The sequence below is a fragment of the Carcharhinus amblyrhynchos genome, chromosome 1 (assembly GCF_965287045.1).
Source record: "Carcharhinus amblyrhynchos chromosome 1, sCarAmb.v2.hapA, whole genome shotgun sequence".
NCBI lineage: Eukaryota > Metazoa > Chordata > Chondrichthyes > Carcharhiniformes > Carcharhinidae > Carcharhinus > Carcharhinus amblyrhynchos.
The window spans coordinates 170,085,475-170,373,832 of NC_137324.1; the positions used below are offsets into that span (position 1 = coordinate 170,085,475).

Consider the following 288,358-nt stretch of genomic DNA (forward strand, 5'->3'; position numbering starts at 1 on the left):
CAGAAGAAGGCCATTCGGCTCATTGTGTCCATGTTAACTTTCCTGCTAGTCCCACGGCCCCGCCTTTTCCCAAATTGCAGCCCCTGCAATTCTTTTCCTGTTTTGAGATAATTATCTAATCCCCTCCTGACAGCCAGGATTGAATCTGGCCTCCAGGCTGTGCGTTCCCTGATCCTAACCACACACTGCGTTAAAAGGAAGGTTTCTCTTTGTGCCACATTGGGGTATTTTACCATCCATGGCGGAGGCAGTACTCAAACGTTTGTTCCTTTTCTACTCTTTCTAAACTCGGTCCCGCCCTCACTCGCTCTTTGCCGAAACCTCACCGGGGACTGAGACGAAAAGGAAAAATAATTGTCCCTGATCAGGCTGGAAAGAGACCAAATACAGCCAGAGCGATGATGATGCCATCATATTCTGGTCTTAGTTGAGCTAAAGCATCATTACTGAACCACTTGAGTCACAAAGAAATCCCTGGACAAGACAGCCCTATAATTCATGAAAGAAAAAGAGTTACACATAACATCCTTCATAAAGTAGATATTAATTTATTCAGTGTTGTTATAATTAACCTTTACTGCTTGATATAAATTTTATTCAGGTTCTACTGATCATTTCCTGCTATGTTGAAGTTGTGAGGAATTCAATCTCACACTTCCCTCCCTATTCTGTGTGGGTCTCATGAGGAAGGCCTGGGGTGGTGGACAAAGGAGCACTTTAAAGTTTATTACTTAGTGTCACAAGTAGGCTGACATTAACACCGCAATGAAGTTACTGTGAAAATTCCCTCATCGCCACACTCCGGCGCCTGTTTGGGCACACTGAGCAAGAACTTTGTGAAAGGGTATATTGGCCTTGGAGGGAGCACAGAGAAAGTTCACCAGGCTGATACCAGAGATGAGGGGGTTAGCTTATGAAGAGAGATTGAATAGACTGGGTCTGTACTCGTTACAGTTTAGAAGGCTGAGGGGGGATCTTATAGAGACTTACAAGTTAATGAAAGGGCTAGGTAGGGTAGAGGTAGAAAGATTCTTTCCGCTTAGAAAGGAAACCAGAACTAGAGGGAACGGCCTCAAGATAAGCGGGGGACAGTTTGGAAAGGAGTTGAGGAGGAACTTTTTCACTCAAAGGGTGGTGAATCTCTGAAATTCTCTGCCCATTGAAGTGGTGGAGGCTACCTCATTGAATATGTTTAAGTCACGGGTAGATAGGTTTCTGATAGACAAGGGAATTAAGGGTTATGGGGAGAAAGTGGGAAAGTGGAACTGATCCACTTCAAATCAGCCATGATCTTATTGAATGGCGGGGCAGGCTCGAAGGGCTAGATAGCCTATTCCTGCTCCTATTTCTTATGTAACTTAGTACAGCTAACGCACCAGTTTTCAGACTGTGGGAGGAAATCTGAGCATGCAGAGCAAACCCATGTAGCCAAGGGTAGAACATGTAAACTCCACACGGGCAGTGACCCAAGCCGGGAATCGAACCTGGGTCCCTAGCACTGGGAGGCAGCAGTGCTAACCACTGTGCCACCGTGCTACCTGAAATTATTCAAGGTGTGCACAGCTTCATAGTCAGTCCTACACTGTAGACCCTGGGATCACCTGACCTGCGCTCTTGAAGGGTCAGCACGCACCCCAATCTGTATATATCATATAGCCCAGTGGTTAGCACCACTGTCTCACGTCGCCAGGGACCTGGGTACAATTCCAGCCTCTGGTGACTGTGTGGAGTTTGCACATTACCCCCCACCGACCCCCTCACCCCATGACAACATGGTTTTCCTCCAGTTTCCTCCCACAGTCCTAAAATATGCAGGTAAAGTGGATTGGCCATACTAAATTGCCTCTTAATGTCAGGGGGATTAGCAGAGTAAATATGTGGGGTTAAAGGGATAGGGCCTGGGTGGGATTATTATCAGTGCTGGCTCGATGGCCTCCTTCTGCACTGTAGGAGTTCTATGATTCTATAATTCTATTCTGGACTCATGATCCCTTGTTTAACTTTTCAGGCATCTGATACCTAATTGTTTCATGAAAAAATTCCAGGGGTTTTTTTTATCTTCATTTCCATATTTTTGGAAGTCTATTCAGGCAGCACAAGGTAGAATTTCTTATTATTAACCCTGAATTTATCTTGCTCTAACCTTAACCTGTGTGCTTTATTTGGGAGTGATATTCTGAGTTTACTTTTTCCATTGGTTGGAGCTTGTACGCTGAGCGTAATGACTGTGGGAAGTTTTGAGGAATTTTCCGGCCATTCAGAGCCACTTCACAGAATACTAATTCAGAAGAGGCCCTTTGGCCCATCGAGTTTGCACTGTGCATGAAAGGCCCTGACCTGCCCACCTAATCCTGCTTGCCCGCACTAGGCCCATAGCCTTGAATGCTATGGTGTGCCAAGTACTCATCCAGGTACTTGTTAAAGGATGTGGGGCATCCCACCTCCACCACCCTCCCTGGCAGTGCATTCCAGACCATCACCATCTTCTGGGTAAAAAAGTTTTCCCTCAAATCCCCCCAAAACCTCCCACCCCTCACTTAACTTCCACAAGACCACCTCCTTTCAAAGCCGAAGAGCCAAAGTTTCTTCAACATTTCCAGAAAATTATATTGGAATCTGTGCTTGTAAAGGGAGTGGGGAATAACTACAGGGCCATGGGGTAGGCACTGGATGGTGTAGGATGAGTTGGATAGCTCTTCCTCAGGCACAAAGGGTCAAATGGCCTCCTCCTGTACCATAAAATGCAAACTTTTCACAATGGAGATTGACTAAGTGGCACCTCCCCGCTCTGCCTCCAGAGCTTGACTGTGCACCTTGCATCTCAGTGACCAGAACAGGATGCAGGGAATCGAGGTGCTGTCTGACCAGAGCCCTCTGCAGATTGACCATAGGATCCTTACAGTGCAGAAGGAAGCCATTCAACCCATCGAGCCTACACCAACAACAACCCTACCCAGGCCCCATTCCTGTTACCCCACACATTTACCCTGCCAACATCCTTAACAAGAATGTGCAATTTAGCATGGCCAATCAACCTAACCCGCACAACTCTGGACTGTGGGAGGAAACCAGAGCACCCGGAGGAAACCCATGCAGACACGGGGAGAGAGTACCAACTCTGCGCAGACAATGACCCAAGCCAGGAATCGAACCCTGGTCCCTGGCGGTGTGAGGCAGCAGTGCGAACAACTGTGCCGCTCTCGCCACCTGGTTAATATTTTGGTTATGACAGTTAAGATTGCTGGTGTCATGTATTCACGTTATTTCTAGTGTTGCCTCACCAGCAGCTTTGGGGTGGAACAAGGTCACTTGAAGAGACCAAACACGTGACAACCTCTGATGTCATCCTTGTCCGTTTGCTCAGGCAAATAGGTGTCTGTCGTGTGAACATCCTTTCAACAGGGCGCTTTTGGTTTGTCCGAACTTTCGAGGCCTATCTTTGAAAACCACCACAGCCAATGGCCTAGTTGACCATTGCTCTGCGTTGATTGGGATGTTCTGTATTGAGTCTGTTCAGGTTCCTTCAGCTTCTTCCCTAACTATTAGACAATAATTAAGAAGTCTTTAATGAGTTCATTCATTAGCTAACAGCCTATGTGACGTCATTCCTACTGCAAACACTAATATCAGGTATCACCATTGCACTGAGTGGAGTGGAAGTGATCTGTGGAGAGTGAATTGTAATTTTGATGTGTAATGAATGAGTCTGTTGAGGTTTTCTTTAAAAAGATACCAACGTGGAATAAAATGGAAATGTTTTATTTGATTTTGGGCAACGTATTAATTAATGCTACATTCCAATGATTAGCTTTATCCATTGACTCGTTTTTAAAGCTTTTTTTAAGTTCTATTTTTAGGTTTTCCCACCCAGTAAGCCACACGGCCATTCTGTGGTTTGGTTTGGTCATGTGACCTGATCGCTCTCATTCAACAATCTTTACAGCCCGAGAGGGGACGACAGTAGCCCAGGCTGCCTCGTGAGTGGGTTTGGTTCCTGCCTAACAGTTGGGGCATGCTTGGCACTTCCCACGGCCAATACTCTGGATGAGTAGTGGGTGGCATCATACCACATGGCGACAACAATTTATATAGCCGCTAAAAATGTAGAAATGTATTTTCAGGAGCTTCAAATCAGATAAAATTGACATCAACTTGGCAAACCCCCCCCCCCCCACCAGCTCCCTTCCTCCTCAGACCCTCCACTCAGCTACATCCTCATTGGATCCCCCACTTGGCCCCCTTTCCCTGTCAGATCCGCCCCCCCCCCCATTCAGCCTCCCTTTCCTCAGACCCCCCACTCAGCTTCCCTCCCCCCTCAGACCACACTCCCACCCCGGACATACACTTTTCCACCTTCTTCCATGGGGAAAACGATACAAAGCCTGAGGTCACATCCCAACTGACTCCAAGAACAGCTTTTTCCCTGCTGCCATCAGACCTTGAATGGACTGACCTCACAGTAAGTTGATCTTTCTCTACACCCCAGCTATGACTGCAACACTACATTCTGCACTCTCTCCTTTCCTTCTCAATGAACAGTATGCTTTGACTGTGTAGCACACAAGAAGCAATACTTTCACTGTAGGTTAACGCACGTGACAATAATTAATCAAATGTTCGATGGTCAGCATCCAAGTTTTTAACAAATTCAAGCTTCAACATTTGCCATATTGAGATTCAGGCCCAGATCTCCAGGCTGCCAGCCTGGGCCTTGGGATTACTAGTCCAGCGACAATACCACTATACCACATAATGGCAAGTAGCTCTGAAACAGGGCTCAGAAACTCTACCTTCTGACTCAGATGCTTGACTCTTGGTCTCTCAACCCTCTCCTGGAATCCCTACAGTACAAAATAAGGCCATTCAGCCCATCGAGTCTGTACCGACCACAATCCACCCAGGTCCTATTCATGATCTCCCACATCTTGTGCCATTAATTCTTCAAAGGCAATGATATTGTCACTCAATTTAAAACTAGAATCTAAATTACCAAAATAATGTTCTTGCAGTCTATGGTGCAAATAAAGAGAATAAAGGAGCTCCAATGAGCAGTGTGTTTATCCTTTAGTTTCGAGCTCTAACGCCATGCCTTTGCCTGAAATTTGGAAGTGACTTCCTCTCCTTTCACAAGCTGGCAAACCCATTGTGCATTTCCAGTTTTCTGGCTTTATCCACTATCCCCCACTCCGTCCCTGTAATCCTGTACATTTAGCACAGCCAGGGCCGGAATTGAACCTAGGCCCCTGGCACTAGGAAGTAGCAGAGTTAGCCACTGTGCCACCGTGTCTCTCCCTCAGAAGAGCGAAGCTGTTTCCCCAAGGACGGCACGGCAGCACAGTAGTTAGCACTGCTACTCCACAGCACCAGGGACTGGGGTTCAATTCTGGCCTCAGGTCAGTGTCTGTGCAGAGTATGCACATTCTCCCCGTGTCTGCATAGGTTTCCTCTGAGTGCTCCAGTTTCCTCCAATGGTCCAAGGATGTGCAGGTTTGGTTGATTGGCCATGCTTAATTGACCCTAGTGTCAGGGGATTAACAGGGCAAATATGTGGGGTTATGAGAATAGTGCCTGGGTGGGATGGTGATCGATGCAGACTTGATGGGCTGAATGGCCTCCTTCTGTCCCATAGGGATTCTATGAAGTGGAGATTTTGTGTGCCAGACTCATACAGAAAATAATTTATTTATTACAAACCTGTGCTTGTACATTTTGCCTCACTAAGGATCTACTGGTGGAACAGGATTGCATTTGTACTTTTTATTATTGCAGCAGTTCAGTTCCATGAGATGAATTCTGATTTCTATTCATTAAAACCAGCTTTGCTTTGCAAACCCAGCTATCAGTCTGCCTCGGAAAGTAAATCTGAAATTGCCGCAGGAGAAGAAAGCAGATCCCAAGAAGGATTTGAAAAGAGTTGTGAATAAAGTGATAGCGAGAGACATTAAAAAGCAGAAAGGATCTGGCACGGTGGCCCAGTGGTTAGCACTGCTGCCTCACAGCACCAGGGACCTAGGTTTCACTCCAACCTTAGGTCACTGTCTGTGCGGAGTTTGCACGTTCTTTCTGTGTTTGTGTGGGTTTCCTCCAGGTGCTCCAGTTTCCTCCCACAGTCCGAAAATGTGCAGGTTAAGTGGATTTGTTATGATAAATTGCCCCTTAGTGTCCCTAGATGCGTTGGTTAGATGGATTAGCTGGGGTAAATGTGTGGAGTTACGGGGATAGGGTGGGGGAAAGGGACAGGGGAAGCGATGGCCTAATGTATTCTCACTAGACTATTAATCCAGAAACTCAGCTAATGCTCTGGGGACCCGCGTTCCAATCTGGCAGATGATAGAATTTGAATTCAACCATAAAGAAATCTGGAATTAAGAATCTACTGATGACCATGAAATGGTTTTCGATTGTTGGAAAAACCCATCTGGTTCACTAATGTCCTTTAGGGAAGGAAGTCTGCCGTCTTTACCTGGTCTGGCCTACATGTGACTCCAGAGCCATGGCAATGTGATTGGCTCTCAACTGCCCCCTGAAATGGCCTAGCAAGCCGTTCAGTTCAAGGGCAATTCGGGTGGGCAATAAATGCTGGCCAGCCAGAGACGCCCATATCCTATGAATGAATAAAAAAAACTACACTGTCAAAGAGTCAGTGCAGTCTTGATGGGCCAAATGGCCTCCTTCTGTACTGTAGGGATTTGATGATCAAGGAAGGAGAGTTGCTCCATCTATGTATAATGAATGAGGCAGGTTCACTTTTGACATTGGCATCTCCCCCAAGACCGGAAGCCTCAAGAGCTCATTTGTCCATGATATATTCCAGCATGTCCATTTGGTGCATTGCAACAGGCTCAGCACCATCACCTCCGGGGAGATACAAACCACAACGTGTGCTGCTGACATCCCCCGGGGAGCTGGTCAAACGTGGGGAGTCAAAAGGGAGAACGCCCAAAGTTAAACCGGCTCCAAGCACAAATGCGCGTTTCACTGAGAGAACACAACACGCTTTCAAAGGTACAGCATTCGAGAGGGGAATGTTTGATCTTAGCACAATTGAGTGGGGGGAGTCTCACAGGTGGCAGCAAGAGATCTTGCTGTTTCGATTATTTCACTGTATGAGAACATTGTCAAAGTCAACATCCTAATGACAAAGTGCTAATCTATCTGCAGAGTGATACACTTCAACTTCTCATATTTTGTTTCCTAATAGGAAATCAGATTCCAGAAGATATGAAATGCTTTGGCAGGAGAAAAGACAAAGATCAGTAGTTAAACAACAGGAATTCTGCCGTTTCATACTTTGTGGTTACAGAAGGAAGAGCAAAAAAAAAACTATAATTTTATAAATAAGAGCAAACGGCACTGAAGTTAACTGAATATCAACAATAACAGAGAAGGGTCTGGGAGATTGTGGTAGTTTAGAGGTTAAAAAAAGGGCTGCACGGACAAGTTGGACCGAAGGGCCTGTTTCCATGCTGTAAACCTCTGTGACTCTAATTGCAAAGTATTCTGTATCATTCACAAAACACAGACAATGAAGTTTCCTGTGCCTGCTTGAGTTAAATGGCAAGTAAACATTTCTGCTACACACATGCCAGGCTAAGACCATGTACAATGAGAGAGAATCTAACCGGTTCCCCTTTACATTCAATGGTGAAACGCTCACTGAATCACCCACTATCAAAACCCCACAATTCACCAGATACAGAACTGAACAATTCTATATAAATACTCTGGCTACAAGAGCAGATCAGAGACTGCAAATTCTGTGGTGAGTGATTCACCCCCTGATTTCCCAAAGCCTGGAATATATTTTTCACTTTCCTGGATCAGTGCTAATTCTTGGGCAATGCTATTCATTGAGGCTAACTCCCCCGCTCTTTCTCCAGCAGAGACTACACTTAAATAATTAATTGGCTGTGACCTAATTTGGGACTTAATATATGAAAGGCAACATACATCATCAGTTATTATGGGGAATTGATGGTTTAATAGTCATGTCTGAACATCTCCAGACTCGTAATCCAGAGGCCCAGACTAATTCCCTAGTGACATGGATTCATATCCCACCACAGCAACTGGTGGAAGTTAAATTCAATTAATAATTCTGGAATTGGAAGCTTGTTCCTTAGCAGTGGTGACCATGAAACTATCATTGAATCGTGGAATCCCTACAGTGCAGGAGGAAGCCCATTGAGTCTGCACCGGCTCACTGACAGAGTATCTTACCCAAGCCCTTTCCCCCACCCTATCCCCGTAACCCCACACATGAACCATGGCTAACCCGTCCAACCTACACATCTTGGGACACAAAGGGGCAATTTAGTATGGCCAATCCACATAACCTGCACATCTTTGGACTATGGGAGGAAGCATGAGCATCCAGACGAAACCCAAACAGATATAAAAACCCATCTGGTTCACTAGCATCCCTTAGGGAAGGAAATATCTTCATCTGCTCTGGCCAAATGGGACTCCAGAGCCACAGCAACGTGGTTGACTCTTAATTACCTTCTGAATTGGCCCTACAAACCACTCAGTTCAAGGGCAATTAGGCTTGGGTAATAAATGCTGTCTTTGCCGGTGACATCCAAAGAGTAAAAGGAAGTCATGGCTCACTGAAAGAGCTCTGATGAAGTTTGAAGATTCCAGCTTCAACTCCAACTCCAGAGACTTAAACTCTTAATGCAGGTTGGCACTTCAAAGCGTTGAGAAAATGGTGGAAACATCTAAATTATAGGAAATGCGTCTCTCTTCCCAATCCCCTATGGGTGATTTATTGGTGTCTATTCTCCACCTCGGAAAGTGGCCTGGCATTTTGAAGCAGTTTGCCATTTCAGTTCACATTATAAAATTTCCATTCAGTTAAAAGTTGAAAAATCATACTTTCAGAAATAATGGGGCATAAATAGCCTTTATTATTGTCACATGTGTTAGTATACAGTATTGTTTCTTGTGTGCTTTGGAAACAAAGCATACTGTTCTTGGGGAAAGAAAACAGAGCGTGCAAAATGCAGTGCTACAGTCATAGCTAGGGTGTAGAGAAAGATCAACTTAATGCAAGGTTGGTCCATTCGGAAGTCTGATGACGGCAGGGAAGAAGCTGTTCTAGAGTCGGTTGGTGGATGACCTCAGACTTTTATATCTTTTTATCGTTGGAAGAAGGTGGAAGGGAATGTGTCCGCGGTGCGTGGGGATCTTGATTATGCTGGCTGCTTTACTGAGGCAGCAGGGAGTGTAAACAAAGTGAATGGATGGGAGGCTGGTTTGCGAGATGGATTGGGCTATATTCATGAGCTCTTGTAGTTACTTGTGGTTTTGGGCAGAGCAGGAGCTCACACCAAGCAGTGATACATCTGGAAAGGATGATTCCTATGGTGCGTCTGTAAACGTGACAATAGGTGTATGTTTGCTGTTTCGCCATTTTGTTAGCTGTGGCTCAATTGGTCGCGTTCTTCCCTCTGAGTTAGAAAATTCCGGGCTCAAGTCTCACTGAGCACGAAAATCAAGGTCAATACTCAGTGCCCTACTGAGAGAGTGTGGCAATGCCAAATGCCCGATGGTTGCTACATAAACACAAGTCATTTTTCCTTCCACTAATGGTCACAGCTTTGGTCTGTCACTGCAGCAACAAATCACAATTTCTGAAAGGCAAATTGTTGCTGTGATTTTTCATGCAAGATTTGCAACAAATAAAAGAGCGGCCTTGTTATTTATGGGAGAGGTCAGTAGGAACTTGTTTTCCTGACAGGTATGAGCAACAAGTTTCTATTGATTGGTCAATAAAAACAGTGCTGTGTTGCTTGCAACTGCAAGTTCCTGCTCAATTAGTCGCACAATGTCGCACTGCCCCCTCTCCGAAATAGAACACTTCCAGCTTTATTCCAAATTCTCGCAGACAATTTTTGACGCCCATGGAATTTACTGAGTCTCTCCCCACTCTCCAGTATCAGATTTCTCATTGGGTGCAGATGGTAGATGGCAGGTGGTTTGTCCATTTATCCATGAGAAAACTATGGACAAATTTAGCGTGGAAGGTTTACATTTGTATAGTTTCTTACACAATCTCAAAATGTCCCCAAGTGAATCATACCCTACAGTGCAGAAAGAGGTTGTTTATAAGCCATAGGAGTAGAATGAGGCCATTCGGCCCATCGATTCTGCTCCACCATTCAATCATGGCTGATATGCTCCTCATCCCCATTTTCCTGCCTTCTCCCCATAACCCTTCAGCCCATTACCAATTAAAAATCTGTCTAACTCCTCCTTAAATTTACCCTCTGTCCCAGCATCCACCGCATTTTGGAGTAGCAAATTCCCGATTCCAAACTTCTTGGGAGAAGTAGTTTCCCCTCCACTCTGTTTTAAATTTGCTACCCCTTATCCTAAGACTGTGACCTTTTGTCCTAGAATACCCCACAAGAGGAAACATCCGCTCCACGTCTACTTTATTCATATTTTTTATCATCTTGTGTACCTCAATTCTATTCCCTCTCATTCTTCTAGACTCCAGAGAGTACAGGCCAAGTCAAGTTTGGCCCATTGAGTCTGTGCCAACAACAATCCCAGCCAGCCTCTATCCCCATAACCCCACATCTTTACCCTGCTAATCCCTTGATATTAAGGGGTGATTTAGCACCCCACCCTGCACATCTTTGGAGTGTGGGAGGAAATTGGAGCACCCAGAGGAAACCTACGCAGACATGGAGAGAATGTACAGACTCCTCACAGACAGTCACCCGAGACTGGAATTGAACCCGGGTCCCTGACGCTGTGAGGCAGCAGTGTTAACCACTGTGCCACCGTACTCGGCAGTCAATTAGCATTACTTTCCTAAGTGCAATGTAAAAGTAAAAGTAACAAAGTAAAAGTTTAGTTATTAGTCACAAATGGGCTTACATTAACAATTTAGTATGGCCAATGCACCTAACTGGCATGTCTTTTGGACTGTGGGTGGAAATTGGAGCACTCGGAGGAAACCCACGCAGACACAGGGGGAACATGCAGACTCTGCACAGACAGTGACCCAAGCCGGGAATCGAACCCGGGTGCTGTGAAGCAGCAGTGCCAGTATTATCCCACGCACAGCAATGAGACAATGGTCAGATAATCCACTCTTTCCTTCAAGTGATGTTGATCGAGCGACATATATTGGCCGGGACACCAGGATAAACTTCCCAGCTCTTCTTCATGGTAATGTCATGCGATATTTTGTATCCACCTGAGATGGCAGACAAATTGAGCTTCTAGTCCAACATTCGACAGCTCTATTCCTGCAACTCTTCATCAATATTGCAGTAAAATATCCGCCTTGATGTTGTGTTCCAATATGTGGAGCGGATCTTGAAGCCACAAGATTCTGACTCAGAAGTAGCAGTGCTACTACTGTGCCAAAGATGACACATAATAGCCTACTAGAATTTAATTTAAAGAAAGATTCCTCATTGCAATGACTGAGAATCAAGCCTCTAGCAGAATAAGGATTTACAGCTGTTGGTATGGGGTAGGCCATTTCAGACTGAGAAGAGGGTGGTGAGCCTGTGGAATTCTCTCCCACAGAAAGCTGTGGAGGACCAGTCACTGAATGTATTTAAAAAGGAAATAGATAGATTTCTAGACTCTAAATGCATCAAGGAGTGTGGGGAAAGCACAAGAGTGTAGTGTTGAGGTAAAGACATGACCTCTCCGTCGGGGTGGCCCAGCAGTTAGCACTGCTGCCTCATAGCACCAGGGACCTGGGTTTGATTCCCAGCTTGTCTGTGTGGAGTTTACACATTCTCTTCGTGTCTGCATGGGTTTTCTTTTGGTGCTCCGGTTTCCTCTCACAGTCTGAAAAACACGCTGATTAGTTGCATTGGCCGTGCTAAATTGCCTCTTAATGTCAGGGGGACTAGCTAGGGTAAACACATGGGGTTATGGTGATGGGGCCTGGGTTGGACTGTGGCCAGCGCAGACTTGATGGGCCGAGTGGCCTCCTTCTGCACTGTAGGATTCTATGATCATATTGAATGGCCCAGCAGGTTAGAAGGGCCAAATGGCTAACTCCTGCTCCCATTTTTGATGTTTGGCTCCCTTAGTCTGAGGGTTACATTGTAGTGAAGAGGAGTTCAAGTCCCATGTATGAAACAGAGGGCAGAATTTTCCCATTCCGCCCACTGAGGGAATCATAGGAGGTGGGACAGAAAATTCGGCAGACCGTTGAAGGTTTGTTGACTTCAGGCAGGAATTTCTGACCTTGGGGTGCGCATGGCTAGAAAATCCCACCAGACACCAATAAATCTGATAACTAGTGGCCTGGTACCGAAAAAAAAGAAAAAAAAACTCACAAGAGCCACTGGAGTGTGGTTAAAAACTACACGGTTCACTACTGTCCTGAAGGTCAGGCCAATCCTGTACAGGCTCATACAAACATAGAAACTAGAAGCAGGAGGAGGCCACTCAGCCCGTTGGACCTGCTCCACCATTCATCTTCATCATGGCTGACCATCACATTCAATATCCTGATCCCCCCATACCCCTTGATCCCGTTAGCCCCATGAGCCATATCTTCTAGAAATCAGACAGCATTTTGCCCTCAAATACTTTCGGTGGTAGTGAATTCCACACATTCACCACCCTCGGGGTGAAGAAATTTCTCCTCACCCCAGTTCTAAATGGTTTACCCTTTATCCTCAAACTATGACCCCTGTTCTGGCCTCCCCCACCACTGGAAATATTATTTCCATATCTACCCTGTCTAATCCTGTTAGAATTTTATAAGTTTCTATGAGATCCCCTTTCACTCTTCTAAACTCCAGTGAATATAACCCCAAACGATTTAGTGTCTCTTCATATGACGGATCTGCCATCCCGGGAATCAGCCTGGTAAATCTTCGCGGCGCTCCCTCAGTGGTAACAATCTTATCTGTGTATCAGAACGTCACGCACACTAGACCAACTTGGAGATCTGAGCGCAGCGACACTTCAGCGCGATATCATGAGAGCCTGGAGGAGTCAGTTTGCAGAGAATACATTGAACCAGAACCTGTGAGCAAAAGATCCCATGGCACTATTTGGAGCAGGGGAATTATCACCGATATCCCCAAAACAGAAAATGTTGACTTCTCCCAAAACGGGATGAAATGAAATTTTGATGATATATCATTGATCTGAAACATTAACTCTGTTTCTCTCTGGTTAAGAATTATTCCAGCATTTTGGGCTTTTATTTCAGATTTCCAGCCTCTGCAATATTTTGTATTGGTTCCCCCTGATGTTTTGGCCAAAATTGGGAAGGCGATTGCCGAGTGGTATTATCGCGAGACTACTAATCCAGAAATTCAGCTCATATCCTGGGGACTCAGGTTCGAACCTTGCCATGGCAGATGGTGGAATTTTGAATTCAATTAAGAATCATATGATGACCATTGCCAATTGTTGGAAAAATCCATCTGGTTCACAAATGTCCTTCAGAGAAGGAAATCTGCCGTCCTTACCTGGTCTGGCCTACATGTGACTCCAGAGCCACAGCAATGTGGTTGACTCTCAACTGTCCTCTGAAATGTCCTAGTAAGCCACTCTCAGTCCAAGGGCAACTCAGGATGGACGGTAAATGCTGGCCAGCCGGCAATGCCCATGTCCCAAGAATGAATCAAAACAAAATCCCTCAACCAATACCTAAAATGGCTGAGCTGGGCTGTGTGATTCCCCATATTATGATAGTGACGGCACTTCAGGAAGTGCTTTGAGACAGCCTGAGGCTATGAAACATATTATTTAAATCAGGTTATTTATTTATTTTTCTTTTAAATATGATTCCATGCTGACATGTCAGTGCTGATTCTTAACTCCCACCCTTAGGCTAGCTAGAGATGGGCTTTTATGATAATACCCAAAACCCAAGATTAAAGAAAAGATTTCTTCATGTTTTAATTGGTTGTGGCCTTTATTTCAGTGCTGGACTATACTGTTTGCTCTGGTGTCCACTGCCAATGTTTGAATTGCAGAAAAACTGAGGAGCAACCGGTGTCAGATCACGCAGTTTAAAAAGGTCCACAACTAGTGCAGCTGCCTTTGAGTCGAATGCAACATGTTGGGAGTTGATCTGACTGTCGTGCGTGAGTAAGTAAGTAATTGTCCATAGCCCACAAAGGAACAAAGCCATCTCACAGAAAATGCTGGAGAAACTCAACAGGTCTGACAGCAACTTGGACACCATCAAAGAACAAAGAACGATACAGCACAAGAACAGGCCCTTTGACCCTCCAAGCCTGCACCGATCATGTGTTCCTAACTAGACCATCTGTTTGTATCCCTCTGTTCCCAATTTGGTCTGGACGAACTTTCGTCTCCTGATGGAGAGTCATCTAGACTCAAAACTTTGGTTCTAATCTCTCTCTCTCCACAGACGCTGTCAGACTTGCTGAGTTTCTCCAGCATTTTCTGTTTTTTGTTTCAGATTCCAGCACCTGCAGTGCTTTGCCAAAGCCATCTATATCTCCATTAGAGAGAGAGAGAAAGAGAGAGAATTGTTTTGAAGTGCATTAGCTTGAGGGGGACCACTTCACAAGCCTGGAGTGAGGGCTGAAGGCAGGACTCCTCGTACCACCAGGGCCAGTACAGGGAAGGTAACAAGATGACACACCCACTGCACCCATAGCATTCAACATCACTCTAATATGAAGTGACATATTTTTAGAAATGTATATTTTTTAAATCCCAGTGGTTTATATAATTTTTGGAAAGCATTTCATGACATTTGAACTTCAGGTGAACCAAGTTAAAGGGTGCCATTTTGTGGCAGAGGAATACATTCCCATTTTTGTCAATCAGGTAACCATGAGGTTAAATGTAGTGGGTTATTTCCGCTGCCCCTCTGCCTGAATAGATGCCTCATACCCACCATCAATCAATCAGTCAGGGTGGCACGATGGCACAGTGGTTAGCACTGCTGTCTCACGGCGCAGGGGACCTGGGTTCAATTCCCAGCTTGGGTCACTGTTTGTGTGGAGTTTGCGCATTCTCCTCATGTCTGGGTGGGTTTTCTTCAGGTGCTCCAGTTTCCTCCCACAGTCAGAAAGATGTGTCAGTTAGGAGCATTGGCCGTACTGAATTCTCCCTCAGTGTACCTGAACAGGTGCCGGAGTGTGGTAGCTAGTGGATTTTCACAGTAACTTCATTGCAGTGGTAATGTAAACCTACTTGTGTCAGTAATAAATAAACTTTAACTGTAAATTTTACTTCCAATTACCCAATCTAATGCTGTCTCGAGGTGAGATCACTCACTGACTCGAACCAATGCTGGCATGCACATTCAGCACTTTAATGTGACAACCTCTTCTCTTCCACATTCACAGAAACATTAACTCATTCAGGATAAACAGAAAGGACAACACCACGTGCAGATGTTAAGCATACTCTCACGTTACCAATGGGAATTCCTGAGATTTATCAGGAGTCGTGACTCCCAGAACTCAAGAGACTGAGTGAGAGGAGGAATCACCAGTACAGTGACCCACTGCGACAACACAGTTCCATCATTTAACATGTTGCAAAGGCTAAGTTTAAGTTTTTAAGTTTAAGTTCATTTATTAGTATCACAAGTAGGCTTACTTTAACACTACAATGAAACTACTGTGAAAATCCCCTGGTCGCCACACTCCAGCGCCTGTTTGGGTACACTGAGGGAGAATGTAGCATGGTCAATGAACTTAACCAGCATGTCTTGGACTGTGGGAGGAAACCGGAACACCTGGAGGAAGCCCATGCAGACACAGGGGGATTGTGCAGACTCCGCACAGACAGTGACCCAAGCCAGGAATCGAACCTGGGTTCCTAGACAAACAATATTGTATTGTGCAAGGAAAATGTGAAAGCAACATTCCTGTAAGCACACAGAACTGTAAGGGTTTGCATAAATACATCATAAAACAAAAGCTGCAGGGTGAGCTGCACCATGGGGATTTACCTGTCTTTCTTCCTTCACAGTCGCTGGCTGTGGGATGCTTCCCTTGTCCAGATTTTCCTCTCACTCTGCAACTCATCTCCTTTCACCATTATGCCCAAAAATCTCACATTTATCATAAAATCATAGAATCCCTACACTGCAGAAGGAGGCCATTCGAACCATCGAGCCTAACCCGACAACAATTCCATCAGGGCCTAAGCCCTGTAAACCCACACATATTTACTATAGTTAATCCCCCAATACTAAGGGACAATTTAGCATGGCCAATCCACCTAACCCGCACATCTTTGGACTGTGGGAGGAAACTGGAGCACGCAGAGGAAAGCCAAGCAGACACGGGGAGAATGTGCAAACTCCGCCCAGACAATGACCCAAGGCCAGAATTGAACCTGCGTCCCTGGCGCTGTGAAGGATCAGTGCTAACCACCGTGCCAACCCCACTGTGCCATTATGCCACCTCTTTATAGCCTTACATAGCCTCTTTCATAGCCTCCGGGCTTCTCAAGGCACTTTACAACCAATTAAGTATTTTTGAAGTGCAGTCTGTGTTGCAATGTTAAAAAAAAGCAAACAATTTATAAATAGTAAAGTGATAATAACCAGATAACCAGTTTTAGTTTTACTTGTTGAAGGATAAATTCTGAGAACTCGCCTGCTCTTCTTCTGAATACTGTCATGGGATCTTTTACAATCATTTAAATTGGCAGCCATTCATCATTATAGCAAATGACAACACCACCAACACAGCACTGGATCATCAGCCTAGATTTTTATACCAAAATCTGCCAGTTATGTAGTGGCACTGAGATAAGACTTTAACGCTATTTCTCTCTCCACAGACACTGCCTGACCTGCCAATATTTTTCAGCATTTGCTATTTTTATCTCTGATTTCTAGCATCTGCAGTGTTTTAATTTTGTGTAAAACAAAATCAGATCGAGAAGGATTTGACAGAAAATGAAACAAGGATGAGGACAGTAGTGCAGAATTTCATAATTTGTTTCACATTCCAATACAGCACATAGATATAGTATCGTTAGGTAGCATAGAATCCCTACAGTGCAGAAGGAGACTACTCAGCACATCGAGTCTGCAGCGATCACAATCCCACCCATGCCCTATTCACATAGCATTTACCCTAGCTAGTCCCCCTGATACTAACAGGTAATTTAGCACGGCCAATCCACCTAACCCGCACATCTTTGGGCTGTGGGAGGAAATCGGGGCATTTGGAGGAAACCCACGCAGACACAGGGAGAATGTGCAAACTTTATACAGACAGTGACCCAAGCTCGGGAATCGAACCTGGGTGCCTGGAGCTGTGAGGCAGCAGGGTTAACCACTGTGCCACCATGCCGCCCTATCAGAACATATCAACTATCTCAATCCTCATTCGGAAATATAGTCCAGTTATAAGAAGCCACAATATTGAGACCTTGCAAAATGAAATTTCAATAATGCGTATCGATACATCATACCCTATAGACTAGTGAGGAACATTGACAGTCTGCAGCCCCAGAATATGGATATGCACTCATGCCAACTGCAAGAGATCGAGTTACAGCACAAAGAATCGAATGCTCTACATCAGTGCTTTTCAAATCTTTTTGCCTGTGGGACAAATATTGGCACATTTCCAAGGAACTCCTGTCCTAACTTGTAAAATAGATAGCGTTCGTTATCAATGATGGCAGTCTTGGTAAATGAAATCATTTGTGGATGTCTTTTTTTAACATGCGATCTTGGTATCCAGGCATAATTGTCAATGTTGAATTTATTGTCCATTCCTAGTTGTCCAGAGGAGATGGTGGTGGCCATTCCCGTTAAACCACTGCCGTTCCTGTGGCAACGCTGCATTGGTGGGGAACTTTGACTCAGGGCAATGAAGAAACAACAAAGTAAGGATGGTGTGTGACTAGGAAGGAACGTGTGGTGATGGTGTTCCTCCAACATTGCTGCTGTTGTTCTTCATAGTGGTACAGATTGCAGGGAAGGAACATATTATTGATGATACCTTGTTGAGCTGCTGCAGTACCTTGTATAAATGATACACAATGCAGCCACAGAGCAACAGTGGTGGACTGAGTCCAGTTGCAGAGGTACCTAGCTAAAGAACTGCTCTATCCTGACATGACATATCACTGAGATGAGTGATGAGTATTCCATAACACTCCTCACTTGAGCCTTAGAATCATAGAATACCTACACTGCAGAATATGGCCCATTGAACCTGCACTGACAACAATCCCACCCAGGCCCTATCCCAGTAACCAAACATATTTACCTGCTAATTCCCTGGACACTAAGGAATAATTTAGTACGGCCAATCCACTTATTCTGCACATTGGAAGCTGTATAGGGCATTGGTGAGGCCGCAGCTGGAGTACTGTGTGCAGTTTTGGGCGCCGCACCTGCGCAAAGATATTTTGGCCTTGGAGGGAGTGCAGAGGAGGTTTACTAGGCTGATACCGGAGTTGAGGGGGTTGAGCTATGAGGAGAGGCTGAATAAACTGGGCTTGTACTCGTTAGAGTTTAGAAGAATGAGGGGAGATCTCATTGAGACGTATAAGATGATGAATGGGATGGACAGGATAGAGGTGGAGAGACTCTTCCCGCTCAAAAAAGACAGTAGGACTAGGGGGCACGGCCTCAAGATAAAAGGGGGGTGGTTTAGAACGGAGTTGAGGAGGAACTTCTTCACTCAAAGGGTGGTGAATCTCTGGAATTCTCTGCCCGTTGACGTGGTGGAGGCTGCCTCGCTAAATATTTTTAAGACGCAGGTTGATGGGTTTTTGATAAGAGAGGGGATTAAGGGTTATGGGGAGAAAGCGGGAAAGTGGGACTGAGCAGCGACAGATCAGCCATGATCTTATTGAATGGCGGGGCAGGCTCGAAGGGCTAGATGGCCTACTCCTGCTCCTATTTCTTATGTTCTTATGTTCTTATGTAAGGGGCAATTTAGTACGGCCAATGCACCTAACTAAGATGTATTTGGGAGTGTGGGATGAAACCAGAGCACCCAGAGGAAACCCACAGACACAGGGCAACAGATAGTCTCCAAGACTGGAATTGAACCCTGGTCCCTGGCACCATGAGGCAGCAGTGCTAAACAGTGTGCCACCGTGCTGCCCTTGTAGATGACGGGCAAACTTTGAGAGGTCATGGGATAATCCATATGTGGCAAAGCACCCAGTCTCTGTCCTAGTCTTTGAGCCAAAGTGTAGATATAAACTTGTCCATTTCCACTTCTGATCAATAATAACCCAGAGTCTATCAGTGATAGGGATCTTGGCAATGTTTGTACCATCGAAGATCAAGGGGAGGAGGTTGGACTTTCTCTTGATAAAGATAGTCAGTACTCATTACTTACGTGGCATTAATATGTAGCAGAAGGTCATGGGCAAGTTAAGTGAACAGAGTTGGAGGTAATATATTAACATGGGCAGAGAGTTGGCCAGCAGACAGAAAAAAGAGAGTGGGTGAAAATGGGGCAATTTTTAAGTTGGCTGATAGTGAGTAGTTGAGTACCACAAGGGATGATGCTAGGGCCTCAGCTATTTACAATAACAATACAATACAATGACTTAGATGAAGGAACAAAGAGTAATGGATCAAAGTTAGCTGATGATGTCAAACTAGTTGGGAAGGTGAGCTGTGGGGAGGACACAGAGAGGCTGCAAAAAGATACAGACAGGTTAGGCGAGAGGGCAACAAGATGCAGGTGGCTCATAATGTGCGAAGTTATTCACTTTGGTCAATAGAATATATTTGAAAGGTAAGAAACTTTTAAGTGTTGACGTTCAGAGAGATTTTGCGTGTTTATGCAAGGGACACACAAAGTTAGCATGCAGGCAAATAGGAAAGCAAATGGCATGTTGGCCTTTATTGCAAAGGGCTTGGAGTACAGGAATTAAAAAGTCTTGCTAAAGTTGTACGGGGTTTTAGTGAGACCTATATCTGGAGTACTGTGCACAGTTTAGGTCACCACATTTAAGAAAAAATATACTTGCGTTGGAGGCAGTACAATGAAGGTTCGTTAAGTTGGTCTCCAGGATGTCGGGGATACATATGAACCTACAAACGAACATACGAATTAGGAGCATGAGTAGACTACTCGGTCCCTCGAGCCTGCTCCGCCATTCAATAACACCATGGCTGATCCGATTGTAATCTCAATCCCACATTCCTGCCTACTCCTGATAACTTTTCACCCCCTTATTAATCAAGAATCTGTCTAGCTTGGCCTTAAAAATATTCAAAGACCGTGCTTGGCCAATCCACCTAACCCGCACATCTTTGGACTGTGGGAGGAAACCAGATCACCCAGGGGAAACCCATGCAGACATGGGGAGAATGTGCAAATTCCACATGGACAGTCAGCCAAGGTCAGAATCAAACCTGGGTCTCTGGTGTTGCAGAAGCAGCAGTGCTAACCACTGTGCCACCCTGATCCTTGGTTAAGTGTTCAGGCCTCTAGAATGTATTTTTATTTATTTGTCTGACAAGTCAGCTTACAATAACACTGCAATAAAGTTACTGTGAAAATCCCCTAGTCGCCACACTCTGGCGCCTGTTCGGGTACACTGAGGGAGAATTTAGCATGGCCAATGCACCTAACCAGCACGGCTTTCGGACTGTGGGAGGAAACCGGAGCACGCGGAGCAAGCCCACGCAGACAGCGACCCAAGCCCGGAATCGAACCCGGATCCCTGGCACTGTGTTGGCAGCCGTGCTAACCACTAAGCCACCCTGCTGCCCACATTTGCTTTTCCTTTTCGTGAGAAAGATAAGGGTGCATGGGACCGCGGAGAGAAAGAGAACAAAGCAGGGTGGGCTAAGATCACCTTGGGTGGTGGTGGGGTGGGGGGGATTAAGTCACACTGACATGTACATTAGAGAACATCATTGCAGTGATGTTAAGGAAAATGTGCAAACACACAAGAACAAAGTGCTGAGGGAGGCCAACAACAACAGGGAGGAGGGGGAGGTGTGGGGGGAGAGGCGTGCTGAGGGCTAACATGTCAGTTTAAAAGGGGGTTCCCAAGTCGAAACAAAAAGACCGGACAAACATTGCACTCCTTTTATCGAATCTGAACTGAGGACAAGCCAGCTGAGTTTAAATTTATGAATTGCAGAGTTTTTTTTTATCTCTCCCTCTCCTTCTCTATTTTTTTTAAGAGAAAAGCTGGATTCCGTCCAGCCTTGATCCCGTCCACACTGTATCCAGATCCAAAACTCCTTTGATCTTTCTGTGTGTTTTATTTTTCGCTCTTTCTCTCCTTCTTCCCCTTACCCGGAAGTGAACCGTTGCAGCCTCAGCTGCCCACACGTGGAAATAACTGCATTTTTTTTGGGTTAGGCATTTTCCCAAAATGTATTGGGGGGGGGGGGGGGGGGGCGGCGGTGGGGGTGGGGGGGAGGGACAGAGAGAAGAAAGGGGCCGCCAGAAGATCAAAGAGACGGGCCGGCTCCGCCTCCTGCTTTCTAAGATCGGCCCCCTCTTTAACCTTCTTCTCACGCAATGTGCAGTCCAGAGCAGGAATCTGTGCAGTAACAATCACAACAGAAACACAGAGAGAGAGAGAGAGAGAGGGGGGAGAAATCTCTGGACCAATATCAAAATAGATTGCCCCCTCCTTTTGCAGAACTTTTAGTTTCCAACCTGCCCCCCCCACCACCACTTTATAAAGGATCCTGCAAGAAGTCTCACAATCTGCCTTACCCCCCCCCCCCCCCACACACACACCTTCTTCCTTCACTTATTCCCCATCCGTTCTCTTCGGGCCCCCCCCACCCCTCCCCTCCTCAAATTGTTTATCCAGATTTGTCCTGTCGGCAAGATTAAAGGGAGGGGGGGGCAGGGGATCTAAGGCAAGAGGTTTCCCACATTTAAAGAGGCTTTATTTAAAACACACACACGGTGCTGGCATTCCTTCCCTCCACTTGTTGGGGACTTGCCCTGATGTTCAAGGCTCCTCGGTGCCACGTCTAGCTTCTGTCGGTCAGATCAAAGGGTCCTGTCACAATTTTTTAAACCCAATTCTCTCTCTCCCCTCCCCATGCACACACACACACACACACTGCAGTTTTATTCTAATTCACTCTGAATTTTAGTTTCATACCTAGACCATATCTCTCAGAGTTGGATAGGTACTTGGGATATAATAGTAATATTTTAAACACTTTATAGATTGAATCAGTTCAGAACACACACACACACACACACACACACACAAGTTATTGGTGTTATTTTGATTCCTTTATTTTCATTTTTTGAAAATCAGCGTGATGTCTTTCACTGTCTGAAGCCAGTTACAGATGTCGCTTGGTTTCTGTGTTTTAACTGTGAGGGACTGTCGGTCACATCAGAGGTAGGGTGCCCCCATCTCAAGCACACTCTCCTTTCTCCCCCTCTCTCTCTGTGTCTCAGTTCCACTCACTCACGGTGCAACAGGTTGTCTGCTTTCTCAGGGATGCGTTGGAGTTGAAGCTTCCTGAGCTAATGAGCTTGGCATAAATCAAACCCCCCTCCTCCTTCCTTCTGGACCTTTTTTTTAATACAGCGCCAAAGGAGACTGGAAAGGGTTCAGCCGCAGGCAGGCTAGATTAGGAATATCCTCAAATCCAACTCCTCACCATCACACTACAAGAGGACAACAATGTTTTTGGTATTAAGATTGTCTCTCTTAAAGAAAGAAATCAGCTTCTTTCCAACAGCTATAGAAAATATTGCCAATTGGTAGCATTGTGGAATCTAATGGGGGCGGGGGGAGAGAATGAGGCAATTCGGCCCTACGTGTCCGTGCTACCTCTTTGAAAGATCAACCCAATTGTCCTAACCTCCCCCCACCCCTTAATTTATTCAGGTAGTCCCTTCCCATATAGCTTTCGTGATAAAGTGCATCTAAATGGGGATTTTCACAATAACTTTATTGCAGCGTTAAGCCTACTTGTGACTAATGAATAAAATGGATATAGGGTGGCACAGTGGTTAGCACTGCTGCCTCACAGCACCAGGGGCCCGGGTTCAATTCTGGTCACTGTCTGTGTGGAGTTTGCACGTTCTCCCCGTGTCTGCGTGGGTTTCCTCCCACAGTCCGAAGATGTGCACGTTAGGTGGATTGGCCACGTTAGATTGCCTCTTAGTGTCAGGGGGATTAGTGATAATTATGTAGGGCTATTGGAATAGGGCCTGAGTGGGATTGTGGTTCGGTGCAGACTCGACGGGCAGAACGGCCTCCTCCGGCACTGCAGGGATTCGATGATTCCGTGAACATTCAGATCGATAACGATGCGATGTTGAATATTACCTGAATGGAGAGAGGGAAAAAATATATCGAAGGAGAGATGCCTGGGAGAAACTGGACACCATTTGAGTGGTAAATAAGATTATTTAAAAGAGAGAGATTGCATTTCCTGCTTATTATTAAACAGGACATCCTGCGAATGTTGACTTTCCCATGTGTGGTTCACGTTTCTTTGTCTCGGGCACAACTTGGACTGAAGAATTCCAAATGCCTATTTATTTACACGGGATCCAGGATTCTGCTGCGGTTTTCAAAAACAGAACGCGAGTACAGATAATAAACAGAGCAAGGGGCTACGCTATTGTGGTTGGGACTCTTTGACTTTGAGAGAGGAAAAAAAAATCCCCGGTTTTTAACATAATATTATTTTCCTGTGATTGAAAAGGACAATTTTTTTTGGGGGGGGGTGGATCGGGGAGAAGAGAGGCTGTCCAGAACACCCTCCTGTACCTGTAATATTGTACAGGGGTGTAACTAAATGTCTTTGATCTAATGTGCAAGTTAACATGGGACGTTTGATCCAGGCATTTTGTACACTTACAACAAGACGGGAGCTTTAAAAATGGGAAGGTGGGGGGAGGGTGGGTTAAATTTAGCTTCCTTTTCACTGATCAACCATCGGTGAAAACCTCTTTGGCGTACTTTTCTTTTTTAAAAAAAAGAAATGCGGCTTGATCCGAAGGATTTTAAAAATTTTATATTTTAAAAAATGCTAACGCAGATAGACTGCGGGGGTGGGGAGGGGCTCACCACCCTAACTGGGCGAGCAATAGAGTGGGGTTCAGAATAGGGTTTAATAAATCTGTGCATTAATTTGGTTGTGGGGGGGGAGAGGTTGGTGGGTTTAGAGGGAGAACATTCTGGCTGTGTACAAAATCTCCCAGGTCTTCGCTTGCAGAGACTGCTCTGCATCTCATTAGAGTTTTTTTTGAAGGACAATTGTAGAGCTCTCCTCCCCACCACCCACCCACCCCCCCCTCACACACACACACACACACACACCCACCCACCCCTCCACCACCACCACCACCCCCCACCCCGTCAATCAGACCTGCCAATCACTCCGGCGGCACTGCTTTGATCTCCCTTACTCTTCCCTCCTCCTTCATCTCTCTGCTATTTTTTTTTCTCTCTCTTTCGTAAGCATTACTCTCCGCCGACTCCCGGTACAACCAACCAACTAGTCTTGTGGCTTGGCTTTTTTAACTCGATTCACTTCCCAAGACGGCGACAGAAAGTAGGCGAAAGAACAGTTTGCAATCAGCTACACAGAGAGAGAGAGAGAGGTGGGGGGCATTGATACAGCTCCCAGAACTTAAGGATTTGTTACTGAATTTCTTTTTAATTACAAGATTTTTTTTAAAATAAAAAGGAACTGGCTTTTCTTTTAACAAGTCAGGTTTTGTCCTTCTCTAAAGATTCCAGCTCTCTTTCCCCTTCTTGTTGCTGCTCTGAAGACAAATAAGAGAGGGACATCAGTGTATTTTTGTGTGAAAGTTGCAAAGGGGAGAGAGAGGGATGCCGCAGCTAAATAGCGGTGGCGACCCGGAGCTGGGGGCCAACGATGAGATGATCTCGTTCAAGGACGAAGGAGAGCAGGAGGACAAAATCTTGGCGGAGATCAGCGCCACCGAGGAGAGGGATCTGGCCGACCTCAAGTCATCGCTGGTCAACGAGTCGGAGATTAACCCGGGCAGCGAAAACAGCAGCAACTCCGCCGAGCCCGAGGTAAGCAGAGAGAGGGAGACACACACAGCACACACACAGCAGAGACACGCGAGCCGCGGATACACAGTCTTTACCCTGTAATAACCTCCGTCTCTCTTACAGCACCCCCCCTCCCCTCCTTACCCTCATCTCCCCTTTTAAAAAAAATATATAAACTTGTTACTGACTTTCTAGGTGGGCAGGCGAGCACAAGTTAGCGAGGAATCCTTTCGGGACAAAGTGAGAGGCAACACAGAGGAGGGTGAGCAGTTTTTTTTAACTTAAAGCATTCTCTTCTTCCCAGTCAACTTTGTACTTGATTATTAATGCCTAATTTCGGCTGTCCCACGCCCATCACCTTTCCCCCCTTTCTCTTTTTCATACGAACTTCAGTAGGTAAGAGACCAGATGCAGCAATCTACAGCAAGAGTTCAGCCTACTGCACTTACCAGCCGGGATACATCATGGTCCCCAACCTCAACAGCGACCCTTACCTGAACAACGGCTCCCTCTCTCCACCCGTCCCCAGAACGGTGAGTCACACAAGGTTGCAATAGTTAGTTGACTGTTCTTGCCAATGATGTGTGTAAGTAAACAGTTCCCCACCCACCCTCTCTCTTTTCTTCCCTCTTTCCCCCCCCCCCTACATCTCAGGTGTGGAGTCAGACTGTTAGCAGCTCTCACTCACAACCCCCCCTCTTGTCTAGACATTTAAAAAGAAAGTCGTAGCCTCTGGTTCTCTCAGTGAAGATCCTTTCGATACCTCACCCGCAAGTTGTCTTTGTGTGAGTGTGTTTTGTGATGTTATTTACTATCTGTAGTGCAGATGAGAACCTGGTAATTTTTAAAATTATTTGACTTCTATATTTCGTCTAAAAGCAACACCGCTCTCAGGCAGATAGAAGAGGGAGGAAGGAAAAAAAAAGGCCAAACAAACACAAAAGCAGTTTTGACCGCTAAGTTTAAATAGGCCAGTAGATGTGAACAACAGCTTCTAACTGTGACCAGTGCTGCCGAGAAGGTGCAGAATTGGGACAGTTGTGTGCAATCTCTGCCTCTTCACCATCCCCCCAGAGGGGGGTAGGAGAGGGTTGATTTAGGAGCAATAAGACTCTGGTGTTTGTCACTTTGACAGTGGGACCACGCATGCTGACTCTGTCAGGCCACGGTTGTGTGTGTGTGTGTGTGTCAGAAGGAATCCCCACACTTGAAAGCAACTTGTAAAAAAAAACTGGATATTTTTTCAGATGAAGCAGGGGTTGTGAATTTTGTTATGCCATGAAGGGGTGTATTAAAGAACGGTAGTCCTGATGACAGAATGTTTTTAATTCAGTTGTGCCACACGGCTGGAGACCTGGTATCACAGCTCTTTGAACTGGGTTACTTTCCCTGAAACAGCGACAAAGCAGCTTCTCCCAGAGTGAATTGGCTACAAGGTTCAATCCCAGAACCAATGATATATTTATTTATTTATTAGAGTCACAAGTAGGCTTACATTAACACTGCAATGAAGTTACTGTGAAAATCCACTAGTCGCCACACTCCTGCACCTGTTCGGCTACTTGGAGGGAGAATTTAGCATGGCCAATGCACTTAACCAGCATGTCTTTTGGACTGTGGGAGGAAACCAGAGCAAACCCACGCAGACATGAAGAGAACGTGCAAAGTTCACATAGACAGTGACTCAAGCCGGGAATTGAACCCAGGTCCCTGATGCTGTGAGGCAGCAGTGCTAACCACTGTGCCACCGTGCTGTGTGGGTTTAATGTAGGTTCAACTCTGGCTGCAGATGCAGCCTGGGATATGATGGCAAACCTTAACAAAAGTATTTCTTTGGCTGTGGTCTATACCACAATGGTGAAGCAATCAGCTTGAGGCGCAAGTGTGAATCTGCTGTCTCTCCTTGGTTTGCACACAAGTTAGGGTTGGAGTACTTGATGCAGCGTTAAATTCACCAGCCTTGGTGCATTAATATCCCATTCATTCTAGCCTTCTTTGAACTGGATACCTTCCGGGAATCATTCTGACTCTGCCCATAGAAGTTTGTCAGCCCTGCATTGGCCAAGCCCAGTGCAGTGATAGTGTCAGCTCCCACATTGTCCTGTGGTCTGTTTGATTATAGTGCACTTCAAACTCTGGGGGTTACTGCATGTTCATGATGGTGGGGGGAGAGGGTGAGTGGAAGGGGTGGGGGATACATACCAAGCAGGTATAATAACAAAACAAAGAACAAAGAACAGTACAGCACAGGAAACAGGCCCTTCAGCCCTCCAAGCCTGCGCCACTCATTGGTCCAACTAGTCCATTCGTTTGTATCCCTCCATTCCCAGGCTGCTCATGTGACTATCCAGGTAAATCTTAAATGATGCCAGCATGTCTGCCTCCACCACCCTACTTGGCAGTGCATTCCAGGCCCCCACCACCCTCTGCATAAAAAAAGTCCCTCTGAAATCTGAGTTATACCTCGTCCCTCTCACCTTGAGCCCGTGACCCCTAGTGATCGTCACCTCTGACCTGGGAAAAAGCTTCCCACTATCCACCCTATCTATACTCTTCATAATTTTGTACATCTCTATTAGGTCTCCCCCCATTCTCTGCCTTTCCAGGGAGAACAACGCCAGCCTGCCCAATCTCTCCTATAGCTAACTATCAGGAAGTGAGAATTCTTTTCTCTAGAGGGGAAAAGGCCATGAGGTGAACTGATGAGGGCCTCTAAAATTACGAGGTGGATGAGGTAGATTTAAGAGAAATTGTTTCCTCTTAAGAAGTAGTGCTGAACCTGGGGCCACAACAATACAATGGTCACCAATAAGCCCAGTGAGAAATTCAGGAAAATATCTTTTCTCGGAATGTTTAGACTCTGAAGGTTTCTGCCATTGATACAATCAAGGCAAACAGCATACATGCCTTAAGGAGAAGGTAGATTAGTAAATGAGAGAGAGCAAGATAGAAAGATATAATAACAGATGAAATGTGGGGGTGGGGGGGCTCATGCAGAGCATAAACACTAGCATGTTGGGCTGAATGGTCTGTTCCTGGGTTGCAAATCCTGTGTAATACTAGGAATATTATCAATGTGAATTCAGTCAAATTGCTTTCCAGTATTAAATTGGACTAGGAATATGTAGTATGTAACACTAGGAATACTATGTATTCCTAGTCCAATGTAATACTGGAAAGTAATTTGAACCATCTGAGTGAACTCACATTGATTAACACGGACACGTGTCAGCCTTGCAACATTGTGAACATTGCATGTGTCCCATTGCTCTCTATTTGCAGGAGTTCCCAATTCATGGCTAATATAACTGTTGTTTGTCTACGTGGCTCTTCAGGCAAGTGAAAATCAACAACGTGTGCTGCCCAGACTGTAACACCTGCCGTAAAATCATAGAATCCATGCAGAAGGAGGCCATTTGGCCCATTGAGCCTGAACCGACCACAGTCCCATCCAAGCCCTATACCTTAACCCTGTGTAATTACCTCACTAGTTCCCCCTGACACTAATGGACAAGTTAGCATGGCCAATCCACCTAATCCGCACACTCTTAGACTGTGGGGGAAACCGGAGCATCCGGAGGAAACCCACACAGACATGGGGAGAACATGCACACTCGACACAGACAGTGACCCAAAGCCAGAATTGAACCTGGGTCCCTGGCACTGTGGGGCAACAGTGCTAACCACTGTGCTATTCCATACTGCAACATCCTTTTGTCATCATGATCAAAGGCTAAAGTGAAATGCAGTATTTATCTTGCATGATCTGATTTATGTGCTCCTTTAACCATCCTTCTTTACAAAGCCAGGGTGAAACCTAATCCAAACGCTACTGACCAAGCTGGAATCCATTCATTCTATCCTTTTACAAACTGGATGCCTTCCTGGTCCATTTTGCATTCTGACTCTGCCCAGAGCGGTTTGTCAGCCCTGCATTGGACAAGCCCAGTGCAGTCAGTGAGAGTGTCAGCTCCCAAATTTGATGATCATCAAACATGGTTTTCTGAGGAGGTCGGGCATTAGTACATGACATGTTTGTCTGTTTTTTTGGCTGGCTGATCCCCTGGTGAAGGGGAGAAGCAGGGATTCAGATCTGCTTGCTAATCCTGGCAACTTTTCCAGGTGGAATGTGTGCGTTGCAGTTGGTGTGTGCAGAGGCACATGGATGCGACTGTGGACATCCATGAGATAGTAGAATTCACTCTGCCCTGGTACATACATGCCACTGTGTCTTCGAAGCAGGGGTACGCCTTGGATGGTTTCAAGTTGCAACAGACATGAGTAAAATGGATTTGCAGTGAGGTTGGAGGTGTAAGGGAAAGGACAGGGGGCGATAGCCCCCAATGAGGAATTTAAATGCATTGAGATTTGGTCTGTATTGGGGGTGCAAAAATACTGCGAATGCTGGAAATCAGCAGCAGAAACAGGAAAAGCTGGAAATAGGTAGCAAGGTTATTTCCTCAGTGCAATCTGTCCACACATCCCACTGGTACCCAACTGAAATAGTCCTAAAGCTAAGCGAAGTTTTTATTTTGAAAACATTACTAAACTAGATATAATTATGACAATCCTGAAGGTGACACTTTCCCTGGCCTTTGCTGTTTCTGTGTAACGTTGATGGATTCGGGGGTTGTTTTTTTTTACCCGCTTCTCACACAGACTCGGCAGAAAATAGCAAATCACTATTTGATGATTCTGCTCCAGTGGAAAATAGTACTAATAATATGAGAGAGAAAGAAAATGGGTTTTGGAATAGATAGGTGCATTTATTGCCTGATGTAGGATTTGGAAAATCAACGTGAAAAGCAAAGATGTGCTTTTATTAACGGCAGCGATTGTTGCCATTCCCCCTTGTAAACAGTTTCTTTTCTTGTCTTTTTAAGAAAAAGGCTTGGACTGGATTTATTTTACAAGGCTGTGTAGGTGCAAAATATCGTGAGCTGCAGATGCAGTCAAAATAAATATTCGCTGGTGTTTTTGCATGCCCAGAGACCTCACTGTGGTCTGCGGTAGCATTTATGCTTCAAGGTAAAAACATGTCGCAATTTTCATGTAGTTTGTTCAGATGATCTTGTGAATGAATGAATATTCGGCGGGCCCCATATGTTTTACTAATTCTGCTTTACAGTATCCACAGTGAACAAAAACCTGCAAATGGTTACTTATTGCCAGCAGCTTGTGATTACTGTGTCCATATGTAGGAGATCCTTCCCAACTCGCGCCAGACCCAGTTCTGCCATCACCTCTTACTCACACTGGCTTCCAGTCCTGCAACAAGCAATCAAACTTAATTTCAGAATTCTCCCTGGCCCAGTCTCAGAGACCCTCTCCATTGTCCCGACTCCACTGAAAACTGTAAGATAAAAGCAAAATACTGCGGAAGCTGGAATCTGAAACAACAGAAAAAAAATCAGAAAATGCTGGAAAATCTCAGCAGGTCTGACAGCATCTGCAGGGAGAGCGAGTGGAGCCTTTCGGAGTCTGGATGACCTTTCGGGTCTGTCTACAGACGCGGTCAGACCTGCTGAGATCATAGAATCCCAATGGTACAGTAGGAGGCCATTCGGCCCATCGAATCCGCACCACAATTTGCCAGCATCTCCTGCAGGTTAAAAGGACCGCGAGTGAGGGGTTTTTTTGAGTTGGCATCAATGTTTTCGAAATGCATTATGTTTGGTGCCGTTAAACGTGCTTTCTAACTGTATGGTGTTGCTACTTGTCGGTGGCCTTTCCTGTTCAGCCTGGGATGCTCTTACTAGCTAGACCCCCCCCCCCCCCCATTTCAAATCAAATCTCTTTCAACCATCGCTGTTGGTTGCTCTCTGTTTAAATTTTTCAACGCTTGATCTAAAGTTAACTTCTTGCATTGCACGCTGCTGCGCTGTACACCCCAGCACAGTTCACTCCTCGCTTCTGGTCATAACTCTGGCATCATTTACCCTCACCACAACCTCTAGGGTAAACAGCCTGTTAAATCCTCGACCATTGCAACTAGTCACCGAGGCGGTCTTTCTCACCGCTAGGCTCACTTCTTATCAGATAATGGAAAGTACAGTTTAGATTCTCTCTTTTGGTTTTAGATTCTCTCTCACTATGTTTATGAGAACACACACTCATATCGACACCATTCCCACATCGGCGAAGTGGGAGATGACTTTCGGGGAGAGTACAGTAAAGTTCGACTTTTGTACATGTGACAGTTCTTTAGTGAAATGTGATAAATACATTTTATAAAGGCCGATTATAATTATTATTTTTTAAAAAAAAATGCCAAAAGAGATTGTTTTATCTGAGAAATGATCTCTTTTTTCGTTGGTCTAGGGCAGATTGTCTGAAATACCGGCACAGTGTAACATGCGCGCTGTGTCTGGGTGTGCTTGTTGATGGGAGTATGTTACACCAGCTAATGGACAGAGCAACTAAGGAGGCTAAGCAGGAGGGAGATTGCCCAGGTTTCTCAATGAAGTTCATGGGCTAGTGATTAACCCCCCCCTCTCCACCCACCGTCTCCCTCCCCGCCGCCCCCCCCCCCCCCCCCACCCCAGTCCCATCAATACCTATCCAATGATGTGCGGGTTAGGTGGGTTGGCCATGCTAAAATTGACCCTAGTATCAGGGGGACTAGCTGGGGTAAAGGCGTGGGGTAAGGGGGACAGGGCCTGTGTTGGGATTGTGGTCGGTGCAGACTCGGTGGGCCGAATGGTCTCCCTCTGCATTGTAGGGATTCTATGATTCCAGCTGAGGTTTCATGAGGATGCCTCACGCAGTCCAATTGCTGGCAGACCTATGAAGAAAGGCCACCGGTGATGGGGTTTCTGCCCCAATTGAGTTGCAGTTTAGCCAGAATGAAGGGCATTTCCAAAGTTTCGATGAGCGATTTCTCCCAGGTTGTAGGATTGCTGTTTTGATTCAGTCTCTGAGAATGAGGGGAAAGGTAGCATTGACTCAGACAAAAGGATATATGTATATGTGCTTTCTGCATTCACCTTGCCTATGTGAGTAATAGATTTTCTCTGCTGTAGGGAGACTGTTTGCTTTCGACACTGTGCCAATTTTTTCCCGTGTATTTTAGTGCGGATAAGCAATAAAAAAAACAAAGTTTCCAAATGAACGAAAAAAAATAATATTAATTTTCCAAACAACTTGAAGCTGATAACGGCTGATCAGTGAAAGCGTTGAGGAAAACATGTCTGTTCCTACGTTAAATATTTATGTCTTAACATCAAAGGAAAAGATGCAGTGGGTTATTTCACATCAGTTTAGAGAGAAAAAAAATCCAAATGCATAAAATAATTCTGCGGCACACATTTGTAATGTCAGACAGGAGGCAATGTTCATCATGGGTGGAATATTTACTCGGGGGCTTGCAGTCCCTAAAGCGCAAATCACATTTCTGTTAAGAATAGCAGAGTAATCGCAAGTCCCGGCGAATTAACTTGGTGAGAGGTGCGCAGTTTGATTTATTTAAAAAAAAACTTACTTATAAGAAAGAGTTCAGAAGTTGCACTGTCAAAATCGAAGTGTCCAAACGCACTTTGGAATTAACAAATCCATTTATTTTCCAGCAGGCTAACGCATCTGCTAAAACAGGGAGAGGGCGGGGGTCATTTTCGTATTAACGCAAAATATTGCACAATGGAATTTTTAGCCCTGTGATTTTAATCCCCTTACAATCGCGCGCCATTGTTTCTTAGGAGTGCTGATTGTTGTAAATCACAGTGGTTATAACACACGTGTAGGCAATGTTATTCCCTGCATTGTTTAAAAAAATGTAAACTTCATTGTCTAGGCAGTGGAGTTTTATTTGGCATTTGCTAGTTTGCCAACGTACTGTTGAGAAAAAATGAGCTTAAGGTAAACTTATAAAAGTGGGGGGTCTGTTTGCCAGTATGTACCTCATTATACAAAATACATTAGCTTGTATTGTACAGTAGAAAACACATTTGCTTCTATTGTACAGTAGAAACACATATAATTGTATTATACCATAAAACACACGTCTGATTGTATTGTACAGTAAAATACTATACTGGCGGGGGGGCGGGGGGGGCGGGGACGGTGGTGGGGGGAGGGGAGGAAAACTTTGTGAACCAGCCAACTTCTCATGTTGGCTACTTACTTGCAGGAAGGTGCTGGCAGTTTTGGTCCTGACCTGACACCCCTCTCGGCGCGACCTTGTTCCCCCTACTGTCGGTATTAACGACAACCAGAACTTCAAAGGGTTAGTGTAATGACAGAGCAAAGCTTCAAAGAGGAAAATTTAGCCACTAATGAAGAGAGATCCCACAGAACTATAATGGGAAGCGCTAACTCTCTCATTTTCCACTCTGACTTTCTGGGTACCCGCTGAGACGCGTGTGTATTCTTCAGATCATTACAGTCGCAGAGTAAATATTAAATAAAAGTAAAAAAAGACTGCGTCCATACTCGTTTAATCTTCTTGATGAGTAACAACATTTATTCGAATGGCGGTGGGGGTGTGGGAGGGGTGAACTTAACATAAGCCTAGGCATTTTTGTGCAGTCCGTGCAAGGAGTGGAAATGGATTGTCCTCTTAGCATTTGGCTGGCGGATGTAACATTTCTGACTGTGGAATTTATTGGCAATGTTAGCAGCCCCCTTCCCTCCCATTCCCCATTCGTTGAATGTGGAACTGGTGTAGAGAGAACATCACATGGTTTGCAGTGTGCTGGAAAACGGTCTCACACCTAAGAGTGGAGATGAAGTTGTAAGGTGCGAGAGCAAGCAAGGTTCCAGGGATTCTGTACGCTCCCAAGATGTTAGCTTCCTCACCCACCATCTGTTTCATTCTTTTATCATCCACAAATCAAGTTTGTGTATCAGATTTTATTGTTCTCAGCCCGGGTTTATTTTTTTTAAGGGGGTTGGGGGTACTGCTCTTGTACTGTCAATTGTACTAAAGGGGCAGTGAGCATCATTTCACTAAATATTGGAATGAGTAACATTGTTTACATGCTATTTATGTCATAGCAATATGTTGCTTTTTATGGTGTAAAAAAGAAGAAAGAATTTGCATTCCTTTCCTGACCCCTAGATGCCCCAAATCACTCCATAACTAATTAAATCATTTTGCGGTGTAGTCACAGTTGCATTACAGCATAGCAAGATCCCACACATCGTGATGATATAATTCACAGGAGATCATTCAACCCGCTAAGTCTATGCCAACCTTCTTTGGACAATAATCCAAAAAATCTCATCTCCCAGCCTTTTCTATGTGGCTACTAATTCATTCCTGAATAATCCCTTCTTTATTTAACGATCCATTAATCTGGTCTAGGAAATGTTGGTTGAAGGGTGACAGTTGACCAGGACACTAGGTAGGGCAATGTCCTGCTTCTTCAGATAGTGCAATGGGATCTTTCAGTGTAAATTAATGGGCAGACAGGCCTTTGGTTGGTATCTGATCTGAACGACAGCACGACTGAAAATGCAGTCCTCTCTCAGTGCTGCACTGAAGCATCAGTGTAGGGTATCTGCTCAAATTCTGAATTGGGGCTTGAACCCACAACCTCACACTTGGGTGAGGCAATCAGCAAAGCAAGCAAAGCATCACTTCTCTTGCATGAAGCCAGAAACCAATTATTGTGAAAGTTGCAGGTCAAATCTATTTGAGCATCCAGTGAGTGTCTCATCTTCTGTCCTCTGCAGCTCTGGCCCCGAGACTGGTTACCAAAATGCATGGCTGAAAATCTGTTTAGAAACAGAATTCATGCCATTTTCAAAAAAATCATAGAATCCTTACAATGCAGAAGAGACCACTCGGCCCAATGAGTCTGCACCAACTTTCTGGCAAAGTATCTTACAGTAAGAAGTCTCACAACACCAGGTTAAAGTCCGACAGGTTTACTTGACAGTAAACGCCACAAGCTTTCGGAATGCTGTCTTCTCACCTGCCGAAGGAACAGTGTTCCAAAAGCTTGTGGTATTTACTATCAAATAAACCTGTTGGACTTTACCTGGTGTTGTGAGACTTCTTACTGTGTTTACCCCAGTCCAACGCCAGCATCTCCACATCAAAAGTATCTTACCCCAGCCCTTTCCCACATCCTATAATTCCATACATTTACCATAGCTAATTCCATCTAATTTACACATCTTGGCACGCAGAGGGACAATTTAGCATAGCCAATCCACCTCACTTGCACACCTTTGGAGTGTGGGAGGAAACCAGAGCACCCAGAGGAAACCCACGCGAACATGGAGAGAATGTGAACACCACACAGTCACCCAAGGTTGGAATTGAACCCGGGTCTCTGGTGGGGTGAGGCAACAGTCCTAACTATTGTGCCACCATGCAGTGTGTATAAATGCAAATGGACTGTGCAAACTAGTGACTGGTCTCCTTAGGTGGTTGGGTTTGGAGCAGTAAATGCAGTCTCTTGTGGTCAACATGGCTCCAAGGTAATGTGCGTCAGGATGGAACCAAATTGACAGAATTGAAATTGCAGCGGCTGAGTTGGTTTGGCCTGTTCGAAAGGATGGTGACTCATTATCGGGCATCGTGGGATAGTATTCTCATTAGTGATTGGAATCCTTCTAGTGTGGCTCCAGTAGGAAAGATAGAATGGCCCTTAAAAGGTTGTAGTCGGAAGCTTACCAATGTTCTTGCTAGTTAGCAACTCAGCTAGCTATGAAACACCAGGCTCTACATGTGAGGACCCTGAGTCTTTGGCTGTTGACTCGGTTGTGTAAGTTTTGGTATGGTTGGTATGCCCATAAGGGGAAAGCATACCAAGAATTGGAAAATGACTATGGGATTTCTTAGCAGTTTGGTTTGCTGCTTCTTAAACATAGATTCCCATTTCAAGTCATCACTCCAAGAAAATATCCAAGTTGTAAAATGGTTTTGTTACAATCTCTGGAGAGACCAATTGACGTTTAAGATTAAATTCAAATTTCCAGTTAATAGCTGAAAGGAAGATACAATGAGGTTATGCATTTCAATATGTTTACTGTAAAAAAAGACTAAAAGCACTATTGACTAAACACTACCTTTGTAGGCAACTTACACTTCAAACTACAGCATGGAATACCCATTTTTGTTTTTAGCATCACTGAAAATATACACTTCACTTATGTGCATTACTTTCTCCTTTACACAATTCTCCCAGAATCAGTCCAAAATGTTTCTTGGCTCCTGAGGGTTTACTTCTGTTCTTGTCCTTCCTCAGCCTGGTAACATCTAACCCTAGATCTGTCCTTCATAGTGAGAACATTCATGGAGATTCCCCCTCTGGCACGAGCTGGCAAATCTTGTAACTTCATTTTACCTTCTCATGAATTTTGTTCTTTCTATCCAAGAGCGAGCTTCTACCCATATTCTGGTAGTTGAACCATAGAGGCGGTCCTGGCAGACTAGCCTGCCTGTGACATTCAGTAAGATATTTTAGGAAAGACTGCAGGCTGATACCGCAATAGCATCTTCTGCACCCTTCTCATTTAAAAGATCCATTACCATTGCAACACGAATCACATTGGCCTTGTGTCCAGGTAGAGATGCTGATCAGCTATTATTTATACCCACAACTCTCTTTCATCTTGGAACTAAATAGACAATTTAAGACACAACTGCTTGCCACTTGACATGCTCAACACTTTTCTGGGACTTCAGAAACTCACTGCTTGTGCACCAGCAACACAGCTGCCTTTGGCACTGTCTGCATTGTAAAACAAGCTATGTCCCCTTTAATCTCGAACAATCCAAATGCTTAGACCTTCTGTTAGGCAGATATCAGAACAAGTCACACAACCCCATTCATTTCCCCAAAATTACTAACACAGCCCCAAAACTTCCTAATCTTCGAAACCTCATACGTGTCCACAGAGCGATATTGACTGTAATACCATACTGTGATGCTTCTCAGCACAATGCATTTTGTTGTGTGAATCCTTGCTTAATCTATTTAGTAAAAAGTCTGAGTTAATTACTAAAGACTGTCTTGAGACGTTATAGTTAATTTAGGAACCAAAGAATCTCAGAAAGATACAGCTCAGAATAAGGCCATTCAGCCCATCATGACTAAGCCATCTTGTTCAAGGAACTATCCCATTCAATCCTATACCCAGAGTTCTGCAATTATTTCCCATCGGTATGTTCCCAATTTCTTTTTGGGAGTTACTGTTGAACCAGCTTCCAATGCATTTACAGAACATAACTTTCCAATGAACATAGACAACATAAGTTACTTATGTATTGTTTGAATAGAGGGGAGTATGGTAGGATGAGAGAAGAATTGGCGAATGTGGACTGGGGGAGCGCGTTGGAAGGTAGGTCTGCTGAGGAGCAGTGGAGGATCTTTAAGGAGATCTTTCTTGGTGCTCAGCAGAAATTTATTCCGATGGTCAAAAAGGACAGTAGGAAGAGAGGTAATAAGCCGTGGATAACGAAGGAGGTGAAGGAAAGTGTTAAATTAAAAGCGGAGGAATTTAGAGTAGCTAAGAGCAGTGGGCGAGAAGAGGATTGGGAAAGGTTTAAATGTCAACAAAGATTGACAAAGAAGTTGATAAAGGAGGGTAGGAGAAGCTATGAAGCTGGGCTAGTGCTTAATATAAAAAAGGATAGCAAGAGTTTTTATAAATATATAAAAAGGAAGAGGCTGGCTAGGGTGAACGTTGGTCCTTTAGAGGATGAGAAAGGGGAGCTAGTGGTAGGGGATGGGGATATGGCTAAGGTATTGAATAACTTTTTTGTTTCTGTCTTCACGGAGGAGGACGTGAATAATTTGCCGGGTGTTAGCGATGGAAAGGTGGTAGGACTGGAGGGTCTTAATGACATTACTGTTACTAGAGAGGTGGTGCTCGACAGACTGGAGGGGCTGATTGTGGACAAGTCCCCAGGACCGGATGGAATGCATCCGAGGGTTCTGAAAGAAATGGCGGAGGTTATAGTGGATGCCTTGGTGGTTATTTTCCAGACGTCGCTGGATTCCGGGGAAGTGCCGGAAGATTGGAAAACGGCTAATGTTACGCCGTTGTTTAAGAAGGGTGCCAGGCAAAAGGCGGGGAATTATAGGCCGGTTAGTTTAACGTCTGTGGTAGGTAAAATGTTGGAATCCGTCATTAAGGAGGAAATTGCGAGGCATCTTGAAGGGAATTGCTTGATAGGGCAGACGCAACACGGTTTCATTAAAGGGAAGTCGTGTCTGACAAATTTACTGGAGTTCTATGAGGATGTGTCTAGGGCAGTGGATAGAGGAGAGCCGGTGGATGTGGTCTTTCTGGATTTTCAGAAGGCGTTTGACAAGGTACCTCACAAGAGGTTATTGCAGAAGGTCAGGGGACATGGAGTTGGGGGTAGGGTGTTAGCGTGGATAGAGGATTGGTTGTCAAATAGGAGGCAGAGAGTGGGGGTCAATGGGTGCTATTCGGATTGGCGGTTGGTGACTAGTGGGGTGCCCCAGGGGTCGGTGCTGGGGCCTCAGCTATTTACCATTTATATAGATGATCTGGAGGAGGGAACCGAGTGCAGGGTGTCGAAATTTGCTGATGACACCAAGATTGGGGGAAAGGCAAATTGTGCGGAGGGTGTGGAGAGTCTGCAGAAGGATCTAGATAGGCTGGGCGAATGGGCCAGGAAATGGCAAATGGAATTTAATGTTGGCAAGTGTGAGGTGGTCCACTTTGGTAGGAAGAATGGTAGGAAGGACTATTACTTACGTGGCGAAAAACTGCAGCAGGCGACGGTGCAGAGGGACCTCGGGGTCCTTGTGCATGAGTCGCAAAAACCCAGCTTGCAGGTGCAGCAGGTGGTCAGGAAGGCGAATGGGATGCTGGCCTTCATAGCGAGGGGGATTGAATATAAAAGTAGGGAGGTCTTGCTGCAGCTGTATAGGGCATTGGTGAGGCCGCAGCTGGAGTACTGTGTGCAGTTTTGGGCGCCGCACCTGCGCAAGGATATTTTGGCCCTGGAGGGAGTGCAGAGGAGGTTTACTAGGCTGATACCGGAGTTGAGGGGGTTGAGCTATGAGGAGAGGCTGAATAAACTAGGCTTGTACTCGTTAGAGTTTAGAAGAATGAGGGGAGATCTCATTGAGACGTATAAGATGATGAATGGGATGGATAGGATAGAGGTGGAGAGACTCTTCCCGCTCAAAAAAGACAGTAGGACTAGGGGGCACAGCCTCAAGATAAAGGGGAGGCGGTTTAGAACGGAGTTGAGGAGGAACTTCTTCACTCAAAGGGTGGTGAATCTCTGGAATTCTCTGCCCGTTGAAGTGGTGGAGGCTGCCTCGCTAAATATTTTTAAGAAGCGGGTTGATGGGTTCTTGATAAAAGAGGGGATTAAGGGTTATGGGGAGAGGGCGGGAAAGTGGAACTGAGCCACGACAGATCAGCCATGATCTTATTGAATGGCGGGGCAGGCTCGAAGGGCTAGATGGCCTACTCCTGCTCCTATTTCTTATGTTCTTATGTTCTTATGTTACCTTGCCGTTGACTGGATCTATTGGTTTAAAATTTTAAAAGAAGGAATGTGTTCCAATTTAGCCATATCAGGCCAATTATACTCATTGAATTCTGGTATTATAAGTGGAAATAACCACGTCAGGATTCAGTGTATTTTGTGGCTTGGACGAATTGGGCTGGGATTCTCCGATCCCATACGCCCTGCTATTGCAGCCAGCGAGAATGGAGAATTTGGTGTTCAGTCAAATCTCCCTTCACAGCAGCAGGTCCGGAGAATCCCAGCCATGGGCGAGGTCAGAGAATTCCAGCCTTGGTCTTTGCAACAGCTATAAGTTGAGACATTAACCATAACAATGACAGCTTGCATTTGTAAAGTACCTTTATGGTAGCAAAACTTTCCAGGAGTTTAATCGGTCAAAATCTGACACTGAGACATATGAGGAGATATTGGATCGCCAACTACAACCCCACTCAATGTTGCTGTCTGTGATGGCAGAACACATACAGTTCTTGTTTGATGTTACTGTAACAACAGGCTGGATGGTTCAAAGTGACTTGATACAAGAACCTCAGAACCAGGCCAAAATGATGATTTTTGCAGAGGGTGGGCTGGCTGGATTCAATACCAGCATGCGTCATTTGTATTATTTTTGGGTTTGCTTTTCAGCGCAACAGGTCGGCCTGTTTGTGGTTCAATTCCGGTCTTGCTTGTGTGTTGATGCAGCGGGTAGAAGAATCCACAGCTGCCCTCACACATCCAGTATCGCCCCGTAGCTACAATCATATACAATCTCTACAGTGCCGATGCAGGCCATTCGGCCCATCGAGTCCGCACCGACTCTCTGATAGAGCACTTTATCCTGGCCCTATTCCCATAACCCACTAATTTACTCCGCTAATCCCCCTAACCAACACATCATGTGACACTAAGGGGCAATTCATGATGGCCGTTCCATCTAACCTGCTGATCTTTGGACACTAAGGGCATAATTTTACCGGCACGTCCACCCAAGGTTCGTACGATCCCGCCCAAGGCCAACTGCGAAAGCTTTTCTCTGAACCTAGCCCATCCCCCGGAATCGGGGCAGGCGTGTCCATAAAATTCTGGCTTAAGCGACAATTTTTCATGGCCAATCCACCTAACCTGTATGCGTTTGAACTGTGGGAGGAAACCGGAGTACCCAGAGGAAACCCATGCAGACATGGGGAGAACGTGCAAACTCCACACAGACAGTCACCCAAAGCTGGAATTGAACTCGGGTCCCTTGCACTGTGAGGCAGCACTTCTAAGCACCGTGCCACCCCGGTGTTGAGTTATAGAATTGGGACCAAGGTTGGCACAGCCTGCTTCTGATGCCTTGTGCACGTCACATGATCATCCTCAATTTCCCTCCTAATTATTGCCGCTTAATGACTTGGGATTTTGTTTTTGGTCCTGGAGGTCTGTCTACCATCCACTGTTGTGCCTCCTCCCATTGATTTCTGTGATCCACTAAGACAGCATCTTTTATGCAAAAGTACAGTTGCAACCTGATTTTAAAAGGAAAGCCTTTTTCCCCAGTGAAACCCGGATGAATAGTAATTTTGTTTCTGTCTGTGTGGGCAGAATTTGGTAACTGGGATCAGCAGGCCCTTTGCCTGATGTCCAACTCCACGTCAGTGGCAAAATTGAAAATACAACGTCCTTCTATCCAACGAACAGCAGTTAAAATACACGGTCAAATCATCTATCTTAATGAAGGTGAAAGAGGGGTAAATATTGACCAAGGACACAGGGGAATCTCCAGTGTTCATCTTTGAATAGTATCGTTGGATCTTTTATTTTTAAGTTTATTTATTAGTAGGCTTACATTAACATTGCAATGAAGTTACTGTGAAAATCCTCTAGTTGCCACACTCCGGCACCTGTTCGGGTACACTGAGGGAGAATTTAGCATGGCCAATGCACCTAACCATGTCTTTCGGACTGTGGGAGGAAACAAGAGTGCCCGGAGGAAACCTACCCCGATGTGGGGAGAATGTGTGGACTCTGCACAGACAGTGACCCAAGGATTTTACAGCCTTGCTTGCCCTGAAACTGTAAAATCCTGTACGAGGTCGGTGGACCTTTCCACGTACTGCCCCTTGCCCCGTGATTCCTGTGATGGACGGGGCAATAAAATTCCAGCCATGAAGCCATCCCATCCACAACCGACAGCATCACCCACGTCTTCAGCTATCTTGAGTAATCATTTGAGGCAAGAAACCTGTATTTACGTAGCGCCTTTGACGTTGCAAAACCACACAAACTGCCTCACTCCGGTGTTAAGAAGCAACATTTGACAATGAGCCACATGGGAAGATGCTGCAGCAGATGGCGAAACGCTCGGCTGAGGACACAGGTTTCAAGGAGTCTCTTAAAGGAAAGAAGTGAGGTTGGGGAGGGATTGTGATAGAATTCCCGAGCTTGTGGGGGACAGGCAGCTGAGGGTGTGGACTAAATGGTTGGATTGGAGAAAATCTTGGATGCATGGAAGGCCAGAGTTGGCTGGAGCTGATTACAGCTGTCAGGGAGACTGCGGCCATGGTGGGACTTGAGACCAAGTATGGGGATTATAGAGTCAAAACATAGCCTAACCAGGAGCCAATGTAATTCGCCGGGTCAGTGATGATGGGTGAATGAGGCATGGGCGCCAAAGCATAGATCAGTTAGATAGTCAACATCCTTTCCCAAAGGTACGAGCGTCAAAAACTAGAGGGCATAGGTTTAAGGTGAGAGAGGAGAGATACAAAAGGGTTCAGAGGCGTAGTTTCTTTCACTGAGAGGGTGTTGAGTGTCTGGAACGAGCTGTCAAAGGTGGTAGTCGAAATGGGTACAATTTTGTCTTTTGAAAAGTATGTAGACAGTTGCATGGGTAAGATGGGTATAGAGGGATATGGGCCAAATGTGAGAAATTGGGACTAGCTTAATGGCTAGAAGAAAAGGATGGCATGGACAAGTTGGGCTGAAGGGCCTGTTTCTATGCTGTAAACCTGTATGACTCTATTGATCGGGTTTACGAAGAGCAGGTGTGGGGAGCAGCCAGGAATGTGTTAGAATACGGAGGAAATAGGAACAGGCCATTCAACCCCTCGAGCCTGCTCCACCTTTCAACTAGATTATCTAGTTAACTACTGAACACCACTTTTGCTCACTATCCCCAAAATCCTTGATGTCTTTAATATCGAGAAACCTACTAATCACTGTCTTGAACATGCTCGATCATTAAACCTCCACACTCCTCAGGGAAAAGAGGATTCCAAATATTCACTACCCCCGAATAAGAAATTCCTCCTCACCTCAGTTTAAAATGGTCAACCCCTTACTCTGAGACTGTGTCCCCTGATTCTAGACTGTACCTCTCCCCTTTCCTGCATCTACTCTGTCCAGCCCTGTAGGAATTTTGTAGATTGTCGACTGGAGGGTTGAAATGGCACAGTTGTTGGCATTGCTGCCTCACAGCGCCAGGGACCTGGGCTCGATCCCTGGCTTGGATCACTGTCTGTGTGGAGTTTGCATATTCTTCCCGTATCTGTGTGGGTTTCCTCCGGGTGCTCCGGTTTCCCCCCACAGTCCAGTGATAGGCAGGTTAAGAACAAAGAACAAAGAACAACCCAGCACGGGAAACAGGCCCTTCGGCCCAACGAGCCCACGCCGCCATCTTAACAAAGCATTTTCCTACACCTACCTTGCCCCGTGTGTACGCTAATGGTACCCCTATTGTAACCAGATTCAGGGGAGAATAGTGTAGGGTCAATTTGGTACACCAGTCAGCCTAAAAACACATCTTTGGGGTGTGGGAGGAAACCGGAGCACCCGGAGGAAACCCACGCAACCACAGGGAGAATGCGCAAACTCCCACAGACACTGGCCCAAATCCATGTATCTGCCCAGCTAGCAGTGCTAGTCACTGAGCTGTTGAGGTGCCCATCTGCTGGTCAAGGTTTAAGCACACACCACGACATGAAGTACTAGGCCACTCTCGAAACATCCAAGAGCAGCCCACGCACGACCCACCGTGTGCATGCCCCTCGTTTGATAACAAGGTGGACCGACACATGGTAAGTTGCCCCTTAGTGTCCAGGCTGTTAGGGAGATTAGCCGGGTAAATGCATGGGGTTATGGGGATAGGGAAGGGGGGTGCGGTCCTGGGTGAGATGCTCTGTTGGAGAGCTGGTGCAGACTCAATGGGCCAAATGGCCTCCTCCTATATGGCAGGGATTCTATAATGAGTTCTCTCCTCATTCTTTCAAACTCTCGAGAATGCAGGCCCATTCTCTAGAGGCTCCTCAATCTCTCCTCATAGGGCAAAAACATCAATACTGTCAAGTCTAGAGGCAAACTAAAACTACAGTTATTTGCACGGGTTTGTTTTCAATCACTGAGGAAGCTTTGTACCGAGAAGTGCAGGGAAGCTGCTTGACATCTCACACAGGAAGGAGTGGGAGAGCTGGTGAGAGCTGTGTTTTTTTCTGCCTTGCATGCCTTTACTTCTGGTAAGACTGTCTTGCACTAAGTGTGGGGGAGAGCGAGCAGCTAAAGTGAGGGGGCTGGGGCGGGAGGGAAAGCTTCAACTAAGTCCTACTCAGGGCATGTTGTGAGAAATGGGTCAAAGCCTCAGTTAGATTGGTTTTAAGTAAACAAAATACCGTCCGCATCCTTCTAAACCGTGCAGGGCATTCAGTTACCTGGACCCCACTGTGCTTTGCAACAAACAGGCAGCACACAACTAATGGTCCCTTTAAGATAGGTGGCCACTCAGCAATCTTAAAGGAGCCACGCCATAACCACACACAGCAAAGATTCAAGAGAATGCCATCGGCCTGTTTTTACACCACACATGATTCTGAGCGAAGATTTGATGAAGATATTCAAAATGATTTTGAATAGGGCAGAGTAGATGGACAGTGGAGGGGGGGATCTGTTCCCACACATGGAGAATGAAAGGATACAGATTGACATAACTTGGCAACGGGATCAATGGAGACCTGAAGAGAACATCTTTCGCACAGCGAGTGGTTAGGATCTGGAAGACACTGCTTGAGGTCGTGCTGGAGGCACATTCAATCCAGGCTTTCATGAGGGAACTGGATTGTTAGAGCCTGAAAAGGAGGAGTACGCAGGGTTACGGGGAGAAGATGCTGAGAACGGCATGAGGTGAATTGCCCATCTGGGGTGCCAGCGTCAGTACAGACGCACTCACAACTTGGTGAGACGTCAATGGTACTTTGTGTTAAAATGGGGGAGGTGATAATGACTCCAGTGAAATTGTGGGGGGGGGGGGGGGGGGCGCGCGGCGCAGTGGTTAGCACTGCTGCCTCACAGCGCCAGGGACCTGGGTTCGATTCCCTGCTTGGGTCATTGTCGGTGTGGAACTAGCACATTCTCCCCGTGTCTGGATGGGGTTCCTCCGGATGCCCCAGTTTCCTCCCACAGTCCAAACATGAGTGGGTTGGGTTGATTGGCAATGCTGAATTGCCCCTTAGTGTCCCAGGATCTGTAGATTAGAGGGATTAGCAGGGTAAATATGTGTTCTTATGGGGTAGGGCCTGCAGACTCGATGGGCCAGATGGCCTCCTTCTACACTGTAGGGATTCTATGACTCTATAAAACCAGACAGAAAGTTATCACTAAACTGTTGTTATTGGCACTGAAATGATACAGTCTAATCAGCTGGCAAGTGGGATGATAAACTGGACTCAAATCTTTGGAAAGCAAGAGACCATAGAATCCCTACAGTGCAGACGGAGGCCATTCAGCCCATTGAGTCTGCACTGACTCTCCAAAAGAGTATCTTACCCAGACTCACAATCCCCTGCCCTGTCTCTGTAACCCTGCTCATTTATCATGGCCAACCTTCACCTTTGGACACTGAAGGGCAATTTGGCATGGCCAGCCCACCCAACCTTGGCAGGAGACCGGAGCACCCAGAGGAAGCCCACGCAGACACGGGGAGAGTGCGCAGACTCCACATAGACGGTCACCCGAGGCCGGAATGGAACCCGGGTCCCCCCGGCGCTGCGAGGCAGCAGTGCTAACCACTGTGCCACCGTGCCAGGCGCTTTAGAAAATGCTGCCCCGAATCACACGAACGCTGCCTTCTGTTGTTTACTGCTTGCTATGTAGCCAGCTTGTCGGCCGGCCCCGTGTGGTGTGACATGTCATGCCTCGCGCTGCAGAAGCTAAGCCACTGTACCTGAGCGGATTTCTTATCAGATGAGTTGGCGGGGGAGGGGGCGTTCGGGGAGGTTGGTGGGGGGGGTGGTGGTGGTTGGGGGAGGTGGTGATTGATGTGCAAGTGATGAGAAAAGATAAGAGTATTCAGGTAGCTCAGCTAACACTGAAAATAAAGTTAACCACAATAACACCTGGGGATGCTATTCCTATCAGCCTGACCTTTCACTTTGCTCTTGTTGTTGTGTGTATGTGTGTGTATGTGTGTGTGTGTGTGTGTGTGTGTATGTGGTGCAAAACTGCAGCTGTCTTTTCAGTGAGGTTAAGCCCCGTCCTTGGGTACCACAATGTTAACATCCCGTGTATCATGTTATTGTTCAAACGGTGTCATTTCTCTTGCTTTTCTTTATGTTTGACATCCTGAGCAGCCCAAGTGAAGCCGAACCCCTCTTTTTGAAAGGTTTTATGCCTGCACGGACAGGTAGATCTGTCTCTCGCCTTGGCTCCTGGGAGCATAAGCGAGTCAAAGGTTATTGAGTTGGGTGGGTGGGTGGTGGGGGGGGGGAGGAGGAGCGGGGGAGAAGGTGTAGGCAGGAGCCGAGGCCACAGTCAGACCAGCCACGGACAGACTCGAGGGCCTGAATGGCCTGCTCCTGCTCTTAATCTGTACGTTTGTGTCTGTGTCTCGTGCTGACGCCTCTGTTCTGCGTCGGCCCCTGCCTTCCAGGGAGGAATCACTTTAAAAAGCGAGGCAAAAACCCCTTAATGCCCTTATCCCCAACCCTCCGGTGCCCAGCTTGGAAACATCGCAGCCATTAAGAAGGTGACCAAAATCCCGCTTAAAGAGGTGGGATTTTTGTGGAGCGTCACAGGAGGGTTTAAAGTCATGCTGCCTCTCTACCCTCCTCTTGGCAGTAATTGGTGAGCAAGCAGACAAAGATGGGGGGTGGGTTGGTCAGGCGGGCAGATGGAACTTAACTCTGAAAAGTACAAGGTGATGCCACTTTGAGAAGACTAACAAGGCAAGAGAGTGCTCGGTGAGCATAAGAACATAAGAAATAGGAGCAGGAGTAGGCCATCTAGCCCCTCGAGCCTGCCCCGCACTAGGAAGCTCAGAAGAGCAGAGGAATCTGGGGGTGGGGAGGGTGAAATTGTCCACAGTTCCCTGAAGGCGGCAGGACAGGTTAATAGGGTCATTCGGAAGGCATATGGGACCCTTGCCTTTGTCAGTCGTGGCACAGATTATAAGAGCAGGGAGGTAATGTTGGAGCTGTACAAACTTTGGTTAGGCCACAGCTGGAGGTCCTGGTTGCACGCTAAAGGGAGGATGCGATCGCACTGGACGGGTGCAGAGGAGATTCACCAGGATGCTGCCTGAGATGGAACATTTGAGTTATGAAGGAAGACCGCATACGCTCAGGTTAGAGCAGAAAAAGCTGAAGGAGGGCCGAGCTGAGGTGTATAAGATTATGTAAGCCATGGACAGGGTGGACAGGAAGCAGCTGCTTGTTCCTCTTAGTTGAAGGGTGAATAATGGGGGGACACAATGTTAAGGTGAGGAGCAGGAGATTTAGAGGGGATGTGAGGAAAAGTATTTTCACCCAGACGGGTGGTGATAGTCTGGAATGCGCTACCTCGGAGGCAGGAAACCTCACAACCTTTAAAAAGTACCTGGATGAGCATGTGAAATGCCCTAACATTCAAGGCTAAGGGCCAAGAGCTGGAATGTGGGGTTAGTGCGGCTTTATCAGTGCAGGCTTGATGGGCCAAAGGACCTCCATTAGTATGACTCTAATGGAGCCCTCTCGCTTTCATTTACGAGCTTATCCCATACCAGAGAAATCCTCCCACTAGCCCAAAAACTAAGACTTTGTGGCAAATGGCCCTTAAAAGGCCAAGGCTTCAATTGGGGCCCCAGTTGACCCATCTGAGGCCTTTCCCGCTCCAGCGTTAAATTGCTGCATGGTCTGGATGATTGGGAGGGAATCCCATTCCTTCAATTTCATTCTCCCGCCCCATCTAAAACCTGCCGGCAGAACATGAAGCCACTGCTTCAGTGAATCTTATATATCACCGATATGAACCTTGTTATGTCACTAGACCAGTGGTGGAGGGAGTGAACGTGGTAGTGGATGAGATGCCAATCAATGGGGCTGCTTTGTTTTGGATGGCGTTAAGCTTCTTAGGTGCGCTCACCCAGACCAGAGGAGAGCCTTCAACCACACTCCAAACTAAGATTGCCCCTGCCTTGCAGACATTTTTTTACCCATTCGTGGGACCTGGGCATCACTGGCTGGCCAGCATTTATTGCCCATCCCTCGTCGTACTTATGACTTGCTAGGTCACATCAGAGGGCAGTTAAGAGTCAACCACATTGCTATGGCTCTGGAGTCACATGTAGGCCAGACCAGGTAAGGACAGCAGATTTCCTTCCCTAAAGGATATAGTGAACGAGCTTTTCCAACAATCAAGAAAATAGATTCTGAATTCTAGATATCTCTTTACTGAATTTTAATTCCACCGTCTGCCGTGGTGGGATTTGAACCCGGATCCCCAGAACATTAGTTGAGTTTCTGGATTAATAGTCTGGGTGATAGTACCACTAGGCCATCGCCTCCCTGTTGGGCAAGGTTCAGTTAATCTCCCACAGGATTCCCAGCCTCTGATCCACTCTTGAAGCCGCAGTATTTATATGGCTGGGTCCAGATGATTTTCTGGTCAATGGTAGTCCCAGGATGTTGATGGTGTGGGAGTCAACATGAGTGGTGTTGATGAATATTTAAGGGGAGACAGTTAGGTTCTGCTGAAATGTGTTTTTTGTGAACAAAAAGGGAACGTATGCTCTCATGTTGTGGTTCAGCGGCAGTGCGAGCATTTTGCATACCTCCCTTCGTACCAACAGAGCTGTAACAGTCACGCGATTTGTGATTTAGGACGTTTCGAAAGCCACTTTGCACTTGGTGCAAGAATTTAGAGCATTTTACATGAACGTAAGGAGTCACTCAGTCACCCTCTCCAAGCCATCCAGTTGGTTCATGGGCAACACTGAATGGGTAATAACAATAATGTGGTGTTCTTGACAATGAATAAGAAGAAAGGTGAAATCCTGGAGGTGATTATAACTGGGCGAGTTTAAAACAAACAATATGGAATTGGCTGCCACCATGTTGGAGTTTTTCCTACATTCACTTCAGTCGGGTGTTGACTGGCAGTTGATTCATTTTTACACCATCACCCACTGATAAAAAAGACCAAAGGGAAAAATGCTGGAGGTCTGGCAGCATCTGTGAGGAGAGAAAAGAGCTGACGTTTCGAGTCCAGACGACCCTTTGTCAAAGCTAAAAGGCATAGAAAGTGGGAGATATTTATACTGCAGGAGGAGGGAATGAAAGATGAGTCACAGCCACAAAAATAAGGGGAAAGGCTGCTAATGGCAGTCCACAGAGAGAATAGATGGTGTGAATGATTCGATTTTTAAAAAAATTGATTTATTCTTGTCACATGTATTGGGATACAGTGAAAAGTATTGTTTCTTGCGCGTTATACAGACAAAGCATACCATTCATAGAGAAGATATGGTGGGCACAGCTTGTCCTACTGTGTGCCATCTTGGAAAGATACCTTCTTCAAGGTCTCCATGTGTTATTGCTCTGGCACAGTTGCCTGGAAGGTGAATTATTCCTCCTTGCAGCAATGCTGAGCTTTCCCGGGATGACTTCGCTACTCTTCATGTGCTTGTATTTGTGGGAGGCGATTCCAGCTTACAGCCAATTTGAACAGCCGAGCTCGGATCCTGTACCTTTGAACGCTGCTGATCTTCAGTTCATCCAAGGTCTGTCGGGTAGAATTTTGTCTACTCTTTGTTCGGTGTCAGAATACAGCCTTGTGAGCAGACCCACAAAAGACTAGAGGAATACACCTTCTATTCATGTGATTGTTTGAGATACAATAGATCAGTGCTTGGTGCAGACGGTCATGAATAAGGATATGGAGGGGCTTTAACAACTGACTGTTTTTCACTGCTGCCCACACACGGTACAGATTTTTGTTTCAAGTCATAAAATCTTCTTTGTTCTCGCTTCTCCAGAATGTTCAGAGGACAAGTTAAAGGATCATCATTTTGTTGGCTTGTGGCCAATTACTCTTCAGTTGAACACCAATGATATGGAATAGGAACATTTTTTTTGTGGTTTTATCATAGTTCAGACCATAAATCGCTTTGACCTATTTTGTTTGAGTCCCAACTCATCACCTCAGTCACAACACAGCCTCTCTTCTCAAGATACTTTAGCTAATTAAAATTTATTTATCAGTGTCACAAGTAGACCTACATTAACACTGCAATGAAGTTGCCGTGAAAATCCCTGAGTCACCAAACTCCGGATAACACTGATGGAGAATTTAGCATGGCCAATGCACCTAACCAGCACCATCTTTCGGATTGTGGGAGGAGGCTGGAGCACCCGGAAGAAACCCATGCAGACATGGGGAGAATGTGCAAACTCCACACTGACAGTGACCCAAGCTGGGAATCGAACCTGGGCCCATGGTGCTGTGAGGCAGCAGTACTAACCACTGCCATCGTGCCACCCCTGTTGGTCTATTTGTAAGGTGGACTCTATGGGAACCCCGGATCCATAGTTGGCAACAACCCGCCACACCCTCTACTGAGGATCATACCCAGCCCTCCCTGACCCCTTGAACTCATCCCCCTTATCAACCCCTTGCCAGCAAGTCCCCAGACCCACCTCCAGACCTACAATACCCCAAGATGTCCAATGCACTCATCTAATCTGGCCCCTTGTGCAGTCCCAATGTTATAACGCTCCACCATTGGTGGTTGTGCCTTCAGATACCCAGGCCCCACACTCTGGACTTCCCTTCCTACGCTTCTCTGCCTCTCGACCTCACTTTTCTCCTTCAAGAGACATCTTGAAGCCAACATTTTTGACCTAGCTTTTGGTCATCCATCCTAGCACCTCCTTACATGACTCAGACTACCTTTTAAAACAAAATATGATGTCTGAGTCATGTAAGGAGGTGTTAGGATGGATGGCCAAAAGCTAGGTCAAAAATGTTGGCTTCAAGATGTCTCTTAAAGGAGAAAAGTGAGGTAGAGAGGCAGAGAAGCGTAGGAAGGGAAGTCCAGAGTGTGGGACCTGGGTATCTGAAGGCACAACCACATTTTAAAACAGAATATGATAAGTCACCAGAGTCATAGATTACCATAAACTGCTCTCCCTTTGAGGGGGAACTGGTGGCGATTTAACCTGAGGAACACCACACCTCAGCCGAGGGGCCAGTTGAGAAGGTGGGACCTTCATGAATAACCATTTTTACAATGCCTCTGCGAAGCATTATGTTAAAGATGCTATAAAAATGCGCCTTGTTGTTGTTGCTGGTAACCTCCACCATATCATGTGGGGCAGGCAGAGGGGAAAAGGGGACCCTAAAGTGGACGGAGTCCTTCCTCAGTTGTTCCCGGTAACATGGAGATGCCAGTGCTTTGTTCTGTTCCACATCCTCCTCTTCAAGGATTCATCTTGGAGGGGAATCAATAGCAAAAGCATTAACGGTGAAAAAGAATACTCGCCGATAAAGAGGAAATACGGGGAGGGAGGGAACGCACTGTTACCTCTGAGGCAGATGGAAAGGTGTAATTAACTTGTCACGACTAAGATTGTCCATGCCCTGCTTGCAAATGAAATGATTCCCAATGTACAGACTCATGCCTCAAGCCACAGTGTTGTTCACTGATCTTAGGCAATGCTCCATGTGATGTGATCTGTAGCTAGTAAAATGCAGACTTGAAGCAGATGTCCCGGAGAATGTATCATAATGACCTGATTGTCTTGTTGTGGATGAGCAGAGAGGGAGGTGATCTCAACTCCTGACAGGAGAGATTTCTGGAGAGGTGGCAACGGCAGTGTCACCCAGGCTAATGCTCTGGATTTCAAATCCCACCATGGCAACTCGTGACACTTAATTAATAAACTCGATTAATCAATAAAAATCCAGAATTGAAAACTAGAATGATATCTTCTGGCCACGCTCGCCACAAGATGAAGTCAACGGAACTCTGCATGGTCTGTGTCCTGTCCACTACGATTCCTGAGGCAGGCAGGATGGGAAAATTCCAGTCTTAGTCTCAATAACTGTGGGTACTGTTTTATCTCACTGAAGCAATACAAAATGCTTCACCGAGCGGGCACAGTGGCACAGCGGTTAGTACTGCTGCCTCACAGCTCCAGGGACCCAGGTTCGATTCCCGGCTTGGATCACTGTCTGTGAGAAGTCTGCACATTCCCCCCGTGCATTCTCCGCACAGTTCTGGAATAATGTTCAGGGTTAACCATGATCTGCAGGACAGTGTAACTACCCACAGAGCTTGAAAAGGCCAAAAGCCATGACAGGGCTATCAAGCAACGCCCAGGATCCAGCCAGAGTTTCTGAGCCAGGGACCCACCCGGGTCCAGTTCCAGCCTCGGGTGGACCTTTGTTTGGAGTTTGCACCTCCTCCCCATGTCTGTGTGGGTTCCCTCCGGGTGCTTCGGTTTCCTCCCACACTCCAAAGTTGTGCGGGTTAGGTGGATTGGCCATGTTAAAATTACCCCTTAGGGCCGAGGGGCCCAGCTAGGGTAAATGCATGGGGTTACCGGGATGGGAGCTGGGTGGGATTGTGCTCGGTTCAGGCTCGATGGGCTGAATGGCCTCCTTCTGCACTGTAGGATTCTGTGATTCTAAAATTCTTGCAGCGATCAAAAGGATAGATACAGGAAGGATGTTTCCCCTGGTTGAGGGTGTCGGAAACCTGGGGACACAGAGGTAGACCACTTAGGATTGAGATGAGGTGGAATTTCTTCACTTGGTGAAGGTGAATCAATGGGGTTCTATATCCCCAGAGGGCCTTGGAGGCTCAGTCATTGAGTATGTTCAAAGCAGAATGGATAGATTTCTGGATAATAGATATCAAGGGTATGGAGGTAGAGTGGGGAAATGGGGTTGAGAGGGTCAGCTTTGATCTAGTTGTATGGCAGAGCAGGCTCGAAGGGCCAAAAGGCCTACCCCTGCTCCGATCGATCCAATTACTGGGACCTTGTTAATGAACTGAGTTGCAAACTGTTCGCCTGTTGCATCGGTTAAACATTCCATTAAAACTTATTTTCTTTCTTGTCTATTTTTTAATTCCTCATTTAGTGCCGTTTAATTTAAGGGTGAAATCTGATTCAGAGTAAGGGCCTGTTCTGTTATTACCCTCCTGTGCTATTCTCCTTTTCACTTAACGGTCAAAGATTTGTCGATCTGCCTGAACGTTTGTGGCTGGCATATTCTCAAATTCTATTTAACCCAATTTATCAATTATTTGGTCACCTTTGGTTGGTTTCTAAAACCCTCCCAATTCTCAGGCTTACTGCTCCGTGTGACACAATTATAAACCTCTTTGCTTAATCTAATGCTAATTAATCCCAGATGGATCACTTTCCCATAAGAACGTAGGAACAGAAGTAGGCCATTCAGCCCATCAAATCTACTCTGCCATTCAATGATGGTGACTGATCTGATGTGATAATCCTCAACTCTGCTTTCCTGCCTTATTTGATTTGATTTGATTTATTATTGTCACATGTATTGACATACAGTGAAAAGTGTTGTTTCTTGCGTGCTATACAGACAAAGCATACCGTTTATAGAGTACATAGGGGAGAAGGAAAGGAGAGGGTGCAGAATGTAGTGTTAGAGTCATAGCTAGGGTGCAGTGAAAGGTCAACTTAACATAAGGTAGGTCCATTCAAAAGTCTGATGGCAGCAGGGAAGAAGCTGTTCTTGAGTCAGTTGGTACGTGACCTCAGACTCTGTCTTTTTTTCCCGACGGAAGAAGGTGGAAGAGAGTATATCCGGGGTCCTTAATTATGCTGGCTGCTTTTCCGAGGCAGTGGGAAGTGTAGACAGTGTCAATGGATGGGAGGCTGGTTTGCGTGATGGACTGGACTGCGCTCACAACACTTTGTGGTTTCTTGCAGTCTTATTCCCAAAGCCCTTGACTCCCCGATTAAAAATCAGCCTTGATCACACTTAAGGACCCAACCTCTACAATAAAGAGATCCACAGAATCACTCTCCTCTGAGAGAAAAAAATTCCTCTTCATCTCTGTTTTAAATGGGTGACCGCTAACTTGGCATTCTTGAACTGAATTTTACTGCGAGGGTCAGGATCCAGATTTGCTCTGAAGTCACCAGTGATACTTATCATAATCATTTCGCCAATTGCACCCCCCCCCCACACCTCCCCGCAACCCCCTCCCCCCTCCCCCAGCATAGGATTGCTGTTAATCGATTCCGTAATTAAGAAATTCTGCCCTTTATTTCTCAATGTAATCACGTCCGCTACTCGAGAATTCTGACGTGTGTTTTTTTTTTGAATGCTCGGCGTCGCTTATCGAACGTTGTTTACTCCACGTTAAAGGCGCTATCTAAATGCAAGCTGTCATTGCTGGTGATTTACAGTCGCTGTGGCTCCAACCACCTGCTTCAACCCCAGCAGCTTGAATGAATTCCGACTTGGAAGCCGGTGAATTCTGTAGGTTTCGCGACAAAGCTGTTGAGGCAGATTAAAGGACCGGCTGCAAACTTCAGAGTCATTCCCAAAGTGCTAATGTGCCTGCTTCATTTTGACAGGAAATTGTTCCGAGAGAATGCAGCAGCGTTGCAAGACGCATCATTTGGTTAACTCAGATGACTGGCACTTGCCACCGTTGCTGGGGGTGGATTAGAAGTGAGCGCTTGTCTCCTTTCACACTTTCGCTAGATAGTTTCCTGTTTAGATTGAATTTGTGAGTCTGTTTTTAAAAGTGAAAAATTAAATGATACCTTACCGTCTACATATCAGTTCAGAGGCACCTCCTCGTGCTCTTTTATCACTCGTTGCTTGAGTGCTTTTTAAAAATTGTTACCCAGCATGTTTAATTTTCTCCAGCGTTTGATAAATCAGAGTTAAAACTAACATCGACTTGTTTTATTGCCCGCTAGGTCAGAGAGGGGAAGGCAGTATTTGGAGCTGTACCCTTCTTTTTAGTCAATTTGTGGGACAAGGGCATCACTTCCCATGCCACTGTGCTGCATGACTGGCACGGTGGCATGGTGGTTAACACTGCTGCCTCACAGCACCAGCGGCCCGGGTTCAATTCCTGGCTTGGGTCACCGTCTGTACAGAGTGTGCCTGTTCTCCCCGTGTCTGCATGGGTTTCCTCTTGGTGCTCTGGTTTCCTCCCACAGCCCAGAGATGTGCAAGATAGGTTGATTGGCCGTGACAAATCGTCCCTCCATGCTAGGGGGACTAGCTAGGGTAAATACATGGCGTTATGGAGATAGGGTGGGATTGTGGTCGGCGCAGACTCGATGGGCCAAATAGCCTGGTTCTGCACTGTAGGATTCTATGATTCCTGGCCAGCACTTATTGCCCATCCCGAGTTTAAAGTGAAGTTTATTTATTAGTGTCACAAGTAGGCTTACACATTAACACTGTAATGAAGTTACTGTGAAAATCCACTAGTTGCTCCGGTGCCTGTTTGGGTACACGGAGGGAGAATTTAGCATAACTAATGCACCTAACCAGCACGTCTTTTGGACTGTGGGAGGAAACTGGAGCACCCAGAGGAAACCCACGCAGACACGGAGAGAAGGTGCAGACTCTGCGCAGATAGTGACCCAAGCTGGGAATCGAACCCGGGTTCCTGGCGCTGTGAGGCAGTCGTGCCAGCCCTAATTGCCCTTGGAGGGCAGTTGAGAGTCAACTGCATTGCTGTAGCTCTGGAGTCACATGTTGGGTTAAGGACGTCAGATTTCCTTCCCTAAAGGACATTAGTGAACCAGATGGGTTTTTCCGACAATGGTCTCATGGTATTCAGTAGATTCTTAATTCCAGATATGTTTTATTGAGTTCAAACCCCACCACCTCCCGTGGGGGGATTCGAACCTGGGTCCCCAGAAAATTGGCTGAGCTTCCGGATTAATAGTCTAATGATAATATCACTAGGCCATCGATTCCCTCCGTACGTTCATCTCCCTGTGTTCCGAAATTCTGAGCCCAGGTGGGAATCAAAGGTGGGGACCCAGTTGTAAAATAGAAGCAAAATACTGCGGATGCTGGAATCTGAAACAAAAGCATAAACTGCTGGAAAATCTCAGCGGGTGTGACAGCATCTGTGGAGAGAGAACAGAGTAAGAATTCTGACAACACCAGGTTTTAAGTCCAACCGATTTATTTGATAGTAAACTCACAAGCTTTCAAGGTTAAACTCTTCGTCAGGTGAACAAATTTGGGGAGACAGAATAGAGCAATCCATGTTGGCTCTGTTCTCTCTCCGTAGATGTTATCTGAACCAATTCATTCTGGGCGTGGACTGAGAGCGATAGCAGTCAGTGGATGTGCAGAAGGACAGGAACCATTGCATCAAGAACCTCTTGGGCAAGAGGCTGTACCTTTCATCTGTGAGCTGACAACCATTCCTAGGGTAATTACACAAAATACTGCCCCAGTCCGGCACATATGATGGTGAAATTATTTTGAAGTGGAGATTGTGAATAGCTGAGAGAAATTCCGGGATACTTTGACGGGCTAAATAGACACAAAACACAAATCAGCTAAACCTTAGCTGGCCAGCATTCTGTGACCCTTAAGCATGTTAATTCGGACATAACTTAGCTGGTAGGAAATTGATGGGATCAAATTGACCGCCCGTTTTAAGTCTATTTATTAGTCACAAGTAGGCTTATATTAACACTGCAATAAAGGTACTATGAAAATCCACTAGTCTCCACACTCTGGTGCTGTTCAGGCGCACTGAGGGAAAATTTTAGCATGGCCAATGCACCTCACCAGCACGCCTTTCCGATTTTGGGAGGAAACCGGAGCACCCGGAGGAAACCCACGCAGATACGGGGAGAACGTGCAGACTCTGCACAGACGGTGACCCAAGCTGGGAATGGAACCCGGGTCCCTGGCACTGTGAGGCAGCAGAGCTAACCACTGTGCCACCGTGCTGCCCATATTTGCCATCCTGATTTGCTTTCTCTAACAGCGTTAAGGTAACATTGGGCCTTGTGTAAATCTGGCAGCTGATTATGCTTGTGTCTGTTTTCCTCTGGGTGAGTTAACTTAATACCACCCGTGCCAAAATTAAAAAGCGTTAAGGGATGTTTGTAGGAATTCAGACACTTGACACTGAGCTTTGTCTGGGAAATGCCTCTCAGTAATTCAGGCCTGCGTTCTTCCACAACTGCCTGTCTCCATGAATGGAGCCTCAGACAGCAGCAGCAACAACAACCTTGATTTATCTAACAGGGTTGTGTATTGAGAGTTCACGCGAGAGGCTGTTTCCCCGTCACCCTCACTGAATTTTCCAGCTGTTGAATTCTAGTGGGTAACACACACACACACACACACACACACACACACACACACACACACACACACACACACACACACACACACACAAACAGTGAGTGTGGAATCTGCAGTGGGCCATTCAGGCCCTCAAACTACATCAACCATTCTGCTGAGGTCGTGGCAAAGTGGCCCGTCCAATATTCATGCCCCTTAAGAACATAAGAACTCGGAGCAGGAGTAGGTCATCTGGCCCCTGGAGCCTGCTCTGCCATTCAATAAGATCGTGGCTGATCTTTTTTTGTGGACTCAGCTCCACTCACCCACCCGCTCATCATAACCCTTAATTCTTTTCCTGTTCAAAAATTCATCTATCCCTGCCTTAAGAACATTCAATGAGGTAGCCTCAACTGCTTCACTGGGCAGGGAATTCCACAGATTCACAACCCTTTAGGTGAAGAAGTTCTTCCTCAACTCAGTCCTAAATATGTTTCTCCTTATTTTGAAGCCATGCCCCCTACTTCTAGTTTCACCTGCCAGTGGAAACCACCTCCCTGCTTCTATCTTACCCATTCCCTTCATAACCTTACACTTTTCTATAAGATCTCCCCTCGTTCTTCTGAATTCCAGTGAGTACAACACCAGTCTATTCAGTCCCTCTTCATGAGCCAGCCCTCTCAACTCCGGAATCAACCGAGCGAAGTTCTTCTGTAACCCCCTCCTGTGCCAGAATAACCCTTTCTCAGGTAAGGATATACTTACACCAAAAAAACGCGAACCTATCAATCTCAATCTCCAACAGTTCAAAAAAAAATCCAACAAATGGACTTTAGTGAAAGTTGGCCTGGCCTAAAAAGGCCAAAGTATATATTTTCAGACACAGGTTTCTGACAGGGTTATTGAAAGGCACTATGTGGTGGTTTACTGGGGATTACTTGTGGTCACAGTGAGGCTCACCGAGCAGTATGAGTTGAGTCCTCAATTCATTCCTGGGGTAGTGGAGCAAACGACTCACTTTTGCTGTTGACTCAGAACAGAATCTCCTACGCTCACCAGTGTTGTCTGTCTAACGTCTGAATGACAAAGCCCTTGTGTGTTAAGAAGACGGCTGAAATGAATTGACCCCCCCCCCCTCCCCCCCCCCCCACCTACCACCTCCTGCCGTAGCATCATGATCCTTGATCTATTGGCAATAACGCTTCTGTCTCGGGCCCTGGGTCATAAAGGTGGCAGTTTCAGTTGAGGGAACCATAGAAAGGGTGCGCTGTGGACATTGGGAACATTTTCTCTTTTTGCTGAGGCCCAGCTTTGAAACTACGAATTGATGGTGGCAAGATGTAAAGAAAAGTAACCTTTGAATGGGCAGAATGAGCCTTTTCTGTTCTATGGAAAATAAAGTGGAAATCGCTGCACAGATTGTATGTTGCTAACTCTCGCAAAGTGTCTCTTATATTTGCTGTTTAATATAAATACATTGGAGTTGGTCCATGCAATAATGCTTGGACGCGATTCTTTTTGTTTTGGAAGTAATAGCAGCTCCTCAGATTTCCCAATACTGAAAGGGTTGTGTGTGAGTGTGTGCATGTGCGTGTGCGCATGTGTGCATGTGTGTGTGTGCGTGTGCGTGAGACTGTGCCGATATGTGTGTGTATCCGTGTGATTGTGCATCTATGTGTGTATGTCTATATATGTGACTGTGTCTATGTGTGTATCTGTATATATGTGACTGTGTGTCTGTGTGTGTGTGCCTGTAGATATGTGACTGTGTCAATTTGCGAGCGTCTGTATATATGTGACTGTGTGTCTATGTCTGTGTGTCTGTATATATGTGACTGTATGTCCATGTGTGTGTTTCTGTATGTATGTGACTGTGACTCTATATGTTTGTATATGTGTATATATGGGCAGCATGATGGCACAGTGGTTAGCACTACTGCCTCAAAGCACCAGGGACCAGGGTTCGGTTCCGGCCTCGGGTCACTGTCTGTGTCGAGTTTGCACATTCTCCTCATGTCTGCGTGGGTTTCCTCCAGGTGCTCCGGTTTCCTCCCGCAGTCCAAAGATGTGCAGTTAGGTAGATTGGCCTTGCTAAATTCATAGTATCATGTGATTAGAAGGGTAAATACGTGGGGTTACGGGAATAGGGCCTGGGTGGGATTGTGGTCGGTGCAGACTCGATGGGCCAAATGGCCTCCTTCTGCAATGTAGGGATCCTATGTGTGATTATGTGCCTAGATATGTGTGTCTATATATGTAACTATGGGTCTCCTTGTTTGTGTCTATATGTGTGACTGTGTGTCTATATGAATGTGACTGTGTCCACGTGTGTGATTGTGTGCCTGGATATATGCCTCTATATGTGTAACTGTGGGCCTCTATATATGTGACTGTGCGTCTGTATACATGCCCTGGCAACTGTGAGTGCCTACATGTGTTTTGTTCCATTACATGGTTTCAATTTTGAAGGGCCTCTGGTTTATCCGCATGCACTTTGAGCATATGTTTGTTTGCAGTTTACCAAACCATCCCAACAGAAGAAGTAAAAATGTCAGTGGTTTATGATTGGAGCTAAACTCAAAAGAAATAGTTGTGGTTTCTGCTGTTTTTTTTGAAGAAAGTCTGATTGTTGCCGCATATGTGACTTATTTGGATTGCTTAACAAAAGCGGTCTTGTGTTTTGTTAAGCAGGAGGGGTCATCTTAATGAATAGTTTTATGTGCAGCCTCCCTTCTCCTGAACATCGCAGTCAGTCAGCAATGATCCCTTTTGTGGCCAAAAGTATCTCTCTCCCAACCCCTCTCTCCCTCCTACCTCACCACCACCACCCAAACTACTCCACCCCAAGTAAAGATTGTTTCCTTTCGAAGAAAAAGAGTAGAATGATTAACTTCTTGTGTTTGTTGGCACTTTGATTTTGACTTGATTTGATTTATTATTGTCACACTGCGAAAAGCATTTCTTACGCGCTATACAGAAAAGACATACCATTCATAGAGAAGGAAAGGAGAGGGTGCAGAATGTAGTGTTACAGTCAGAGATAAGGTGTAGAGAAGGATCAACTGAGTGCAAGGTATGTCCATTCAAAAGTCTGATGGCAGCAGAGAAGAAACTGTCCTTGAGTCGGTTGGTACGCGTCCTCAGAGATTAGTATCTTTTTCCCAATGGAAGAAGGTGGAAGAGAGAATGTCCGGGATGCGTGGGGTCCTTAATTATGCTGGCTGCTTTGCCGAGGCAGTGGGAAGTGCAGACAGCGTCAATGGTTGGGAGGCTGATTTGTGTGATGGATTGGGCTTCATACACGATCCTTTGTAGTTTCTTGCGCCCTTGGGTAGAACATGACCCGTACCAAGCTGTGACACATCCGGAAAGAATGACACTTTGTGAATGAGTTTGTTTGAAAGGACTGAAAATGGTGTTGGAGGACCAGAGTTGGGGGCTGCGGGGGTGTGATGGTTGAGGTAGAAAAATGACCTTGTAACTTTCTTGCTGGGGTCAGTTATCGATGAGCTCTTTACCTGTCCTGGGCAGCATTGGCAGGGCTGTAACCTGACGTGACATTGAGAACAGGGCTGAGTTTAAAAGCCTGTCGCGATCCCAGGGAACACAACTGCTCTCAGCCTTGGCTTTGATCTTGCTCAAGTGCAGTCTCCAGGATGCGATGCATTGACTGGCTGTTGTGACTGATCGAGAGGCTGCTATTCAGCCTGAATTCAATCAGTGAGGGCGCACACACACACACACACACACACACAAGAAACAAAACAATTACATGTAATTCAGCCTGCATGGAAATAAAGCAGAGATTAGGGAGGGGGGGGGCTTGTTACCTGAGTAACCGTGCGAAGATGGAACTGGCGAGCACTAGAATCCTGCTGACACACGATGTCTCGATGGGAATAATAGATATGTGAATGATGTGGCAGGAGGGATGATGACAAATACTGGTCACGCCACCCAGCTGAGCAGAAAATGTGGTTACAATCAGGTTTTATACTCGCACATGTAACCCTATTTGAACCAGCTGGCTCTCACCAGTGATCTAATGAGAGCTGTCGATCCAACAGAAAATACTCTCTGAGTTTCCCCCTTTCGACAGATTCCCTTCTGATGAGCAAACGCCCTGGGGCTGGCTCTCAGAAGCCCTCAGAAATGGCCTGGGTGAGCCACTCAGTGTCAATTGCTACGAAACCAACAAAAAGGGATTAAACCGGTCGGACCACGACCCAGGCACCGGAGAAGACAACAGCGAATCAAACAGCCCTGTCAACGCTGCAAAGTGCCCCCCGCCTAACAGCATGGTGGGTCAACCCACGGCACATTCAAGGAGGGAGCTCACCACCACCTTCTCGAGGGCAACTAGGGATGGGGTAATAATAAATGCTGGCATAGCCAGCGACGCCCTCGAATGAAAGACAGCGGGCGATCATGGGGGGTGGTGGGTGGGGAGGCGTTATCTGGCCAGACTATTTGCCCCTCTTCCATGGTTACATCTGCAGTTGGGTGTCTTTGGACAGGGAGTACAGAGTGTCTACAAGCACCATCAAGGTCTTCCATACACAGTGGGCACCTTGGGGGACTGGGCTGCTTTTATTGATCCCTCTAATCACAGTTTGTTCTGACGCTTAGGTTTCCTTTGAGATTTGGTTTTTATTCACCGCAATTCCCCATTACGGGGCTTCCCCCTTTTCCACTTGTGAACTTGTTTCGATCGGTTTTGCTCAGAAGAGTGTAATCTGAAAGGGGAGCCGTGCCGGGGAGGGGGGGTGGGAGTGGGGAGTGGAGAAATAGGTAAACTAAAAATCCAGAATCCTAGATACGGTTGTAGCACAGAGGAGGCCATTCAGCCCACTGAATTCACGTTGGGTCTGCCCAAGGGCAATTCAATTTTATTTCTTTATTAGTGTCACAAGGAGGCTCAGATGGGTGTAGCTCCAACAGCACTCAAGGATTTCAACGCCATCCAAGACAAAGCAGCCTGCTTGATTGTCACCCCAATGTTTAGAGTTTATTTATTAGAGTAACAAGTAGGCTTACATTAACACTACAATGAAGTTACTGTGAAAATCCCCTAGTTGCCACACTCCGATGCCTGTTCGGGTACACTGAAGGAGAATTTAGCATAGCCAATCCACCCAACCAGCATGTCTTTTGGACTGTGGGAGGAAATCAGAGCACCTGGAGGAAACCCACGCAGGCATAGGGAGAATGTGCAAACTCCACTCAGACAGTGACCCAAGCCGGGAATCGAACCCGAGTCCCTGGCGCAATGAGGCAGCAGTGCCAACCACTGTGCCACCATGCCACCCATACACTTGTGTATACAGATGCATGTACGTGTGCGTGCACATGCTTATGGCTACACTTGTGTGTGCATGTGCATGTATGTATGTCTGTGACCACATATTTGTGTGCATGTACCCGTGCGCACCTATGGGTACACATGTGAATATACGTATGTGTAAACGCACGTGTGTATGTGTGTTGTTCAATATGTTTTTTTTGCCTTTTTTGATCAGCAATTTGTGAGGATAATAGAACTAGAGTCTTGTGGGGACAGATACGGGGAACAAAGGATGAAGGCAGCTTTTCTCTCACTGCGAGGAGTGCTTTGTGATCTGTTCTTCAAGTTAGCAAATGGCTAAATCCAATGTTCAGTGTCAGTGGAGTCTAACATTACAATATTGTACTGCAGATTTCAGCTTGATTATACACCATTATCGACTGAGTGGGGAATATATTTTGCTGTACATTTTTAGCTCCATCTACTCTTGAGGCTTTGAATCTTGCAGTGGCAGTTCGCCTGGCAATATTTATATATAAGAACATAAGAAATAGGAGCAGGAGTAGGCCATCTAGGCCGTTATTCCCTTTGGTCAGTATTTATTGGACAGAGAGTTTGCAGGTTATTTGACTATGGGGACTATCAGAGCATAACCTGCCTTTGTCCTGATTTGATATCCAAATGTGTGAATTCCAGTTTGAATATTTTACGCCTTGCTAATGCTGATCCACCATCCCTTGGCCAAGTGGCCCTATTTGATTTGATTTAATTTATTATTTGATTTATTATTGTCACATGTATTAACATACAGTGAAAAGTATTACTTCTTGCGAGCTATACAGACAAAGCATACCGTTCATAGAGAAGGAAAGGAGAGAGTGCAGAATGTAGTGTTGCAGTCATAGCTAGGGTGTAGAGAAAAAGCAACTTAATGTAAGGTAAGTCCATTCAAAAGTCTGATGGCAGCAGGGAAGAAACTGTTCTTGAGTTGGTTGGTACGTGACCTCAGACTTTTGTATCCTTTTCCCGGTGGAAGAGAGTATGTGGGATGTGTGGAGTCCTTAATTATGCTGGTTGCTTTGCCGAGGCAGCGGGAAGTGTAGGTAGAGTCAATGGATGGGAAGCTGGTTTGAGTGATGGACTGGGTCACTACTCAGTCTGATTCCACACAAAGCAGCAAGTTCACACTCTGGGGCCTGGCTGCACAGCCCCAGATTTGTCTGATTGAACCACTTTAGGGGAGAGAGGAAGAAATGTAAGGCCTGTCATGACATCAGGTCACTGCCAAGTATACTTGTGGTAGGAAACGCAGCAAGATCCCACAAGCAGAACTGAAATGATTGACCCGATCTTCTGCTTTAGATGATGGCTGAGGGGCGAATATTGACTAGTGCACCAGAAAGAACCACCCAACTCATCTTCAAATAGTGTGATGCGATCTTTCAAATCCGCTTCAGACAATTGTTATGAAGGAGAGGTGAGTCCCCTCCTCTGAGAACTGACAGCTAACTACTCAATGAAGAGTACCTTGCCTCATAATTTGTGTGTGTGAAGTGCTCCAATCTGCTCTTCAGCAACTTTTAGTGGTTAAATCAAAATGACTACTCAATACTCTCTCTAAAGTTAACAAGTAATAATTTATTTAGCAAACTAAGAATGAACAGGTTAACTAAACTATTAACAAACCAAATAAAACACTATTCTAATGGAATGCTGTTCCAATAAATACAATTCCCACTTATTAACAAAAAGGATTTTAGTCACTCTCGAAATTACAACCAGGTTTTGTGTCTTCTAGAATATTCTGGGCCTTCTCTGTGGATTCTTCTTTGCTTTCTAGATGAGTCTCTGGGCTAAAAGCTAAGAGCTATGGCCGATGGCGATTGCTCTTCTCCTTTGTTGCGCTGCCCCCTTTCTTTTAGGCGATGCATACAATTGGATCCCATTCCAGATTACTGGCGCTTCACCTCTTTGGGAAAAAGTCACGTTAAGGTGTGGTGGGACTGAACAGAGTTTGGATGTGATCATCCCTCCATCCTCAGTGGACTGGCGTACGTGTTGCCAGGACACGCTTGCAAAGGTAGAGAATACTGAGGAGCAGCATGGAGCCACATTTGTGAAAAAAAAATGACAAATCTTAGAATCGCTACAGTGCAGAAGGAGACCATTCGGCCCATTGATCCTGCACTGACAACAATCCCACCCAGGCCCTAAACCCGTAACTCCACATATTTACCCTAGCTCGTCCCTCTGACACTAAGGGACTATTTATCATAACCTGCACATTTTTGGACTGTTGGGGGGGGTGAAATCAGAGCACCCGGAGGAAACACAGAGGCAGACACAGGGAGAAGTCCACACGGACAGTCACCCAAGGCTGGAATCGAACCCCAGTTCTCTGATGCCGTGAGGCAGCAGTGCTAACCACCGTGCCGCCCAACTTGGAGGATTTGAAAACTGAGCCTTTGCCGGAGTGGGTGGGTCAGTGACGTATCGGCGAGAGGGATTTGTCCAATTTTGGGCGGAAGCAGCGGTGTTTCCGATGAGCTGGAGTCGAGCGAGGCTGGGCAGCTTGTCACAAGAGCGTCAGAACACTGAGGCTTGTGCGTTTGTTGATTTTTCAGTGGTAGCAAGCAGAATTCCTGCTTAAAATGCTGATCCCTCATTTAGTGGGGGAGCTGTGTAACACAGTGCACCGAGGCCTGTAAATTATTCAAACATTGTCATCCTGTCACCAAAATCCTCCTTCTTCTGGGCTTTTCCAGCCTTTGGGGTCTAGGTAATGAAATCTGCATTGCCACTAATCCAGGGCTTTGTAACTGGGTTATTTGAATCGAGTGAAGTGTAGCGTTTTTATACCTTGGGAAAAAATGTTCTTCCTGGTAAAAGAGCATTATTATAAAACGTTCTTGTATGAGAGGGTTAATAACGGAAGAATAAAGGGATATGATTAAGTCTCTTTGTAAGGTATGGAACATAATAACCCTGCTAATACTGTCTGCATCCTGCATTTTACTCAGAACACCGAGAAAAAATACATTTTTCTTTTATCTGCAAAATGTACTTTCAGTGGAAACAGAGGAGAATGACAGCTAAAAGGCTATAGAGTCTCCCAGCTGAAGGTCTATAGAATCAGGTAAGTCTTTTATGCTGTTTAAGGGTGGACATCAGAGGCAGCGAGTCACTTTGAGTACTGATCTTCAAACAATGAGTCAAAACAAAAAAAAAATCAATCCACTCCAGTCCCCGGGTGCAGTTATCTGAAGATCAAAGAGAAAGTACAAGAATGGTGAGGCTGATGGAGGAACAAAAGCCAAGGGAATGCAGAGGGCAAGTGTGAAGATGACGTGGGTGTAAAACAACATCAACAATAGTCGGAGCTTATGAGAGCAGCATAAGGTTGACAGTTTTTCCTGTTTTGCTCTTGCATTTGCTTTTTTCCTGGGGTCTGGACTGCTCACCGTCACTTTTACAGTGGGAATGAAGCCCTAACAAAAGGATTTCTTGTACAATACAGCTCGAATCAACAGTGTCACTCGCACAATATGGCTTGAATCAACAGTGTCATTTATACAATACAGTCTGAAACAACAGTGTCACTTGTACAATACAGTCTGAAACAACAGTGTCACTTGTACAATATAGCCCGAATCAAAGTGTTACTTGTACAATATGGCCTGAATCAACAGTATCACTTATACAATACAGCCCGAATCAACAGTCTTACTTGTACAATATAGTCTGAAACAACAGCGTCACTTATACAATATGGTCTGGAACAACAGTATCACTTATACGATACAGCCCAAATCAACAGTGTCATTGAAACAATACAGCCCGAGTCAACAGTGTCACTTATACAATACAATCTGAAACAGCAGTGTCACTTGTACAATACAGCCTGAATCAACAGTGTCACTTATACAATACAGTCTAAATCAACAGTGTCACTTATACAATACAGTTTGAAACAACAGTGTCACTTGTACAATACAGCCCAAATCAGCAGTGTCACTGATACAATAGAGCCTGAAACAACAGTGTCTCTTATACAATACAGTCTGAATCAACAGTGTCACTTGTACAATACAGTCCAAATCAACACGTCACTTGTATGGTGCAGTCTGAATCAACAGTCACTTTGTATAGTGCTGTCTGAATCAACAGCGTCACCAGTACAATAGAGCCTGAATCAACAGTGTCACTTATACAATACAGCACTTGTGCAGTAAAGTCCAAATCAACAGCGTCACTTGTACAGTATGGTCCTGATAAATGACACAATCCGTAAACACAGATTCCTTTTGTGGTATCTCGTCTTGTTTCTTAATGTGGTGAGCCTTGATACTGTTGGACCCAGAGTATTCAGTTAGCCCTTTTCCTTTTAATTATTTCGATATTGCTTCTTTAAACCTTCACAGCAATACAATGTGTAATGTTAAACACAGCCAGAGCCACATTTCAGAAGACTAGTGTATGTTACTTTGCATTTCTTGCATTTTGATCCATCTGATTGAAGATTTTTATACAGAATGGAACAGAACGTTACTATCCTCTGGTTTGAGACTGCCTGACACTCACATCGCTAAAACTTAACAATCAAAGAGGAGGATATGTTTAAGAAATATTTTTAAACTTATTTATTTGAGGGAGAATAGAAACAGTCCAGGAGTTCACAGAGGAAACCAACAAAGGAAGTTTGAATGTACGTGTTTGTAGGGCAGGGAATGAGTATGAAATAGAGAACGGCTGCCAAACTGTCGCTGTGTGTTCCTGCTTCCTCCCCATTATTAGATCACCTGGTAGACTTCAAAGCAGCTGGGAGCTCATGAATAGATGACTAAAGAATGCCAGACAGACCAAGAGACCTGTGCAAATATTGCTCATCAGCAACAGCTTGCTAGAGTCCAGTAATTTACCTGAAGTAGTTCACACTCTTGCTCCTTGCTAATTCCCTTTGTTTAGCTAAACCTGTCAGGTTTAGTGGCTGTCAGCATGCGAATCCCTCCCATGAGAATTTTTTTAGTTGTATTTAACCAGTTGGAAAAGAGTCTTTTTGGTGATATTTTATTCAAATCAGCTACAACGTAAAGGGGAGTGATAAATTCCATGGGGGGCAGTATTTGTTATAATGCTGCGGGCATCAAGAGAATATTATTATTCCCTCGCTATGTTGCCAACTCTGTGTGAAATATAGCGCAGGGTAGTGTGTGTGTGTGTACACTAGTGTGTGTGTGTGTGTGTGTGTGTGTGTGTCTGTGTGGGCGTATGTGAATGTGTGTGTTTGTGTGTCCATCCGAGGGTATGTGTCTAATGTGTCAGTGGGTGTGTATGTGTGTCTGTGTGGGTGTGTCTGAGAGTGTGTGTGTGTGTGTCTGTATGTGAATGTGTGTGTGTGTGTGTGTGTGTCCGTCCGAGTGTATGTGTCTAATGTGTCAGTGTGTGTGTATGTGTGTATGTCTGTACACACATGTGTTTGGCCAATGTGGCATAGTTTAGGCTGCACGGTAGCACAGTGGTTAGCACTGCTGCCTCAGAGCGCCAGGAACCCAAGTTTGATTCCCAGCTTGTGTCAATGTCTGTGTAGGGCCTGCACATTCTCTCCATGTCTGCGTGGGTTTCCTCCAGGTGCTCCTGTTTCCTCCCACAGTCTGAAAGACATGCTGGTTAGGTGCATTGGCCATGCTAAGTTCTCCCTCAGTGTAACTCGAACAGGTGCCTGAGTGTGGCGCCTAGGGGATTTTCACAGTAACTTCATTGCAGTGTTAATGTAAACCTACTTGTGACACAAATAAATAAATTTGTGCATATGTGCAGGCATGGGATATTTATATTTGGGCTTAGATATGCTTGTGTTTGAGTGGGAGGTGGTCGTGTTTGGCTGGTGCAGTGTACGTGTCTGTGTAAGTGTTAACTGGAACTGAGGCGCATGCTTGTGGGAGGGTGTGTTTGGACGGAGAAGTGTGCCTGTTTGGGTGAGAGAATGCCATCTGTGTTTGGGGTGAATGTGTGTCTGCGCATGCGTGTGCGTGTGTTTGTGTGCATGAACACATGGGTGTGAAGGCTTCTGGTTTGTGGAGATGTTTTTCTTGAATTTGGGTCAGGTTATCAGGTGGAATCAGCTGTGAGCAGATGAGTTTGATCAGATTAGAAAGAAAACAAGCTTTGTAATCAGGAAACTCTGGGCTCACTCAGGTTGAAGCAGGAAAGACATTTGGAAGGAAAAATAAAACAATCGACACAAATGCTGATAGCAAAGTGTGTTGCGAGAAAGAGCTAAGGTGCGTATAGAGTTTCCTGCTCTGCATTGTCTCCCGCTGAATCTTGGCCCTATTGTGTCAACAGAACAAAACGAGGACTAGCGGGGTGATTTCCAGCCCATGTTCACCATCAGAGAGAAAGGTGACGCAGGCAGGAAACACAGCGAGAATCAGGGAATGTGCTTGGCACCAAGCAGCCAGCATAATTAAGAACCCTGCACACCCTGGATATTCTCTTTTCCCACCTTCTTCCGTTGGAAAAAAGATAAAGTCTGCGGTCACGTACCAGCAGACTCAAGAACAGCTTCTTCCCTGCTGCCATCAGACTTTTGGATGGACTTACCTTGCGTTAAGTTGATCTTTCTCAACACCCTTGCTATGACTGTAACACTACTTTCTGCACTTTCACCTTTCCTTCTCCATGAATGATATATTTTGCCTGTATAGCGCGTAAGAAGCAATACTTTTCACTAGATGTTAATACATGTGACAATAATAAATCAAGTCAAATCAGATCAAAACCAGTGCGATCTGTGCCAGGGGTCAGTACAGTAAGAAGTCTCACAATACCAGGTTAAAGTCCAACAGGTTTGTTTGGTAGCAAACGCCAGTCTTGTTGAAGTTGTACAAGACATTGGCAAGTCCATTGATGCCAGTGGCGTTTGCTACCAAATCAACCTGTAGGACTTTAGCCTGGTGTTGTGAAATTCTTACTGCGTTTACCCCAGTCCAATGCCGGCATCTCCACACCAGGGGTCAGTGCCAGGGGTAGTAGCTCTGGGGAACCCCATGAGGGCTGTTCCCATTATGTGCGGCTGCTGGGGGAGGGCGGGTTGAACACCTACAATACTTCCATGGTGCCAGTGGCACAGTGGTTGGCACGGCTGCCTCACAACACCAGAAACCTGGGTTCAATTCCCAGATTGGGTAACTGTCTGTGCAGAGCCTGCACATTCTCCCCATGTCTGTGTGGGTTTCTTCCGGGTGCTCCCGTTCCTTCCCACAGTCCGAAAGACGTGCTGATTAGGGTGCATTGACCTTGCTAAATTCTCCCTCAGTGTACCCGAATAGGCGCCTGAGTGTGACGACAAGAGGTTTTCACAATGACTTCATTGCAGTGTTAATGTAAACCTACTTGTGACACTAACAAATAAACTAAACTGAAAGTAAAAAAATTAAAAACAGTGGTCGTGGACCATGGGGGTGGGGATGGAGCCCCCAGTGATTGCCTGTGTGGAGACGGTTGGAGAGATTGTGTGGGTGTATGTGGGCTGTGGAGAGACGTGGGGGGAACTCAACTTCAGGTCTGATTGGGGTGTAATGTAAAAATGGCACCCACCCCCCCCATCTCAGTGGAGCTGGGCCTTGCAGATTCTATTAGGTCTCCCCCGCACCGCTTCTTCATTACGCCAGGGACCCGGGTTCGATTCCCAATTTGGGTCACTGTCTGTGTGGAGTTCGTATGTTCTCCCCATGTCAGTGTGGGTTTCCGCCGGGTGCTCTGGTTTCCTCCCACACTCCAAAGGTGTGCGAGGCAGGTTGATTGGCTATGCTAAATCGACCTTTAATGTCATGGGTATTGTGTGGGGTTACGAGGGTAGGGCCTGGGGTAGGATTGTTATTGGTGCAGGTTCAATGGGCCAAATGGCCACCTTCTGCACTGAAGGGATTCTATGTTCTATGATGTAAAGTGCTGATGCTTCGAACCCCAACACCATGATGAATTAGTTGCGAGCTTTACCTCCGAAGCATATTGATACAATATTAAACCATGGAAGTGACATTTCCCACTGTGCATTATCAGCACTGCAGTCTAACCCGGGCTGGTGAGGGAGATTTGGTTATCAGTCATCGGTCAGAACATTGAATACAGGAATTGGGACGTCTTGTTGAAGTTGTACAAGACATTGGCAAGTCCATTGACACTTGGAATACTGTGTACAGTTCTGCTCACCTTATTATAGAAAGGATATCATTCAGCTAGAAAGAGTGCAGAAGAGATTTACTAGGATGCTACCGGGACTTGATGGATTGAGTTATAAGGAGAGGCTGAATAGATTTGGACTTTTTTCTCTGGTGCATAGGAGGCTGAGGGGTGACCTTATAGAGGTCTATAAAATAATTAAGGGCATAGACAAGATAGATAGTCAAAGGTGGGGGAGTCTAAAACTAGAGGGCATAGGTTTAAGGTGAGAGGGGAGAGATACAAAAGTGTCCAGTGGGGCAATTTTTTTCACACAGAAGCTGGTGAGTGTTTGGAACAAGCTGTCAGAGGTAGTAGTAGAGGCAGGTACAATTTTATCTTTTAAAAAGCATTTAGATAGTTATATGGGCACAATGGGTATAGACGGATATGGGCCAAATGCGGGCAATTGGGATTAGTTTAGGAGTTTTGAAAAAAAGGGCTGTATGGACAAGTTGGACTGAAGGGCCTGTTTCTGTGCTGTAAACCTCTATGACTCATTCTGCTCTGGGTCTGGGTGAGGGTCCGATTGCTCACCTAACTTCACATATCTGTAGATCTAAACGATCCCTTAAAAATAAACAGTAGCCTGACCGTTGGTTCTGATCTGAGTTCTCGAAATGTAACATAATTGCGACAGGATCCAAAATCAATTTGGAGCTCTCGGTGATTTTAAAGTTAAAGTTTATTTATCATTGTCACAAGTAGGCCTACATTAACACTGCAGTGAAGTTACTGTGAAAATCTTCTAGCCGCCACACTCCAGCGCTTGCTTGTGTACACTGCGGGAGAATTTAGCATGGCTAATGCACCTAACTGGCACGCCTTCCGGATTGTGGGAGGAAACTGGAGCACCCGGAGGAAACCCACGCAGACATCGAGAAAATGTGCAGACTGCACTCAGGCAGTCACAAAGCCAAGAATCGAACCCGGGTCCCTGGTGCTGTGAGGCAGCAGTGCTAACCACTGTGCTACCGTTAAAGGTGGTGGGGAGGAGGAGGGTAATTAATTCTGCACTTAGATATGAGAATAAACACATTTTGCATTCAATTTAAACACATGTATTCAGACTAAGTGAGAGATTATGCAGAGTGTGAAGTTACACAGTGCTGATGGGACCACGTCACCTTTGTGCTGATGAGCGGTGGGTGGTTTGTAGATTGGGCGCCCAAGCCTGAGCTCTGAAGTAGGTTCTCTCTCTGCTTGCCAGCAGCCTCAGATCAGCACGCCACATCTGGAGTCAGCCTGCATTGACTCAGCATCGGCTAGCATCCATGTGAGGAACCCATGTCTGTTCTGACTGAGCGAGCTTGAAACTTCAACAAGCCCGGCCTCGTTGCAAAGAAGGCATGTGGACAGATAAGCTGGAATGCAAAAGAGTCATTGTTTGCAGACAGGGAGGAACAAGGTCCAATGTTAACCCTAACCCAATGAGAACCCCCTGGGTTCCAGCCTGCTGCTTAACTAGCACCAGTGAGCTGAATGAGTTGTGGAAATTGGTGAACAGTAAATTGTTGTCCGTTCCAAACGCACGTCATTCTTATCGGGTAGGCTGGGGTGGTGGGGGGGGGGGGGCGGTGCGTGGGGGCGGGTGGCAGGTTAGGTTGAGAATTGGAGCTCTACCTTTTCCCAACTCCCACACTTTTCCATCAATTGTTGCTCTCCTGACCGCTGCCCCCAACCTACCCAACGCTGATCAGTAGCAGAAACCCAGGCTGTTATTTACTTTTCTCCCTTCCCTAACCTGAGTGCACTGATGCTAATTGTACAGTCCTGGGTGTTGGCTTGGCTGAAATCAACCAATTTAGCATGGGTTAGGGACAGCACGCTGGCACAGTGGTTAGCACTGCTGCCTCACAGAGCCAGGGACCCAGGTTGGATTCCAGCCTCGACTCTCTGTCTATGTGGAGTTTGCGTGTCCTTCTCTGGGTTCTCCAGTTTCCTCCCACAGTCCAAAGATGTGTGAGTTTGGACGATTGGTCTTACTCAATTGCCCTTTAATACAAGGGGGGATTAGCAGGGTAAATACATGGGGTTATGGGGATGGGGCCTGGGTGGGATCATTGTCAGTGTAGACTCGATGGGCCGAATGGTCTCCTTCTGCACTGTAAGGATTCTAGGGCCGGAACTCTACCTGCCATAGAATTGATGCAGACAAGGATCTGACAATGGAAATCCCGATTGACCTCGGGAAGGATTTACAGTTCTGCTCAAGCGAGGCCGTAGAATTTCGCCCTATGGCCGGAATTTTACCGGCACGCCCGTCCCGATTCCGGAAGCGGGCGAGGCTCTGTTGGCCTCAGGCAGCATCATAGGAACCTCGGGTGGACGTGGCGGTAAAATTCCGCCCTATGCCTCTATCAGGTCTGACTGGGTGATGAGCACAATGGGCTAGGCAGAGGAAAGTTGCAGGGTGCGAAACATCCTGCCATCATATTTTGCTATTCTCCGCATAGGGAACCCGGAATTTCAAGTGGTTCTCCTGTCTTCTCTGCCTCAGGAGATTGTGAATGCGAGTCCTGCTCTGTGAACCCAGGCTGATGGCCCAGTGCCGCACTGAGGGAGTGCTGCACTGCCACGGTTAGATGATAGATTGAGACCTTGACTATCGCCTCAAGTGGGCGCTACTTGAAGAAAAGCAAGCAAGGTTTTCTTGGTGTCCTGGCCAATATCTTATCTCTCAGCCAACATCATCAATTAACCAATCATCATTAATTATTCCTCACATTGCTGCTTGTGGGATCTTGCTGTGTGCAATTTGGTCTCCCTGATTTTGTGTTTTAACGACAGTTAATGGCCAGTGAACTGGCATGGTTTCTGCTGAAGGGTTCTCCTTAGGCGCAAAGACTTTCTTTCTAACCCTTGACATACTCAGTCCCATTACACAACTCATTGAAGTGTATCAGTCTTTTTAAGCCCTAGGTTTAAGTTTATTTATTTATTAGTCACAAGTAAGGCTTATATTAACATACACTGAAGTTACTGTGAAAATCCCCTAATGGCCACACTCTGGCGCCTGTTCGGGTACACTGAGGGAGAATTTAGCATGACCAATGCAGCTAACCACTTCGGACTGTGGGAGGGAACTGAAGCATCTGGAGGAAACCCATGCAGACACGGGGAGAATGTACAGACTCCAGACAGTGACCTGAGGCCGGAATTGAACCTGGGTCCCTGGCACTGTGAGGCAGCAGTGCTAACTACTGTGCCACTATGCCATATTATGGCAATAGCGAAAGCTGATGTCTGCTTTGTGGTTGAACGGTGTTCCTGGCGTTTTAGAAATTCCAAATCATTCCACTCTTCAGCCAGCCTGTCCAATCTGGAATAGAGCCACCGGTTAGCCTGCCGCCACTGCTGGACAGACTTTTCCGGAAGCTGAGGTTTTGCAATTTGCACTCCTGTGTTTGAAATCGGGATTGCATAGAAGAGGATTCGGAGATGTACAATTTTGGTAAACATTGCACCCCAGGGGTAAACATCATGGAATTCCCTGCAGTGCAGAAGGAAGCCATTCGGCCCATCAAGTCTGAACTGATTACAATCCCACCCAGCCCTTATTCCCTTAACCCTCTTTTACCATAAAAATCCCCCTGACACTAAGGGGCAAATTTATCTTGGCCAATCAACCAAAACTGCATATCTTTGGAGTGTGGGAGGAAACTGGAGTATCTGGAGGAAACCCACACAGACACGGGGAAAATGTGCAAATGCCATATAGTCAATGACCCAAGGCCGGAATTGAACCCGGATCCCTGGCACTGTGAGGCAGCAGGTGCCAAACACTGTGTCACCGTGTTCCCCCTTGCATTTGGATAGAGGAAGGAGGTGGATTGTATCGGTGCACCATGCACGAGATTCCTGACCTTTGAACTGTGGTAAAATATAATTGCGGGCTGTCAGTGAGGCCATGTTGAAGCCGCTATTTAAATTGAGATAAGCAGCTTAATACATTCTCCAACACACTGCCTTACATCTAATATGTGCAATAACTGTGACGTGGTGTAGTTGAGTGAATTTCTGTTGACATTACTGAGCTGACAGTAGGGAAGTATTTGTGCTGTCCGTCCCATATTTGTCTTCTTAATTAAAATTATATTGTAAAAGCAAAGGTGCCTGCACTACTGGGGAGTTTACATGGTGCCTTTTAATTTCCTGGTCCCTGGACCTCCCACCAGTTGGGGGTGATCTGTTTGGGTGGCTATTCCTGTTCATCACTGACAGCATTGTGTCGTCAATGGCATGAGGGCAAAATTTGGCTTTGGCAGTGGAGCTGCTTTATCCGTGCTGGAATTCCAGGCTGTGTTGGTAGGATTCCTGGACCATTTGGTGGTATTTTGTATCTTTTGCGCTTCTTTGTTTGTCCAGACTGCTTGAAGGTCACCCCTTTCGTCAAACATCCGCCTTGGCATCAACTTCTTTGCCTCAAGAGTCAAATTTGTGCAGGGTGGCACTCCTGCGAAACACTGGGAATGTGTTGCTGGATTAAAGGCACTATAGAAATGCAGGTTTGATTTTGTTTGTTGTTGTCGAAAGCAGGTTCCTTTACAATGAGGCTGTTTCATCAGGAGACATGACTTGGAGCATAACCGTCTTGACATTCCATGTCCAAAATGTACTGGATGCTGGAGGAAGTCTGTCAGGGAATCCATTCTATAATTAAGAAAATGCACCTACTTTCTCAGGAGGCTAAGGATATTTGGCATGTCCGCTACGACTCTCACCAATTTTTACAGATGCACCATAGAAAGCATTTGTTCTGATTGTATCACAGCTTGATATGGCCCTTGCTCTGCCCAAGAGCGCACAAAACTACAAAGGGTCACGAATGAAGCCCATCACGCAAACCAGCCTCCCATCCATTGACTCTACCTACACTTCCAGCTGCCTCGTAAAAATAGCCAGCATAATCAAGGATCCCAATCATCCCAGATCTCTTCTACCCTCTTCTGTCAGGAAAAAGATAAAAAAGTCTGAGGTCACGCACCAACCAATTCAAGAACAGCTTCTTCCCTGCTGCTGTCAGACTTTTGAATGATCCTACCATATATTAAGCTGATCATTCTCCTTACCTTATCTGTAACAGTAACACTACATACTGTGCCCACTCCTTTTCTCCTTGCCTATGTACTCTACGAACGGTGCGTTTTGTCTGTATAGTGCGCAAGAAACAATACTTTTCACTGTATCCCAATACACGTGACAATAGTAAATCAAATCAAATGCAATCAATTAAAAGGCTGCTGGATTCTGAAAGGGATAATGATATGGCAATCAGCCCAGAGGGATCCGAGCAGCAGATGGAATTTTACCGGCGTGTCTGCCCGAGTTCCGTACGATCGCACCCGAGGCCAATGGAGAATGCCATTCTCCGAGCCTCGCCCGGCCCCAGAATAGGGGTGGGCGTGTTGGTAAAATTCCGGTCAGCGTGTCTGGAAAATGTGAGCAGGAATTGTAACTCGGCAAATAAAAAGAGGTGGAGGAGTGTTGGATTTTTAATGTGACGTTGTTTGGTATTTTAAGCATTCAGTTCTTCTGCTGCCAAAGATTTGGTAAAAGGTTGTCTGCAACCCAGATAAGTTTAATCTTCACTGCATGGATCTTTCCCTAGATTAATCAGTTAAATGCAATTTGCGTGTAAACTTCCCACAGAATCTGTTTTATCTTGGTTTTAATATGATCTCTGGGGGTTTTACTATGCAGATTTTTGATACAGCTTTTACTTTGGGGCACGCTTTACGGTATTAACTCTCCATTAATTTTCCTCCTGAAATTTCACATACACACAGTCGCATGGCCTATCTCATTACCCACGGCGCAGGTCCCGACTCACTGGGTGGGGACTTCTCTCCTCAGCTAATTGGGTTGTCTGCAATTTTGAGGCCTAAAGGCCAAGAGACCGATTCTGCTGATGAAAGCCAGAAAAAGATGCTCAGTTTGGCACCGGACCTCAAAATCGAAGCTGCGACTTTCCACTGGGAGCCTTGTGATGTCTCTCGTTGGATGTTTTTATTTAAAGCCAAGTCTGATACTTTGCTGGAGGTATGCACTTCCAGTGAGCACAGTGGCACAGCGGTTAGCACTGCTGCCTCACAGTGCCAGGAACTGTGGGTTCATTTCCCATCTTGGGTCACTGCCCGTGCAGAGTGTGTGTGGGTTTCCTCCCGGTGCTCCAGTTTCCTCTCTCAGTCTGAAAGATGTGCTGGTTAGGGTGCATTGGCCATGCTAAATTCTCCCTCAGTGTATTCAATGTATGTATCCAATGTATCCAGTGTATGGAGTGTGGTGACCAGGGGATTTTCATATTAACTTCATTGCAGTGTTAATGTGAGCCTATTTGTGACATTAATAAATACATTTTGAAACTGTGTTTTCATGGAGGTGTACACACCAAAACTACCTGTTTTGATGGAGGTGTGCACATCCACTGTGTCTTGGTGGAGATGTGCATATCCAGCATGTTTTGGTGGGGGTGTGCACATCCAGTGTGTTTTGGTGGAGGTGTACACATTCAGTATGTTTTAGAACCATAGAACCAGTGCAGAAAGAGGCCCTTCGGCCCATCGAGTCTACACCGGCCACAATCCCACCCAGGCCCTACCCCCATTTCCCTACATATTTTACCCACTAATCCCTCTAACCTAAGCATCTCGGGACACTAAGGGGCAATTTTAGCATGGCCAATCAAGCTAACCTGCACATCTTTGGACTGTTTGGTGGAGGTGTGCAGATCCAGTGTGTTTTGGTGTCTCCTTGCTGGTTTTATTGATGGTCATTAATTTAACCTCGGCTAAAATGGCTGGAAAACTATCAAACAATCCGATCCTTCACCAGAAGGAAGTGTTTTCAGCAGAACTTAATCATTATCAAATAGATGCGTTTTGATTCTAATTTTCCCTCCAGAACAGGGCCACGTATGTATAATTTAACAGTCTTGAACCATTGTATAAATATGCCATGAATATTCAGTTGCTGATTATTCAGTATTAATGGCACAGGCATATTTAAACTTCAGTTTCACGCTGATTTATCTGTCTTGACAGTTACTTCCTGTAACTCTCAAGCAATGCAGCAAATTCTGAATAAAAAACATTATTTATATTCCTTGGAATATTGAAGAGTAAGGGTCGAACTAATTGAGTGGTTTGAAATATTAAAGGAATTCACTAGGTTAGATGCACAGAGAAACTTGTTTCCTTTTCTGAGGCACAAGGGAAAAATACTTCAAAATTCGAGTTGGTTTATAAAGGATATAATCTTTCACTGAAAGGGCAGTGGGAGCCTGGAACTTATTCCCTCGAAAGCCAGTGACCACTGGGACATGTGAAATGTTCAGGACTAAGATTGCCAAATTTTATTAATTGGGTAAAGACATAAAGGAAATGGTCGAGAGCTTCAGATTTCTAGGTATTCAGATCACCTGTCCTGATACCTCCCTCCGCGCCAATGCCATAGATAAGAAAGCTCACCAAAGCCTCTACTTTCTCGGGAAGCTAAGAAAATTTGGTATGTGCACTACAGCTCTGACCAGTTTTTACAGACGCACCATAGAAAGCATCCTTTCCAGATGCAACACAGTTTCTCTCTGGCCAAGACCGCAAGAAACTACAAAGGGTTGTGAATGTAGCCCAGTCTAGCACGCAAACCAGCTTCCCACCCTTTGACTCCGTCTACACTTCCCGCTGCCTTGAAAAAGCAGCCAGCATAATCAAGGACCCCATGCAGCCTGGACATTCTCTCTTCCACCTTCTTCAGTCAGGAAAACGGTACAGCAGTCTGAGATCACGTATTAGCTGATTCAAGAACAGCTTCTTCCCTGCTGCCATCAGACTTGTGAATGGACCTACCTTATATTAAGCTGGTCTTTCACTACATCCTAGCTCTGAATGTAACAATACATTCTGCACCCACTCCTTTCCTTCTCCCCGATATACTCTATGAATGAGCTTTATCTGCATGGTGTGCAAGAAACAATACTTTTCACTGTAAGCCAGTATGTGTGACAATAATAAATCAAACCAAATCAAAGATATGGAGCAGAGATTGGGCAATGGGGTTGGGATCGGATGTGATCTGATGGAATGGTAGAACAGGTTTGAGGGGCTGAATAGCCTACTCCTGATCCTGATACTTGGTTTTTGGGGTGATCTATTGAAGTGTGGGCTACTTGCTCTCAAACTGGTACCTCTTGAGAGTTAGCAGTGAAACCTCAAAAGGACACCATTGAAGACTGGGCAGGATTAATCTGTACAGGTGGCTTAGAAGTGATAAGGGATTGATACTGCACAGGCTTTGGTAGTGAGGGAAGCCAATGCTTGAGGTAGATCTTTAAACAATGGCCAAGGAGGGAGGTAAAGGTTCATCACAGGAGCTATAACAATGGTGAAGTCAATGACTTTGTGTTATAATGGCTAGGCTAATTAATCCAGAAACCCACCTAATGTTCTGGGGACCCGGGTTCGAATCCCACCATGGCAGGTGGTGGAATTTGAACTCAATTTTAAAAATCTGGAATTAAGAATCTACTGATGACCATGAAACCATTGTCGATTGTTGGAAAAACCCATCTTGTTCACTGATGTTCTTTAGGGAAGGAAATCTGCCATTCTTACCTGGTCTGGTCTACGTGTAACTCCTGAGCCACAGCAGTATAAGGGCAAATCTTGTTTGCCCTCTGAAATGGCCTAGCAAGCCACTCAGATCAAAGGCAACCAGGGATGGGCAATAAATGCTGGTCAGCCAGCGACACCCATGATCCACGAATGAATAAATAAAGTCATTTACACTGACAGAATGGAAAAATTGGAATTAAATAAATTTAATTGAAATGTTCTGCAATCTTCAATTGCTATTGGAACGCCTGAACTACACACTGCATTTGAAGACTGGATGCAAACCGAATGGATCTTTCTCACTGCATTTCTGATACTTGGTATCTGGAGGGGAAAGTTTGCTGTCTGATATATATTAATTACCAAGTGTGAAGGGAACACAATCAAAGGACATATCAGGCAGTCGTGCAAACCATCTCCCTGTTTGCTACCTCAGTCCAGCAAAATGCTTTTCACAACTGGTGAAGTTTTTTGAAAGTCTGGTCACTATTGAAAACATCATAGAATCCTTATAGTGCTGAAGGAGGCCATCCAGCCCATCACGTCTGCATCGGCGCTTTCTAACAGAGTATCTTACCCTGGCCCTCTCCCCCGCCTTATCCTGCTACCCCACACAAATGACTAATTATTCTAATCTGCACATCTGAGGAAACTAAGGAGCAATTTAGCATAGTCAATCCACCTAACCTACACAGCTTTGGACTGTGGGAGGAAACTGGAGCACCTGGAGGAAACCCACGCAGACATGGGGAGAACGTGCAAACTCCACACAGACAGTTACTCAAAGCCGGAATTGAATCTGGGTCTTTGGCGCTGTGACGCAGCAGTGCTAACCAGTGTGCCACCGTGCCAGCCTTGTCAGTTAGTTTGTGCACAGCAAGCTCCCACAAACAGCAATGAACCGAGAGGAAGGAAAGGCTATTAACATAATGGATTCTGGTCCTTTCCCTACTGACTTTCTGATTGTCAGTCGCATCTTGAAGGTGTCTTAATGTTTACGAACATAGTGTTGACTGAGTAAAATGACCCTTAACTGCTTGATAAACTAAAATGTTATGAGGAATGTTCTCCCCGAGGATATTCTTCTTTCGAAAAGCTGTCATTGCAAAAATTTTGCACAGAATTAAACATTGGAATATTATACACTGTGCTCTTAATAAAATTAACTTGTGGAGTGGCATTATAATTACATTTATTACTGATGTCTTTGTCTGCTGACGGGCCCTGTTGCCCTGACACAAGGATTGATAAGCTCTACTGAGTTCAGGTTAATGGAGCTGTGCTTTCTGGTTTTAAGAGTGACTCGTTGACAAGACACAAAACTATCGCCATTGAATTCACGCTGGCAGTTTGGCCTCTGCTGTTTCCTGCTTGTTCCTCTTTGCTAATTGATGTTTTTAACGTGACGGGGAAAACAAAAGTTGGGAAAAAGAAACACTCTCGGCATGTGTGAAATATAGCGGAATAGCAGATGCGTGTGTGTACGGCGATGGGCTTTGGAATGTGTGACACAGCCCGGGGGGGGAAATCTATCAATGAGGATACACCGAGTTGTCAGCTGCATCTTATTAAACTGTTAGCGGAGGTACGATTACAATAGGTTGCCTTTTAACCTGCTAGCTTTGGCTGTAGAAGACAGCCGGACTTATTCACTTCAATTTGGACATGTTAATGCAGTGGAGAAAGAGAATGGTTTTATTGTTTTCAATTGATTGTGGAGGTCACATAATGACGATACATAAAGTGCAACTGGCAATGGAGCAGATAACTCTTGAGTTTTTTGATTTGATTTATTGTTATCACATGTATTGGGATACAGTAAAATGTATTGTTTCTTGCGCACCCTGCAGACAAAGCATAAGGTACATAGAGTACACTGGGGAGAAGGAAAGGAGAGGTGCAGAATATAGTGTTACAGTCATCGCTACGGTGTGGAGAATGATCAACTTAATATAAAGTAGATGCACTCAAAAGCCTGCTGGCAGCAGGGAAGAAGCTGTTCTTGAGTTGGTTGGTGCCCTCAGATTTTTGTATCTTTTTCCCGCTGGAAGAAGGTGGAAGAGAGAATGTCCGGGGTGCGTGGGGCCCTTAATTATGCTGGCTGCTTTTCCGAGGCAGAGGGAAGTGTAGAGGGAGTCAGCGGATGGGAGGCTAGTTAGCGTGATGGACTGGGCTGCGTTCACGACCCTTTGTAGTTTCTTGCTGTCTTGGTCATACCAAGCTGCGATACAATCAGAAAAGGATGCTTTCCATGGTGCATCTGTAAAAATTGCTGAGAGTTGTAGCGGACGTGCCGAATTTCCTTAGTCTTCTGAATGACTTTGAAAGAGTGGATCAGTTTTACAGATGTTAATGCATGTTTTCTCTCTGTCTTGGCCTCTCTCTCTCTCTCTCTCTCCCCCATCTCTCACTCTCTTTTTCTTTCACATATGCAGTGGAATGGTGTGCTTTGTTCCCCAGGGCTAGCACAGGCCTCATTGCATATAAATTACTAATGTGAGAAGTAATTATTAAAATTATTTTTCCTCTTTCTCACTTAGTGAGGGTGATAATTGCTTGTGATATCGCAGGAGATCAGCGCACTATTGGTTACACACAACAACATTCTGTTAATCATTGCGGAAGGCTTGTGTTGTTTAATTTGACATCTAATTATCAAGGGTTGTCCACTGCCAGGCTGTGGGAAAGAAACTCTGAAATATGGGGGGGGTTGCAGGGAAGGGTTTGTCACCCTTTGTGTTTTGAAGTTCCTGTGGGAAAAGCTAATGCATAGTGTTAATCACAGCATTTGTTCAGCTAATCCCACGGTTCCTGTACCTACAAGCGCCTATAAGGAGTTAAATCAACAAAATAAAAGCAAAACATTGCAGATGCTGGAGGTCGGAACTGAAAACAGGAAGTGCTGGAAAAACTCAGCAGGTCTGGCAGCATCTGTGAAGAGGAAAACAGAGTGAAAATTTCAAGTCCCAGTACAACGCTGTCCCGCAACTTTGTTTATGAAGCATTAACTGTTCGTTGCACTCTACAGATGCTGCCAGAACTATCGTGTTAACTCTCTTTGGAAAATGCTGGAGAAGCTCAGCAGGTCTGACAGCATCTGTGGAGAGGGAATAGAGCCAAGATTTTGAGTCTGGATGACAGTGTAGAGAGAGAGGGCAGCACGGTGGCACAGTTGTTAGCACCGCTGCCTCACAGTGCCAGGGACCTGGGTTCAATTCCGGCCTCGGGTCACTGTCTGTGTGGAGCCCGCACATTCTCCCCATCTCTGCGTGGGTTTCCTCCGGGTGCTCCGGTTTCCTCTCACCGTCCAAAGATGTGCAGGTTCGGTTGATTGGCCGCGCTAAATTGATGAGCAGGGTAAATACACGGGGTTACGGGATAGGGCCTGGGTGGGATTGTTGTGGATGCAGACTCGATGGGCTGAGTGGCCTCCTTCTGCCCTGTAAGGATTCTATGTACTGTGTTCTATTCTATGTACTCTAGGTCCCTGATGCAGCTCGGATCTCAGTACCGCTGCGACTGGTTTATCAGGGTACGGCTCATCATCTTCCACCCTCACATTACACAATTTTGCTGCTCTCTCTCTCTCTGTTTGCTCTGGCATTCCGGGGTGCGGACCTGATAGTCATCCCCGACACAGGCCAAAATCCCCCCCCGGGCACTGACTCTCCCTCAAGTCCAGGGAGCGAAGCTTCTCAGGGCTGCATTTTTATTAAATGCCGCGGAACGTGTCTTGCTGGTCTGGAGACGGGGGAGGGAGGAAGTTTTATTAATTTAGTGGATGATATTCCGACCTCCGGGGTCTGCCACGCTCCCGCCGCCCCCTGTCTCCCGCCTCGCCCTCCTCACTGCCACATCCCAGGGTCCCAGTCCCAGGGATATTTGTCTCAATCTTTCTCGGGTTCCTGAGGAGCGCACCGTTTAAAATCTGTCCTAGGCCACGGCACAGCGTGTGGGAACCGCTGGCCTGGCATTTTATGCTCAAGTCCTTGGAGTAGGGCCTGAACCCACGGCCTCCCGACTCAGAAACAGGACCTCTACCGCTTGAACTCCGGTTGGTTAATGTTATGAATATTCCCAATAATGTCCAGCCATAGGCTTCTTTGTTTTTAGCCTTTTCTTTTATCCTTCTTCCCTCTCCACTCCCTGGGGCTGTTAACTTTTTCACTGTCCATAGAATCCCTATCCTTTCCCCACAGACGCTGTCAGGCCTGCTGAGATTTTCCAGCATTTTCTATTTACGTCCCTCTCACCTCTGTCCTCACAAGTCTCCACTGATTCCCAACCCCTATCATAGAATCCCTACAGTACAGATGGTTAATGCTTTCGAACAAGAGGAATGTCCTATGACTGAAGTTCAACGCTGACCAATTAATTCTGGCAACAGTAGTTCATGCTCCAAACCTCGAGAGCGAGGGAATTTCAGCAAGTGAGAAAGGACTGAGCGCTAATCATTGTGCCACTGTGCCCCGAGATGCTCCAAGTTTCCAGACAGAACCCCAATGCCATCAAAACTATGAGGACAGGTTAACATTGCGGTTAGCACTGCTGCCTCAGTGCCAGGGACCCAGGTAGGATTCCCGGCTCAGGCCACTGTCCGCGCAGAGTCTGCATGTTCTCCCCGTGTCTGCGTGGGTTTCCTCTGGGTGCTCCAATTTCCTCTCACAGTCCGAAAGACGCACTGGTTAGGCACATTGTCTCAAGATCTTCTTGTCTCAAGGTGGCATTGGAGTGAGGCGACTTCTTGCATCTTTTCCTCTTGTCCAACGATGGACTTATCTTGCATTAAGTTGATCTTTCTCTCCACCCTAGCTATGACTGTAACACTACAGTCTGCACTCTCTCCTTCTCTATCTACGGTATGCTTTGTCTGTATAACACGCAAGGAACAATACTTTTCACTGTATATTAATACATGTGACAATAATAAATCAAATCAAAGTCAAACCATTGGCCATGCTGAATTCTCCATCAGTGTACCCGAACAGACACCAGAGTGTGGCAACTAGGGGATTTTCATAGTAACTTTATTGCAGTGTTAATGTGAGTTTACTTGTGACACTAATAAATAAACTTTACTGCGTGCTTCTTTTGGAGATTTTGTTTAGTGAACTGGAGACCTTTTAACTTGAGAGGTAAGAATGGTATCAACTGAGCAGGGTTAAGAACATGTGCTGACTGCAGGAAAACTAACCTGTCTAACTCTGAGATTATTTGTCAGTGATATCACAGCATCTTAAAGAAGGAGGGCAGAAGGATTTAGGGAAAGAGTTTCAGAGGTTCACACCCTGGGCTGGCTGAAGGAACAGCAACCAATGGTGAGCTGAATGGTGGAGGAGTGAGGGATGAAGGGTCGTGAGCCCAGAACTGAACGAATGCTGAATGCTTGGGAGGATTTTTAAGGCCAGAGGAAGTTATAGGCAGGGGTTGGACAATGCGGCCGTCAGACACAAGGAAGAGACTTTTAAAATTGTGGCACTGGTGGGTTGGGAATCAGTGGAGACCTGTGAGGAGAGAGGTGAGAGGGACCTAAATAGAAAATGCTGGAAAATCTCAGCAGGTCTGACAGCGTCTGTGGGGAAAGAATAAAGCCAGTTTTCCTGAGTCTAGATGACTGTTTGTCAGAGCTCTGTTTTGGTATCAGATTCCATCCGCAGTAATTTGCTTTTATCTCAAGAGCGAGGGGGACTTGGTGTGAGATAGGGTACAGGCAGCAGAGATTTACAGATTTAATAAAGTCTCATACACCATGGCAGGAACACACAGATTCCTGGTGGCTTTCAGTCGGAATTCTACCTGTGATCCATGACAGCCGAGAAACATAAACAAAGTGAATGTTTGAGCATCTAAATGCCCTACAGATGTACGATGGGGAGAATATATTGCTACTCACTGTGGAAGCTGATGACTTAAAGCGCATGGACTGGGCTATTATTGAAGCGTGTGTAACCCTATCCATCAGCCAAATGATGGAAGTAGATGGATAACTAAGGGATGAACCAGTTTTACTTCCACTGTGTTGATGAAACCATTTTATTGATGCTTTGCGGTGTCGCTTCTCCATTTCAAGCTTTTCTCCTGGTTTTAGGTGACCTGGATTATATTCAGATTGCCCAGGTAAGGACCACCTACGTCTCCTGCTGTAAAACATGCATTTCTAGAGCGCTCTACACGACCACATGATGTTTCAAAGTGTTTTACAGCCACTGAAGCCTATTGTCTGTAGCTGGTAACATTATGTGCACACAGCAGATTCCTACAACTTCTTTGTGATCTTAATGGAGGAATAACTATTTGCCAGGACACCAGGGATAACTCCACCACTCTTCTCAGAAATAAGTGCCATGGGGTCTTTCACATTCACCTGGGTAGGCAGATAGGGGCGTCACTGAGCACTCCCTCAGTGCTGCTCTGGAACGTCAGTGTTGATTTTGATATTTGAGTCCTGGAGTTTGGGTTCCAGGAGTCGCAGGTATCCTCCAGTGCCTCAGCCTCAGAGTTATTCTTCACCGTAAGATCATGACTTGTTAGCCCGTTCAGACAAGAGGCAAGAATGGCACCAACTGATTCATGGCCAGCAGCGGTCATACTGAACCATGGCTAATCCTATCCTACTGAACCATGGCTCATCCCGGTCTTACTGAACCATGGCTAATCCCATCCTACTGAACCATGGCTCATCCCGGTCTTACTGAACCATGGCTCATCCCGGTCTTACTGAACCATGGCTCATCCCGGTCTTACTGAACCATGGCTCATCCCGGTCTTACTGAACCATGGCTCATCCCAGTCTTACTGAACCATGGCTCATCCCGGTCTTACTGAACCATGGCTAAACCCGGTCTTACTGAACCATGGCTCATCCCGGTCTTACTGAACCATGGCTCATCCCGGTCTTACTGAACCATGGCTCATCCCGGTCTTACTGAACCATGGCTCATCCCGGTCTTACTGAACCATGGCTAATCCCGATTGTATTGAGCAGGGTTGAGAACACTTTAGGATTGGGGTAAAACTTAACCTGTCTCATGTCACATTGTTGATAGTGATCTTACAGCAACACTAATCAAATATATCGTGTTGGTTCGGTGAAGCAGGCCTTCAGACACCCTGAGGTCATACAACGCAGAATCTCAGAGGTGGGTCTTGGTTTTGTGAGGTGGTTTAAAATGGGGCGACCCTGAGGCCCAGCCTGAGTTACATTTCCTGCTGTTTAAATTTCTGTTGGATCAAAAGAATAATCGGGAGAGATGTCTAACCGGCTTCTGACTTGTTGCCGCCCATCTCACACAAACTCAGAAGCTCCCCTGTTTGTGAAGATATTCAGCTCAATTTGGCTCTGGTCAATAGTTTGAAACAGAACTTGCTGGAGCAGATGTCCGATATGCAATTCCACTTCAGCCAGTCCCCCCAAAACCAAAATCATCCCAATATTCCTCAGCAATTGTACTTTTCGCAAATTAAAATTTCTGTTCTCTGATCCTTGTTACTCTCACTCCTTGTCCACTTCATCTCATTGCACTCTCTTCCACTCATTTCTACACCATTTCCTTCCCTTCTTCACCATCCCTTCTCCCTTCCCTTCTCTGTCTCCATACCCTCTCCTCCCTTTCTCATCATCCCTCCCTCTTCGCTACTCATTCTATCTCTCCCTCTGCCATCCACTTCTCCGGCCCATTCCTCTCTCCCTCCTGGGAGGCATGCATTCTGTTGCTTCACAGGAGTAGGGCTTCACGACCTCAGTGGCACTCCACGCACCTTCTTGCAAGCAGCAACCAGCGGGAGCTAATTGCTCAGGGCCCCAGTGAAATGGCGCGATGGATTTGGTGGGAGCAAGTTCTTGGAAGACTTGGACTAGAAATATCGAAGCGCTCGAAGACAAGAGGAGAGCAACTGGTAGAGCGGAGATCAAGGGTGAAGATCTCAGCGATACTTTGTAAACTGGCGTGCAGTGTTATTATTCAGGTGCTTAACTCTCAAGTTGCTCGCTGCCAGGGAAAATGGCGAGAGGAACCTGATTGAAATTCACAATCTCACTACAGGGCTCCCGACGCAGTGGGGGAGGATTCTGATTTAGTTCCTGTCAGGCATTGAATCTCCTTTGTACCCCAAAGCCTAAAGGCACATTGCGTTCGATATTATAAAGGGACGCAATCCGGCCAAGGAAACATCTTTTTTTTAAACATACATATCTACGTGGAAAATAGTCTGACAGTTGGCTCCAACCACAGAAACGCCAGGGAATGTATATTTTTCAAACGAGGGTTTAGCTGAGATGCTGCAAAGCTGACATGTTTTCTCTTTCCAAAATGGCCACCGTGGGCTTTTATTTTTAGGAGTTGAGTTGCCGTAATCTGCTTTTTGTCCTCTGAGTGAGTAAACAGCCGGAATTACTGCCAACTGCGTATTGAGCCATTTTCAACAGCTCCAGTTGAATATTCATCAGCGAGGATTTAGAGCAAAGCGTACACGGCAAACAAAATTAATGCCGTCAACCAAATTCCATGTCAAAAGAAAACAAATGGAACACATCACGGGCTGTAGGAAACCTTCAGATTGTCCGCTACCACCGCCTACAGCAGAGCGTTAGATTATTGTCTGATACCTAATTTTTCTGAAGAGCGGAATTGGTTCCACTAATCTCCAGAATCATATTTTTATTTGTGAAATAATTCGTGGGCCCGCAGGCCTTTCTAACCGACATGCTCCTCATGGGTGTCAGGAACAGCGTTTAAGAATGCTAGGGGATAAACCCCGCGCGCAGCAGATTATACTAAGACGCCACACTCAATCGCTCCAGGAGCCCCCTCCGCAGTAAAAGCTCTTAGAACCGCTGCCCAGTTTTTTCTGCAAATAATTTTTGTGCCTGCCACAGGAGGTTTATCATTATTTATTTGTGGCTTGAACACTGATCTAACGTGGTCTGTAAAAGATGTATCGTTCTGCTTTTATTAAAAATGTATTTATCTACGAGATGTGGCATTTGTTGTCCATCCCTAATTGTCCTTGAGAAGGTGGTGGCTCACTACCTTCTTGAACCGCTGCAGTCCATGTGGTGTAGGCGAACCTACGGTGCTGTTAGGGAGGGAGTCTCAGGATTTTGACCCAGTGGCAGCAAAGGAACAGCTGATGTATTTCCAAGTCAAGGTGGTGAGTGGCTTGGAGGGGAACGTGCAGGAGCTGGTGTTCCCATGTATCTGCTGCCCTTGTCCATCTAGGTGGGATAGGTCATGGGTTTGGAAGGTGCTGTTGAAGGAATCTTGGTGAGTTGCTGCAGTACATCTTTTGGATGGTACATACTTGGTGCCACTGTGCCTCGGTGGTGGAGGGGGTGCCAATTAAGCTTTGTCCTTGATTGAGATGTAGGAAGGGCTAAAGTCCCAAATCAACCATAGCTTTACCATGGTCAATCACCATCTCTCCATCTTCATTCGATTGTGCAATCACCAGGTTCTTAGAAAGCAAACCAGATTGGTAGTAATCTTTTATCATTGAGCAATATTAAGGTACTCATGCTTCAATCTTTTCTTACTTACCAGCCCAATACAAGTTCAGAAACCCTCCTTGGGCTTATTTGTTCTAGACTTTAATCCCCTTCATGTGTTCCATGTACAGCACAATATATGGCGCAACAGGGACATCAAGAGGGTTCAATAATCTCTAAAACCATACATAATCGATTCAGGAACTGCTTTTAAAAGGTGAATTATAATAATAAAGCCGTGTTCCACAAGGATCAGTGCTGGATCCTCTGTGTTTGTAATATATATAAATGATTGGGAGGAAAATGTAGGTGGTCTGATTAGTAAATTTTCAGATGATACAAAAATTAGTGGAGTACCGGATAGCGAGGAGGATTGTCAGATACAGCAGGATATAAATCGGTTGTGGAGACATGAGCCGAATGATGGCGAATGGAATTTAAATGTGAGGTGATGTGATTTGGAAGGTCTACTGCAGAATAGAAATATTAGCATACAGAGGGATCTAGGTGTGCAGACCCATAGTTCCAACACAGGTGGACAAGGTGGTCAAGAAGGCGGACGGCGTGCTGGTCTTCATCTGTTGGGGCATTGAGTGTGGGGATTGGAAAATCATGTTGCAGCTGTATAAGACTTTGGTTAGGCCGCATTTGGAGCATTGTGTACAATTCTGGTTGCCGCACTACTGCAAGGATGTTGATGCATCGAAAAGGGTGCAGAAGAGATTTGCCAGGATGTTGCCTGGTTTGGAGGATATGGACTATGACGAAAGGTTGAACAAACTTGGATTATTTTCGTTGGAGGATGAGGGAGACCTGATAGAGGTTTACAAGATTATGACAGGCTTGGCTAGAATGGATAGTCAGAGTCTTTTTTCCCAGTGTTAAAGGGTCAAATACTCAGGGGCACAGGTTGAGAGTGAGAAGGGAAAGTTTAAAAGAGATGTAAAGGGCAAGTTTTTCACACAGAGGGTGGTGACTGCCAGGAACGTGCTGCCGGAGGAGGTGGTGGACACAGATGTTCAAGGGGCATCTGGATAGATACATGAGTAGGCAAGGAATAGAGGGATATGGGCCATGGAGAGGCAAGAAAGTATTAGATTAGAGAGACATCTGTGTCAGCACAGACTTGGTGGGCCAAGGAGCCTGTTCCTGTGCTGTACTGTTCCTTGTTCTTAATACCTGCGTATCCTGGATAAAGTGCCAGAGCCAACTGATTCCAACTTGACCTTACCCAGAAAGTAATCAGAAACCTGGAGGGTGATTTTAACTTAACCTTCATGTCTGGGAGGCAGTAGAATTGGATGTGAAACCACAACTAATTGTACTTTCTGTTGTTTCGGTGGGCCAACTTGTCATAATGACCTTTGACCCGATCCTGTCAGATTCCCCCAGATCCGGCTGGATTGAAATTAGTCCCCTGGATTCAGGTCAGGTGTTAAAACCAGTTACCTGGTCAACAATAGCCGATGGTCTGTGAGTGCTCAAGACCAAGAGCTTGTGGTAAAGGAACATAGCCACTCAATCAACAGCTTTGGATGGCTGAGTGCCGAATGAGGGTGATGGAGGGGAGGAGGTGTAGTCACTGGGACCCATGATGGAAGAGGTGCCATTAAAAGGTGGTGAGCCAATCTTTGAAATAACCATTGCCATCCACAGCCTTCTAAGCCTGACCCAACTACCATACTCAACAAGTCAATGAAGAACGAATGTGGGTAGCTCATGTGGCTCATGACCCTCCCTCAAGTTGGAGGACAGTCACAACAGCTATGACAATAGACCACTGATTAATAATTTCACTGCAAAACAGTCACGCTCCAATATGAAGAATTTGCCATCTTGTTCCCAATTCCCCCAGCCAGAAGAAATGGCTTCTCTGTATCCACCCTAGCGAAACCATACATCATTTTAAATATCTCAGAAAGATCACCTCTCAACTTGCTAAACTCAGGAACGCACTGTCAACCAGCGGTCCTATCCATGTCCGCACTCCAGAATGATCCTTGCTGGGGAAGGAAGGTTTCACCGATCCAGTAATAGTGCCCGCAATCACAGAGGCCCCCGTTACTTTATTGTGGATCCTCCCAGGACCAACCCTGGGCTCTTCTTGCCCCCATTCCCCCATGAATCATTGAAAACCAACATGGTTGGCAAAGTATCTCACTGGATCCGGGCTTGCATGTTTAAAGGGTCGGATCAAATGAATGTGAAGACATTGACCCTGGCAAAGGTGGCATCAGTCAGAGGAAAGGTGGTGTGGTACAGGACAGGGGTTTGGGGTGGAGTGGAGGGGTGGGGGCAGTGGGTTTGCTGCAGAAAACCTTTTCCCACCATTCCTGGCTTTCCGTCTGCTATTGAAAACCTCCCGTCGGTGAGGATTCCTCCGATGATCTCCGCTTACCTTCAATCTCGTTTATGGCTTAACGAGGTAAGAAGGCCATTGCCCTCTTCCTGTTTGAAGCTGATCGGGGAGAGAAAAGGTAACATCGCCAGTTGCTGACAATTTATGAGCCATAGAAATTGGGTAAAAACAAAAGAAATTGCTTCAGAGCTTTACCCTTTTGTAAAATTGCTAGCTGTAATGATGTACAGCATTCCTTTAGTGTATCTGGTGTATTTTAAAGGCCTTGGGGTTATATTTCACCCAGGAAAGTAATGAACTTGTCCAAGTAATTCCTGATCACTGTCAAGAAGGGCCTTGATCTGAGGGGTTACTCAATCTGCAGTGTGTCAACCTTGGCAGGGCAGAGTCTGGACTGAGCAGAACATGCACACTATCAGAGCTGTCTATGTTATTGGAATTCCAAGACAATAATGCCGGTTGACAGCTCAGGATCTCCGAACCTGCATCTGAACACAAATGGTGAAATATGCACTGCTAATCCACGGCGGGTCAAAGAAGCAGCACTGCTGGAGGTTTTCAAATGTCAAAGTAATTATAATGTAATTTCCACCTCTACCGGTGGCAAAAGTTGTAATGTTGCTCGACGAGGGCTGGGCTGGCCTCATCTCCAGGGTCCTAAGTTCAAATCCTGTCAACGCAACTGGGGAGCTTTACTCTTTATTCTTTCACGGGATGCAGGCGCCACGGGCAACACCAGCCTTTGTTCTCCATCCCCGATTGCCTTTTGAACTGAGAGGCTTGGCTAGGCCATTCTGGAGATAGTTAAGAGTCGACCACGTTCATCTACATCAATGGAGACGGAGTAGAAATCTTCGAGAGCTTCAGGTTTTTATGTGTCCTGATCATCAACACAACCGTCCTGGTCTCCCCACACCAACACTGTAGTTCAAAAAGCCCACCAACTTTCTCAGAAGACTAAGGAAATTCGGCTTGTCAGTTACGACTCTCACCAACTTTTACAGATGCACCACAGAAAGCATTCTTTCTGGTTGTATCACAGCTTGGTATGGGCTCCTGCTCTGCTCAAGACCGCAGGAAACTACAAAGGGTCATGAATGAAGCCCAACCCATCACGCAAACCAGCCTCCTATCCATTGACTCCGTCTACACTTCCCACTGCCTCTGCAAAGCAGCCAGCATAATTAAGGACCCCACACATCCCGGGCATTCTCTCTCCTACCTTCTTCTGTTGGAAAAAAGATACAAAAGTCTGAGGCCATGTACCAACTGACTCAAGAACAGCTTCTTCCCTGCTGCCGTCAGACTTTTGAATGGACCTACCTCGCACTAAGTTGATCTTTCTCTACACTATGACTGTAACACTACATTCTGCACCCTCTCCTTTCCTTCTCTATGAATGGTATGCTTTGTCTGTATAGCACTCAAGAAACAATACTTTTCACTGGATTCTAATACATGTGACAATAACAAATCAAATCAAATTATTGCTGTTGTTACACTACCATTACTGAAACCCTGACCATCAACAACCTGGGGATTACCATTGACCAGAAACTGAGCTGGACCAGCCATATGAATATTGTGGTTACAAGACCAGGTCAGAAGCTGGGGGCGGAATTTTTCCCTCCCGCCCACCACGGGAGTCATCGTGGGCGGGACAGAAAAGGTCCGTAAACCTTGGGTGGGAATTTCTGGTCTTGGGGCAAGCGTGGCTGGAAAATTCCGCTCTGGGAACTCTGGGATGAGTAACTCACCTTCTGACTTCCCACATCCTGCCCATCACAAGGCAGGCGTGTGATGAAATAACTCTCCGCTTGCCTGGATGGGTGCAGCTCCAGCAAAACTCAAAAAATTGCAACACCATCCAGGACAAAGCAGCCCTGCTTGATTGGCACCCCCAGACTAAACATTTGCACCCACCCCCCCACCACCGACGCACGTGGCGGCAGTGTGTGTACCACTTACAAGATACACGGCAGCAACGCGTCCAGGCTCCTTGGACAACACTATCCAAACCCACGGCCGCTAAGAGGACAAGGGCAGCAGATGCATGAGGACATCACCATCTGCAAGTTGCCCTCCAAGCCACTCACCATCCTGACCTGGGTAGATATCGCCTGTTCCTTCATCGTCGCTGGGTCAAATACCTGGAACTCCCTCCCTAACAGCACTGTGGGTGTACCTGCAGTGATTTACCCAGGTAGCCATAGCCAACAATGCTCGCTTTCGGGCGGATGAGTTAGATGGTGAGGCGGGTGGCCAGGTTTTATTTTCAGGTGGGCAATGGTCCTTTTAGATCAGCAGAATTTTCGGAGAATGCACTTGGCTTTTAATGCGGGGGAGAAATGGAGAAACACGATACTGCGGATGTGGAGTTGACCTGATTCTGCAGGCTTGCTGGCTTTCTCTCACACACTGCTGCTTCTCTCTGTTTCCGTGCTGCAGGAGAGAAGAAAAGGCCGGAGCTTAAATTAAAATCCTGCAGTTTCTTATCTCCTTCCCACATGAAGGCAAATCTGAGTTGAAAACCGTAAAATTAAGAGAAGATCGGGGAATAGTTTAATTCAGCAAATCCATCAGTTCGGCTTCTAGTCTGTGTGACTGGAGGGAGGAAAGGGGGTCAGATAGACACTAATAGGGTGCAAGCTATCAGCTTGCTTTTCATATCGGAGTATTTGTACTTGCAGTAAGAGGGAGATGGGGTGGAACAGCTGTTAGTTTTTAAAATGCCGATGGAATTTCTCCGATGGTAGATTTGTGAGTCAGTTTTTTTTGTGTGGGATTTAAGATACCAATTCCTCCACCCCAGTGTGTTACAGACAACAGTGTTTGCTGCTGGTTTCTCATTGTTCTTATGTCTGGGTTTCTGTTCTCTCTTGTTGCTCTTGTGTTCTTGTCACAGCCTTGTCGCCACAGAGCTCCAGTTATCGCCCCTCAGGCATCCACTGACTCAGACGCTCTCCTGCTGCCGAGGATGGCACTGAGCTCCTCTGACTCGCAAGTTCACGGGGTGCGTTCCCCCTTCTCATTTTGCCTTTTTACTTCTTATCTCTCTCAAGCGCAGCCGATGCAGCAACGGGTCCCTCCTCACCCGCTTCTCCCGCAAGCACCATCCCCCCCCCCCACCCCTCCAACTGTCTCTGAAGGGGGTGGAAACGATGCCACGTAGAGAAGAACAAGGGAGATTTCCTTGGGGTCCAGGCTAACATTTATCCATCAGATTTTTGAGTGGATCTACCTTACATTAAGCTGATCTTTCTCTACACCCTAGTTATGACTGTAACACTGCATTTTGCACCCTCTCCTTTCCTTGTCCCCAGTGTACTCTATGAATGGTATGTTTTGTCTGTGTAGCATGCAAGAAACCAATACTTTTCACTGAATCCCAATACATGGGGCGATAATAAATCAAATCAACCACACGGCTAAAGCAGATGAGTTGGCCGCTTATTTAACTGCTGTTTGTGAGACCTTCCTCTGCCCCGTGTTGGCTGGTTTGATTCCTGTATTAGGACATTTCGAAAGTATTTTGTTGAGTGAAAGGGGCTTCAGGACGTCCCGTGGTTATAAAAGGTGCCATATAAGTTTGAGCCTTTGATTTTCTTTCCACGATATCTGCCTTTGCACCTTGTATGGAATTCCTACCTGCCAATGCCACTCTGCCCGCTGTAGGTTTTCAAATGGGTGGCAGCACTGCAAGACCAGTTTCATGTTCAGACAATAAGTCAGCGAGCTACGCAGGGGTGTTGGGGACTTTTGCAGTACATAATGTTGCTGGTAATCTTCGACTAGGTGGCTGCAGAGATGCAAGAGACAATAACCCTTCTCCCCTCTTGTGCCACAAAATGAGGCAACACAAGAGATGGAAAATGTATTGACTATTGATGGATGCTAGGAACATATAATCTAGGGTGACTGTGCTATAGTGAGGGAGTATACAGTCAGAGGTCATGGACATGCCAGGTGACCAAATGGCGGAAGCGTGGAGTGCACCACTTAGACACGAGAGGTCAAGAGGCCTTGTGGCCTGAAATGCCAGAGTTACTAATCCCTTTGTGTGAGTGTGTGTGCGAGCTGTGTGTATAAGAATATTCAATTCCCATTCATTGGGTAAATAGGGCTCCATCAGACCTAACAGTGGCTAGTTACAATTGGGAAGGAGGGGGGGGTTCTATTCCATTAATCACCTTTCTTGATGCTTTAATTAATCATAGAAGTTGTCATAGAATCCTTACAGTGTAGAAGAGACCATCGAGTCTGCACCAAGTCTCTGACAGAGTATCTTACCTCTCCCCCCACTGTAGCCCTGTAACCCTACACATGGCTAATTCACCAAACTTACACATCTTGGAACACTGAGGGATAATTTAGCGTGGCCAATCCACCTTGCACATCTTTGGAATGCGGGTGGGTGGGAGACCGAAACCCCTGGAGGAAACCCACGCAGACAAGGGGAGGAACGTGCAGTCTCCACGCAGACAGCCAGTCACCCGAGGGTGGAATCGAACCCGGATCCCCGGCGCTGCGAAGCAGCAGTGCTAACCATTGTGCCGCCAATAACATTTGTATTCCCTGCAGTGTCAATAACTTTGGGTATACGATGCAGCCTTTAATAATAATTCTTTCAATAATGCCAACATTTCAGTAACATGCCTCTTGGTATTGTGTGATTTTTTTTGTATGGTTCTCAAACATGGTTTCAAAGAAATGACCTACTAAATTAAAGAATTGGGAGGTTGAGTTTCCCTTAAGATATGATTCGAGCAAATCAATCAGCAAGACAGAAGCGTTGTAGCTGGCATCAGTATTTCTGATTTCTCTCACCACTGACTGCACCAGGTTTTTCTATTAAAGTCGATATAGTTTAATCACATGCATGATTACTCTATGTCCATTATTTGCATATAGCTTCATTCCAGCAAGCCGCTTCTGTTTGTCTCCATGATAAGGATTCCACCTCTTTGCCCACTGTAACTCCAAGATACGTACGCATTGCATCATGTCCAGCAAATGGCGATTGCAACGGGCGCATTTTTTTTTAATGTCACCACTGACAGAGGAAAACTCTCAAAAAGTTTAGGATTTACATGCCAAATATCCAGGCTTCGTATAGCCCCGAGACTTCTCGTTTCAGTTCCTATCTGTATAATTAAGAAAAAAAGTCCTGCTTACTCCGCACCGCACATTCGACATGTAGGCTGGCATATTAAACTGGTCGGAAGCAGGGAGAATCAAGTGTCACGCTTTCCTGATTGGCTCAAGTGAGGAACTTCATGCTGATTCGCTAGTCAGGTGAAATACCAGAGAGACTGAACCAATTCAGGAGCTGCAATTTCACCAGGCAATTTATTTCCCCCAATTGCAAATTACTAAAAAAAAAGAGACGTGCCACTGAAGTTTTTTGTCTCGCACTCATCAGGACAAATGCAAGAATGCTAAACTTCAAACAATCCCGACAATTTTCCCAATTGGTTCTGTCCACTGTCATGGATTTCTGACCTAGCTTAGTGATACGGCATAATCAAATCAAATCAAATATTACTGACATTTATGATGCAGGAATATATATTTTTAAGAATGGTGACTGAAGTCACTAAACACATCAAGAATATTTATCGTTTCGTGTTCAAAGTTGTCTATTCCAGTGGAAGGCGTGCGCACCAGTTAATCTCAGCAGCGCAGTGAAAGATGGGAAATGGGATTCTCCAGCTGTTTGCCCAAGGGCGATCTTCTGGTCCCACTGACGGCACACCCCCTCTGCGTGTTTCCCGGTGGCATGCGGTGCAGGGGCAGTTAGTGGGAATGACAGCAGCAGAGTCAGAAGATCTCACAAGAAACACGCTGCGGGGAGGCCAGAGAATATCCACTCCCCCCCACCCCCCGCCCCCCCCAACCCCAGTGAATCTGGAGGGATAGCAAGGTGAGGAAGAACTCGGTGGGGCCTCGGCCTGGGTTGTTTTCGAAGAGCTTGAAAAATCACTGCTGCCCTACAAGCGAATAAAATCTAATTCGCGTTGGCTGGATCTCCTGCTTATCCTTTACAGAGAATGACACTCGCCAAGTACCAAATTAACATTGGGTGGGTGTGCACCATGAGCATAACAGCATCCTGTCTTGTCTGTGTTAGGTCCCAGCATCATGGTCCACTTGGACACTACAACCATCTAGCCCTTGCCAAGTTGGCATCGGCAGAATAGAGCAGCAAGATTTTCTGCATCTTTTTAGGAGCCTTACCCCTTGCCCCCCCCTCGTGCACCTGGTGCCAGTGACCATCCACACCATCCCCTCTGCCAACCCCTCCCACTCACCCACTCAACTAATCAAAGAATGGGATCTCCCTTTCATATCAGTCAGGCAATCTAATGTAGTTTCGGGGGAGGTGATGGCCTAGTGGTATTTTTGCTAGACTATTAATCCAGAAGCTCACCTAATGTTCTGGGGGCCGGGGTTCGAATCCTGCCATGGCAGACGGTGGAATTTGAATTCAGTTGAAAATAAATCTGGAATTAAGAATCTACTGATGACTATGAAACCATTGCCAATTGTCTGAAAAAACCTACCTGGTTCACTAATGTCCTTTACGGAAGGAAATCTTACTTGATCTGGCCAACATGTGACTCCTGAACCACAGCAATGTGGTTTTGGAGCCACAGCAGTTGCCCTTGAAATGGCCTTGCAAGCCACTCAGTTAATGGGGATGGGCAATAAATGGTAAACACAGCAAGAAGTCTCTCAACACCAGGTTAAAGTCCAACAGGTTTATTTGGTAGCACAAGCACTACCTTTCGGAGCACTGCCCCTTCATCAGGTGAAAGGGAGTTCTGTTCACAAACAGGGTATATAAAGACACAAACTCAATTTACAAAATAATGGTTGGAATGCGAGTCTTTACAGGTAATCAAGTCTTAAAGGTACAGACAATGTGAGTGGAGAGAGAGTTAAGCAGAGGTTAAAGAGATGTGTATTGTCTCCAGCCAGGACAGTTAGCGAGGCAAGTCGTGGGGGTTACAGATAGTGGAACATGAACTCAAGATCCTGGTTGAGGCCGTTCTCATGTGTGCAGAACTTGGCTATCAGTTTCTGCTCAGCGATTCTGCGCTGTCGTGTGTCGTGAAGGCCGCCTTGGAGAACGTTCACCCGAAGATCAGAGGCTGAATGCCTGTGACTGCTGAAGTGTTGCCCAATAGAAAGAGAACTTTCTTAAGATCAAGATTAAGTTGACCTTTCTCTACACCCTAGCTATGACTGTGAGCTACATTCTGCACGCTCTCGTTTCCTATGAACGGTATACTTTGTCTGTAAAGCGCATGAGAACCAATACTCTTCACTGTATGCTAATACACATGACAATAAATGGTAGCCAGCCCACGTCCCACAATGAACAAAAAAAGCAAAATTTTTCGCTGTTAAACACTTCTAATGCTGACGGAGAGGCAAAGTGGCTCAGACATCTAACACCTGGAGTACGCTCTCAACTGGTTCCTTATTTAAGATGCAAACCTCCTAGTGGGAGCCAGCACTGAGGAATGATTGTGGGTTTTGGTAACGTAGGCAGGCCGGGTCCTGTTTGAAGTTCCCTAACCCGCAGGATTTACAATGAAAGAAACACCACGGGGACCAAAAGCCACTTCCTCTCATGAGATTGAGACCTTGGCTGACCGTGCATCATATCATGGCATCACTTCCTGAGCAGGCCTTGTATGTTTAATTAGTACAGTGCCATTACAATAGTATTTAATGTTGCTTTTCCTCTTGAGAAATTCAGTCAAACATAGCCTTTCCAGTCAAGCATTAAATTCTTTACTATCCACTGGCTTAATCGAGCTCAGTAGAGCCATCTGTCAGACACACGTTCTCTGTCTATAAAGGATTGGCTTTTAAATTAATCTCTGTGCATTTCCAGATATATTCAACAGCCTTTCTGGCATTTTTAAATTTTATTCCATATAAAGAGTATAGGATAATTCCTGTAGTCGTGACGAAGATGACATTGTCACATCGCAAAACGATAACAGCTTGCATTTCTATAGCGCCTTTTTACAACCCCAGGATGTGCGTTAAGGCTAATGATACCTTAGTGTAGAGAGGTCATGACTCTTACCAACTTTTACAGATGCACCATCGAAAGCATCCTTAGTGGTTGTATCACGGCTTGATATGGCTCCTGCTCTGACCAAGACCGCAAGGAACTACAAAATGGTGGTGAACGAAGCCCAGTCCATTACTCAAACCAGCCTCCAAACCCATTGACTCTGTCTACTCTTCCCGCTGCCTCGGAAAAGCCACCAGCATAAATAAGGACCCCATGCACCCTGGACACCTCTTCTACCTTCTTCCGTTGGGAAAATAATACAAAAGTCTGATGTCATATACCAACTGACCCAAGAACAGCTTCTTTCCTGCTGCCATCAGACTTTTGAGTGGACCTATCTCGCATTAACTTGATCTTTCTCTATACCCTAGCCATGAGTGTAATGTTACATTCTGCACTCTCTCGTTTCCTACTCTATGAACGGTATGCTTTGTCTGCAAAGGCTGTGAGAACCAATACTTTTGACTATATATTCATACATGTGACAATAATAAATCAAATCAAATCAAAGTCAGTGTTGTTCTGTAGGGAGCAAGGACGTACAAAGAGAAAATGAGAAGGTAGGCTGTTTAATCTGTTTTGGAGTGGTTGTTGAGGGATATGTGTCCACCGGTTTATCAGGGGAACTCTCCTTGTGATAGTGCTTGGAAGTCTATGGTGGGGAGGGGGTTCTTACCAACAATTGGCAGAGTGTTGTTCCCTGGTGAGAAAACTGGTGTGTTTCTCTCGAGAGAAAACTTGGGAAAGAAAGAAAGTAGCCCTGATGAAGGGTCATCCAGACTCGAAACGTTGGCACTATTCTCTCTCCATGGACGCTGTCGGACCTGCTGAGATTTTCCAGCATTTCTCTGTTTTTGTTTCAGATTCCAGCATCCGCAGTATTTTGCGTTTATCTGGGGAAAGAAATGTTCTTTTATTGCTAAATAATTTTCATACATCCAGTGAGGCTAGGGAAAACAAGAAGAATAAAGGTTCATTTAATGAAAACTGTATTGATTTGATTTGATTTGATTTATTATTGTCACATGTATTAGTACGCAGTGAAAAGTATGGCAGCACGGTAGCACAGTGGTTAGCATTGCTGCTTCACAGCGCTGGGGACCTGGGTTCGATTCCCAGCTTGGGTCACTGTCTGTATGAAGTCTACATGTTCTCCCTGTGTCTGTGTGGGTTTCCTTCCATATTCTGAAAGACATGCTGGTTAGTTGCTTTGATGTGAAGAGGCACTGGACTGTGGCGGCTAGGGGATTTTCAGAATAACTTCATTACAGTGTTAATGTCAGCCTTACTTGTGGCTAATAATAAATACATAAACTTTATCGTTCCTTGCGCAGTATACAGACAAAGCATACTGTTCATAAAGGAGAGAGTGCAGAATGTAGTGTTATATTCATAACTAGGGTGTAGGGAAAGATCAACATAGTGTGAGGTAGGTCCATTCAAAAGTCTGATGGCAGCAGGGAAGAAACTGTTCTGGAGTCAGTTGGTACGTGACGTCAGACTTTTGTACCTTTTCCCTGACCGAAGAAGGTGGAAGAGAGAATGTCCGGGGTGTGTGGGGTCCTTGATTATGCTGGCTGCTATTCCGAGGCAGCGGGGAGTGTCGACACAATCAATGGATAAGCAAAGAAGATAAATCTGAAGTGTATATTTTAGATGATTTAATTTTGTTACGATCAGAAAAATGTTTGCGGCGTCTAATTACTGTAGTTTGAGGGTTCAGTTCAGTTTACTGAGAGTGGTTGAGACTGGATTAGATCAGTCTCAGCTGCTTGTGTCTGCAAGCTTACAAGTTTTCTGCTCTGCTCCACTTTGACCGAACTTTTAACTTTTAAACGTGTTGGAGTCAAGGGATGGATGGGACTAATTTTGATTTGGGGCAGTGAAAATGGGGAAGGGTGTGTAACAGCTGCCATTGTGTCACACCAGAGTCAAAGTTATCTGAAAGCCCTCTGCCACTCTTGTCCACCCTTCTAACACTTCTGGTTATGTGCAGCCTTTGAATAACTTACCCTGCAAAGATAATGTGAAATCCAGTAACAAACTGCCTTAACATGGTATGAGCACCCCTGATGCCAATCCCTGGGCCTCCTGTTCTCTGAGCTATCCCCCTGCAGGCGTGATAGTCGTTTACACCACAAAATAGGCCATTTGGCCCATGAAGCCCATGTTGGCTCTCTACCAAGCAATCTAGTGGAGTCACATGTAGTCTAGACCAGGTAAGGATGGCAGATTTCCTTCCCTAAAGGACATTGGTGAGCGAAATGGAATTTTCTAACAATGGTTTCATGGTCGTCAACAGATTCTTAATTCCAGATATTTTTTATTGACTTCCACCATCTGCCGTGGTGGGATTCAAACCCAGAACACTAGTTGAGTTTCTGGATTAATAGTCTTGCAACAATGTCACTAACCCATCGCCTCCCCTCCTTCAAATGTCCATCCTACTTCCTTTCCCCCACCCCAGTGGGCAGAGAGTCATTTCATCTGCTGTGTGTGGAAAGAAAAACATTTCTTGTTCAATATTTTAAATCCTTGGTCCTTGTTCTATCAGCTAATGGGGACAGTTTTTCCTTGGATATCTTATCCAAGTCCCTCATAAATTTGTCACCCCTATCAAACCTCCCCTCAATCCCCTTTTTCTCCAAGGTGAACGATGTCAGATTTTCCAACTTAACCTTGTAGCTCAGATCTGCCCCCCTCCCTGGAACTGAAACAGATGCTGAGAAGGTTTCCATCTACCAGGCCAGATCATTATGGAGACATTAATCCAGCCCTCCTCCTGGAATCAGCGGGTTCAGATTTTGGCCATTGAGGTTGATGCTGGATAAATCAGCAGTGTGTACCATCTACAAGATGTACTGCGGAGATTCGCCAAAGATCCTTAGACAGCACCTTCCAAACCCACGACCACTTCCATCTCAAAGGACAAGGGCAGCAGATACATGGGAACAGCACCACTTGCAAGTTCTCCTCCAATCCACTCACCATCCTGACTTAGAAATACATCGCTGTTCTGGGTCGCTGGGTCAAAATCCTGGAATTACCTATGCCTAATACTTGGAATTATACTATGAAAGCTCTGACACTGGGAAGTCCAGAGGAACAAAGGGACCTTGGCATGCTTGCCCATAGATCTCTGAAGGTGGGAAGACAGGTTAATAGGTGAAAAAGGCATATGGCACACTCGCCTTTATCAATCAGGGTAGAGGTTACCAAAGCAGAGGGGTCATGATGGAGTTGTATAGAACTTTGGTGAGGCCATAGCTGGAGTACTGTGCGTAGTTCTGGTCGCTACGTTATAAGAAGGATGAAATTGCACTGGAAGGGGTGCAAAGGCGATTCGTTGGGATGTTGCCTGGGACGGAACATTTAAGTTATAAAAAGAGGTTGGATAGGCTTGGGTTGTTTTCTCTGAAGCAGAGAAAACTGAGGAGTGATCTTATTGGGAGCAGCTGCTCCCCTTAGTTGAAGGGTCAGTTATGAAGGGACACAAGCTAAAAGTGAGGGGTGGGAGGCGGAGGGGGGAATTGAGGAAAAATATTTTTACCTACCCAGAGGGTGGTGATAGTCTGGAAAGCGCTGCCTGGGAAGGTGGTGGAGATGGGATGCCTCACATCCTTTAGAAAGTATCTGGATGAGGCTGAGTGTTCAAGGCTGAACTGCCAAGTGCTGGCAAGTGGGATTAGGTGGGCAGGTTCAGGGCCTTTCATGCATCGGTGCGGATTTGATGGGCTGAAGGGCCTTTTCTGCGTTGTAGTATTCTGTGATACCTCGCTATCGGCATTGTGGGTCAACCCACAGCACGTGGACTGCAGCGATTCAAGAAGGCAGCTCACCACCACCTTCTCAAGGGCAGCTAGGGGTGGGCAATAAATGCTGGCCTAGCCAGCGACGTCCCACGAGTGAATAAAATAAATCAGAGTGCCAAGAGTGGCCATAGTCATTGAGACAAAATGGTGGAAGGAGTGGTGCGATTCTCATTGCCTTTGCCTTGAGTGGGATACAAGGCAGATTCCAGCATGTGGTTTTTTCTTGTTTTTCTCACCAGAAAATGTTTGTACCCCTCAACCGAGGAAAGCACATTGCTCCTCGCAATGTCTCACAGAATGCAACCAGATCAGCCCTCGGATCGGTCTGAATAGCAGAGCAGGCTCGAGTGGCCGAGTGGCCTACTCCTGCCCCTCTTTTATATGTTCGCACGGTTTTATTGCGTGTACAAAGTAACAGGCGTCAACCTCGGTCAGTCAACGTCAAGGGTTCTGATGGCCAATAAAAAATGACGTGTTCTCTTGTTGTCTCTTCCAGTCAAACAAGGTGCCTGTGGTGCAGCCCTGCCATGCCGTCCACCCCCTCACGCCCCTCATCACCTACAGCGATGAACATTTTGCGCCCGGATCACACCCGGCACAAATCCCCACAGACATCAACTCCAAGCGAGGTGAGGAACTGTTTGTGCATGATCTTACTGAGGCAGGAACTAACTGTGTGATCATTAAATAGCACAAGTATTTTCTGTGTATTGCGTTCATTCATCAGCTCAGCACTTTTACGCACCTCACCATTTATTGTGGATGAATTTGAGAGAGTATCAAGAGTTGTTTAAATGTCACAACAGTCTTGCCAAAGAAAAGTGACATTTAAATGAAGGAAAAGCAGCAATGTAGTGATTTGCCAGCGTCTCATAGGGATGTTTTTCTGAGGTTATATAAGGCCCTGGTCAGACCCTATTTGGAGTATTGTGAGGAGTTTTGGGTCCCATATCTGAGGAAGGATATGTTGGCCTTGATAAAAGTCTAGAGGAGGTTCGCAAGAATGATCCTGGAATGAAGAGCTTGTCGTAAGAGGAATGGTTGAGGACTCTGGGTCTGTACTTGTTGGAGTTTAGAAGGATGAGGAGGGACCTTATTGAAAGTTACTGGATACTGTGAGGCCTGGATAGCGTGCACGTGGAGAGGGTGTTTCCACTAGTGGGAAAATCTAGAACCAGAGGACACAACCTCAGGCTAAAGGAACGATCCTTTAAAACAGAGATGTGGAGGAATTTCTTTAGCCAGAGAGTGGTGAATCTGTGGAACTCTTTGCTGCAGAAGGCTGTGGAATGCCAGGTTATTGAGTGTCTTTAAAACAGAGATAGATAGGTTCTTGATTAATAAGGGGTCTGGGGTTATAGGGAAAAGGCTGGAGAATGGGGATGAGAAAAATATCAGCCATGTTTGAATGGCATGGCAGACTCGATGGGCAAGTGGGCTAATTCTGCTCCTATGTCTTATGGTCTTAATCATAGAAACCCTACAGTGTACAAAGAGGCCATTCAGCCCATCTGCACTGACAACAATGCCACCCTGGATCTATGCCTGCAATCCCACATATTTACCCTGTTAATCTCTCTAACCCACGCATCCCAGGACACTAAGGGACAATTTAGCACGGCCAATGCACATCTTTGGACTGTGGGAGGAAACTGGAGCACCAGGAGGAAACCCACACAGACATGGGGAGAATGTGCAAACTCCACACAGACAGTGACCGAAGCCAGTAATCAAACCCCGGTCCCTGGCACTGTGAGGCAGCAGCGCTAACCACTGTGCCACCCTCGAATATCATAGAATATCTAGTGTGATAGCAGGCCATTCAGCCCACTATTGTCGAGACTACTTTAGCAGACTGCAACCTCGTGAAGCGTTTGCTGTCTTTTGAAGAAGCGGGGTAGATCCAGTGTGTTAATTATGAAGCTGGTGGATGATAAAGGTGCATGGAGATACAGCAAGGACTGCTGGACCACTCTCATCAGTTTCACACTCTCACGCAAAGTAACCCTCTAATTTGTTCTGGTCATCGACTGAGAGAAGCTGACAAAAAGAGTCATCACAATCCATTATAGGACATCGTTATAGCTAAAGAAACAGGCTGGCTGAAGCCAGTGTATCTTAATATAGCCATTTCCTCAGTGCAACGCTTTGTTTCCACTTAATAATACAAGGTGAGGTACAGCCCTCTTGCCTATTGTTCAGTCTGCAGCTGAGCAAACACAGAGACAGTGCTAGCATCAGAGAAAGAGAGAATCAAAGGAATGTTTAAATGTTGCACACACAGACTAAATAAAGAGCTGCTTCTCCTTGTGTTTGTGCCTGTGCCCGAGTGAGAATGTGAATGTCTGAATAACTCAGTGTATGTGATTTGTGTCCTGTGAGAGTGCCTGTGCCTGAGAGTGCCTGTGCCTTTATGTGTGTCAGTTTGTAAATGCGTGCATGTGTGTGAGTGTGAGTATGTGCATGGGCGACTGTCTTTCTCTCCATGTCAGTTTGTGTCTGTGAGTATGCATTGTGTATGTATGTGTGTGCCTCTGTGTGTGCCTCTGTGTGTGTATCTGTGTGTGTACCTGTATATGTGTGTGGGTATATGTGTATGTATCTGTGAGTGTTCGTGTGTGCCCATGTGTGTGTAGGTGTGTGTGCATCAATATGTGTGCGTGTGTGTATATGTGTGCCAGTGTTTCTGTGTCAGTGTGTCTGTTTGTATATTAGTGTTTGTATGGTGTGTATGTGTCTGCGTGTGTTTCAGTGATTCTGTGTGTGTAAGTGTATGTGTGTTTCTGTGTGTGATTGTGTGTGCGTGTGAATGAGTGTATGCCAGTGTTTGTGTGTGTCAGTGATAGTGTGTGTGTATCAGTATGTATCTGTGTGTGTATTCATGTGTATGAGTGTGTGTGTGTGTGTATGTGTCTGTGTTTGTGTATGTCAGTGTTTGTGTGTGCATATGTGTCATTGATTGTGTATCTCTGTCTATGTATGTGCATGTGTGTCTTTCTGCATGTGTGTGTGTCTGTGAGAGAGTGTTTGTGTGTGTGATTGTGTATGTGTGAGTGTGATTGTGTGGGTGAGTGTGTGTGTATGTGTGGGTGAGTGCTGGGTGAGTGTGTGTGTATATACGGGTGAGTGTGTGTCTGGATGAATGAGTGTGAGTGTGTGTGCGTGTGTCTGTGTGTATGTGCATATGTATGTGTGGGTGAATGCTGGGTGATTGTGTGTGTGTGGATGAATGAGTGTGTGTGTGTGCATATGTTTGTCTACGGGTGAGTGTATGTGTGAGTATGTATGTGTGTGTCTGTCTGTCTGTGTGTGCATGTGTATGTGTGGGTGAGTGCTGGGTGAGTGTGTGTGTGTGTATACGGGCGAGTGTGTATGTGGATGAGTGTGTGTATGTATGAGTGTGTGTGGGTGAGTGTGTGTGCGGGGATGTGTGTATGCGTGTGTGTGAGTGTGTTTATGAGTGTGTGTGTATTTGAGTGTGTGAGTGGCTGTGTGTATGTGTGTGTGGGTGTGTGTGTGTGGGTGTGTGTGTGTATGAGTGTGTGTGTGAGTGGGGATATGTGTGTGTGAGTGTGTGTGTGTGGGTAGGCACACAGAGAGATTGGAGATTGATTGAGGTGTTGTTGGGGGGCTTTTGGTACCTGGGGAACCTCATCTCTGAGGTGAGGGAGTGCTTGGGGAGTAGATAAGACCCCTGGCTGTGGAGTAGGCTGCCATAGGAGGCAGTAGAAGTGGAGAAAGGTATAACTCTTTGGTAGTTGGGGCTATTGATGGATAAGAGGCCTGTGACCTTTGGCACTGGGTGTTATGGTGGTGATTATGTACAATTCTCTATTTGTAAGGTTATTGGATCACATGGGGTGGTGGGAGGAAGCTGTGCTTTGTCACCTCTGCTTCCCTTAGCCTGCTCAGTGCTGCTTCTGGCATCCCTCTGCTTTTCACCACCGTCCCTCTCTCATCTCAAGCTCAAAACCTGGAGAAATGGTGACAGCTGATTCTCGATTGATGCAAAAAAAAAGCTGTGGTCAGAAACCACCAATCTCTGCAGCTTACAGGTTTCGAGGCGTATGTGTGTTTAAGAACCAGCCGGGCCTCATTAGGAAATCTTGTTGAGTTTACAGTCAGCAGTAAGGCCGCAGGCTGCGTCTTGGGGGGGATAAAACTCCGACACATTTACACGGGAGCGACGTAATGTCAACCAAACAGCTGTGGCCGATTTCAGGGAAAGTGGGAAATTGGCAGGCCCCAGAATGTCAGCTGGACCTGGGATAATGACCAGATGTTTTGGTGATGTTGGGGGACAGATGTTGGCCAGAGAAAAAGTACAATCCCCTGCTCCAGTTCGAAATGGCCCACGGGATCTTTTGCACCCACCAGACGGAGAGCCTGGATTTAATTCCTGATCGGCAAGATGGCATCTCCAACAATGCAGCACTCAGTCGGTACTGCACTGCTGTGTCAGCGTAGCGTGTAGAATCATAGAATCCTTAGAGTGCAGGAGCAGGCCATTCAGCCCATTGAGTCTGCACTGACTCTCCGACACAGACCCTATCCCTGTAACTCCCCTCTGTAACCTACACGTCCTTGGGCACAAAGGGGCAATTTTTAACATGGCCAATCCACCTAACCCGCACACCTTTGGACTGCGAAAGGAAACCAGAGCACCCGGAGGAAACCCACGCAGACATGGGGAGAATGTGCAAACTCCACCCGGACAGCCACCCAAGGCCAGAATCGAACTGGGTTCCTGGTGCTGTGAGGCAGCAGTGCTAACCACTGTGCCACCGTGATCTCAAGTCTCAAGAAATGAAAGCGCTGTAACTTCGATCAGTAATGACAGTACGCAAACAAAAAAACTGCCCTTGGATTGCAGAAATTGTTGATGAGTAATTATGTTGAATCAAGGAATCATAGAACGCTTACAGTGCAGAAGGAGGCCATTTGGCCCATCTAGTCTGCACTGACCACGATCCCACCCAGCCCCTATCCCCATGTATTTATCCTGCTAGCCCCCTGACATTAATTTAGCACGGCCAACCCATCTAGCCCACGCACCTTTAGACTGTGGGAGGAAACCAGAGTACCCGAAGGAAACCTTCCACACTATAACCCTACGTTCTGCACTCTTTCGTTTCCTTCTCTATGCTTTGTCAGCATAGCGTGCAAGAAACAATAATTTTTTTGTACACAAATACATATGACAATAATAAATCAAATCAAGTAAAAACAGGGAGAAAGTGCAGACTCTGCACAGACAGTGACCCAAGTCGGGGGCCGAACCCGGGTCCCTGGCGCTGTGAGGCAGCAGTGCTAACCGCTGTGCCACCCTAGATAGGGGAATCGTGTCCTCTTCAATCTCGATTTTCCCCAGCTGGCCATTGCGAGCCTGCTCCTCCCTAGATTAACTCCTTGTTCCTCACGTCTGTGAGTTATTCGCCGTTGCGTTGCTTATATGACGGCTAAAAAAAGCCGCCCGGGTGATTCAACTCAGCCAGTGGGTGAGGGGCACCCAATGCCATTGCGCCCGAACGTCCCGATTTATCAAGAGGCTTCCCTTCGGTTCCATCTCCGCGGTAACGCAGCATCAGCAATCGCCCGACAAGGGAACGTGGGTCTGCTTTGTGGCGAGCGGGGTTGGGGATGGTGGGGTTGGGGGGGTGGGGGGGGGGGGGGGTTGCGGGGGAATTAAATGCGGAAAAATTAAACGCTGCGTTCTTACCGAGTTAGCAGAGGCATCCCGAGGGGAGGTTTTTGCAGGTAGACCACAGAATGCAAAGGTCTATTTGGGATTAGAAAACCCTGTTTTAATCCTGCCAGCCACTTCTGAAAGCTGTAGGGCTTCATGTTTGCGGGCTTGTCAGTTAAGGAGAGTTCTCCCGGTGTTGCTTTGGATGTTAAATACTACATATGCAAAACTATTTGACCTTCAAGCCCCAAGGAATCAACTTGATAAAGAGCTTAGTATTAGCTGGAGTGACAATCGTGAGGCAAATGAATCGTATCAAGTGTTCGCATTAAGGCGCTGAAAATGATTCTTAATTAACCGCTGATCCTGTAAAGTTGCAGAGGCTGGAATACCCTGTGCCTTGAGAGAGATAGCTGACAACTGGCCCGGCAATGTTTTGTAGTCGTCGTGTATCCCTTTCTGTGCGTGCGGGGACCTTGCAGACAGCGAGCCGCAAACAATACGCGCCCCGTGAACCTGAGAGGGTGAAACTGGCCCCCTTTTGGTTGGGGACCCGGAAGGGGCAGGGGTGGGTACGCGCTGGGGTGGGGGTGGCTACGTGTTGGACTGAGTGGAGGGGAGTTAGGGGCAGCCGCGTCAATGGTTAACGGAAGATTAAATTGTACAGCTTAAATCCCCCATGTCGCCGGCCCTCCTGTGTTTTCTCCTGTTTGAAGCCAGAGAAATGAACGGTGAGACATTTTAATTCCAGCCTCCCGAGGGATCAGGCAGTAACAGGGACCGACGCGAGAAGGTTGGCACAGGAGTATTAGTGTTTTCTGTCCCCGGCGAGCGCGCTTCACTCTGCCAAAACTTCAAACCCGGAATGAGCTGCCTTGCTCATTGACGAAGATTAGTAAATCAGATGGAACGAGCAGAAAAGTGGCGAGGCCTAGGGAAATCCGGTCGGGATTCTACTCGTACAGAGGGGAGCAGTCTTCATTTCCCTCCCTGACTCCTGAAATTTCTCCAGGCGCACAGGAACAGGAGGAGGCCAATTATCCCCCTCGAGTTTGTCCCTCCGTTCACTGAGGCAGTGGGAGAACACAGAATCATGGACGTTGGGTGGCACCGTAGCATAGCGGTTAGCACTGTGCCACCTCAGAGCCGGGGTCCCAGGCTCAGTTCCGGCCTTGGGTCACTGTGGAGTTTGCATGTTCTCCCCGTGTCTGCGTGGGTTTCCTCCACTTTCCTCTCACAGTCTGAAGATGTGCAGGCTAGAACGTAGAACATTACAGCGCAGTACAGGCCCTTCGGCCCTCGATGTTGTGCTGACCAGTGGAGCCAATCTAATGACCCTCTAACCTAAACTATTCCGGTTAGGTTAGGTTGATTGGCCATGCTAAATTGACCCTAGTGTCAGGGGGATTAGCAGGGTAAATGCCTGGGGTTGCAGGAATAGGGCCTGGGTGGGATTGTAGTCAGTACAGGCTTGATGGGCCTCCTTCTGCACTGTAGGATTCCATGACTCTTTGTCTCTATGAGGCCATTTGGCCCATTGAGTCTGTACACTACAATCCCAGCCAGGCACTATCCCTGTAACCATACATATTTACCCTGCTAATCCCCCTGACACTAAGGGGCAACTTAGCATGGCTAATCAACCTAACCTGCACATCTTTGGAGTGTGGGAGGAAACCGGAGCGAACCCATACAGACACGGAGAGAACATGCAGACTCTGCACAGATAGTGAACCAAGGCCGGAATTGAACCAGGGTCCCTGGCGCTGTGAGGCAGTAATGTTAACTACCGTGCCACTGTGGAAGCAGAGCTCCATTCAGAATGGCACAGTATCGCATTTCAAAGAAACTTAAGGAAGTGTGTGAAGCTTACCAACCACATTAACAGAAGGAGAATCTTCTCCCTCTCCCATTGGCCCTTCTTTGACTCACTGTCACACTGTTGTCCAGGAAATACCTCGAAATGTTTTACTACGTGAAAGGCCAGCTGTTGTTGAAGCTGTAACTTCACCTCAACACTCATCATAGAAACCCTACAGTGCAGAAAGAGGCCATTCAGCCCATCAAGTCTGCACCGACCACAATCCCATCCAGGGCCTACCCCCATACCCCTACATATTTTACCCACTAATCCCTCTAGCCTACACATCTCAGGACACTAAGGGGCAATTTTTAGCATGGCCAATCCACCTAACCCGCACAACTTTGGACTGTGGGAGGAAATTGGAGCACCCGGAGGAAACCCACACAGACACGAGGAGAATGTGCAAACTCCACACAGACTGTGGCCCAAGATGGGAATCGAACCCAGGTCCCTGGAGTTGTGAAGCAGCAGTGCTAACTGCTGTGATACCGTGCTGCCCTCGCCACTAAGTAAATGTTCAAGTTGATGTCAGAGAGCACCCCAGGTGGTGTTACAAGAGGTATAACTCCAGATAATCATGTCATGTCAGACATGCCAGGGCCCCCCAGTGTTTGTACAGTTTAGGCTGACACTATCTAGAGTTTAGGAGAACGAGAGGAGATCTAATCGAGGTCCATAAGATGACGAAAGGTATTGTCAAAGTAGAATAAGCTGAAACTTCCTCTTGTGGGGCAATCTAGAACAAGAGCTCATAGTTTTAGGATAAGGGGCAGCAGATGAGGAAAAACTGCCTCTCTTAAAGCATGGAATTCACTACCCCAGAGCACAGTGGATGCCGGGACTTTGAGTAAATTTACAGAGGCGATAGACAGATTTTTAATTAGTAATGGGTTAAAGGATAAAGGACAATGAGGAGGAAAGTGAGATCGAAGCCGAGATGACGTCAGCCGTAATCATACTGAATGGCAGAGCGGGTTTGAAGGGCTGAAGTTCTTACGTTCTTTCAATGTTATCCTCTGCATCTAAGTAAGTTTGCAGATCTTTAGTTTTGGGTGAGATAGTTCCAAGTAAAACAGAAACCCAGACAAGCTGAGAATGAGAAGTCCCGCAAAGATTTTATTTAATAGATCTTTCAAGATTTGAAAAATCCTGAAGTATTTTTCATGGGTTATCCCATAATAGTCAAGGACTTTCAACCTTGTATTGGCGGGACAGGGGGACAGTTCCCTTGGAACTGAAATCTCAAAAATTGATTCAGTAGCAGGGGCTAAAAGAGAGCAGTCACATTCAGCACTTCACAGAAGGGCTAAATAATTAACCCAGAAACTGAAGTGATATTGGTTCTTGCCCTCTCGAAGGTTGGCACGGTGGCGCAGTGGTTAGCACTGCTGCCTCACAGTGCCAGGGACCTGGGTTCAATTCCAGCCTTGGGTGACTGTGTGGAGTTTGCACGTTCTCCCCGTGTTTGCGTGGGTTTCCTCCGGGTGCTCCGGTGTTCTTCCTCAGTCATTTTAGGATGCATAGAACGTGGAAGGGAACTGCAGGGGATGGGCACAGTTGAAAAGTGGAGCTTGTTCAAAGAACAGCTACTGCGTGTCCTTGATAAGTATGTACCTGTCAGGCAGGGAGGAAGTGGTCAAACGAGGGAACCGTGGTTTACTAAAGAAATTGAATCACTTGTAAAGAGGAAGAAGGAGACTTACATCAAGAAGAAACGTGAAGGCTCAATTAGGGCACTTGAGAGTTACAAGTTAGTCAGGAAGGATCTAAGAAGAGCCAGGAGGGGGCATGAGAAGTCTTTGGCAAGTAGGATCAAGGAAAATCCTAAAGCTTTCTATAGGTATGTCAGGAATAAAAGAATGACTAGGGTAAGGTGAGGGCCAGTCAAGGACAGTAGTGGGAAGTTGTGCGTGAAGTCCGAAGAGATAGGAGAGGCACTGAATGAATATTTTTCATCAGTATTCACACAGGAAAAGACAATGTTGTCGAGGAGAATACTGAATACAGGCTACTAGACTAGAAGGGGTTTAGGTTCGTAAGGACGAGGTGTTAGCAATTCTGGAAAGTATGAAAATAGATAAGTCCCCTGAGCCAGATGGGATTTATCCTAGGATTCTCTGGGAGGCTAGGGAGGAGATTGCAGAGCCTTTGGCTTTGATCTTAGATCATCATTGTCTACAGGAAAAGTGCCAGAAAACTGGAGCATAGCAAATGTCGTCCCCTTGTTCAAGAAGGGGAGTAGGGACAAACTTGGTAATTATAGACCAATGAGCCTTACTTCTGTTGTGGGCAAAGTCTTGGGAAGGGTTATAAGAGATAGGATTTATAATCATCTAGAAAAGAATAATTTGATTAGGGATAGTCAACACGGTTTTGTGAAGAGTAGGTCATGCCTCACAATCCTTATTGAGTTCTTTGAGAAGGTGACCAAAGAGGTGGATGAGAGTAAAGCAGTTGATATGGTGTATATGGATTTCAGTAAAGTGTTTGATAAGGTTCCCACGGTAAACTATTGCAGAAGATACGGAGGCATGGGATTGAGGGTGATTTAGCAGATTAGATCAGAAATTGGCTAGCTGTAAGAAGACAGAGGGTGATGGTTGGTGGGAAATGTTCATCCTGGAGTTCAGTTACTAGTGGTGTACCGCAAGGATCTATTTTAGGACCGCTGCTGTTTGTCATTTTTATAAATAACTTGGGTGAGGGCATAGAAGGATGGGTTAGTAAATTTGCGGATGTCACTAAAGTCAGTAGAGTTGTTGACAGTGCAGAAGGATGTTCTAGGTTATAGAGGGACATAGATAAGCTGCAGAGCTGGGCTGAGAGGTGGCAAATGGTGTTTAATGCGGAAAAGTGTGAAGTGATTCACTTTGGAAGGAGTAACAGGATTACAGAGTATTGGGCTAATAGAAGGACTCTTGTTAGTGTGGATGAGCAGAGAGATCTTGGTGTCCATGTGCATAGATCCCTGAAAGTTGGCACCCAGGTTGTTGGGTTGTTCGGAAGGTGTACGATGTGTTAGCTTTTATTGGTAGAAGGATTGAGTTTTGGAGCCATGAGGTCATGTACAAAACCCTGGTGCGACCGCCCTTGGAGTATTGCGTACAGTTCTGGTCGCTGCATTATAGAACATAAGAACATAAGAAATAGGAGCAGGAGTAGGCCATCTAGCCCTTCGAGCCTGCCCCGCCATTCAATAAGACCATGGCTGATCTGAAGTGGATCAGTTCCACTTTCCCAATCGGAAGGATGTGGAAGCATTAGAAAGGGTGCAGACGAGATTTACCAGGATGTTGCCTGGTATGGTGGGAAGGTCTTATGAGGAAAGGCTGAAGGACTTGAGGCTGTTTTTGATAGAGAGAAGAAGGTTAAGAGGTGACTTAATAGAGGCATATAAGATGATCAGGGGATTAAATAAAGTGGACAGTGAGAGCCTTTTTCCTCAGATGGAGATGGCTAGCACGAGGGGACCTAGCTTTAAATTGAGGGGTGATAGATATAGGACAGATGTCAGAGGTAGGCTGTTTACTCAGAGAGTAGTAAAGGCTTGGAAAATGCCCTGCCTGTAACGGTAATGGACTCGCCAACATTAAGGGCATTTAAGTGGTCATTGGATAAGCATATGGATGATATTGGAATAGTACAGGTTAGATGGGCTTTAGATTGGTTTCACAGGTTGGCGTAACATCAAGGGCCGAAGGGCCTGTACTGTGCTTAATGTTCTATGTTCTACGTTCAGCCCAAAATACATGCTGGTTAGGTTGACTGGCTATGGTAAGTTGCCCCTTAGTGTCAGGATAAAGACCTGTGGTGTTACAGGGATAGGGCCTGGATGAGATTGTGGTCGGTGCAGACTCGATGGGCCAAATGGCCTCCTTCTGCTCTGTAGGAATTCTGTGAGTGAGGGGCACGGAAAGGTTATTGTTAAACGGGGAATCGTAGATGAAATCAGGGTTCCGAATTCTTTGACTTTCTTTAGTTTCACCTTCAGGTGAAACATCAAAGCGACAGCTTTATTATTAATATTTTATCATCTATTTCCCAAATAAGGCATTTACCAGATCTAATTTCTGAGCTAAATGATGACTTAATCTTTCCTAATTAAGTTCAAACACAAAACAATGTAGTTTGTCCTGGGTAAATAACGATTATATTATCAAAATCATTGAGATTACACTTTTAATAGAAAAGTGGTGAAGGTAGTTTCTAATTATTTCTTGTCTGATGCACATCCTATTTACTTTTGCATGGTTGTGTTGGAACGACTTGTGGAAATCTAATATGCTTGTGTTCTGTTTTCACCTGGACCCCTGCTCCCTTCCCTACAGGCATGCACAGACACCCCCCAGGTCCAGATATCCCCTCCTTCTACCCTCTGTCTCCAGGTGCTGTTGGACAGCTCACGCCTCCTCTGAACTGGTAAGCCCTTGGTTTCCTTTGAACTCTCAGCAAGTTGCCTGTAAGAACCCCTCTTGTTTTTTTTTGAAAGACCTTTTCAGAAGACTTTGAAATTGACACTGCATCAGAGCCGTTTGCGAGACTTTAATTGTCTAATTGAGGGAGGAAAAATATTATCACAAGTCACAGAATCCCTACAGTGCAGAAGAAGGCCATTTGGCCCATCGAGCCTGCACCAACAACAATCCCACCCAGATCCCATCCCTTTAATCCCACATATTTACCTTTCTAATCCCCCAGACACCACTAAGGGGCAATTTAACATGGCCAATCAACCTAATCCACACATCTTTGGACTGTGGGAGGAAACCGGAGCACCCGGAGGAAACCCACGCAGACGGGGAGAGAATGTGCAGACTCCACACAGACAGTTACCTGAGGCTGGAATTGAACCCGGATCCCTGGCACTGTGAGGTAGTAGTGCTAACCACTGTGCCACCGTGCTGCCCTGGGGTCATCAGCTCTGCAATCTCACATTAGAATCATGGAATCATACAGTGCAGAAGAGGCCTTTTGGCCCATTCAGTCCGCACCAACATGTCAGAACCATCTGATCTCCCAAATAATCTCATGATGTGCCAAGTGCTCATCCAGGTACTTTTTAAAGTATGTGAGGTATCCCACCCCCAACACCCTCCCAGGCAGTGCATTCCAGACCACCATCACCCTCTGGGTAGAAAGGTTTTTCCTCACATCCCCTCTAAACCTCCCACCCCTCAGTTTGAACCTATGTCCTCTCATGACTGACCCTTCAACTAAGGGGAACAGCTGCTCCTTATCCATTCTATCCATGCCCCTCATAATCTCAGACACTCATTAGCACTAATAAATGTTTGAGTTGGTGTCAGAATGTATCCCAGGTAGTGCTGTCAGAGGCACAATTCTAGCCAGGCATGTCAACTTTACAACGCACATACCATGGGTAGCACAGTGGTTAGCACCGCTGCCTCACAGCTTCAGGGGCCTGGGTTCGACTTCTGGCTTGGGTGACTGCCTGTGCAGAGTCTGCACATTCTCCCTGTGTCTGCGTGGGTTTGCTCTGGTTTCCTCCACTATCCGAAAGATGTGCTGGTTAGATGCATGGACCGTGTTAAATTCTCCCTCCATGTACCTGAAGCAGCCTAAATGTGGCGACTGGGGGATTTTCACAGTAACTTCATTGCAATGTTAATGTGAGCCTACTTGTGATACTAATAAATAAATAATAAACAGGGTTCCCCAGCTTTTGCATTTTGAGATCTTGTCTTACCTCATCTAGGCAATCCCGGGTCTGGTCCTCTATCTTTTTCTGATAGCACACAACTTCAGTTTGCGCTCTGGCCCACTAGATCAAATTCTGTAAACCTCAGGCATCCTGCTTATTTGACTATCTAATTCTACAGCTGCATCCTGCCTGAAGTTAAACATACGCACAGCCAAGATTATCTGTTCAGATTTGCAGCATTTGCACAGTGCCACTGCATTTCACTGGCATGTTCAAAGTTTATTGTTTATTTATTAGTGTCACAAGTAGGCTTACATTAACACTGCAAGGAAGTTATTGTGAAAATCCCCCAGTCGCCACACTCTGGCTGGTTCAGGTACACTGAGGGAGAATTTAGCACCTAACCAGCGTGTCTTTCGGACTGTGGGAGGAAACCGGGGCACCAGAGGAAACCCACGCAGGCACAGGGAGAACATGCAGACTCTGCACAGATAGTGACCCAAGATGGGAATCGAACCAGGTCCCTGACGCCGTGAGGCAGCAGTGCTAACCACTGTGCCACCGTGCCGTCCTAAATGCCGGTCATAGTATTTGAACCATATGAAGTTGTGACTTATTCAGCAAGGTGATTTTCTGATGAACAATGAAACTTTGCCAGGAAAATGTTTTAAACAGTAAAGCAAGCGCCTTGAACCAGACCTGATGCACATGAACATATGAATTTGGAGCAGAATAGGCCACTCGGCTCCTCAAACCTAATCCACCATTCAATAAAATCATGGCTGATCTGACTGTAACCACAGCTCCTACACCTGATAAACTTTCACCCCCTTGCTTATCAAGAATCTATCTGGCTCTGCCTTAAAAATATTCAAAGACTCGGCTTCCACTGCCTTTTGAGGAAGAGGGTTCCAGAGACTGGTTAGTACCATTGCTTCACAGCTCCAGGGGCCTGGGTTCAATTCCCGGCTCGGGTCACTGTCTGTGTGGAGTTTGCACATTCTCCTCGTGTCTGCGTGGGTTTCCTCCGGGTGCTCCGGTTCCCTCCCACAGTCCAAAGGTGTGTGGGTGGGGTTGATTGGCCATGCTAAAATTGCCCCTTAGTGCCCTTGAATGCTTGGGTTAAAGGGATTAGTGGGTGAAGTATGTTGGGGTGGGGCCTGGGTGGGATTGTGGTCGGTGCAGACTCGATGGGCTGAAGGGCCTCTTTCTGTACTGTGGGGTTTCTATGATTCTATGACTTATTACCCTCTGGGAAAAAAAAAATTCTCCTCAGCTCTGTCTTAACTGAGCGACCCCTTAATTGTATCCAGTGATCCTCTCATTCTAGATTCTCCCACAAGAGCAAACATCCTCTCCACATCCACCCCACCTGAGAATCGAATACATTTCAATCAAGCTGCCTCTTACTCTCCTAAACTACAGCGGATACAAAGCTTAGCCTGTCCAAACTGTCTTGGAAGACAGCGCTGCCTGCTGTAAAACTTATTTTCCCAATCACATATATTCACGTTGATTGCAAATAGCGCCCGTGCTGGTTAACAGGTAGCCTTCTTATTAGATAAATACTGCGGATGCTGGAATCTGAAACAAACACAGAAAATGCTGGAGAATCTCAGCAGCATCTGTGGGGAGAGAATAGAGCCAACTTTTCGATGACCCTTCGTCAGAGCTCTTCTCCATAGCCTCCTTCATTTTAGTGTAAATCGGTTATTTTTACAGATGATAATGAAGGTGGGCTGTGACGTTGGAAGGCTTGGGGTGGAATTTTCCGACAGTTCGCGCCGGTGGGATTTTCCGGTCCCGCTGCAGTGAATGGAGATTTGGCTGAGCGCCAAAGTCTCTGTCCTCGCTGGCAGTGGCAACGGGGCGTGAACGGAGGGAAAATTCCGCCATTGATTTCCCAAAGTGATTCTAACGTTTGATTTTGCAATAGATTGTGCTGGAGCTGTGCGCCCTGTCTAACACCATAACCAGTTTCTCTGAATGTCTTTGCTAATACCTAAACAGGTCCAAAGATTTTCCCTTCCAGCCAAATAAGCTTCTAATTAATTCTTAATTTCAGGTCTTTTTGTGTTCTTTATACTTTGTTTCCAAACTACAAGAGGGATAAAAACTTAACATTTGAAACTCATGTCTGAATGTGTAGTGAAACAAGCCATTCTGTCTGTAACTTCACCACAGGCACCAGTTTCTTATGTTATTTGGGGTGGCATGGTGGCACAGTGGTGGCACACTGCTGCTTCACAATGCCAAGGATCTGAGTTCGATTCTGGCCACAGATCACTGTCTGTGTGGAGTCTGCATGTTCTCCCTGTGTCTGCATGGGTTCCTCCGGGTGCTCTGGTTTCTTCCCACAGTCCAAAGATGTGCGGATTAAGTGGATTGGCCATGCTAAATTGCCCCTGAGCATCAGGAAGACTAGCTAGGGTAAATGTATGGGGTTATGAGGATAGGTGGAATAGTTGTCAGTGCAAATCTGATGAGCCAAATGGCCTCCTTTTCCACTGTAGGGAATTCTGTTCAAAAAATAATGTCGGGGCTATTCCTCGCCATCGATTGGAGCCTCTCCCAATCACAATAAGCTTACCCCCTTCTCACCAAACTCACGAGTGAGAGAGATGGAGGCAAAGTGAGAGCTGGAGTGGAGAAGGAAGAAGAGATAGATGGAGAGAGAGGGAGGTGGAGGATGGTGAGAGTGAGGAAGGGGAGAAGAAAGGCGGGGAAATGAGATGGAATGATTGAAGGAAAGTAAGCAAAGGAGAGGTGGGAAATGTCGAGAGAAGTGAGGAAAGGAGGTAAGAGAGAGAGAGAGAAAGATTGAGGGAAGAGAGTCTTAGACGTAAGTGAGAGCAAGACAGAAGGAAGTGAGATAAGTAAGAAGATCAGACAGCAAACAAAGACTGGAGTGGGAGAGGGAGGTAAAAGTGAAGGAGCAGAAGCAGAAATGGGGGCGAGGTGTGAAAAGGGATGGGGAAAAGAACTTAGTAACAGCTCTGACGAAGGGTCATCCAGACTCGAACCATTGGCTCTATTCTCTTCTCACAGATGCTGTCAGACCTGCTGAGATTTTCCAGCATTTTTCTGCTTTTGCTTCAGATTCCAGCACCCACAGTATTTTGCTTTTAACTTAGGAACATAGCCTGGCCCCTACAATACTGAGCTGTGGCTGTACAAAATCTTTACAAAGCTTTGAAAGGCTTGTGCTATTTTAATCATTACAAATACATGATTTCCCCATGATTAAATGACAGCCCCTGGGGGAGTCGGGGGAGGGGGGCATCACATGATGTAAGCGTGGGGATGGCTGTGTTTCCACAAGTTCTGGTGCTACCCATCTTTGAATCCGTTTTTACCCTGATGCACAACCCATAATTTTTCCAGTCCTCATGTGGATGATCTGTCCTATGATCCTGGAAAATCCTGGCTGAATTTTGGCAGAGGGGAACTGAGTGAAGTCTTGTTTGATTGAGGTGGTGGGAGACGGCCAGGGTGGGGCTCGATTTGTGGTGGAGGCTTCAGAGGCCTACTCTTCAGCTGTTGGCATCGAGATGATGGCCGCCATTATGAGTGAAGGTGCGGACGATGGTCTCGGCTCCCTGGCACAGATGATTGCTGCTCACTTTAACAAACTGTGAGGTATCCGAAAGAGGACGGATGAAGTGGAACGAGTTTCCCGTTGAGGGAAAGGGTAGTTCCCTCAGTGAAGGCCCACCCTCAGTCCTTTGAAATCCTGCTGCAGGGTGCGTCAAACGTCTTGGCTGACTGGGGGAGATGGAACTGGAGAAGGAATATCCGTGCGCCTGGTCTCCCGAGGGGGGGAGCCAGGATCAACTCCAAAGTTGAGAATTGGCCACCATGCTGGATTTGAGGACAGGACGTCGTGAGTTCGATGAAGAACATTGTATCAGTCTTCAAAGCTTGGGGGTCGGTCGAATACTCTGACTACTGGTCTTATATCGTCCTGTTGGTGTTACGTTGAGAAGGTGAAGTATCAGAGGCTTTATTTCATAGAATCCCTACAGTGCAGAAGTAGGCCATTTAGCCCATCGAGTCTGCACTGACAACAATCCCACCCAGGCCCTATCTCCATAACCCCAGTTATTTACCCTGCTAATCCGTTTACTACCAAATAAACCTGTTGGACTTTAACCTGATGTTGTGAGACTTCTTACTGTGTGTATCCCTCTAACTTGCACATTCCTGGGTCGCCAAGGGGTAATTTAGCATGGCCAATCCACCTAACTAGCACGTCTTTCGGATTGCGGGAAGAAACCGGAGCACCCGGAGGAAACACGCGCAGACACTGGGAGAATATGCAAATCCTACTCAGACAGCCACCTGAGGCCGGAACTGAATCCGGTCCCTGGCTCGGAAACTCTGGCTGGATCCTGGATGTTGCTCGATGATTCTGTCATGGCTTTGACACTTTCAAGCTCCATGGATGTTTACATTGTCCTGTAGATCATCATTAAATCTGAACATTATTCCCCTGGGATTATAATCCCGATTTTGTGATTTTGTCTCTTATCCTGACAAGAGAGTGTGATATAGGGGCACTGAGGTGTTTGTCACCTTTTAATATCAGGATTGTCTACTTTTTCTCCCTGATGTGCAACGATTTTGATCCGGCAGCTGAGGTTGGCCTGCTTGAGTATGAGCTCCCTGATTAAATGGATGGTCCAATCAAGGAGTGTCAGTGCCTCTGGCACCCCGGATGAAGAGTGCATATTGAGAGCACTCTTTATAATGTTGTTGGATCTTGTAAATAAAGATTGGTGAAGGGACTTCCGCCTTCGAAGATGGCATTCATCCACTGGTGTGCGCCAACAGCAGAACGAGGGAGGCCATAGTCTGTGGGTCTCTCTCTTTCCATTGGGGAGTATACTGAATTGCTTGTATGACATGAGGATTGTGTGGTATTTGCCCGTTTATTTAAGGGTTCAGTAATTCTTGTATTTCCGCTGAGCGAGTATAATTTTTAGTACCTATCACTCTATTTTTTAAGAGGAATCCTGCCACAGCAGGGTGGTGGGTAGGTGGTTTTGTATAAAAATGGTTGGTATGGCCTTATGTATCCTCATTGTGGGTGAGGGAAATCTGCTGATAGAATCATTGGGGTTGTGTTTTTCTTTAGTAATGTTCTGGGATTTCGGAATCCTTCCTTGTTTCCCGAGAAAGTGCAGACAGATGACATATCCTGGAAAAGACTAGGGTTGGGTTTTTATGGCCTCGCTCGAGCGTGACTGGAAAATCTGTCCGAGGACAATGGACATTCCCATTGTCTGTCCCTCTCCCGCTCCGATTCCACGGTGGGTGGGACGGTGGAATTCTGGCATAGGTTCTGTTTTACCTGTTGTGCTGTTGGAGTGGGGGATGATGTTCTGGTGCACACCCAGACATAATTGACTAATCCTTGGATATCTGGCTTTCTTAGGTTGGTCTTCTATTTTGATTTGGCTGTGCACGCAAGTGGCAGTGATTATTTGACTATTTGGTTCATGTAATGTACAGTGGGCATATCATCCTGTTGTGGGGGTTTCTCTGATGCGGGGAAAGGGGTCAAATCACCTTGATAGTGGGGCCGAAATTGCACCTCTGGGATTTCTAGAGAAAAGGACAGTTTGCTTTGTCCAGTTTATGAGAATGATGTGAACATTCATGGTCCTCAGTGTGTCTTTGAGCAGCTTAGGGCAATAGTGGCTGTGTTTACCTGGCTCGGATGGAGGGTACGTTGGGTGGGAGAGTAGGTAGCTCTCCCTGAAGACATCCCCTTCATGGGGCCACTGGACTGCTCTCCTTCTTGAGACTTGGTTCCCCTGGAGGTATGGTATCCTGTTGGCTACAGGTCCTGAGTGCGAGTCTGGGGGGCCTCAGTTCAACGTTGTTAGACAGTTGGAGATTAGGCTGGATGGAGAAGATGGTCGCCTCTTCCAAGTGGCCTTATATGGAAACTCCAAACCTGTCCATCTTCTAGGTTTGGGTGCCCCGAGAGGGAGGGAGTATCCTGTTCATAGTGAGATCATGCTGTTCCGTTTCTGGTATCCTTCCTGTGAAAGTGTATGCTGAAAGATCACGTCTGACTTCTGTCGCATTATCCTGATTGAAGTAGCTTTGAAGGTGACTCGTTGTGGATTCAAGTTACAAAGGGTTAATTCCCAACAATATTTACATATGTATAAACAATACACAGTTTGCTCCCTTCTATTCCCTGGCTCTAACTGGGGCTCCTCCCCACCTCAGGATGTGTGTCCTTGTCCCCAGTTGGTTCCCGCGTGGCTCCTCCATAGTGTCCGGCCCAATCACATGACCCTGAGGGATCTGCCCCCTTAAAGGGGCCATGCTACCACACTGATGCTCCTCTCTTTTTGGAGCTTCCTTTATTCAAGTAGGTGGGGTGTTCTTGTAGGCTCTAATTTGTTAGAGTTAATCTTGGAGGGTTTCCTTTACCTTGTCGGGAGGAAGAGGGTTGTACCATCCCCCCCGTGATACTCTGCTGATGGGTATCTTGATGACTCTTCTTCTCGTCAGTGGGGTTTCCTTGGTGGACTATGGTTTCAATTCTTTGGAGATGGGGAGCCTGGTTGGTGCCTCTGATCTGTCTGGAGAGGAGGGAGGTTTGAAATGTTCCGAGCCTAGACGAAATGTACGATTCCTTGGATTACTGAACATCAGAGTATACATTGATCGCCACACGCTGTTCCGATGGCAGTGTCCTGAGGTTCCCCCTTGTCTGGGTTATCTTTTTATTGCGTGGAGGTTGTGAGATGTTGAGATAGGTCTTGGTTTGTTGTATATTATTCCATGAGGGATCCTCTATATTAAAAAATTCTGTCTCCGTTATCCTGTGGAGGAGGGACTGCACCATGGGACCATGTGCTCATGGCGTTACCCTGTTATCCCAAGATCCCCTGGTCTTCCTGGTATCCTCTCTTTATCCGTATGACGCCGACTAAAATGATTACAATGATTGATAATTGGAATCATTTGTATGAATAGGGGAAGGCAATGGTGTAGTGGTATTGTCACTGGACTTGTAATCTCGAGACCCAGGGTAATGCTTAAGGGACCCAGGTTTGAATCCCACTACAGAAAATGGCAAAATTTGAATTCAGTAAAAATCTGTAATTAAAAGATGACCATGAAACCATTGTCAATTGTTGTAAAAATCCATCTGGTTTATTAATGCTCTATAAGGGAAAGAAAATCTTACCCAGAATGGCCTACATGTGACTCCAGACCCACAGCAAACTGGTTGACTCTTAAATGCCCTCTGCAATGGCCTAGCAAGCCACTCAGTTAAAGGGCAGTTCGGGATGAGCAATAAATGTTGGCCCAGCCAGTAACACCCACATCCCATGAATAAATAAAAACATTCGCTGGTCTTTTCTACATAAGGAGAATAATGATTACTGTATTAGATTTAGAGGATTTGATGTGTTTTGTCGTAAACATAAATAGGTTGAGGGAACTGGGTCTCTTTTCCCTGGAGAGACGTAGGTTGAGAGGCGACCTGATAGAGGTTTATAAAATGTTGAGAGGAATAGATAGGGTGGATTCTCAGAGGCTATTTCCCCGGGTTGAAATGGTCGCTACGAGAGGACACAGGTTTGAGGTGCGGGGAGGAAAGTACAGAAGTGATGTTAGGGGTAAGTTTTTCACTCAGAGGGTGGTGAGTGAGTGGAATCGGCTGCCATCAGTGGTGGTGGAGGCGAACTCGCTGGGGTCTTTTAAAAGACTTCTGGATGAGTATATGGGGTTTTATGGGATTGGGGGTTATAGATAGGTGTTGATGTGATCGGCGCAACTCGTGGGCCGAAGGGCCTGTTTGTGCTGTAGTGTTCTATGTTCTATGTTCTATGTTAAAAAACGTTCAATAAAAATATCTGTTAAAAAAAAATTACAGGCCAAGGCATTGACTGGCTTGTAAGGTGGCCTCCTCCTGTTCCTATTTTCTATGTTTCTAAGATGGCAGTGAGCTGTTGCTTCAACTTGCTACACAATGAAATGGCAGCAAGCAGATTCCAGCCGAGAGATCCCTTTGTGTCGAGGGAGGCTTGGAGGGCCAAAGGGCCTGTTCCTATACTTTAATTTTCTTTGTTCTTTGACTACGTCCTGATCTTAACCCTGCAGCCAAGCCCACTCCTTCCAGGAGAGAGGTAGATCGTTAAAGTAGTGCTGACAGGCAACAAGCTTGCAAGTGTGTTGGGGGAGGACTCTGGGTGGTGCGGCGGCCATTTTGAGCGTGTCCTGTTAAGCCCAGCCGCTTAATTGGAAGGATGAATTCGAGCTAATTGAGATAACGCTGTGTTTAACAAATGCTCTTCAAAAACTGGCGAGGAAACATCGAACCGCCATTCAGTCAACTGTTTAGATATTTAAATTGCTGTGAGCACCGAACTTAAAAATTAATTAGAATTTTTATCTGATTGAAAGCACAATTATTACAGTTTAATCCATTTTAACTACAAAACAACAACAACATAAGGCCGATGTGTAGTTTAGCTTTTAATTGCTCCAAACAACTTTTCCCACTGCGCATCTTTCATGTTTTTTCTCTATCAAAATAAATTGTCCGGGCGGTGTAGCAAAATTTAACACAATAGCTAAACACAATGCCTTCATTATACTTTGGAGTTATCTTCAAAAAAAAATAACAGTTTGAACAAACACCTGGGACTTAAAACATGTGAATTTTGATGGAAAATAGCAGGCAACAGAAAAGTAATATCCTGTCCACTCTCAAGGTCGGCCAAAATGATTTGACTTGATTTTTACAGTGAAAAGTATTGTTTCTTGCGTGCTACACAGACGAAGCATACCATTTGTAGAGAAGGAAACACGACAGTTACAATCATAGCTACGGTGTAGAGAAAAATCAACTTAAGGACAGATTGGAGAAACTTGGTTTGTTCTCACTGGAAGATGGCAGGGAGACCTGATAGAAGTCTACAAGATTATGAGAGGCATGGATAGCATGGATAGTCAGAAAGCTTCTTCCCAGGGTGGAAGAATCAATTACTAGGGGGCACAAGTTTAAGGTGCGAGGGGCAAGGCTTAAAGGCAATGTATGAGGCAGATTTTTAATGATGTAGAGATGCTGGCGTTGAACTGAGGTAAACACAGTGAGAAGTCTCACAACACCAGGTTAGAGTCCAACCAGTTTATTTGATGGCAATCCCACAAGCTTTCAGGAACAGGGTTCCTCGGTCAGGTTCAGAACCTTCCACATACCTAACGAAGGAATACCGTTTCCGAAAGCTTGTGGGATTGCTATCAAATAAACTGGTTGGACTCTAACCTGGTGTTGTGAGACTTTTACTGCAGTTTTTTTACTCAGACAGTGGTGGGAGCTCACTGCCGGGGGAGGTAGTGGAAGCGCATACGGTATTGACTTTTAAGGGGTGTCTGGACAAATACATGAATAGGGTGAGGATAGAGGGATATGGCCCCCAGAAAGGTTGGGGGTTTTAGTTAAGTCGGGCAGCGTGGCCAATGCAGGCTTGGAAAGTCAAAGGTCCCTTTCTTGTGCGGTACCTTTCTTTGTTTTTTTGTTCTTTGTTCTTAATGTGAGGTAGGTCCATTCAAAGGTCTGACAGCAGCAGGGAAGAAGCCGTTCTTGAGTCGGTTGGTACATGACCTCAGATTTTTGTATCTTTTTCCTGACAGAAGAAGGTGAAGAGAGGACGTCTGAGGTGTGTGATTAATTATGCTGGCTGCTTTGCCGAGACAGCGGGAAGTATAGACAGAGTCAGTGGATAGGAGGCTGGTTTGCGTGATGGACTGGGCTACATTCATGACCTTTTGTAGTTCCTTGCAGTCTTGGGCAGAGCAGGAGCCATACCAAGCTGTGATACAACTGGAAAGAATGATTTCTATGGTGCATCTGTAAAAGTTGGTGAGAGTCGTAGCCGACATGCCAAATTTCGTTGGTGAAAGGAAATGCGTTGGTGGAATGAAATGGAGTATAATGAACCATTCAAACTAAATTGAAATGACCATTTCCGAGTTGGGTATAGGATTGAGGGAAGGGTGTACCAGTCCTGCAGGATAAAAGCAAATTATTGTGGATGCCGGAATCTGAAACCAAAAGAGAAAATGCTGGAAAATCTCAGCTGTTCTGGCAGCATCTGCAAAGAGAGAAAAGAGCTGACGTTTCGAGTCCAGGTGACCCTTTATCAAGCCTGGAGGGTTCCTGAGCTGCAGGAACCAATCATTTGCTGAGCCAGCCAGCTCAGTCATCTGTCATGTGACATGCAGTCAGCCTATTATCTACATGTGAATTCGCCACACAGTCACTCACCCACCATATTTGATTTAATCTCTCACAAGAAGAAATATCCTCTCCACATTCACCCTGTCAAGATCCCCCAGGATCTTATACATTTTGATCAAAATGAGACATGTTGCCGAAATTTTCCATCTCTCACTCATCAGGACAAACACAAGAATGCCAAATTTCAAATAGTCACAATTTATACTACAGGAGGAACAGCTGCAGATTGGTTGGCAAGTCGAATCTGGCTGAGGCATTGCCATGGAGAAAGCAATGGTGAACTATAGACACCCATGTTTCTGTTTAATTTGAAAATGGGATACGGACTTGAGCATATTTCTTTTGTTTGCAGATAATGGACCTCTGCTTAGGAATGTGCAGCATTACTGGCTTCACTGGTTATTTTAAATTGGTTGTTGGCGCACTCAGAATTATTCAGCACGTGCTGTCCAACTATGGAAACACATCAAACAGTAGCCCTTTTGTTTGGGGTTTTGCACGCGTGGGTTGATTGAATTCAGTCTGTCATCTGCCTATTATGAACAAGTGGAGGAACGTATTGTGATGATTTGATCAGCCAATCATTGGGAGGGACGCCCAGTGTACCTGGCATCACACCAGTACTGAACTTCAGACATGATGTTTCTCACTTGTATGGTAGCCAGGAAGTGGTTTTGGACTGACAGCAGTATTGTATTAGTGGAAATTACCCTCAGGCCCCTACGGCATAGCAGATAGACTAGCAGTTTTCCCACTTGCGTTGGCCACCATGTGTTTAAGTTTATTTATTAGTGTCACAACTAGGCTTACATTAACACTGCAATTAATTTAGTGTGAAAGTCCCTTAGTTACCACACTTTGGCGCCTGTTCGGTTAGAATGAGATAGAATGCACTTAAACCAGTAAGTCTTTTGGACTGTGGGAGCAGTAAATGTGTAGAGAATTCACACATAGACAATATTCTGACTGCGTGTCATAGGCTTGATGACATGTTACTGAGCTGGCTGGGTCAGCAAATGATTGGTTCTTGCAGGACTGATACATCCTTCCCTCAATCCTACACCTGACCTGGAAATGGTCATTTCAACTGGAGCACGCGGAGGAAACCAACTCAGGCACAGGTAGAACATGCAGACTCCGCACAGACAGTGATCCAAGTGAGGAATTGAACCTAGGTCCCCTGCGCCATGAGGCAGCAGTGCTAATTACTGTGCCACCGTGCCGTCCATTGACCATATGTGGTATAGGTTATTGCGATTGTTTGAAATTTGGTATTCATGCATTTGTCCCAATGAGTGCAAATCGAAAAGCTTCGAAAACGTGTCTCCCTTTTCATCAACACCCTTCAAATTGTTCAATCACAGTAACTATAGGGGGCAGCAGACATCATCTTCCTCCCCTCATTCTTTCCTTATGTGTCTTATGTGTCACCCCTCAAAACTAAAGTTATGATGAGAGAAACAGAACCTTATTTTACAGCGGTCACCCCAATGCTGTAAAAGATGACATTTTGCAGAGAAAGAAAATTATTTATTAGTGTCACAAGTAAGCTTACATTAACACTGCAATGAAGTTACTGTGAAAATCCCCTAGTCGTCCGGTGCCTGTTTGGGTACACTGAGCAAGAATTTAGCATGACTAATGCACCTAACCAGCGTATCTTTTGAATTGTGGGAGGAGGACTCACCAATAATATTAAAGTTTCGAACCAAACACAGCCTGGGTTTTTAGTGTTATTGCGCCTTGAGTTAGCTGTATTTTTGTGTAATCTGATGGTCAGTGATTACCTTCTGTTGGAAAGGGTGATTCTTTTCTGGATGACAGTGGGGGCAGTTGAACAACCTTTGAGATAGACATGGGTGCTTTAGAACAGGGGTGCCGCTACAGGGCATGGGAAGTAAAGTTGCTCTGTTACACAGTAGAGTGTTAAATTGGTACATCTTTGAGTTGCCCCTTCTTTATGATTGGCAAGGTGTGATGCACATTAACTAGATTTTAATACTGGACGTTAATTGTTTCCCTTTCATGTGTGATCCCACTGGGGCTGTCCTCTGGCGAATTAGCCCAGCTGGACTTTCCAATAAAGCACGGCTGGTTTTAGGTTTCTCTCTACAGCTGTGGTACCAGATGAAATTTGAGCTCACCCAGTCATTTAACACTATCCAACATCCTAGCCCTGATACACTCAGTGTGCTTGGCTTAGAATAGAAGTCAAAACCCCACTGTATAGAAAGAGGCCATTTGGCCCATCGAGCCTGTACCGACCACAATCCCTCTCAGGCCCTATTCCCGTAACCCCACGCATTTACTCTGCTAATCCTGCTGACACCGGGGTCAATTTACCATGGCCAATCAACCTAATCCGCACATCTTTGGAGCGTGGGAGGAAACTGGAGTACCCGCAGGAAACCCACACAGACACGAGGAGAATGTGCAAACTCCACACAGACAGTGACCCGAGGCCAGAATTGAACCAGGGACCCTGGCGCTGCGAGACAGCAGTGCTAACCACTGTGCCACAGTGCTGTCCAGCCTCCTCCATGTTTCTCTGTGGTGTCATGCAGTGCAGTAGTTGCTCCTCTGTTGAGGCTCAACATTAATCATGCACTTTCAGCTGCAGGTTCAAAACATCTAACATCAGTAGACACGCACTGTAATTCCAATAACTTTCTGGGACTAGTTCTTCCCAGGTCCCAGTTGTGGTCAGAATGCACCAGCTGTGGCACCCCTGGCAAGCCCGGTTGGAGGCAGACCAGGGCTGTACAGATAATGAGGAACATTCAAGTTGCAGTTGCCTGTACCAACACCATTCTCAATGACTGGGGAAGGAACTCAGATTATTGTCACCAGAGAATGTACCTGTGTAGAGATGTACGTCGCAGCCTGGTTTAGACACACATTGTCTCCCAAAGCTTTAACTGCATAAAGACTGAGTCATTGTGAGGCCTGCAATTCTTTTCATTTTTACATATTTTCCCATTGAAGGTAGTTACGTCATTTGAGAAATCATTGTCTTGATTCAAACACAGAATCATAGAATTCCTACAATGCAGAAAGAGGCCATTCGGCCCATTGAGTCTGCACCGATCGCAATCTCACCTAGGCCCTATCCCACATATTTGCCCCTCAAATCCCTCTGACCTGCACATTCAGGGACAGTAAGTGAGCATGGCCAATGCCCCTAACCTGCACATCTTTGGAGACTGGAGCACCCGGGGGAAAATCATGTAGAAATGGGGAGAACGGTCAATATTCTGCACAGCATTAGGTGATGTTGCGGGAAAGTGGGTTTAAAGTTTATTTATTTATTAGTATCACAAGTAGGCTTACATTAACACCGCAATTAAGTTACTGTGAAAACACCCAAGGTGCCACACTCCAGTGCCTGTTTGGGTACACTGAGGGAGAATTTAGCACGGCCAATGCACCTAACCAGCACGTCTTTTGGACTGTGGGAGGAAACCGGAGTATCCAGAGGAAACCCACACAGACACAAGGAGGACGTGCAGACTCTGCACTGACAGTGACCCAAGCCGAGAATCGAACCTGGGTCCCTGGTGTTGTGAGGCAGCAGTGCTAACCACTGCGCCACCATTACATTTAGTACATTTGTCCACCCACAATGTGTTTTTTGCTACATCCAACCTTTACTGATGCTGCTCTCTGCTGCCTGGTGTATGTTGAATAATGTTCTGTACCCCAAAAGACCCTCGTAGAGTTGCTGCGTTCAATTGAATTTAATCTAATTTCTTCGCATCTCTCTCCAATTCAGGTTTTCCCATCCTATGGTTCCTGGTAACCCTAACCCACCTACCACTGGGATTCCTCACCCAGCTATTGTGAACCACCAAATCAAGCAAGAACCCATTCACAACGAGATTGAACACATGGACATGTAGGTTGACAACTTGGAGATTTTCTGACAATGATTTTTTTTTTAACTTGGGAGGAGGAAAGGACAAAATGTCCTTATTTATTCAAAATGTCGAGATAGATTGCTGTTAGGCAGGTGTTACAGAGCCAGGGCAGGTAGATGGAGTCGTGATCCAATTGAATAAGCCTCGAGGGGCTGACTGGCCTCCTATGTTCAGTCCGATGTTAGGAGGCTATACAAATTCACATTTTACTTCCTCACTGTGGGGAGAGGGGAGGGGACAGAGTGACGCAAAACTATTTTGGTATTTTTAGTATTTCTTCCACCAACGGGAATGATTGAAGTTGCTGAAGTGTGTCGTCCTTTCTCTTTTGCCCAATAGAAAACCTCACCATGAAATGAGGAAGGAGCAAGAGGCCAAAAAACCGCACATCAAGAAACCGCTCAATGCCTTTATGTTGTACATGAAGGAGATGAGAGCCAACGTGGTGGCAGAATGCACACTGAAAGAGAGCGCCGCCATTAATCAAATCCTCGGCCGGAGGGTGAGTACACAATGTGCAGCCTAAAGGAAAGGGATCGAGTGACTTTTCCAAACTTAAAGCTTATTTATTAGTGTCACAAGTAGACTTACATTAACACTGCAATGAAGTTACTGTGAAGATCCCCCAGTCGCCACACTCCGGCACCTGTTCAGATCACTGCACCTAACCAACATGTCTTTCAGACTGTGGGAGAAAACTGGAGCACCCGGAGGAAACCCACGCAGACACGGGGAGAATGTACAAACTCCACACAGACAGCGACCCAAGCCAGGAATCGAACCCATTTGGAGATTTTGTCCCACAGCCACCAGACATGTCCTTTCACCTCCTGCTGCCCAACATCACCAATATTTCAATATGAGTAATAGTAATTTAATTATTGAGTGGCATGGTGATACGGTGCTGCTGCCTCATAGCGCCAAGGACCCAGCCTCAGGTCACTGTCTGTATGGAGTCTGCACATTCTCTCAGTGCCTGCGTGGGCTTCCTCCAGGTGCTTCAGTTCCCTCACATAGTCCAAAAAATGTGTTGGTTAGGTACATTGGCCATGTTAAATTCTCCCTCAGTATACCTGAACAGGCACCGGAGTGCGGCGACTAGAGGACTGTCTCAGTAACTTCATTGCAGTGTTAGTAACACTAATAAGTAAACTTTAAATGTTCAAATGAAATGAATAGTAAAATACCCCACCTTTTCTTAATGATTTACATAGAATCCCTAAAGTGCAGAAAGAGGCCATTCAGCCTATTGAGTCTGCACCGACAGCAATCCAGGTTCTATCCCTGTAACCTCAAGTATTTACCCTGCTGATCATCCTGACATTAAGGGGCAATTTAGCACGGCCAATCCACCTAACCTGCACATCTTTGGACTGTGGGAGGAAACCAGAGCACCCGGAGGAAACCCACACGGACACGGGGAAAATGTGCAAACTCCAAGCAGACAGTGACCCAAGGCTGGAATTGAGCCCAGCTGCCTGGCATTGTGAGGCAGCAGCGCTAACTGTTGTGGCACCGTACTGCCCTAAATGACCTCGGGATGTTTTTTTCTGAGTAGCTTACAATAGTGTTGGAGAGACTGAACTTGAATTCGGGGAGTCTCCAGGAAAATTGGCTCTCTCCCTCTCTTTCTCTCTCTTACTCAAACCGTACCAATGCTGCACTGAGTCCAGAGAGTACTGACTGCGATCGCTGCACAGTCGCAGCTCGGCATTGGTGATGTAAGAGTAAACCAAGCAGAGCCGGTGATAGGTCACGGAGAGGTCCTGTGCTTGCCTGCCGGCGTTCCCGCACAAATAATCCCTGCCTTTCATTCCTTGTGAAAGTCACTAGTGTGTCAGCCTTAGCAGATACCTGCCCCTACTGTTACCATTGCCTCTGGCTACCTTGCTTTGTTCTGTCACTTGATACGTAACAAGAGAAAAAAGTGCCATTGACGACCCCCCCTTCTGAGATCTGACAAGCTCCTACTGCAGGCGGAATCTGAAGTGTCCATAAGCAACAGCCTCCTTTATTACAGACGGGTAAATGAAGAGTCGTAGTGGGGGGGGGGCGCAGAGAGGGTTGAGAATGAATCAAAGAATTGTTCTAAGAGGAGCTCCCATTGCAAGGCATAGTGACTCTGTGTGACTCAGAGTTCCTAATCCTGGGTGGGTGAAATCTCATGGGATAGATACTCCTGTCTCCCAGCCGTATGTTTCCCACCACAGGAGGTGGCGTGTTGTTTGTTTGTTAGCAGCGGGATTCTCTGGTCCCGCTGCTGTCAATGGGAATTCCCAATGACGTCACCCCCCCCAACCACGCCGGCCGGAGACCCGGAGAATCCCGCCAGCGTGAACGGCTGGAGAATTCCACGCATTTTGGTCACTTGACCTCCAACTATTCCGTCTTTCTCTGGTGTGCATCACCTTCCCACACCAGCTGGGTTACCTGACTGGGTGACTTTTAATTGATTTTTAGCTTTGGTCCCCATTTCCAACTCTTCAGAAGTGTTTCGGGAAGCCAGGCATCTCACAGGAGTTTTGTGGGGTGGCACGGTGGCACAGTGGGTAGCACTGCTGCCTCACAGCGCCAGGGGCCTGGGTTCGACTCCCGGCTTGGGTCACTGTCTGTGTGGATGTGCACGTTCTCCCCATGTCTGCGTGGGTTTCCTCTGGGCACCCCAGTTTCCTCCCACAGTCAGAAAGACGTGCTGGGTAGTTGCATTGACCCGAACAGGTGCCGGAGAGTGGCAACTAGGGATTTTCACAGTAACTTCATTGCAATGTTAATGTAGGCTTACTTGTGACACCAATAAATAAACTTTATAGTAGAACAACATTTGATTTGATGCTTACCATAGAAACCCCACAGTGCAGAAAGAGGCCATTCGGTCCATCAACTGATAACAATCCCACCCAGGCCCTATCCCTGGATATTTACCCACCAATCCCTCTAACCTACGCATCCTGGGACACTAAGGGGCAATTTAGCTTGGCCAATCCACCTAACCCACACATCTTTGGACTGTGGGAGGAAACTGGAGCACCCAAAGGAAACCCACGCAGACACGGGGGGAATGTGCAAACTCCACATAGACAGTGACCCGAGCCGGGAATCGAACCCAGGTCCCTGGAGCCGTGAAGCAACAATGCTAACCACTGTGCTACCGTGCCGATGCTAATCTCACATCATGAATGCCATGGAAGTTGAGTGTGAGTGTGTAATATGCTTGTCAATGTAGGAAGGAACAAGAGTTGGAGATGCTGTTTTGAAAGCATATGGGGTCCAGGTACATTCTCTAGTTTGGCAATGCCCAGCCAGAATGTCGGCTGGTAAATGCCTCTGAGGCAGGCAGCTCAATCAGAGATGGATAGAAATATTTCATCTCCTGTAACATCCCCACTTTCACTGGCCTCAACAGAAACAGATGTCAGGTTTATAGTATCCCATAGAATCCCTACAGTGCAGGAGGAGGCCATTTGGCCCATCAAATCTGCACTGACTCTCCAAAACCCTACCTATTTACCCTGCTGATCCTCCTAACCTATGTATCTTTGGAGATTAAGGGGCAACTTAACATGGCCAGTCCACCTAACCTGCACATCCTTGGAGTCTCGGGGGAAACCCCACGCAGACATGGGGAGAACATGCAAACTCCACATAGACACTGACCCAAGCCGGGAATTGAACCTGTGAGAAGGCAGCGCTAACCACTGTGCCACCCCTAGAGGAGGTGGGCATGAGCCAACATTGTCCATGATTAAAATGAGCCCACTTGTACGTGAACAAGACGCACTGTGGCGCATTGCCAGTGTACAGACCTGCGACTGGAATGATAACCCTCCCTCGCCAACATAATGGCTTTCTTCCAAATAACGAACACCCGTTTCTGACCAGTCACTGCCTGCTCAATCCTCTCGCTGACTGTTTGAGTAACGTCCGCCCATCTCTTCCTGTTACAGTGGCACGCTTTGTCGCGTGAAGAACAAGCAAAATACTACGAACTGGCTCGTAAAGAACGGCAGCTTCATATGCAGCTTTACCCTGGCTGGTCTGCGCGGGATAACTATGTAAGTTTCTTGTGTTTCTAATCGGGCTCCTCAGCAACCTTTTCGTTCACTCTCCCCCCCCCCCACCGCCCCCCCCCCCCCCCACCCCTCCGCCACTTTCTTTTGTGAGAGGGAGTTTACAGCTCGTAAACAAACAAAGCAGCAGACATTTCCAATTTTGCGTTCACCTCATCCTCCCAGGGAAAGGTGTTATCGTTACGATCGACCCCTCTGTATTTAGTAAGGAACGCTCAAATACAACACATGGCAACGCTGGATTGTTAACGTGAACCCCAGGCAACTCACAGGCTTGTAACTTCCTGTCTCCCCGGTGTTGGATTTGTGAGAGGGTATCCTGACAATGCACTGGGGAATCCCTCTCGGTAGTTCCCATGCAAGGGTTCACCTGGCAATTTTCCAGAAGCGCTAAGTTCCACTGGACTATTGCCCTGGGCTGGGAACCATCTGACAGAAGTGATTTACATTGCTAACTTTGATTGATTCAGCCAGTTTTATATCAACAGTTACTCTGAAACAGTTAGAAGAAAGAAATCCTCTTCGAACTTCAGAGTAACTAGTTGAAACACCCAGACTGAGCCCCGCAGAGGATACAGTTCACGTTCCAAACCCTCCACCCCCTGACTAAGTAACCCCCCCCTCCCCAGGTATCCCCAGCCAACCCCCCCTCCCGATCTCCACAATCCTGACCCCACACAATGGCGTAATCCCAGTTACACTGTTCTCACACCACTCTTCTGACCAACACACCTCTCCCCCCAATCAGCCCAACCCCACTCCCCCAAGACCTGACATCCTCCCGTCCCGTCTCCAGTCCTGACACCCCCAATCTGACAACTTCCCCTCCCCCACCCCAGACCTGATCTGACCTCCCCGCCCACAGAGACCAAACAACCTCAACCGAACGTGACAACCCAACTCCCACCTCACCCGACCCATCCCATCACCCCTAGGCCTGACATAGCTGCCCCCTCCCCCCTCAGACCCGACACTCTTGACCCAACGTGACACCCCACCTCCCCCAATCTCTCCCCCACTAACCCCAGGACTCGACACCCCTCGACCCAACATGACACCCCATCTCCCCTGAATCCCCCCCCTCCCCCACAACTAACCCCCCTGGACTTGACACCCCTCGACCCAACGTGACACCCCCATCTCCCCCAAACCCCCCCCATTAACCCCCCTGGACTTGACATCCCTCAATCCAACATGATACCCCCACCTCCCCCAATCCCTCCCCCACTAACACCCCCGGACTCGACACCCCTCGACCCAACGTGACACTCCCACCTCCCCCAAACCACCCCCCCAATTAACCCCCGGATTCGACTCCCTTTGACCCAACGTAGCTCCCCACCTCTCCCAAACACACTTCCCCCACTAACCCCCCCCCCCCGGACTTGCTAGACACCCCTCGACCCAATGTGACACCCCAAAACACCCCCCTACTAACCCCCGGACTCAATACTCCTTGGCCCAATGTGACTCCCCAGCTCCCCAAAACAAAACACCCCCCAAATCCGTCACCTCACTAACGCCGCCCCCCCCTCCCCCCACCCTGGGACTCGATACACCTGACCTGAAGTCAGACCTGACCTCACCTTCAATTGGTACATATACACAAATCGGGAGCATTGCGAGACCAGGCATGCAGTTCAGACTTTGATCCATGGAATCTGGACCCAGCACATTTCCTATCCAGGTGAAAGTTGCTCCCCCTCTTCCTCATTTTTCAAACAATGCATTTGGGCCTCTGTAGCACACAGGAAGATGTCACAAGTTCATGTCGCACAGAATTGAATTCATGAGACGGCAGCTGAAATAAAATCAAATGGAGATATTAGATTTTGTCCTCGTGGAGGGCTGGAGCTTCATAAAAATGCTTTCTTGTATCAAATTCCAGGCAGAATCGCACAAAGGGGAAGGTTCGTGTTTTAGACAGGTAGTGTTGCAAGGACACTTCTTTATCTGTTGCCCAGATTAAGTCACACATCCCCTGCCTCATTGTGAGGCTGTGAATAGACTCTCTGTTCGAAAACTATTGGACCTTGGCTCCTGATGTCTTCATGACATTTGCTACAGTGCCCTCGCTGTAATGCAAGACATGTTACAAAGCAGCCTAGGTACCTGAGAGCCTTATGTTATAGCGAGGCTGCCTTTGCTTGATTCTCGGTGATACTCCACCTGCTTTCAGGCTTAATTTGTGTGTGCAATTCCAGCACGTGTTGGCGAGCTGCCAATGGTTAAACTTTTGCTCGCCTTTATCCAGTTTCCCCGTGAGTCGTTCTTCCTTTCTCTGTTAATGAGGGTCGTCAGCTACGGACACAATGGCAAAAATATTAACTCCCGCAGCCAGACTGGTCCCTCCAGATGTCCAGACGATCTTCACGGCCAAGTCTTGTCGCAACGCGCCACTGGATTTCTGGCTGCCCGCTATAAGAGAGAAGCCCATCAGAAATAGCCTGACAGGGAGTGGGAAGGTGGGGTTGGTTATGGCGGGGGGGAGAACAGCAGTTCAGGTTGGGGTAGCTCCAGGAAACCCCTCACATTTCTTTTACAATCCTTTCATTGAATTTGGGCCCGTACGCAAGTGTTACAAATGTCTTTAGCAAAGAATTATGCAAGGAGAGCCACAAAGTAGGCCTCCTAAATTAAACTTTATTTGAGGTGTGGACTGTGCCACAATTAAGTTCTAGAGTCCTTAACTGGGTTCCACAATGGGAGGGAGTTAACCCCCCCACCCCCCACCACCCCCAGGGGATACCTGATCCACATTTTTAAAGTACATTCTTAAATTCCCAGTACGCATCCCAAACCCCAACATACATTATATACATATAGAATTATAGAAATGCTACAATGCAAAAGAAGGCCATTTGGCCCTTCGAGGCTGCACTGATAACAATCCCACCCAGCCCCTATCCCTATAACCCCACACATTTACCCCACTAACCCCTCTATTTTTCACATCCTGAGACACTAAGGGGCAATTTAACACGGCCAATGCACTTAACTGCACTTATCTTTGGACTGCGGGAGGGAAGAGGATCACCTGGAGGAAACCCACGCAGACACGGGGAGAATGGGCAAACTCCACACAGACAGTGAACCTAAGCTAGGAATTGAACCCAGGTCCCTGGGGCTGTGAGGCAGCAGTGCTAACCACTGTGCCACCGTGCAGCCCATGGCAAGGTCCACATTTGGGCCAGAATTCTATGGCCATTTACGCTGGCGGGATTCTCCGGTCCTACCAACAGCGCGTCCTCTGTCCATGGGTGTCCCGCCGGCATGCAGTGGAATTCCTGTGGACAGTGGCGGGACCAGAGAATCCTGCCGCTAGCAAACACCATGCCACCTCCCGCAGGCGGGAAACATGCCGCTGGGAGCCCGGAGGATCTCAGACATGTTGTCCAATCCTGATTGCCCCTCGAACCCGGTGACTTGCTGGGTCATTTGAGAGGGCAGTTAAGAGTCAACAGCATTTCTGCGGGTTTGGAGTCACATGTAGGCCAGAGCATGTGAGGAGGGCAGATTTTCTTTTCCCAAAGGAGCAGTGGATAGTGAAGCAGCTTTCTATAACGATCAATAAAAATTGTCACCCTCACAATTACTGAGACTAGTTTTATATTCCAGATTTATTAATTGTATTTAAATTTAACTCCCATCGTGGGATTTGAACCCATGCCCCCAGTTCATTAGCCTGGGCAAGTCCAACAACATTACCCCAGCACCTTCATCTCAAGTTGCCCCTGTTTGAGCTGGCACTGCATGAGGGAAGCTTTGAACCTCACCCCACTGTTCTTCAGTTCAGACTGGGTCTATTCATGTAATTGGAACCCTAGTTTGCATTAATGTGCAAAATTCCTTCCTTATTTATATGACTATGATGTAATATGACTAAAAAACGAGGAACGTTTGAAATCAGGATACAGTGGGCATTTTACATTGGGTATTTGTTAGCTGTGGCTCAATAAGTAGCATTTTTGTCTTGACTCATAAGGCTCCAGGTTCAAATCCCACTCCAGGACTTGAGCTCAAACATCTAGGCTGACATTTTAATGTAGCGCTGAGGAAGTGCTGTCAGGGTTTAAGTTTAAGTTTTTTTTAATAGCTTATTTATTAGTGTTACAAGTAGGCTTACATTAACACCGCAATGAAGTTAGTGTGAAAATTTCCGAGTCACTGCGCTCTGGCACCCGTTCGGGTACACTGAGGGGGAATTCAGCACCTAACCAACACGTCTTTCGGGCTGTGGGAGGAAACTGGAGCACCCGGAGGAAACCCATGCAGATACAGGGAGAACACGTAGACGCCACACAATCATCTGAGGCTGCGTATCTGGCTAGTGAGGCAGCAGTGCTAACCACTGTGCCACCATGTCTCTCCCTGGAGGTGTCCAACATCATGAGGGATCTGGGCAGAGGAGATGGGGAGAAATTGTTCTCACTCGTGAAAGGATTGAGAATGAACGGGCACAGGTTAAAGATAATTGGCAAAAGAGGTAAGGGCAAAAAGAGAAAAACCCTTTCCATGGAGTGAGTGACTGGGATTTGGAATGTACTGCCTGACAGAGGGCTGGAGGCAGGTACAATTGGGACATTTAAGAGGGAATTGGGTTATTATTGGGCAGCACGGTGGTTAGCACTGCTGCCTCATACTGCCAGAGACTCGTGTTCAATTCCAGCCTCAGGTGACTGTCTGTGTGGAGTTTGTACGTTCTCCCCATCTCTGCTTGGGTTTCCCCCTGGTGCTCCGGTTTCCTCCCACAGTACGAAGGATGTGCCGGTTAGGAGCATTGGTCATGATAAATTCTCCTTCAGTGCATCCAAATAAGTGCCAGAGTGTGATGACTAGGGGATTTTCACTGTAACTTCATTGCAGTGTTAATGTAGGCCTATTTGTGACATTAATAAATAAACTTTACCTGAGAAGGAAGAAGACTGGGGAGTTTCACACAGTAAGTTGCTGCCTTGGAGAACCAGACAGGATGGGGTGAATGACCTCTTTCCGTGCTGTAATCATTCTGTGATCCTGTGGACTGCCTCACTGACTGGAAACTGCTTAGAGAGGTCTAGTGGCTGTGAAAAGTGAGATAGAAAAGCAAGTCTTTCTTTTCATTTGTTTTCCCTGCCCTGTACATTCAGCTTCTGTCAGATGAGAATTAAAATATCTGCCATTGTGTGTTGCATATCATATATGTTCATGTTATTCCATGCTGACATTATTGATGAAAAGCCCCAGACACTGTGGGCCGTGTGTGTGTGTGCATGCCTGAGTGTGTGTGTGTATGTGCGTTTGTGTGTTTATGTCTGTGTGTATATTAGTGTCAGTATGTGTGTGTGAAAGTGTGTGTGTGTCTGTGTGTGTGTGTGTGTGTGTGTGTGCGTCTGCGTGTGTGTCAATGTGTGTGTGTGTGCATGTGTTTGTCTGTGTTTGTTTGTGTGTATGTGCTTTTGTGTGCTCATGTCTGTGAGTGTAAATGTCAGTGTGTGTGTGCGTGTGTGTGTTGTGTTGTGTGTGTGCGTGTATGTGTGTGTGTGTATGTGTGTATATATGAGTGTGTGTGTTGCAATTATTGTTCAGTCAGTATCAATAACTGATCTATAAAATATCTTGAATTTGTTTCAAATGTTGAAGGGAAAGAAGAAGAAGAGGAAACGTGAAAAGATGCAGGAAACCACCTCAGGTAAGAATGAAACTAATATTATTGTGAGATATTGTAACAGGTTTTAACAAAACCTCGCACTCCTGTATGAATCCAATGTCATTTACTGAGAGCCTGCTGAGTTTAATTGTTTTTCACTGGCTACCCAGTGTAAAGGTGGGTCCAATCACATTGAGAAAGGGGATTTCTGAAGCAACTGTTTGATCTGTCCTCTCCTTCCCCCCTTCCTTTACACTCTCCCTGCTGCACCTAATGAGATGGGACGAAACAGCAATTTTGAAACTGTGACGCATTTGTCATTCATAGTTGTAGCAATTCACAATGGGTCATTGATAACTAAACACTGCTACTATATTTCTGTGTGACGGAAGAAGCTATGGTGGGACATTTCGTTATCAGTTCAATGACCTCCTGAGATGCAGAGTGGCAAAGAGGTTAGCACTGCTGCCTTAACAGCACCAGGGACCCAGGTTCGATTCCCGGTTTGGGTCACTGTGTGGAGTTTGCACATTCTCCTCATGTCTGCGTGGATTTTATCTGGGTGCTCCAGTCAGCTCCCACAGTCCAAAGATGTGTGGGTCAGATGGATTGGCCGTGCTAAATTGCCCCTTAGTGTCAGGGGGACTAGCAAGGGGTTGGGGTTACGGGGATAGAGCCTGGGTGGGATTGTTGTCGGTGCAGACCTCCTTCTGCAGTGTAGTGTAAGTAAATGATCAGCCATGATCCGCTGGCAGAGCAGACTTGATGGACTGAAAGGCCAATGCTACGGTGGCACAGTGGTTGGCATTGCCGCCTCACAGCGCCAGGGACCAGGGTTCAATTCCCAGCTTGGGTCACTGTCTGTACGGAGTCTGAGGATAAAGGTTAAACTGTTTAGGACAGAGATGAGGAGAAATTTCTTCACCCAGAGAGTGGTCAGCCTTTGGAATCACCATCACAGAAAGTAGTCGAGGCCAAAACATTTAACGTTTTCAAGAGACAGTTAGGTATAGCACTCGGGGCAAAGGGGATCAAAGGATATTGGGGAAGATGGGATCAAGCGATTAAGTTGGATGATCAGCCATGATCATAATGAATGGCGGAGCAGGCTCGAAGGGCCGAACGGCCATCTCCTGTATTTATTTCTCGTATTATGAATGATGGGCGGGACCGGGATGCAGAAGCCCCTCCTACAATTCCGACCAATATAGGCAGGGGGGCTGGGGGGAGGCATAACACACACAGCAGGGAAACCCGAGCTCAGTAGGTCTTTTGAACTTAGTGCTGACTTCAAATAGGCCCCATTGCGGCTGTTGCAAAGGTGGGAATCACAGGTTGCTGGAGTAGGTGTCTATGCTCTTGAAGGGTGGGTAAAGTAACAGACTGCAACTGTCAGTGAGAGTTTAAAATACGTTGACATATTAATGACCTAGACTTGGCTGTTCTAGGTAGGATAATGGCACAGTGGTTAGCAATGCTACATCACAGCACCAGGAGCCCGGGTTCGATTCCCAGCTTGGGTCATTGTGTGCATGGAGTCTGCACATTCTCCCCGTGTCTGCATGAGTTTCCTTCAGATGCTCCAGTTTCCTCCCAAAGTCCGAAAGATGTGCCAAATAGGTGCAATAGTCATGCTAAATTCTCCCTCAATGGGCACCGGAGTGTGGCGACTAGGAGATTTTAGCAGTAACTTCATTGCAGTGTCAATTAAGCCTATTTCTGACACTAATAAATAAATTTTAAAAACTTCAACATTTGTAGATGACACAAAACTTGGAAGTATTGTGAACTGTGAGCGAATAGCGATAACCTGCGGAGGAACTTAGACAGGCTGGAAGAATGGGCAGATGAGATGTAATACAGAGAAGTGTGAGGTGATACATTTTGATAGGAAGGACAAGGAGAGACAGCATAATCTCCTGAACTCTCCCCTCCCAATACAGCTTGTGTTTTGGCCCATCATTGGGCCAACGGCAAGATTTTTTGGTCCCACTGCTGTCAGTGGGATTTTCCATTATTCGCACCCTCCCTCACCAAGGGGGGGGAGGTCACCGTCAGTGCGACCAGAAGATCCCGGCAGTGGGAACAGCTAGAAAATCCCAACCAAAGTGTATATTACTAAAGTGGGTGCTGGAACAGAGAGACCTGGGGTTACACATCCACCAATCATTGAAACTGATAAGGCCAGAGGAGAAATTTGTCAAAAAGACATTCGGGACCCAGAGTTTAAGAAAGAAAAGGCAAAGAGTACAAAAGGTTGATTTATTGCTACAATGGGGTTTGAATTTGTGTTCTCTGGCTTTTTCATTCAGACCTGGATTACTGGTCCAGTATCATAACCAACACGCTGATATACCCCAATGGAACGCTTCAAATACTGCCATTGATGGCTACCCACTGATCGGTACTGGCTGGGATTTTCCACACCCACTGCGTGGTTTGCGGCAGTGGAGGTGGACCGCCATTGGCCAGTGGTGAAGGTGGCTCACCATTGGCTGGTGGTGAAGGTGGCCCACCATTGGCTGGTGGTGAAGGTGGCTCGCCATTGGCTGGTGGTGAAGGTGGCCTGCCATTGGCTGGTGGCTGAGGTGGCGCCCCACTGGCCGGTGGTGGAGGTGGCCCGTCATTGGCCGGTGGTGGAGGTGTCCCTTCACTGGCCTGCAGTGAAGATGGCCCATCACTGGCCGATGGTGGAGGTGGCCTGCCATTGGCCAGTGGTGGAGGTGGCCTGCCATTGGCCAGTGGTGGAGGTTGGCTGACATTGGCCTGTGGTGGAGGTGGCTCATCATTGGCCAGTAGTGGAGGTGGCCCATCATTGGCCGATGGTGGAGGTGGCCCACCCTTGGCCAGTTGTGAAGTTGGCCCACCATTGGCCAAAGGTGGAATTCGCATGCCATTGGCCAGTGGTGGAGTTTGCCTGCCATTGGCCGGTGGTGGAGGTGGCCTGCCATTGGCCAATGGTGGAGTTGGCCTGCCATTGGCCAGTGGTGGAGGTGGCCCGCCATTGGCCAGTGGCGAGATCTTCCAATCCTGCCACTGTCAGTGAGGGTTTCTGTGGCATGGGGTCGCCATCAGCGGGACTGGAAGATAACTCTGGCGGAAACAGCCAGAGAATCCCGTTCATTTTTCCTGAACAGGCTGAAGTGGCAATGACAACAAGAGTGGAGATGGAGAAGGGATTAGGCCTCGATATCACCTTGCCCCCATTTACAAGCATCCCTTACGGGAGCACTGCGCAAACATCTGAAACGGTGGGATTGCAGCAACAAGCAGGCAGAACTTTGATTTTTTTTGTAATGTTTAGCTCCTTGTTACTCAACCTCCTTAGCAAGAAACAGGTGATTAAATTAAAATTGGCTGGACTATCTTTTCCACCCATTGTCCATGATATGATGGAAATATATAAATTAAAAATGTTAATTGTAGATGCACTGAGTCACAATTTAAATGCTTTAAGAAATTGTATCCAGAGTTCAGATTCATTAGCTTTGCCTTTCTAATGTCTATATACGTGTTTATAAACAAAATAATATTACTTTATGGTACTTTATTTACTAATATATTTATGCAGGATAATCCCATTTAGTCTAACAATTTTGAATATAAGACATTTTTTGGCAACGTTACAAGAAAGAGAATTGTACGGCAATTTTTAAAAAAGACCATGCAATAATAGCTGTTGGGCTCAATTTTGCAAGCAATGGCAAGAAGGGAAAATGATCATTGCTGCCCTTGAATACAAATTATGTCCATCGCTGTGCAGAGACCCTGTGAAGGAGGTTGCTATCACTGCTCAAAAACACAGCATGAAAGACCACCAGGAACAGAAGCAACTCTCTTTGGGACGAGGAACTAATGCCCTTCGTTGAAGAGACCCTAAGGGTCAGTGGCAAATGCATTAAGGACGAGAATGTCCAAATCCTTATGCCATGACCAGACTGTCCTGGGAGGAAGTTACCAAGAAGGTGGGAGTTGGGGACCAGCCTAGGAACTTCCAGGAACATTTCATTTTGTCAACTTCCTCTTTGGTTGTCCAGCGTTTCCATCACCGTGGTCTTGACAGAATTATTAACTCAAAGACACAGCACTCCCGTCTCTTGAGGCAAACACTTCATAAGCAAACACTGCCTTAATTTCACTGAGTTTGAGGAAATATCTGTCAATGACTCTTCCTTTCTCTGTAAGCCCCTCCAGCCCGACAAGCTCTCAGCTTTCTGTGCTTCCCCAATCCTGGCCTCTTGGCCATCACTGATTGCCATTGCTGCACCAGTGCTGACCATGCTTTCATATATCAAGGCTCTTAAGCTCTACAATTCCCTTTCTGAAACCCTCCTTCCTTTTGATATCTACCTCTTTGACCAAACCTTTTGCTCACACATTCCAGTCTCTGTTTCTGTAAATGGGTTTTGCATTCTGTTATAATACCCCTGCAAAGCACCATGGTATGTTTACTATGTGAAAGGCGCCGCACAAATGCAATTTGTTGTGATTAAAAAAAGAGGATCTTGAAATAGAATCCCACTCTTAGGACAAATGATGCGAGAGCATTTCATAGCTACAGACTGGTTTCGAAGGTCAGTCATTCTTGGGTGGCACGGTGGCACAGTGGTTAGTACTGCTGCCTCACAGTGCCAGGGATCAATTTCGGGCTTGGGTCACTGCCTGTGCAGAGTCTGCACATCTCCTCGTGTCTGCATGGGTTTCCTCCGGGTACTCCAGTTTCCTCTCATAGTCCGAAGATGTGCTGGTTAGGTGCATTGACTGTGCTAAATTTTCCCTCAGTGTACCCAAACAGGCGCTGGAGTGGCGACTAGGGGATTTTCATAGTAACTTCATTGCAGTGTTAATGTAAGCCTATTTGTAACAGTAATATATATATTTTTTAACACAACCATTGGGCCAGGGCAAGATCTCAGAAACAAATGACGAGATAATATTTTTTGACATTTTTGACTCAGACAAGTCTCTTGTGATCTTCAGTTGATGTTGGATCCTTCATGTCCAACTGATCAGGGCCTTGTTTTGAGGACATTTAAAAGTTGGCAAGTCCAACAATTCACTACTGTGCTGAGGATTTTCTTGGAGATAATCTTTTACCAACACCATTCAGACCTGAAGGCAAAAAACCTATAAGCAAGTCAAGTCAACAGATATTGGATCATTGCTGCAGCTGTGAATTAAAAGGAAAGACAAAGTTTTACCACAACCCATCCGTTTTGGTTGGATTTTTGCTGCTCAAAATGGTTGGTTTTGGGGCGTCACGGTAGCACAGTAGTTAGCATTGCAGATTCACAGCTCCAGGGACCTGGGTTCGAATCCTAGCTCGTGTCACAGTCTGTGTGGAGTTTGCACGTTCTCCCTGTGTCTGAGTGGGTTTCTTCCGGGTGCTCTGGTTTCCTCCCTCAGTCCAAAGATGTGCAGGCTAGGTTGATTGGCCATTCTAAATTGCTCCTTAGTGTCCTAGGATGCATAGTTTAGAGGGATTAGTGGGTAAATATATGGGGATAGGACCTGGGTGGGATTGTGGCTGGTGCAGACTTGATGGGCCAAATGGCCTCTTTCTGCACTGTAAGATTCTATGATTCTATAATGAAAGAGAAAGGCAGGTTTAGGGAGGGAACAAAGTCTCGGTCACCAATGGTGGGACCAATGTCATAGAATCGTTGAATCCCTACAGTGCAAAAGGAGGCCATTCAGCCCATCAAGTCTGCACCAACCACAATCCCACCCAGGCCTTATCCTCATAACCCCATGCACTTACCCTAGCTAGTCCCCTGACACTATGGGGCAATTTGGCATGGCCAATCCACCTAACCCGCACACCTTTGAACTGTAGGAGGAAACCTGAGCACCCGGAGAAAACCCACGCAGATATGGGGAGAATGCGCAAACTTCACACAGATAGTGACCCAAGCCGGCAATCGAACCAAGGTCCCTGGTGCTATGAGGCAGCAGGGCTAAACACTGTGCCGCTGTGCCTTCATGGGAGAATGCAAAGATTTCAGAGGGCTGTAGGTCTGGTCAGCCTTCGAGATGTGCGAGGCTGTGGAAGGACTTAAACAGGAGGGTTAGAATATTAAAATTGACGCATTGGCCAACTCACATCAGCTGCAACAGGGTAGTTAGAACCTTCTATGGGAATAGGGCAACAAGTAACAGAATTTTGAATGACCATAAGTTTATGTAAGTTGGGAATGAGAACATTGATTCTGGAGGTAACAGGAACATAGTGACTTTTTCAGCAGTAGAGGGGCTGAGAGCACAGAGACAGACATACCCAGAGGGGCAGAGAGATGAAGTCTTTGCAATGGAGAGCATATGGATTTGGAACTTGGGCAGCACGGCAGCACAGTGGTTAGCACTGCTGCCTCACAGTGCCAGGGACCCAACTTCAAATCTAGCCTCAGTAACTCTGTGTGGTGTTTGTACATTCTCCCCTTGCTGCGTGGGTTTTCTCTGGGTGCTCCGGTTTCCTCCCATAGTTCAAAGGTGTGCGGGTTAGATGGATTGGCCATGCTAAATTGGCCCTAGTGTCAGGGGGATTGGCAGGGTAAATGTATGGGGTTATGGGAATAGGGCCTGGGTGGGATTGTGGTTGGTGTAGACTCGATGGGATAAGAACATAAGAACATAAGAAGTAGGAGCAGGAGTAGGCCATCTGGCCCTTCGAGCCTGCCCCGCCATTCAATAAGATCATGGCTGATCTGTCGTGGCTCAGTTCCACTTTCCCGCCCTCTCCCCATAACCCTTAATCCCCTCTCTTATCAAAAACCCATCAACCCGCTTCTTAAAAATATTTAGCGAGGCAGCCTCCACCACTTCAACGGGCAGAGAATTCCAGAGATTCACCACCCTTTGAGTGAAGAAGTTCCTCCTCAACTCCGTTCTGAACCGCCCCCCCTTTATCTTGAGGCTGTGCCCCCTAGTCCTACTGTCTTTTTTGAGCGGGAAGAGTCTTTCCACCTCTATCCTATCCATCCCATTCATCATCTTATACGTCTCAATGAGATCTCCCCTCATTCTTCTAAACTCTAACGAGTACAAGCCTAGTTTATTCAGCCTCTCCTCATAGCTCAACCCCCTCAACTCCGGTATCAGCCTAGTAAACCTCCTCTGCACTCCCTCCAAGGCCAAAATATCCTTGCGCAGGTGCGGCGCCCAAAACTGCACACAGTACTCCAGCTGCGGCCTCACCAATGCCCTATACAGCTGCAGCAAGACCTCCCTACTTTTATATTCAATCCCCCTCGCTATGAAGGCCAGCATCCCATTCGCCTTCCTGACCACCTGCTGCACCTGCAGGCTGGGTTTTTGCGACTCATGCACAAGGACCCCGAGGTCCCTCTGCACCGTCGCCTGCTGCAGTTTTTCGCCCCGTAAGTAATAGTCCTTCCTACCATTCTTCCTACCAAAGTGGACCACCTCACACTTGCCAACATTAAATTCCATTTGCCATTTCCTGGCCCATTCGCCCAGCCTATCTAGATCCTTCTGCAGACTCTCCACACCCTCCGCACAATTTGCCTTTCCCCCAATCTTGGTGTCATCAGCAAATTTCGACACCCTACACTCGGTTCCCTCCTCCAGATCATCTATATAAATGGTAAATAGCTGAGGCCCCAGCACCGACCCCTGGGGCACCCCACTAGTCACCAACCGCCAATCCGAATAGCACCCATTGACCCCCACTCTCTGCCTCCTATTTGACAACCAATCCTCTATCCACGCTAACACCCTACCCCCAACTCCATGTCCTCTGACCTTCTGCAGTAACCTCTTGTGAGGTACCTTATCAAACGCCTTCTGAAAATCCAGAAAGACCACATCCACTGGCTCTCCTCTATCCACCACCCTAGACACATCCTCATAGAACTCCAGTAAATTTGTCAGACACGACTTCCCTTTAATGAAACCGTGTTGCGTCTGCCCTATCAAGCAATTCCCTTCAAGATGCCTCGCAATTTCCTCCTTAATGACGGATTCTAACATTTTACCTACCACAGACGTTAAACTAACCGGCCTGTAATTCCCTGCCTTTTGCCTGGCACCCTTCTTAAACAACGGCGTAACATTAGCCGTTTTCCAATCCTCTGGCACTTCCCCGGAATCCAGCGACGTCTGGAAAATAACCACCAAGGCATCCACTATCACCTCCGCCATTTCTTTCAGAACCCTCGGATGCATTCCATCCGGTCCTGGGGACTTGTCCACAATCAGCCCCTCCAGTCTGTCGCGCACCACCTCTCTAGTGACAGTAATGTCATTAAGACCCTCCAGTCCTACCACCTTTCCATCGCTAACACCCGGCAAATTATTCACGTCCTCCTCCGTGAAGACAGAAACAAAAAAGTTATTCAAGACCTTAGCCATATCCCCATCCCCTACCACTAGGTCCCCTTTCTCATCCGCTAAGGGACCAACGTTCACCCTAGCCAGCCTCTTCCTTTTTATATATTTATAAAAACTCTTGCTATCCTTTTTTATATTAAGCGCTAGCCCAGCTTCATAGCTTCTTCTACCCTCCTTTATCAACTTTATTGTCAATCTTTGTTGACATTTAAACCTTTCCCAATCCTCTTCTCGCCCACTGCTCTTAGCTACTCTAAATTCCTCCGCTTTTAATTTAACACTTTCCTTCACCTCCTTCGTTATCCACGGCTTATTACCTCTCTTCCTACTGTCCTTTTTAACCATCGGAATAAATTTCTGCTGAGCACCAAGAAAGATCTCCTTAAAGATCCTCCACTGCTCCTCAGCAGACCTACCTTCCAACGCGCTCCCCCAGTCCACATTCGCCAATTCTTCTCTCATCCTACCATACTCCCCTCTATTCAAACAAAGGACGCATGTCCGGGAACCCACTTTCTCCTCCTCCATCTGCAACAGAAACTCCACCATACAATGATCACTCTCTCCAAGAGGATCCTTCACCTCAAGGTCCCTAATTCTACCCGCCTCATTACATAGCACCAGATCCAAGATAGCTCGCTCCCTCGTCGGCTCCAACACACACTGTTCCAGGAAACTATCCCGGCAGCATTCCAAGAACTCCTCCTCGAGCCCACCTCGTCCAACATGGGTCGACCAATCAATATGCAGATTGAAATCCCCCATAACTACTGCCGTCCCATTCCTGCACGCCGCACTTATTTGCGCGTTAACAGCCCGCCCCACCTCCAGATCATTATTCGGGGGCCTATAGACGACACCCACCAGCGTCTTCCTCCCTTTGCTGCTCCTAATCTCCACCCACAACGATTCCACTTTCTGCTCTTTGGCTCCGATATCATCCCTTGCTACCACCTTGATGCTGTCCTTAATCAGCAGAGCTACGCCACCCCCTCTTTCCTCCTGCCTATCCTTCCTAAACACTTGATAGCCCTGTACATTCATCTCCCAGTCCCTGTCACCTTGCAGCCACGTCTCTGTAATGGCCACCAGATCGTATTCATTTGTGTCGATCTGCGCCACCAGCTCATCCACTTTATTCCGAATGCTTCGTGCATTCAGATAAAGCGCTTTCATCCCAGCCTTCTTCTGGACCCTATTTGCCGTAACGCCACCACTTGGGACATCCTCAGCCTCCTCCCTTACCTGTACCCTATCCTTAACTGTAGACCTCCTAACATCACCTACCCTCGCACCCTCCCCCCCCCTAATTAGTTTAAAGCCCTGTCTACAGTCCTCTTTACTCGATTCGCCAGCACTCTGGTCCCAGCACGATTCAGACCAACCCCATCCCGCCCGAACAAGTCCCACCTACCCCAATACTGGTGCCAATGCCCCATAAATTCGATCCCATTCCTCCCACACCAATCTCTGAGCCACCCATTCACTTCCTTTATCCTGTCAACCCTACACCCGTCTGCACTCGGTTCAGGCAGTAGCCCAGAGAAGACCACCTTGTCGGTTCTACTTTTTAATTCCATTCCCAGCTTCTCATACTCCCTCCCCAGATCCTCAGTCCGCACTTTGCCTACGTCGCTGGCACCCACATGTACCACCACAACTGGGTTCTCACCCTCCCACTCCAGATTCCTCTGCAGCCCAGCTGCGACATCCTGTACCCGAGCACCAGGCAGACAACACACCCTTCTGTGCACTTTGTCATTGTGACAAAGGACAGTGTCAATACCCTTCACCCCACTATCTCCAATCACTACTACGTTCCTTTTCCCCTTCTCTTTGCCTATGTCCTGCTGCATCACTGTACCGTGTGCAGTTTGCTCACCAACCTCACCTGCCTCGTCCTCTTCCAGACTGGAAGCAAGAACCTCAAACCTGTTATGCAGATTAAGAGGCTGAGGCCTCCGCTCCTCACCCCCCTTCCTCCTCCCAGCAGCCCCCTTTTGTTCCTGACCCTTAGATTTAGACAGTCTAGGGGGGGTGGATGTCACTTGCACCCCATTGACAATGACACCCTCTCTCCCCCTGATGAGCCTCAGTGTCTGTAGCTCAGAGGCCAGCTCATCCACCTTGAGCTGGAGCTCCTCCAGCAACCTGCACTTACTGCAGACATGGCCACTGGGAAGGACCCTGGGGTCCACCAGTTCCCACATCATACAGGAACCGCACATCACATGCCCCTCCATTATTCAATATAATTTGTTTTGGGAAAAAATTTTTTCCTTGTTTTTTGCTGTAGTAGTTTTGAAAAAAAAAAATTTTTTTTTTTCCTTGTTCTTTCAACCTGGCCTTTTTACCTTCCAGCCCTTTTTGATATTAAGCCCTAATAGCTCACTCTGCTTCCCTCTCACTCCGCTGCCCGCTCCGACGCTGCCCGCTATCTACACCAGGCCTCCTTTTAAACTTGGCGCTGATTTAAAGCTGATGGGCCACAACTGCCTGATAATCACTCCCTCACAATTCTTAAAGCAGTAAATACAATAAGTAAATGCTTTAAACAGTTCTACAAAGAACAAAGTGCTTTAAACTTATTTTAAACAGGTTTTTAACAGGTAAAGTCTTAGCTTTCTCTCTGATGCTCCTTCCTCGTCTGCTCCAGCAAACAATGTAAGGCTTCACCGTGTGGACACTTGATAATTAAAGCTGATGGGCCACAACTGCCTGATAATCACTCCCTCACAATTCTTAAAGCAGTAAATACAATAAGTAAATGCTTTAAACAGTTCTACAAAGAACAAAGTGCTTTAAACTTATTTTAAACAGGTTTTTAACAGGTAAAGTCTTAGCTTTCTCTCTGATGCTCCTTCCTCGTCTGCTCCAGCAAACAATGAATGGCCTCCTTCTGTACTGTAGGGATTCTAAGTTCAGCTCTCAATCACAATGACTGCTAACTCATCTCTACAAGTTCCAATGCAAATAACAATCCTCTTAAAGACTTAAACTCCTCTTCAAGGTCAGTTAGCAAATCACAGGTTTACATGTTTGGGTTGCCAATCCTTGAACACCAGAACTGCTCTGGAAAGAGAGAGAGAGAGGCCTGTTTCTCCTAGAAGGCCTCAAACAGCAGCCTCCAGAGAGAGAGAGAAGAAACCTCTTGCTTCTTTCAGAACCCAGTCGTAACTAGTTGCTTTTTCCTGTAAGCTTAGCTCCTCTCCATAAACACATGTTTCTGTCAATCAACCCAATCAAAACCCTACTCTGAAACCCCAGCGGAAAATCCAATAAACAAAAATGCCTTAACTCAGATTAAAACAAACCCATCCCTAGCTGAAATCAATCATTAGCCTGCATTCTCAGCTTGTGAGCTGCCTGATGCCCAGACAAATCGGCACCGTGTAAAGCAGAGCTGAATTTTAAACATATCCCTTACAAGAAACTTGAGATAAATACATTTCTCAAAGGCACAGTGTCATCACAGCTGACAGTCCTGCTGTAATACTATGGGTGCATTGAACTATTGAAGGTGCCGGGACAGATTCTTTGACATTGGCCACAGCTGGGATTCTCTGGTCCCTCAGTCAGTGAAGGTTTGGCTGAGCACCAAATTCAGTGTTGTCACTGGCAATGGTGAACTGTGAATGGCTGGAGAATTCCGGCCACCATCTTTTCAATGATGCACCTTTTGGCTTGGTGTCAGTTCATGTCCAATTACGTGCTGTGAATCATAGAATCTACAGTTCAGAAGAAGGCCATTCGGCCCATCAAACCTCACCTACAATAATCCCACCCAGGCTCTATCTCCATAACCCCACATATTTACCTGGTTAATCCCCTGACACTAAGGGGCAATTTAGCATGGCCAATCCACCTAACCTGCTCTCCTCTGGAGTGTGGGAGGAAACCGCAGCACCTGGAAGAAACTCACACAGGAAGAATATGCAAACTCCACACAGACAGTGACCCGAGGCCGGAATTGAACCCGGGCCCCTAGCGCTGTGAGGCAGCAGCGCTAACCACTGTGCCGCCATCAGCTTAAAACGTTTTACTAAAGTAGAGGCACTGTAGCTATGCGAGTTGTAGTTTTTACTTGCAGGTCTTGGTGTTTTGGAGAAGTTGACACAGCGTGAATAGCATCACAATGCCCGCCTGGCACACATGACTCACCTCAAATATTCAAATGGAGTCGAGGGTAAATATTTGTGCCTCACTGTGTGTGGCGAGAGACAATCCCATTTTGGGGCATAAAGAAATTTAGGGTCCCTTTGTGTCTTTGTGCTGGGAGCTGTTGGGAGGGGTGGCGGAGTGGGAAGGACCATTGGCCAGAGGCCTAGGTTTGCTATCTTCCCCTACTTCATTTCTCTCGGGTGGAGAGGGTTGGAACATCGCTCGGGGACCTATGCACACTCTGGGGCACGGTGTCACAGTGGTTAGCACTGCTGCCTCACAGCGCCAGGGACCCGGGTTCATTTCCTGGCTTGGGTCACTGTCTGTGCAGAGTCTGCACATTCTCCCTGTATCTGCATGGGTTTCCTCCAGGTGCTCCAGTTTCAACCCCCAGTCCAAGAGACGCACTGGTTAGGTGCATTGGTCATGTTAAATTCTCCCTCAGTGTTCAGGTACGTTGGAGTGTGGCAGAAAACTAAGGTGAGGCCTAAGGCCCAAACTTAGACCTCTTTGTTCAGATTCCCCTTGCTGGCACAGTACGCTGTGTCTCGGCCCAAAACACAAGTCCAGACTAACTCATAACCATAACGTCTGCGTCAAGTCTAAGAATAAATCACCTCACTGCCCTTCAAAGACCATTTTATTTCTCTAGAAACCAAACTAGGGGATTTTTACACTGTTTTTCATTGCAGTGTTAATGTAAGCCTACTTGTGACAACAATAAATAAACATAATTTACCTTCTCCGTTCCCCCAATCCCATTTCTAGTTCCAGAGATGAAGTGTATTGTAATTAGATCCGAATGATGGGGATAACCAGAATGATAGGGAGTGGGATAGCTTGACCTTGGGTTTGGACATAGCTTGGCACAACATTGAGGGCCGAAGGGCCTGTACTGTGCTGTAATGTTCTATGTACTATGAATCATCTACATTCACCGCATTTCTTGTCATTTGCACCTTTTGAAACATAGCCTGGCCTAAGGATATGTCTCCACAGAAGGTACTGATACCAATAATAGCCATGTTCCTCCCTTCTGCACCCGTTCGATTCCCCCCACCTCCCCCAAGGGACCCTATTACACTCAACAATACAAAACCTCCCCCTCTGCTGTTCCTTGTACAAATATTCAGGACACATCACTGGGAAGCGCAGTGACTGAGGTGAACAGAGCGAAAACCCATCAGGCTGAAGTCTTGCCGCTTTCATCAGCCAGTCCCTCTGCTGATGAGAAGCCTGCAGTTCCTTTGATGTGCAGATCACAAGGCAGCAGCTTGGTTTCTGGAGAAATAAAATGGTCTTTTGAAGGGCGGTGGGGGTGATTTATTCTTAGACCTGACGCAGACGTTACGGTCCGGGAGTTAGTCTGGACGTGTGGTTTGGGCCGAGACACAGCGTACTGTGCCAGCACGGCGAATCTGAACACAGAGGCCTAAGTTCGGGCCCTCTGCCTGTCAGGCCGCCACAAGGCCTGCCCCCGAATTGAATTCTGAACCGCCTGCCTCGCTGGCAACAGCTCGCAGAGGTGAGTCCTGAGTGATGGGAGTAGAGGGGAGGGAAGCTATTTGATTAGATTTATTATTGTCACATGTATTAACATACAGTGAAAAGCATTGTTTCTTGCGCACAATACAGACAAAGCATACTGTTCATAAAGAAGGAAAGGAGAGAGTGCAGAATGTAGTGTCACAGCTGGAACAAAGAACAATTACAGCACAGGAAAAGGCCATTCGGCCCTCCAAGCCTGCACCGATCATGCTGCCGACTAAACTAATACCCTCTACCCTTCTGGGGACCATATCCCTCTATTCCCAGCCTATTCATTTACATGTCACGGTGCCCCTTAAAAGTCACTACCATATACGCTTCCATTACCTTCCCCGGCAACGAGTTCCAGGCATCACTACTCTCTATGTAAAAAATCTGCCTCGTACATTTTAAACCTTGCCCCTCGCACCTTAAACCTACTCCCCCTAGTAATTGACTCTTCCGCCCTGGGAAAAAGCTTCTGACTATCCACTCTGTCCATGCCTCTCATAATCTTGTAGACTTCCATCAGGTCTCCCCCCAACCTCCGTCGTTCCAGTGAGAACAAACCAAGTTTCTCCCATCTCTCCACATAGCCAATGCCCTCCACACCAAGCAGGATCCTGGTAAATCTTTTCTGTACCCTCTCCAAAGCTAGGGTGCAGAGAAAGGTCAATTTAATAAGAGGTAGGTCCATTCAAAAACCTGATGCGAGTGGAGAAGACAGTAGGAGAGATGTAGGATAGTGGGGGTGGCACAGTGGTTAAGACTGCTGCCTCACAGTGCCAGGGACCTGGGTTCAATTCCCAGTTAGGGTCACTGTGTGGAGTTTGCACGTTCTCCCCGTGTTTGCATGGGTTTTTTTCACGGTGCTCCGATTTCCTCCCGCAGCACAAAGATTTGTGGATTAGTGTCAGGGGATTAGCAGGGTAAACATGTGAGTTTATGGGAATAGGCCTGGGTGGGATTGTGGTTGGTGCAGGCTCGATGGGCCAAATGGCCTCCTCCCTGCACTGTAGGGATTCTACGTTAACTGTGGACAGTAGTGATGTTTGTGCCCCTCCTAGCTCCGTGCTGAAATAAATTTGAAAACATGTTTGCCAGCAGCCACGGCAAACTCACAAAACCTGATCGCTGCTGCGTTCCTCCCACATCTAAGATCTTCTCAAACATCTTTAAGGTGAGTAGCACGCGTTTTAGGTGTTTACACAGGATATCTAAAAATAAAAACAGCCCCATAAATTTAGCCGTGGCACCAAGGGCTGTCGAGTTAGGATGTAGACAGTCCTGCTGCCAGATTGGTATGACTGATACACACCTCATTTCATGACAAATGGGGGCTCACCACAGACTGATTTGTACTTTCCCTGTATCTAATTGCCTGGCAACGCAGGGGAATCATTTTAACGTTCAAATGACACTTCAGTGCCAGACTAAAGGCTGTTGGAGTGGGCGGCACGGTGGTCAGCACTGTACCTTACAGTGCCAGGGACCCGGATTCAACTCCTGGCTTGGGCCGCTGTCTGTGTGGAGTTTGCACATTTCCCCCGTGTCTGTGTGGGTTTCCTCCGGGTGCTCCGCTTTCCTCCAAAGGTGTGCGGGTTAGTTGGTTGGCCATGCTAACTTGTCCATTAGTGTCAGGGAGATTAGCAGAGTAAAATACAGGGGGTTACAGGGATAGGGCCTGGGGGGGGATTGTCGTTGGTGTAAACTTGATGGGCCAAATGGCCTCTTTCTACACTGCAGGCATTCTGTGTTGTATAATGGGTTGGCATCCCTACCATATCCTTTGAAGTTTGATTTAAGGTATCTCCCGCGACTCCAATTGGGACAAACTCTTCAGTAATCTTGCTCCTCCATTGTAATTCTTTCCTCAAGCTCCCCCCCGCCTTTCTGTATTACCCCTTCCCTAAATGAAACAGCCTGGGAACCTATCACCCTGATAGTGTTTGGACGCACTTCCTACTTCTAAGCACAATGACCAGCTGGGTCACATCTCGGGACCGTTTGCCATGTTAAAGGCGCTATATACGTTCAGGCTTGGTGTGATGCTTGGTGAGATTTTCAGCTTTTTTCTCTCAAGCATCATATTTTATCAACAAAACAGAATGATTTGCATTTATATAGTGCCTTTCATGGCCTTGGCCCAATCAAGACACCTTGCAGCTGATGGAGTGGTGAGCACTGCTGCCTCACCACACCAGGGACCCGGGCTCGATTTCAGCCTTGGCTGACTGTCTGTGTGGAACCTGCACATTCTCCCCGTGTCTGCATGGGTTTCCTCCAGGTGCTCTGGGTTCCTCCCACAGTCTGAAAGATGTGCAGGTTCATGAATGGCCATGCTAAGTTGCCCCATAGCACACAAAGATGTGTGGGTTAGATGGATTGGCCACCGCTCAGTGTCCCAAGATGTGTATGTTAAATGGATTAGCTTTGGTGAATGCGTGGAGTTACGGGGATAGGATGGGGGAAAGGGCCTGGGTAAGATATTCTGTCGGAGAGTCGGTGCAGACCCGATGGGCCAAATGGCACCTCCTGCATTGTAGGGATTCTGCGAGGTATTTTTGAAGCATGTTGAAATGTCGGAAAGCAGCCAGTTTGTGCACAGCAAGCTCCCACTACCTGCGTTGAGATAACAAATGCTCAGATAATCTGTTTCTTTTATCTTTGAGGGGTAAGTTTTGGGCAGGACACTAAAAGAACCCTCCCTGGGTTTTCTTGGAATAGTCCCATGAAATCTTTTATGTCCCACACTGTGAGGGTCTCACTCCACTCTCTTACTGGAGGAGGTATAATAATGAATCCTGATTTATCCTGACTGTAAGGCCTCCCTAACTAGCCTCGTGGTGATTTATTACCTTTTTTACACTACTCCTGAGGACATCATTGGCAATCCCCCTGGGCCACATGTGATTTCAAGAAGCAATTAGATGTGGCTCTTGGGGCTAAAGGGGTGAAGAGATGGGTGAGGGAAGGGGGGGTATCAGGATACTGAATTTGATAATCAGCCATAGAATCATAGAATCTCTACAGTGCACAAGGAGGCCATTTGGCCCATCGAGTCTGCACCGACAACACTCCCACCCATGCCCTATATCCGTAACCCCACATATCCACCCTGCTAATACTCCTGACACTAATTTAGCATGGCCAATCCACCTAAGCTGCACATCTTTGGTCTGTGGGAGGAAACTGGAGCACCTGGAGGGAACCCACGCAGACACGGGGAGACTGTGCAAACTCCACACAGACAGTGAGTGACCCAAGGTCGGAATCGAACTTGGATCCCTGGCGCTGTGAGGCAGCAGCGCTAACTACTGTGCCACCTTGTCGCACCATGATCGCAACGAACGACGGACAGGCTCGAAGGGCCGAATGGCCTGCTCCTGTTTCTATCTTTCATGTTTCTACGTCCTTTGGGCACACTTGCACCCAGCAATTCCTCACTAAAGCCATTTGCCTCCCTCCTTATCGAGCCCCTCTCTCTGTAAACACACTTTCTCCACAGCCCCTCAGAACAGCCATTCTTTGGCTTAGCGCCCACTTTATTTGATCTGTTTTGTTCCGCTGTGACGTGCCTTTTAACGACTTAATAAAATGGGGAGTGGGGGGTGGGGGGGGGGATGTGTGGTGGGGGGGCGGGGAATGTCCAAGGCTGTTTTTTCCCCTTCCCTGTCTGTCCAAGCTGGAACAGGGGATCCGAATCAGCCCCAGGAATCGAATCCGAACCATTGTGGCAATTTTTTTCCTTTTAAATTTTGTTTTGTTCGGATTTTAAACTGAGCGTGTAGGTGTCAGTTAAATGCTATTTTCTCAAAAACATTACTGCCCTTCTGACATGTCTAATAGTTGGCACGCTGTTCTCCTCCTACTGTGGTAAATGTATGCAGATCCCAGTGGCTGCGGTGGATTTAGGATTAGTGGAATTAGCTCCCTGTAGCAGTAAGCAACTCGCCTCTCTGTATTAGCACGGGCAGATATCTTTGTTTCTATAGTCATGCCCCATGCAGACTAGAACACAGAGTTTAGTACTGTCGCTACCTCCTCCTACTTGGCACCATCTTTGGATTCCCCTGTTTATGTTTATTCTCCTCCTCTCGCTTTCTGACTCTGCTTGCCGTCTCCTCAAACAAAGCATTTCCTATTTTAGAACAAAGAACAAAGAAAATTACAGCACAGGAACAGGCCCTTCGGCCCTCCAAGCCTGCACCGACCATGCTGCCCGACTGAACTGAAACCTCCTACTCTTCTGGGGACCGTAACCCTCCATTCCCATCCTATTCATGTATTTGTCTAGACGCCTCTTAAAAGTCACTACCGTATCCGCTCCCACTAGCTCCCCCCGCCCCCCCCGGCAGCGAGTTCCAGGCACCCATCCCCTTCTGTGTTAAAAAAACTTGCCTCCTACATCGTACGCTGTCTGTGCGGAGTTTGCACATTCTCCCCGTGTCTGCGTGGGTTTCCTCCGGGCGCTCCGCTTTCCTCCCCCAGTCCAAAGATGTGCGGATTACGTTGATTGGCCATGCTAAAAATTGCCCCTTAGAGTCCTGAGCTGCGTAGGTTAGAGGGATTAGCGGGTAAATATGTAGGGATATGGGGTTAGGGCCTGGGTGGGATTGTGCAGACTCACTGGGCCAAATGGCTTCTTTATGCACTGTAAGGATTCTATGATTCTATCTTCTTTAAACCTTGCCCCTCGCACCTTAAACCTGTGCCCCTATTAATTGACTCTTCCACCCTGGGAAAAGGCTTCTGACTATCCACTGACTAGTTCATTTTCAAAAAGAAATCCTGTAATATGGTGGTAAGAATGTTCAGTTTTTAATCTCGATGCTTGTCGGAAAAATGTGCAAAAAAGCCAGAGGAAGTACTTGCGTTGCTGCTGCGCATAAATTTCACATTTACGACTTGCAAGGCAGTTTCGTGGAAAGCGGCAGCGGGCAAATCTTAAACCTCTGTTGCTGCCAATGTGCCAATGAGACCCTGGGCGAGGAAGGTGAGCTGGGGGTGGGGGGGGGAGGGGCAGGTGGCGTCAGAGTAAGGGGGAGTTAGAGAACGGAAATGGATTCTGTTTGCTGCTGTAACCCCGTGCAGGTACGACAGACCTGAACACAGCTGAAGTGTCGGTGAGCCTCCTCAAGTCAGCCAGAAGCGTATCTGTGTGTTTACCGTTAGATCTGACTAGCTGATAAAAAATCGTCTCAGCTCACAGTCCCAACCACCACAGCCTCCCCGTCACCCCAGGATCAGACAGGCGTTACCTGCTGTGGTAGCAGCGCTGCCGAGCTGCACTTCTAGGAAGGTGTGCACTGTTCTTTTACAGGCAATGAGCCTCTGCACTCGCAGAACGCAGGCACCTCTGAAGAGGTAACACAGCCCCATCAACCCTTGTGTTTATTTATCTCGGCAGGCTACAGACACATGTTTCGAGCCATCTTACAAAAGCTGCTATTCAACATGTCTTTGTACACGCCTATTGTGGTTGGGTGTACAGCAGCATGAGGCTATAAAGGGTCACTTGTTGCCATTGAGTTTTTTTTAAACCTGATGCTCTCTTACTCTTTAGTCTTTGCACAAAAGAGTGTTTGACGCTGTGTTAGAAGAAGTTTTTAAGGTCCATTTCACCAAGTTGCGCAGCACGGTGGCACAGTGGTTAGCGCTGCTGCCTCACAGCGCCAGGGACCCAGATTCAATTCCGGCCTCGGGTCACAGTCTGTGCACATTCTCCCCATGTCTGCATGGGTTTCCTCCGGGTGCTGCTGTTTCCTCCCGCAGTCCGAAAGACGTGCTGGTTCGGTGCGTTGGCTGTGCTAAATTCTCCCTCAGCGTTCCTGAGCAGGCGCCAGAGTGTGGCAACTAAGGGTTTTCACAGTAACTTCATTGCACTGTTAATGTAAGCCTACTTGTGACTAATAAATAAGCTTTAAAGTTGTTAACACGTATGTTGGAGTTGTCTGCTTCGAATTTCAATCAAGCTGAAACTATGAACTCCAGCAGCTGTCAATAATCTTGTGTTTAAAAATCCAAAGCCTCTATATTTCCATTAGAAACAATCGTTCGATTTGATCTGCGTACACAATGTAAATTTTTAAAAGTTTGATCCTTTTCCTCCGAATTAACATTTAATGAAATGATTAAAGTCTTAATTTTGAAACACCATTAAATCCAGAATACCAATCATTCCTCTGTATTTATTATAGAATTCTACAGTGCAGAAGGAGGCCATTCAGCCCATCAGGTCTGTATTGACCACGATCTCACCCATGCCCTAGACCTGTACTCTCCATTTACCCTAGCTAATGCCCCTAAGTCAATTTAGCACGGTCTAAATTCAACCTAACCCACACATCTTTGGACTGTGGGAGGAAATCCATGCAGACACTGGGAGTGTGTATAAACTCCACACAGACAGTGACCCAAACCAGGAATTGAACCCAGGCCCCTGGCGCTGAGAGGCAGCAGTGCTAACCACTGTGCCACCGTGCAGCTCCTGCTTGCTACTCCTGTAAGAAAAATTGTACCCTCATGCCTGGCGGTCACAACGCCATCTCTGGTGCTTTTTAGAAAGGGAATCAGACTGAAACATGGCCAAAAAAAGGAGATATTGGGGAGGGTAATAAGTTCAATCAGTAAAGTAGGTTTTCAGGAGAGGTTTAAAGGAAGTGGAGGGTTTCAGGAAGGGAATTCTGATGCTTAGGGATTTGCGAGAGCTGATAATGTAGGCGTGTGTGCCTGTATGGGACAGCTACCCACCAGCACTGTAAGGGAACTGTGTCATTTGATCCAATCTCAGTTTCACTTTGCCTGTGAGCAGAGCACAGACACAGCTCTGACATTTTCAAGCTTTCTATCTTTGTATAAATGGCCCCATGTACCTAGCTAAAGTATGAATGCACAATGTGTTTACTAATTCCTCTGCCAACTCCCCCCTCCTCTCCACCTCTGTGACTGGTGACTTTATGTCATTATAAAACACAATATGATATTCAGCAGTGGTCAAGCAATGTGCCTCAAGATTAAGTGCAGGTATTACATGGCAAACAGTCAGATCGTGCATGAGATGACCCTCAGCGCTTAGGCCAAACCGCAACAAAGCCACGGAGTTAGAGGGTGTTGATGCGACAGCGCAAAAAAGCCTTGAAGACATTAGAACTGTGCGTCTGTGCTCTGCGCACTGGCAAAAGTGAAACTAAGGCTGGATCACATGACACGCTTCCCTTTGGTGATGACAGGCTGCCATCCCTTAAAGGTACATTACAACAGTGTGATGTGAATTGAGAATGGATAAGAGATTAGAAAGGAAATGGTGCAGTGTGTAGCGTCCCTGCCACTGAGCCAAATGCTCCAGGTTCAAGCCCCACCCCAGGAATTGATGGCCTAGGAAAATATGTTCATATCGCAGTCAAACAGAGTAAATATTACCCTTTAAATCCTGACAGCTTACACTAATGGCAGACAGTAAGAGGGAGAGAGATTGCTGATCAGCCATGTGAATCAAAGAATCCTTAACTGCATCTGGAGGCCATTCAGCCCATCGAGTCTGCACTAATTCTCTGACAGAGCATCTTACCCAGGTCCTGTCCCCATAAGCCCTGTATCTTTTGAAAGTCTTTTTTATTCATTAATGTTGCAAGTAGGCTTACATTAACACTGCAATGAAGTTAGTGTGAAAATCCTCACTAATTCCTGTAAGCAAGACACTAAAGTATAATTTAGCGTGGCCAGTCCACCTAATCTGTACATCTTTGGGCTCTGGGAAGAAGCCAGAGCACCCAGAGGAAACCCACGCAGACACGAGGAGAGGATGGAATTGAACCTCGGTCCCTGGCGCTGCGAGGCAGCATTGCTAACCACTGCGCCATCATGCCGTGTGACAGAAGAAATTGGATCCTTTGCCATCAGTAACCGCAGCTCCAGAACTAGAACATGCATATAAAATTGTATATTGCCACAGCAACTTGGACGCCTTGCAGGGCTAGTTGGTGTGGATCAGCAGCAACAGCACAGGGATTTGATCCCTCACTCTGGTTAGGGTGGATCTGGGGGCTGTCACTTTGCCCTATGTGTGGTGGAGGTTGTGGTGTTGTGATTCAGAGATGCCTTTGGACAGAGAGCTGAAAAAGAAGCCTGGAGTTAGATGAGATGGAGAGATCTCAGAGGGGCATAGGGTTGGAGCAGAACATCACTAGTGGGTACAGTCAAAGAGACAATGGAGTCTGAACTCATCAACCATGAACACTGAGATAACACAATTTACAGGGAAAGAGGATCATTTGGGATTGATAACCAACATGGGCACAAGGGTACAACTAAACCTCACACTGACTCTCCAGGACGCATATTTGTAATAGACAATAGACTCTAAAACCATCCCATTCTTTGGGTAAAAATGTAACTACAAAATATGATTGATCGTTAACTTCATGTTTTAATAGCAAACCCCAATGTCATGTAACTTCCTACTTTTTGTTCATTCATTCGTAGGACGTGTGCATCACTGGCTGGCCAGTATTTATTGCCCATCCCTAGTTGCCCGAGGGCAGTTGAGAGTCAACCACATTGCTGTGGCTCTGGAGCCACATGTAGGCCAGATCAGTTAGATTTCCTTCCCTCAAGGACATTAATGGACTTTTACAATGGACATTAAGCTTGTACCCTTGTTGACAAGATAAGGAAGGTTGATTTTGATTCACATCTGGAATCCAAAAATGTGCGGATTGGCTATGCTAAATTGCCCCTTAGCTTCAGGGGAACTAGCTAGGGTAAATGCATGGGGTTGTGGGATTAAGGTCTGGGTAGGATTGTGGTCGGTGCAGACTTGATGAGCTGAATGGCTTCTTTCCGCACTGTAGGGATTCTATGATTCTATGCAGCAAAAGAGATTTTACCATCAAAAATTTCAGTTTACTAATTGCCCCAATCAGTGGAGAATTGCCAATAATTTCCTTTCTTAATCAGATCCCACTCATCCCTGGTGCCTGATACAATATGGCCCCTACTCATGGAAAATGACATCCAACCACGCTCTCACATTTAATGTCAAGCTATAAGATTGTCTTTGCTTTGACGTTCAGGGGTGGGATTTTACAGCCTCACTCGTCCCCCAACCCTAAAATCCCGCCTGAGGTCAGTGGACCTTTCCATGTTCCGTCCCTCGCCCACTCCGATTCCTGTGGCAGGCGGAGCAATAGAATTCCGGCCTCAGTGTCAAGGGGCTACTAGTAGGGGGCATATCAGTCAAACCTGATCCTGCTCAGGTCCACTTTGGCATACTTTCCCCTATAAAATCGCAGCTGGGAGTGACGTGGGAGGCGATGGCCTAAGCGGCATTATCGCTTGACTATTAATCCGGAAACTCAGCTGGGGCCCTAGGTTCGAATCCCACCACAACAGATGGTGGAATTTGAATTCAATTAAAAAAAAAGTTTGGACTTAAGAATCTATTGATGACCATGAAACCGTTGTCGGAAAAACCCATCTGTTTCCCTTTAGGGAAGGAAATCTGCCGTCCTTACCCAGTCTGGACTACATGTAACTCCAGAGCCACAGCAATGTGGTTGACTCTCAACTGCTCTCCAAGGGAAACTAGGGCTGGGCAATAAATGCTGGCCTGCCAGCGACGCCCATGTCCCATGAATGAATAAAAAATGTCCTCCACCGATCAGGAACACTGAAGTCATTTGGTAGGAAGCAGGGACTGAGGCAGAGAACCCCTTGTGCTGCAGTGTGCGACATCTTTACCCCGCGATTGAGGGAGCTCTTATACCACATGGATGGCACAGTCGTTAGCGCTGCTGCCTCACAGCTGCAGGGACCTGGGTTCGATTCCCAGCCTGAGTCACTGTCTGTGTGGAGTTTGCACATTCTCCCCATGTCTGCGTGGGTTTCCTCTCACAATCCAAAGATGTGTGGCTTAGGTGGATTGGCCAAGCTAAATTGACCCTTAGTGTCCGGGATGCGTGGGTTAGAAGGATTAACGGGTAAACATAGGGTTAGGGCCAGGGTGGAATTGTTATCGGTGCAGACTTGATGGGCCGAATGGCCTCCTTCTGCACTGTAGGTATTCGATGATTTTCACCAGCTCCTTTTCACTTCCTTTTCCACACAGCAAGTGCCGTTTCCTAACCACAATCACTCTGCGAGCGTGTAACCATGCGAAGTAGGTGGTTAGTGAGAACATGCCTTTGTGATGCACCTGTGTAGAAAAAAAAATTCACCTCGCTTGCTTTGTCTGCACGAGCCCTACCCCACCTCCCCCACCCCCCCACACAGGGCGAGATCCAGAATATACAATAATAACATTGCAGCGAACCAGAGAATTTTGTATCTTATGCACGAGAGGGTCATTTAGGAAAAGATTAGCAAGACAAGATGAGAACAAAAGTTAAGTAACTGATGAAAACAGGCCTCAGTCTGAGTACAATGGCCTTTTTTACACTCCGTTGCAGGAAATTTCACTACCATAAAAAAATCAAATTGCTCGTGGCGATCCGTGTTCAGAAAGGGGTATGTAAAACTAGAGATAGACCATAGAGATAGGGTGACATGGTGGCACAGTGGTTTGCACTGCTGCCTCACAGCTCCAGGGATTCAGGTTCAATTCTGGCCTCGGGTTACTGTCTGTACAGAATCTGCACGTTTGCCCAGTGTCTGTGTGGGTTTCCTCCGGGTGCTCTGGTTTCCTCCCACAGTCCAAAGATGTGTAGATTAGGTGGATTGGCCATGCTAAGTTGCCCCTTAGTGTCAAGGGGACTAGCTAGAGTAAATGTATGGGGTTAAAGGGATAGGACCTGGGTGGGATTCTGGTTGCTGCAGACTCGATGGGCTGAATGGCCTCCATCTGCACTGTCGGATTCTGTGGTTCTATGACTAGTTAATATTTCTGAACACTGCCCTTTCTCTCTGAAGATTCCTGCAGCTGGATCAAGATAGACTTTAACCTGTCTTCCCCATCTGGTGTTGAGTCCAGGTGAACTATTTGACCAAGGAGGGCATCACGATGAAATGGGTCCTTGTCCAGGGCAGGGAATGATGCGGAGAAATCGGGTGGGTGTGGTGGGATGGCGAGGAACATTGAAAACAGTTCCGGTTGGAAAAAGATGCATTGTTTAAGATAGGGGAGTTTGCTAGTTGATCAGAAAAGCAATTTAAACGCAGCTCGGAACGGAGGATTTCTTGTCTTAAACATGGAGAAAGAATCCAGTCCCTTTTTCCCACTGAGCATCCTTCAAAGTTCATCTTTGAAAATTCCTGAACAAATGCGCATTGTGCTTTCCATTGAAGTTGTCACCCCATTAACATCAGCCATCAAAGTGCACAGGGAAACAATCGCAGCGTGGCGGCTTTCGCAGCTGTACATCTGTGGCAAATAGTCGATGTGGGTAATGCTTGTTCCTGCCGACTGATTTCCAGGGCTCCCTATTCATGGACTGGCTGAGAACTATGCTTGGATGTCACGGGGGTTATACTTTATGATGTATTTCCCTGTATCCATTACAATATAACATTGGGCAAGAAATGTGCTCTCTGTATTTTTTCTGCCTCCTTCATCTGTTCTTCCCTCTTGTTATTTAACGTGCATTTTGACTCCTCCTTCTCCACATGTTATAGAACCATATGATCATACAAGGCTCTTCAGCCCATCGAGTCTGCACCGACACCTGATCTCCCACCTATTCCCATTTACCAGCACTTGGCCAGTAGCCTTGAATGTTACGATGTGCCAAGTGCTCATCCAGGTACTTTCTAAAGGACGTGAGACAACCTGCCTCTACCGCCCTCCCAGACAGCACATTCCAGGCCGTCACCGCCCTCTGGATAAAAAAGGTCTCCCTCACATCCCCTCCTAAACCTCACCTGTGTCCCCTCATGACTGACCCTTCAACTAAAGGCTACAGCTGCTCCTTATCCACTCTGTCCATGCCCCTCATAATCTTGTACGGTCACCCCTCAGTCTTCTCTGCTCCAGTGAAAACAACCCAAGCCTACCCTTTGTAACATAGATGTTCCACCTCAGGCAGCGTCCTGGTGAATCTCCACTGCACACCCTCCAGCACAATCACACCCTTCCTATAATGTGGAGGCCAGAACTGCACACAGTACTCCAGCTGTGGCCTCACCAAAGTCCTATACAACTCCAACACGACTTTCCTGCTTTTGCAACCTATTTTGTTATCCATTGTCAGAGGATAATTCTCCTGTGCATTACTTTCCTGCCCATCATATTTTTTCCACACTTTTTTTTCCTGTCCTGTTGGCCGTGTCACCCTCCCTCCAGCCTTTCCCAGTGCTGCTCCATAACCAGCCATTAAGGGTACCTCAGATCATTTTAATGCCCTGAGTTTAGGTTTTTTTTTGTTCCTGTCATGTCTGCACCGACTCTCCAACAGAGCCTCTTACCCAGGCCCCATCCCCGTCACCCTATGTATTTACGCCTTAGATCATGTTTAAGAATCTTGAACCTGATTCCAACTGTCGTGAAGCATTTCACTTAATTCCCCAGTTTTTCAGATGAGCAGAGAATGATCAGAACTGGAATCCAAACTTTAATTCCCTAAGTGGAAACAACATATAAATTCAAATTACTCAGTGGTTTCCACAAGTAAAACAAACTAGCCCTTGGCAAACAGCGCAAGTTTCCATCCTTGTAGATCTAGCATTTTGCCACTTGTCCCATCCTCTACAGCACTTCTCACCCATCCAGAAGCTGGTAGCGTGCCACCTTCTTGAAGCGCTGCGGTCCTTGTGGTGTGGGTAACGGGGTTTGGTCTTCAGCACCACATGCAAAGCTGGGGGGGGGGGGGGGGGGGGGGGGGGGTGGAAGGGTTGGGGGGGGGTGGGGTGGGGTGGGGGGGGGGCGCAAATTTATTTCGATAAGTGAATAGTCAAAAGCAACGTGAGGAGAAACCTTTCTTGACACAGCGAGCGGTTAGGGTCTCAAATGCACTGCCCGAGAGGCGGAATCATCCGTGGCTTTCCAAGGGGAACTGGATAATGACCTGAAGAGGGGAAAGAAGGTGCAAGAGGGACAGGGCTTCAGAGAAAATAACAGGAAGTGGGGCGAGCTGATGTGCTTTGCTAGATAGCTGACATTAACATGCCAGGCCTCCATCAGTGTTGTAACTATTTTCATAGAATTATAGAATGCTTACAGTGCAGAAGGAGGTCATTTGGCCCATTGAGTCTGCATCGACTTTCCAAAGGAGTATCTTACCCCAGGTCCTATTCCCGTGACCCTACGTATTTACCCTGCTAAACCCTGTAACCGACACATCTTGGGACATTAACTAACAATTTATCCTGGCCAATCCACCTAACCTGCACATCTTTGGACTGTAAGAGGAAACCGGAGCACCCGGCGGAAACCCATGCAGACATGGGGACAACGCGCAAACTCCACCCAGACAGTCACCCAGTTGAACCTGGATCATGGCGCTGTGAGGCAGCAGTGCTAACCATTGTGCCAACGTGCCTCCCGTAAGTTCCATCCCTCAGTGCGTCGGAAGGATTTCAGGAGAAGCAGTTTTTATCACGTCCCTGACAGTTTGGGCCGAGCTACCCTTTGTCTTGGGGGCAAATCTAAATGACCTTTTTAGATTGTCGCCAGATATAACGAGTCAATGAGGCCAACTCTTGAGCAGATAAGGCTTTTAATATCAGCAGACCTGAGGTGTGTGTGCCTCTGAGCCAGCTCCGCTATCTCAGAGCGTCTGCACATTGTAAACAAATAGGCGAGTGGTTAGCAACGTGTCAGGTAGATTGTTTCAAGCAAACAGGAAGCTTGCTGTTTACACACCCTCTGATCTGCAGAACGATAGTGTGACCCCACACAGCCTCAGAATTTCAGGGCCAGCTACGTACGGCTCCACTAACGTGTTCTCCTTGTGCTGCTGGGGTGGGGGGGTGATGGGGAATGTGGTTAAATTCTGCAGCTTCTTGAGCTAAGTGATGTTTGTACAAAATTGCTGGCAGGCAATGCTCTGCTCACCTCTCCACACCCCCGTCATTAGGAGAGCAATATTCATAGAACCCTACAGTGCAGAAAGAGGCCCTTTGGCCCGTCGAGTCTGTAGCAAACACAATCCCACCCAGGCCCTACCCCCATGTCCCTACATATTATACCCACCAATCCCTCTAACCTACACGTCTCTGGACACTAAAGGGCAATTTCTTAGCACGGCCGATCAACCTAACCCGCACATCTTTGGGCCGTGGGAGGAAACCGGAGCACCTGGAGGAAACCCACGCAGACACGAGGAGAATGTGCAAACACCACACAGACAGTGACCCGAGTCGGGAATCGAACCCAGAACGCTGGAGCTGTGAAGCAGCAGTGCTAACCACTGTGCTACCGTGCCTCCCATATTGTTGACATTAGCTCAAATCATAGAATCCCTATAGTGCAGAAACAGGCCATTCAGCCCATCGAGTCTGCACCAGCCACAATCCCCCCCAGGCTTTATCCCTATAACCTCTCATATTTATGCTGCTAATTCTCCTGACACAGTGGTTAGCACTGCTGCCTCAGAGTGCCAGGGACCCAGTCCGATTCCCAGCTTGGGTCACTGTCTATGCAAAGTCTGCTTGTCCACCCCCATGTCTGCAAGGCTTTCCTCCAGATGCTCAAGTTTCCTCCCACAGTCCAAAAGACATATTGGTTAGGTATGTTGACCGTGATAAATTCTCCCTCAGTGTACCCGAACAGGCACTGGAGTGTGACGACTCGGGGATTTTCACAGTAACTTCATTGCAGTGTTAATGTAAGCCTACTTGTGACTAATAATTAAAGTAAATAAACTTTAATTCAGTCAATTTAGCATGTAACCCACACGCCTTTGGACTGTGGGAGGAAACTGGAGCACCCGGAGGAAACCCATGCAGACACAGGGAAAATGTGCAGACTCCACACAGACAGTGACCCAAGGCCAGAATGGAACCCGGGTCCCTGGCGCTGTGAGGCAGTAGTGCTAACCACTGTACCACTGTGCCATCTCTAGGTTCGAGATCTGGAACGGAAGTGGTCAGTTCCAGTTCCCCTCCACCTCTCCCGCCACCCTCTCATCTCTCATTGCTGTTGCATTTGTGGGAGTCCAGCTCAGACAGACTCAGGCATGGCCATTGTACAAACCCTCCACCATTCCCCCACCATGGTGGAATTGTCTGTTTGCATTGTCTGTGCTCACACCTATCCAACAGCTGCTAATCCGTGGTTCCGGAAGCGCCCCTCGATCTGGATCCTGGGGATAAGAGCTCACCATCAGGAGGTGGTGAAGTGTCGACAATTATTAAAAGTCCAACTGGGCACCATTAAATCTTGAGTATTTACCAAATTGTTTAGCGTCCCTATTTTCCTTCTCCACTGCCAGCAGCACGCATGAGTAGCCCAGTGGTGAAGATGCTATACAATTCCTACGATGCAGAAAGAGGCCATTCGGCCCATCGAGCCTGCACCAACAACAATCCCACCCAGGCCTTATCCCCAAAACCCCACATATTTACTCCACTAATCCTTCTAACATACACATCCTGGGATGCAAAGAGTCAATTTAGCATGTCCAATGCAGCTAATTTGCACATTCTTCGGAACTGTGGGAGGAAACCAGAGCACCCGGAGAAAACCCACACAGACACGGGGAGAATGTGCAAACTCTACACATCACAGTGACCCAAGCTGGGAATTGAACCCGGATTCCCTGGCACTGTGAGGCTGCAGCGCTAACCATTGTGCTGGGGTGCTGCCCACTGTGCTCTTGTACGTACATCCACTGGGAAAAGGCTTGCTGGAAAGCCAGTGTGTTTACTCGTTGTGGGATAAAGTAACAATCCCGTGACAGCCTTTGGAAAGAGGCAGCTGTGGATTAGGACTAGATTCCCCCCGTCTGCTGATGTCTTTTTCGTGTCGCCGTTTGGTTTGAGGTCGAGCGCAGCTGGAAGAGCTGTAACTGTGATTCTGCTGGTTCACTGTGGGATTACACCTTGCACAGACGTGCCTTCCTTTGGCTAGACTTCAGCTGTGGGAGGCCCTCGCCAGCAGATTCTCAGATGTGGGCACTCATTAGGAGAGTTTTGTTGCTACATGCATGCCTCTGGCTGCACACAAAGCTCCTGATCCTGTTCCGTCTGTCCACAGCTGTCGCGGACTTACCAGTGGGATGTGTCCAAAGCTATCCCAGTGTCTTGCATATCCTTCTTACTACTCGCCCACTCTCCGCATCTGTCTCGGCATTCTGGCATTTTCTCATAGCTCACAGATCAAAGAATCCTACAATGCAGAAGGAGGCCATTCAGCCCACTGAGCCTGCACCACCCACAATCCCACCCACGCTCTATCCCTGGAACCCCATGCATTACCCTAGCTAGTCCCCCTGACACTAAGGGGCAGTTTTAGCATGGCTAATCAACCTAATCTTCACGTCTTTCAGACTGAGGGAGGAAACTGGAGTACCCAGATGAAACACCGCGGACGTGGGGAGAATGTGCAAACTTCACGCAGACATTGACCCGAGCTGGTAATTGAACCCAGGTCCCTGGAACTGTAAGGTGGCCAGTGCTAACCACTGCGCTGCCCCTCCTTACAAATCCTCAAGGCTTCCTGAACATGATCAATTTTTTAAGAAAATGTTACTTGGAGGCCAATAGTTTCCTGAATAACCTCTCCTGCGCTCACACTACCAGAATGAAGCACACCTCAAGATAGGGAAGAAGCAAAAATTCAGTATCTCATTGAATGGTGGAGCAGATTTAATGGGCCGGATGGCCTACTCCTGTTCTTGCGTCTTATGGACTTCTGTTATAACTTGTGAGTCCATATTGCCAAGCATTCATCAGCGGGTGTTTAATATTCAGAGTTTGTTTTAAAGATAGCAGCCCAGTCAGTGGCTCATTGGCTATCACACTCACCTCTGAATCACAAGGTTCCATGATGGAGTTTCACTTCAAGGCTCGAGTACAAAAATCAGGCCTGACACTGCAGTGTAATAATGAGGGAGCACTGCATTGTCCGAGCTCCTGTCTTTTGGATGAGGTGTTATACTGAGGGCTCCATCTATCTGCCTGAGTGGATGTGAAAGGTTCTACAGCAGTATTTCTGAAGGGACAGTAGGTGAGCTATCACAGAAACCCGTAGGGCAGCATGGTAGCACACTGGTTAGCACTGCTGCTTCACAGTGCCAGGGACCTGGGTTCGATTCCCGGCTCGGGTCACTGTCTGTGTGGAGTTTGCACATTCTCCTGGTGTCTGTGTGGCTTTCCTCTGAGTGCTCCGGTTTCCTCCCACAGTCCAAAGATGTGCTGGTTAGGTTGATTGGCTGTACTAAAATTGCCCATTAGTGTCCTGAGATGCATAGGTTAGAGGGATTAGTGGATAAATGTGTAGGGATGTGGGAGTAAGGCCTGGGTGAGATTGTGGTCAGCACAGATTTGATGGGCCGAATGGCCTCTCTCTGCACTAACTGTGCAGAAAGAGGTCATTTGGCCCATCGGGTCTGCAGTGATGACAGTCCCACCTGGACTTTATTCCCGTAACCTCACATATTTACCCTACTAATCTAGACATCCTAGGACATTAAGGGGCAATTTAGCATGGCCAAAGTACCTAACCAGCACATCTTTGGTGTGTGGGAGGAAGCCGGAGCACCCGGAGGAAACCCAGGCGGACACGGGGAGAACAGGGCAAACTCCACACAGATGGTCACCCAAGGCCGGAATTGAACTCGGATCCCTGGAGCTGAGAGGCAGCAGTGCTAACCACTGTGACACCGTGCCGCCCCAATCCTGATGTCCTGGCCTGTGTTTGTCCTTCAGTCAACATTAGCACAAAAGCCGATCGCTGTTTGCAGAGAGCTTGCTGAGCGCAGACTGGCTGCTGCGTTCCGTACTTTGCAACACTTCAAAGAAAACATATTTAATTGGCTGTCAGGCACTCTCAGACATGGGCTGTTGTTAAAAGTGCTACGCAAATTCAAGTCTTTAACTTTTTGCCCATGCCAAGTCTATTATCATAACAGGGTCGTAATAGTTAATTATTCATTTTAATGCAGCCCACCTGCCCTCCATATTATGCGGGAGAACTCACTGGGGGGCAGGAAGCTGGTATGATGGGCACCCACTCCTTTCTACATGGCCCCATCCCCCACAGGAAACATGCTCTAAGGGGTCAGCAAAAATTTAGCCCACAGCAGGATCTTTAACCATCACCTACAGGGCAGACGGGATTCAGGTTTGATAATTCAATTGAAAATTGGCATCCCCAACTGTGCAGGGCTCCCTCTGTGCTGTTTTGTAGAGAAAGAAGTTTCACAACACCAAGTTAGAGGCCAGCAGGTTTATTTGATAGCACAAGCCACAAGCTTTCGGAGCACTGCCCCTTCATCACCGCCCATTCACAAACAGGGTACATAAAGACACAAACTCAATTTACAAGATAATGGTTGGAAGGTGAGTCTTTACAGATAATCAAGTCTTAAAGGTACAGACAATGTGAGTGGAGAGAGGGTTAAGCACAGAGATGTGTATTGTCTCCAGCCAGGACAGTTAGTGAGATTACGCAAGCCCAGGCAAGTTGTGGGGGTTACAGATAGTGTGACATGAACCCAAGTTCCCCGTTGAGGCTGTCCTCATGTGTGCGGAACTTGGCTATCAGTTTTTGCTCATCGATTCTGCGTTCTCGTGTGTCATGAAGGCCGCTTTGGAGAATGCTTACCCGAAGATCAGAGGCTGAATGCCCATGACTGCTGAAGTATTCCCTAACAGGAAGAGAACACTCCTGCCATTGTCATAGTGTCTGCATGATCTCCCCAGTGTACCACACCTCGGGACATCCTTTCCCGTAGACTCAGCCTCCACTATGTGTCTCTGGACTGGTGCTCGAATCCACAACATTCTGACAGTAGTGAGAATTCTTAAAGAGAGATACGCATGCTCTAAAGATATTGTTTGAAAAGAAAAAAGTTAAGACTTGAATTTGCTTAGTATTTTTGACAAATAAACCCCAACATTGTTTTCCATTACTGCTGATCCAGCATAAATGCAGGCTGCCTCTCCGGCAATGGCACTGACGACAGCTCACTTCTGAAGACAAAGCTGATTAGAACGCTAGATTGGCACAGTGGTTAGCGCTGCTGCTTCACAGTGCCAGGGACCCAGGTTTGATTCCCAGCTTGGGTGACTGTCTGTGTGGAGTTTGCACATTCTCCCCATGTCTGCGTGGGTTTCCTCCGGTTGCTCCGGTTTCCCCTCACAGTCCAAAGATATGCAGGTTAGGTGGATTGGCCATGCTAAATTCCCCTTAGTGTCCAAAGATGTGCAGGTTAGATGGATTATCCATGGTAAATGAGTGGGGTCTCAGGGATAGGGCAGAGGAAAGAACCTGGGTGGGATGTTCTGTTGTAGAGTCAGTGCAGACTCCATGGGCCGAATGGCCTCTTCCTATACAGTGGGGATTCTATGGTTGAGTGGAAATAGTTTTGCTAATCAAAATTAATCCCCCTAGCTGTGATCTACACCAGTCTCACCCTGATGAACCTATGCTGTGCTCACTCTGTGGCTTTAAAGTACTAATGGCCTGAGGTTAGAAAGGGGGAAATGACTGACTCCTTGGTATGTGGATAAGGAGTGAGGACAGATTTAGACTTTGATGGTTGGTACAGTCAAATATTCTGCCTAGTTCATATCTGAAGAACAAGCAGATGGGTAGGAAGTAGGTGGATCTGGGCCCCAACTCATGAGACAGGAAGGCGATAGGTTGGAAAAAGATGGCAATGCATTCAACAGTGTAAAACCTCAAAAGCACAGAGACAGGTAGGTGGAGTGGGCAGAGGGGTGGCAGATGAAGTGTAATGCAATGAAGTGTGAGTTGGTGTGGTTTGGTAGGAAGAACTTGGAGAGACAATATAAAACAAAGGATAAAATTCTTGGGGGACGGGTGCAGGAACAGAGTGACAGGGGTGTTTATGTGCATCGATCATTACGAATAGCAAGGTGGAGAGAGCAGTTAATAAAGCATACAGTATTCAGTATTAATAGGGGCATAGAGTACGAGAGCAGGGAGGTTATGCTGAACTTAGAGAAGACTCTAGTTAGACCTCAGCTGGAGTATTGTGCATAGTTCTGGGCACCATACTAAAAAGCATTGGAAAGGGTGCAGAAGAGGTTTACAAAAATGGTTCCAGGAATGAGAAACTTGAGTTATGAGGATCGATTGGGAGAGATTGGGACTGTTCTCCTTGGAGAAAAGGCAGCCATCAGGAGATTCGATAGAGATGTTCAAAATCATGAGGGAGCTAGACAGGGTAGAGAGGGAGAAACTGATCCCGCTCGTAAAAGGATCGAGATCTAGAGGGCACAGATTTAAAATGATTAGCAAAAGAAACAAATGTGATGTGAGAAAAACTTCTTCACCCAGTGAGTGGTTGGGGTCTGGAATGCACGACCTGGAACTGAGGTGGGGGCAGTTTCAATCGAGGCTTTCATGAGGACACTGGGTGATTATTTGAGTAGAAACAATGTGCGAGAGTACGGGGGAAAAAGCAGGTGAATGGCACTAAGTCATGATGCTCATTTGGAGAGCCAGTGCCGATCTGACAGGTCAAATAGTCTCCTTCTGCACCGAAACAACTCTGTGATTCATACTATCACTTGTTTACAGGAGTCTGGAGTAGACAGCTTGGCTTTCATAAAGCTTTCCTACTCACTTTTCAATATTATTATTTTTAATCCTTTACACTTTTTGACAAGATATTGTAATGTAAAGTTATAGAAATGCTCAGTACAGAAATTGGCTGTTCAGTCCAGTAGATATATGCTTCATGCAGAGCTGTTCCCACCTCCTCCTGTTAATACAGCCTTTTATTCCTTTCTTCCTTACACACCTAGCCTCCCATTGAGTGCAACTCTGCTAATCACCTCGATCACTCCGAGAGGCAATAAACTCCACTCTCTGGCTGAAGACGTTTCCATTGAATTGCTTCTTGGATTTATTAATAGCTTTCTTGTATTTGTGGATCCTAGTTTTCGACTCTTTCACAAGTCTCTCTACGTCTACCCTGTCAAATGCTATCATATTTTTAAAGACCTCCATCAGGTAAACCCGCAGCCTTCTTCTCCCTCCACCCCCAGCCTGGTTAATCTTGCCTGGTATTCCTTTGTCTTATCCATTATGTGAGAAATTCCCACGTTTAATATCATGGATGTCCCCTGCTCTGATGATACAGGTGTATCTGGGGCACATTCCTGATCTAACTCAGGATACAACGTCTGAGGTCACGTACCCACCGACTCAAGAACAGCCTCTTCCCGGCTACCACCAGTCTTTTGAATGGATCTACCTTAATTTAAGTTGATAAAAGCAAATTACTGCGGATGCTGGAATCTGAAACCAAAAGAGAAAATGTTGGAAAATCTCAGCAGGTCTGGCAGCGTCTGTAAGAAGAGAAAAGAAGAAGAAAAAAGGTCATCTGGACTCAAAACGTCAGCTTTCTCTCCTCACAGATGCTGCCAGACCTGCTGCGATTTTCCAGCATTCCCTCTCTTAGTTTTATGTTAAGCTGATCTTTCTCTACACCCTAGCTATGACTGAAAGACTACATTCTGCACCCTCTCGTTTCCTTCTCTATGAAAGGTATGCCTTGTCTATTCGGCGCACAAGAAACAATACTTTTCACTGTATCCAAATGCATGTGACAATAATAAATCAAATCAAAATGTTTAAAATATCTCCTAGCCTGAGTTAGATCGGAAATGTTTTCTCCTAAGTTGTCGATATGTGAAAGAGGTGAAAAAGTAATGTGAAATGATGTTGCAGTGGATTGCACAATGATTAATGTTGTACAAGTGGTGTATGGGGAGTCGTACTTTGTACTGAAAATACTCATCCACGAGTTGATCAGCCATTAGACTAAAAAAGGCCCAGGTTCTCATTTTACTGGGTGCACAACTGGATTCTGCACTTTCCCGTTTGGTTCATGGAGCTATGGCAGTGTCGCTGATGATTTTAATTCGAAGGTTTAAAGTTTAAGTTTATTAATTAGTGTCACAAGTAGGTTTACATTAACTCTGCAAAAAATCCCCTAGTTGCCACACTCTAACACCTGTTCGGGTACACTTGTGGGAGAATTTAGCATGGCCAATGCACCTAGTCTTTTGGACTGGGGGAGGAAACCTTAGCCCCTAGTGGAAGTCCAGGCAGACAAGAGGAGAACATGCAGATTCTCCACAGACAGTGATCCATGCCAGGAATTGAACCCGAGCCCCTGGTGCTGTGAGGCAGCAGTGCTAACCATTATGGCACCTCGCAGGTGAGGCACACACTGTTCAGTAAACCAGCTTGTTGTCGTAACAACAAGGCCTTCATGGAAACCTCATACCATCAAGTGCACACATCACAGAGCAGGGATGGAGGCTACAGTCATCCACGGAGATGCTTCAGAAGTCTGAAAAGAATGCTTCTCAGGTGTAAGACGCAGTTAATACAGATGGAATTTGTATTTCCACGTGTCCCGATCCAGCAGTCTGACTAGGCCTAATTACAGGCATCTGATGTTGGCCTTGGCTTGGTCGCTAGCACCCTCACTCCTCATTCGGAATATCATGCCAAGACGTGGGTAGAAAATCTCTGCTGTGCAAAGGGCGCTACACTGCGAGGGATGTTATCTTAGGCCGACATATGAAACTAAGGCTCTTGGGTAGATAGAAAAACATTTCATGGTGATATTCTGAGGTACAGAAGAGGAGTTCTTCCCCATATGGTGGCCAATAATTAACCCTCAAGCAGAATCAGGAAAAACAAGCTTATTTGGTCATTATTGCCTTCCTGTGTGCTGGAGTTAGCTGTGCATAGATTGGCCTTTGTGCTTTCTACACTACAGATACACTTCAAAGTGCTTTACTGCCTGTGATGCATGTTGAGGTGGCCTAACTTTCTGAAAGACTCTATGCAAAAGCAAGTTCTTTCTTTTTTCCTCCTGAAGAGCAACGTCTGAGTTAAGGTGGTTTTAGGGTAAACATAGAAACGGAATGACCTGTCTTCTTGGTTGGCACAGTGGTTAGTACTGCTGCTTCATAGTGCCAGAGAGGGTTTGATTTCCTGCTTTGGGTCAATGTCTTTGCGGAGTCTGCACATTCTCCCCGTGTCTGTGTGGGTTTCCTCCGGGTGCTCCGGTTTCCTCCCACAATCTGAAAGACGTGCTGGTTAGGTGCACTGGCCGTGCTAAATTCTCCCTCAGTGTACCCGAACAGGCGCCTGAGTGTGGCGACTAGGGGATTTTCACAGTAACTTCATTACAGCGTTAATGTAAAGTTACTTGTGACACCAATAAATAAACTTCAATTAAAAGTACGATTGTCATTTTTGGAGAAACGCTGGGTGGGAATTTTTAGACGTTGCAGGATGCATATAATCGGAGAAGTCTTCTGGTCTTTTTGTGCACTCGTCGGTCCAAGTCTGTATGTGTGCAATTGTTGTTCCAAACCCTGGTCTGCTCCCAGACTAAAATCAAAGGGTCATTGTTCCCAGGGTGAATGACTCCAATTGTTGCTGTAATGATATCTTATTTTGCTTTAAGATTGGATCAGCCGCTTTGTTGCCGTCTTCTCTGAAGCAGCTCAGACACACTGCACTCACTGGCAAATTCGTTTTAACTTTGCGGTACTAGCCTGAAGCTTGTGAACTGTTCACAAGACAGCGGACCAGAGAAGCTATTTGTAGCAACCATTTCTGAGGTTGATCCCCAGGCAGTGTAACCTTATTTTCTTCCTCCCTCCTCCCCATCCCCTGTAAAGAACTGGGTCTTGTTTGTGCTCAGTGAAGTGGTCTTTTTTGTTGCTGAAAAGCCCTGTGTGTTATATTGGGTGTCAAATGTGCGAAACAGGGACAGGCTTGATCATTCAGTGAGAAACATTGAGATGAACAGCCTGCTACTGACATTGGATCATATAGATTATATACCTATGGCCTATAATCCTGCTTCAGCCAACCAAACCCCTCAGATAAATCATTTAGCATTTTAAAATTTGTTTAATGTATTGGTTTAACTTTAATTTAATGGTTTATGGCATATTCCCACGTGTTACCCATTTTTTTGAGGCATGTGGCTGAATTTTGCTGTGGAATTAGGACTCGAATGTCAAGGCGAAAAGCAGATCCCGAGCCTGCACTCACTGGCAACGGGATTGGCTCAGCCATTTTTCTACAGGTGGCCCCCTCCTTGGCCACCCTCCTTATGGCTAGCCCAGTCGGAGGGCTGGCTGCATTCGGAGGCTCAATGGTGGCAGCATTGAGAATGGCGAGGGGCAGGGGACGGCGGGGAGAGGGGTGATGTGTGCTGATGAGGCAAATCTGATAACTTCCGGGCTCCTTACCTTCAGGAAGGTTAGACCATTTACAATTCAGGAGAGGCGTACCAGGCCACTGGTGGGACACATCTCTCCAGGGGATTGATAGGGAAGCTTTCCCCGCCTGCAATCCTCCTTTCAGGATATGGATTCAGCAACTTCAAGGCCCCTCAACACTCATCCCTACACCCGCCACTGCTTCCTACAGGATGGCTGCTTCCATGAGGTCTGTAGCCTCTCTGTACCGTGTGCGCTTATCGCAAGAATGTTGGTGACACTGTAAAATGGTCCTTAATTGGGATTTTAATTAGGCAATTATTTAATTATACAAATTCTATGCTGCCACCAGACTTTTGAATGGACCTACCTCGCACTAAGTTGATCTTTCCCTACATCCTAGATATGACTGTAACACTCTCTGATATGATATGTAACACATCCTAGATATGACTGTAACATTCTGCACTCTCTCCTTTCCTTCTCTGTGAATGGTATGCTTTGTATAGCACGCAAGAAACAATACTTTTCACTGTATGTTAATACAGTTAACATGGGGAGAAAGCGGGAAAGTGGAACTAATCCACTTCAGATCAGCCATGATCTTATTGAATGGCGGGGCAGGCTCGAAGGGCTAGATGGCCCAATCCTGCTCCTACTTTTTATGTTCTTATGTACATGTGACAATAATAAAGCAAATCAAAATCAAATAATGAAAATTGCCTGGCAGTGGGAGCTGTCCCAATACGGCTTCTTGCTATTCTACAAGTTCTCCCCACAACCTGCCCCCTTGATGTTCTTCCTGCCACCCAGGGGCAATTAAAATATTGTTTCACCCAATGGAAAAATCTCTGTAGATTTGCACTTTTGATCAAACGGTTAAAATATTGACATCTTGTTTCTAGATGTCATTTTGCAGATTTCTTCTTGCTTTGGCAAGTCCAAGTGCAGCGCGGTGGAGTCTGAATTGTTAAATGGTTTCAAGAAGGAGATGGATATATTTCTAATAAAGAAAGAGAGAAGGGGATATGGGGAATAGGTGGGAGATGGATTTGAGACCAGGGAGAGATCAGCCATGATCTGATTGATGGTGGAGCAGGCTCGAAGGGCTGAATTTGCCTACTTCTGCTCCCAATTCCTATGTTCCTATGTTCATCTGTCTTATACTAGACATTTGGAGATTTAAGTGCAAGTCTCAGCATTCAAATTCCAAAGGCCTCCACATTCTTCCATTGATCTTTGTCCAGGTTTCTGCGATATTCAGAAAGATGGATAGAATGTAACATCTCATGAGATTTTTTCTTGTTGAAAGTTCATGTTGTAAACACATCCTTCATCTTCACAAAATTACCTCTGGCTATCTTCATCCTTCTGCTGACTTTGCCATCGCATCTACCATCTTCTGTTATTCTTTTTCTGAAAGACTCTCTGATGGGCAGTGCCACATGGATAGATTGGCATTTATCCCAGACGGGTCTAACCCTTGTGGCTGCTACAGAGATATATTTGGAAGAGTTCCACACAGTGGCAGAATCATTAAGGGGTGACCTGGGGACAGTATGGGCAACATCAGCAACTTGCATTCATATAACATCTGTAAAGCAGCAAGCCATTTCAAGGCACCTCATAGGAACATTATCAAACAAAACTTGACCCCGAACCACAGGTAGAGATTTTACACAGTTGGGTGTGTGTTTGACTGACTTGTCTTCTGACCATTAAATTGCCGTTGGACCTTTAGTTGGCTTGAGATGGGACTTCTGGCCACAGGAAGAAGAATCAAATGGCTTGCAACTCTCTTGTCAGAGAGCCACTGGGAGCAGTGGGCATTGTTGGAACTGCAGACAATCCTGAAGACCATGGACCCTGGTCTTTCAGATAAGAATAGAGCCTCACAGAATGGGAAGGGAGGAGAAACGTAGCCTCAGCAGTATTTTGATGGAAGGGTACTGATGTACAAAGGATAAGGGGTTGAATTGGCCTGTGGATGGGTGAGCTGCCCAATGCCTCCTGGCCATGTTAAGGTTTCCACTGGGGATGGGGTTGGGCAGGCACTGAGAATAGCACTGCTGCTATGGTGCCCCATTTTACACCCCCACTCCTCATCATGCTATCTGCTATCCACCACCTTCTCCACATCCAAATTCCTTGAGTGTTATTGGATCTGCACCCATCCAGGCAAGTGGAGAGTATTCCATCACACTCCGGATCTCTGCCTTATAGATGGTGGATAGGCTTTGGGAAGTCAGGATTTGAGTTAGCCACTGCAGCATTCCTACTATGACCTGCTGTAGTGACCACAGTATTTATATGACTAGTTCAGTTCAGTTTCCAGTTCAATGGTAACACCCAAGATGTTGATAGTGGGGGAACCAGCAATGGTAGTGCCATTGAATGTCAAGATGGGATGGTTAGATTCTCTCTTGGTGGAGATGGTGACTGCCTGATTCTTGTGTGGTGCAAATGTTACTTGCAATGAGGAAATCAGACCAAAAACTGTGTCAAAGAGGTAGGTTTTAAGTTGCAACTTAAAGGGTGAGAGAAAGTAGAGAGAGAGAGATTGAAAAACTTAGGGAGTTCCAGATTTTAGGAAGTTTGAATGCCACATGTGTTAAGGAACAGTACTGTATTGTTATGATTGTAGAATCTGCCCTCCTGAATATGTACCGTGATGGGATTTTCCAGCCCTTCCTGCCAGCAGGATCTTCCAGTCTCGCTTAAGTTGACTCCCACAAGGGGTTCCCCAGTAGCATGTGGACATCCATGCAAAAGCCTGTGGACTTTGGTAGGACTGGGGTAAAAGCCCAGTTATTTCACGACAATAAAATGTACGATTTTTTTTTTTACCCACCTGTGGTATGAACTCTATAGACCATTCATAACATATCCAGTCACAACAATCAGTCGGTATGACGCTGAGCAACAGAGGTTGTCTGTAACTGAAGCTGCCTTAAGCCTCGGTATTCATGATATAATGAGTTAGATTTGAAAAACAGCTTTGCCACACAATCCTTTGTTACTGGGAAATCCTTAAACAAAATAATCCATTCATATCCTTTTTGTCCAATGCAAACCGTCTTGTTTCTAAATAAAGAATATATTTCCAAAATATATTATCTATTTTAATGCCTATTTATAATCTGCAGAAAGTGTCATTTGCATTGTAAATAACGAAAGCATGAATTTCAAAGAGCTTTTGGCAAAGTGATAAGTATTATGGAATCACATTATTAAGACAAAATGAGCTTTCAAATATATAAATCTATATATAGAATAAATTATAAATGTGACATATGATATTTATATATAAACATCATGATTGACAGGAGACGGAATCATTACCTGAAGCAGAAATGCTGTAAACGTAAGAGAATTCATTCTGTAATCACATTTGGAGAAATATACACAGGGAACTGTAGTGTGTGTGTGTGTGTGTGTGTACACATGTGTATGTTTGTGTATGTGTGCATGCATATGTGTGTTTGTGCCTGCATGCTTGTGCATATGTATTTGTGTGTGTGTGTATGTGTATTTGGGTGCGTGTGTGTGCATATGTATGTGTGCATGCTTGTACGTGTGTATGTGTGTGTGCGTGTACATGTGCATGTTTGTATGTATGTGCATGCATATGTGTGTGCCTGCATGTTTGTGCGTGTATATTTGTGTGTGTGTGTGTGTGTGTGGATTTGTGTGTGGGTGCGTGTGTTTGTGTGTGGGTGTGTGTGTTTGTGTGTATTTTGTTTATTAATTTACAGGATGTGGGTGTTGCTGGCTAACCCAGCATTTATTGCCCATCCCTAACTGCCCTTGAGAACATGAACGGCTTCTTGAATGGCTGCAGTCTATGTGCTATAGGCTCACCCACAGTGCTATTAGGGAGGAAGTTCCAGAATTTTGACCCACCATCAGTGAAGGAATGGTGAAATATTTCCAAGTCAGGATGGTGAATGACTGAGAGGGGATGATGATGTTCCCAGGTATCTGCTGCTTTTGTCCTTCTCGATGGTAGAGGTTGTGGGTTTGGAAGGTGCCACCTAAACAACTTGGTGAGTTCTTGTAGATGGTACACATGCTGTCACTGTTCGTTGGTGGTGTAGTGATTGAATGTTAGTGGAATGTGTAGCAATCAAGTGGGCTGCTTTATCCTGGATGGTGTTGAGATTCTTGACTGTTGTTGGAGCTACACTCATCCAGGTAAGTGGACATAAATCCATTACATTCCTGGCTTGTGCCCTGTAGATATTGGACATTCTTTGGGGAGCAGGATGCCGAGCATTTGACCTTCTCTGGTAGTCACAGTGTAAATATAGCTGGCCCAGTTCAGTTTCCGATCAATGGTAACCTCCAGGATATTGACAGTGGGAGAATTCAGTGATGGTAATGCCATTGCATGTTAAGGGGTGATGTGTGCGTGTACATGTAAGCGGTGTGCACATATGTGTGTCTACAAGTATGTGTGCACATGTGTTTGTGTGTGTATTCATGTGTGCCTGTGTGTGTAGATATATATGTGTCTATTTGTGTATGCATGTGAGTTTGTGCACATGTGCATGTGGAGCCCAGTGCTATGATCTCAGCGTCAGTTGGCTGTGGGTTTAGGATGTGAGCAGCTAATCTAGATTAGTGATTTACTGCCCACTAAGGGAGTGCTGCATGGTTGCATAAGGTGTTAAAACAAACTGATGGTTCAACTGGATTGCAAAAGATTGGGTGAGATTGGTTGGGATTGTGGTCGGTGCAGACTCGATGGGCCAACTGGCCTCTTTCTGCACTGTAGGGTTTCTATGATTTCTATTTTTCACAGAAGATTGAAGAACTCTCCTGGTTTCCTTCCATTTATTCCTCTCTTAACTAAAGATAAGTCACTTATTCCAATTGTCAATTGTTTGTGAGACCTTGCCTTATATATCTGCTGATAAAGCATTAGTGTGTAAGATGTTAGCTCAGTTAGTTGGATGGCTGTTTAGCGATGCAGAGTGATATCAATAGCTAGGGTTCAATTCCCATACTGGCTGAGGTTATTTATAAAGGCCTGGTCTTCTCAATCTTGCTCCTGGCCTGTGGTGTGGTGATCCTCAGGTTGAATCACCACCAGCCAGTGCCCACATCTTCAAAAAGGTGGGAGCACAGCCTCTGGGACTTTGGCAAATTTCTTTTTCATTTCATGAAACTAGAAAGGGTTGTGAATCTCTTTGGGTTCATTCAGAACTCTGGATGGAATTTTCCGTTCTGCCTGTCACGGGAATTGTAGCAAGTGGGGGCAGACCCTGCAAGGGTCCATTGGTCTCGGGCGGGGATTTCCAGCCTGGGGGCAAGCACGGCTAGAAGATTTCACCCCCTGAGTCCACTGTTTAATAAGAAAAGTACCAATCTGCATATTCAGGATTGTACATTGGTATTGATGCATTGGAGAACAATTACATGCAGAAGCTCAGGTTAGAGTATCTGGGGTTAGATAAACTGGGAGAGATCGGTAATGCTCAGGAGCTGTAGACAAATGGCTTTCTCCTGCTGGAGATTCTCCTGACTGTGATTAGTGCCAATCCAGGCGATTCCTGTGCCTCTGACTGATTTCTGCTTTGATTCGAGTCCCAGGATAGCAGGTCTCCAGGACCTGTCAGTCAACAAGATAGCAAGCAGCAAATCTTACACCATATCTATTGACAGTGAAAGCACATCTCTCACTGACCAAGGCTGACTGTCTTCAGACTAAAATATTAATTCTCCAACCCTTTGTGCCCACTGTCCTCACCATCACAGCTCCTTCCAGCTCTTGGTGGGATTGTGTGGACATTGAAAATCTCTGGGTGCATTCGTTATGGATACACTATGTAGCAAAAAGAAACTTGACATTTTTATACAGCGACCTTCAAGTCTTCAACAACTTTACCACTAATTGATTAGTTTTACAAAAACGGTGGAAAAGCAAGATCCCATGGACAGCAAATGTGTTAACAATGAGAGGTTCCGATCTTAGTGTTGTTGGTTGTGGGGGTGAATGATGGCCAGGGCACAAGCGATCAGTCACATTCTCCTCTTCAGCTAGATGGGATCTTTTACTTACATGTGGCTGCCCCAGTGGCCTAATAGATAAGGCACCGGCCTCCTAAGTCAGGGGTTGTAGGTTCGAGTCCCGTCCGGGTGGAAACATTTTTTTGTGGTTGGCACAGTGGTTCGCACTTCTGCCTCACAGCACCAGGGACCCGGGTTCGATTCCCAGTTTGGGTCACTGTGCACAGTCTGCACATTCTCCCCATGTCTGCGTGAGTTTCCTTCGGGTCCTCCAGCTTCCTCCCACAGTCGGATTAAGTGCATTGACCATGCTGATTTCTCCCTCAGTGTAACCTGAACAGGTGCCGGAACGTGGCGACTAGGGGATTTTCACAGTAACTTCATTGCAGTGTTAATGCAAGCCGACTTGTGACACAAATAAATAAACTTTAAACTCTGAGGGAAAAAGAGATTTAGCCTTAATATCTCATCCTAAAGTCACCTGCAGCATATTTTACCAGTTTATAGAATAAGGTTTTGTGGACTGCAGCAATAGAACTGAACTTTCAATTGTGGCCACAGTTGAGTTATGAGTCAAATGTAATTCTACACAAGGATTGAGTTGGGCTCAGAGAAGAGCTGTCAGTGATGTGGAGCTGTGCAAGAATGAAAGCCTGATCACAAATACAATCCCCGGCACTCATCTTAGAGATTAATATGTTATTTCCAACAGGGGCCTGACAGATCCCTCTGTTAAACCAGTTGTACAAAGATTCCCATTGTGAGCAGACAGTCAGTGATGCATTGTTTCTGTGACATCAGTTTACTTGGGGTTATTTTCCTTTCTGAGGTTAAAAGTTTCTCGTCTTTCGTTGCTGGAGCAGTGTTGAGCTGGAAACCTCGTTCTGTCTGGAAGACTTGGTGATTGGGGGGCTGGATGAGTAACGTTGTCACCCGTGGAGTATTGTTTTTAAGCATCCCAAAACCAGACAATCCTGCTGCTGAGGAACTTGTGGAATGGCTGAAGAGACTTGAGAGGCCAATGGGTCCAGCGAGCAAACCTACATTCTCCATTGGCAACCATGAGCAGCTCCGTCTTGTGATGACCTCCTTTCCTGATGGTGTTGATCCTTCATTGGGTTATGAACAAAGAACAATGCAGCACAGAACAGGCCCTTCGGCCCTCCAAACCAGCACAGATCACGTTGTCCTATCCAGACCAATCGTCTATATCCCTCTATTACCCTTCTATTCATGTGTCTATCCAGATACGTCTTAAATGTCGCTCACGTATCTGCCTCAACCATCTTTTTTGGCAGTGCATTCCAGGCCCCCACCACTCTGTCTAAAAACCTTCCTCCGTACATCTCCACTGAACCATTTCCCCCTTAACTTGAACTTGAGCCCCTTTGTAATTGACAATTCTTCCCTCGAAGAAAGCGTCCAACTGTTCATCTTACCTATACCCCTCATAATTTTATAAACTTCTATCAGATCACCCCTCTGTCTCTGTCTTTCCAGGGAAACAATTCCAGTTTATTCAATCTCTCCTCGTAGCTCGTACCCTCCATAGCAGGCAACATCCTGGTATACTCTCTGCAAAACCTCCACATCATTCTGGTAGCGTGGTGACCAGAATTGGGCGCAGTATTCCAAATGTGGTCTAATCAACGTTTATATGAGTTCATGGTCTGCAAGTCTTTTCCGATATCTCACCCAAGTGACCATTCTTGATCATGTTACCTTGAGTTACTTTCAGCCTGCAGCGCAGAACTAGACCAATTGGCCCATCTGATGCACGCCAGTGTTTATACTCCGCATTAGCATCCACCCACCCTACTGGATCGAACCCGATCAGTAAAACTTTCTCCTCCTTTCTCCCTCATGTCCTTTCCTGGCTTCCCTCCAAACACACCAATGCTATTCATCCCAACTACTCCCCTTGATGCAGAGTTCCACATTCTAATCATTGTTTCAGGAACAAAGTTTCTCCCAAATTCCCATTATCAGGAAACATCTTAGAATTTTGTCCTCAGGTTTTTGAATCCCCGTCAAGTGAAAACATTTTTATGTCTACCCTCATGAACCTCTTCGCCATTTTTAAAGATCTCTTATCAGTACACATCTCAGCCTTCTCTTTTCTAGGGCAAAGAAAAAAAAGTCATTTCGTCCTTTCTGATAGTTAGAATCTCTACAATACAAGAGGTCATTCAGCCCATCAAGTCTGTACCAACTTTGCAACAGAGATCTTACCCAGGTGCACCTCTGGCCCTGTTCCTGTAACCCCACACATTTACCCCGCTAATCCCCCTAACCCTCACATCTCTGACACTAAAGGATAATTTAGCATGGTCATTCCAGCTAACCTGCACATGTTTGGAGTGTGGGGGGAGGAAACCGGAGCACCTGGAGGAAACCCATGCAGATTTGGGGAGAATGTACAATGTCCAGACAGTCACCCAAGGCTGGAATTGAACCCTGGTCCCAGTCAGAACCAGATAGCAGTGCTAACCACTGTGGCACCTGCCGCCAGTTATAACCACTCAACTCTTGACTCTAGACTTGTGTGGTTTCCTTCAACTCTGGACTCATTGGATGCACAGTATTGCAAGTGTGGTCTAACCAAGATTCTGCACAATTTTAACATCACCACTGCTTTTCAGTTCTGGTCCCTTGAGAAATGAACCCTCCTGTTTGTTCTGTCTTTATTTTAAGGGTTTATTAAGCTGTGTCACTACTTCTGGTGATTAGTTTCCTTTGTTCCTCTGTATGAGCTCTGATGGTAAGTGGTGGCAGGCTGTTGGTTTACCAAAGACAATCTTCAACCAATGTACACTCAACAGTCACTGACAGGTGCATGTGGCAGCACTGGCCACCTGAGTCGATGGTTAGAAAGAATGCAAATAAAGACATCACACTCGAGATGGGAGCAGGGAATTGACATCCGGACCGTCAAGCCTGCTACGCCATTCAACTCAAATATGGCGGATCTTGGGCTTTCCCATCCACTCCCCAAATCCAATGGTTCCTCAAAGGACCAATCATCCGTCTATCTCAGCCTTAAATATAGGCAGTAGTGGATCATCGCATTTATACAGCATCTTTCACATTCTTGGGACATGCCAAAGCACCTTGCAGCCAAATAAAGTACTTTTGTAATATTGTCACTGTTGTGATGCAGTCAACTTGTGCACAGCAATTAGTTAAATGACTTGCTTTAGGTGTTGGTTTATCAGGAAACATTGTCTTGAAAACAGAGAGTTCTCTTTGGTGGAATCCCTGGTGGGATTTCTTACACCTACCTGAGAGCTTTGGTTTGACCACTCGATAGAAAGATCGGACATCATACAATAGAATCATAGAATCCTTTCAGTACAAAAGGAGGCCATTCAGCCCATCGAGCCTGCACCAACAACAATCCCACTCAGCCTCGTAATCCTCGATATGGACCGGGATAACTGCTGTTCATCACACAATGCCATGGGATCCTTTACGTCCAAATGGTAGGACAGACGTGGCCTCAATTTCACATCACATCCCACAAACAGTGCATCTGACAGTGCAACATACCCCTCAGTACTGCAGGGGAGTGTGTTGAGTAGCAGGGACCTTGGTTGATCCCCTAGCCCAGGAATGTGAAGGTTAATTACAACATCTCCAACAACAGCTCCAAAAATCAACCCAGCTCAGCACCGGCCAGAATCTGACCCTGCAACCTTCCCAAACCTCTTGGCCAAGGATCTTGTGTAACATATGACCAGGAGAGCTCAGCCACACAAACAGAATAATGTGTGGTAGGAGCCTTGAGTGGTTTCTCTCAAAAATTGCTTTATTTTTACTACTGTGTAATTATTGCATAACCCTGTATTGTCAATTTAAGTTTTTAAAGTTAAATTTATTTATTAGTGTCGCAAGTAGACTTACATTGATATTGCAATTAAGTTCCTGTGAAAATCCCTGCTCAGGCGCACTGAGGGAGAATATAGTATGGCCAATGCACCTAACCAGCACGTCTTTCGACTGTAGGAAAAAACTGGAGCACCCAGAGGAAACTCACGCAGATATGGGGAGAATGCGCAAACAGTGACCCAATCTGGGAATCGAACTCAGGTCCCTGGCGCTGTGAGGCAGCAGTGCTAACCACTGTGCCACCATTTCTCCACAATTGTAAAAAGACATCTGCAATGTACTTCCCAGAGAGAGCACAACAGTTCAATATTCAGTCCTTGTCTGGGCTGAGTTGTTTGAACCAGTTTGTGGGGGGTGGGTGGGTGGATCGCTACAACTGATCTAGAGTGGGGGAAGTCTTGTGGCACAATGGGTAGCATCCCTGCCTGTGAGCCAGAAGGTTTGAGTCCCTCCCCAGGACTTGATGGCCAAGGAAGGTGCGTTCATAACACAGTCAAACAGGTTGAATGTCAAATCCTTCCAAACACGCCATGGCTGGGGGTGAGAGCGGGAGAGACTCCTGGTCAGCCACGCTTGATGTGGACTGGCACCTCTCAATCTTACAAGCCCATTGGTGATAGACTAATGGACTATTCCAGAAATTACTAGCTATGGAAACAGAAAATCTGCCTTGGAGCAACAGTAGGTGTGGGAAGGGAATTAGAATTGGATCTAGAGAGGTGGGATAAAATCAACCGGGGTTCACCAGACCCCGGGGATGAGAGGATTGTTTTGTGCTGCATTGCTGAGTAAATTAAGTCCATATTCTCTGGAGTTTAGAAGATGAGTGGTGATCTCTTTGAACTGCGCTGTTGGGGCTGCACAGGGTGGATACTGAGAGGCGCCTTGTGCAGGCTGGGGGAATCTAGATCACAGGGAATGCAGTCTCAGGGTAAGAGGACTATCATTTATCACTGCAATGAGGAGAAACTTCTTAATTCAAAGGGTTGTGGATCGTTGGACTCTCCCCCTCAGAAGGTTGTGGGTGCTCCGTCATGGAATATACTTAAGGCTAGGATAGACAGAGTTTTAGTCTCTCAGGGAATGAAGAGGTGTAGTGAGCGAGCAGGAAAGTGGATTGGAGCCCAAGATCAGCCATGATCTTACTCAATGTCCGACCGGCCATATTGTCCACTCCTGCTCCAGCTTCTTGTACTCTTGTGCTGTCTGTCCTCAAATGTTGACCGGTGACTCATACTGGGAAGCGTACCAAAGCGGAGACAAGTTTGGATGTGGATACGATTCCTCCAGTGGAAGAACACCCCCCCCCCCCAACACTCCACTGCCTCCCCCACTCCACCTTACCCCCATCCCCAACCCCCAGCCTGAGCGCACTTGCTGAGTTACCCGAGGAGCCTAATCTCAGCTTGCGGCAGTGACCGAGGAGGAGTACGGTGAGGGAAAAAAAAACCAGAAGGAGAAAGAAGAAGAAGAAGAAGAAAGACTGGGGAGATGAAGAGGCGAAGTGGGAGCGAGGAGAAACAAATTGCAGGATTTTTGGCGGGGGGTTTTGTTTTTCCTCTACGGTGTAAGAAAAAGGAAGTGCTTAAAAGTTTTGTGTTTTCTCTTTCTTGGATGAATCTTTCCTCCCCGTATATTCACTTGTTTATTTCCTTCTCGCAGGCCACTCACCAAAACTCCTGCTGCTCCAGCCAGGAGAGCAGGATGGGTTGGGCCACAGACTTCTCCGTGACTGTCAGCAGCGCTGTTCCATCATCAGCCAACAGAAAGCCCAGGTCAAGTGGGGAGAGCCAGACGATGTCAGTTTTTTCCCTCCCCCGGAGATGGAACGTCTCACTTCTAAGTGGTGCTCCATCTAGCAGCCCACCTGGAAAACAATAACTTGACACACACGCAAAATAATAATAATAATAAAAAAAAACAAACACTCACCCGACTTGAGACGGACGGTTCTGAGTGGCGGGAAGCTCCAGGACTCGGAACTTGGGACCTCGCGGTTGGAATTTGAGCACTCAACGACTGGAGCGACTGGGGTCCGCCGTCGAGACTTATCGTTTTAAAAATTTGATCTTGCTGCTGGAAGACCACCCCCCCCCCTCCCCCCCCCCCCCCCCCCGCCCCTCCCCAAACTGGCTCCCAAACTATCCCTTTCCTTTGACGAAGGAAGCTCTGGCCAAGGGTCCTCCTGACTTGAAACGTGTCGGCTCTATTCTCTCTCTCTCCACAGATGCTGTCAGACCTGCTGAGTTTCACCGGCGTTTTTCTGTTTTCCTTTCAGATTCCAGCGTCCGCAATATTTTTTGGCCTCCGTCCCCGTCCCCTGCCCCTATCCCGCTCTTACCGACGGGGTTCTTGCCGCGTAGGTTGCGCTTATGCACCGGGCGCTGTCCTCGGCCTGAAGGGAAACCAGCGTCCTTCTCAATCACCTTGCACGTGTGCTGTAGTTGAGGAATTGAGGATAATCAGCTTATTTGTTTTTATTTTCTTTTTTTTGTAAAGACTGTTTTGTTTTTGACCTGGAAGCACATTCTCCACTGGGTTCTCAGTCCCTACTAGGGTACGCCTGCATAACCGCTGCTTTACCTACTTGGGGGATACCGAAAATGGGATTGGAGGATATCAAGATCAATGTGGTTCCCATGACATAGTTTGGCAAAAAAAAAGAGGAAATTTGAACAAACCCCGCCCCCCCCCCACCTTGACTGCTCCCGTTACCTGTCCCCCCCTCCCCCCACAGCCGGAGTCCGGTTGCTACCCACTTCTGACCATGTATATTGCACTTAATTGTCCACCTCCCAGCAACATCAGGATGCCACCACCAGTGGCGCGTTGTTCTTGGCGATTGGGACATGTGGATTCAGAGGGGGTCGACTTAAATCCTGCCAGTGTCCCTCCCCACCGCCCCCGCCGCCCGTCCTCGCCGAGGGCGGGCTGACCCCGTACGGTGACCCCCACTGACCTGGCCATGGTCAGGGACACAGTTGTTAACCCCCGGGATCGAGGGCCGGTGGTTTCAGGGCCCCTGCCGCCGCCGCCCTGGGACACCTCCTGGCTTCTTCTGCAAAGCAGCTGCAGGATGCCTTTATTTAAAAAAAAGAGAGAGAGAGAGCGTGAAAAAAACTGGAACAAAATATTAAATGGTGTCTTTTCATTAATGAGTGTTTTGATTGAACTGATGGGACAGATTTGTGGCAAAGAATATCTTTCACATTGCAGGCACAGCAGGGATTTTGGAGTAAGCTTTCTTGTGAGCTGTGTCATTATACTTATTCCTTTTAAAGCAGATTTGGAATTTTAAAAATAAAGTCAAAAGCTGTTTTTTTTTAGCTTTTAGTGTGGTTTATTTATCCATTATTCACGTTGAGGCTCTATAAATCTTCTTTTGTGACATAAGGGAGTGTAGTGGTTATGCTACTGAGTTTTAGTCATTGAGAGGCCTTGACTTAATCCGAGAGACCATGAGTTTAAAACTGGCAACACAAGTTCATGTTTTTAATATATCAGGATTGTCGCAAGAGCCCAAATGGTTCACTAAGTTTAATTTTATGTATTATTGTCACAAGTAGGCTTACATCAACACTTCAATGAAGTTGCTGTGAAAATCCCCCAGTTGCCACACTCCGCCACCACCTATTCAGGTACACTGAGGGAGAATTTAGCACGGCCAATGCACCTAACCAACATGTCTTTCAGACTGTGGGAGGAAACCAGAGCACCCGGAAGGGACCCGCACAGATTCCACACAGACCCAAGCCCGGAGTCGAACCTGGGTCCCTGGGTGTGTGAGGCAGCAGTGCTAACCGACTGTGCCACCGTGCCGTCCACAGGGAGGAGAAATCTGCCATCCTTACCCACTCAGACTCGGATGTGGCTCCCGTCCCACAGTCAACATGGGTTTGCCCTCTGAAGTGGCCTCACTAAGCCCCTCAGCAACTCAGGACGAGCAGTAAAGGCTGGCATTACCAGCGACATCCAAATCCTGAGAGTGATTAAGAGAAAAACAAAAATCATTTTCATGGGAAACCCAAATGGCAAAAAGCAAGTGAAATTATTCCAGCTCCACTTTGAGCCTCCCAAACGTTAGGGTTCTGCTGAAATTGAAAGATAATAGCTACTGGATGCAGCAGATGTGGAAATTGTTGTTACCGTTGGATACAGTTTTGGTGGGACCACATCTGGAGTATTGTATCCAATTTTGGTCTCCTTATTCGAGGAAGGATGTGGTGGCATTGGAGGCAGCTCAGAGGAGGTTCACCAGATTAATTCCAGGGATGAAAGGGTTGACATTTGAGGAGAGGTTTAATAGTTGGGGCTTGTACTTGCTGGAGTTTAAAAGGATAAGAGGAGATCTGATCAAGGTATGTAAAATTTTAAAAGGGATTGATAAAGTAAATGTAGACCAAATGTTTCCCCTTACGGGGCAACCTCGAACAAAGGGTCACAGGTATGGGTTGAGAGGCGGTGGATTTAAAACTGAGATGAGGAGGAAATCATTCTCACAGAGGATGGTGAATTTGCGGAACTTGCTGCCCTATAGCGCGGTGGAGTCTGAATCATTGAATGGTTTCAAGGAGGAGCTGATATATTTCTGATAAAAGAAGGGGGTAAGGGGGAGCAGGTGGGGAGGTGGATTTGAGACCAGGCAGAGATCAGCCATGATTTGACTGAATGGTGGAGCAGGCTCAACAGGCTGATTTGCCTACTTCTGCTTCTAATTCTTATGTACAAGAGACATGCATCTCACTTCATTTAGCGGGGAAACCCATTCTTCGCTGCAAATAGGAAGCAGTTCTATATTGTCCTGTGTGTTGCTTTTGCTGCTGTGAAATTTCTGATTTCTTAGAGGCCTTTTCCTCCGCAAGAAGCGAAGTGTTTTCATGTGAAGCTGGTGGGAAAGCCTTCCGGGGAAGAGTTACCCATGGCCCATCTCTGATATCATATGTGATACGATAAGGAGCACAAGATGGGGCAGCACGATGGCGCAGTGGTTAGCACCGCTACCTCACAGCGCTAGGGACCCGGGTTCAATTCCTGGCTCAGGTCACTGTCTGTGTGGAGTTTGCATGTTCTCCTTGTGTCTGCGTGCGTTTCCTCCGGGTGCTCTGGTTTCCTCCCACAGTCCAAAGAGTGCAGGTTAGGTGGATTGTGTGTGCTAAATTGCTCTTTGGTGTCCTGGGATGCATAAGTTAGAGGGATTAGTTGGGTAAATGTGTGGGGTAGTGGGGATAAGGCCTGGTGGGATTATTGTCAGTGCAGACTCGATGGGCTGAATGGCCTTCTTCTGCACTGTAGGATTTCTATAATTGTTCAATGATTTTCTATGAAGCTAAACCTGCTCCCATTGATTTCACCTTCAATGTTTTCTCAGTTCTGTAATCGGAAAGCTTAGCTTCATCTATTTGTCCCCAAGCACAAGCTATCACTGCCTTTGCCAATCTGTGGCTGTGTGTGTGTGTGTGTGTGTGTGTGTGTGCGTCAGGGTGGGGTGGGGGGAGGGCTTCTCCATGTTCCTCTTCCAGTTGGAAATCCAATTCAAGATGGCGCAAAGCTAAGGATGCGTGTACAATCATTCCGTCATCACCAGTGCCTGCTATTTGTCGTTATCCAGTTCCCAAAGTATTTGTGTGCGGGGCACAGCGTCAGAGCCCTCACGCTCCGGGGGTGGGGGTGGCTGTCGCCACGTAGAAAATCGAAACAGTAATAAGCCATTCGGCTCATTTACATGGCGGTCACTGGTGGCGATGATATTTTTTGTGAAATAGGATTCCGGTCACTCGAGGACGAATCGAAAACTCCTGTGGTGTGCTTTCTGACAAAAGATTTAATAAAATTGTGTAAAAACAAAATAAATAATTTGTTGGAACATCCTCATGGGTTTTTTTTTTCAATGCACACTCGAAAGGTACACTTGGAATTCTTCTTCAGTCTGTCAACTCTCCCTCTTATCAGCAACCAGTCCAAACTGAGGAAATCAGGGAGTCTTGCAGAGAATCTAGGTGGTTAGTTTAGCACAATAAAATGCTGAACCATCTACTTCATCGCAGATCGTCCTTTATAAAAGAAAAAGAAATAAAATAAAACGCACCAAACTAATGAGTGCTGTGGTTTCTTCAGCTACAGGAGGCCACAATACGTATGAATGTAGTGCCATTTTGTTGTTCGAAAACTCTGTGATACACCCTAAAGTCTTGCTTTCTCACCCTCTTTTCGTTTTAACTTTGCATTTGCATGTCAGTTATTCTTGCAGAGTGTAAGGTCAGGCATCACTTGAAAGGTTGGCTGACTAAATACACAATGTAAAGGTAAACTTGCAATAGCCCCACATGAAGGGCGGCATGGTGGCACAGTGGTTAGCACTGCTGCCTCACAGCGCCAGGGGTCCGAGTTTGATTCCGCCCTTGGGTCACTGTCTATGTGGAGTTTGCACGTTCTCCCCATGTCTGTGTGGGTTTCCTTTGGATGCTCCAGTTTCCTCCCACACTCTAAAGATGCGCGGGTTGGGTTGATTGGCCAGGCTAAATTGATCCTTAGTGTCAAGACGATTAGCAGGGTAAATATCAGGGATAGGGCCTGGGTTGGATTGTTGTTGGTGCAGGTTCAATGGGCCAAATGGCCTCCTTCCGCACTGTTGCTTCTATGATTCTAAACACTCGCTCCCTCATCCAGATGATAAAGATGGAATTCTTTACGCAATATTCCTCGTTCTTTCTAATTAGGATTCCTTTCAAAATTGAGATCTATTCCTTGTGGTTTATATGTGGATTTTCCCAAAACCCACTTTGGGTAGGAAATTGACTGAGATGGCAGGAGATCAGGCGGGGAAATTCAATGCTTATGCCACATCAGTGATCCAAAGAAGGCCTCACACTGAGCTCAGGTTTTCAAACAGTTCAGGAGAATATAAAAGCTCCTTGAAACCTATTCAAAGTGTTGAGGTGAATGAGGGAGGATCTCATAGAGACTTATAAAATTCTAACAGAAATAGACAGGGTAGATGAAGGGAGGATGTTCCAGATGATGGGGGAGTCCAGAACCGGGGGTCACTGTCTGAGGATTCGGGGTAGACCATTTAGACGGAGATGAGGAGACATTTCTTCACCCAAAGAATGGTGAGCCTGTGGAATTCATGACCACAGGAAGTAGTTGATGCCAAAACATTGAAAGTACTCAAGAGGTGGCTGGATATAGCACTTGGGGCAAATGGGATCAAAGGTTAGGGGGAGAAAGCAGGATTAGACTATTGACTTGAATGATTAGCCATGATCATGATGAATGGTGGAGCAGGCTCGAAGGGCTGGATGGTCTCCTCCTGCTCCTATCTTCTATGTTTCTATCCTCTGCCATCCTGGCCAACATTCCTTCCTCCCAGTGTAGATTTACCAGAATGGTACTTGGAATCCAAGGATTAAATTTTAAGGAGAGATTGTGTAAATTAGGGTTTTATTGCCTGCAATTTGGATGATTAACTGGTGATTTGATTGAAATTTTTAAGCTATTAAGGAGAACTAATGATGTGAAGGAGAGAACTGTTTCCATTGATTGGGGAATCAGTGAAGGCGACACAAAAAAATTGGAGTCAGATCTTTCAGTAGAGTTGGGAAAGACTGCTTCACATAAAGGGTGGTTGAAGTTTGGAATTCACTACAGTAAGTGGGGGGGTTGTTGTTGGGTCATTTATTAATCAGTCTGAGATTGATAGATTCCCATTAACCAGATGTATTAAGGAATGTTGGGGAAATATAGGTAAAGGAACATAGAAAATCGAAATAGCAAAGGCTATTTGGCTCTTTGAGCCTGCTCCACCATTCACTTTGATCATGGCTGATTGTTCTCCCTGTGTCAACATGGGGTTCTTCCGGGTGCTCTGGTTTCCTCCCACAATCCAAAGATGTGCGGGTTAGGTTGAATGGCCGTGCTAAATTGCCCCTTAGTGTCAGGAGTACTAACTAGGGTAAATGCATGGGGTTATGGGAATAGGGTCTGCGTGGGATTGTGTTCCGTGCAGACTCGATGGGCTGAATGGCCTCCTTCTGCACTGTAGGATTCCATGATTCTATGATCATAAAAATTCAGCATCCTGATCCCATCCCCCCTATATTGCATGATCCCTTTAGCCCCAAGAGCTATATCTAATTTCTTCTTGAAATCACACAACGTTTTGGCCTCAATTATTTTCTGTGGTAATGAATTCCACACATTCACCACCCTCTGGGTGAAGAAATTTCTCAATTTTCAGCAAACGGGAACGTCAGACAGGAGCGAAACATCCAACAGGAGTTATGTCACAAATCAACAATGATCTCACTGAATGGTGGAGCAGGTTCTGGGGGGTGGAGGAGAGGGGGGGAGGTTAACTGGTCCCTTTCCATTCCTCTGCACACAGCCAACAACATCAATAATAATTCTACAATTAAAATAAAAAAGCTGTATTTATCTAATGCCTTTCATTAGGGGTGGCACAGTGACACAGTGTTAGCGCTGCTGCCTCGCAGTGCCAAGGACACAGGTTCGATTCCCGGCTTGGGTCACTGTGCAGAGTCTGCATGTTCTCCCCATGTCTGCGTGGGTTTCATCCAGGTGTTCCAGTTTGCTCCTACACTCCAAAGACGTGTGGGTTAGGTGTATTGTAAATTGACCCTTGGTGTCAGAGGTAAATATGTGGGGTTATGGGAATAGGGCCTGGGCGGGATTGTTTTGGGTGTAGGCTCGGTGGGCTGAATGGCCTCCTTCTGCACTGTAGGGATTTATATATATTCATTGCTGTCAGGCATCTCAATGTGCTTTACAGCTGATGAAGTATTTGTGAAGTATAGTCACTGTTGTAACATAAAGAAAGCAGCAATCACTTTACATACAGCACAGCTAGCTCCCACAAACACAATATATGATGATGACCGAATAATCTACTTCTGTTTTTGTGATGTTGACTTGGGGATAAATATTGCGGAGGACACCAGGATATTTCCCTGCTCTTCTTCAAAGCAGTACTGGGGAATCTTTGACATCAAACGTAAAGGGCAGTGAGGGCCTCAGTGACACTGCATGCACAGCCTCCCCTATCAGTACAGCATTAGGAATGTCAACCTTAATGTCCATGGTCACGTCCTGGATTAAGACTTGAACCCACAGCCTTGCTACCAGCAGAGCCAAGGCGAAAGTCTTCTGCACCCGTTTTCAGCAGATGGGGAAAGCCAGATGGGGCAAAGCATCCAACGGGAGTCCCAAAACATTCTTTACACTGGTGAGATTTCCCTTGAGATTGTCACCACCTCCCCTTGCCAACGATGTAATGGGATTCCCACCATGAAAGGAGTGGAACCCCATTCACAGACCTTGCAAGTCATTAGCTGGCACCCCATTGCAACATCCTCCTATGTAGAGAAACCAGCACCACCACCCACCTTCCATCCCCCCACCCCACACACACACACACACACACACACACACACCGCTTCCAGCATAATGGCATGTCGGCAGGGTTTAAAAGCCAGCCCGGAAGCACACAGATAAAAACAGCTCCCTGGACCGAGGGGGGTCATGCATGGATAATACCCTGGCACTGCTCCCTGGCACATTCCCCGTCAGCACGTTATGGGACCCAGGCCTTCCATTTTCTTTCTCTACTGTTCAAAATTGGAGCTGGAAAACCCAGCAAGACGGCTGATGGGCCGCCCTCAGCTCCTCTCAACTGAGACAACATTGAGCAGACAAATCAAAGAATTGAGTTTGCTATGCTGCCAGCAGTCTTGAATTTGACACTGATAATAGTTAACATTAAAAAATGTGAGTTAATGGAGAGAGAAAAACGGGTTTGACACACAAATATGTTAATGCAACTTAATATACACCTGGTGTGATAACCACCATGATTTCCATGGGGAATCTCTAATTGATCTCCCTCTGGGGCTTGTTGAATATGAGTTCCTTTGGTAACCAGCAATGGTCTGCCCAGATGGAACTCTGACCTAAACAGGACCCTTCATAAGGCAGACACAGGGAAGGGACTGCAGAAATGTTGTCCCGGGTGGGGCCTGTATATGTACGCCACAGAGTAGTGGCTTAATTTTGGGTTTAACAATAAATAACATTCCTTTCCAGTCAGGCTTCCAGATTCCCATCTTAGGAGTTTATTGACACCAATGTTGAGTTGAGGAATTAATTGCAAAACTAGTCCAAGCAAGCCATGCAAGATTTAGGACAGAGATGAGGAGAAATCTCTTCATCCAGAGAGGGGTCAGCCTATGGGATTCGCTACCACAGAAAGTAGCTGCGGCCAAAACATTAAATGTTTTCAAGAAGCAGTTGGATATGGCTGTTGGGGCTAAAGGGGATCAGAGGATATTGGGGGAAAGCAGGAACAGCCATGATCATAATTAATGGTGGAGCAGACACGAAGGGCCACATGGCCTCCTCCTGTTCCTATTTTCTATCGACAAAAGACCCACGAGTTGCATGAAAACAGGTAGCCTATAGGACTGTAAACTGTAAATGGCCTGCAATGTCCTAATATATAATCATGATTGCTTCATAATATTGTCATTATAGCTTATTGTCTAGCACTGAACTTCAGTATTGATTACCTACAAATGAAAAAGTCCAAGCTGTGGGTGCTTGATTTATCTGACCTGGGTGGAAAGAGGTGGCAAGTTCTACAAATCCCAAACCAAAGCAGCAACTTCTGGGAATGTCCAGGCGGACAGGGAGGCCATGCTGGTGGAAAAGGTAGATGGCTCGATGATCCAGGTAGAGGAGGGAGATGCCAAAGCAATGCTTCAATGGAGGGTCAATTTTTGAAATATTTGGTGGGAATTTATGGCCTTGCTCATCCCGAAACCGTAAAATCCTGCTCCAGGTCAATAGACCTTCCCATGGTCCGCCCCTCTCCTGCCCCAATCCCCATGACGGACGGGCCAGTAACATTCCAGTATTCACCTACCAATGTGAATAGGGGTTAAGAGAGTTAAAATCAGGCCTCTTCTGCTTTTGGTTCATTAGGTGCCTGACCTGCTGAGAGTTGGCTGCAGTTAATGTTGAGGAGCTGGCACTCTGGGTGGTGCAGGGAGTTAAAGATTCAATGTTCCCTCCATTTTAAATTTGCATAGTGCCATTAACTTTGATGCTGGGCTCTAAGACAGGCTCATCCAACGCAATGAAAGTGCTGGATGTAAATAAAGTCAACCTAGAAAAGTGTGAGTTCAATCTAATGTCAGCCCAGTTCCATTAGAAGGTGCAAATCCATAGCAGAGAATGACTAACCACATATAGCTAGTACAGACTGACATAAAGTGAGCATTCTCCCCCGCAAACCAATAACAATTATACTAGAACCAAAGCAAATCCTTTTTAATTTGGCTTTTAATCACCATGGCTGGAATTTTCCGGCCATTTGTATCCCACCACTGCCAGCGAGGACGGAGAATTTGGCACTCAGCCAAATTTCCATTCACTGCAAAGGGACCAGAGAATTCCGCCGGTGTGAACATCCAGAGAATCCCCGGCCATAGTTAAAGGAATTTGTCTACTTTTGGAGAACACGTACTCAGGATAGATGTACTGGAATTCAAAATTATGAGGAGCTTTTGACAGAGCAAGTCCATGAGAAATGTTTTCCTCTGGCAAGTCTAACCAGAGTTTAAGGATTGAAAATGATGTGAATGAAACAGGGGGAGATTAGAACTAATTTACAAGGTTATGGGGAGAAAGCTGGGCATAACCTCAGGCTAAAGAGACGATCCTTTAAGACAGAGATAAGGTGGGATTTCTTCAGCCAGAGAGTGGTGAATCTGTGGAACTCTTTGCCGCAGAACATTGTGGAGGCCAGGTCATTGAGTGTCTTTAAGACAGAGATAGATAGGTTCTTGATTAATAAGGGGTCAGGGGTTATGGGGAAAAGGCAGGAGAATGGGGATGAGAAAAATATCAGCCACAATTGAATGGCAGAGCAGATTCGATGGGCCGAGTGGCCTAATTCCCCTCCTATGTCTTATGGTCTTATATGGGATTAATTTGGACAACTCAGAGGTCACAAAAGGTCAAATGATCCCCATTTGTCGTATAACAGTCTATCTATTACTCTGCATTACTAAACAGCAATAGAGCATCCAACCATGTTTAGTAGATCCAGTCAATGGAATAGACAATGTGGTGGAGGGTCACATTCCAGCTCTCCTGAAACACTTGTCCCTTTACTTGAGAAAAGATGTAGTGGCATTAGCGACGGTTCAGAGGAGGTTCACTAAATTGATTCCAAAGAGGGGTTTGTCTTATGAAGAGAGATTGGGCAGTTTAGCCCTATACTCTCAAGTTTAGAAGAATGCGAGGAGATCTGATTGAGGTACATAAGATGATAAAAGGTATTGACAAAGTAGAAGCGGAGTGGATGCTTCCTCTTGTGGGGAAATCTAGAACAAGAGGTCATAGTTTTAGGATAAAGGATAGCAGATTTAAAACAGGAGAAACTACTTCTCTTAAAAGGGTCTTGAATCTGTGAAATTCATAACCACAGAGTGCAGTGGATGCCAAGACACTGAGTACATTTAAGGAGGAGATAGACAGATTTTTAATTAGTAATGGGTTGAAGGGTTATGGAGAACAGGCAGGAAGTGGAGTTGAGGCTGAGGTGAGATCAGCAAGTTTGCACTGAATGGCGGAGCAGGCTTGAGGGGCTGAATGGCCTAATCCTTGTTCTTATGCTCTCTATGTAGGAATCATGTCGCAAAAACCCAGCTTGCAGGTGCAGCAGGTGGTCAGGAAGGCAAATGGGATGCTGGCCTTCATAGCGAAGGGGATTGAATATAAAAGTAGGGAGGTCTTGCTGCAGCTGTATAGGGCATTGGTGAGGCCGCAGCTGGAGTACTGTGTGCAGTTTTGGGTGCCGCATCTGCGCAAAGATATTTTGGCCTTGGAGGGAGTGCAGAGGAGGTTTACTAGGCTGATGCCGGAGTTGAGGGGGTTGAGCTATGAGGAGAGGCTGAATAAACTAGGCTTGTACTCGTTGGAGTTTAGAAGAATGAGGGGAGATCTCATTGAGACGTATAAGATGATGAATGGGATGGATAGGATAGAGGTGGAGAGACTCTTCCCGCTCAAAAAAGACACTAGGACTAGGGGGCACAGCCTCATGATAAAGGGGGGGCGTTTTAGAACGGAGTTGAGGAGGAACTTCTTCACTCAAAGGGTGGTGAATCTCTGGAATTCTCTACCCGTTGAAGTGGTGGAGGCTGCCTCGCTAAATATTTTCAAGAAGCGGGTTGATGGGTTTTTGATAAGAGAGGGGATTAAGGGTTATGGGGAGAGGGCCGGAAAGTGGAACTGAGCCACGACAGATCAGCCATGATCTTATTGAATGGCGGGGCAGGCTCGAAGGGCCAGATGGCCTACTCCTGCTCCTATTTCTTATGTTCTTATGTTCTTATTATTGCAGGAAAGGAGGCCCTTGGTCAGCAATTATTTTTATTATTCAGGAAATTAGCTTCTATGTCAGGCTCCTGAAAAGCTATAAAATTCAGGCCATTTAGTGAAAATCCACCATAATATTCTCCCAATCTCACATATGGGTGCAACTATCAACGTCCTGTTTAAGCTGTTCTTTTGGCATCTTTGGAGTGCAAGTAAAGAAAGACATCTATTTATGACCAAATCTAATCACATGCCTGGTCATTGTTTGAAAAAGTATGATAGAGAAAGAAAGAATTTACATTTATAAAGCACTAACTGCAACCACTGGGCAGCCCAATGCAATTAACAATCAATCAAATCGTTTTGACGCGTGGTCACTGTTATGATGTAGGAGACCAAGCAGGAAACACCCCCAAACAGCCAAGGAACAAACAAAATTGCTAGCTGGGGGATTAATGGTGGCTAGGACATCGGGAGAATACTTCTGCTCAACAAATAGTGCCATAGGATAGAATCATAGACTCATGGAATCCCTACAGAGTAGAAAGAGGCCATCCAGCCCATCAAGTCTGCACCAACTCTCTGAAACAGCAACCCAGCGTCCCCTCCACCCTATCCCCATAAAGCGCACGCATTTCCAAGGCTACTCCATCTAACCTGCATATCTTTGGACTGCGGGAGGAAACCCACGCACACATGGGGAGAATGTGCAACTCTACACAGTCACCCAAGGCTGGAATTGAACAGGGGTCCCTGGTATTGACCACTGCACTACCGTGTCGAGCATATCATAGAATCATACAGTGCAGAAGAGACGCTTCGGTCCATTGGGTCTGCACTGACACATTAGAAACACCTGAATTCACATCTAGTCCCATCTGCCAGCACTTGATTCATAGCCCTGAATGTTATGATGTGCCAAGTGCTCATTCAGATACTTTTTAAAGGATTTGAGGCCACCCAGCTCTACCACCCTCCCAGGCAGCACATTCCAGACCATCACCACCATCTGTGTAAAAATGTTCTTCCTCACATCTCCCCTAAACCTCCTGTCTCTCACCTTGAACCTGTGTCCCCTCGTGACTAACCCTTCAACTAAGGGGAACAGCTGTTCCTTATCCACTCTGTCCATGCCCCTCATAATCTTGTACAACTCGATCAGGTCGCCCCTCAGTCTTCTCTGCTCCAACAAAAACAACCCAAGCCTTTCCAACCTCTCTTCAGAATGTAAATAAGACCAGAAGACCATAAGACAAGGAGCAGAATTAGGCCACTCGGCCCATCAAGTCTGTTCTGCCATTCAATCATGGCTGATATTTTTCTCATCTCCATTTTCCTGCCTTTTCCCCATAACCCCTGATCCCCTTATTAATCAAGAACCTATCTATCTCTGTCTTAAAGACACTCAATAACCTGGCTTCCACAGCCTTCTGTGGCAAAGAGTTCCATAGATTCACCACCCTCTGGCTGAAGAAATTTCTCGTTATCTCTGTTCCATGTTCTATCCCAGGCAGCATCCTAGTGAATCTAAAGCTGGTTACTGTCGCTGTTCCTGAGTTACAATACTGCATGTTGACTAAATGAAACAGCAGGCTGGCATTTGCCAGATTGTTGGTAATCAGTGCTGATTCAGTATGGACCTACAAGAGGGAGCAATATCAATTCCTGACTGGGGCAGAGATCAGATCAAAGTAGTAATGATATTAATCAATACAAGGTTTGGTCAAGATTTGGACTGCCTCTGGGGAACATCAGTGGTGAATCTTCTCTGCATTCCCTCCAGTGCAATCACATCTTGCTTATGATGTGGCGACCAGAACTGCGCACACTACTCTAGCTTTACATCCATCCTGAGAAGTCAGACGTCTCATCTGAAAGATTTCACTCCTTCAGTACTCCACTGAGTCTAATTACATGTTCAACTTAATGATTTGATTTGATTTGGTTTATTTTTGTCACATATATTGTGATAAAGTGAAAAGTATTGTTTCTTGCGCACTGTACAGACAAAGCATACCATTCATAGAGAAAGAAAAGGGAGGGTGCAGAATGCCATAGGTAGGGTGCAGAGAAAGATCAACTTAATGTGAGGTAGGTGCCAAATCTGTGAGAGTTTGAATTAAAGCATTGTTACAGCGTTTGTAAGAGTTAGAATAAACTTTCAGAAGCATAAAAGTGTTAGAAGGTATGCTGAGCACAGCTTGCAAGAAGTCGTCAAGCTCCAGAAACAGTTTTTTGAACACAACGCATCTCAGTTTTAGGTTGATTGGCCATGCTAAGTTGACCGTGGAGTCAGGGGGATTAGCATTGTAAGTATGTGGGATTATGGGAATAGGGCCTGGGTAGGGATTCTGTTTGAGACAGATTTGATGGGCCAAATGGCCTCCTTCAGCATTGTAGGGATTCTATGATTCAACAACCTTCTGACTTGGAGACAGGTTTCCATATTACCTTGTGAATAATTTGCTGCATTGGTCAAATGATTTACATTGGTATCATTTACATCCGACAATGCTTAGCATTTTGAATCAGTTAGCTGTTTAGATTTATAATAAGAAGTTTCATATCACCAGGTTAAAGTCCAACAAGTTTATTTGGAATCACGAGCTTTCATGAAGAAGACTGGGGATAAGCATCCAAGGCAGCCTTCAAGAAACACAACACAGAATCGCTGAACAGAACTGATAGCCTAGTTCCACACGCATGAGGACAACCTCAACCGGAATCTTGGATTCATGGTGTACTATGTATAATTCCCACCATTTGGCCTGGGCTTGCAAAATCCTACTAACTATCCTGGCTTGAGACAATTACACCTCTTTAACCTGTAATTATCCCTCTATCCACTCACTCTGTCTGTATCTGTAAAGATTTGATTACCTGTAAATACTTGCATTCCAACCATTATCTTGTAATTGTGTCTTTGCCCATATATGCCGTGTTTGCGAATCCACCTCCCCACTCTCCTGATGAAGGAGCAGCACTGCGAAAGCTCGTGATTCCAAATAAACCTGTTGGACCTTAACCTGGCGTTGTGAGACTTCTTCCTGTGCCCACTGCAGTCCAACGCTGGCATCTCCATATCATAGATTTATAATAACCTCTTCTCTTTTTCTTTCGAAGGAAAACAAAACACATTCTCAACATGCAAAGCAAAAGCAGCGACATCGGGCCCGCTTCTGGAGATGGAGGCATGTTGACAACCTGATCGCACCTCACACATCTGCTGTTTGCTCATCATCACCGGAATCCATGGCTCCCATTCCAGGCAGATGGGGGTGGACACTGCGATGACACAGTGATCTCTTTTGGACCTGCCTTGTGGCAGGGTGACACTTGCTGTTTAACAGAGCGAACCTCTCACCCCACCCTACTCCAAAATCTACACTGCGCCCAATTGCTGGCCCAACTCCATCCACTTTTGTCAACCAATATGCTATTTGTATTTAACTCTTGCAGTTTTGGAATTACCAACTGTACTGTGCAAATTAACTACCCCTTGGCTGGAGCACCTCAACCTACTGCAAGATTTATTAGTATAATATGCAAACATTACGGGAAAATGCTGTAGGTGTCAGACCCAAATCTCTTTGGCCATTTAACAATAAAACATAAATGATTCAATCTTACTTCATTTTTTTCTTAGCTGAAAATCACTTTTATCCCATTTGTTATTTTACATTTTTTTTGTAGTTTTTGATATATATTTTTAGTGATGGTCATTTTATTTTAATTAAAGAAAGCAGGAAAGTTTCTAAGGAAAAAAAGGCCCTTTTGTTTCCACAGAGAATATCTTTAAGAAACAATAAGGGAAAACGCTAAAAAATCTCAGCAGGTCAGGCAGCATCTGTAAGGAGAGAAAAGGGCTGATGTTTTAATGCTCTGAGAAAGGGTCATCTGGACTCATTCATACAATATACAATCCCTACAGTGCAAAAGGAAGGCATTCAGCCCATCGAGTCTGCACTGATAATAGTCCCACCCAGGCCTATCCCCGAAACCCCACATATCTACCCTGCTAATCCCTCTAGCATACACATCCCCGAGACACTAAGGGGCAATTTCGCATGGCCAATCAACCTAACTTGCACATCTTTGGACAGTGGGAAAAAAACGCAGCACCCGGAGGAAACCAACGCAGCCACGGGGAGAACGTGCAAACTCCGCACAGACAATTAAAAATTTTAATTTATTAGTCACAAGTAAGGCTTACATTAACACTGCAATGAAGTCACTGTGAAATTCCCCTAGTTGCTACAGTCCAGCGCTTGTTTGGGTCAATGCACCTAACCAGCATGTCCTTCAGGGTGTGAGAGGAAATTGGAGCACCCGGAGACATGGGGAGAATGTGCATACTCCACGCAGACAGTGACCCAAGACGGGAATCAAATCCGGGTCTGTAGAGCTGTGAAACAGCAGCGCTAACCACTGTGCCATCCCCAAACCCGAAACGTCAGTTCTTTTCTCTCCTTACAGATGTCACCAGACCAGCTGAGATTTTCCAGCATTTTCTCTTTTGTTTTCAGATTCCAGCATCCACAATAATTTGCCTTTATGTCTTTAAGAAAGATGTGGTGAGATTTGTACCAAACACTGATCTCAGAGTGTCTGTATGGTAATGTATAGAACTTGATCAATGCATGGCAGGTGCGGGGGGGAGGTGGGGGGATGGTTGAATTTCCATGGGGATTCTCCCCCTCGCCCATGGTAATATTAACGTAATAATAACACCGTGGAAACCTTTTGAACGTGACATTAAAAGGATGCACTGTCTCTCTCTGGTGTTTGATGAATCTTATATTGCAGATACAGTGATGAGTGGGAGAATCCCAGTGGAAGACCCCTCCCACAGTAAGAAAGGAACCATATAAGGGGGCCGGGGAGGGAGGGTACAGTCTGCTGTTAATTACATTCTCAAGTACAGGATTGTGGACCTTATATAAGCTATGCCGTCGCACACTATTGTTTTAGAAAACTTAGCATTTGTAGAGTGTATTTTTTAAACAAACTGTTTCATGTTACGTACCCGTCTCTTTATGTTGTAATCTCCTGTTATGTTATGATCTCCTGGTTACATCTTCACATTATTTTCTCTGTCAACATCCTGGTGCCATGTAATTGATTATAATATAACGGGTTCAAGCCTCCTTTTTTTTAAAGAAAGATACAATGTCACAGTGGTTCAAAGTGTAATGTGTACAGAACTTATCAAAGTCAAATATGTCACGAATTTTGCGTGTTTTTATTTTGTGGAAAAATAACCATGCAGTAAATTTGCCATTATCTGTAATCTCAAACGTATGGAAAAAGTGAGCTAAATATTATTTGAACGCCACTTCTGACTAAACAAATTGATTGCATCCTCTGAACGGTCGTAGTTTCCTTTGCTACAACCAAGTTCGAAGCATTAACTTTGTTCTCCTCTTCACAGTCTTATAACCCAAGCCAGAAATTCCAGGGTGTTTGATGAAGACATAATAAGATAAGAACTAGGAGCAGGAATATAGGCCATCTGACCCCCCCCGAGCCACCATTGAATAAGATCATAGCTGATCTTTTTGTGGACTCAGCTCCACTTACCCACCCACTCACCATAACCCTTACACAACCTGGACCCTAAGCTTTTACATTTGAACCTGGCATTCGGGTGAGCATAAAGTGTTTCACTCCAGGTAAGATTCAAGTGACCCACTAGGAAGCGTTTATCAAACAAAGTTTAGTTTAGAACAGTTAACATATAATAAAAAGATTTAGCACAACGCTTATGACTTAGAAGAATCTCACGTGATACAGTATAAACCTTAACAGCTAGCTATCTATGATGTTCCAAGTCAAACAACACCCAACAAACATACACCTCTTTCTAGGTTTGGCACAAAAAGCAAGTATGCTCATGTGATGCTGGACTTTGCAGTTTTTTAACATCTGCTGAGAATTGGTCCTTTAAATGTTGGATTAAAACTTTAGGATTCCCAGTCTTGGAGCTGTCAGCACACTTCTAAAGTTAAAGTTTTCATAGAAATCATAGAAACCCTACAGTGCAGTAAGAGGCCATTTGACCCATCAAGTCTGCACCGGCCACAATCCCACCCAGGCCCTATCCCCATATCCCTACATATTTTACCTACTAATCCCTCTAACCTATGCATCCCAGGACACAAAGGGACAATTTACCTTGGGCAATCAACCTAACCCACACATCTTTGGACTGTGGGAGGAAACTGGAGCATCCCTAGGAAACCCATGCAAACACGGAGAGAATGTGCAAACTCTACACAGACAGTGATCCAAGCTGGGAATTGAACCAGGTCCCAGGCACTGTGACACAGCAGTGCTAATGACTGTGCTACTGCGCCGCCCATCTCTGGGGTGACAGAGACAGAAACACACTGCCTACTTCCACTAGCTTCTAACAGCAACTCCCAGATGGCAGGGGTGGGATTCTCCAGACGCACTCACCCCAAAACAAGGAAATCTTGCCCGAGGCCAATGGCCTTTGCATGGACCACCCCCCCCCACCACCCACTGCAGCTTGCTATGATTCCCATGGCGGGCAGGATGGAAGAATTCCCCCGCCCCAGGATTTCCAACTCCAGAGAGAGGGGAAAACAAGAGGCATTGCTTTCTGTCTCCAGTCCAAACAGCTCCTCAGAAAAACAAACTAAAACTGTTGGATTTTTTGTGAAAAAGTAACATGCCCAGGCAACACCTAATCTGTCAACCATGCTGCACACAGCAATTCCAAAAGGACCATAAAATCCCAGGACACTGCATTAGGCCAGCTTAAAAATAAACATGATGCCCATTATATTACTTCAGTAACAATTAGAGACACCAGTTGCAGACAAAATAGTGCCAATAAAATGCTTTTTTTAAAAAAAATGTTATTCTTTCGTGGACATGGATATCGCTGGCTGGCCAGCGTTTATTGCCCATTCCTATTTGCCCTTGGAGAGCAATTGAGTATCAACCACATTGCTGTGTCTCTGGAGTCACATGTAGGCCAGACCAGGTAAGGATGGCAGATTGTTCCATTAGTAAGATGCAGCATGGGTTCATGAAGGGCAGGTCATTTTTGACTAATTTAGTGGGATTCTTTGACAACGTTACATATGCAGTGGACAATGGGGAACCTGTGGATTTAGTGTTTTTTTAGATTTTCAGAAGGCATTTGACAAGGTGCCACACCAAAGACTGCTACAGAAGATAAAGGTGCACAGTGTTACGGTTAATGTATTAGCATGGCTAGAGGATTGGTTAACAAACAAAAAGCAAAGAATAGGGGTAAATGGGTGTTTTTCTGGTTGACAATCAGTGACTAGTGGCATGTCTCAGGGACTGCAATTGTTTATGATTTACATAGATGATTTTGAGGTGGGGACCAAGTGTAGTGTGTCAAAATTCACAGATAACACTGAGATGGATGGAAGAGCAAAGTGTGCAGAGGACGCTGAAAGTCTGCAAAGGGATATAGATAACCTAAGTGGGTGGGCGAGGGTCTGGCAGATGGAGTACAATGTTGATAAGTGTGAGGTCATCCATTTTGGTAGGAAAAACAGCAGAAGGGACTATTATTTAAATGGCAAAAACTTGCAGCATGCTGCTGTGCAGAGGGACCTGGGTGTCCTTGTGCAGGAATCTCAAGGTTTGCAGGTGCAGCAGGTAATTAAGAAGGCAAATGGAATTTTGTCTTCACTGCTCGAGGGATGGAGTTTAAAAACAGCAAAATTATGTTGCAGCTGTATAAGATGCTGGTGAGGCCAAACCTGGAGTTCTGTGTACAGTTTTGGTCTCCTTACTTGAGAAAGAATACACTGGCATTGGAGGCGGTGCAGAGGAGATTCATTAGGTTGATTCCGGAGTTCAGAGGTTGGCTTATGAGGAGAGACTGAGTATACTAGGCTATACTCATTGGAATTCAGAAAAATGAGGGGGCGATCTTATAGAAACATATAAAATTATGAAGGAAATAGATAAGATAGAAGCAGGGAAGTTGTTTCCACTGGCTGGTGAAACTAGAACTAGGGGGCATAAACTCAAAATAAGGGGAGGCAGATTTAGGATTATTTGAGATTTGATTATTAGCAGATTTGAGGAGGAACTCCTTCATCTAAAGGGTTGTGAATCTGTGGAATGCCCTGCCCAGTGAAGCAGTTGAGGCTACTTCGTTGAATGTTTTTAAGGCAGGGGTAGATAAATTTTTGAACAGTAAAGGAATTAAAGGTTATGGTGAACTGGCGGGTAAGTGGAATTGAGCCCACAAAAAGATCAGCCATGATCTTATTGAATGGCGGAACAGGCTTGAGGAGCCGCATGGCCTACTCCTGCTCCGAGTTCTTATGCTCTTATTTCCTTCCCTAAAGGATATTAGTGAACCAGATGGGTTTTTCTGACAATCAACAATGGTCAGCAGTAAATTCTTAATTCCAGATATTTTTTATTGAATTCAAATTTCACCATCTGCCATGGCAGGATTCGAACCTAGATCCCCAGAACATTAACTGAGTTTCTGGACTAACAGTCAGGTGATGATAGCATTCGGTCATCTCCTCCCACACCTGGACCTGATTCAAAAACCCTGAGAGAAATACGATTAAAATACATTTCTTAAAGGCAAAGTATCATCACAACAGATGCTGCTGGGTTTATCCAGCATTTTATTTCAGATTTCCAACATCGTGGTATTTTATGTTTGCGTACAGGGCATGATGAGCTAAATCGATGCCTACTGTGTTGTGTTGGACCATCATGGCTTGAATGTTGCGCCATTTGTGCATCAACACAAACTTTTTTTATAACGTTCTTCTCCTAGCATTTGTTGATTGAAATACATAGCACGACAAATTCTACTGCCTAACAACAACAACAACTCACATTTTCATGGTGCCTTTAATGTAGGGAGCCTGAGCAGTGGCTGACTGGTTTGGAGATCAACTTAGTAAAGGTAAATTCAATACCAGGTCATACAAGCACAGTCATTGTGGTCTCCTGAATGAGAGTCCAATGCATAATGGGATATAGGTGGCAAGGTGGCACAATGGTTAGCACTGCTGCCTTACAACATCACGGACGCAGGTTCGATACCGGCCTTGGGTCACTGTCTGTGAGGAGTTTGCACATTCTCCCCGAGTCTGTGTGGGTTTCCTGTGGTTTCCTCCCACAGTCCAAAGATGTGCAGATTTGGTGGATTGGTCATGTTAAATTGCTGCTTACTGTCCAAAGATGTGCAGGTTGGGTGGAATGGCTATGTGAAATTGCCCCTTCGTGTCCAAGATGGATAGATGGATTAACCATGGTTAAAAAAACATGGGGTTATAGGGATGGGATGGACGGACCTGGGTAAGATGTTGTTGATGAGCCGAATGGCCTCCTACTGCACTGTTGGGATTCTACGGGGAGGAATTTTTAAGAAGTTTATTTTCCTTAATTGGCCAGGGGTTATATCATCAATTAGTGTCTCCCAGGAGATGATGAGCAGAATTTTACGACCTTGCGTGGGCGAGGCTCATAAAAGCTAGCCTGAGGCCAACGGAGAATTCCACTCTGTGAGCCTTGGTTGCCCCGGTTCCCGGGCGGGCAAGGGGGCAAAATTCCGGCTGGTACGTCTGGTGGACAGAGGCTGTCTAATCATCATGCATCAGGCATTCTGGCCGTTTTCCTTGTTTTTGAATACTCCTCTGATTTTAGCAGCCTTGTTTTTACCTGGAACAAGCGGTTAGCTTCTGGTTACTTTTCATTTCCCTTTTCACTGCTAATTTCTGTCATTATCGCTGCTGCCTCTCCCGCTGTTAGATCCACACTTCCGAGAGCTTTTAATTCACCCGTTACCAATGACGACAGAACCTCTGCCCAGCTTAAGATCAGCCTGTGAAACACTTTACAGCCTTAAATTGAAACGTTCTGATCAGCTTACCTTCCCTTTAGCACTTGTCTTCATGAGATTATTTACTCTGAACTCTGCTTTAGTTTCCGTTCTGGGCCTCCAGTATTCGCTGGGGACACCACCTTCTGGGGCCTAAATGAGTGGGCCGAAAATAGAAAATTCTGGAATCGCTCAGCAGGTCAGTCAGCATCTGTGGAGAAAACATTGAGGAGTTAACGCTCCAAACTCAGACCCTTCATCAGATTGATGTGATAGAATTTAAGCTCCTGCTCCATTTTCTATGGTCACAATACAAGGTGGAAATATACCTCCATTCCTTCGTGATCTCTTGGTCAAGATCCTGGGATTCCCTCCCTAATGGCATTATGGAACAACCCACAACAATGGACTACAGTGATTCAAGAAGGCAGCTCACTACCTCCTTCTCAAGGACAACCAGGGATGGGCAATAAATGCTGGCCAGCTAGCAATGCCCGTGTCCAAATGATTAAAAAATCTTACCACCGTTCACAACAGCAGGATTTTCCCACTTACAGTGAATGGGTAAGATGTCAGGCCCACTGCCCTCGGGTAAAATGAATCACTTAACGTCTCAATTAATTGGGAAGCATTCATTACATGGGCTGCCATTGGGTAGGAAGGGTGGGGACTATCTCATTTGGGGGGTCTCCCCTCTTCCCATTAGTGGCACAACTCCAAGATCCTACCACTCCTTCAACCCTAAACCACCGGCTTCAAAATCCACCCCCCTATCTTTCCCTCCAGAAGAAGTGGAGAAGTGTGAGGTAATTCATTTCGATAGGAATAACAGATGTGTTGAGTATAGGGCTAACGGGAGGACTTTGAATAGTGTGGAGGAGCAGAGGGATCTAGGTGTATGTGTACATAGATCCCTGAAAGTTGGGAATCAAGTAGATAAGGTTGTTAAGAAGGCATACGGTGTCTTGGCGTTTATTGGTAGGGGGATTGAATTTAGGAGTCGCAGCGTCATGATGCAACTGTACACAACTCTGGTGCGGCCGCACTTGGAGTATTGTGTGCAGTTCTGGTCCCCACATTACAGGAAGGATGTAGAGGCTTTGGAGAGGGTGCAGAGGAGGTTTACCAGGATGTTGCCTGGTATGGAGGGGAGATCCTATGAGGAGAGACTGAGAGATTTGGGGTTGTTTTCGCTGGAAAGAAGGCGGCTAAGAGGGGACCTTATTGAAACATATAAGATGATTAGAGGTTTAGACAGGGTAGATAGTGATAGCCTTTTTCCTAGGATGGAGAAAGCTAGCACGAGGGGGCACGACTTTAAATTAAGGGGGGGTAGTTATAGGACTGATGTCAGGGGTAGGTTCTTTACCCAGAGGGTGGTGAGGGACTGGAATGCCCTGCCAGCTGCAGTTGTAAATGCGCTTAGTTTGGGGGCGTTTAAGAGATCTGTGGATAGGTTTATGGACGAAATGGGATTGGTTTAGATTAGTGGGTTAGTGTTGTTTTTTTTTAAAAAGCTGGTCGGCGCAACATCGTGGGCCGAAGGGCCTGTTCTGCGCTGTAATGTTCTATGTTCTATGTTCCACCCCACCCCCCCACCCGCCCCACCCTTCCCCTCCCTAGGTTCTGCCAGACAGGTCCAACCAGAATCCCTGACTTAGCCAAAGTCTGTGATCCATCGTTGTTTTCCCTCCTTTGTAGCTTTGTCATTCCAGAAGAGGCCACTTCTAGAATTCTGCTGATGCTGGGACTACTGGCCTGTAGCTCTCCGGGGTGGGATTTCCTCCCAGATGGGGAAAAATGCCCCCTCCCCTCTCCACCCACCCTCAACCCTCAAAGCAATTAACATTCCGACAGCATATGACCGCTGCCAGGCAGCCAGCTTTCTGGTCGGCGTGATTCGCCAATTGTAGGGGTGGGTAACCATTCCCCTGTAAAATCTACCCTATTTGTGTGACTGCGGCTGGGATTTTAGTGCTGGGGCGGGCAAGGCTCACAGAACGGAATTCTCCGTTGGCCTCGGGTGAGGTTTTGTGAGCCTCACCCGAGAGAGATTGTAAAATCCTGGCCTGTCTCTCTGTATATATGCCTATATGTGCCAGTAACTGCATGTGACTATGTGTTTCTCTCTGTATGTCAATGGTTTCTTATGGAAACCTAATATTACATTCAGGAAAGATCAGAAAGTAGCAGTGACCGTCTGGTACAGAGACAATGGCAAGATGCTTGAATAGGTGTAGGAAGGGATAAATAATGTACATCTTGGGTCAGAGATCATGGATGGGAGGCTCTGAGCCTAAACATTTTGACTTTGTGCTGGGCGCAAGAGGAAATTGGCTCTCATTAGGCTACAGTCTATTTCAATTCCTACACATTGAGGGGTACTAATCAGTCACCCCGCAGACTTCCAGACTCACAGTATCCCTGAGACTTGCAATGCAACGAGTCTTCAGTGACAGGTGAGAGAGTTAATTTGATTTATTAGTATCACATGTATTAGCATAAGTGAAATGTATTGTTTCTTGTCTGCTTTACAGACAAAGCATACTGCTCGTAGAGAAGGAAATGAGAGAGTGCAGAATATAGTGTTACAGTCATAACCAAGGTGTAGAGAAAGATCAACTTAATGCAAGGTAAGTCCATTCAAAAGTCTGACAGCAGCAGGGAAGAAGCTATTCTTGAGTCAGTTGGTATGCGTCCTCAGACTTTTATATCTTTTTCCCGAAGGAAGAAGGTGGAAGACAGTATGTCCGGGATGTGTGGGGTCCTTAATTATGCTGGCTGCTTTGCCGAGACAACGGGAAGTGCAGAGAGAATTACTGGATGGGAGTCTGGTTTGAGTGATGGATTGGGCTACGTTCACGACCTTTTGTAGTTTCTTGCAGTCTTGGGTAGAGCAGGAGCCATACCAAGCTGCGATACAACCAGAAAGAATACTTTCTATGGTGCATCTGTAAAGTTGGTGAGAGTCGTAGCTGATATGCCAAATTTCCTTAGTCTTCTGAGAAAGTAGAGGCATTGGCGGACTTTCTTAACTATAGTATCGGCATGGGGGGACCAGAACAGGTTGTTGGTGATTCCTAAAAACTTGAAGCTCTTGACCATTTCTACTTCATCTCCATTGATGTAGACAGAGGTATGTCCTCCACTATATTTCCTGGAGTCGATGACTATCTCTTTCATTTTGTTGACATTGAGGGAGGGATGATTGTCATCACACCAGTTCACCAGATTCTCATGACATTACTGTTACTAGAGAGGTGGTGCTCGACAGACTGGAGGGGCTGATTGTGGACAAGTCCCCAGGACCGGATGGAATGCATCCGAGGGTTCTGAAAGAAATGGCGGAGGTTATAGTGGATGCCTTGGTGGTTATTTTCCAGACGTCGCTGGATTCCGGGGAAGTGCCGGAAGATTGGAAAACGGCTAATGTTACGCCGTTGTTTAAGAAGGGTGCCAGGCAAAAGGCGGGGAATTATAGGCCGGTTAGTTTAACGTCTGTGGTAGGTAAAATGTTGGAATCCGTCATTAAGGAGGAAATTGCGAGGCATCTTGAAGGGAATTGCTTGATAGGGCAGACGCAACACGGTTTCATTAAAGGGAAGTCGTGTCTGACAAATTTACTGGAGTTCTATGAGGATGTGTCTAGGGCAGTGGATAGAGGAGAGCCGGTGGATGTGGTCTTTCTGGATTTTCAGAAGGCGTTTGACAAGGTACCTCACAAGAGGTTATTGCAGAAGGTCAGGGGACATGGAGTTGGGGGTAGGGTGTTAGCGTGGATAGAGGATTGGTTGTCAAATAGGAGGCAGAGAGTGGGGGTCAATGGGTGCTATTCGGATTGGCGGTTGGTGACTAGTGGGGTGCCCCAGGGGTCGGTGCTGGGGCCTCAGCTATTTACCATTTATATAGATGATCTGGAGGAGGGAACCGAGTGCAGGGTGTCGAAATTTGCTGATGACACCAAGATTGGGGGAAAGGCAAATTGTGCGGAGGGTGTGGAGAGTCTGCAGAAGGATCTAGATAGGCTGGGCGAATGGGCCAGGAAATGGCAAATGGAATTTAATGTTGGCAAGTGTGAGGTGGTCCACTTTGGTAGGAAGAATGGTAGGAAGGACTATTACTTACGTGGCGAAAAACTGCAGCAGGCGACGGTGCAGAGGGACCTCGGGGTCCTTGTGCATGAGTCGCAAAAACCCAGCTTGCAGGTGCAGCAGGTGGTCAGGAAGGCGAATGGGATGCTGGCCTTCATAGCGAGGGGGATTGAATATAAAAGTAGGGAGGTCTTGCTGCAGCTGTATAGGGCATTGGTGAGGCCGCAGCTGGAGTACTGTGTGCAGTTTTGGGCGCCGCACCTGCGCAAGGATATTTTGGCCCTGGAGGGAGTGCAGAGGAGGTTTACTAGGCTGATACCGGAGTTGAGGGGGTTGAGCTATGAGGAGAGGCTGAATAAACTAGGCTTGTACTCGTTAGAGTTTAGAAGAATGAGGGGAGATCTCATTGAGACGTATAAGATGATGAATGGGATGGATAGGATAGAGGTGGAGAGACTCTTCCCGCTCAAAAAAGACAGTAGGACTAGGGGGCACAGCCTCAAGATAAAGGGGAGGCGGTTTAGAACGGAGTTGAGGAGGAACTTCTTCACTCAAAGGATGGTGAATCTCTGGAATTCTCTGCCCGTTGAAGTGGTGGAGGCTGCCTCGCTAAATATTTTTAAAAAGCTGGTTGATGGGTTCTTGATAAGAGAGGGGATTAAGGGTTATGGGGAGAGGGCGGGAAAGTGGAACTGAGCCACGACAGATCAGCCATGATCTTATTGAATGGCGGGGCAGGCTCGAAGGGCTAGATGGCCTACTCCTGCTCCTATTTCTTATGTTCTTATGTTCTTATGTTCTATCTCATTCCTGTACTTTGTCTCGTCATTGCTTGAGAACCGACCCACTATGGTGGACCAGATTCCACCAATATAGCCCAGCTCCATGCCGATGGCGACAAGCCAATCCTCGGTGCCAAGGTGTGGCATTCCTAGAGAGGACAACATGTGCAGGGCACCAACAGAGGGTGCAAAACGGCGATGGGAAAAAAAAATTAAAAATACATAAAAAGAAAAAACAAAATGGAAACAAGCAAAAAAAATCCCAAAATAATTGATGGTGGTGGATAACTCACAAAAGGCAGGAGTTTAATTAAACAGTGCACAGTGAACCAGAAGGTGGTTGGATGTTGTAGTAACACAGTCAAATGATGGATCGACGGTAAATGTCCTCGAACTACTAACCAGAACGGTACCCAGTTTCAGTCTTCTCCTAACTCAGTGCAAAACACTTCGTAACTATGCAAAGGTCCATTAACCTCTGGTGGAATTTTCTGGTCTTGGGGCTGTTAAGTCCCACCCGAGTACTCTGCTGTAAGTGGGAATCCTAATCAGTCAGTAAGATGTCCGTGTGGTTTTCCTCTGGGTGCACTGGTTTCATCCCACAGTCCAAAAGACGTGCTGGTTAGGCTGCATTGGCCATGCTAAATTGCCCCTTAGTGTACCTGAACAGACGTTGGAGTCAGGTGACTAGGGCATTTTCACAGTAACTTCATGGTTAATATAAGCCTACTTGTCACTCTAATAATTAAACTTAAATCAAAGAAGTGGACATTTCTATCACATATTTCATGACCATAGCTCATCTCAAAGCACTTCATAGCTGGAGTGTAGTCACTGCTGTAATTTAGAAAATGTGGCAGCTAATTTCATGCATAGCAGAATTCCACAAACAGCAATGTGACAATGGTCAGGTAATGTGTTTATGTGCTGTGGATGCGGGATAAAAATTGGGCAGGACTCCACTGATAGCTCCCCTAATCTTCAGTAAAAAAGTCCAGTGAAACCCTAATGGTGGCACAGGGGTTAGCACAGCTGCCTCACAGCACCAGGGACCCGGGTTTGATTCCCAGCTTGGGTCACTGTCTGTATGGAGTTTGCATGTTCTCTCCATGTCTGTGTGGGTTTCCTCCGGGTGCTCTGGTTTCCTCCCACAATCTGAAAGACGTGCTGGCTAGGTGCATTGGCCGTGCTAAATTCTCCCTCGGTGTACCTGAACAGGCGCCGGCGTGTGGCGACTAGGGGACTCTTACAGTAACTTCATTGCAGTGTTAATATAAACCTACTTGAGATGACTAAAAGGTCAAACAGGGCCCCAAGTTTTCGTTCAAAAGGCAGCCTTTGTACTGAAACCCTGGAGTGAGTCTTAAGCCCACAATCTTCTGAATCATCTGTAAGAGTCCAACATATATGGGGATGAAGGTATAATGGTATTGTCACCGGACTAGTAAGGCTAACGCTCTGAGGATATGAGTTCAAATCCCACAATTGCAGCTGGTGGAATTTAAATTCAACGAATAAATAGTTCACAGGAAATCTGCTATTGTTATCCGGTCTGGCTCCAGGCCCACAGCAACGTGGACGACTCTTAACTGCCCTTGGAAATGACCGAGCGAGCCCTTCAGTTTAAGGGCAATTAGGGATGAGCAGCAAACGTTGGCCTGGCCAGTGACACCCACGCTCTGTGAACGTATTAAAAAAAAACCAGGACACAGCTGACGCTTCATAAAACAAGATATCAAGCAGCTGAATGAATCTGAACACAGACTCCTGTCCTCAATTAGCCCTAGACCAGAAAGTTACATTCACATTCACAGATTAAACTGCACATCTATAAACTGCGAGCAGAAAGTAGAGGGTCTTCACATTTTCTGAACTAACCCCAGTCGAGCTGTGTTGGATCGCGGGGGGGGTGGGGGGGAGGGGGGATGTCACAGAGGAAGTGGAGATCAGTGTACCTTTTAGTTAGATAGTTATCCGTTTGCCAATGCGTTTGTACTTGGTCAATGAAAACTCAGCATTAAAACTTTTCCCCAGTTCCCTTTTAGTGTTGTTCCCATGTCTTGTGTTTATGAAGGAGACTCACATCACAGCCAATTCACCGTTCCATTAACTGTTCTGCTCCTCTCTGTGTAAGAGAGACGAACCAGCAAACACAAAGCTAACCTTTGGAAAAATTCTCGCAATCTAGTCTTTCACCTCACATATTCTTGCCAAATCTCCAACAGCCACAAATAATCATTTGATTTTGCTTTGCGCTTTCTACCATTGGAAGTCATCAAGTGGAGATACAGCAGAAGGTTATTAATTGCCCCTGACAAAGAAAGATAACTAGATTGTCTTGGCCACAGGAAAGGCTGGTGACGATAGGCTGGGGGGCGGGGTTATGTGGCACAGCGGTTAGCATTGCTACCTCACAGCTCCAGGGACTTGGGTTCGATTCCTGGCTTGGGCCACTGTGTGGAGTTTGCACGTTCTCCCCATGTCTGCGTGGGTTTCCTCCAGGTTCTCAGGTTTCCGCCCATGGTCCAATGATATGCAGGCTAGGTGCCTTGACCATGCTAAATTGCCCCATAATCCTCCAGGATATGTAGGTTAGAGGGATTAGCGGGATAAATATGTGGGGTCACAGGGATAGGGCCCAGGTAGGATTGCTGTTGGTGCAAACTTGATGGGCCGAATGGTCTCCTTTTGCACAGTAGGGATTCTATTATTTTAAGATTTAGTTTGTATGAGAAATATGTACAGGCTAGTACAGAAAGTGGGACTCCAATAGCACTTACACTAGTTAATAAAGCTACTGATCCCTAATTTCCAATGGTGCCACTTACTCTAAATTTAATATGGATGTGGGGTGAAATTTTCCAGCTGTTCATGCCAGCAAGATCTTCCAGTCCCGCTGATGGCACATCACTGCCATGGGTTTCCCAGCAACGAGAGGTGTATTTGAGGGTGCTGCTGTCGACCAACACACTGCAGGAAGGCCAGGGAGTCATGCCCAAGTATTCCATTCCTCCCTAGTACAGAATCTGAATATTGCTGAAAAGATATACTTCTTGCCAAAGCTTTTCATCTTACATTCATTAGGACAAGTGCAGGAATGGCAAATTTCAAGGTGGCACAGTGGTCAGCACTGCTGCCTCATAGTGCCAGAAACCCAGATTTGATTCCCAGCTTGGGTCACCGTCTGCGTGAGATTCCTCTGGGTGCTCAGGTTCCCTCCCACAGGCTGAAAGATGTACCAGATAGGTGCATTGACCATGCTAAATTCTCTCTCAGCGTACCCGAACAGGCACCGGAGTGTGGCGACTAGGGGATTTTCACAGTAACTTCATTGCAGCGTTAATGTAAGCTGACTTGTGACACTAATGAATAAATTTTAAAACTTTTAAACTTTAATTTCAAGTTAACTCCAGGGAGTTTGGACAGCCTATAGTCACCTGATGCTATCTCAATGACAATGCCTCAGCCAATCAGAGTCGACTTTCCCACCAATCAGCACCTTTTACTCCTGTGGTATGAGTTGTCATGATTGTTTGAAATTTGGTATTCTTGCATTGATCCTGATGAGTGCAAATTGATAAGCTTCAGCAACATGTCTCTCTTTTCAGTCATTTCCAAGGACGGGCGTGCTACACAAATGGGGCCACTTTTCATCCATTTTACACCTGGGGGGACATTTTTCCCAGGCACAAAGCTCACAGGAACAGGGCAGGGACCTCGGGTAAGGATGGTCCCAGACTGAGGAAGGACAGCATATTTCCTTCTCTAAAGAACATTATGATTTCAATGACCAGATTTATTAATTGAATATAACTTCCACTAGTTGTCATGATGGGATTTGAACCTTTGCTCCCACAGCAGTAGCCTGAGGCCTCTGGATAACTAGTCCAGTGATGGTGCTACGATGTCACCATTTCCCCAAGGTACATAAATATAAGGAATGTAAATGTCACTAAATAGACTTGCTTTTACGTTTCAGGGGCAGAATCGAACCAGTTATTAATTTATCCCCAACCCACACTACTACTCAGGGCAAGGTTTTTTTGACAAGGGTCAAGAGTTCTAAGGGTGAGACAGGAAAGTGGGGTTAAGGTCACATCAGATCAGTCATGATCTGATTGACTGGAAGAGCAGGCTGAAGGGGCCAAATGGCCTTCTCTGGCTCCTGTTTCTTATGTTTGTCTGTTCTTAAATTCAGACAGTGATTTGTACTGTAAGTGCCTTGTAGTTAGCTGGCTAAAGGGCAGCACGATTTTGATTTCTTTTTGTGCTGTGCTCTGTCCTATAATTGAATGACTGGATGTTCCATTCCCGACCCAGGGTAAATAACTAGCTGGACTGGGTGGGAATTGACCAGTTTATTTAATGTTTGTGGATTTTTCATGCATTTTTTCTCCCTGGAAGGGAACTAGTCATCGTTTTCCTTCAGAATTATAAGATGCGCTTTTATGTTTAAGCTTCAAAGGAGTTTGTATCTCAGGGCAGCACCCCCCATCCCCCTCCCCTCTCTCCTCCCCTCCTCCCCAGGGGCAGATCAGAAGTCAGATGAAAGGTGATGAATTTGTCAGTCGGAGGTTGTCCTCCACAGGGACTAGGCAACCAACGATTTATCTGGGTTATTGGAAGACAATCCCTCACCCATTGTGCTGGGAGATCTTTGATGTGTTATTTGCACGTGAAGCAGGGGTTAAGAAGAGAGGTATGGTGACCAAGAGGCAGTCTGGCTTTCGGAAAACAGTCTGTTGCACGGGCAGTCCGGAGGCAGCAGGGAAAGGCCTAATTGGGCTAACGTTGAGGGCTTTTGTTGTTAACTGAACTAGGACGATACACACAAGTGGAGCAGCACGGTGTTCTGTGTGACCCCATGAAGTTAATTTTGGCATCGATTGGACTGAACAAATCTAATCATAACTGTGCATTCACCTCGACTGAAGAATAACCACGGGTTGGATCTCAAACAACGACGAGACAGTTCAGGAAAGAGATAGAGAATCCGGTGAACTTGTGCAACGACAATAATTTCTCCCTCAATGTCAACAAAACAAAGGAGATAGTCATTCACTTTAGGAAGCATAATGTGTCAATGGGTTGAAGTGGAAATGGTTAAGAGCTTCACGTTTTTAAGTGTCCAGGTCATCAACAACCTGTCCTGGTCCCTCCATGCTAATACTATAATTAAGAAAGCCCATCAATGCCTCTATTTTCTCAGGAGACTAAGAAAATTTGGCATGTCTGCTACAACTATGAACATCTTTTACAATGCACCATAGAAAGCATTCTTTCTGGTTGTATCACAGTTTGGTACGGCTCCTGCTCTGTCCAAGACCACAAGAAACAACAAAAGGTCATGAACGAAGCCCAGTCCATCTCTCAAACCAGCCTCCCACCCATTAACACTGTCTACACTTCCCACTGCCTCAGAAAAGCAGCCAGCATAATTAAGGACATCACGCAACCCAGATATTCTCTCTTCCACCCTCTTCCATCAGGAAAAAGATACAAAAGTCTGAGGTCACGAACCAACCGTCTCAAGAACAGCTTCTTCCCTGCTGCTGTCAGACTTTTGAATAGACATGCCTCTCATTAAGTTGATCTTTCTCTGCACCTTAGCTGTGACTGTAACACTACATTCTGCACCTTCCCCTTTCCTTCTTGTTAATTCCTATCAATGGAAGATACTTTGTCTGTATAGCACGCAAGAAACAATACTTCTCACTGTATGTTAATACATGTGACAATAATAAATCAAATCAAATGAAAATAACGCAGCTCGGTGATTTCAACCAAATCTCACCTCACTCACTGTAACTCAATCTACCTTTGGAGGGATTGAGGAAATACCCAGGCTGTGCAAAAGCCATAGAGATTCAGTCCCACCATCAAGGTAGCTTCATTGTCACACCCTGGGTGCTGTTTTCACAGAAGCAGATAAAGGGCACAGTTTATTAATTCCTATCAATGGAAGATGCTCAAGTCCCTTCCGGAAGAGACTCATATCATCCCAAGAAGCTACCTACCACAGGCATAAATTCACAATGATCAGGAATGCATTTCCAAATCATTATCCGATCTTCCCAGTTGCAACCTGTAAACATCGAGCTCAGATAAGGTATAGCAATGTGATGCCCAATCTCACCCTGATCGCTTCCAGTATTCGGTGTTCCACACAGAAGAAGAATGACAACTTGGCCAAGGTAGTGGAAGACCACATCCACCTGTGATTGATTACTTGGGGGATTTAACATCTTTCAATGGTTCTGGGTTGTTTTCTGAGTACGAATGGTTACGTTTTGAATGATGGCGCCATTAGATTATTAGGGGTGTACTTTCTCTGTGTCCATGTCAAAGATTCCCAATTGAGATGACATGGCCTGAGGCCTCTACATTGGAGATACTGGGTGGGTGATTATGGTGGATACACAAGGGATATGGCAGAGGTGGGTATAAGGAGGTACGTGGATACAACAGTGCACTGAGGAGGTTTTGGAGTGTGAAAGGTACGAAAGAGGCATGGAGGTTTGGAGTCATGGCAGGATTAGGTGATATAGAGGGGCATGGGGAATATGAGGGAGCATGGAATGGGAATGGGGTGGGTGGGTGAGTAGGAGGGGAGAGTGAGGATTAGGAGACATAGGAATGAACCAATGTTGCAGTGAATTTAGGTGGGCTTTCTCAGCCTGTCTCATCAGTCGCACTGCTCTGGCATTGCCTCGGGACAGGAGTAAGACAATCTGAACCTGCCCGCCCAAGTCTCCAAAAGGCATAAGCAGTGATGATGGGCTCGGGTTTCTTATCCGGCTCACCTTTCCTGAAAACATAAACAGCTAGCCCTAAAGGGAATAATGTTCAGAATGTTCAAATTTGAGCCAAGAAACCATTTTCACCACACCATCATACTTCCACATAATTCCATGTCTGCAGCTTACCACCCTCCTTTAGCACACTCCGAGTGTTCACGTACATGCTCGGTAAACCTAACTTAGACCTGATTGCATTCCCTCTTACTCCGACCCCATCTAGGGCCTTGCTATTTCTTTCTCCATTGCTCAGTCCTTCCTAATTCTTTATGCATCGTGTTTTTCATCTCTAATAATTAACTCCTCAGTCCCATCCTCCCCGGCAAGTTAGTTTAACCTCTCCGTAATGACACTAGCAAACTGCCTCATGAGGATATTTGTCCCCGCTCTGTTTGGGAGCAACCTGTCTGGCCTGAACAGGTCCCATCTCCCCTAGAATCAGTCTCAGGGTCTGAAGCCCTTACAATGCGGAACTGATCGTTGCTTTAAGAGGCAGTTGGAGATGTTTATCTCATGCTGCCATCATGTGGCTATTCCATAATTACAGTAACGCAGGAGATGTGTTGAAATACATCGTCGACTATTTTTCAGTCACTGCATAGTCAACCTCAGCTATTCTCCTAGTTACCAGCTGAGTCAGCAATATCTCACTGGTGACTCTCAACTCGGTTTGCATGAAATTAGGGGACACGACAGCCAGATAGGAGTGGCCCATAAATCAATAATTCCCTCCATCACTGACTATTCTGCATTAGGGTTAGAAACAGCAATGAAGTACACCACATCTTCCTCAGAAACATTGTGTCCTCAGTTCTGGGAAGTGAGCCAGTGGTTAATCTATGGGACGAATTCTCTAGGTGGTGGAAGCAGCTAATATTGATTTATTCAAATGCAAATGATATAGGTAACATTTTGGGATGCAGTGATTTGAGACAGGCCATGCACTTAGCGGAGCATTTTTAAAAATTGTTCCATGGGATGGGTGGAAAAGTCAAGTACAAGGGGACAGCGGTTTAAGGTGCATGGGGAAAAGTTTGGAGGAAAAGTATGAGGCAAGTTTTTTACAAAGAGGGTGGTGAAGAGGGTGGAAAGCGCTGCCCAGGGAAGCAGCGGGAGCAGGTATGATAGCGGCATTTAAGGGACAATTAGGTGAATACATGAATAGGAAGTTGAATGGAAGGATATGGACTCCCTAAGTGCATTCGGTTTTTGTTTAGGCAGACATCATGATCGGCGCAGGCTTGGAGGGCCAAAGGGCCTGTTGTACTGTTATTTGTTCTTTGATGTATGTCGCTGGCCAGGCCAGCATTTGTTGCCCGTCCCTGATTGCCCTCGACCAATCGCCTTCTTCAACTGCTGCAGTCCATGTGGTGTAGGTACACCCACATTGCTGTTAGAGAGGGAGTTCCAGGTTTTTAACTCAACAGCGCTAAAGGGACAATGATATTCCCAGTGGGGTGGAGAGGTGAGTTCTGAAGGGTTCCCACTTCTGGTCAAGCTCCTGGACAGGGATTGGGCTGGCTGGCGTGTTTTCCCACTAGTGCAGACACAGAGGGCCGAGTGGCCTCTTTCTGTTGCTGCAAAGCTTCTATGTTTCTACTCTATATCGTTCCAAGTCAGAATAGTGTGTGGCTTGATGAGGAACTTGCAGATGGTGGTATTCCTATGGATTTACTGCCCTTGTCCCGCTAGGTGGTAGACGTTGTGTGTTTGAAAGGTGCTGTCAAGGAGGCATTGCTGCAGTGCATCTTGTAGATGGTACACACTGTTGTCACTGTGTGCCTGTGATGGATAGGGGTGAATATTTACGGTGTTCATTGGATATGGATCAACCAGGCTGCTTTGTCCTGGATGGTATCAAGCTTCTTGAGTGTTGTTGGGCCCACACTCATGCAGGCAAGTGGCAAGTATTCCATCACACTCCTGACCTATATCTTTCACATGGTTGACAGGCTTTGGGAAGACAGGAGGTGTGTTCCTTGTCACAGAATTTGCAGCCTCTGACCTGCCCTTGTATTTATATAGCCACTGTATTTATATGGAGAGGGTGATTAAGTTTGTGGTCAGTAGTGACCCCCAAGAAGTTGATAATGGTAGCTTGGTGGCACAGTGGTTAGCACTGCTGCTTCACAGTGCCAGGAACCCGGGTTCAATTCCCAACTTGGGTCACTGTCTGTGTGGAGTTTGCACATTCTCCCTGTGTCTGTGTGGGTTTCCTCCAGGTATCCCAATTTCCTCTTGCCATCCAAAGATGTGCTTAGGTGAATTGGCCATGCTAAATTCTCCCTCATGTACCTGAACAGGCGCCGGGGTGTGGCGACTAGGGGATTTTCATAGTAACTTCATTGCAATGTTAATGTAAGCCTACTTTTGATTAACAAATTAACTTTAAAAGTGGGAGATTCTGCGATGGTAACATTGTTGAACGTTAAGCAGAGGTTGTTAGATTCTATACTGTTGAGGATATTCATTGCATGGTATTTGTGTGGCACGAATGTTAATTAACACTTAACAATCCAAGCCTAAATGTTGTCCCAATGTTGCTGTGTGCGGGCATGGACTGCTTCAATATCTGTTCAACTGTGAATTCCTAGGCTATGGCCTAGTGGTATTATTGCTAGGCTATTAATCCAGAGACTCAGCTAATGTTCTGGGGACTCGGGTTCGAATCCCACCACGGCAGGTGGTGGAATTTGAATTCAATAAAAAATATCTGGAATTAAGAATCTACTGATGACCACGAAACCATTGTCGGAAAATCCCATCCCGGTTCACTAATGTCCTTTAGGAAAGGAGATCTGCCACCCTTACCCAGTCTGGGATACATGTGACTCCAGAGCCACAGCAATGTGGTTGACTCTTAAATGCCCTCTGAAATGGTAATGAGTAAGCACTCAGTTCAAGAGCAATTAGGGATGGACAATAAAGGCTGGCCGAGCCAGTGACTCCCACATCCCATGAAAGAATAAAAAAACAGACTTTTCCCACTTCTCTATAACGCACTTTAGGATGTGCCATATAAATGTAACTTGTTTTTATTTTTATTGTAAGTGCTCAAAACAAAGGTTGAATGTAATACGTGTTAAAACAAGATAATTATTATGGGTGGCACAGTGGCACAATGGTTAGCACTGCTGCTTCACAGCGCCAGGGACCCTTATTTTCTTTATTATTACTATCATTATTTAAATTACAAAAATCTTCAACATTCAATGGTTTGGATGTCACTCCAAGTGCCGTACTAATCTCTTATTCTAAAAAAACCATGAAAAGGGACCGAATCCAAATAAATGCTACTATTAAAAATGGGTAATCCTGTAAGATTATTGTTAAAATAATGCGTGGGTTTCCTCCTATGAGGAGCGACGCGGTGGCACAATGGTTAGCACTGCTGCCTCACAGTGCCGGGGATTGGGGTTCAATTCCCGGCTTGCGTCACCGTCTGTGTGGAGCTTGCACGTTCTCCCCATGTCTGCGTGGGTTTCGTCCGGGTGCTCCGGTTTCCTTCCACCGTTCAAAGATGTGTGGGTTAGGTTAATAGGCCGTGCTAAATTGCCCCTTAGTGTGAAGGGGACTAGCTAGGGTAAGTGCAGGGGGTTATGGGAATAGGGCCTGGGTGTGGTTGTGGTCTGTGGAGACGCAATGGGCCAAATGGCCTCCTGCTGCACTGTAGGGATTCGATAATTATGGGAGGGTGGGTTGAAGAATCAGTGATACAGCTCAGTTTCTGATCAGAAATTTATATCGGGACTGCACTGCTGCTGAATTATTCTTGTAAAATAACTTGTGCTATTGATCCACAGCCAGTCATTCATGGAGACAGTGTGATTGTTAAACTATTCAGAAGCTTCGGGGTCTTACTATATCCTAACATGTTCCTTCAGGACCTTTCCTGTTAATTACACCATTGTAGCTCCTAGCAGAAAAAGAACCCCTATTTTTCAGAATCACAGGATTGTTACGGTACAGAAGGAGGGCATTTGGCCCATCGTGTTTGTACTGGCCCTCTAACTTAATGCCATTTTCCTGCCTTTTCCTTGTACCCTTGAACATTGTTTTTGATTCAAATAATCAGTTAATGCCCTCTTGGATGCCTCAATTGAATCTGCCTGCACCACACTTCCAGGCAGACCCTTACCACTCACTGTGCGATAAAACTTTTTCTCGCATCAAAGGACAAAGAACAATACAGCACAGTAACAGACCCTTCAGCCCTCCAAGCCTGCGCCGATCACAATGCCTGCCTAAAATGTAACTGTATGCACCTACGGAGTCCGTATCCTTCCATTCCCATCCTATTCATGTATTCATCTAGATGCCTCTTAAATATCGCTATTGTATTGCTCCCACCGCCTCCCCAGGCAACGCGTTTCAGACATTCACCACCCTCTGTGTAAAAAACTTGCCTTGTACATCTCCTCTAAACTTTTCCCCACGTACCTGAAATCCACCTCTTTTAGTACTTGACATTTATACCCTAGGTAAGAGTGTCCGGCTTTCCACTTCGTCCATGCAACTCATAATCTTGACAACATCCACCAGGTCACCCCTCAACCTCCGTCGTTCCAGTGAGAACAAACCAAGTTTATCCAGCCTCTCCTCATATCTAAAATCCTCCAGAACGGGCAGCACCCTGGTAAACCTCTTCTGTACCCTCTCCAAAGCATACACATCCTTCTAGTAGTTGGCGACCACAACATTCCAAATGAAGCTTAACTAAGGTTTTATAAAGCAGCAGCAATGCCTGCCAATTTTTATACTCAAACATGCATCACATTTGCTTCTTTTGCAAATCACTTCAAATGTGTGCCCTCTTGCTCGCAATCCTCTTGCGAGGGGGAACAGTTTCTCTCCATCTACTCTGTCCAGCCCCATTGTAATTTTGAGCATGTTGGTCAATTCTCCACTTAGCCTTCCTCTCTCCAAGGAGAACAGTCCCAATTTAAAGAAACTTCAATTCAAGTTCTCCTGAGCTCATATCCACTTATTAAAAAAAGTGAGATTTCTTCCAGCAAACGGCCAAACTGTTCTTGCCCTTTAAGGGAAAGCAACACTTCGGGACAACGTGGTTTGTTTAATAAGACTCTCCATTCAGCTTGTGTATGATGGCAATGTGATAGCTGGGTAAATATGCACTGGGCTGTATCAGTGCCAACAGCCACAAGACAATATGCGGTGTGTTATTTTGTTATGGCTAACTGAAATGTCTGTGTGGAACCAGAATTGAATTCCGTTGATTTATTACCATGCTAACAAAATTAGAGTTCTTCAATGTTGTTACATAGCCTGCTGATTCTGGAATCTTGAATGGCCCAGAGCTGTGGGAAGAAAGGTTACTAATTTTTGTTTACTGACCTTACAGTTTGTAGAATCATACAGTGCAGAATGTGGCCATTTGGCCCATCGAGTCTGCACTGACCACAATCCCATCCAGGCCCTATCCCCATAACCCCATGCATTTACCCTAGCTAGTCCCCCTGGCAACTTAGCATGGCCAATCCACCTAACCCACAAATCTTTGGACAGTGGGAGGAAACTGGAACACCTGGAGGAAACCCACACAGACATGGGGAGAACGTGTAAACCGCACACAGACAGTGACCCAAGCCGAGAATTGAACCCGGGTCCCTAGCACTGTGAGGAAGCAGTGCTAACCACTGTGCCACCATGCCATCCTGTGTCCTCTTGAATCTTTTGTCTAGCTCATTTTGCTATTTTTAAACAGCCTCCTGGCATTCCACCACTGCTGATTCATCAACAAGTGTGGACAAAATCCATCTCTCTACTTTTAGCTTTACTTGGTGGTGTCTACAGATTGCAAAAACTCACCAGCTTTTCATCTGACAACAGTACCTTTCACCAGGACGTCCACTAACAGCAAGGGTCAGCACAGCAATCTTCTGGAATCACTGCCACCTCCAAGTTCCTTCTCAGACATTTGCCATCCTAGCTTGGGGATATACAATCACAACTTGTATTTTCATAGTTTTTTTAACATGATGTGGCGTTGCCAGCGTCTCTGTCAGAGAGTCGGCGCACACTCAGTGGACCAAGTGACCTGTTCTGCACTGTAGGGGTTCTGTGAAAAGGAAGTGTGGAGTCATTGGCCATGATTAAGCCCTTGCTGGGCCGCATCGTCTGACCTCACATGAAGAATGGGCATCTGGGTGAGATACTCGATGGCGCTTGTAAGACGCTCTCAGCAGGCGTCGGTGCATTTCAAGGTGATAGGAAGATAATTGAAAGACCAGAAAAGTAGGTTATCATGCAGTGCAGCCCACACACTGAGCTGCAGATCAGTCTGATAGATACACAACCAACAATCTCAAACATACACAAGATGAGGCCTGCTTATCAGGTTCCATTTTTAAAATATTGACCTTTTTACGCCAATCTTCTCTCTCTCCCCCCACCCCCCCACCACCCCTACCCCCCACCACTTCTTATCCCCAGGATAGCCAAACGGGCAAAGTAGACTTTTCGTGTGTGTGCCAGAAGTTATTCAACTGCAGGGAGCATCAGACTCGAACCTAACCTGATCATCAGTTTCAGATTAGACTTGAAGCAGAGACTGAAGACAGCCTTAATCTGATTCTTTTTCTGAACTTACCTAACACACTTCCTGTACGGCAGATAATGCTGATTTAGGACAAGTTACAGTAGGGAAAGGTGATTACATCATTGTGGTAGTCTGTAACACAATGCTAACTTACTTTTCACTTATCTTAGGCTCCTGGACTGTTGGAGTCTGTTCAGCATTGATACAGCTTCCGACTTCCATATTCATTGTCAACAACATCTCATTAAAATCGTAGAATCCCTACAGTGCAGGAGGAGGTCATTCAGCCCATCGAGCCTGCACTGACAACAATCCTATCCCTGTAACCCCAAGTATTTTACTCACTAATTCCCCTGGCAATTTAACATGGCCAATCCACCTAACCCACATATCTTTGGACTATGGGAGGAAACCGGAGCACCCGGAGGAAACCCATGTAGACATGAGGAGAATGTGCAACATAAAATGTCATCCAAGGCCAGAATTGAACCCGAGTCCCTGGCGCTTTGAGGCAGTAGTGCTAACCACTGTGCCACCGCACCGCCTTTCACAGGTCATTTTATTTCTCCTCCTGGCTTGTGTGTCCATGTGTAGGTGAACATATACCTACATAGTTGCATGCATGTGTGTGGCGTGTATACTCTTTTGTGAGTGTGCCTATAAATGTGTTAGTGGTTTTTATCTCTCTTTTCCCTTTGTTCTGTCTCTGTTTCAATGCTATTTGGCAGAAATATTGCCAGTTCTAACAAATGGGCCTCATATCATAGAAATCATAGAAACCCTACAGTGCAGGAAGAGGCCATTTGGCCCATCAAGTCTGCACTGACCACAATCTCACCCAGGCCTCACCCCCATATCCCTACATATTTTACCCGCTAACCCCTGTAACCTATGCATTTCAGGACACTAAGGGGCAATTTTAGCATGGCCAATCAACCTAACGAGCACATCTTTGGACTTTGGATATGGTATGCTAGTCTTTATTTGTCCCTGTTGATGCTGGCTGATTTGGGGTATGAGGTATTGGCAGCGCAAGTGCTTCAAAAAACAAATAACAAACAAAATTACAGCGCAGGAACAGGCCTTTCGGCCTTCCATGCCTACACGAACCATGTTGTCTGCCTGAACCAAAACCCCCTATCCTTCCAGGGACCATACATGCTACTCGCTTATTTGTCAAGTCACCCCTTAAAAGTCACTATCGCATCTACTTCCACTACCTCTCCCGGCAGCAAGTTCCAGGCATCCACCATCCTCTGTGTAAAAAACTTGCCTCATACATCTCCTTTAAACTTTGCCCCTCACACCGTAAACCTATCCCCCCTAGTTATTGACTTTTACACACTGGGAAAAAGCTTCCAACTATCCAGTCTGTCCATGCCCCTCATAGTCTTGTAGACTTCTATCAGGTCATCAAAGAAACATTGTTCCTTGATAAGTCGAGAATTCACAAAAAATTCCTGTGCAGGTCTATGCATTATGGTTTGATTGTATTTATTAGTTCAATGCATTTTTTAAAGTATCCTCATCCTTAACCTTCTGTCCTGCAATTAGTCAAAGGGTACACATTAAATGTGATTCAGTGCATATCAGACAGAGATGCTGAGTGATAGGAATCAAGCCTTGCACAGTCAAGTGAGAGAAAAGGCAATAGGCATTGAGTGGAAGAGGACAATACAGTTATGATGGCAGGGTTTTGGGATTGCTGCTAAATTAGAGTTGTGATTAGGGGAAGCGATGGCCTAGTGATATAATCACTAGACTATTAATCCAGAAACTCTGCTAATGTTCTGGGGACCTGGGTTCAAATGTCGTGGTGGAATTTGAATTCAATGAAAAATATCTTGAATTAGGAATCTACTGACAACCATGAAACCATTGTCAATTGTCAGAAAAACCCATCTGGTTCACTAATGTTCTTTAGGGAAGGAAATCTGAAATCCTTACCCAGTCTGGCCTATGTGTGACTCCAGAGCCACAGCAATGTGATTGACTCTCGACTGCCTTCCAAAGGTAAGTAGCGATGGGCAATAAATGCTGGCCAGTCAGCGATGCCCATGTCCTGTGAATGAAAACAAAAAACTGCTACTCACTCGGTGGATTTCTTAAGAGTTTGAGCAGCAAGGGACTCTTTTTACTACTGTCTCTCATCAGGTAGTAAAACCTAGTTCTTGATAATGATGATTAAGTTGTGGCGTATGCAGCAGACAACATCGGCCTGCTCAGTGCTATACAGCGGGACTCCTCCTGAGCAGACTAGGTAGCAGAAGCATTTTTTGTGGGGGCCTATTATCTACTCAATGGTGTTCCTCGTGGTAGCCTGGCTGTCACTGTGGGCCTGTAGTGGATTCCTGCAGTGGAACTGGAGGGTGACTCCAGCCACATGAAATGAGCAGCAATGTGAACATTAATGGTTCAGGGGAAGATTTCTCACTGGGGTGGTACGGTGGCACAGTGGTTAGCACTGCTGCCTCACAGTGCCAGGCACCCGGGTTCAATTCTGACCTCGGGTCACTGTCTGTGTGGAGTCTGCACATTCTCCCTATGTCTGTGCGGGTTTCCTCCGAGTGCTCTGGTTTTCTCCTATAGTCTAAAGATGTGCGGGTTAGGTTGATTGGCCATGTTAAATTGCCCATTAGTCTCAGAAGGATTAGTAGGGAAAATGCATGGGATTACAGGGATAGCGTCTGGGTGGGATTGTTGTCTGTGTAGGCGTCATGAGCAGAATGGCCTCCTTCTGCACTGTAGGGATTTTACCTGGAGTTCTGAGCGATGGAAGAAGGGGATTACCATTGTCACACAGTAATCAGTCTTTAATTTGGAGGTCTGCATAGAATAATGGTTCACAGGATTGGCATAGAATGAAAGAGTTGTGACTGCTGCCAGGCTAGAGGATACAGACCTGCATAAACTGATGCCTGAAGTTATTAACCACTTGCATATTGACCACCGGGAGTCCCTTTCAACTGATGAATATTCCAGGTTCTCTTGGTGAGCACACGAGAACATAAGAACATAAGAACATAAGAAATAGGAGCAGGAGTAGGCCATCTAGCCCTTCGAGCCTGCCCCGCCATTCAATAAGATCATGGCTGATCTGTTGTGGCTCAGTTCCACTTTCCCGCCCTCTCCCCATAACCCTTAATCCCCTCTCTTATCAAAAACCCATCAACCCGCTTCTTAAAAATATTTAGCGAGGCAGCCTCCACCACTTCAACGGGCAGAGAATTCCAGAGATTCACCACCCTTTGAGTGAAGAAGTTCCTCCTCAACTCCGTTCTAAACCGCCTCCCCTTTATCTTGAGGCTGTGCCCCCTAGTCCTACTGTCTTTTTTGAGCGGGAAGAGTCTCTCCACCTCTATCCTATCCATCCCATTCATCATCTTATACGTCTCAATGAGATCTCCCCTCATTCTTCTAAACTCTAACGAGTACAAGCCTAGTTTATTCAGCCTCTCCTCATAGCTCAACCCCCTCAACTCCGGTATCAGCCTAGTAAACCTCCTCTGCACTCCCTCCAGGGCCAAAATATCCTTGCGCAGGTGCGGCGCCCAAAACTGCACACAGTACTCCAGCTGCGGCCTCACCAATGCCCTATACAGCTGCAGCAAGACCTCCCTACTTTTATATTCAATGCCCCTCGCTATGAAGGCCAGCATCCCATTCGCCTTCCTGACCACCTGCTGCACCTGCAAGCTGGGTTTTTGCGACTCATGCACAAGGACCCCGAGGTCCCTCTGCACCGTCGCCTGCTGCAGTTTTTCGCCACGTAAGTAATAGTCCTTCCTACCATTCTTCCTACCAAAGTGGACCACCTCACACTTGCCAACATTAAATTCCATTTGCCATTTCCTGGCCCATTCGCCCAGCCTATCTAGATCCTTCTGCAGACTCTCCACACCCTCCGCACAATTTGCCTTTCCCCCAATCTTGGTGTCATCAGCAAATTTCGACACCCTGCACTCGGTTCCCTCCTCCAGATCATCTATATAAATGGTAAATAGCTGAGGCCCCAGCACCGACCCCTGGGGCACCCCACTAGTCACCAACCGCCAATCCGAATAGCACCCATTGACCCCCACTCTCTGCCTCCTATTTGACAACCAATCCTCTATCCACGCTAACACCCTACCCCCAACTCCATGTCCCCTGACCTTCTGCAATAACCTCTTGTGAGGTACCTTGTCAAACGCCTTCTGAAAATCCAGAAAGACCACATCCACCGGCTCTCCTCTATCCACTGCCCTAGACACATCCTCATAGAACTCCAGTAAATTTGTCAGACACGACTTCCCTTTAATGAAACCGTGTTGCGTCCGCCCTATCAAGCAATTCCAGACTCGGAAAATTTGATGGACCAACCAAAGGTTTGTTGAGTTTGGCCTGAAATTTCTGGTCCCATGGTGGGCGGGATTGGGAAAATCCTGGGCTGTGTGTGTGCAATCAGTGGCAACCTTACACCATGGAGAAGCCAGCAAAGTGGGTAAAACTTCCCCTCTCCCCCTGCTTCTCTGCAGAAGATGATTTAAGTGTTCCTCAGGATGTACAAGGCCTCCAAAACCACATGGGGTGCACAGCAAACTGCAAGATGTTGTTAGCATTACTTGTTGCAGCCTGATAGGCCTGTGGTGGAAAGAATGACAATGCATTGACATCCACAAGCAGCGTTGTCTGAGTTCTGGCGTGAAGCGGGAGATGTGGCTGCAGCAGCCGACGTAGTTTATTAACAATCTCTTTGGTTAAGCAAAGGTACCTCATACATTGCTCTGCTGTATAGCTGATGTCGTAAAAATGTTTCCCGAAAACTCTCTGTGGATATGGCTTCCTGATCAGTGCCCAACTCCTCCTCTATAAACTCTTAATGTCTTTCTGCATGTCCTCCATCATACTGTGTCCTCAAGAGTCAACCCCCATCATACCATTCATTTCTGGAAGCCAGATGATCATTGAATATGACAACAGGGGAAATTGGAACCTTTGGAATTCTCTACCTCAGAAGGCTTTGGATGTTAAGTATATTTAAGGCTAAGATTGACACCAAGTTTAAAGTTTATTTTATTAGTGTCACAAGTAGGCTTACATTATCACTGCAATGAAGTTACTGTGAAAATCCCCTAGTTGCCACACTCCGGCACCTGTTTGGGTACACTGAGGGAGAATTTAGCATGGCCAATGTACCAAACCAGCACATCTTTCAGACTGTGGGAGGAAACTAGAGCACCCAGGGGAAACCCACACAGACATGGGGAGAACGTACAGACTCCATATAGACAGTGACCCAAGCCAGGAGTCAAACCCGCATCCCTGGCGCTGTGAGGCAGTCGAGCTAGCTACTGCTTCACCGTGCCACCCTTCTCTGCTACTTACAAATTTTCTCTGCTATTTACAAATTTCCTAGCAAAAGGGTCAGCACGGTGACACAGTGGTTAGCACTGCTGTCTCACAGCGCCAGGGACCCGGGATTGATTCCTGCCTTGGGTCACTGTCTGTGTGGAGTCTGCATGTTCTCTCCGTGTCTGCGTGGGTTTCCTCCAGGTGCTCCAGTTTTCCACCCACACAAGATGTGCAGGTTAGATGGATTGGCCAAGGTAAGTTGCTCCTTAGTGTCCCAAGATATGTAGGTTAGATGGATTAGCCATGGTAAATGTACGAGGTTACAGGATAAGGTGGAGGGAAGGGTCTGGATGGGATGCTCTTTCAGCGAGTTGGTGCAGACTCAATGGGCCGGATGGCCTCTTCCTGCACTGTTCTGTGAAATCAAGAAATATCGGGACCAGACAACAAAGAGGAGTTGAAAGTAGGAAGATCTGCCATGATCTCACTGAATGGAGAAGTAGGCTTGATGGGCCTTATTTCTTAAATTCTTAACAACAGGAGAGCAATAGCAGCCAGACCTGCCCGTGCAGACAGATTGAACTTTGAGGTGGAACTCAGCAAAAAAAAAATGTCTAGAAGTTGACCAGTAGCCAGGAGCACTGAACGAACAACTTAACCTTGAGTCCAATGTGATCCCTTTAAGTATTGCTGCTGGGGGCACAGTCATAACAATTAGTATCATATTACTGGAATCTTTCAGTATGGTGAATGTGTCCTCGTAGCATTTTTGCATTCTCATCCATATCTTCCCCTCCTTTGCATCTTGCCGAGATGCAACACTCTCACAAGCATAATTAAGGACCCCATGCACCCCGGACATTCTCTCTTCCACCTTCCTCCGTCGGGAAAAATATACAAAAGTCTGAGGTCACATACCAACCGACTCAAGAACAAAGTAGGTCCATTCAAAAGTCTGAATGGACGTACCTTGCATTAAGCTGACCTTTCTCTACATCCTAGCTATAACTGTAACACAGCATTTTGCACTCTCTCGTTTCCTTCTATATGAATGTTGTGCTTTGTATGTATAGTGCGCAAGAAATAATACTTTTCACTGTATATTAATACATGTGACAATAATAAATCAAAACAAATCAAATCAAACAAATGCTCTCTCCTACAGGATGGAAGTGTCTGCTCACACTCACCATGGGACCTGGGGATGAGGTGTGGGAGGGGAGGTGGTGGAGTGATGTGGAGCACTCGAAAATTAAGTGCTATACAACCCAATTTCGGAGGCCACTGGGTTTTGAAAAACCAACCAGTATCTTCCATAGTAATTATTTTGACGCAAATTTCTTTATTCTGGTATTTTATATTGTGGATTTTTTTTTTATTCATTCATGGATTTGGGCCAGCATTTATTGCCCATCTCTGCCCTCTAGTTCAGAGGGCATTTGAGAGTCAACCACATTGCTGTGGCCCCAGAGTCACATGTAGGCCAGACCAGGTAAAGATGGCAGATTTCGATCCCAAAAGGCCATTAGTGAACCAGATGGGTTTTTCTGACAATCGACAGTGGTTTCACAGTCATCAGTAGATTTTTAATTCCAGAATCTACAAGCTATGGATTGCTACCGCACTAACGCTTGGCCTGCTTTTGGGAGGAACTAGTCCAATGAGCTAGCCTTCAATCAGTTAGCATTTCCCTTGACACTTTCACACAGGAGTTTTTCTGAGTGGAAGTTGATCACTTTAGATGGGCAATTTTCATAAGCTGGGTAATCAACCATACTTTTGGTTAAAAAAAAGTGCGAGCATGCCAATTCATGTCAGGGCCACACAACGATAACATAAACCACACACAGGGTGGAATGCTGTCACTCGTTTTCCCAACCCACTCAAGTCTATTGAAGTGAAGCATTCTCATAGCGTAACGGGAAAGTGTGGGTGCACTATCAGTTAAAACTATTGCACTAACAAAGAATTCAACCTTTATAAATTCCCAGACAGGTATGCTCTTGATCAACAATTTCATGCAAGGCAAAGTTTAGAACATTGAATAAATATAATAGAATGAAAGTTTCCAAATTAATTACAAAATGGCCGTTTCTTCTCCTTTCACATCAAGTCTTGAATCATAGTCCTGAGTACACATATTATTGTTGGCCAAATTTAGTTTATTTTGTTTGTACCACAAGTAAGCTTTCATTGATGCTGCAATGAAATTACTGTGAAAATCCCATAGTTGCCAGACTGGTGCCTGTTCGGGTACACTGAGGGAGAATTTAGCACAGTCAATGCATCTAACCAACACGTTTTTTGGACTGTGGGAGGAAACCCACATAGTGAAGGGGAGAACATGCAAACTCCACACAGACAGTGACCTAAGCCTGGGAATTGAACCCAGGTCCCTGGCAATGTGAGGCAGCAGTGCTAACCACTGTGCTACCCTGCCGCCCTGTCTGCCTTGATTTTATTGGATCATTAGTAACTCTATAATTTGAGGTTCCTTCATGGTAGAGTCTTGGTGCCAAAAATCAAATCTTATTTACAAACAGAGGAAAATTGGATGGCTTATGCATTGCATGGATGTTATTGAAATCACAGGGGGAAGTTGATCTAGGAGTCTTACTATTCCCAATCATAGAATCGTAAAATTCCTACAGTGCAGAAGGAGGTCATTCAGCCTATCGAGCATGTACCGATAACAATCCCACCCAGGGACTATCCCCGCAACCCTGCTAATCTCTCTGTCACAATGGGGCAATTTAGCATAACCAATCAACCTAACCCACACATCTTTGCAGTGTGGGAGGAAACTGGAGCATCTGGAGGAAACCCATGCAGACACAGGGAGAACATGCAAACTACACACAGACAGTGACCCAAACTGGGAATCAAACCCAGGTCCTTGGCACTGTGGAGCAGCAGTGCAAATCACTGTGCCGCCATGCCACAGGTGCCGGAGGAGCAGGACATAGAAACATTGAAAATAGAAGCAGGAATAGGCCATTCAGTCCTTTAAGTCTGCCCCGCCATTCATGTTGATCATGGCTGATCATCAAATGCAAAACCCTGATCCTGTCTCCCTCCCATATCCCTTTCACCCCGAGAGCTATATCCAATTTTTTCTTGAAATCACACAACCTTTTGGCCTCAACTACTTTCTGCAGTCATGAGTTCCATGTTCTGGTGTCCTGGCCAACATTTGTCCCTCAATTCAAATCACTACTTATCTCATTGCTGTTTGTGGGATTTTGCTGTGTGCAAATTAGTTAGCTAGTTTCCTACATTACAACAGTGATATAGTTTAACTCCATTGCCTGTAAAGTATTTTGGGATTTCCATGAAAGGCATTGTATCAACACGACTTTCTTTCCTTTGGTCTGCAAATCAGTGGTGAGGAGGAACAGTAAGAGAAATTTCTTTATTCAGATGGTTTCCAGAGTTTAATTTGAGTTGCCACGAGAAACACGTCAGAAAGTGATCATCGTGCACTTGAAGGGAAAATGGGATCATTATTTGAAACAGGAAAAGCCACAGTTATGGAGAGATGGGTTATTTCTCAATTGCTTTAGCAGGAGTCAACTGAGACAAAATGAGCCAAAGGGCTTCCTTCTCTTTCTCCATTGCAAACATATGTCCAAAGATTTGTGCATTAGGTAGATTAGCCATGCTAAATTGCCCCTTAGTGTGAGGGGATTAGGGTAAATGCTTGGCGTTATGGAGATAGGGCCTAGTTGGGACTGTGGTCAGTGCAGACTCAATGGGCCAAATGACCTCCTTCTGCCCTGTAGGATTTTATGATTCTATGTGGTGTTATAGTTCAATATCGTAATGAAACTTGAGGATATCAATTAACATTAATCAGATTCAGCCTTATGGCTCAGATCAAGTGTAAGATAGGGTGCAATGCGTCATCTTGTCAGCTTGGATCTATTTTGTCTCCCTTGAGGGGACCTTGAATTGGATTCAATTAGATTTTGAATTTAGTTTTTGGAGTAAGCAAGGAATGGATTTAGGTTTGCCTGATCCACCCTGAGCATTGGCTTTGTAACTTTAAGAATAGAGTAAAAAAAACTTTAAAAAAAATACAATTCTGAAGTTGCTTAAGTGTTTATGCTCCAGAGATTTACTCTTAGCAATAATTTGGTGGTTTGCTGTTGGTTCTAATTCTGGGTCAAGTTATCACAGGTGAGCTCTATCAACTAAAAGATCTGAAAACTTGGTTGCAACATCCTCTGCTAACATCAGCAGATAACACTAAGCATTGCAGCAAAAAGGTTCTCACTAAACCCTTCAATACAGAATCCATGATGTGACTGTATCTGAAACCTACATTTGTGGCATTTGAATCCCATCCCATCCCTGTCATGATGTAAGGTTTGTAAAATACGTGGTAAAGCCCCAGAGATTAGGTTCGTTATCAGAAACAGTAAATTTGCTCAATTCCTCTTTAAACCTTCTATAGGTTACTTTAAAGGGAAATAGGTCACTCCTATTCTCTCTAACTAGGCCTCGCACTATTTTGCACAGTATATCGCAATTAAATCTCCCTTCAGCCTCCTCTGTTCCAAAGGAGGACAATCTCATACTTTGCAGTTCTGGTTGCCACATTATAGGAAGGATGTGATTGCACCCCCCCCAGTGCAGGGGAGATTCTCCAGGGTGCTGCCTGGGATGGAACATTTAAGTTCTGAAGGGAGGTTGTGTAGGCTTGGTTTGTTTTTGCTGGAGCAGAGGAGACTGAAGGGTGGCCTGATCGAGGTATACAAGATTATGAGGGGCATGGGCAGAGTGGAAAAGGAGCAGCTATTCCCCTCAGTTGAAGTCACTAGGGGACATAGGTTCAAGGAGAGGGGCAGGAAGTTAGTGGGGGGGATGTAAGGAAAACTTATTTTACATAGAGAGTGGTGATGGTCTGGAATCCGTTGCCTGGGAAGGTGGTAGAGATGGGTTGTGTCACATCCTTTTACAAGTACCTTAGCATGTCATAACATTCAAGGCTATGGACCAAGTGCTGGTAGATGGGTTTAGATGAGAGTTCAGGTGTTTCTAATGTGTCAGTGCAGACTCAATGGGTTGAAAGGCATCTTCTGCATTGTATGATTCTATGATTCTAAGACTACCCCAGTCTAACCATGTGCTTGTACTGAAGCTTTGTCCATTTACAATGATTAACCAAGGTCTCGCAAATAGTCAATAATGGTGAACTAGCTTGCATATAACCTTGACTCGCTAGTTTCATAAACGCACTCATCCGTACAACCTTCCAAGATATTCACACTCCTCCAATTCTAGTCTCTGAGCATCCCTATTGTAATGTCTTCATCACTGATGGCAATACCTTCTGCTGTGTAGGCCCCAAGTTCTGGAATTCCCTACTTAAACATCCCAACTCTCTTGCATCCTTTATGAAACTCATCACAGCCTATCTCTTTGACCAAGCTTTTGTTCATCTGCCCTAATATCGGCCGACATGGTTTGGGGTCAATGCTTGTTTGACAATGCCCCTGTAAAGTACATTGGGCATTTTACTATGTTAAAAGTGCTATATAAATACAGGGCATTGTTATCTTCGGACTCTCCCTTGGATTGACATCACCATAACAATTTTTAAAAATTCATTCCTGGGACATGGCTGGCCAGCATTTATTGCCCTTCCCTAACTGCCCTTGAACTGAGTGGCTTGCTAGGCCATTTCAGGGGGCAGTTGAGAGTCAACCACATTGCTGTGGCTCTGGAGTCACACGTAGGCCAGACCAGGTAAGGTTGGCAGATTTCCTTCCCGAAGGGACATTAGTGAACCAGATGCATTTTTCCAACATCGACAGTGGTTTCATGGTCATCAGTAGGTTCTTAATTCCAGGTTTTTTATAAACTGGATTTAAACTCCATCTCTGCCATGGCAGAATTTGAAACCAGGGTCCCTAGAACATTAGCTGAGTTTCTGGATTAATAGGCTAGTGATAGTACCACTAGGCCATCATCCATTACTAAACCAAGAGGGCCATAAATTGGTCCACAGTACTTTAATAGTGGTAACAAAATTTTCTCTTTCACATGCCAATCAATTTGGCAACTCCAAGCAGGCGTGATAGAAGACAGAAACACAGAATTCAACAAGGGTGATTCTGAAGACACTGGAAGTGGAGGGCAGAGGTGAATACAACATATTATCTGGTTGGAGGTGGGGTGAAGAGTTGTTTTGCCAGATATCTTTGATTCATGAAGATGGCTCATGAAAGAAGATGCCTGGAACCCCTGCTGTACATGCAGAACCTGCAATTTGTAGATTAGTCCTCACTTTGTTTCACATGGACCGGTTGCTGGGTACTCTTGATTTTCAAGGGAAAGCATGTCTCGTGTCTCAGTACAAATGCACCACTCTTCCCTGCAGCACTCCACAGGAGGTTGGGATGCAATTATCTGTAATGCGTGAAACAGCATTTGCAAATTTGGAAGGTGTACCAACAATAGGGCAGATGGCTGCAGGTGGTGAAAGCAGTGGAAGAGATAACGCAGTGTAGTACGTAGGTTCCATACAGAGTATGCGAAAAGGCAAGAAAAACAGTAAAAGCTGGAAATACTTGGCAAAGCAGGAAACATACGTACAGAAAACAGTCTACTCAACGTGAGGTTTAGACTCATCATTGCAACTGGAGGATATTACAAAGAAACAGCATTGAAAAGTGAATTGAATAAAGGAAATGTGGAAAGATAAAACACAAGAAATAGACTGCCTTATAAAACACGAATGGAAAATGGGAGATGGTTAAATGGATAAGATAATCAAGAAGGCTTATGGGCATGCTTAACTTCATCAGTTGGGGCATGGTGCAGCTGTATAGAACTTCATTCAGGCCGCATTTGGAATATTGCGTACGGTTCTGATTGCCACAGTACCAGAAGGATGTGGAAGCTTTGGAGAGGGTACAGAAAAGGTTTATTAGGATGTTACCTGGTTTGGAGGGTATTAGCTACGAGGAGAGATTGGATAAACTTGGTTTGCTTTCACTTGAACATCAGAGATTGAGGGGGCAATCTGATAGTTCACAAAATTATGAAAGACATGGGCAGAATGGATGGTCAGAGTCTTTTTCCCAGGATAGAAATATCAATTACTAGGGGCTATACATTTAAGGTAAAAAGGAGAAATTTAAGGGAGATGGGAGAGGCACGTTTTCTTACACAGAAGATGGTAAGTGCTTGGAAGGTGGAGGTGGAGGTGGTAGAAGCAGATACAATAGCAACGTTAAAGGGGCATCTTGACAGATACATGAATAGGCAGAGAATAGAGGTATATGAACAGCATAGAGGCAAAAGGTCTTTAGTTTAGAAAGGCATCATGTGACAGCACAGGCTTGGTTTTCTTTTATTCTTTGTCAGAAGTGTTAATATAGGAAGGGACAATGGGAAACATAATAAGAGATATCTTATTAAATACTGAAGCTGATATTGTGTCTGATTGGCATTAGGACAGGGTGGTCACAAGATCAAAAAAAAAAGCAGGGCAGCAGAGCATTCAGCAGGTTCCTGTGGAAGGCCCAAAGTACCACCACATCCTTCCAACAACCCCCCAAGGAAATACACATTGCCCTTCCGGCTGAAGAAAAAGTGGTATCTAAAGTTCAGAACTGAAATGATTAAGATCAGAGAAGTACAATAGAAAGGAATGATGTTGTTCTGTGAGCTCCCGATGTAAAAATCTGTAAATGTCCAGAGCGAGAATGGGAATTTTAGTGGTAAATACCAGGTAGCTTGGAGTTGTGCTGGTGGACAGAACAAACAACCTTGACAAGGTGATCATGCAATCTGTCTTTGGTCTCCTCATTCTCAAGGAGACTCAATGGTAAACAACAAATAGAGTTGCAAGAAACAGATGTAAACTGCTGACTCAGTTAGAAGCCCTGCATTATATAGTGGAAGGACATGATGGGTTTGCACAAGGTAGCAGAAGATCAGATGGCATGAATGCTGCAAGTGTGGACTGGAGGCATGATAGAAAAAACTGTCCATTTGAAACATGTGTTTATTAGTCAGATTGTGCAGATTGAACGGATGATGATCCGTTAAATTGAACCCCATTAAAAGTGACGTTTGGGAGAAAAGGAAGGGGGTGGAAGAGATAAGGGCAGATAAGGCAAAAGACAGGCCTGGAGACAGTCTGCAATACCTGGAAGAGCAGATGAAAGGCAGATCTGGAGGCAGTCAACAACACTTAGAAGAACCATCCAATCCAGTCCAGTCTGTGGCTTCAGAACAGAGTGGCCATGTTCTGAGAGAAATCAAAGTTTGACATTATAGGAATACAGCTTGATTAGTTGGTGAATATTTTGTTACTTATCTTCAAAATTCATAAGGGACTTGACAAGATGGATGATGAAAAGATGTTTCCCCATGTGGGAGAGACTGGAACTAAGGAGCACATTTTAAAAATAAGAGGCTTCCCACTTCAGGCAGAAATGAGATTTGTTTTCTCTCTCGAAGATTGTGGGGCTGTGGAACTCTCTTCCCTAGAAAGCAGTGGAGACTGGGTCATTGAATATTGTTTAGGCTGAATTAGAGATTCTTGACTAATGAGAGTTCAACAATATAGTGGGTAGGAAGGAAAGTGGAGCTGAGGACGCAAGCAGATCAGCCATGATCCTATTGAATGGCAGGTGGAACAGTTTACACAGGGCCAAATGACCTGCTCCTGCTCCTAATTTGTATGTTTGTAACTATGGAAAATGAGATCAACCCATTCGAGATTTCCTATTTGAAGTTGTATAGCAAGTACGTGAAGGAGACTTTACTTTCAAAAACAAAAGGACAAACAACAAATAAAATATAAATTATGTCTCCAGTGAATTAAGTTTAGTTTTTGTTGTGCACTCGAAAACTGCAGTAATAAATGGCACCTGCTGTGGCCTAGGCTCAAATTCTCATCCTACTTGCCAATAACCTGTTAACATTCTCCTTTGAGAGAAAAGGGGGCAAGAGAGGGAAATAGGCGCCTCAGTTCTCAGTATCACATAGATGTAAAAATTACCCACTAAAGAATTGTTCTATATTTCAAAAAAAAACAAACTGCAGGTTTTTTTTAAGTCCCACTTACCCCAGAACAGTGTAGGAGGCAGTGCCACTACCTTCAGAGACTCAGAATGTGGTACCTAATCTCCAATTCCCCCTACTCACAACCCCAACTCTGCTTGCGGCTACAGCGCCAGTAAACCAACATACACACTTCCCTTGTTGTTGTTCCAATGAGATTGCTGTCACCACATTGACTTACATGTGCAGAGTGGCTGCCAATTCTGACACCAACTCCTCTACCTCCCCTTGAACTATCTCCCAGCCTCTTCTCTGTTTACTCCAGCTTCTGTTTACTGGCTCCTTCTTTGACCTCTGCTACCCTCCTAACTTGATCCTCTTGGTTTTTTCCCCTATCGAATGCTCCTCCTGCTGCTGTCATCTCAGGCAGGTCCTCGGGAGTCACTCCTAGACAAATCTATAGCCTTTCCTTGCTCTTACCAGAGGTTTAGGAAGCCCAAATTCTCCCTGCTTACTCTCTTGCCTCCTCCCGAAAGCCCATTCACTCCCCTCAACCTCCCACCTCAGTCTGAAATAACTCAAGGTTTCCTAGACCATTCTGTGTCATCCTTCAAAAATGTATACTTGAGAAGGTTCTCCCCATCCACAATAGCAACCTGCAATGAGGTTAATAATATTGGCAGCACAATGGTTAGTACTGCTGCCTCACAGCACCAGGGACCCGGGTTCAATTCTTGCCTTGGATCATTATCTGTATGGAGTTTGCATGTTCTCCCTGTGTCTGTGTGGATTTCCTCTGGGTGCTCCGGTTTTCTTCCACACTCCAAAGATGTGCAGGTTAGGTTGATTGCCCCTTAGTGTGAGGTGGATTAGTGAGTAAAAGACTGAGGGTTATGGGGATAGGACCTCGGTGGGAGTGTTATTCGTGCAAGCTCGATGGGCTTCTTTCTGCGCTCTAGGGGTTCTATGATTCAAATATCCTGGGCCTAACCAGAACCCAAATCATTTATGGTATCCCCTTCCTCTTTACTCAAATCACCTTCTGGGCTGCACATGTGACCAGATGCCCAGCTGAATCCCATGGCACCTCATGTTAACCTTCTCTTTCTCCAACACCTCATGTGAACTTCCTATTCTCATTCACCCTCACCCTTCATTCTCTGCTGCTCTCCTGGTGATAGCTGTGCTGGAATCTCTTGCCTGCTTACCTCACTGAGCAATTCCTTAGCTTCGGCAATTTCTAAATTCCCAAGATTTATTTCATAACCTCAGCCTGGCCTTGCACAATTAACCCTTGGCCATGTTCCCAGCATCAATTGAGGCTTTTAAACCAATTGAACTGAATAACAGAGCAAAGGTGTTCCAAGAAAATTATTTGGTTTACTTTGAAACAGTTGCACAGTTTGAAAGGAGGAGGAATACACCATAACCACAGTCAGAAGGTGTCATACACAACTTTGGTTAGGGCTGATCAGAGATCTGGCAGGATGGAAAACTGATGAGAGATTCAAACAGGGAATTGCAGGAAAAATAGGCATGGATTTGGGAGACAATAATACAAGACTTTGGAAGGCAAAGAGTGATTCGATAGAGAGGTCAAGAGTAGGTATTGTGGAGTAAGATATGATGACACTCACTTTAAACGGGACATGGATAGTACCTGCAGAGGACAAATCACCTATAATGTCAGATAGCTTGCTGGCTATGAGGAATCAATGGTGGTAAGTGCCACGGATCAGATAAACTCAAAAACGCTTAAGGGGAAATGGGAGAAAAACTAGTGAGAAATGTGGGCTAAAACTGGGGAAGCCTGGATTAAGGAAAGGTTGGCAAGCAAAGTCATTGGAACAAAACAGCAGAGGCAGCATAGCAGATAGCCTCAGCGAACTTGTGGTTGGAGTTGAAGGTGGGAGGAACAGGGGTGAGCAGTTTACAGTGATAGTTGGCATTGGCGGAAAGAAGTCGGGGTGAGGTGGGATTATGTCATTTCTCTTTCACTTAGACACTAAATGAATCATAAGAATTAGGCGAAATAAAAATAATAAAGTATAAATGAATCTGAATTATGCAAACAAGAGGTATTTTATTAACACAATGAAAAAGGTTTTACAAATCGAAAGCCTAGATTATTTCAAGTGCAGCAAAAGGAAGAACAAATATATCTTTGCACGTATAATACTTTTTAAGGCACCTCAATGCCTAGAAGCAATCAATTAAAAAAAACTTTGTTTTATAGCTTACATACCACAATCAGTGCATTAGGCTGGTTCAGCATTATCCAGTTTGCAAACTCATTAACATTATGGTGGACAATATTAATCAAGTGCCAGAGCAGAAGTCTCAAGCACCAAGGCAACAATCTGACACCTTGCATGATTTAGTGTTGAAAGAAATTGCAGCACCAAGACGATTCGCTTTCTAGGAGTACTTGTAGAAACCTTCACCAGTCTTTTTACCCAGCTTTCCTTCATCCACCAGCTTATTTAACAGAGCACTAGGGTTAAACAAGGGGTTGCTTGGATCCATCTCATGCCATCCTAAGGAGGAAAAATACCTACAGTCAGTGAAAGGGCATGGTTAAAATCACTTCCAGTTGGAGTGGTTGAGGATAGGAAAAATGCACATGGAGTTCAAGTTTATGGGGGTGTTGTGTGTGTGTGTGTGGTGGTGGTGGTCGTCGTCATACTGCTCGGCACCCTTGGACCAATGTTATGCAAGATTACCCCTCAGCAATTACCTACTCCAGACAGCCTCAAGGAGGTGAGGGTGGGACTTCCGATCCTCACCAGCAGTAAATCCCACCTTCAAGATTTGCCAACAGTACCAGAACCCAGTAGTGGATGCTGCTAGGACTGGCCCTGAAATGAAGAGATGACAACTTTTGGTTGGGGCCTCAGTGGTAACATCCTGGAGAAGGGATGTGTATCCCCGAAGGATATACTCACCCACCCACTTTTCATGCTGTCCTTAAACCAAATTAATAAAACGCCAATTCTGCCCTTACTAACCATATTATGGTGTGGGCAGTGTAATATTTGAGTCAAATGGCTTGTTAATAAATTCAAATGCCTGTTAATGTTTTTTTTAATGGCAGGTGGGCTGGCCATTTTGACACCTTCCCACCTGTTGTTTTATGGGGAATGGGGTCAGGGTGAGCAGGGAGGCAGTGGGTTGGTTACGTGTCATATTTTAGTCCCTGCCACGCCTGCAAAAACATGCCTAGTGAGCGGGGCAGCTGTGGGCATAAATTCCAGCCCAAGAAATTCCTGAAAGTTGCTCTGGTCTGCACAAGTTGCACTAACACACTAAACCAGGACCTAAAAATATCAAAGTACAACACAGGGTGAGTTAACCTCTTGTGCCATAATGGGTCGATGATTGAAAATCATTGAAGCCACACTTTCCCCTCAACAATTTGCATTTATACAACATCTGTTACATGTAAAAATAAAGCAAAATGCTTCACAGAAGCAAGTACAACAGGGCAATTTAACTAGAAACTCATCTGGCATGTGCATGGCTTCCTTGAGTTGGGTGTTGATGGCTGGATTCCAGTTAGTATCATGACAGCAGGACACAATTCCAATTAGTGCTCACAGTGGTCAAGCTGCATAAATCCACAGCTTAATTGCAAGGTACTTCATTATGAGATGAATACATGAATATATTCCTCAAAAACAGAATATCATTTTATTCAGGAACAAGGGGACAGCTGAGCAACATGGCATGAATATTTACCAGAATTCATCAGTTGAAGTAATGTGTAATTGGCAGATGCAGGTACCTAACATAAATTAGCATTTCAGCATTAATGGCATTTCAACAGTTTGGTCAGAATATTATTTATATTATTAGTTTATGGTATTAATAGGTTTTTAAACATTTAATTTTAAAGTTTATTTATTAGTGTCACAAGTAGGCTTGCATTAACACTGCAATGAAGTTACTGTGAAAATCACACTCAGGCTCTTAGCCTACTTTCAGACACACATTACCCACTTCCAGGTTTCTAGTTTCCTCTGCAGCTGTTGTACCTGCTTCTGTGAAGCATTTTGACCGATTTTCTCTGTTACAGATGTTGCTGAGGGTAAAGTGTGGCTTCAAGTATTTTCAATCATCCAGCCATTGTGCATAGAGACTAAAATCACCATGTACAAATCATGACCGTGATCTTACATCCCACCTCTCGGATGCATGTCACCATAATTCTTAATGTAACTACAACACTTCAATGACAAAGGAAAGGTTTAGGGACAGCTCTGGTGTTTAAAGCACATCTTGTTTCCCAATCTCTCTGAAAAGTGTTACCCAATATAAAATACAGCATTTTCAACACTTGGAAACCCTTTGTCTTAGGTCACCTATGCTCCTTCACTGCTCCAGGGACTCACTTGATGAAGTAGTAGTGCTCCGAAAGCTTGTGATACCAAATAACCTATTGGACTTCAACCTGGTGTTGTGAGACTTCTTAGTGCGTTCCAGGTAGGGTGCAAGCATCCTGGAAAAGATGCGTTTTCTGCAGCAGGAGCCACCATCGGACTGTCCTGGAAGCCATTCGGGGGGGCAATGGCCTAGTGGTATTATCGCTAGACTATTAATTCAGAAACTCAGCGAATGTTCTGGAGACCCAGGTTTGAGTCCCGCCATAGCAGATGGTGGAATTTGAATTCAATAAAAAAATCTGCAACTAACATTCCACTGATGATCACGAAATCAATGTTAATTGTCAGGAAAAACCCATCTGGTTCATTAATGTCCTTTAGGGAAGGAAATCAGCCATCTTATCTGGCCTAGCCTACATGCAACTCCAGAGCTACAGGAACGTGGTTGACTCTCAGCTGCCCTCTGAAATGACTGTGCAAGCTATTCAATTCATGGGCAACAAAGGATGAACAATAATTCCCACAAACAAATAAAAAATTCTGGAATCACCCAATACCAGAAGTCAGAACCAGTGGAATCAAATCCCTGCTCAAGTCACAGAGAAACTGAAGTTTTTCAAAACAACAAGATTAGATTAACCCAATAGCACTAAATAGGTTTCATTCAGAATAGAATCTTCAGTTTATTCACTGGGCTCACTTAGAAATCAATTTTAAAAAATCAATTAAAAACGTAAAAGGACATCAGCTAATACAAGGTTTGCTATTGAAAGCAATAGGCTGTGACTGACTGTTTAAAGTTTACTGACCAATGTCACAAGTAGGCTTACATTAACACTGCAATGAAGTGCAAGTGAAATTCTTCGAGTCGCCACATTCCAGCGCTTGTTCAGTTACACTGAGGGAGAATTTAGCCTGGCCAATGCATCTAACCAGCATGTCTTTCGAACTGTGGGAGGAAACAGGAGCACCCGGAGGAAACCCTCGCTGACTCCACACAGACAGCGACCCAAGCTGGGAATTGAACCCAGGTCCCTGGCAGTGCAAGACAGAGTGCTGACCACTACGCCACCCAATCTGCAGGAATTTCAACCTCTATTTATTTTTCTAAACAAAATCAAGTCTTTTTCCTCCTGCTTCCAAAATGATGTCTTATTACAGGAATTAATGGAAATGGTTACCAAGGCTGGTTTACAATGATTGAGAACAAGGCTGCCATATGATCCTACACTGAAAATCTATTAACCTGATGGAAAAGCAAAATACAGTAGAAACTGAAAACCTGAAATAAAAACAGAAAATGCTGGAAAAACTCAGCATGTCTGGCAGTACTGGTGGAGAGAGAAACAATTAACGTTTTAAGTCCTATATAGTCCTTCTTTGGAAGCAGAATATAGAAGGCTGAGTGCAACATGGAATACATCCAGAGGGATTCAAGAATTCATGCTTTACTATAGCACCACCTACTGCTCATATTTACTGTTACAGAACAGTTCCAGGAATAAGATTTGGTAAGTTTCAAGAAAAGGGGCACGATCTTTCCTACCTGCTGCTTTGATGATTAATGTAGCAGGGTGGGAAACTTAAGCAGGAGGCTCAAAACGTGAATTGCAGCTGGGGTCGGACCATTTGCAATCCTCTCTGGCCATTTTTGATGATGTAATCAGCCTCACACAGATTTAAATATGTACGATTAGTTTTAATATCATTAGTGAGCCTGGGACATATTACTGCAGGGTTCCCTTAGCTTTCTGACCTCACTGGCGAAGGGCCTCACCAACGAGAATCACGTACAGTCCCCACCAAGGGGGACCTGATGTGATGGCCTCGCCGGTGGGATCCGAGGCCATTGAAACCCCACAGGTGGTCGGGGCAGGAGTGCTGCCCAGGCACTGCCAGCCTGGCATCCTGGCACTGCCTACCAGGCATTGGACAGTGCCAAGGAGCAGGGACCTGATGGATGGAACCAGATGGGGGAGGGGGATCGGTAATAGGGGACGGAAGGGGGAACAGTGGGCAGAGATTAGAGCTGGTGATGGGTCTGATGATCCGGGCCGTTGATCGGGGGTTGAGGCTGGCGATCAGGATTCAAGGCCGGCGATCGGGGGTGGAGGGGCGATAGGGGTTGGACAATTTGACAGATCTCTCATATACTGTGTATACTTGTGCACAGTACATGGGCAATCAGGGCGCATGAGTAGCAGTCTGGAGCCAGCTTCCTAGCTTAGCTGCCGCTGCCACCACCGCTAATCGTCTGACTGCTGAAAAAGACTGTGGAAAAATTGCACATGATAGCGCGCTGAAAAAAAACGGAGACTTTTCTGATACTTAGAACTTTTTTAGAGGAAAATTCAACTGAGATCTTCCAAAGCAACTTCAAGCATACGCAAAGCAGTTCAATACTGAATGTAATAAGTTATTTAATGGACGATAGTTTGGTACCATATATCCTACATCAGATCAATAAGGCATTGATTAAGATAATTCCCAGATCCTCAGGCCATTAGACCTTTCATGGTGGTATACCCTGCACAACAAATTTCAGTGATAAATGTCATTTTATCAGTTGTGGAGGTCCTGCAAGAAGTGAGTCAAAGGTACATGGTGCACGGACGCATAAAAAATGTAGGGCTGATGACAATGGGGACAAAAGCTGCACTCCCTGCTGTCTCAAAACTTGTAATCACTGCCATTCTGGCATGAGGTTTATATCTAAGAGGAACCCAGCTGCCTTTACATAGACTTGGAAAGAAAATTGGAGATCCTATTTAGGTTCCTGGGTGTCTCATAATTGCAGCATTGGAGACTGGGCAGAAAACTTACTTGCACGGTCACCTCCTCCAAAGCAGTCGGCATATGGAACAACAATTTTGGAATGCAATGTTTGATACTCTTGACAAAAATTGCAAAAGGTCTTCCAAGTCAAACAGGTGAAAGCACAGGGCTCCAACAGTCTACTAATTTTGAAATACTCTTTTAACAATGCCTCATTAGTGCAAAGGATTAAAATACATGACAAATATACACTAAAGTCATCCTTACTTATACACAACAGGTTACGCAACAAAATGAGTTGTTTACAAACAACCTTGCATCTAATGCAATAGCTAAACCTTTACTGAAGTTAGAGATCAGCAATGGGGCAGAGAAATTATACGCAGATATGTGAGCATCACCAGTAATGTGCAGTCAAGATTGAACAAGAACAGCTAGGCTAATTTGGAATTCTGCCAAAGCTGAGACAATGAACTTTCTTACCTACACTCTCTCACCTGAACAGAGTGCAATTCAACCTGTTTCTAACAGCAGATGTTGCCATAAAAGTGCATTTGTTGCACCAGGATTTCTGGTCAGTTTCCACAGTAAATTGTCATAAGAACTGTACTTAGAATATGGTATTTTGAATAAAAAAGAAATTCCCAAACGGACACTGCTATCACACTGGATTTAGCCTATACACAACTAAAGGGATGGCATGGTGGCTAACATTGCTGCCGCAATGCCTCAGGAACCTGGGTTCAATTCTGACCTTGGGTGACTGTGTGGAGTTTACACAATCCCCATGTCTACATCGGTTTCCTCCGGGTGCTCCAGTTTTCTCCCACAGTCCCAAAAGGTGCAAGGTAAGTGGATTAGTGGAGTAAGTATGAAGGTCTGGGTGGGAAGGCTGTCAGAGAGTCGCTGTAGATATAATGGGCCAAATGGCCTCCTTCTGCAGCGTAGAGATTCTATTATAAAACTAACTTTTTGCACAAAATATACAATTTTTAATTTAGGGGCAACTCTTATCAAACAAGGAAACCAAACTGTCAACTAAGATGAAAGAAGTGCTTTCCACCTGCCCCTCCAACTTAGGGATCACCACAAAAGATAGCCAGTAGTTGATGTATTGCAATTGCCATATTAAAGAGATAGATGTAATTTCCAGGCCTTCTAACCTGGGCTCTTGCTTGACTGCAGGTTATTCATGTCCATAGTTATTCTCTGTCTCTGCATCCATAAAACAGGCAGTCAGGCAGCAGCTTGCTGTTAAACACCTGTCACCATCTGGGAAGTTCTTTTTGTTTAGGTATGGAAAGAGCAGTTTGAAACTAGAAACAGCAGCCAGCAAAGCAGGCACTGGTCTATGTCATGTTGTGTTGTACTGGTCTAAGCATTCACACTTTGACAGTTCTCTCCTCTCATTACCTTCCCCGATCACTTGCCTGCCTAACTTTGTTCCTTTTCTCATCCACTCAGATGCCTGTCACCACCCATCAGCATTTCCCCATTCAATCACATCTTTGACTAACGTTAAGGACAAACATCATAAAATATAGTGATGGAGAGACTAATTTATTTGCAGGAATCTCATGTTAAAAAATCATTAAAACATATCAATTACAGACAAAGGCTACACCAATAATGACAAATTTCTCTTCACGTACCTTCAATAATAAACTTGCTAGTGTCAAGTCCAACATAATCCAACAACTCGAAAGGACCCATGGGATATCCTGCACCCAGCTTCATTGCCACGTCAATGTCTTCCTTTGATCCATGACCTTGGAAAAACAGCCATATTTTTGTGTAAAAGAAACTCATTAAATGTTACTTCAGGGAATAAAAAGTATCAAGAGAGAAAGTGATACATAAAATTCATCAGATTTTTACTCAAAAGCAAAGCAATGGAAGGATTGTTGTTGCATTTTTGTAGACACAAGATCAATCATATTAATTCAGTAAATACAAAACAGCGCAAGGCCCAGAATATTCCAGAACTATTAAAGATGCATTATTTTGGTCAAAGCTTGCTCACTATTTTCCACAGTGAGGTAAATCATCATCAAGGTCACAGAGTTGCTGCTGATTACCATCCAATTGCTTTGATCTCTCACAAATGCCCGGTAACAGAAAATCAAAGCCAAAGGGATCTGATCATCTGCACTCCCAACTAAAGAGAACAAGACTACATGGGCTTTATTTTTACAGACAAGGTTTAAACGCAAGAGAAGCCTGGGGCATTTTTTTTGTGGGAAGAATACCACCCAATTTAGCTCTGGAGACAGCAACCAATTTATTAAAACATTTGATCTTAATCATCTAATGACTGAAAAATTATATTTCACTGGTAACATTAATGGGAATCCAGCCTGCCAACATTTTTTAAAGAAATAATTATGCAATCCAGAGAAGCTATGAATGTAGCATTGAAATATCCTCCATTATGTTTGGCAGGAACATGAATAGGCCAATCAAGTCCCTTGAGTCTCTTCTGCCATTCAATTAGATAATGGCTGATCCGTATCTCAACTCCATTTTCCTGTCTTGTTACCATACACCTCAATACTCTTACATAACCAAAATATTGAATGTATTCAAGAGGCAGCTAGATATAACACTTGGGGTGAATGGGAATCAGAGGTTATGGGAAGAAGACAGGATTAGGCTATTGAGTTGGATGATCAGCTGTGATCGTGATGAATGGCAGAGCAGGCTCAAAGGGCCGAACGGCTTCCTCTTGCTTCTATCTTCTATGTTTCTGTAACAAACCTCGAGCATCCCAATTTCAAAATTTTCAATTGCCCCATTTACAAGCCTTCTTGGAGGAAAGTATTCCAGGTTTCCACTTTCCTTTTTGTGAAATCGTTCTTGATGCTACCCTAAAGCAGCCTAGACCAAATTTTAAGTTTGTGCTCTCTAGTTCTGGACTATCTCTTTATAAGAACATAAGAAATAGGAGCAGGAGTAGGCCATCTAGCCTTTCGAGCCTGCCCCGCCATTCAATAAGATCATGACTGATCTGTCGTGGCTCAGTTCCACTTTCCCGCCCCCTCCCCATAACCCTTAATCCCCTTGCCTATCAAAAACCTATCAACCCGTGTCTTAAATATATTTAGTGAGGCAGCCTCCACCACTTCAACGGGCAGAGAATTCCAGAGATTCACCACCCTTTGAGTGAAGAAGTTCCTCCTCAACTCCGTTCTAAACCGCCCCCCCTTTATCTTGAGGCTGTGCCCCCTAGTCCTACTGTCCTTTCTGAGCAGGAAGAGCCTCTCCACCTCTATCCTATCCATCCCATTCATCATCTTATATGTCTCAATGAGATCTCCCCTCATTCTTCTAAACTCTAACGAGTACAAGCCTAGTTTATTCAGCCTCTCCTCAGCTCAACCCCCTCAACTCCGGTATCAGCCTAGTAAACCTCCTCTGCACTCCCTCCAAGGCCAAAATATCCTTGCGTAAGTGCAGCGACCAAAACTGCACACAGTACTCCAGCTGCTGCCTCACCAGTGCCCTGTACAGTTGCAGCAAGGCCTCCCTACTTTTATATTCAATCCCCCTCGCTATGAAGGCCAGCATCCCATTTGCCTTCCTGACCACCTGCTGCACCTGCAGGCTGGGTTTTTGCGACTCATGCACAAGGACCCCGAGGTCCCTCTGCACTGTCGCATGCTGCAGTTTTTCGCCATGTAAGTAATAGTCCTTCCTACCATTATTCCTACCAAAGTGGACAACTTCACACTTGTCAACATTAAATTCCATTTGCCAGTTCCTGGCCCATTTGCCCAGCCTATCTAGATCCTTCTGTAGACTTTCCACACCCTCCACACAATTTGCCGTTCCACCAATCTTGGTGTCATCAGCAAATTTCGACACCATACACTCGGTTCCCTCCTCCAGATCATCTATATAAATGGTAAATAGCTGAGGCCCCAGCACCGATCCCTGGGGCACTCCACTAGTCACCAACCGCCAATCCGAATAGCACCCATTGACCCCCACTCTCTGCCTCCTATTTGACAGCCAATCCCCTATCCACGCTAACACCCTACCCCCAACTCCATGCCCCCTAACCTTCTGTAATAACCTCTTGTGCAGCACCTTATCAAACGCTTTCTGAAAATCAAGAAACACCACATCCACCGCCCTAGACACATCCTCATAGAACCCCAATAAATTCATCAGACACGACTTCCCCTTAACGAAACCGTGCTGCGTCTGCTCTATCAAACAGCACGGTTTCAGCAGTTTCTCCCTATCCATTCTGCTACCTTCTTTGATCAAATTAAATACCTCAATTAATCTTCCGATACTTAATATATCGAGCTTGTCTTTTTTAATCCTGGTGTTATTCTGGTGAAATGGTACCGCAATCCCCTTCAAAGCCAACACATCCTTCCAGAGGTGTAGTGCTCGGAGCTGAAAACAGTTACTCCAGATACAGTCTAACCAGAGTGTTATATTCTAGAACAGTGATTCACAACAGACTGGTGTGTATTAAAGACCCCGAAAGTGTGCCACAAAAAAAATTCAAAATCCATGTAATTAAACTAAAAGTAACCTCTGTCTTCAGCTCTATGGTTGGCATCTCAAAGTTCCAAAGAACCTTGGGCCTCCCATGCATGCGCCGGCTGGGAAGGAACCACACATGCAAGGTTTAAATTCTTTAATGTTGGTCAGGCCTATGCACATGACCAATGGGACTTGGAGCTGAAGACAAAGGTGCCATGCACCCACACACAAAGCCAAAACTCAAAAACGGCACAAAAACCCCTGGGAGAAGTGAGGCAAGGAAATATTTAAAAAAAAAACAGGCAAAAGGACAGGGAGAAATTAAAAACGAAGTTCCTAGTAAGGGAAGAAGACAGAAAAAATAGGTGGTGTGCTTGTTCCATGATATATAAAAGGTGGAGAACCACTGTTCTCAATAGTATTTGAAAGTAGGGGAAACATTTGACTCTTTTGATTTCTCCATCCCATAATTTGTGGGTAAGCCATCGTTAGGGTGCATTGATACAAGATAGCATAACTTGTATAACCATTTAAAGCTAGGATCTTTCCTAGCACATCTGTGTGTCCCTCCTCACCTAACAATCTTTTATGTAGTGGATCTCAAATCTTTTTGTTGCATGTAAAAGAATTAACGATCATTTTCACTCCATTTTTCCTTGGTTCAACAGTCAAGCTGAGATCTTCCCTCACCTGCCTCAATTTTTCAGTTTCTCTCCCTGCTTCCACAGAAATCCCATAACATCTCCCCCTCTTCAGGTTAAACAAATTGCAATCGAAGCTTTGTTCTGGGGAAAAATACCTCACCCAAGGCTCTGTTCCACATTGACTGGAATGCCCAAAAAAAAACAACAGTGGTGTTTTACACCTACAAGATAAAATCAAACTACAAATAGCCAGAAAAGAAAAATAATCAGAAGAGTGAAGAACTGCAAAATTACAAAAAAGCAAACTGTGCCACGATCCTTCATATCAAAGCTTGAGATTAAATGCCAACAACAATGGAGGCGGAAATCAAAATTAGTATTTTTAAAAAGTCTTCACCAAGTTTTTGTTGAGCCGGTCTAATAAAACATTTAAAAACAGGTCTAATCTTTTTACTGACTTGTGCGTTACTGCCATAGAAGTGTTCAGTTTAAATTGCAAAACACATGAGGGCGGAGGGATGCTTTGACAGAGGGCTAGGGAGAAAGCAGAAAATATAAATTGCTTTAAGCAATCTTGAAGGGTCACAACATTTGGGATAGAGCAACGTCTCTAATGAGGCTCAGAAATCATCAGAATCTCTCAAAAATTAAAGATTTTGTGGGATCCTTTGTATAAGAACCAGATTCTAGTTTAATTGTACTTTAAAGTCACTATCCTGGACTACCCAGCTAGCCTGGAAAGGAGCATGCTTTGGCAGAAGTTACCTACACAGTGTGTAATACTTCACCACCTGTGCTAAATTAAAATATACAATGTTTTTACTATCATATTGGAAAGAAAACAGACAATACTTTTCACATGTTGGAAAAGAGGAATTCATTTGAATCTAGTTTTCCAATACCTAGAATTTCAAATATCTTTAAATTTTAATTACCTCTCTCATGTAGCCGGACAGCTTCCATCAAGTACGGCACAAGAAGACGGTTCACAATAAATCCAGGGGTATCCTACAGAAAAAAAGCAAATTAAATAAAATCCTCAGGTTTTCTGGTGCAGTGGATAGCATCTCTGCTTCTGAGCCAGAAGTTTTGGGTTCGAGTCCCATCCCAGGCTAAGAAAGACGCATTCATATTGCCACCAACAGGCTGAGTATCAGCCTGTAAAATCCTTCACTATGCCAATGGCAGGCAATAAGAGTGGGAGAGACTCCTGGTCAGCCATGCTTGAAGCAAAGTGATGTCCCTCAAGCATCCAGAGGAGACCCACAGCCCCGGGCAATTGTGCAAACTCCACACAGATAGTGAACCAAGCCGGGAATCGAATCCGATTCCCTGGCGCTGTGAGTCAACAATGTTAACCACTGTGCCACCAGGCTGCCCCAGTTATATTACTTCCTTTCCCATTTTAACTCAAAATCCACATAGATAGTATGAACACAACCTTCTCTATGTTAACTTTTCCTCGTAAAAAAGATTGACAAGACCTGGCATCATTACTGTTACCCTAAGCTGCATTCACTCAAGAGAAATCTCTCCAGTGCAATGGTCAGTGCAGGAAATGGAACTCCAAATTAGTGTGTAACAACTAGTTTGATTTGTAAGCACTTTTGCTCCAAGTTGTCAGAATTAAAAACTCATCAGTGATGCTGTGATCTCTGAGGCAGGATTGATAATTCAGGGATAGTTTTGTACTGAGGACCAAATACACTATGAATTAGAGACTGTTCAATCTGATTGTTACAATTTTTACAGGCAGTAGATAGGCTGGGCTGGATTTGGACCCAGATACTAGTAGTAAATTGCATAATATAATCTAATATATTGCACTAGCTCGACAGAGTTCATGGTGAAGAAAATGGTAGCTGGTGCAGGCAGTAACCTACCTTACAAGCGACAGGTTTTTTCCCCAAAGCTTTGCTAAAATTCATTAGTACTTCAAATGTCTGCTGGCTGGTCTTTGGAGTCTGAACCACCTGCATAGAGATTTTGAAAAAATCCCTAATTAAAACAATAAATCCATTATTAACAAAATACCCATTTAAGGAATTGTATATCCCAAATATTTTCACATGTCAATTAATCAAAACTTTTTTATAACAAAAGCAATTAAAAGTGAATACATTTACAAAAATAAAAAGTAGCAAAGTAATACTGGTTAAAAACTCAAAATTATTAACTTCAACTGCACAGTTTCACAAGTACTAGTATGGCTCATTAAGTCTGCTATCCCAAAGTGGAACTCTGCACTCTCCAACTTTCCTGGACAGTGAGTAGAAACAGAATAGGATGCAAAAAGGTGACTGTTAAATAAGGCAACGTGAGATGAAAAGGAAGAGGAATCACATAAAATAGAATCAAGAAAATGGGGCAATCAAGAAAAGGGTGAATGAGTTATCCTTGCAGAAAAGGTTCAGCAGATTGGGACTCCTTTCTCTCAAAAACAGAAAAGTGAGGGGTGACCTAATAGAGGTCTCTAGAATTCTGAGAGAGTTTGATAGAGTTAGAAATAAAGAAAATACTCCCATTCTCCAACAGAGAGCACGAATACAAACTGGTTACTCAATAATTCACAAGGCAATGAACAAGAACTTTCTTTGTCCAGAATATGGAATGCATTACCACAAGGAGTAATTGAGGCAAATAGCATTCAAGGGGGAGCTTGATAAGCACAAGGAGAAAGAAATGGAGTGTTATGCTGCTAGAGTTAGATGAAGAGGAATGGAGGATAAAATGTCAGCATAGACCTTTGGGCCAAATGGCCTGTTCCTGTGTAATAGTCTCAATGTAATACAAGTAACATTGGTAAATATAATAGCTGTGAAATTTTGATTAATGAATCCCTGATTCAGTTTAACAGAAGACAGCTGAGAATAACTTTATCCTAATGCTTTGTTTAAAAAAAAACTTTTCTATTCTTTCCGCTGGTACTAAATAAAACAAAGAAAACAAACCTCCACTAGCTTCATCATGGGTACAGGGTTGAAAAAATGGAGCCCACCAAATCGGTCCTCTCTGGTTGTAGCTTTTGCTATTTCAGTGATTGGCAGTGATGAAGTGTTACTAACAAAAATTGTTTTCCTATGAGGATAACAAAGTAAACTGAGTTACTCCTTCAAAACAGAAAAAAAATTCTTGCACAAAAACTCACTGCTTTTCATTTACTATTCAAACCATATTTTTAAACTATTGTTGCAGGTTTAATCACTTAAAACACCTCTTCAAAATTCACAAGGTTTCCTATTTCCACAAAGTCCCAATTCAACATCGTAAAGTGAGAGTCAATATGCACTTTGAAGTGTCCACACTTCGAAAGAATCAATAATTATTGACCAGAGAGTTATCAGCATAACTCTACTGTACAACAAAAATGAGCTGATTTGGAAAATGTTGGATTAACATCTGAGAACTTACAAGTTATTATGAGTTTACTGACGAACAACATTGGCATACCTAAAAGTCCCTTTTCCAATATTCTCTGTGGATCCATTAGTGACCACTTAGAAAAATATGCCAGGTACATCATTAAAGAACCAGTATTGTTTATGAGAGAGGTTTGAGCAAATAATCTAGGCTGAAACTCCTGACCATGTGGTGCACCAGCGGAAACAATGGCCGGAATTTTCCAGCCATTCACTCCCTGCCGCCACTGCATGGACAAAGAATTTGACGTTCAGCCAAAGACAGTGGGCAAGATTTTCCGGCCCTTCCCACTGGCAGGTTCCCCAGGAGTGGGATAGGCAAGTCACATAAAATGCTGTAGATATTCCGCTGAGTCAATGGCGAGCTGCTTCTGCTGACAAAAATCGCTGTTCAGTCTCTCCAATACGGCCGCATTTGCTATCCCACATTAGAATGGTGACTACATGGGCAGCACGGTGGCACAGTGGTTAGCACTGCTGCCTCACAACATCAGGGATCTGGATTCGATTCCCAGTTTGGATCACTGTCTGTGTGGAATTTGCACATTCTCCCTCTGTCTGCATGGGTTTCCTCCAGGTGCCCCAGTTTCCTCCCACAGTCCGAAAGATGTGCTGGTTAGGTGCATTGGCTATGCTAAATTCTCCCTCAGTTTATCTGAAAAGGCACTGGAGGGTGGTGACCAGGGGATTTTCACAGCAACTTCATTGCAGTGTTAACGTAAGTCTGTTTGTGACACTAATAAACTTTATATACTTCAGTAAGTACTTCTTTAGCTGTAAAGCATTTTGTGATGTCCCAAGATCCTGAAAGGCACCGTACAAATGCAACTCTTTCTGTATTTCACTGGGAAAATAAACTCTAATTCAAATACTTACTCTGGGGCAACTGTATCCAGCTTTTTAAAAAGTTCTTTTTTAACATTAACATTTTCCACAATTGCCTCTATGACTAGGTCTGTGCTCTGCACCGCAGAAGCAGGATCTGTCGAGACACTAATTCTCTGGAGAGTCTGCTGAACAAATTCTGCACCAGCCTAGGGATGGAAGAGAGCAGTGATTAAGATAAAATCCAGTTGTCCATCCAACTTACATTCATCATAATATTATTAGCAACCCTGTGATAATGTGCTGTGAATGAACAATTTTTAAAATAGGGTTACCCATTGCAGTACCATTTTAGAACATAAAGTTGCATCATTATCGAGGCAGCTTAATCAGAGGAGCTTTTTTCATACGGAGAGTAAAGTAACTGTCCCAATGCCTTGGTTGATTATTATTAATTATATAACCTCACACATTTCTCGATGCAAACAAAATCCTGAAATATTTGAAGTACTTCATGTTTTAAATCAAGAAATTCCCAGCCATAACATCTTCCTTTATACTCACTCTATCCAGAGGTGTTCTGATGGCCTCTCTTATTTCGGCAGCCCATGTACATCCTGTATTATCTTCATTCGACTACACTGAAGCTAGCTGTTCTGACAGGTATGGATGAGATTTGGAACTGCTGTCCTCCCACTACCTTTCTCTGCACATGTACCCACAAATCATCCCTGGATGTCGCCATAGCCCTGCTATCAGAACAGCTCCAGACACACGGACCCCAGAGTAATTAGTTGTACAGATAGGAAAATAAGTTACTACACTGAAATTAACTGTTTAGAGAGTGAAGATTTGTTGGCCTGTTCGAAAAAGAATTGTGGAGGATGCACTATCTAAAACTGCTGTTCAAGGCATTCCTTTCCCTCTAAGTGTCAAAAGCAAACAGAAAGAAATAGAAATCAGTCACTTTCATGAACTCCAGTTTGAACAGACTGTCCATTCACCGCCATCCCCAAAGTAGATACAATAGTGACTTTTAAGGAATGTCTTGACAAATACACGAAAAGGGTAAGAAAACCCCAGAAGGGTAGGGGGTTTTAGTTCATACCAAAATGTCACATACAAATGGCTCACACTAGATATTTGTTCCAATTCAGCCTGGTTGTTGAAAAATGAGGGTTAGACTAAAATCTGCAGCGGAAGTTTTAAAGTTTAATTATGGCTGTTCCGAAAAGCTCAATTTTCCCAAAATTCAAGCTTTGAAGTTTGAGATCAAAAGAAAAAAATACTGTCTAATATTTAGGCGAGACAGTCACAGCTATTACCACTCAATTCCACACATGGAGCACCATAATGAGTCCTAACAGGCTTTCATAAAAAGAAATCTGATTTATGATTACTTAATACATTGGTACCACAGAATAGTGCCACAGTAGGATGAAAGCTTATACATTTTCCACACAGCAAAATCCTAATTTTGGTCAGGTGTTGAGCAGTACAGGGAGAGAAGGGAAATAGATAAAGCTATTTTGTCATTTGTTATTTGAATGTGAAAGATGATGACAAAACCATATTTACTTCCTTATATCCAGCTTCTCTTTCCTCCCAAGATCATAAGAGTGCAGAAAGAGGCCATTTGGTCCATAGTGTCTGCACTGGCATCATGACTTAGTGCCATTCTCCTTTCTATTCAAGTAATCATCTAATGCTCTTTTGAATGCCTCGACTGAACCTTGAATGTGTCACTGCCTCCGACATCTGTGCCATTATCACACAAGGCCAATAAAACCTTCCATCTAATTGTGGTGCATTATCTCTTTGTATCCTCAGTGTAGCCTTCAAAACCATGGACCAGACCACCTTCGTGCCTACATACTCCTCCACTGTCTAGCTGTATGAGGCTACTTTCACTTTTTAGCTATCCGATCAGAGCCAGTGCAACTCTCCCAAAGAGTTTCTTCCTACCATTCACTGCCATTCCCAAAATAGATACAATAGTGACTTTTAAGGAATGTCTTGACAAATACATGAAAAAGGATGAGATTAGAGGGATATGGTCCTTGGAAGAGTAGGGGGTTTTAGTTCAGACGGGCAGCATGGTCAGTACAGGCTTGGAGGACCAAAGGACCTGTTCCTGTGCTGTAATTTTCTTTGTTTCCTAAAGAATCTAATTTTGGATCCTGCATCACCCTGAGCTACATGCTGCCTCTCAGATATAGGATTAATGCACACCATTAACACTCAGCCCAACCTCTCTCCAATCTCAAGCCATGTATTAACTCTATCAATATCAAGATGAGTATCCAACATCTAGTTTTGCCTGAGTCTTGACTGGCTCCAGTTAAACAAAATTACTCCATACCAAACTTATGTACCACTAATTCTTTTACCCTTCTTGCCATTGAGGAATTGGGGTGGGGAACCTGTGAAAGAGTAAGGAAACTGCCAGTTGTGGAGCACTGTGTCCAAATGAAAAAATAAAACATCTCTCCAAACCTCATCCCATACATACACCCTATTCATACCAATCCATCTCACCTATATCCCACACACACCCCTATTGTTTCCTCTTAACGCTATGTCATCCTATGCCCCCTACCCATCCCCATGGTCCCTCATACACTCATGCCACTTTAACCACCCTCAGGGTCCCTCATAAACGATTTCATGTTGCCACTCATGTCCATGGCCCTTTATTGGTCCAATGTCAACTTGATGCCAACTCATGTCAACCCATAACCTCCCTCCCAATCACCCCTTACCCATGCCCCTTCATTCCAACTCACCAAGCATTCACATCATGGGCAAAATTCAGGAGCCATGCTGACATAAAATAAAATTAGGTGCCTATTGATGTCAGCACTATTTTAAAAACACTCCACATTGATTTTTTAAAAATCAGTACATTGAAATTACTTCAACTGATTGCAACACAAATCCTATAATGATAGCTTATAATAGGCAAAATGAAATGTCAAACACTGATCTTTTTCTGAACTCCATACTTTTTAAAGAAAATTAAAGCCCAGCAGTGTTAAATCCCTTGACAGCATTGACAGTTCCAAGTAGATGTGACAGTTGACAACTTCATAGTTCTCTCACAGTGCCACTGCGTTTATGCACTTTTAACACACAATCGTGTATATTTTTAACAATCCTAAAAGGTATTTACCTCTCCCAAACAGTGCCTTACCTGTCCCAAAGTCTCCTGATACCCTAGCCATAGAGGTATCTAACCTTTCCAAAAATGTACCATCTCTTATTTGGTCTAATCTTTACCTGTCGGGTTTCACACTCCTAGCCCACCAAAAGCCCACTTCAATGGAAGCAGTTGATGAATTAAATGGCCAACTTTTTCTGTAAATTGCAAACTCGTCCTGGCTCCATTTACCTCCCTCTGAAAATAGGAAATGCCATATTCCCAAGTGGGACCTAGGATTTTCTGCCATTTCCACTATGTTTCAACATACAAGGAAGAGCCTCTCTGCCAGGGTGAAAATCTAGGCCCGTGTTTAAATTCATCCGCGGCCTTATCACTCCTACCGTGGGATTTTACAGTCTTGCTTGAGCGAGACTGAAAACTCCTACCTGCGGTCAACAGGCATTTCTGTTGTCTGTCACTCACCGACTCCTATTCTGTGGCGGGTGAGGCAGAAGAATTCCAGCGCTAATCTCGGAATTTCCTCCAGCACTGCAATTCACTTGTTCAAAACTCTCCATCCCTCTCACTTGAGTCTTATGGATTTTCCCTCTCTACAATTCATTATTCATTCACTTAGATCAAGTTCTCTGGAATGAAACTCTCTCTCTGTACACCTCTCAATTCTCTTTGAAAACTCTCCTTAAGAAAAGCTTCTTTCACCAAGCTTAAGGTCACCCCCAAAAATCTCTATTCTGGCTTCATATCAGTTTTTGCTATAGCTCTGAAATGCCTTGGAACACTCATCTGTGTTAAAAAGGTTATGGAAATGCAATTCTTCGTCAACAGTCAGTTTCATAACATAGACATTCTACACAGATATGCTGGTAACTTCAAGGGCTTATTCTGCATTACAGGTACTGACTTAGATGCAGTCCATATTTAGAATTATTCCTGTATAAAATGTTTTCCAATTATAGCACATTGAACCAAACATTTAGGTTAACATATTGACACATATCCGCTATAAAAGATGCTTCTCACTAGAGTAAAACAGTGGAAAACCAAATGGCTGATGCACTATCTTGTCATCATGTCTGTATAGCACACAAGAAACAATACTTTTCACTGTATGGTAATACACGTGATAATAATAAATCAAATCAAAATTGTGTGCATATAGGAATTATGATGCAGGATCAGCATTTTTTTCTGTTTCTATGAACTAATGTGGTACATAATCCCGATGGGACAACCAGTATTCTATCTGGATCCAGGGAAGGGGCAAGTCAATCTCTGGCCTGTGCTGAATTAGATAGTGGAGTTGGGGCACTATAACTTGCTTCATTACTATAATTAATTTCAGCGGAAGTCCTCCACAGTCAAATGACTCACCTGCATTCACCATTATGACGTACAAATGAAGAAGAGCACTGTGGAATTAAACTTTGAAGGAGATGACAGGAAAACAGAAAATTTACAGGGAAAATTAAAAATAGTTCTGATAGTGCAGTTGTGGACTTTACCAGTAGAGGGCTCCAATGCGCAACATAAAATTAATAACTTCAAATCATCTTCTCAACATTCAATAATGGTATGATTAGGGAATTCTAGAGTGGATAGGTTCAACTGTTTGCATGACAGATTTAGGAAAGAGGTTGATGCCTGATATCAAAGAGGAAATATTTAACAATTTTTCTAAACACACAGTGCTCTAAAATGTTATCTAAGTGGCTTTGCCTCATAATGGCTGGCAGAGACATGATGGGTCAAAAGGCCTTTTTTCGTGCTTTAGAACTCTATGATTTAATCAGTTGTGTCAAGTTAGTAGGATCTCTACCAAAGTGGTGGAAGGAAAGGTCTTTGTTCCCCTGGGTTAGTGGGAATTCTGGCTCCTGATCTGAAGTGTGTAAGTGTGCACATAAAAGGCAGTAATAGGCTCATCTGAGGTGTACAAAGCTACACTTTATCGCACTTACCTTCAATCTGATGACTAACAGATGAACAGCAATTTCAGCAACCAAAGCCTGTGGAATCATCTCCCATCAGAAGGGAAAGTGGGGGGGAGGGTGACAATTTAGTGTCAAGTGCAATGTAGTTTGTTTCGAACTACAATTTAAGCTGTCTAAGGCAGTCCTTAAAATTAAGACTGCAGATTGAATATACTTTACCTTAAATCCGAAAACAGAACAAACCAAAAACCGCACTTCTTTTTAAACTTCATCAATCTTTAGCACTGGAAGTCTAGTTGTTTGTCTGCACTGTTTACCTTGCAATTTTTGCAGAGAACGTGTCAAAAAGAAACTTCTTCTATTTATTATTCAGTGATGCATCTTATTTTTCTAACTGTTTTATTTACGTTGGACTATAGCTAGCCGTGGGCGAGTATAATGTAGGTTTATAAGCAGTATCTGAAAACCACAATTATCTGAAATCTGAAATGCAATTGGCTCCAAGGATTTTGGTTTCAAGGATACTCGACCTGCACATACAGAGGATTGCACCTGGCTTCTGAAAAGTTTGACTGCTACCGAAACTGGAAATGATGTCAACAACAGAACCAATATTGCTATGTTTCAGTGCAATGTTTGATTTCCATACTAGTGGGAAGTTGCACTGTTCCAACAGATTGGCAAAACGTAACCATTTAAAAAGAAACTACAGAATGATTAATTACCTTAAAATCAAATAAAGATTGGAAATGGCAATGGCAAGGTGTGGTGCTAATTGAATCACAGAATTAATAAGTACATAAGGAAGCCATTTGGCCCATCAAATCTACTGTCTCGAATAGCAATTCAGTGAATCGCCTTCCCCAGTTCTTTCCCCATTTCCTGGCAGTTTGCTTTCAGGTGTTGATTCAATTTCCTTCTGAATGCAACTTCTGAATCTACATCCAGCACCCTATCAGGCAGTGCATTCCAAATCCTAATCACCTACTGTGTACATCAGTTTTTTCCCACTGTTACCTTGTGTTCTTTTGCTTATCACCTTAAATCTGTGCCCTCTGGTTATCAACCCTTCAGGCAAGCAAAACACACTATTTGCTCTTTATAAATTTAAACATGATTATCCCCTTTGTCCTCTCTGTTCCAAAGAAGAATAATCCCGATTTCCCCATAACTGTAATCTCTCATCCCGGAACTACTGTGGTAAATCAATTTGTACAGATATAACAGCGTGAGTTTAAAAAGTATGGTCCAGGATGGGTCCTGAAAGTGAGAATTAAAAGACCAGTTTTTAATAACTATGTCAATGAACAACTGACATTTAGACTGGAATTTTACCAGCTTGCCCACCCCGCAATCAGAGTGGGTGAGGCTCACAGAATGGAAATTCCCGTTGGCCTCGGGCGAGATTTTATGATCTCGCCTGAGCGTGGTCGTAAAATCCCACCCTTAGTGGCATGGTTTCCATTTTCAATTAGATCTGATGGACAATCATACAGATCCCACAGACGAGTAAAATTGAATGTTGTTGGATTACAGGAGTCTCAGGAAACATTGTAGAGAATCCGCTTATTTCACTTTCATACCCAAGTGACATGGAAATATATAATCAAATTTTGAAAGAATATTATTTGACAAGATGTCACTGAAGTGATCAGAGTCAACACATACTAAAATGTTTGTTGAATTAGCATGCCAACCTTACAAAGTTCATTAATGCCAAAGCATCACCTCAGGCTTATCAACAAACTTCTTCTTGCTTATACGCCCAATGCTGTCTCCAATTTTCTTCAATGATTTCTTCAAGATATCTTCAGCCTGATCCACCAGTATCACAGTGTGTCCCGCTCCAGCAGCTACCTAATGGAAATAGAAACCCCAGAATATGAGCTCTTCCAACTCAGAACGTCTGTTATAAACTACGTCCAGAGGCCGGACTGAACAAGAACTCCAGAATCAAACAAGGGAGAATGTTGTGTTCAATTTTACAGGGACAGGTGACAAAATGCATTTAAAAAGGTGCAACTGAAGTGAAAATATAGGGATTTGCATAGAAACATAGAAGCAGAAGGAGGCCATTCAGCCCTTTGAGCCTGCTCCACCGTTCATTACGATCATCCAACTCAACAGCCTGATCCCATCTTCCCCCATATCCTTTGATCCCTTTCACCTCAAGTGCGATATCTAATTGCTTCTTAAATACATTCAAATGTTTTGGCCTCAACTACTTTCTGTGAATTCCATAGGCTGACCACTCTTGGTGACAAAATTTCTCTTCATCTCTGTCCTAAACAGAGATGGATACTTCTGTATACTTAAGAGTGGTTTACTTGGGGATGCGTGGAACATTCTTCTTAGATCTACTCTTGGCCACCAAGACAAGTAGGTCAAGTTGGGAAATTCCTGCCTTGGTAAAAAGTACTGATACCCACAACTTTTGTGTGCGGGGATAGAATCAGGCCTGTTTATCCCTGAAGGACAACTTCAACGACTATGTGTCTGAGATGTCCACTAAACATGGACAATATGATAGGCACATGCCACAGGGTTTCAAAGTGTGCAGAACATGGTGTGGTCGACTCCTTATTGTTCAAATATGTTGAAAGAATAAATAATTTCATCGTTTTCTGTGGATCCTGTTATGTCTAAAGATCAGCTTGGGCGCCCACAGAAATGGCAGTCCATGTTGCCATTGTTGGAGGAATACAGTAAAACATTTACAAAACGAAATGTATCCTTTCACCACAATAGTTGATTTCAGATATTAGTGTAAAAGTTGCCAATTAGCTTCAGGCATTATTTTGTGTCAAAATTGTAAAGAGAAACACCTCTTAAAAAGTACAAAAAGCACAGATTGGTACAAGATAAGCCTAAAGAGCTTAATGAACTTGTCTGGTATTATTTCAAACACTATGTTTACTTCTGGTAACTTCATTATGTGCTTTGGAAAGGGTGTAAATAAAAGCAAAGAGAATGATTTGAGGTGATACAGCATTTTCATGGTGGAAGATGAGCAAAGTTTATATTCTAGTGTCTAGTATATCCACACAATAAAGGTTTTAAGGTTGAGGTGAACCCAGAAGAAAACATGTTAAAGTGAGTTTGACCACGGCGGAATGTCAAATTCAACAAGGGTAAATTGAAAACAGATTTTAAAAAAATCTTTGCTGAAAGGAGTACAAATGTTTGGAATTATCTATCAGGTGACAAGAGATTATTGAGATGTTGAAATGCAGTTGAAATGCTGGAGGGATCAGGACTGAAGAGGAAAATGTTTTTTTCTTTAACTCTGACATCTGCAATTTCGAACTGTTACTCTACACCGATATCACTTGCAATCAGAACATTATGAATTCACGTTCTACTCCAGGAGTTCCAGACACAACCTACACTGAAACTTTAATGTTGTACAGAGAAATTACTATACTATTTAAGATTGCATTCATTAGTTGAGAGGGGGGACATTAAACAGAGCAACTATATGCCAATTCCTTAGAGACAGTGACTAGTCTGAAACTCCCTAGTGGTACGGCCAAGTCATTCCTCCCTTAAGCAATGCTATGAAAAAGCAAACCAACTGAACTGATAAGGTGATAGACAAGTGCAAAGTTTGTTTATTCTCCCCATTACACTCAAGTCAGCACCACAGCATTGTGAAATAAAGATCAAAATATTGTGAAAGAAAGACCAAAATACACAGGCAAACATTCAAAAATGCAAACAAACTTGAGATAAGATTAAAGTTCAAAGTGGTCATAGTTTTTTCCACCTGGAATTCTGCATGCTGTGACAGGATTAAATGATACATAGAAAATAAATTACATCCCTGATTAATATTTTATATACCAAAGGTAAACACTGCACATAGAAACCAGAAGCAGGAATAGGCCATTTGACCTTTCAAGTCTGCTATGCCATTCATTTTGATCATGGCTGATCATCAAATTCAATATCCTGATTCCCCCCTTCCTCCCATATCCCTTGATCCCTTTAGCCCCAAGAGCTTTATCTAATTTCTTCTTGAAATCAGACAATATTTTGGCCTCAATTACATTTTGTGGTAGTAAATTCCACACATTCACACCCTCTGGGTGAGGAAATTTCTCCTCAGTTCAGTTCTAAAAAGGTTTATCCCTTATCCTCAAACTATGACTCCTAGTTCTGAACTCCCCCACCTTTGAGAACATTCATTGCATACTGAAGACTCAATTTTTATTTCTAATTAATTGAGCAAAACTCTTGATAACTGGGGATCAATACATTCTTACAATGAAATTTGATTCGGGGCTATTAGATGAATGCATCGATATTTGTTTGCTAGTATCTGATCATCCAACATCACAAAAAAAAGATAAATGCAGAAAATGCTCCAAATACTCAGCAACTCTGACAGTTTCTAAGGAGGGAGAAATTAATTTTGCGTTCCAAGTTAAGGTTGTTTCATCAAGTTCTGATGAAAGATCATAAATCTGAAATGTTATCTCTGTGAAGAGGGAACAAACATCTCTTTCTCAGATGTTGCCAGATCTACAGGAGTTTTTCAAGAATTCTCAGTTAATTTTTCTCTTTCTCGGTCCTCCCCGCCCTGGTGGCAAATGCCAGGTCTTTATATGCATAATCTGTATCTTGATACAGATTATGCATATAAAGCACACCAATTTGCCATATTCTCTGCCTGCCATGTAATAATCTATTGTGAGCAACTTTTTCAGAAATAATGGCAAAAATCTAGCTCCTTGAGTCTCAAATGATGTCTGCCATTTCACACCATAATTAAAGATAGGTACAAGTGTCTCAAAACTAGCAACCTCAGGATCAAATAACTCCATGGCTGATTTTGGATGGAGTTTGAGTCAAAGGCCAATCAAATCACACAGACAGTGCGAATGGAAGGTGCATAAAGCTGATAATTAGTCAATGTGCCACCACAACAATGCAGCTCCTAGCTGGTGAGTTACTTTGCTCATCTAATAATAGTAAAAGTTTTGCATAACTGCTTAAAGAAAAAGTCCAGCTTCTGGACTTCACCGATAAGCGGATTAGAGACACTGACCAGAATTCCCTGGTCTCACATACCCCACTGCCAGCGAGAACGGAGAATTTGACGTTTAGCCAAATCTCCATTCGCTACAGAGGGACCAGAAAATCCACAGAATTCCAGCCACCGTACCTACACCATAAATCTTTTTACTGTGTGCTATTATAATGATCCCCATTTTCCTCATTAATTAAATTTAATCAATGGAAATAATCAGTTTGATTTGAATCACACTCCTCGTCTTTAGATCCTTCTTGCTATTCAGTGTTCAAATTATTTCAATGCAATGATCATGTTATGTGGGAATACCCAGATATACTTTTCTATACCTTTCCAATTTCCTTATCGATCATCCCCAGTTTAACTGTGGGTAGTCTACCTTGTAGGCACGAATGTTCAATCCATATTTTAAACTGATTGGATTTGCTATTTCAAGCAACCCCTATCAATACTTCATTAGTTCTCCCAATCAATCAGTTAGTGCTCTGCTCATTTTGAGTTCAACTTTTAAAGTTACCCAGACACTTTCAGAAATTGAATTCAGGGTGCATGTGGAAGACTGGGCACTAATGAATCCAATTTTCCCTCTTTTGACCTTTATCCATTCTATCTTTATACCCTTCATCAGACCTTAACTGCTGCTTACTCTTCCCAGTAAAGATTGCTAATAACACTCTCAATTCCAACTCTTTGCAAATGTCAGTAATCTTTTGTCCTTCATCCTGACAATTTTATCAGTTTGTTTCACTGCAGGCCTGGCTCAAACTGATCATTTCGTCACAGGTTATTTTCCTGCTTCTAATGTCAGATTTCGAAATTTCTGAATCATCAGCAAAGCTATTGCTTTGGTTATTTTTGAACAACAAGTTCTTGCTTCTGCTTTTGATTTCCCTACTTTTTTTTATCCACACAAGTGACTAATTCCCTGGGTTCTGAAGATAGCAAAACCAACTTGATTCTTAACTGTTCTTTTCAAAAAGAAATTAGGTCTTTTGATCCTTAATACAATTTTGGGCATGCACCCTCAGAAACCGGGTATGTCTGTGGCACTTACATCATATGGGAGATTATGAGATGTGAGCTGTAAGATGTCTGCCATGCAACAGGGCTTCACATGGTGTGTGTTTAATGTGAGGTATTGAGTTCATTTAAACAACTGCACACCAGGGATGAAGAGAAAGGAAGAAAGAGAATGGAGGCTTTTTGAGGGCTATGAGAGAGGCTGAAAAATATCAAAAGCTGGTCAAACTTTGTGCAATCATCGTGTGCCCAAATCAAAGCGGTACGGCGGTACAATGGTTAGTACTGCTGCCTCACAGGATCCCGTGTTCGATTCCAGCCTTGGGTGACCATCACTGTGGAGTTTGCACATCATCATCTGCTGGATTCCGGGGAAGTGCCGGAAGATTGGAAAATGGCTAATGTTACGCCGTTGTTTAAGAAGGGTGCCAGGCAAAAGGCAGGGAATTATAGGCCGGTTAGTTTAATGTCTGTTGTAGGTAAAATGTTAGAATCCGTCATCAAGGAGGAAATAACGAGGCATCTTGAGGGGAATTGCTTGATAGAGCAGACGCAGCACGATTTCGTTAAGGGGAAGTCGTGTCTGACAAATTTATTGGAGTTCTATGAGGATGTGTCTAGGGCGGTGGATAGAAGAGAGCTGGTGGATGTGGTCTTTCTTGATTTTCAGAAGGCGTTTGACAAGGTGCCTCACAAGAGGTTATTGCAGAAGGTAAGGGGGCATGGAGTTGGGGGTAGGGTGTTAGCGTGGATAGAGGATTGGCTGTCAAATAGGAGGCAGAGAGTGGGGGTCAATGGGTGCTATTCGGATTGACGGTTGGTGACTAGTGGAGTGCCCCAGGGATCGGTGCTGGGGCCTCAGCTATTTACCATTTATATAGATGATCTGGAGGAGGGAACCGAGTGTACGGTGTCGAAATTTGCTAATGACACAAAGATAAGTGGAAAAGCAAATTGTGCGGAGGGTGTAGGAAGTCTGCAGAGGCAGCTAGATAGGCTGAGCGAGTGGGCGAGGACCTGGCAGATGGAATACAATGTTGGCAAGTGTGAGGTTATCCACTTTGGCAGGAATAATAGTAGGAGGGACTACTATTTAAAGGGAAAAAAGCTGCAGCATGCTACGGTGCAGAGGGACCTGGGGGTCCTTGTGCATGAGTCGCAAAAACCCAGCCTGCAGGTGCAGCAGGTAATCAGGAAGGCAGATGGGATGCTGGCCTTCATAGCGAGGGAGATTGAATATAAAAGTAGGGAGGTCTTGCTGCAACTGTACAGGGAACTGGTGAGGCCACAGCTGGAGTACTGTGTGCAGTTTTGGTCACCGCACTTGCGCAAGGATATTTTGGCCTTGGAGGGAGTGCAGGGGAGGTTCACTAGGCTGATACCAGAGTTGAGGGGGTTGAACTATGAAGAGAGGCTGAATAGACTGGGCTTGTACTCGTTGGAGTTTAGAAGGATGAGGGGGGATCTTATTGAGACGTATAAGATGATGAAGGGGATGGATAGGGTAGAGGTGGAGAGGTTCTTCCTGCTTAGAAAGGACAGCAGGACTAGAGGGCACAGCCTCAAGATAAAGGGGGGGGGGGGGGGGGGGGGGGGCAGTTTAGAACGGAGTTGAGGAGGAACTTCTTCACTCAAAGGGTGGTGAAACTCTGGAATTCTCTGCCCATTGAAGTGGTGGAGGCTACCTCGCTAAATATATTTAAGACGCGGGTAGATAGGTTTTTCGTAGGCAAGGGGATTAAGGGTTATGGGGAGAAAGTGGGAAAGTGGAACTGAGCCACTTCAGATCAGCCATGATCTTATTGAATGGCGGGGCAGGCTCGAAAGGCTAGATGGCCTACTCCTGCTCCTATTTCTTATGTTCTTATCATAGCAGCAATCCCTCTCCAAAGTTGTGAATGAAGCATTTTAGGAGCCAAATGCTGCTCAACACCACCCAGGATAAGGCAGTTTGCTTAATTGACACTATACTGGACAATCCAAAGATGAGCTGAGGCTGCAAAGTTGTGGTTTTTGAGGAGAATAACAAAGATATCACAAGTCACACTACCAATGAAGAGCTGTTAATAAAATCTAAACCCAGAAGAATCCTGCTGACCAGGATCAGGAGGAGACAGTTGGAGTTTCTTGGGCACGTAATACGAAAATATGATGTGGAAAGTCTGATGCTGGTGGGAAATGATGGTAAATAAGATCCACGTAGATAAAGAACGACTTTCCAAAGAGCCCTCGCAAACTGGATGAATGTACCAGCAGAGCACGTCTCCAGAGCAAGATTAACACGGAGATCCATGATTGCCAATGCCCTCTCAGGGCATGAAGAGAGAGAGAGAAGAGCAGTATCCACCATCTTATACACCCATTCCCACTCCAGCAGTGGTGCAACTTAGCTGCACTGAGCACCATCGCCCAGGCCTCTTCACCAGCATCTCCACCACCCAGAAGGCCAGAGGCAGCAGGCCACGTTGGAGAAGCCTGACCAACTTGCCACCCATCCTGCCTCGGGCCAGGCATTGTCATTCCTGCACCATTGCTGGTTCGAGGATCTGCTGAGCAGCATCTTCCAACCAGCGGGCTACAGCAGCTGTAGCAAGATGGCCACTGCAATGGCCACCACCTTCTCCAGAAGAGGGGCAGAGATGGGGGCTGGCCCTCCAGTCAAAGATCTCTCTTCCACCTTCTTCAATCAGGGAAAAAGATACAAAAGTTTGAAATCACATACCAACCGACTCAACAACAGCTTCTTCTCTCCTGCCATCAGACTATTGAGTGGACCTGCCTTATATTAAGTTGATCTTCCTCTACACCCTAGCTATGATTATGACACTACTTTCTGCACTCTCCTTTCCTTCTCTTCTATGTACTCTATGAACAGTATGCTTTGTCTGTATCACGTGCAAGAAACAATACTTTTCACTGTGTCCCAATACATCAAATCAAATGTAGCAAGAATAAATCAAGGTTTGGGGACTGCAAGTTCTGCCTTGGGTGCAAGACTACATATTTGGCAAAAGAAGTTGCAAATACTTGTCGATAATCTGAGGCGAAAGATACATAAGAAAGATGTATCTCTGATTTATTGTCACATGTACTGTGATATAGTGAAAAGTATTGCTTCCTGCACCCTGTACAAAGCATACTGTTTATAGAGAAGGAAAGAAGGTGCAGAATGTTGGTTACAGTCATAGTTAGGGTGTAGAGAAAGATCAGCTTAACATAAGGTAGGTCCATTCAGAATGTCTGATGGCAGTAGGGAAGAAACTGTTCTTGAGTCAGTTGGCACGTGACCTCAGACTTCTGTATCTTTTCCCCGAAGTAAGAAAGTGGAAGAGAGCATGTCCCGGGTGAGTGGGGTCCTCGATTATGCTGGATTCCTTTCCGAGGCAGCGAAAAACGTCGATGGAGTTAGTGGACTGGAGGCTGGTTTGCATGGTGGACTGGGCTTCATTCACAACTCTTCGTAGTTTCTTGCAACCTTGGACTAGTGCGATGACAATAATCTCTCCCTCAATGTCAACAAAATGGAGATTGTCATCGACTTCAGGAAGTGTCGTGGAGGACATGCCTTTGTCTACATCAATGGGATGAAGTAGAAATGGTCGAGAGCTTCAGGATTTTAGGTGTCCAGATCACCAACAACCTGTCCTGGTCCCTCCGTGCCGTAGTTCAAAAAGCCCACCAACACCTCTACTTTCTCAGAAGACTAAGGAAATTTGGCATGTCAGCTACAACTCTCACCAACTCTTACAGATGCACCACAGAAAGCGTTATTTCTGGTTGTATCACAGCTTGGTATGGCTCCTGCTCTGCCCAAGACCACAAGGAACTACAAAGGGTCACGAACGTAGCCCAATCCACCATGCAAACCAGCCTCCCATCCACTGACTCTATCTACACTTTGTGCTGCCTCAGCAAAACAGCCAGCAAAGACCCCACACAGTCTGGACATTCTCTCTTCCACCAGGAAAACAAAAGTCTGAGGTCACCTACCAACCCACTCAAGAGCAGCTTCTTCCCTGCTGCTGTCAGGAATGGACTTACCTCGCATTAGGTTGATCTTTCACTACACCCTAGCTATGACTGCAACGCCACACTCTGCACCCTCTCCTTTCCTTCTCTATGAACGGTATGCTTTGTCACGCAAGAAACAATGCTTTTCACTGTATATTAATACATGTGCCAATAATACACCAAACCGGAACAGTAGCCATGCCACGCTATGATACAATCGGAAAGGACGCGTTCTGTTTGCAAAAAGAAGTTGCAAACACTTGTAGAGATCGAAGGCACACAAAAAAGATATCTGGCCGCCAGTTGTTGTTGTAATTGGGGGCGGGAGAGGGGCCGCCATTTCGAACGTTACCCCCACCCCCGATGCCGCTAACATTTCAAATCCCAACCGCCCCCCAACCCCGCGCGGCCCACGCAGCCGCACCAGCGCTCACAGGGGGGAAAGCTGTGCCCGCGAGCTGCCCCCTCGCGCGCAGGCCTTGAGCCGGGTAGGGGACTGAACCACGCCTCCCGCTCCCGGAGCCCCACTTTACCTGAGCGATGCCAGCTCCCATCAGGCCGCCGCCGATCACCGTGACGTGCTTGACGGCCAAACTCTTGGTGGAGGACATGGACCGCACGAACTGGTGGGTGACAAACGCCATGCTCCCGACTCCACTTTCCCAAGCCCCTAACCGGCTGCTTGTAATCTGGGAGAGGCACACCTGCCCTGTCAATCAGTGAAGAGAGGCGGGGGAGTCGGAAACAGCCCCTAATTAATCTGTCATTGTGAAGGGACTGGTCTGTCCAGTTTTCTCAACCTAGATAGCTCAATCCTGTGGGCGGAGCTTTACACCTGTCAATCATTTCAGGAGCGAGCTCTTCACCTGTCAAGAATTGCCGGGGGTGGAGCTTGCCGTCCTGTCATTATCCAGGGCGGAGTTCGCAAGTTTGTCGGTCATGTGGGCGGAGCTAATCGCCCTGTCAATCATTGCAGGGGAGCTTGCGGCACTGTCAATCATGTGGGCGGAGCTCACCGCCATGTCAGTCATTGTCCGGGACTGAGCGTACCTCACTGTCAACGGTATGGGCGGGGCTCACTGCCATGTCAATCAATGGCTGAGGCGCGACTCGACGTGGCTCAATCGTATGGGCTGGGCTCAATCCTGTCAATCATTGTTCGGGGCGGTACTTGCTGCCCTGTCAATCATTATCCGGGGCAGTACTTGCTTCCCTGTCAATCATTATCCGGGGCGGTACTTGCTTCCCTGTCAATCATTATCCGGGGCGGTACTTGCTTCCCTGTCAATCATTATCCGGGGCGGTACTTGCTGCTGTGTCAATCATTGTCCCAGACGGTACTTGTTGTCCTGTCAATCATTGTCCCGGACGGTACTTGTTGCCCTGTCAATCATTGTCCCGGACGGTACTTGTTGCCCTGTCAATCATTGTCCGGGACGGTACTTGGCCTGTTAGTGGTTGTCCGGGGCGGTACTTGCTGCCCTGTCAATCATTGTCCTGGGCGAGTTCTGAATTCTGTCAATTATTGTAGAGACTGTTGCACAGAGGAAGCTTGCTTTAAGTATTTCTTGCCCTGTCAACAGCAACAATTTCCGTTCATGTAATTTCTACCAAGTACGAAAACATCCCAGATCACTCCTCCACTATATTTCTCTAAATCTAGACGGCTCAAGACACAAAGTGAAGGGAGGGGGTTATGCCCAAAGGATGGAAAGGTGCTGACTGAACTGATTTAGTTTTTTTGTAGGGTGCCACCATTTCAGGGAGATGTAAGATGATTTATGAATTAAAAAGGAAAATATAAGACCTTGTATTTTATACAGAGTTTTACTTTTTCAGGGCACTGCAAAGCATTTTATAGCAAATTAAACACAATTGATCACAAGCAATAACGGAATAACATGATGATCTGTTTCAGTGATGTTGGCTGAAGTACGGAGCCTGTATGCTCAGGTCAGTGTGGAAACATTTTGCTCTCAAAGAGAGCCAGCATAGACACAATGAGCTGAATGGCCTCCTGCCATGATTGCATGAGCCCACAACCTGCTGTCTTAGAGGCAAAAGCTCCATGGGTAGGCAGGCTACCTCCAAAAGCCTGTCTGCATTTACAGGTTCCCAGTAGTGCATTAATATTTATAGGGGTCCCAGGAATGCGCAATTTATTTATAACAATCTCCAGCAGTATGCTAATATTTACAAAAGACTTTTCAGAATTTGTACATGTTTGCAGGAGATACTTTGGAGTATGCCAATGTCTATAGTGTCTCCTTGAGTAGGGGCCTCAATGTGTATAACATTTTAAGGTGTCTCGAGGAGCATGTTATTTCACTCGGAGGCACATACGAAATAGAGGAGGAACAGGCATTCATAAGGTGTCAATCTGGGGGTAAGAGGAGAAATCATTGCAGGAGAAGGACTGTTTACAGGTACGGAGTAACTGGTTCAAAATACACATTAAACAATTGCATTATAAGTCAACATATTTCTGAAATCAATATTTTGGTGCACAGACATCTGGAAATACATTGTGAACATAACATTTTCAACATTGTTAACTGATACAAATCCTTTAGCATTGGGAGGCACATTGTCAAATGTTTTAGCTGGTTTAATTTATGCAATACCTTTGCATTGCCCCTTGTGTAACTGACACTTCAGTAATGCTTCATATTGAACTGCCTTTTCAGGATGACAGATTTTTTTTCTGGAATTTCCATCACTGGGCAGACAGTTCCACTAACAGTTTGAAAGGTGGATTGTGAATGAATAAAGAGCCGATATAAAACCTAATTTCCCTCCATTGAGAGATCAACTATATCTTCTGGCATCCAAAATGCAAAGGATTGAATCAAGTTGGCAAATATCAGCCATACCCACAAGCCAGCCTCAGAGAAAATAACAGGAACAACTTACATTTATATGGCACATTTAGTATGGTTAAATAGCCCAAGTTGTCTAGCATACCAATAAAAACATTCTTGACAGTCTTTGACATTTGATTTTGACTTGACTTGATTTATTATTGTCACATGTATTAATACACAGTGAAAAGTATTGTTTCTTGTGTGCTATATAGACAAAGCATACAGTACATAGGGAAGGAAAGGAGACAGTGCAAAATGAAGTGTTACAGTCATAGCTAGGGTGTAGAGAAAGATTGTCAACTTAACGTAAAAAGTCAGCAGGGAAGAAGCTGTTCTTGAGTCAGTTAGTACATTTCCTCAGACTTTTGTATCTTTTTCCCGATAGAAGAAAGTGGAAGAAATTATGTCTGGTGCGTGATTATGCTGGCTGCTTTTCCAAGGCAGCAGCAGGTGCAGTCGGAGTCAATGGATGGGAGGCTGATTTGATGATGGACTGGATTTCGTTCACAACTGTTTGTAGTTTATTGTAATCTTGGACAGGGCAGGAGCCACACCAAGATTTGATACAACTGGAAAGAATGTTTTCTATGATGCATCTGTGGAAATTGGTGAGAGTTGTAGCCGACATGCCAAATTTCTTTAGTCTCTTGAGAAAGTAAAGGCATTGATGGGCTTTCTTAACTCTAGCTTCTGCATGGAGGGATCAGAACAGGTTATTGGTGATCTGGACATCTAAAAATTTGAATGCCTCGACCATCTCTACTTCATCTCCATTGATGTAGACAGGGGCACGCCCTCCACTACACTTCCAACCTCCTTTGTTTTGTTGACATTGAGGGAGCGATTATTGTTGTCACACCAGTTCATCAGATTCTCTACCTCTTTCCTGTACTGTGTCTCATCATTATTTGAGATCTGACCCACAACAGTGGTGTCATCAACAAACCTGAAAATCAAGTTGGACGGGAGTTTGGCCATACAATCAGAGGGGATAAGAAGTATAGTAAGGGGTTGAGGACACAGCCTTGTGGGGCACCAGTGTTGAGGATGACCGTGGAGGAGGTTTGTTGCCTATCCTTACTAACTGTGGTCTGTGGGTTGGAAGTCTAGGATCCAGTTGCAGAGGAAGGAGCTGAGCCCCAGGCCACAAAGTTTGGAGATGAGTCTTGTGGGAATAATGGCGTTAAAGGCTGAGCTGTAGTCTATAAATAGGAGTCTTACATAGGAGTCTTTGTTATCTAGGTGTTACAGGGTTGAGTGTAGGGCCAGGGAGACAGCGTCTGCTGTGGATCTGTTGCAATTATAGGCAAACTGTAGTGGATCCAGGCAGTCTGGGAGGCAGGAATTTATTAGTGTATGACTAACCTTTCGAAACACTTTATAATGATGGATGTCAGAGCCACCGGACGATAGTCATTAAAGTATGCTGCTTGGCTTTTCTTTGGTACTGGGATGATGGTGTCTTCTTGAAGCAGGTAAGGACCTCAGATTGGTGTAAAGAGGGGTTGAAGATGTCTGTGAATACCCCTGCCAGCTGGTCCGCGCAGGACCTGAGTGCTCATCTAGGTATCCCACCTGGCTCAGTTGCTTTCTGTGGGTTGACTTTTGAGAAGGCTACTCTGATGTCGGCAATAGTGACCTCGGATACATATTTGGCTGAGGCTTCCGGGATGGCGAGCGTGCTCTTGTTGACCTCTTGCTCAAAGTGGGCATGTAATGCATTGAGCTCATTGGGGTGGAGTGCGTTGGGGCTGGTGATTTTATTTGCCTTCATCTTGTGGTTTGTTATGTCTTACAGACCTTGCCAAAGTCGGTCGAAGACACAGAAAGGGAAATCTGGAGAGAGGGACTAAATGTGGAGTTGTCACAAATTTGTCTTTCTTTGTGATGTAATCAACTTTAAAAAATGTAAAACATCTGCCTCTCATTGATCTCCGTTTCCACTGGAGGGGAATACAGCACAGAAGAAGACCATTCAGCCTATCATACTTATCCCAGAGCAATCCAAAATGAATCACATTGGCCCCTCAGTTATATCTCTATTCATTGACCACAGGTTTGGAACTCTCTTTTGTATAACATTTAAAAACATGCCAAGTATGTCAGATTTAGAGTTTAATGTCCTTAAGGGTCAGCATTATTCACAATCACTGGCATTAAACGCTAACAAGTAATCATGACTAATTTTACTTTCTACCATTGCTTCAATAATTTTATTCTGGAGAATAAACAACAAAGAATTGGTAAATATAAATGAGGTGCTATGATCACAAACATGTTAACTAACATGTGAATCATTGAAAGGGATGTGGGGGGAACAATACAATGATCAAGACAAGGAGTTTGAAAAAGAAATCAATAATCAGTCCAAGTTCCTCTCATCTGGTGCTGGGTAAATAAATGTGCTATAGAAAACAGAGCACAAATACCCTGTCTTCTAGCAAGACCTGTTATAATTCAGTCATAATTTAAATTTAGCAGCCCTTTAAAAAATGTAAAATACTAATTTAAATAAATGTGGGGAACTAGATTTGATTGTACTCACAACCACTTTTCACACAAAGTCCTAAAAATTGTGATTGGTTAAATGTTGATGATGTAATATTTTTATTTTTGCTTCTATTTTATCTTTCCTCTTTTTAACCATTGGAAATCTTCCTATGAACAATTGTTGCTTGTTTTCCCACCGGATGTTACTGCGCTTTTCCCTTTTTATGTAACATTTAGACCAAAACCTGAAAAAAAAATGAAGGTTGCCTCTCTGTGTAAGAAATGAAGGTTCTACATGAAATAAATTTATTCAAACTTAACTTATTGCAACTGGATCCACTGCCAAACTGTCCTGAACATCTCAACAAGGGCCATTAGTCTCATAGAGAGATATCGTAAAGGTGGCTACTGTGGGAGACCAGAAATGTCACAGCAACTAAAGCATTTTGTTAGGAAAATAGTTGAGAGTTTTACTTTGCATAATTCATGATATAATTACTTGATGTTGATACTTTGTGATTAATTTGAACGCGTGTTTAATATGCCAGCACTGACAAATCTCACACAAAAAATCTCTCTTGCCTGTGAAGACCTCTGCTGTTGAAACTGAGTTCCTGAAAATGGTATTATAAAGGGATGATTATGGAACAGGTGTGTGAGCACTTCATAGAAAACGATCCTGAACTGAACTAGGGGAACACCACCCAAAGAAAGCAGCTAACTAAGTTTGCACGATGGAAGATGGCAAAGCACTAAGCTGTCATCGTAGAAAATGAGCAGCATGGAATTTTAAAGAACCTTTCTGCGGATGGTTCGACAGATTGTACATTTCCTGCGGAAGGATTCAGTTTGTTTTATCTCATTCCATGACTTTGTTCTGTACCCCTCAAAATTTCTATTAGGTCTGAGTGGCACTGTGCAATTATAGGAACAAGTGTTCAAATGGGATGCCTCCATCTGCTTTTTAATAAGCATTTAAGATAAATGAGTTAAAATCTTTGATTAAATAGCTGATTTGATTTGATTTATTATTGTCACATGTATTATCATACAGTGAAAAGTATTGTTTCTTATGCGCTATACAGACAAAACATAGAGAAGGAAAGGAGAGAATGCAGAATGTAGTGTTACATCCATAGCTAGGGTGTAGAGAAAGATCAACTTAATGCAAGGTAGGTCCATTTAAAAGTCTGACAGCAGCAGGCAAGAAGCTGTTCTTGAGGCGGTTGGTACGTGACCTCAGACTTGTGTACCTTTTTCCCAAAGGGAGAAGATGGAAGAAAGAATGTCTAGGGTGCCTGGGGTCCTTAATTATGCTGGCTGCTTTGTCAAGGCAGTGGAAAGTGCAGACAGAGTCAGTGGATGGGAGGCTGGTTTGCGTGATTGATTGGGCTACATTCATGACCCCTTGCTGGAAAGTAAATTTCTATTTGAGAGTAAAAGAGCACTCATATGATCTCAACCTCTTGCTCACTTGAAGTAATTGTAGCCAGTGGGTGGCGTTGTGTACCAACAGAACAATGTAATTGTAATAAAACATAAGAACATAAGAAATGGGAGCAGGAGTAGGCCATCTAGCCCTTCGAGCCTGCCCCGCCATTCATGGCTGATCTGAAGTGGATCAGTTCCACTTTCCTGCTTTCTCCCCATAACCGTTAATTCCCTTGTCTATCAAAAACCTATCTACTCGTGACTTAAATATATTTAGTGAGGTAGCCTCCACCACTTCAACGGGCAGAGAATTCCAGAGATTCACCACCCTTTGAGTGAAGAAGTTCCTCCTGAACTCTGATCTAAACTGCCCCTCCCTTATCTTGAGGCTGTGCCCTCTAGTCCTGCTATCCTTTCTAAGCAGGAAGAATCTCTCTACCTCTACCCTATCCATCCACTTCATTATCTTATACTTCTCTGTAAGATCCCCCCTCATCCTTCTAAACTCCAACGAGTACAGACCCAGTCTATTTAGTCTCTCTTCATAGTCCAACCCTCTCATCTCCGGTATCAGCCTAGTGAACCTCCTCTGCACTCCCTCCAAGGCCAATATATCCTTCCGCAAGTGCGGTGACTGAAACTGCACACAGTACTCCAGCTGCGGCCTCACCAGTACCCTGTACAGTTGCAGGAAGATCTCCCTACTTTTATATTCTATCCCCCTCGCTATAAAGGCCAACATTCCATTCGCCTTCTTGATCACCTGCTGCACCTGCAGACTGGGTTTTTGCGACTCGCGCACAAGGACCCCCAGGTCCCTCTGCACCATAGCACGCTGCAGCTTTTCGCCTTTTAAATAATAATCTCTCCTACTATTATTTCTGCCAAAGTGGATAACCTCACACTTGCTAACATTATACTCCATCTGCCAGGTCCTCGCCCACTCGCTCAGCCTATCCAGATCCCTCTGCAGACTTTCCACACCCTCCACGCAATTTGCTTTTCCACTCATCTTCGTGTCATCAGCAAATTTCGTCACCCTACACTCTGCCCCCTCCTTCAGATCATCTATATAAATGGTAAACAGTTGAGGCCCCAGCATCGATCCCTGCAGTACTCCACTAGTCACCAACCGCCAACCAGAATAGCACCCATTGATACCAACTCTCTGCTTCCTATCAGACAGCCAATCCTCTATCCACGCTAACACCTTACCCCCAACTCCATGCACCCTAACCTTCTGTAGCAACCTTTTATAAGGCACCCTATCAAACGCCTTTTGGAAATCTAAAAACACCACATCCACCGGTTCCCCTCTGTCTACCGCACTAGTCACATCCTCATAGAACTCCAATAAATTCGTCAAACACGACTTCCCCTTAACGAATCCATGCTGCGTCTGCTCGATCAAACCACTCTTTTCTAGGTACCTCGCTATTTCTTCTTTGATGATGGATTCTAGCATTTTTCCAACTACAGACGTTAAACTAACCGGCCTATAATTTCCTGCCTTTTGCCTGCTACCTTTTTTAAACAGCAGCGTAACATTAGTCATTTTCCAATTTTCCGGCACTTCCCCGGAATGCAGCAAAGTTTGATAAATAATTACTAAGGCATCCACTATCACCTCTGCCATTTCTTTCAGAAACCTGGGATGCATTCCATCTGGTCCTGGGGACTTTTCCACCTTCAGTCCCATTAGTCTATCAAGCACTACCTTTCTAGTGACAGTAATCGCAAAAGCTCTTCAATGTCACTAATTCAGGGTTACCCATTGACAGCGAGAGTATTCCAAATCCCGATTTTTTTTTGGATGGTACACAATATTTTAAAAATCAGGTTAAACTATGTACTCAATTCCTGTAGTGGGTCATATTCCCACAATAACCCAACACAAAGACAATGTAAGCTAATGCTAACCCTCTTGACAAATTATCGATATGAAGCAGGGCTGCTGAGCTTTTGTTGTACTGAGGACAAAGGGACTTTGATTTGATTTGATTTATTATCAGATATATTGGGATACAGTGAAAAGTATTGTTTCTTGCATGTTGTACATACAAAATATACCATTCATTGAGTGCACAGGGGAGAAGAAAAGGAAAGGGTACATAATATAGTGTTGCAGTTGCAGATTGGTGAAGAGAAAAATCAACTTAATATATGGTAGGTCCATTCAAAGTCTGATGGCAGCAAGAAAGAAGCTGTTCTTGAAATGATTGGTACATGATCTCAGACTTTTGTATCTTTTTCAGTGGGCAGCGGGAAGTGTAGAAAGAGTCAATAGATGGGAAGCTGGTTTGCACAATGGACTGGGCTACATTCACAATCCTTTGTAATTTCTTGTGGTTTTGGCCAGAGCAGGAGCCATACCAAGCTGTGATACAACCAGAAAAATTGCTTTCCATGGTGCATCTGTAAAAATTGGTGAGAGTCGTAGCAGACATGCCTATTTTCCTTAATCTCCTGAGAAAGTAGAGGCATTGGTGTGCTTTTTAACTATATTGTCAGAGTGGAGGGACCAGAACAGCTTGTTGATGATCTGGACACTGAGAAACTAGAAGCTATTGACCATTTCCAGTGCATCACCATTGATGTAGACATGGACCTGTTCTCCACTATGCTTGCTGAAGTCAATGGCTATCTCCTTTGTTTTACTGTCATTGGAGAATAAATTATTGTCGTCACACCATTTCACCAGATTCTCTATCTTCTTCCCCCTCATCATAATTTGATATTTTCTCGTCTGCTACATCTACCTAACACTATTTTGCAGTGCTGCTAGTGCAACCACCGTCTTATTGGAACAACTGCAAAAAATGTCCATTCCCAAATAACTAACACAATCGGCAGCGGCCCCTTGAAGTCGAGGATGACGTCCGTCAGGCTTGGTGAGTGTTCAGGTGACTGAGGGGCCCAATTCTGGATCGACACTTTCTTCCGCAGTGGAGACATGTTGATGTGTGGAGTAGTGGAATTCACAGTCCCAATTGGATTCCCTCTCCTTCCTCTGCTGCCACCATTCTGCCTCGTAATCACTGAGTCTCAATGCTCCTTGATGGACCAGGTGGAGCCATGCTGAGGGGTCCGCAACCTTGGCGTTAATGCCTCCCTCCTTTAGGCGTCTTTAAGCATATCCTTGTACCTTTTCCTTTGGCCTCCCTTAGACTGTTGACCAGTGGAGAGGTGGGAAAAGTAAACCTCCAAAAGTGAGGGCTTCTAGGCATCTGGATGCAATCGCTCATCCATTCCACAGGGGCAGGGCTTCAATGCTGGTAGCTTCATGAGAGGACAGTAGCATTGGTCTGGCAGTCCTCCCATTTGATTCCCAGGATTCAACATGAGAACTCCTGTTGGACACTCTCAAAGATCTTAATGTGTTGTTGATAGTCCAGGTTTTGCTACAGTAGAGGAGGGTGGTCAAAACAACGGTCTTGAAAACCCTTGTTGATTTTGAAAGGTCCCTGTGTTCAAAGATAGGTTGGCACAGCTTGAAGAAGGCAGAGCTAATACGGTTGACACCATGCTGGATTTCCTCATTGATGGTAGTCCTTGGGAGTGGTGGATGCCGAGATATGGTAAGTCTGCATATACTTCAGAGCTATCCCATCGACATGAATGGAGTAGGGGTTACTCATCTGACCTGGTGGAGGTTGATTAAGGACCTTCAGAGTGAGCCGTCATGCAGCAATCATCCGCAAACTGAAAGTTGTGGATGTCCATGGTGGTCAATTTTGCCTTAAAGAGACCAGAATTGAAAAGCTTCCTGTCACTGGGTGAGAGGTCATCTCAGATGAGGTGAAAGATGATGTTCAGGTAAATGGTGAACAAGGTGGGTGCGATCACAAGCCTTATTTAACCCCGGTCTGAATGTGAGAAGTGTCAATTTCAGATCCTCCACTGAGCACAGTGACAATCAGATTGTCATGCAGGGAATCCAGATGGTATTAAACTTTAATGGGCAAAGCAATAAAGGACAGTCCAACTGCAAAAGATGTCCATTCCTCTTTGGTCAATACTATCCTACCCATAAAGGCAAAATACTGTGGATGATGGAATCTGAAACAAAAACAGAAAATGCTGGAAAATCACAGCATGTGTGACAGCATCTGTGGAGAGAGAATAGACCCCAAATTTCATGTCAGGATGATCATCAGATCTACCCATTGCAGGCATCAGGAAACAAAGCTGTTTAGCAGTGTTATTAACAAGGAGACATGGAGATGGAAACATCACACACTGTTTTGCTCCATGCTGTAAGAAGCTTCCCATTTGCAGGACATAGATTGACACAGGAATAAACTTGAATTAAAAATCCTTCTGTAACTCTCAATTTGTTAAATCTTTATGTTGGCGATTTCATAGAACATAGAACACTACAGCACAAACAGGCCCTTCGGCCCACAAGTTGCGCCGATCACATCATCACCTACCAACCTACAGACCTATCTATAACCCTCAATCTCATTAAACCCCATATACTCATCCAGAAGTCTTTTAAAAGACCCCAGCGAGTTCGCCTCCACCACCACTGACGGCAGCCGATTCCATTCACTCACCACCCTCTGAGTGAAAAACTTACCCCTAACATCACTTCTGAACCTCCCTCCCCGCACCTTAAATCTGTGTCCTCTCGTAGCGACCATTTCAAACCGGGGAAATAGCCTCTGAGAGTCCACCCTATCTATTCCTCTCAACATTTTGTAAACTTCTATCAGGTCGCCTCTCAACCTTCGTCTCTCCAGGGAAAAGAGTCCCAGCTCCCTCAACCTAACTTCATAAGGCATGCCTCCCAGTCCAGGCAACATCCTTGTAAATCTCCTCTGCACCCTTTCAATAGCTTCTACATCTTTCCTATAGTGAGGCGACCAGAACTGCGCACAATACTCCAAATGAGGCCTGACAAGGGTCTTATAAAGTTCCAGCATTACCTCCCGACTCCTAAACTCAATCCCTCGATTAATGAAGGCCAGTACACCATACGCCTTCTTGACCACCTCCTCCACCTGCGAGGCCGATTTAAGAGTCCTGTGGACCCGGACCCCAAGATCCTTCTGCTCCTCAACACTACTCAGACTTCTGCCCTTGATAGTATACTCGTTCATCCCGTTGGTTCTGCCAAAATGGACGACTACACATTTATCCGCGTTGAAGTCCATCTGCCACTTCTCCGCCCAGTCCTGCATCCTATCTATTTCATGGACTTTGTAATGAATGGAGTCTGGGATCACCCCTAAATACAGTGACAGATGAGTGAATGGGAGCAATAAATTGTTGTGTTAGTGGATCTTAACACAAACATACCAAACACTATGACAATGATTGGTAATGTAGACAATAAGTTCTTTAATAAAGATTAGTGAGATGCCAGGAGAGTTCATCATGTTGTAAATGTGCTGTCTACTGATCAAAATTGCTCCAACCACTCTGATCACATGTTAACTTGCATCACTTCCTTGATGATGTACCCCAAACTATTTATATAATTAACAGTAGAGTAAATGGCATGCACTACAAAGCAATATCACAACAGTATGCTTAACAGTGGAAGTTCCCCTGACCCTGGGGATCCACAGTACCAATGGCAGCATTGTAACCCAAATGTATCAGGTTGCCCATTGATGGTTTGCATCCACTTTGAAGCATATAAGTCATGAATGAGTAGACACAACTGATAAACATGTGGATACTAATGGTGACATTTTATGTGCTGTCTTCTGTTTTAAATTATTACCAGTTTAAACTAAAGATCAACAGTTATATCTTAAAATCAGTTAGACTTGAATCAGAGTCCTGGGGTTGTTGATGCTATCTACTGCTGATACAATGCTTATTGATTGTTCAAT

The 288,358-nt window shown here is 45.5% G+C and overlaps 2 protein-coding genes across 6 annotated transcripts; one reads left to right on the forward strand and one right to left on the reverse strand.

Moving 5' to 3' along the window:
• The first annotated feature begins 24,393 nt into the window (after positions 1 to 24,393).
• On the forward strand, positions 24,394 to 205,302 carry lef1 (lymphoid enhancer-binding factor 1). 5 transcript variants are annotated; one of them, XM_080200133.1, is made up of 11 exons: positions 24,394 to 24,972; positions 25,147 to 25,213; positions 25,345 to 25,484; positions 103,316 to 103,448; positions 114,698 to 114,788; positions 130,080 to 130,202; positions 130,564 to 130,726; positions 134,169 to 134,276; positions 139,914 to 139,962; positions 189,844 to 189,984; positions 204,703 to 205,302. In XM_080200133.1, exons 1-11 carry the CDS (start codon positions 24,763 to 24,765, stop codon positions 204,777 to 204,779), a joined length of 1,302 nt encoding a protein of 433 aa, XP_080056259.1. In that variant the 5' UTR covers positions 24,394 to 24,762; the 3' UTR covers positions 204,780 to 205,302. The 5 variants fall into 5 exon arrangements, with proteins under 5 accessions (XP_080056259.1, XP_080056269.1, XP_080056251.1 ...); XM_080200143.1 differs by lacking the exon at positions 189,844 to 189,984 and adding an exon at positions 143,697 to 143,699 and having other exon boundaries at positions 25,348 to 25,484; XM_080200125.1 differs by lacking the exon at positions 189,844 to 189,984.
• A 40,782-nt stretch (positions 205,303 to 246,084) lies between these two features.
• On the reverse strand, positions 246,085 to 276,529 carry hadh (hydroxyacyl-CoA dehydrogenase). Its single transcript, XM_080195268.1, has 8 exons — positions 276,261 to 276,529; positions 267,390 to 267,518; positions 260,622 to 260,779; positions 259,278 to 259,404; positions 258,210 to 258,299; positions 257,262 to 257,334; positions 252,835 to 252,951; positions 246,085 to 246,562 (listed from the first exon to the last, which is right to left on the reverse strand). The coding sequence occupies exons 1-8, from the start codon at positions 276,369 to 276,371 to the stop codon at positions 246,444 to 246,446; spliced, it is 924 nt and encodes a 307-aa protein (XP_080051394.1). The 5' UTR covers positions 276,372 to 276,529; the 3' UTR covers positions 246,085 to 246,443.
• Positions 276,530 to 288,358: the final 11,829 nt, after the last annotated feature.

Bases quoted from the DNA above. Each gene is read 5' to 3' on its own strand.
- hadh (XM_080195268.1), bottom strand. From the start codon at position 276,371: ATGGCGTTTGTCACCCACCAGTTCGTGCGGTCCATGTCCTCCACCAAG. The intron at 260,780-267,389 runs GTGATGCTTTGG...TTCCATCCCTAG, and splicing joins AGTTTGTTGATAAGCCTGAG to GCTGGTGCAGAATTTGTTCA. The intron at 257,335-258,209 runs GTAGGTTACTGC...TTTTTTCTGTAG, and splicing joins AAAAACCTGTCGCTTGTAAG to GATACCCCTGGATTTATTGT.
- lef1 (XM_080200133.1), top strand. From the start codon at position 24,763: ATGCCGCAGCTAAATAGCGGTGGCGACCCGGAGCTGGGGGCCAACGAT. The intron at 24,973-25,146 runs GTAAGCAGAGAG...CTGACTTTCTAG, and splicing joins GCAACTCCGCCGAGCCCGAG to GTGGGCAGGCGAGCACAAGT. The intron at 139,963-189,843 runs GTAAGAATGAAA...TCCTTCTCGCAG, and splicing joins GATGCAGGAAACCACCTCAG to GCCACTCACCAAAACTCCTG.